Here is a 285,057-nt window from a genome sequence, read left to right on the forward strand (position 1 = left end):
TCAATGAATCATCTCTTGCATATATTAATTATTATCAATTATACTAGCTAGCTTCACAACTCACAACTAAAGCTTTAATTACTTCCTATAATATCATATCTTGTTTTAGAGTTGGTCTAAGGTGTTTATGGAAGCATATTTGTAGGGAGTCTGCTAATGGATCATCCATATAGCTTTAAACGACCTAACTGGAATTGTTCCACAAGGAGGTGTAAGTCGGCCTGGTTAGATCAGGTTGAGGTCATCCACCTTAGCCCAACCCCCTGAGGTGTTGATTTGACACCTGCCCCATCCTTAATCCTAACCCAATTTGATGACATGGGTTGGGATTCACGTTTCTTTTTTTTCTCAATAAAGCAGGAGACCTTACCAACTGGCCAGTTGGCATCTTATTTCTTCTGCTTTAAAAATAGGGTAAATTAATTAATGGGGAGTTCTACAACTTGAATTGTTTTTTCTTGTTGCTAATTTCAAAAACAAATCAAAACCATCTTGTTTGAAAGACTGATTATCTTCTCTTAAAACAAAAACATAAGAAATATGTTTTTGGTTGTGTATATGTTTTTTGTTTTCAAAACTGAAACCAATTCATTTGACTATTCAACATCATATAATTTCTACACTAGAAAAATTGTTTTTTGTTTCAAAAACCAATATTTTGTTGGTTTCAAAAACATGTATTAATTGATGTAGCCACCACACTTGTTTAGCTTCCTCCATCAATAATGATATCACGTCTTGCCCTAAGAAGTGAATGTGTACGAAAAATGTTTTCTTGAAGCCAAGCTTCTTCCACATAGGTTAAATTCAAATTTTAGCAAATGACAAGAGATTCTCCTCGACCAGCATAGATCACTACTTCTTCTTCTTCTTCTTCTTCTTCTTCTCAATAGAATGTAAATCTTTCTTGACCTCTTCTTCAATTTGTTCTTCAACAAGAGAAACCATCTTATGATTGGAGCAATTAGATGTAATATAGTTAAAACCTTTGCACTTGAAACACCTAACCTATCTGACATTGGATAAATTTGGTTGGTTGGGACTAGCTACACCCTCTTTCTTGAGGGATAATTTGCAAGTAGCTGTTTTATGTGTTATAGTGTGCTTGGAAGCAAAGGAACTCCCTTGCTTAGAGATAACATAATCGAGAGATGAAATGTTTCTCCCCGTGCCTCCTTTAGGCTCAGTTTGGAAGGTGTACAAATACAAATCCATACTAAATAACACAAAATATAAGATTTTGTGCTCTGCATTATTGTATTTGTACTCCTTCCAAATGGAACCTTAGTTTCCACCACCTTTATTGCAAGCTTAACCATATCATTGTAAATCTAGTTTCCTTTTTTTTTATTGTAAACCTAGTATGGGATGCAACTCAACTACTCCAAAATTTTGGATGCAATCTGCTACCAAGATAATGGGCAATTGTTTGCTCTTCCTCTTTGTTAACACCACACTGCATCATGAGATGTTCAAATTCAGCAATATAGTCTTCATTCCACTGATAGTTCCTTCTGCTTGTAATTATAAAATTGGAGATGATCATCTTGGTGGTAATTTTCAGGTAAAAATTTCTTAAGTTCATTCTTTCATCTTTTCTCATGTTACAATTTGACTCTTTCCTTCATGAGCTCATCAATTCTTGCGATGTTCCCACCAAATAGAAGTATGTTTCTTCAGTTTGATGGCCACAAGCTTCATCTTGAGATGATTGGATACATCTTGGTAGTCAAAGAATCGCTTAATAGTGTGAAACCAATCTATGAAGTCATTTGGCTGCATTAACTCCTTTAAATTCTAAAATCTCCATTTTGATGCTGAAATCTCATTAGAATGAAGCTATTGTTTCTTAGAGCATGACAAATAAGAAAAATCTCTTTGCTCATTTCTTAACAATAGAAAGGGTTAATTTCTTCTTCATCCTCATGAGAGTGTTCATTCTCTAAATCATAATGGGGCTCATCATAATACAAGGCTTCAAAGTACTCTATAGGCTATAAGAGTTGTTGCACTTGATTCCTCAACTCGTCCATTGTGACATCACGTAGGTCTCCTTCTTGTGGAGGAGGATACCATGTCCAGACATCATTCAAGTATTCAAAACCCTCAATGGAACAAGCAATGCTCTGATAGGGAAATTCACCATTCAAAGGAATCCACCTATGAGATAAGAGCAGTGCTCACTAAGGTTATGTTTGGTTTAAAGGAAAAAGTAGAGAAAGGAAGGGAAAGGTAGGGAAATCTTTACAAACCTTGTATGAGTTTCCTTACTTTTTCCTTCAAACCAAACACAGCCTAATTAAAACAAATTTAACCACCTAAAAATTAAAAGGAAGATAGTAGAAGAACCCCTAAGAAACCCATTAGCTTAATTGTATTGAAACTCAAAATTTTAACTCTACTCTATAAAACTGGGACTTAGTAAGTGGAGAAGGCATAAAAAAAACTCAAAAGACTTGAAATTGAAACATTTTCGGAATACCGCAACAGTACAACACCCTTTTAGAGAAAAAGATCATAACTCCACTTGCAAAACTCCAAATTCAATTCTATAGTTTGAGGCGTTGAAAAGTAGACTTATAGGTCTGTTCATCTGATATCCAAATTGTGAAACTTCAATGTGATACTCCTGCGAAATTGATTGCAAAATTGAATTGAAAATCTATGATTACACATTTTCTAGATGAGTTTTGAATTCAAATTCAAATTTGGATAAGTTTGGTTCCTTGAATGTGGATACTCTGTGTCATTCCTTTAAAATATCAACACTCTTAATCAACTAATTTTCCATGATTGAGAAGGTAGGGAAAGAGTATTTAGACCTACCTCGTGAACATCAACCAATTTGACCATTTTTTACCACTCCTTAGTATAAAGTTAGAAAGCCTTTGATTTCAACATTTCTGGAATCTATCCAACCTTAAGGATGTGGTTTCAACTCCATGTGCCAATAGGATGGGTGCTCAGAGTGCTTACCATATGTCAATGAAATTCCCTCAAACCATGAAATCCCATTATTTATTTAAAAAAAAAAAGGATGCATGAAATGGCTGCTTTATGGATGCATGAATGAAAAATGTTTTTTTTTTGAGTTTTTGTTTTTAGATTTTTTTTAATTTTAATTTTTTTTTTGGAAAAACAACAAAAACACGCTATTGCATAGAAATGGAAACCCCAAAACCTGAATGAGAAATTTTTAAGAAAACAAATATTATAACATTGAAAAACATGGATTGATTAGGGTATCTAACAAAGGGGACCATAAAAAAACCCACTATAACAAAATAAGAAATGAAAATATCCCATTTAGAAAATTGATGATCTCCCAGGTCAAAATCAAAATTGAAAACTTTATTGATGAATAATTAAAGAACATTATGCACTTGACATATTTGGATGGATCACAAAGGTCAAAGTTGAATATTCTTGGAAAAATCACATGTTCATCATCTATAATGGAAGACCTAGGGTGGTATAATTCTAAAGGGGATGGGGAGTAAGAAGAGGATAAAGGAGTAGAAAGAAGTGATCCAAAATTGGCGGGGCGACTAACCCAATTGATTAATGGGATGAAAGAGAAAAAAAAAAAAAGCAACCACTAGAGGAAAGAGGTTGAGTAGTACTTGCTTGAGGTTCTTGGTGGGTTGATGCTTGATGAAGTAATTTCAGTTGGGTTATACATACATACATTCTTACCATGATACTTCTTTTTCCAACAAAATGTGCAAATTTTCCAATTAATTCTAGACTTAATTTGTTAGTAGGCCCTATGACAATTTCCTAGATCGAGAGTATAGCAAACCTGAGCACCGAAAGAAATGAACCATCCTCAACTATACTTAGAAATTAAAGTACGACATTGGCCCACATGGTCGAACATTTCACTTGGTCCCTTTTCCAAGTCCAGTTTCTATAAGACTTGCAAATTCTTCAAAAACAGCGGACATGATCGAAGACTTGTCAACCCAGGTGGTTGAACCATTGACCTGTTCTACCTAATCACTAGGTCATGGGCTACATATATACTACATGTATATCAAAACCGTAGAGGCTATAATTCAATTGTCTAATTGAGAGGTGATATATTTTTTTTTTTGAGTAGCTTTTTGAGATATATATAGCACCTTAACCCATTATTTTTACCAAAACAAATCCTTTTGGTCCTCAAATCTCAGTTTTTATCTTTTTTTTTATTTATATAAAAATGTAAAATTAAAATAAAATATAAATCAGACATAATATAAACCAAAAATATATATAAACACATATTACATGTAAAACGTAATTATATATTATATATGGTATATATTTATACATGTATATAAAACTAGTCTTTAGTGGCTAATCATCCTTTAGTCATGAGGTTTAATATTTTTCCCCACCTAACTAGCTGCAATTTATGAGTGATACTGCTGAGGAGAGATCTTGGAATGCACCAAAGATCATGACAAATGTCAAAAGCCTTGAGGTAATGCCTCTAGGATTAGAGACTCCGATGATCAAGATAGCAAAGTTGGGAATGAGGGTGAACTGAGAGATCGACTGATAGGCCTGAGGTGTGAGGTGAAACAAGGTGACCATAGAGAGATGTACCTAAGGAAAAATTGGTTATTTATAGAGGAAGGGATCGAGTCATTAGACATGAGAGCGGTAGATCTCGTAATTAATGGCCCCCAAGGTCGGACTGCTTCCTCCGCTCACAACAGGTATATTGGGGAAGATGGGGTCACTATAACTTTGGAGGAGAAGCTCTGAGGCGTGTCTGAGGACACTGTCTTTAGACCCCCACTCAGTTGCACTGAGTTTGCTGTTGGGTTACAGGCAAATTCGTTCTCAGGATACAACAGAGCCTTGGGTGAGAATCTGCAACCAGCAAAGTTGAAGAGTCTCCAAAGAAACCTTCTATGAGACTGTAGCAGACCGGACTGAGAGAGAGAGAGAGTGAATTTCGAAATTGTGTGTTTTGGAGTCTGATTCATGCTCCTTACATAACTTGTGAAGAGGTATGATGAAAAGGTAGGTGCTGGTTTAGAGAAGGCACCTTGAACAGTCACAATTTCAAACATTGTGACTGTTTAAAAAGTAGTTTACAGTTGGTGACTGTTAACTTTGAATTGTGCCTCTTGATCACACCTGATCGAATCGTGACCGTTGATCTCATCAACAGTGATCAGCGGTCATCAACACACCAAAACCAGAGTCGTCCATTGCGAGCCACGCGGGTGTGAGCAAAGTGCGCCTCTAAAGCGCCTCATTGCGCCACACACACGCGCGCGCACGCATTGCGTGGTATCGAATCCCCATACTCTCTACTAATTTTAAGGAGTGTAAATCAGCTCCTATTGAAATACTGAAAACAAACCTTATAATTTTCCAATGTGGGACAAATTCAAAACTGGGTTTTTGTAAGAAAAAAACTGATTTTTTCAACCAAGTGTGAAGGTGCAATTTCTCATGTAATTGACCAATCAAACCCATTGAATTTAATCTCTTATGAGATTAAAATCCAACAAGGTATATTGTGCACACATGATTGGCCGTTAACCTGCATTAAGCGCTCGTAGCAACCAGGCATTATAATTTCACACATCACACACCATCGACGAGTATTAGGCTATGGTTTGGTACCCCATGGAAAAGCACAGATTGATTTATTGATAAAAAGCTTGAATGGTTTAAGATGGTATCACCCATTGAGGACACTGAAATAAAGCTCGTATGATGCCCACTTAGGGATAAATTGGCTGTGTTACACCTTTTCAAAGTTTGTTAGTAATTTTTGAAGATAAGAAAAATATATAGGAGGAAGCACAGACATAATCCATTCTATGAAGACCGATCGAGATCAGAGTCAAAATGGTTGGTATGGGGGTGGTGGCGCCATCTAGCTAATAATCTTTCTAAGAAGGGGAATCTTTTGGGAGAAGAAAATGGAAGATTTGTGATAATTAATAGTCTCCCCACCATCACATCTAAATCAGAACCTAACAATAATATGATATATTTTTTATTCTTGGATTTTTATGATCTTCTACATTCAATAATATATATATGACCTTCTACATTCAAAATTCTTGGATTTTTATGAGTTGAAAGTGATAGTAAATACATCTATCTTGTATGTTAAAGGTGAAAGTACAAGTTGTGATATGTGAACAGGATTTGTCATGATTGATTGATATCTGAATTTAAAATAAATGGTTGAACTCTTAAATTATATATGTATATAAAATTTATGTTGCCCAAAAGACATGTTACCAGAAAAAGGCTTTAACCAATCAAGTGGTTTTTAACTTTTTATCAAATTCATGGGGTGGGTTTTCTGATACATATGGCACCGAAAAATACGACAGTTTGAATCTTGACAATGGAAAACTATTTGCTCAACGAGAGGAACGAAACTGTGAAGACTCTGTATGTAGACGGATCTGCTACCAACTCCAACAACGCAATCGTTTATCTCTTAACAATCGATGTTGACAGCATCTTTCGACTCTATTCATTGGAGTAGAATGGCAATTGGACAACCACAATCAAGAACGGATGTAAAAGTTTACATCAGTTTGATTATATCAGCATTTGAAAAAGTGTAATCATGATTGATGTAAAATTCTATTCTGGTTCAGTTTTGCGTGTGTTTGGATGAAGTGGAGTTTAAGTTCATGAATCAGTGTAAAACCTCATCAAATGTAAAGTTTTACATCGATTATCAACGTAAATACTTTATCAATAAAATCGATGTAAAACTTTACACCAATCACATTACACTTTTCAAAAATGCAACGATCATTAAATCATGATTCAGTGTAAAACGTCATCAGTATACTTTTACTCCAATGACTTTTGACACCAATTCCAAACGCAGCCCTAAGGATAATTGCGACCCTAAGGATCTGTGTGGCCCAAATTAGTACTGTACCGTCATGGGTCAACAAACTAATTGCACTTGTCTTCCTGGTTTTGATTTCATTGATCAGGGTCAGCCAAGTTTGGGTTGCAACATCACTTTTACCCCAGAAATTTGCAAAAACAGGCAGATCAATATCAATTATGCCATGCTTACAGTGGAGAATACAGTATGGGAGAATGGTATACCGCCAACTTTTGTATCAAATAGAAGAAGACTGTAAGGCTACTTGTGTTGGGGATTGTAACTGCCTAGCTGCTTCATATGATAACGGAAACTGCACAATACAGAGTTGCCCATTAAAACATGGCAGAACAAAACCATTTGCCGCCACCTTCATCGAAGTAGAAAGAGGAACAAAGCAACCTCACCTCCAACTCCAATCAGAGAAGAGGGCAAGGGAAGCAAAAAGGGGTTACCAAGAGAAATTCTGTTCATTATTTTTGCAATTGGGACTTACCTATAATTTCAAGTGGGGCCTATTTATTATTTTTTTCTTGAAAGGGGAAATTTCAATTGGAGCACACTTATATATTATTTTCAACATTTATGATTATGCATTAAATAGGTTTTTATTTTATTTAGTGAGACCCACTTGCAAATTTTCAATTTTTTTTTTTTTGAGTTTAACAGTGCCACATCAACATTTTTTATTATTTTATTCATTATTTAATGAATTGTGAACGACATCACTAACACCGGACGCTATCTGTTTACGGTTGGCCTTTTTTAACTTTAAGGCAAGTTGCCTTTTTTCGAATAATACAAGGATTGTCAAAACCGTTAATCCATTTAACATATACAAATAACAATTAATGATTTATATATATGGTAATTTGTCTCTTGGACAAATGATTAATGCATTATTGGTGAAATTTAAATTTCACAATTTAAACTAATGTAGTATGTTTTCCTTGTATTTGTACCTTGTTCAACCTTATATTTGATATAATTAATGTATGTATGGGACTGTGAGTATTCTTGGGCGATATTTGGTTTGAGAATGAAACAGTGTTAAAGGTTGTTGAGTTGCTTGCTAAATTTGTGAAAGGCTCGGTTTGGAAAGAATGCAAATACAAAGATCATTAATGTGTGAAAATGCCAAGCTGGTTTAGTTTTGAAATGATAATTTTGTACTCTTGCCAAATAATTTTTAGTTGTGATATGTACAAACACAAATCCTGAGATTGAAATATTTCTTTTTAACATTGATTAACTTTGAGTACAAAGTCTATTTTGTTCTCATTAAACACGTCTTAAAATCTGTGTTTGCTGTGATTTTCAAAACTGCACTCTTACCAAACACTAGCAAAACTGATCAAGAGTGCAAATATACACCGAACTGACATTTGCAGTCTTCCCAAATGGAGCCTTCCAAACTTCCTATTTTTCTTATTTTCTATCAAACCAAAACAGAATGTTTCAATGCTTATGTACATATTTCCATTGTATCCATGCATATGCAAAGCATATCAAATATATGTCCATTTCTTACCTTACCTGACACCAATACTTTGAACATGACCCCAAATCCAAATGGAGCCTTGTTTTTCGAATAAAAGATTCAGCTTTCAATAGATCCAACCCACCCAAACCGGTCTGTTCAAAATGGAAAAACTTTGGCTGTTGGGGTCAACAGCCTCTGCTGTTGAGAACATTTTTGGGTATACCACGTTACCAGAGTGGGGTAAAATAGTAATTGCATTTTAACCATAAACATAGACATGAGCGTGAATTGGTGAACGTGTCCAGCCTAAAAACGCTCTCAACAGCATAGGATGTTGGCCCCCAACAGCCAAAGTTAACTCGTTCGGGGAAGATCAACAAGAACAATTCACTAGAAGCAAGAATTCCAAATAAATGGTTGAGTACATCTCTCACTCGATGAAATGACTACTTGTGCATCACAACATTTAGCCGCATATACTGTATATTTTTAATATAATAATGAAGCAACCAAACAAGCCAAAAATAAGAACAAAATTTTGAAGCATCAATACCTCTCTAAGAGTCGAGCAGAAACTGCTCTAAGTTTTGAATAGACCTTACCTGCTGGGGACCCTAAAATAAGGCTACAAAGAGATTCCCTAGCAACCTTGATATTTGAGAAAGATCCTAGTATGTGAATCTTAGTATCAGCTATCACAATACGTGTGGTTGTAGCGTTCTCAATTGTGAACTTTGTCTTACCCCCTTTACCAGACAGCCTACCAATTGCACGAGACAAGTGTTCACCATGCAATGTCTTAACATCCTTGATCTCAAAAGAATCCACATAGAGCTCATCCACACGCAGTAATGCAAGCGCATCATTGACTTCAAAACCAAGCATGAAGGCATGAACAAAATCGGCACATTTCTGTAAGTTGCTTATATCAGGTGTGTCCGATCTTGTCTTCAACTCAACCTTGCGAGTCTTGAGATTCATGCGTATGTCAATTTTCATCTGTTCATAGATTGGAGTGTAGATTTCCATCCATGCCATTCTTGAGGGGTGTGAACCGATGTGGGGGAACAGAAATCTTACGAAATTGAACTCGTCCTTCAGATATTTCATGAGCCTTCAATGGCTCAAATTTTGGTTTGACCGGAAAAATTCCAGATGCAACATTTGGTTCTGAAACCTTCTCAACCTCCATGGAAGAGGATCCACTGGATTGCATGGTAAAATTCTGTCACAAGTCCAAAGTTTCCAAGGAGATACCTAGCAATTGCATAAAATTTCAATCAGAAAGTCGAGGCAAAATAGAGAGGGTATGTGCAACTAGAGTTATAAAATTATACCCAGAAACAAGAGGTTGTGACAAAAATACATACTTCTAAGCAATATAGAATTTTTTATAAAAGGTGAAGTATCAAAAAGTTACAGGGGCTTCCAACCCCAAACACTTCTGTACAGTGAGAAACTGTGGAAAATTAACTTCTTCATTGATTACATTAGAACTTTCCAAATAAACTTTTTGCAAAAAGAAACTTCCCTCTGCGGGCAATCCCCAAAGCAGTGGACTTTGCAAAAGTGTCTAGAAAACATAATAGAAGAGTCAGGACTCTCATATATCTGCCTTGAATGGGAAACCTAATGGTTTATTTTGGGGATGCTGGTTAGCGGATGGTATAAATTCTAATGTTTCTTTTTCAAAATATATTAGCTTTGTTTTATGTTTCTAGGAAAGGAATAGAGCTGCTGCTCATATTGTAGTTCATAACTTTAAAAACATCTCGTTTTGCGAGGGTGTGGTATGAAATCTGTCCATCTTGATTCCTCAAAGTTTTGTATCAGGACAGGTTTATCTCATTTATCTAATGAATTAGTATCTTTATCCATCAAAAGAAATCAGTGAAAAAAGGACTAAAGCATGGAGCTTAAGAAGCAATGAACGAAGAGATAATCTGTGGACTACAATGATGAGTTGCTTAACATACAACCCACAGGCCACAGGAAAATACCAATACCTCTTTTCATGAGGTTTTCTTTTGTAGGACATTTATTAAGAGCTGCTGTCCATAGCAGAAAAGCAATCCACGAGACCCTTTGAGTGCCATACAATCCTTGCCAGAAAGGAATTGATACCACAATTTGTAGTCTGAGCACCCCATATTTAATAGTGAATTCTCCTAACTTCTCCCTTTTCCAACATCTACTGTCAACTTCCAAAACCCTTGGACTGCAACATTGAAATCTTTGAAAATATTGCCACCTTCTCACCCATCAAATAACAACAACAACAACAACAATAATGCCACCACCTCATCCAATTCCCCAATCAAACAAATTTCTAGAGAATTGCAGGGTCCAGATTGCCTTATCATTTACTATCTCATAGCATTGTCTAACCCTTGTCTCCTTGTCTTCAGTCATAATGTAGAGCTTTGGAAAAGGTCTCTCCAGGGCCTCTAATCAATCAGGCATCCTACCAAAACCTTAACCTGGAACCAATCCCAATCTTAAAGGAAAAACTTGAGTTAAAGAACTAAAAAGGCTATTCAGTCACCTTCCAAACTGAGCATCCAAAAGTCCAAAAGAAGGCAGCACCTTATTTGGATCCCAACCTCTATTTCTCAATTCAAGCTTTATTTCTATCAAATATCTCCAGATATTGTTTTACTCAACACAAAATCACTAAAACCATTTACAGAGGACATTAAAGTGTTTCAGACTTCCTATGCACAACCTCCCCTGCTTTTTGGCTTACATACTGCATCTTAATTTACTAGATGAAAGGAATGGGAAAATAGGATTCATGAACCCCATATTGATGGGACAAGGCTTAGATGATGATGATGATGATGATGATGGATTTTTCTGGTACCCTTCCATCCTTCCCACAAGAAATTCCTTTGGATTTGTTCCAGTTTTCTAGAAACTTTTGTATGGATGAAGAACAAAAGGAAATAATATGATGGAAGGTTTTCCAAAGTACTCTTTATCAGCATAACTCTCTTATTTTGAAAGAGACCTTGCCTTCCAATAAGCAAGTTTTCTTTCTGATCCTTGTCTACATTTTCCACTCTCCTCACCAGAATAATGGTACTCTTGTTTAGGTTAATATTTAACCTTGAGACCACTTCAAACCATCACAGTACCCAATGAGATAAAGTATCTGTTGTCTAGATGCTTCCAGGAAAAAATATAATATCATATGCAAACTGTAAGATTTTCAAATTTCTCCCACCTGATTCACTCTAAAATGTTGTTACAAGTGCACTAAAGCAATGACTAGTTGTTTTTTCCTTTCTAGTCAATGTGATGACTAATTAGTGCCTAGGCACTAACCAAGGATTAAAATTTCACAATGTATCAGCCAATACATATCGTATTGGTAGGTAACTGATACGCAAAATCCTTGGTGTTTGGGGGTAAACCCTATTTCAGGGGGTAAACAGGCCTTATACGACCTCCCTGAATAGGTTTGAAAAAAAAAACTAAAAAAATATAATGCATGCTGTTACAAAATCGGGCGTATCAGACTATATCAATACTTTGAACCTGGGCGCTGACTAGTTAATAAAGAAAGTTCTAAATTTAAGATATTGATGCAATCTCATAAATTTAAAAATATAGACTAAATTATGCAAAAAAAAAATGATATTGAACATTTAGTTTACAGTCTTTGTTTTGCAAAGAAACAGTCGGGCCATAGAGGATTGGATGGGAAATTACAGAGTGCAACTCCATACCAACATACACTGATTTATGTGCCATTTGTTTGTGCCCAGTTGATAAGGATCCCTTTCCCTTTTCTTTCAAACACTAGCCTCCCAGACTTACTTTGAGGTGGAGCACTATCCAACTCTCTTCTCTGATTTGCATGCTCTTATTTGGTCTGATGCAGCTCAGCTCAACCAACAGGTGATCTTCTTCGGTTGTACTGACGATTGATTCATAGCCACTTGGTTCTTTTGCTGCCTCATTACCTTCTATGTGTTGTCCTCCAAGAACCATTTTACTCCATCTGACAACCAATGGCTAGAATTTTCTAAAACCCCCTCACCCTCCTCCCTAATTTGCATCTCATTTACACCATACCAATCTTTTTATCTTGTCAGCATGATAAATAATTTACCTTCCAATATCACCTTTGAAATTTGACTTTCCTTGGTGTCCTATGACTTCAACCAATCATTGACTTGGCTAGTCAAATCATTCAACCCATCACCCGGTCATAATTCTGGCTCAAGTTAACCCCTAACCTACTAAAACATGACTAATCATTGACTCAACCAATAACCTAGTGATCAAGCAAGAGAATTATCAATTTGACCACTGCAAAATCAATATTCAATTTAGTGATTTTTATTTTCATTTTCAAAGGCTATAAATTATAGTATTTTTATTCTTTGAATAATTATATATTTTACTTGACTACCTTTTTGTATATATTTTCTATTTATATTCATCCTGTCTGGCATCTCTATTATCCCCTTTGAATGGGAGAGAAGGATGGGAAAGAGTGTCTGTGGTAATGATTCCAAGACTGACAACATAGAGAGAGAGAGAGAGAGACCAAAGAAGCTAATGGCAGCAACAGTAGTAGCGACAACAGCAACGGTAACTACAAGTCCCTTGTCTTTCTTCAATCTCTCTCTAAAGATTATAAATGAAAACTTAAGATAATATTCTAATCCAATGGTTGTTAGTTTTTTAACATCAATTTAGGGGCTATTGTTGTTTTGACTAATAGACCTTTTTTTTAATCAGTAAATCAGAAACCTTTTATTAATTAAAGTGACTTTGAAAATACAATACTATAAAACCAATGACCCATTCGACCCATGCTATATAAAACCAATTACCCATTCAACCCATACTATAAAACCAATGAACTGCCACCCAAAAAGAAAACCAGGTTGACCACTAGATCAGGTGTTAAACATTGGTCAAAAAAGCACTAACCACTTTTCCTTCTACAGGTAATGGAGGGCCATAATCTCCTACTGGCTTCTCACACTAATCTCCATTGTCCATCAGGAATCAGGTCAATTTCCTAATTTGAATCTCATTTAAAAATTCCAAAACCAAGCTTTCTATTCAATCACCATAATGAACCACTTCCCTTACAATATCAGACTTTGAAATTTGAACTTCATTAGTGCTGAAACAATTCTAACCACTTTGCTTTCTGTAGGTAACAGAGGGTCATCATCACGTACTTGCTCCCACACCAATCCCCATCATTTGTCAGGTTAGCCAATAACGCCACATCATTGACTTGTGTAAGAAACCCTCTCTCCATGCAGCAAACTTGCTTGAAATCTGTTATCTTCTTCAATAATGACAACAAAGGTTCTTTTTTTATTAGTAAGGATAAATTTTCTTAAACTTCAAATTGAAGGAATTACATCAAGGTGGAAAATTCTCCACCAGAAAAGACTTTAGATTTTTTCCTAAAGAAAATTTATCTTGTAGTCCCTTGTTTAGCCAATGTGTCCGCCATCCCATTTGTTGTTCTTCTCACCCATCTAAAAGTAGCATTCATCTCCCTTGCTAAGGATTCTATTTCACAGACTGTATACCTATAAATCCATGGGATTTAGGTATTATTCTTTGTCCATGAGATAACTACTTGTGAATCCCCTTCCACCTCCAAGTTAAGAAACCCAAACTGCTTAGTAAATTTTAGACCCTGAAGTAGACTAGAATGGTTGAGTGGTCAAAGCACTTCAATATGGTCCCCAAGCTATCCAATTCATGAACTAATAATAAGCAAAGAACTTGAACGTTCACAAAAGTGAATCACAATCAAATGGAAATTCAGACTTAAAATGAAAATACTACTTGCTACTATTCATAAATAGTAGAATTAAGCAACAACAATAGAAATGTAAGAGGAAGTAGAGGAGACTTATGGTTGTGATATTGAATTAGATTACCAGAAACCAAAGAATTAAAAAATGAAAAAGAAAAAAGAAATGAACAAAGTAACAGAACTCTTAAATTCCATCTATCCTCCTTAGATTTCTTAACCAGCAGTGATGGTGCCTTGCCTCCTTGCCACCTTGGCAGTGGATTGGAAAAATTCCCTTCTCTCAGCATAGTTTTCAAGGCACCAAGGCAAACGTAGGTGACAGGGGAGCACTTAGTTTCCTAAGCATCGATTAATGTCCCATTTTTTTTATCAATAACAGAACCAATTTTGTTAAAACAAGAAATTTAGTACAAAGAAGGGGGAGGGATAAACACTCTTAGCCCTCCCCAAAAGAAAGATTACAGTACAGCTCAACATAACTCATTTCTTCCCACCCCTTGTAATTAGCAGTGTATTGGCAACAGCATTTGCATCTCTTTTGACCCAATTACAAGACACCTCTACCCCTTGCAGCAATTTAACAGCTTTTTTCTTCTCATGGATGTAGCACCACCATCCCTCTTCCTCCTTTTTTTTGAAGCCAACTAATTACAAGCTTCAAATCACCTTCTATTACCAACTTCCTGATATTCAGCTCTTTAGCCTTTTGGATCCCTTCCATAACAACCACAGTTTCAGCTCTCAAGGAATCCCCTCCACCAATTTGGTCTAAGAAGAGTGCAATGATGTTTCCTTCTTCATTTTGAAAACTCCTCCAATGCAAGAAGGACCTGATTACCTTCACTGCTACCTTCTAAGTTTTTTTTTTTTTTTGATAGAAAACAAAAGCGCTACACAACACGGGGGTAGCACACCCCACAAAGTCACTACAACAAATAAAATCTAAGTCCCCAAGAAGACAAACAGGATCAGAAGCAACGACACCACCATAAACAAAGTGTGCCCTATTTGCAGTCCAGTCCGCTGCTTGATTCGCTTCATGGTACACATGCTTGTATCAAACTCTATCTTCCATATGCTCCTTCATCTGCAGACAGTCCAAGACAATGCTTCTAAGGTTCCAAGGAGGAGGAGTCAGGCCCTTGAGACATCTAATGACAAGATTCGAACCCCCTTCAATAATAATCTGGTATTCGTTGAAATTTGTGGCCAAGTTGTGAGTAGACCTGTTCATGGGCCGGGTTGTCTTGGGTTTGGGTTGGGCTTTGTATATGTATCAACAAAATGTACTCAGGCCGGGGCCCGAGCCTAGCCCGACTATCGGGCCTAAGTCTTGAGCCAGAGCCCAGCCCTCATATAAAGCTTGAATCCTGGGCCCAAGCACGGCCATAAATTTGAAAATAGAAATTTTTTTCTTTTTTTATTCAATAAAAAAGTGTTTTATTTATATTAAAAACCTTCAAAACTCAAAAATAATAAACATCTCACTATTACTTAGAAAAAAGGAGAACAACAAAGAAATAATATTGTATATATATTTTTATTAAATAAAATATATTTTTATTATTTAATATATAGTATCAAGTTGGGCTCGGGCTCAGGTCAGGCTTTTTCGAGAAAGCCCAACCCCAAGGACCTAAAATTATGACCAAGCCCAACTTAATAACGGGCTTGGCAGGGCTAGCCTGTCGGGCTACCCAGCCCATGAATAGGTCTACTTGTGAGCTTCCCAAGCCGCCCATGCCTCCACTACATTAAGCAAACTGAATTCATCGAAAGCCTTAAATGCTTTCTCAAGAATAATTTGAGGGGAGTCCTCTTATCATTGAAAGTCTTTTGGTTTTTGTTCTTCCATATATGCCAAAGGATACAAGCATATTTCTCCTTAAGACGGTTTCCTTCAATCACATCATTTTCGTGCACAGCTTTCCATCACTTCAAAACATCCATACTATTCCATTTAGGAAGTCAATGTTAATACCTGAAATCTCCCAAACTTGCTTAGAAGATGGACACTTAAAGAAGATGTGGATGTGGTCCTCTGGGGATCCACATCTGTTGCAATCTCCATTAATATCAACCCCCCTCCTTCTTAGGAGGTACTTCGATGGAAGTCTACACTTTAGTAGAAAATATAAGAAAATTTTTAATTTTGGAATACTATTTAATCTCCATACTATTGAATTCCAATTCAGTTGAGTCACTCAACTACAGACAGTCCCACACCTGAGATTATAAGTCACTTTAAGTTGAAAATCCCCTTTGGATTAAGGCTCCAAACTAGATTATCTTCCTTATTACCTTTAGGGTAAATGTTGATTTAATTTTATTCCAAATATCAATAGGAACCAATGTCCAAATCTCATTTTCTTTCCAAATTCCTCTCTCTCTCTCTCTCTCTCTCTCTCTATCAATGAAATCGCTTACTAGAGCATTTTCTTGAATTTCCTGCAAAGGGTCGAAAGAATCAATCAAGGGGCATTTACAAACCCAATTATCCGTCTAGAATATAATAGCAGCCCCATTTCCAAAAACCCACTTAAGGCCCATTCTCAGGAGCTCTCTGGCCTCCAAAATACCCCTCCAAACCAAAGAAACACCCTTCCTTTTCATGGCTTCCCAAAGATTTTCTTTCCTTAAGTATTTTCCTCTCACAATTTTAACCCACAGATTATCCTCCTCAATAATTATCTTCCATCATAGCTTTGCAAGACTTGCTTCATTAAACCATTTGAGGTTTCTTAACCCAAGACCTCCCCATCTTTTAGGGATACACACTCTTTTCCAATTCATTAGATGAAAGGATTTTTTACCACTATTATTATCCCACAAAAGATTTCTTTGAAATTTTTCAATTTCCTCAATGAAACCATTAGAGAGCGGGGACCACAGTGGCCTAACCACCTCCTTAGCTGGAGCAGAATCAGTCACTTCTCTCCACTTTCTCATCACCTCAATGCCAAGAACATCTCTGAAAATATCCAGCCACTCCCCTCCACTTCCTCATCACCTCAATGCCAGGAACATCTCTGAAAATATCCAAAGACTTTACCCAATGGACTACCTTGATGGTGATAGCTTGGATGGCATCTTCTATACTTGATTTTTCATGGAAAAACGTTTGATTCCTCTCCTCCCAAATTGTCCAACACACGGCTTCCCTTGTACATCTCCACAGTATTCTTCCCCTCTTTTTTGAAAGCATCACTTAGTGTCAAGAGAAAAAAAAAGAATAGAACAAAAAGGGGATGCGCCCCTATTTTTTCCATTGAAATGGAAGTAAAAGAAGGATAGAGCCCCTATTTTTGTCTTAGAAGAAAGAAAACGTGAAAGAAAAATCTCAGAAATAATGGAGAAGTGTTTCAGCTTTAAAAAAAGGATGAAGAAAATTTTTTCTTCCAAAAAAAGAAAAAGAATGGGTGGACACCTTTTTTTAAGAAGAAGAAGAAGAGCATACCTTCTGCAATTCTGCAATTGGTTCATTTCCCTTCTACAGAGACGTAGAACCCCTAGCAAAGATAGATGTCAAACTCGTTTCTTCTTCAAGGTCTTCGAATATCTACCAAAAACCCTAACAAAATAAGAAACTAATAAAAAATTTATTATCTTATGAAAGAAACAAAAATAATGATTTGGTATATCATGCTTATCTTTATATTATAGACTTAAAATATAAAAATATAAGAAATATATAAGCCTTGGCAACTTATGTCTCCTAGTGAAAGAGAAGAAGGCAGTGGCAGGTTTGTGAAAAAAGCCATCCAGGTTAGAAAAAAATTCACCTTGACAGTAGATTGTGGAAAAAAACCCTTAAGTGTAGCCAGCACCTACTCTACTTCTCCAACTAATCTAATCTTGGTAAACAGACTACAATTAGAAATACTTTAAGATACTTATAGCAGAGTGGAAATACACCCTCCCAAGCAAATATTGATGCAATAGTTGATCTCAAAAAGTGGTAAATGCAACATGGAATAATGACTTGATTCTTATGTATTAGCCTCTTCTTCTGAATAATATTTGGAATTTTTCCAACTGGATCACAATAAGAAACATGGAGCTCAAGCATTCTAACATAGGTGAAATTATCTTTTACAAAGAAGATACCAGACTTTTGGACATGGAACTTTTAACAGGGAAATATAAGATTTTTGGAATCATTAACTTCGATTGCCGCACATATAATGTTAAGGAATAATCTGAGAATGGATGTGTCTGCTATTTCAATTGGGAAAGATCGTTTTCAAACCTCGCCCTGTGACATCAATGATCGAGAACCAAGAATATAAATCTATTTTAAGAGTAGCATGAAGAATATTGAAACACGCCATAAGAAACCCGCACCATAATATTCTCTACCTATAACCGATAATATTCTCCTCCCAAAACACTCGCGGGAGAATCTCAACGTAGAAGAGAGATATCAGGCAAAACCTATAATATTCTCTGTCTCCACATAAAATAATGCACCACCTTCCTTGCAACTTAAAAGAATATGAATTTAAAAAAGATGAAACATTAATAAGGTAAGGAAAAGCAGTAAGGAGATTAAAGAAACAAAGCAAATGAAAGAGACTAACCATAGAAAATTTGCAAGCACTGAGAAATGAAACGATCAAAATGACAGTTGATCTTAAAAGGAAAAAAGAGGGAGACGGATGTAAGAACAGATTACCAGTCTCTCGATCCGAACTACACTTGAGCGGCGAAGCGGTCACCTCTAAAGCCGCAACTCGGATGAACGACCGAACCCCTGTTGGTGCGGAGAGAAATTTGTAAGTAGTAAAGCTCTTAGTGCAGATGTGCTACAGTTTTTCTCTCCGGCCTCCGCTCAACCCGACCGCTGGTCGGCTATGGCTAAAATGCCGACTCCGTTCCTACAAACTTTCAAATATTGTCACAAGGATCAAACTACCATTATCGGGTATTTTAGTGGCCAAAGGATTAAGGTATTATACGATACTCCGGGTGTAGGGCGTATCCATGGATACCCATGGTCATGGATACGTATCTTATGAGTCAGCACGATGGACCTTCATATCGGATCGTATCGCACTGTATAGATTGATACAATCTGATACACAGTGATATAGAGGCATATACGCGCTTAGTTTGACAAAACTGTATATTGACTATTTGATATTGTTTTTCATCTTTAATAAAAATTAAAAATTAGTATTATAAAAACTGAAATAAATAATTTAAAATTTAATTTTTCCAAAAAAATTAATAAAAACTAAAAATTATAAAATAATATATTTCATCTACCTTAGATGATTTATATATTTTATTTTACACATAATTATATATTAAAAATAAAAAAATAGTTGTTATTTGAAAAAATAGAGTTATTATAACAAAATTCATGGAAAACATAAAATTATAATTATAAAAACTGAAATGAATAATTTAAGATTTAATTTCCCCAAAAAGTTTAACAAAAACTTAAACTTAAAAATAATTTATTTTATCTAGCTTAAATGATTTATTTGATTTATTTGATTTATTTTATATTTATATGTAAAATAAAAGCATTATATGTTAAAAATGAAAACATATTTATTATTTAAAAGAGTTGTTATTTAAATAAAAATACTAAATTTATAAATATTCCCCAAATTAAGTAAAATTGAAAATCATAATTATAAAAATTGAAAGAGTGATAATTACTATATGATGTTTGAATGTTCTAGAGTCCAGGTATTGTTTACTATAATATTTCTCTTGATCTTTGTATTGGACAAGTTGCATATGATACGTTTTGGAAATGTATAGATACGAATGAAAGATATAAAAATGCTTGAGTACACTAGGAAAATACATATAAATCACATAAATACATTAATAATACTAATCCAAAAGCTGAATTATCTATGAATAAGATATAAACACATAACAAATGCATACTTGAATATAATAAATTATCAATTGAAACAAAGCCTTAGGGGTCAAAAACTTATGGTCCTCATAGTTAACCCACCCAAAACTATTAATTGCTCAACCATTCATTAGCCCATCAACATGATACGCCACCTTGCGAGATTCCAACCTCATAGGAGAAATCCCCAATTGGGGGGAATCAGAAATGCTCATAAGACATTGATATAGATTCCCCCAAAAGGAAGAAGCAAGAGGAAATGATTTCATCCTTAGGGAACTAGGAAAGAAAAACTTTGAAAGCAGGGCTAATACAAAAGCAAAAGCAAAAGCAAAAGCAAAAATGCATACACATCACTATGGAAATTACTAAGATTCCGAAAAAAATCCTAATCTAGCTAGTAAACAGCCTCTTCCCATGACAAGAAGTATCAGATGAGGCACCAAACTTTTAATCCTCCTCCATCAACTAAGGCCATGTTTGGTTTGAAGGAAAATGTAGGAAAAGGTAGAGAAACCTTTACAAACTTTGTATTGGTTTCCCTGTCTTTCCCTACCTTTTCCTTCAAACCAAACATAGCCTAATAGTATATGGACTGCAGTGATCAGAAAGGTAGATTATCACCAACACTAGACAAACCAGTAATCACAAACACATCTTCCAAGGTAATGAAAAACTTCCCCTAAGTAGACCTCAATCTACTAGAAAAAAAAGAGGATTGCGAGCACAAAATTACACTATCTCACAAGTTGCTCAAAAGAAGAATCATAAGATCTCCATACAAAATTTAGAAATGAATGACCATGAGATTATCATCGAGAAGCCACCAACTCCATGAACTCTACTTTCTTGTTACAACCAAATGTATCAAACATGGTTTACAAAACCGGATCGGAGCTGAACCGGTCTGTTAATCATTCGAATCGTTCAAACCATTTGAACGGTTTTGACCTTTTTTTTTTTGAATTTTTTTTGTCAAAACGGGCCGAGTATTCAGTTCAGATGGTTGGACCATTCGACCCAATAACCGGACCCCTGACCAGTTCGATCACCGGATTGGTTTTAAAAACCATGGTAGCAACTATATCAGCAACCTGCCACAGTCCAATAGATTTTAATCTACTGGCAAAAATAGGAATCGCAAGCATAAGATTACACCAACTCACAAGTTTTTGCAAGAAAGACTCGAAATCTCCATACAAAATTTAGAAAATGTTGTTTTGCCAACTTCAAAAGGCATGAAATCATACGGTAATGGTAGTTCACGACCAAGATCTACAGCTAGTTGAAGCTAGAGGAACATGCTTCTACAAATGGTTTAGTGCCTCTACGACACTACATTTACGCAAGACCTTGCCCCATCCAACACATTAATTACAATACTAATATCCAAAACCCCAAAATGTCATTGAAAAGAAAGAAATTTAGGATAATGAACCCTCTATACAATGGAAAAGAGAATAAGCGCAGGAAGTATACATAGTAAGGCACAGGAAGAACCGTTTAGTTTGTACTCGGAATCAAAATCGGAAATGAAATGGAAATCCTTTGGAATTGGAATTGGAACGGTCCATTCATATAGTTTGTTTGATTCAGAGAATGAGATTTCATTCCCAAGGAAAAGGCAGGGAATGGCCATTCCCTCAAATAGGGAAATACCATTACAGCAGGAATAGGAATGAGATTCCGATTCCGTGCGACCAAACAATTGAAAGAATCAGAATAGCTCATTCCAATTCTGATTCCAGATCCCTATTCCCACGAACTAAACCGGGCCTAAGACTTAGAAGATTAGTAAAGATGCACCTCAACAAATAATTCATCTTATATAGCTGATAGAAAGGCAAAATCATTACACCATACATCAATCTCCAAAATATATGTAAAGATGCGCCTCAACAAATAATCCATCTTATATAGCTGATACAAAGGCAAAATCATTACACCATACATGTAGTTGGCGCTTATCAAAAATGAGATTGGCTTCAGTCAGTGCATGGCCAACAGTCTTTACAACCTTACATCAGGAACATCTCCCTATTTAATTGCTTTATTTCATGGGAGATATTCCCAATGTAAGACTGTTGGAACGCAATCTGCACTGATTGAATCCGGTTTATCAAAAACATCTTGTCAATAGAGAAACTTCCCAAGGAAGTTACTTGCGTTATGTCTCCCCCTTAAGCGGAAGTTTTGAAATTAAATTAAACAGCATTGTTAGGATCAATATTGAAAAACAACCTCGCCCCTAACAAGTTTAACAAGCTTTGCCCCACCACCATAAAACCCCAAACAATAGCCTCGCCCTGCAAATAATACACACCATCATTAACAGATTCGTGGAAATAAACTTGAGGGGGTTGATCTTTTGATAAATTCTTCAAATATGTGGGGGCTAATCTTTCAAATAAATTTCCTCAAAAATTTGGGATCTGATCTTTCTAAAAATTCTTTACACATTTGGGAGATAATCTTTCAAATAAATTTCCTCAAATTTTGGGGGCTGATCTTTCTAAAAATTCTTAAAACATTTGGGGGCTAATATTTTAAATAAATTTCATCAGAATTTTGGGGACTGATCTTTCTAAAAACTCTGTAAACATTTGGTTTTTGATCTTTTAGATAAGTTTCTTCAGATATTTGGGGGCTAGTCTTTTAAATAAATCTCCCTAGTATTTTGGGGCTAATATTTCAAAATCTCTCTAAAGCAAAATTGTTTTTGAATTTTGGGGGCTAATCTTTCCGAAAATTTTCAACAAGTATATTAATTTTGGAAACTTTAATCCCCTAGATTTCACTCCCAAAATGGGGGCTAATGACTAGTAATAAGGGTCAAATCACCCAACCATTTTTCTACTTAACAAATGGATTTCTCTCTTGTCAAGCAAGGGGGATAATGTAAGATAGTGAATATGTATTTAAGGGTAAAGAAGTAAATCCCAATTGATATGCATAACGAGGTATGATCCATCACAAGACTTTAGGATTAGGGTTTTTGTTAGAGGCGCTCTCATATGGATTTCTTTTGGGGTGGCTCGAGTCCTGAAGGAAGCCGCCCATCTTGGCTCTCCTTCCCCTTCCTCCTTCTAGTTTCTCTCCCTCTCTCTCTCTGTTTTGAGAGAACCTTCCTCTCAAGTTTTCTTGAGGATTCATCTTGAGTTTTCTCAAGCTTTTGGGTGACCGTTACTGGTGGGTGTGGCTTTACGATTGACATCTTTGTTTGAATATGTTCACGATTCTCCAGAAGATGCTGTTCAAGGTGAGTTCCATTCCTAGTTTTTTCGATGATGGTAGTCGTTTGGATTTCTACTGGCAAATTCGCTCGCCATATGTGGTGGTTTGGAGATGTGTTTCTCTACTTCTGTTGGTGACATTTATTCACCTTTATTTGGTTGTAGAAGTTCTTTATATTCTCATTCATTCATTTCTATATTTTATTCTCTTGAGAAATTGTTTCTGGGTTTTTCTAATTGACCTGTTCGGTTTCTTTATATCAATCTCTTGATTGAATGAAATATGAATCCTATAGGCGGTTCAAAAAAAAAGATCGATATGCATAACAAGGCTTAAACTAAATAACAAAACAAAAACCTTGCAGCATATAAAAGAATATAGTATTACAAAATTAAATTGATTTGACCTTGCAAAGCCATGCTTAACCCCATGTTATTATCACGTAAGTCGTTGCCTCGTGAAGTCATGGTATCATAGCCTTGCAAAGCCACAATGTCTCAATCTCGTGACTCACCTCGTTGCATTATGTCATACCTCATGAGATGCCTCACAAAGTCATGGTATCCCAACCTAGTCACCTCGTCAAATTATGTCCTACCACACGAGTCATCTCGTGAAATCACGATATCTTAACCTCATGAGCCACGTTATAAAGTAGGAGTGTAAATGGATTGAATTTGTTGGAGAAGATGGGGTCACTGTAACTTTGGAGGAGAAGCTCTAAGGCCTGTCTGAACACACTGTCTTTATAACGTTATTTGTCCCCACTCAGTTGCACTAAGTTTGTTGTTGGGTTACAGGCAAATTCGTTCTCAGGATACAACAGAGCCTTGGGTGAGAATCTGCAACCAGCAAAGTTGAAGAGTCTCCAAAGAAACCCTCTGTGAGACTGTAGCAGACAGGACTGAGAGAGAGAGAGAGAGTGAATTTCAAAATTGTGTATTTTGGAGTCTGATTCATGCTCCTTAAATAACTTGTAAAGAGGTATGAAGAAAAGTTAAGTGCTGATTTAGAGAAGGCACCTTGAATAATCACAATTTCAAACATTGTGACTGTTTAAAAAGTAGTTAACAGTTGGTGACTGTTAACTTTGAATTGTGCCTCTTGATCACACCTGATCGAATCGTGACCGTTGATCTCATCAACGGTGATCAGCAGTCATCAACGCACCAAAACTAGAGTCGCCCATTGCGAGCCACGCGGGTGTGAGCAAAGTGCGCCTCTAAAGCGCCTCATTGCGCCGCACACACGCGCGCGCATGCATTGCGTGGTATCGAATCCCCATACTCATCTCTACTAATTCTAAGGAGTGTAAATCAGCTCCTATTGAAATACTGAAAACAAACCTTATAATTATCCAATGTGGGACAAGTTCAAAATCGGGTTTTTGTAAGAGAAAAACAGATTTTTCAATCAAGTGTGCAACTGCAATTTCTCTTCTAATTGATCAATCAAACCCATTGGATTTAATCTCTTATGATATTGAAATCCAACAATCCCCCACATTGATTGATCGATTACATAGTTCTCTCTCAATCCAAACTACTATGACATAGTTATGCATACAAAAGGTGTTTATCAACTTAAACCTCTTGTTAGTATAGTTATCTCATAGCCTTGTCAAAGTTATTGGTGGTAAGACCTTAAACCAATTACTCTCAAGATAGACCGAAGTCACCTATACACACAAAAATGTCCAATCTCTACAAGAGTTTCAAGTTTTGCTCAGCACTGTTATGGCCATGTGCTTCTTTTCTGGTTTCATGAACAATCCCAATAACAAACTCAAACCCTCATGAAAAGCAACACCACTTCTATGTTCACATAGGTGAAGTTCCACTATGTGCTCCGTTATTTAACACATTTCAGAACTTCATTAAGAATTTATCTCAACCTCTCATCATAACCGACAACATTGCTTATGTTGTGATGGAAAATTTTTCAATGTCAGTGCTAACAGTCACATTGTTGTAACTTGTTGTTACCCATTAAACCCAATACTGATGGTTTTCAGTTCAGGTTGGGTTACCACTACAGGTGACTAAGTAAAGGTTTTTAATTCCATCTCTTTGATTGTCATTCTTACCAATTCTCTGGCTAAACCCTTGGTAAGAGGATCAGCCAAGTTTTTACTTAACCTCACATAGGTTATAGTGATGACTCCATCTTGAATCAGTTGCCTAACAAATTCATGTCTCAGACTTATATGTCTGGACTTACCATTATAGGTACCACTATAGGCCATTGATAGAGTTGTCTCACTATCACAGTAAATGTAAATTGGAGGCATAGGACTAGGCCAAAGTTTTATATCCAATAATAAATTCCTAATCCATTAAGCCTCCTTCCCAACAGTCGCTAAGGCTATGAATTCGGATTCCATGGTAGAGTGAGATATACACCAAGGACAAAAATCCATCCAGAGGTGGACTTGTTATCTCCATTACCGGTAATCCAACTTGCGTCAGTGTACCCTTTTAGTACAGCTAGGTAATCACAGTAAAACAAGCCAAGTTCCAAGGTTCTCTTGAAATACCCAAGATCTCTCCCAATTGCCTTCCAGTGCTCTGCACTGGGATTACTTGTAAACCGATTGAGTTTACTTACTACAAATGCAATATCAGGTCTGGTACAAAGCATAGCATACATCAAGCTCCCTACTGCACTAGCATACTCAAGTTGTGCAATTGCTCTATCAGTATTTTCTACTAGCTTTATACTAAAATCATATGGCGTGCTATATTCTTTAAACCCTAAATGCTTAAATTTCTCAAGTACTTTCTCAATATAATGTGATTGGCTTAATGCATAGCCCCTACTATGCTTTTTAACTTTTATTCCCAAGATGATATCTACTTCTCCTAAATCTTTCATCTTGAAGGCAGAGGATAAGTAGTTTTTAGTTTCATTTATGCCAACCATATTTGTACCCACAATAAGCATATTATCAACATAAAGACATACAATTACTCCATAACTTTCAGTGAATTTTGAGTAGATGCATCTATCAGTACTGTTATGTTTAAAACCAAAAGCTAGGATGCAAGAATCAAATTTCTCATGCCACTATTTAAGTGTTTGTTTTAATCCATATAGTGATTTCACCAGTTTACAGACTTTCTTCTCGTTTCCAGGAAGAACAAATCCTTCTGGTTGTCTCATTGAAACCTCTTCATTTAAATCACCATTTAAGAAAACAATTTTAACATCCATTTGGTGAACAGATAAGTGATAAATGGATGCTAATGCTATGAGTGTTCTAAAGGAAGTTGTTCTAGCCACTAGTGCATAAGTGTCAAAATAATCAATCCCTTCCTTTTGACTAAATCCTTTGGCTACCAATCTAGCCTTAAAAGTTTGTACAGTTCTATCAATGTTGTAGTTTTTTCTAAACACCCATTTACATTTTATTGGTTTTGATCCTAGAGGTAGGTCTACTAGTACCCATGTGTTATTTGACATTATTGAATCCATTTAATCATTTATGGCTTCCTTCCAAAAGGCTGCATCTCTAGAGGTCATGGCCTCACTGTAGGTTTTTGGATCATTTTCAATGTTTAGGACAATAGGTATCTTATTTAAAATCTTCTCTCTATCAGCCTCAACCAAAAATACAATTGACTGAGTAGAGATAAAATCTGAACCTAAGTGTTTCTCTGTTCTTTGTCTTTGACTTCTTCTAAGTCCTATTGTAAGTGTTACAGTTGTGTCATTTCTTCTTTCAGTCTCATTATTATCAACAGGTATTGAGATCTGAGTTTCTCTATCATTTTCTGTGGATTCATTTTCCGTAGGTTCAGAACACAGTTTATTTTCAAAGAATTCAACATCTCTAGTTTCAATTGTTATGTTGGACTCTAAGTCTAGAAGCCTATAGGCCTTGCTATGTTCTGCATATCCAACAAACATACTTTTCTTAGCTCTGAGTCCTAATTTGGTTCTTTTAGGATCTGGAACTCTATAATATGCTAAGCACCCCCACACTTTTAGATATGCTAAATTAGGCTTTCTTCCTGTCCATAATCCATATGGGCATTTGTTATTAACTCTATAAACAATTTTGTTATGTAAATGGCAGACTGTTAGGAGTGCTTCCCCCCACAGGTTTAAGGGTGCATTAGCTTTTAACAACATGCAGTTTATCATTTATGTAAGTGTTCTATTTTTCCCTTCAGCCAGGCCATTCTGTTGAGGGGTATAACAAACATCACATTCTTAGATAGGATTAGTTTGTCGGATTCAAAGACAATTTTGAATCCCCTCTTACAAACAAGATTTACTAAGACCAAGTTCTTTCTAATGTCAGGAACATGGAGAACATTCAGAAGAGTTAGTGTCTTTCCGGAGGTGAAGTTCAACTCTACACTGCCTCTTCCAGCAACTTTAGCACATGTTTGGTTTTCCATCTGTACCTCCTGGCCATCAGTCACTTCGTCATATGTCTTGAACAAGGACTTGTCCTTGCAAACATGGACTGTGGCATCTGAATCAAACCACCATCCAGAATACGATTCTGCCATGTTGACTTCAGTAATCATGGCCACGATATTGTCTTCTACCATGTTTGCAGACTTGGTTCCGCCTTTCCGATGTCGGCAGACTCGGGCATAATGCCCCTTCTTTCCACAAACATAGCAGGATCCTTTCTTATTGTTGCTCTTTTTGAAGTTTCCATCCTTCTTCTTTACTTGTAATGCAGGGTTAGTCCTCTTCGATCCGTTTTCCACAAAATTGACCTTAGAGTTCAACATACCAGTCAGGGTCTTATCCCTATTGTCTCTAAATCGAGACTCTTCTTCAATACGAAGGTGTTGCTGAATTTGCTCCAAGGTAAGTTCTTCAACCTTGTGCAGAAGCTTCTTCTTGTAATCCTTCCAAGAGGGTGGAAGTTTGGCAATGATTGCTCCCACTTGGAAAGATTCAGGAAAGATGATGTTAAGGGATCGAATTTTGTTGACTATCACCTATAGTTCATGAACTTGCTTCAGTATGGGTTTATGGTCATTCATGGTGAAGTCAAAGTATTTTGCAATAAGATACTTATTCCTACCTGCTTCTTGCACCTTGTATTTGAATTCCAAGGCCTTCCAGATTTCTTTTGGAGATGTAAGTTCCTTGTAGAAGTTGTAGAGCCGGTCTAATAAAGCATTCAGTATGTGTCCTCAGCACAGAAGTGAGTCCTCTTCTCGTTTTGCTCTTTCCTTCTTTAGTTTCTCTAAGTCTTTGTCAGTGGGTTCAGGAAGTGACTGCAGATTCGGGTCCAGCAGATAGTATAGCTTCAGTGTGGTCAGAAAGAAGATCATCTTGTCTTGCCATCAGCTGAAATTTGCTCCATCGAATTGGTCTAGTCGAACAAGATCTTGGTTCATCATCTTGATCGAAGTCATGCTTGCTTCCGCCTCCATTGCAGAATAACGTTCTAAAAATGTTGGAGAAGATGGGGTCACTGTAACTTTGGAGGAGAAGCTTTGAGACGCGTCTGAAGACACTGTCTTTAGACCCCCACTCAGTTGCACTGGGTTTGTTGTTGGGTTACAGGCAAATTCGTTCCCAGGATACAACAGAGCCTTGGGCGAGAATCTGCAACCAACAAAGTTGAAGAGTCTCCAAAGAAACCCTCTGTGAGATTGTAGCTGACAGGACTGAGAGAGAGAGAGAGAGTGAATTTCGAAATTGTGTATTTTGGAGTCTGATTCATGCTCCTTAAATAACTTGTAAAGAGGTATGAAGAAAAGTTAAGTGCTGATTTAGAGAAGGCACCTTGAATAATCACAATTTCAAACATTGTGACTGTTTAAAAAGTAGTTAACAGTTGGTGACTGTTAACTTTGAATTGTGCCTCTTGATCACACCTGATCGAATCGTGACCGTTGATCTCATCAACAGTGATCAGCGGTCATCAACGCACCAAAACTAGAGTCGCCCATTGCGAGCCACACGGGTGTGAGCAAAGTGCGCCTCATTGCGCCGCACACACGCGTACGCGCGCATTACGCGGTATCGAATCCCGATACTCTCCTCTACTAATTCTAAGGAGTGTAAATCAGCTCCTATTGAAATACTGAAAACAAACCTTATAATTATCCAATGTGGGACAAGTTCAAAACCGGGTTTTTGTAAGAGAAAAACAGATTTTTCAATCAAGTGTGCAAGTGCAATTTCTCTTCTAATTGATCAATCAAACCCATTGGATTTAATCTCTTATGAGATTAAAATCCAACAGAATTCGAATTGGATCAGATAATATTTGAAGTCGAATATGATTAAATATTTGAATATTCGATTCTATTCGAATTCGATTAATTAATTATTTTAGATTATTAATAAATACATAAAATAAATATTTTATTGATATAAAGTATATAAATATATAAATTATATATATAACTTAATTATTATATATAAATTATATAAAATATTTTATATATTATATATAAGAATTAAATAATCGGTTGAATTCGGATATTTATCGAATCGAATCAGGTCATATTCAAATACAAATCCGATTAACTATTCGGTATAAATAGGATATCCGAATTTGACTGATTAAATATTTAAATTATCCGAATTTGATTTAATTATGTCGAATATCGAATTTGAAATTGGATTTTCGAACGTAAGGCCATAATAACCTTGCCTCGCAAGAGTAAACTACTTTGCCTCACGAAGCCACACCTTGTTGGCCCCTCAAGACATTCAAAGCCAAACATATATACCTTACAAGATAAGCCAAAGGCCAAAGAAAAGATACAAAGTCAAAATAAGAGTGCAGCGAAAGCCATGTTGAGGGTATCAAATGTGTGATCGGCATTCTAGGGAAACCACAATTGGCTATACTTGATCATTGTTCACCCTTTAGGCTTGTTTGGAAGGAGTACAAATGCAAATATGTAAAGTGCAAAACCTTATATTTCGCATTATTTGGTATGTATTTGCATTGTACATATTTGCATTTGCACTCTTTCCAAACTGAGCCTTAATGACATCTTCCTTCCCGCTCTGAAGGCTCTAAGTCCACCCTTATCCCTATTGGCCTATCCATGATTACACAAACACTTTGTCATCATCAAAACACAAATAATATTGACTTAAAGTCAATAGAAGAAGCTCTCGAGTTCTTGACCTGACAAAACCCAATAAGATATCAAAAAATGGAAAATTGTCATTTCTAGTAATGGGCAAGAGGACAATATGATTTGATCAAAGGGGAAAATTAAAAGACAAACATGTCTCATTTTAACAATTGAAGAACAAGTGGAGCAACCACTTGCAAGAAAATGTAAAAGTTTATGCCAACCAACTAGCATAAACCAAGATTGCCTTCTCCACAACCCTTTTTTGTGTCATACTAGTGGGGACCTGTGCAATGAATGGGCTTTGTTAAAAGAATTTGAGGCAAAGGGAGCTAGGATACAACTTGGGTAGGCCTAAATCGAGCCCGATCGACTCAACTAAAGCTTGTGTAGAGGTTGGGCTTGAGTTTCAAACTCAGGTTGGGCTTGGGTTGCCCGAGCCTAAAGCGACCCAATATGAGCATGCCCAACATTTTATTATATACATATCTACATATTATGGATCTATTCTACCTGAAAATTGGGCTACAAATCTTAACATGCCCAGGCCCAAGCCTAGCCCGAGATGTTGGGTTAAGCTTGGGTTGGGACTAGGTTGGTAAACTCGGGCTTAACCTTCATTTGGGCCAAAACTAAACTTGAGGTTTGAGACTTCGGGTTAGGCTTGAGTTGACTCTCAACCTGACCCAACCCACTCAAGTTACACCCCAAAAAGGAGCATTGTGACATTCCTAATTGTATTAGGTTTTACTTTTTTATTAAATTGCTTTAACTTTTTCCTAATTTTTATTTAGTATTAATTTTTGTTACTTTTAAATGGATTAGGGGATTTTAAATTAGTATTAGTTAAGTTTAAAACTAATAATTTTGTTAATGTTTTAATTTTATCAACAAATTTGTAGTATCATTTTATTTTTAAAATGAAATTCAAATGGATATCAAATTGTAAGATTTAATTTTAAAACTAAAATTTTCTTACTTTTTTGTTTTTTTATTGATAAACATGTATTAACTTTATTTTTAAATAAAAACTTATATTAATAAGAAGTTATTAAAATCATTTTTATTAATTCATAATTTTTATGTATGTTTTTTATTTCATTTTTAACTTAATTAGTGAAGTAATTTATTATGTTATTAATTAATTAGTTAACTAATTAAATAAGACTTAGTAATTAATTTATAATTAGTTAACTAATTATATAATTATCTTATTATTTAATTAATCTTTTTATTATATAATCATTTTCTAAATTAAACTAAACTTGTTAAGTTATCTTATGTATTTAAGAAACTTAATTAATAATTTCCTACTTTAATTAATAAAACTAAGTTAACTAAATAAAAGTAATTGATTAAATAACCCTATATAGGTTAGGCATACACAAAGTTAACTAACAACTAATTAATTCATCTTTGTTAATTAAATTAATTTAATTAAGGTAATTTATGTAATTAATCACTTACTAGCAGAGGGGGCCTTGCATTGCAGGGGCTCGCTCATAAACTATCAGGCTCGAGCTTGGTTTGAATTAGAGACTTGAGCTCGAGCTCGAGTCAAAAGCTCAAAAGTTTGAGCTCAACTACCTTTGATTGTAGGTCTCTCAAGCAGACGAGGTGCCGAGCCAAGGTCTCCCTCAATTGCTGAGGTGCCAAATCGATGTCTCCTTCAACTGTTGAAGTGTTGAGCTAAGGTTTCCCCAACAGGCGAGGTGTTGAGCTAAGGTCTCCCTTATTTAACAAGGTGTCGAGCTGAGGTCTCCCTTAGTTGTCGAGGTGTTGAGTCGCGATCTCTCTTAGTGACCGAGGCGTCAAGCCAAGGTCTCCCTCAATGGGTGAGGTGTCGTATAGCTCGAACTCGATTTGAATTAGAGACTTGAGCTTGAGCTCAAAAGTTCAAGCTCGGCTCAACTCAAACTCGAATACCTTTGATTGTAGGCCCCCTAGTAGCGAAATGCTGAGCTAATGTCTCCCTCAATTGAAGAGAGAGTGGCATTCTTGTAACTTATAAGGAGAGAGAGAGAGAGATATGACATTCTTGTAATTTGTAAGAAAAAGAGATATAGAGAGAGTTGATAGGAAAGAGTGGCATTCTTATAATTTGGAAGAAAAAAAAAACAAAAGAGAGAGAGAGTTGGTAGAGAGTGGCATTCTTGTAATTTCTATGAAAAAGTCAAAAAATACTATTAGATTCCATTTCCCTCATCCACATGCCTTTTTATGTACACATTTCAGCTTAATATATTTATATAGATGTTATCATTAATTAAGTAGTTTACTACTTTAAAATAGTAAAAATAAGCCACTTGTAGGGGCGATTGAGTTGACCTTTGTTTTTAAAGAGTAAATATTAACCTGAAATGTAAATAGTGTATAGAACTATAGATAACTGTATTAATTAGTTGGGTATACCCAAGTGTTTGTTGCTAAACCAAATCTTACTAAATAGGGCCCTATTTTTATGGAAAAGTGGAGAGAATAAAGAGGAGTTAGAAATAGAAGTTCGTATAAATCAGGAGTGCAAATGTGTGGGGCTCTGGTGAAGGGAAATGATAAATAAGAACTAGAGATAACATGGACACAAAACCTAGTCAAGTCCAACTTGAAAATTATATGTATTATATTATATATACATATTATGTATAATAAAAAGGTAAAAATATTTTTTAAATATTTTAAATTTGTAGGCCTAAGGTGCATATTTGGCTAGGTCTGCCTAGATTAAGGTGTTGTTTGGAAATTCTTTTTTGAAAGATCTTTCAACAGACTTGAAAGCCAAAAGATGATGTGAGCTTTTGCATTTCTTAGCACCCTGAAGACCATTTAGTTAAGGTGTAACTTCCCGCGTGTCTTTTCATGCAAAGACATGATGAAAAAGGTAAAAAGCTCCATTTGGAGTTTCCCGAAAACAGCCCAAAATAGAATTCGTGCATTTTTTTGAGGCATCATCTTTTGGCGGCTAGATCTTTTCCTAGCCAAACAGAAAAACTTTACCAATTTTGGGTTTGATATGTTTTACTGAAATTAACACACACTCACTAAATTAACAAGAGAATAATCAAATGCTAAAATTCTAACTATTTAATTCAGTAACAAACAAGAGAACATTAAGGAGATTAATAAAATTAAACAAGAATTTCTAACGAATTAATTGAGTTATGCCTAGACATGAAAATAGGAATCGGAGAATCCGAAATTTTTAACTATGTAAATGAGAGTCCTAGAATTCAAAAAAAACTATACAAAAGACCTTTTTATTTTAATTTATTTTATTTCAAAAGTTGATTGATACTTGTGACATAAAGGGCGAAACTTCTTTGACTTGATTATCCAAAACATGGGACTAATGTGAAACCAATGAAGTTGAAAATATATACAAATTTTATTGCTGTCAAAATGACTTAGGTGTTCTAGGAAGTGATAGACCAGCCATTGGGGCCTACACCTATCAAACAATGCTACCTTGGGTGCTGGAGTTTTAATGGCACACATCTATTAAATGCACCTTACTTGTATGAAATCTGACCACGTTAATGAAAAAGGTAAACCTAAAATTTGCAACTTAATGACCCATGCAATAACTGATAACCAAAACTATGAAAGGGGATAATTAGAATGGTAGGGATGAGGACTTTTGAAACTTCAGAATGGGACTCACTTAATGATGCATCTAGGGGTGACCACTAGTAGATCTTCTCTTAAGCTATTCGAGCTCGACTCAAGTTAGTTTAAATCGAGTTTGAACTGAGCTTAAGTCTAATATATGGTTCGTTTGCTAATCAAGCCAAGCTTGAGCCCAGTGAAGCTTAGTTCATGAGGCTCGCGAACCTATTATAATAAATAAATATTTTTATTATATACATACATAAATGTATACATACATACATATGTACGTATGTACGTATATACATACATATACATAAATATACATATCAATATATATAATAAATAATTTTTATTATATATAATAATATTTTTATTTTTATGCATATAGTAAATAATTTTTGTAATTCTTATTTTTTGTATATAAAGTAAAAACATTTTATATGTATATTTTTACTTTTTATATGTATAATAATAAATAATTTTTGTATGTAAAATAAAAAATACTTTTATATATATAATTTTTATTTTTTAGAAAAAACTTGGCTTATAGTCGAACTCGAGCCAAGCCAAGTTGAGCTTGAACTTGTGAGTTTTGAACCGAGCCAAGTTCAAGCTCAAGTCTCTAGATCGAGCCCAACACAATTTCAACGAGTCGAGCTCGAATAGCCAAGTATTTGGCTTGGCTCAACTAAACTCGAATCCATCCCTAGTTGCATGAAACACAAAAATTAAAAAAAAAAAAAAAGAAATCAAAGAGATTTTTTGAGGAACCAATTGACTACCAGAAAAAGGAACAAGTAAAATAGTCTATCGATTGTGCATTAATGGTAGAAATTAAATTAAGAAAAAAGAAAGACTATCTATCGATGATACTCATTCAAAAGAAAGCAAAGCTCTATAAAACCATTTCATCTTCGAATGGAAAGATTAATTCCTATCTGACTACTTTAAAAAGAAAACACAAAATAAAATGAGAAATTAAAAAAAAATGAACAATAATCATGCTGCTCGTATGCTAACGGATGTAAGAGTTTAACTAGATGAAATTGTTTTGCTCCCATGTTTTTAACAATTTTCACTCTGTTCTTGGATTCTTTAATCATTCATGGGCTGTTATTGGGTTTGATATGTAGCCCAAGTGGTGTAGGAGGGATATTGAATGCTTGTAAATTTCTGCTGCATTGTTGTTGCTTTCAGAACATTTCATACTTCTTCTCTTGAATGTATATATGACTTGGGGGTTTCTTGGATTGTAATACCGGTACGGGGGACTCTAGGGATGTTGGAGCGAATAGGGAAGGCCTTGGACATGACGGATGAAGGTTGGAGTTGTTTGGGATGTGAAGCGGGTATTGTTTAGGCTAATTAGGGTAGAGTTCTCTCCCTCCAGGTTGGTATGTCTAGGATAGAATGTGTCACTAGGTTAGGTTGTGTGTAGGCTTGACCTAGGGGGTTCTTTGGATGTGATGAAGGTTTCTTCATGAGTTTGGATGTGGGTTAGAAAAGCTTGGGGCTGCTTGGGACGTGAAGGGTGGGTATTCTCTAGGTTAATGGGATGGATTTCTCTTCCTAAGCTAGATTGTGTGTCTTTGAATGTGAGAAATGAGGGTATTTATAAATTTTTGAGAAGGGAATGGAAAGCTGAGATAGGGAGCCAAGGGAGATAAAAGGCTAAGGTTTAAAGAGCTTTTTTGGAAAAAAAAAATGAATAAGGGAAGGGGCTGTAAAGAAATCTTTGTGGAAGATCCTCTTAATCAATCAAGGCAATGAAAGGAAAATTTCATCAATTTACCTAAACCAAACATTTCAATTTTAGGTGGCTGCCTTGACTAATTGGAATCTCCCGGTTAAATCTTGGATTTTAAGATAGTTCTAGAGTTTGAGAGGAAGATCTAGTTGTGGGATGCCTTAGGTTTGAAGTTGTAGTGAAGAGGATTTCAAACAGAATGCTCAAATTGAGTTTAGTTTCAGGTCTCAAGATTGAAAGGTTAATGGTATCGGAATTGGACGATCTTGATACTGTTGGACTCGAAATTTTGAGCTCTATCGATCTACAAGGTTGGATTTTATATTTCACATGGCATAGGGTTCAGAATAAAAAATGATCCCAATCGGACAGCCGGAATCAGTTCCAAATTTGGGTCTTGAGATAGAGGGGTAAATGGTGTCGAATTTGGGTGATCTTGATGTCGTTGGATTTAGATTTTTAAGATCTATGTGCCTATGATTTTGGATTTCTAATTTGACATGAAATGAGGTTCATGATCAAAATGAATCTAATCGAATAATTGGAATCAGACCCGACTTCGGATCTTAAGATAAAGAGGTAAATAGTGTCAGACTGGGGTGATCTTGGTGTCGTCGGATTTGGATTTTTGGGCTCTACATACCTATGGTTTTGGACTTTTCATTTGACAAAAAATGAGGTTTATGATCAAAATGACTCTGATCGAATGATTGGAATCGGATCCAATTTTGGGTCTTAAGATGAAGAGATAAATGGTACTGGATTGGGGTGCTCTTGGTGTTGTTGGTTTTAGATTTTTTGGCTCTATGTACCTATAGTTTTCGATTTATGATTTGACATTAAATGAAGTTCACAATCAAAATGACTCCGATCAGATGATCATAATCGGTTCTGGCTTTGGGTCTTACGATGAAAGGGTAAACGATGTCGGATTTGGGTGATCGTGATATCGTTAAATATGGATTTTTGGGATCTACGTACTAATGGTTCTGGATTTCTGATGCCCTAACTTTTGTAAAATTTCAAATATGCCCCCAAGTCAATTGAGAGATTAGCTGAAACATGCTTAAAGCTCAAAGTGATACAAAAAAAAAACTGAAGAGCGCAAAAAGTGGTGTCTAAACCATTTAAATAAATTAATAAAGCACTTCCTAGACCAATTATCCTAAGCACCTTTCACAGAGATCACATTTCCCATCGCCACGGTCGTAAGACACATTGGGGACGCTAGTATTTTCGTCAAACACCATCTTGATGTGATATTTTGTTTTTTTTTTTTCACCCTACATTGGAGTGTTAAAAAATCAATAGGGTTTTGGATTTGTCTGGCAACAGTGGTCATAGGTGACATTTCACATCTCTCTCCTATTTTCTTTGTTTGGATTATTGAACAATTGATAAAGAGAGAAAAGAAGAGGAGGAAATTTAAGGGGAATTCCTTTTTTGGATTTTGAGAAAGGAGGGGCCTGGGAAGAAAGTTATCAACACTTGAATGGAACAAAAATACTCCTTTTAATAATAAATTTTTTATGGCTAAAATGATTATTGCCTTATTCGCATGAGAAATAAAAAACATGCACTTTCTAAAATGGCGGTAATGTCACATAAGAATAGAATTTACTATTGCTCATCCATCACCAAAAAGACCTAATTAGTTAGATGTAGTTTTGCATTAGGCTCAGTTTAGAAGGAGTACAAATACAAATATGTAAAGTGCAAAACATTGTATTTTGTATGCATTTGCATTGTACATATTTATATTTGTACACCTTCCAAAATGAATCTTAAGCTCAATTTGATAGGAATACAAATATAAATATATAATATGCAAATATATACAAAATACAAGACTTTGCACTCGTATTTATAATCCTTCCAAACTGAACCGTAAGAGAAAAAAATAAATATGTACAGGTCATTATTTCATAGAAATTACTTTCAACAAACTTTGAAATAAATAAAATCACTGTCCGGATATTATTATTATAGATGCATACCTCGTACCTAATCAACCTAACTCATTTATATGAGATATTGAAAGGAATTATTATCAGTACTTGTACGGGTCGTTGGATGGAGTTAAGACACATTCCCTCTCTCCATCGAAGGGCATGCGAAGACAATGAGAGCATGGAATCCCGATGTAAACTGAAAACAGCAGAAATGTTACCGATTTGTATCTATATGTCATGCTCTGTGCTCTTTTGTTTTGGTTTTAGCAGATTTGGGCTTTTACTCACTAAAATATTTCTATGTACTAATAGGTCGAATTTTATAGGACTGTAAATGGATCCAATTAAATTGTACATATTTCATATTTCTATCGAAATATGATCATGATTTGTTAACATCCAAAAGAACCTTATCTGATTTAGATTGGGTTTGCATTCAAACGGGAATACTGAATGACATTAATAAATTAAAATAAATATGGGGACAATCTTGCTAACAGAAGGACATGGTACCGGTAGGTAGACTGGTTACAAGGTTTTCCAGGTATCATGCTTGGTTCAACGAGGAAGTCTCAAAAGGAAAGGACATCGAGAACGACATTAAACCAATTCGATTCAAATCTTAGTAAATCGAATTTGGACGGTTCATTATAATTATTGTATTAGGCCAATCCAAAATAAACTGGTCTATATTTTTATTGGTCTGAATTGGATCTAAATCAAAATTCTAATAATTCGATCATGAGTCCAAATTCTTATCCAATTTGAAACTGATCAAAACTGAAATCGACATAAAATCACTTTTATGAAAGCATTTTTATAGAAGCACTTTTATAAAAGTAGTTTTATGAAAAAATACTTCTATAAAAGCACTTTTTCACAAAAAAAATATATATATATATATATAGAAGTACTTTTATAAAAGCACTTTAACGGAAATACTTTTGTGAAAACATTTTTATAGAAATACTTTTATAGAAGCGCTTTTATATGTTCTATTTTTTTATATTTCATTCGATTTGGATTAGATCCAATCCAGTCCATTTACATTTTAATGGATTGGATTGAATTGGATTTATATTAGAGTTGGATCAGTCCATTTATAAATAGACTCACATTGGACTGGATCGAATTGGACTAAATCCATCAATCCAATTGACACCTCTAGGTTTGAGGCTTTATGGCTCTAAAATGAATCCTATATCAGAGTGAGAGGTAAGGATCGGATCCGAAGAACAAAAGAGGAACAGAGAACAAAACCCCATAGGGAGCTTGGTATTCCAAATATTCAAAATTGTCCAATACAACGCTCGACTTTGCTTATATAATGCCAAGAGAGTCAAGCCATACCAAACAAATGGTCGTCGTCGGCACAATCAGATGGGTCTGTGATAAAATTAATGGAAATTGTTGGCTGGCGCGCGGCATCAAGAGTGCAATCTAGCATCAGAGGGCTCGGCAAAATATTCGCTGGGTGGTCGGTTCAGGAGGCACTACATATTAGGAGTTGATTGTAGATTGCTAACATTCGGCAAGAGGGCATGTGAATTCGAACAGTGATTTGAGAATTATGCACTTCACATCCCAGGTAGGGCTCGTGGCATCACATGCTGGCGCGATTTCAGTGCTTCATGTGATGAGTCCTTTTTCCTTTTTGCTCAGCACTCAAGGAAAAAGGTCACTTCCTCTTCGCAACTATTCTCTGCACCGCATCATTGGAAACTTTTTCTTTGTCGAAGCGCTGGGAACCCTAGGCTGCATCATCTAGTAGCATATGGTTGATCCCTTAAACATAATCAAATGGTTATATTATCAATAAAATGAACTAAAAATCTTATTATATGCTATGAACAAGATGAACAAAGTATGGTTTCTACCCAACTTGAATCTAAACTCTTTAGTAAGACTACAATGTTATATATATATATATAATTGTATGTCTATGTCAACAGCCTTCTTCTTCTTGCAGGAAACCCTTCATTCTAATTTTTTAATTAGTTTTTTTAAATTCATGTAATTATCCTACAACGAATCAAACTTTTGTGAAATATAGTGGAGGTTGAGATGTTTGGACTTCAAAAGCGTCTCCTGCCCATGTATATATGCCATTAAATCTGATAGAAAGCCTAAGAACGTTTGGACTTCCAAGCTTTTCTACAAGAGTTTGAAACCTTGGACTCCCATGCATGTTTTCTCTTTTCTTCCTTTTGTTCGTGCTGAAATGTTTGCATTCTACAATCTCCTCTTAAGGACATCTTGGATTAGATTTGTTTCATTTTTTTCCTGAAACTTCCAAAACTTTAATTTCTTTGAAAATTTCATTTTCTCATTTGTTCAATGTTTCTCTTCAATCTGACTTTACTCAGGTTCAACTAAGACGTGATTTAGCTTGGAAAAAGCATCTCAGCATTATTTTGCATTTTCCAATTTGCTTGGTTAGACCAGATACGCATTAGGTGTTTTTTTTTTTTTTTGAAACACAGATATGATTAGGTGTTGTTTTTTTCTTTTTTTTTTTTGCATTATTGGGTGCATTATTAAGTGTTTTTTTTATGCTGAAATATTGAAGAATAACAATTTTCATTTCTCCTTCGTTTCTCTAATTTTTTTTACAAAATGTTGAAAAATAACCAAAAAATGTAAAATTGACTCATTAATAACAAAAAAGTAGAGAAAACAAAAATAAAAGCAATAAATAATGAAAAAGAAATAATCGGGTCATCGCAAAACCTGTTCCAATGATAGGGCGAATAAGATGACAAAAACTGGTTTTGCAAGACCCGTTTTCGATAGTATACCGGGTTCGTCTGAACCCAAACCATGTTGCGGACGGTTCGCACCAGCAATGCATCATACTGTATAATTAATTCATTAATAGTAATCAGTTAATCAACAATAATATAATTAACAATAATTAATTACAGTTATTATCAGAAAATTACAAAAGTCAACTATAATTAACAGTATTTATTTTTTAATATTTACTTTTTAAAAATTACATTTAAATAATTATAGTTAACCATATTTTAATAAATATAGTATTTACTAATTACAAGTATTAATAATTACAATATTTATTAAAAATAATGTATTTATTAATTAACAATAATTTAATAATTACAATATTTTTCATCTTTTTTAATAATTTACATTATTTTAAAAAATATGGTATTTATTAATTAACAGTATTAACTATATTATTTAATTACATTAGCAGTATTTTCAATAAATATAGTATTTTATTAATTACAATACTTATTTAAAAATAATGTATTTGTTAAATAACATTATTTTCAAAATTACAAAAATAACTGTAATTAATAGTAATTATTTTTTTTAAATTACATTTAATGAAAATTTTAATAATATTTTTAATAATTAACAGTATTTTAATAAATATAGTATTTATTAATTAAAAGTATTAGTAAATACAGTACTAGCAACGACGGGGTAGGTTTTTTTGCTTGAAGAATGGGTTTTAGGGCGGAGATGGGTTTTAAGATTCTACAACCTGTACGGGTACGGGTAGGGTATGTATTAGGCTAAACCCAACCTTCCCTGACCTGGATATTGTTAGAAAGCATATAAAGTAACTTTATGTACTAGATCTTGAATTTAATAATATTTTAAATTTTACATGAAGGACAATTGATAGTTTATGTGTTTTTTAAAGGCCTTAGTCAAATAATTGGAAAATTTGTTGTTGTTTGTGTTATTTTTCTTATTTATTACTTATGTATGACAAGAAATAAAAGGAAATTAGATGCAGGATCTAAATCCAACCCGCCTTACCCTTGATTGTGGGGAGGGTAGGGTCTGGGAGGGTTTTGCATTTTCTTGTGTGGGTAGGATTTGGATTCTTAAAATCCAACCCGCTACAGGTTTTGGAGTGGGTATGGATTGAGAAGTTCAGGGAGGTGGATAGGCTCTAGAATTTACAAAGCCCTTCTCGAACCCACCCCGTTGCCATCCCTAATTAAAACATGCCAATTTCTAAAAACTGCAATTTCCTGTGCATCGCATGGGTCCCCGTTAGTTAACATATATATATGTTTGAACATCATGGGTTTTGATAGAAATGGTTCCATATTCAATTATAAATGGAACATGTTCAAATGGACAAGATTTGCATCCTAGAATTTCATGTGACTATTGCTTTACCAATATCGTGTTTGGATTCTAAACAAACCCAATGACCCGACCTCATAATCGAAAAGATGGCATTGGCTAATGTTTTGAAGGAATACACAATGGGATAGCCCATCCCCCAACCTAGGTGCAGAAAGGAATCGACCCTAAGCTTCCACTATGATCAGCAGGAATTACCAACCAGCTGGTTGAAACCTTGCTTGTGAGGGATTTATTGAGAACCCGGATTTCCTCCACTCACACTCACTTCACAGCATGTTTGCAACCGTACTTATATGTTTTCAAAGAGATGTGTCGAATACACTACTGCAAATGTTGTGAGGTGAGTGTACGGAGCATTTTGTCAGGGATTCATTTCTTGAATCATCTAACTGATAATTACAAGAGAAAAAGAAAAACGGAATTCAGATTTCCTCCTCACAAAATTGGTTATTGATCACCCCCACCTCACAACGATTGTAGATGTGCATAAAAACATTTCCGTACTTGCATATCATTATTCATCCGGCCATATTAAGTGCTGTGAAGTGAATGTAAGGCTGTGTTTGGTTGCAATGCTGATAAATTTGTACTGATGCAAAACTATAGCAGTACAAAATATTTGAGTGTAAATTTTGGCCTTCCCAATTAGTACCTGTATTTTGGGCCTAGTGCCACTTTGGTTCCCAAACTTTAAAATACGACACTTCAGTACCCAAACTTTTAAAACATGACAATCCATTACCTGCTAATTAGTTGTTAACCAATCATTAAGTGGCATTTGAAAATGACACAAATGCCCTTCAAGTGTCATCTAATTTTCTTTATCAACTATCAAAATATTGATAAAAAATGAATAGTCTCAAATCCTTGCCTCTTCTATTCAAGAAAGATGGGGTCATCAAAATGTCCATTCAAACGTGACCCCAACTTTCTTAAATGGAAAATGTAAGGATTTGGGACTGTTAATTTTTTTTGTCAACGTTTAGATGGTTGATAAAGAAAACTAATTAAATAACACTTGAAGGGAATTTGCATATTTTTCAAATTCCACTTAACAGCTAGTTAACGACAAGTATTGGATTGTCACATTTTAAAAGTTCGGGGACCAAAGTGGCACTAGGCCTAAAGTACATGATACTAATCAGGAATTTTCTCTATTTCATTATTTCAATTTTTAGCTTATTTTATTTGATTATGGTACAAATAAAACCCAAAACAAAGTTAAATCAGAATTTACGATTTTTTTTTTCATTTACGCTCCCATACATTTATATTAATTGCAAATAAAATTACACTGCAACCAAAAGCAGCCTAAGGACCAATTATGTGAAAAGTAAATTCAGTCTCACCAAAATATTATGGTACGTAAATTTGATATTTGAAAAAGTTTACAACTTGTAATCACAAGTATGGAATTGGAACCCTTGTGATGCGTTTTTCTGTGCGCACTCTGAAGTCTCAACTGAACGAGTGAGCTGTAGAAAAAGACCATTAACCAACCCTTAAATAATAGCTAATGCTAGTCCTGCTCATTTAATTTTGAGAGAACTCACAACTTTGTCTCCACCTTTAAATATTGACAGCAACAGGTTTTTTTTTGCGTGCGTGACAATGTGTCAATAGGAAAATTTTTAGCTGTTGGGCTAGGTAAACTGCCCAGAAAGTGCCCAATCTAGAAACTGTCTCAACAGCGCAGCTTATGCTGTTGGGCCCCAACAGCCAAAGAGTTGACAGTGAATCACGGCCTACGGCCTTCCATGTATCATTGCGGTCCCTAGGCCAGATGTCACTTCATCTTATTCTAAGTGGAGGCCACTCTCATCAAGGCCGGCCATGATGAGATTTCATGGTTTTAGCAAAACTTGATTGATGTCTATATATGGAGCTGTTGGGTTCCTTCTCTGCTTCTCTCTCCTGTTCATTTTACTTACGTGTTCACCAAGGTGAAGGTGAAGGTGTGCCATGGCACTGGTTCAAAAGTTGTTAAATTTGGTTCTTCCCCCCGTCTCCCTATTCATTCTAAGTCTCGCCCTCCCTATACTGTTCATCTTCAGAATCCTCAATTGCATCCTGACATCCTTCTCTAGCGAGAACATCACCAGAAAAGTTGTCCTAATCACCGGCGCCTCATCGGGCATCGGCGAGGTGCAAAATCTTTCCAGCAGAGCTAGCTAGCTTAGTCACCATCAGCATCTTCATCTGCTGGGTTTCTGTTTATTGGCTTCTGGCTAATTGATCTATTTTAATTGGCTATTACAGCACTTAGCTTATGAGTATGGGAGGAGAGGAGCTTTTCTGGTCCTCGTCGCTAGAAGGGAGAAAAGCCTCAAGGAAGTTGCAAAGAGAGCAGCAGAGCTCGGCTCGCCTGATGTTCTTGTCGTCTGCGCAGATGTCTCCAAGCCCGAGGACTGCCAACGCTTCATAGACGAAGCAGTCAGCCACTTTGGGCGACGTAAGTGAATGCTCGATCGCAATAATTAATCTATGTAACGTAACTCCAGCTTCGAGTTTAATCAAGCTAATAAGGATCTGATAATGGTTGCGTTGATGCAGTGGATCATCTGATCTGTAACGCTGGGATCACTTCCGGCTGCAAATTTGAGGAAACAAACGATATCACAAACTTCAGACCTGTAATGGTACGTAGTTTAATTTTGATCATCTCTTCTTTTTCAATTATACAAATTAAATTAAACTGCATATGAACAAAGGATTATTATGTTCAGTAGTGTTTCTGGATGGTTTAATTACAGGATGTTAACTTCTGGGGATCGATTTATCCAACTTATTTCGCAATCCCTCACCTGAGAAGGAGTAAGGGAAAGATCGTCGTGAATTCTTCATTGGCCGGATCATTCCCCACACCGATGTTGAGCTTGTATGGTGTAAGGAATCTCACGTACATGGAGTTGTCTTTCTGTTCTGCTCCTTAGCAGCTTAATTAGATCCTCCTCTTTTGGGCCGGGATTTTAGTTCAGTCTCTCTTCTGTTTCTGGTGTCTTTCAGGCGAGCAAAGCTGCAATGGAGAACTTCTACGAGACACTGAGAGTAGAACTGGCTGGGGAGGTTAAAGTAACGACAGTAACTCCTGGGTTTATAGATACAGAGATGACTCAAGGCAAACACCTGTCCAAAGAAGGTTCTGTCAAAGTAGAACAAGAATGGAAAAATGTAAGATCATATCCAACTTCACTATTACTCTGTTATATTTTTTGTTTCTGTAGTGTTATAATATTAATTGAGGGGATGTTTGGAATCGTAGCCCTTTTTAAGAAAAATGGTGTCACGTCGGATACATAGGCGTTTTAATAAATGCCTGTGTATCCCGTGTTTTCCATAAGCGTTGACTGATGTGTACGTCAGCACATATATGAAAAATGGTGGTGAAAATTACTTTACCAAACAACATAACGTTGTTCACTGCCATGTGACAGAAGCGTTTTTTAATTTTTATTCAATTTTAAGAAATTTTAAAAACAAAATGGTTATAATTTACCATTTTATCAAAACAGATCTAAATTTATTTAAATAGATTGAAATATATTCAAACATATTTCTAAAAATATTATATACATGTGTTCTCTCAGTCCCGGCCTTGTTTCCACCAAGAGGGATGGAAAGTCCCCCATCCCCATCCCTAATGGGGCAGGTCCAACCGATAATCCATGAAATGGAGTAAATTGCCATGCCTAGATACCTTTTAATGAGTCAAGTATGTTAGAAATTTCATTTATATAAAACCCCATGAGATGGAAAATTGAAACCCAAACTTATTAAACAAGTTAATTCATAAGAATATCAAATTTTTGTATGGGATCAAGAAAACCGAATGATCTTGTATTACGGTACAAGGTATTTATAGATACAAGGTGAGAAGCCGGCCAAATGCCAGTTAGCTTAAACCAATTTGCAGTAACAGATTGTCCACTTGGAGTTAGGGGTGCAAATTGGGCTGGGTTTATGGTCAACGCAGTCCCGACCTTATAATTTGTGCTTAAAGCTTGAACCCGAGGTCAAGTCCGATTTTCCCAACCCAAGCCCAGCCCACCCTATAATTTGATGCATTTGGGTTGGTCAATGAACCCACACTAAAATTATACATATATAAATGTATTTTTCAAATATATATATATATATATATATATATATATATATATATATATATATATATTTGTATTTATGTATGTATGTAACATTTACATATATACACATATATATGTATAAATGTCTATAATTGTGCTGGGTTCGAACTACCCAAGGGCTAGGCCTAAGCCTGGTCCAAAAAATAAAAAATCCCGACTTCTTGGGCTCGAGCCCAGCCCGAGGATCAAAAATCCAAGCCCAACCCGTGTAAAATTCTGGGTTGAGCTGATTTCTGCTAGGCCTGCCCAAGTTACACCCCTACTTCGAGTAACAGATTGTACAAGTGGAGAAACCTCATAACTGTCTTCAGTTATCCCCAACACGTCCCCTCAAGTTGGAGCATGAGAGTGTCGAATGCCCAACTTGAGAAGTAGTGAAGTGAAATGATCTCGTCCAAAAGCTTTGGTGAAGACATCGGCTGGTTGATCCTAAGATGGTATATGGGCTGTGACAATTTTCTCGGACTAGAGATATTCACAGATGAGGTAGAAGTCAATTTCAATGTGTTTTATATGTTTATGAAACACGGGATTTGCAGTAATGTGAAGAACATCTTTGTTGTCACAAAATAGGCGCATGGGCTGAGGATGGAGTAGCCCAAGGTCAATGAAAAGTCACTTAAGCCATAGTAATTCGGCGGTAGCTGCTGCCATTTAACGGTATTCGGCCAATGAAGTAATCCGATGTGATAGCAATATCCCCTTGGGATTGAACTGGCGTCAAGGTGCCATTGGGTAACTGAACTGGTCGGGGTGCTACAAATTCTTTGGCTGTACATGTCAACTGTAGTGAGCTAAAAGGGACCATAAATGCTCCTGTATCTAGTAGCCAGTTGGAACGGGAGAGTGTACGTACGGAGTTGGCTGAAGCCTGGTTGTCATTGTGAAGCAGAGTCAAGAGTTGATATATGGTATTACTCTGCTGTTAATTCATACATTTTCTGATCTGAGGATTGCTTGAAAGTTGCCTTGTCTTTGTCATTTGAAGTAGGCTTTGCCGCAGATTTTCCCTTATCCTCCCATCCTGGTGGGTATCCTACCAGCTCATAGCACCGGTCCTTGGTATGACCGGATTTCTTGCAGTAGTCACATCGATATTTTGAACTCTCCCTTATTCTTGCTGCTGAATTTTGATAAAGAAGGGAAAATAATTAATTAAAAATAGTCGTTAATTAGGTAAAGTTGCAGCTGAAAATAGAGATCCAGATAAAGCTCTTCTTTTTATTTATAATTCACCAAGCTTGTCTCTGATCTGAAATGAAGTCAGCAATATGATTAGAAGTATAGCAATAGGTCTAAGAATTTAAATTGGTTAGTCTAGATAAGCAGAAATCATAGATTCTGAATCAAAGAGAGACTCCAACTTTAAAAATATATGGTTGTTTAGATTTTCTTTTTTGTTTCTTGTTTCAAGGTTTAGGCTAATTTTTTTTTGCAGTGCGGATTACATTTTCATTGATATAAATTCTGGTTTGCTTTTGTTTAAAACGTGACTTGTCTCAGAGAAGTATATCAGAAAGTAAAATGAAGTAGTCACTATTTTATAGAAATGAAAATGGAGGTAGGAGGAAAGATGATGTGGTTTCCGGTTAATATAAATCAGAATTTGTTCCTCACAGAGCACTTCTCACACTGACCTCATATTACATTTCAACATGTACTGGGAATATCTCCATGTATAACAATATTTAAAATACGGGAGATGTTCGGAATGTGTGGCCAGGACGTGCTATGAGGTGCTGCAAAATTCATATCAGCTATTGAGATACAAAATTTGCATTTCCAAAAAATGCAAATAAGATGAAAAGTACAAATTTTATATTAGGTATGAATGCAAGTCATAATTACAAACAAATGGATACAAGATTTGTATCTGATTAAGATTTGAACCGTAAACAAATAAAATCTTAATAAAGTAACAGCTCGTGAGCCCCACCGACCTTACCACGTGAGGTCCAACTTCCTATTTTTACCATTATTATTTTGTTGTTTAGTTGACTTGTTTTCAAAAGTTAGTTTCTATTTATATATATATATATATATTTATTCCTAACTTCTTATTCTATGAGTTAATTTGGATTTAAAAATAAATAAAATCTGTTTATAATTGTATTGGACCCTCATTAACCCCAATCTGGTGGTACCAAACCATATATCTATTTAAATCAACATATATTTATTGATAATGGTTGGTTTAATTAATATCATATTTTCATTAAAATCTCATAAATTCAAGTCTCAATAAAGTTATTTTTCATTTAATAATTTAGTAAAAATATAAAACATTCAAATATGATGGAGTCCAATCAAAATCTATGGATAAAGTTATCATCATCTATGAATCCTGTGTTGCCATTTCTGTTAATTTCTTATTACTTTTATCCAAATCCTTTTCGGTATGTCGTTTAATTTGTCACTTTCAATTTGTGATACATCGTGCTGTGAATAGTCTTCTGTTCATATGACCGATTCATCTCAGTCAATTTCTCTCAATTTAACATAATTTAATAAATTTTATAGATAAAATCCAATTCGAATGTTAAATATTAAAGCATCCCTCTCAACGAGAGGAGGAATCAGGAATGGGATGAGTCTCCCCGTGGTAGGGGGTCATGGACCTCACGTGCACCACCCTATTCTGTCCCATCATCCCATGCCATGAGCCCCCAGTAACGTGTGTTATGTAATATAATTTAGGTCTATTCGTTTTTTGGTTATTTATCCGGGTAAATATAATTATTTGTGTAAATTTTTCCTATAAAATATTTATCCGGGTAAGTGTGTTTATCCATGTTTTTTTTTTATTTTTTTAGGTAAACAATGTAATGACAATTTTAGTCATAAAAATTCATTATTAAAAGGGATATTTTTTTCCATTAAGTGTTAGCAACTTTTTTCTTACATGGAAAAATTATTTACCCACCTAGAAAAAGGGTATACCAGGAAAATAAACTTTTTTTGGTCTCTACATTAATCTGAATAAATAAACATAAAATTCTTGGTCACTGGAAATCAAAATTCTATTGACCCAACTTTCCTCCTCTCAAAATCCAAAAAAAAAAAAAACGCCTCCTTAAATTCATAAATATCTCATTCAAAAAAGGACCCTTTACTTACAACCCAAAGGAAGAAAGAAAGAGGTGGCAGTTCAATATAAATTCATAGAGACTTGACGGGGATGGCATGATAGAGACCTGAGAGGCCTAGAATTTTCAGTTTGACTTGAGCCAAACTCTTGGCTTGAAATTGAGCTTCGGCTAAGTTTGACGGGCTATGGATGGATGGATCAATGGGTTTCTTCTTCTTGTCTAGTAATCCCACCCAATAGTGGCATAGACACAGTTACTTTTAAGTTTCTATCGAAACTTTATCACTGCCCACAGGCGCAGGGGCTGTAATTCATTTTTTATTGGCATATTGCAGCATTAATTAGGGGTATTCATGGTTGGGTTGGGGGTTGGGTCGGTTTCCGTCATTTTCTTCAAGTAACCTGATCTAGTCAGTTTATTTATTCACTAAATCAAAACCGATCGACCCTGAAGTAAAATCTACTCAAATGTGAAGGGTTGGTTTGGGTCGGTTTATTGGTTTAGTCAGTTTTTATATATATTTTAAACTAAAATATCTATTTATATTTAAGTTTATTACTTTTTAGTTTTTATGTAAAACTAAAATATATATTTAAATCAATTATTTTTTATGCAAAACTGATTTTTTGTCAATATATATTTAAATTTATATAAAACTGAATTAAATATTATATCATTGTATTATATTTGTATTGGTTTTACAGTTTTAGTTTTTACCATAAATAACGATTATTTTTCAATGTTCAAACAAAACACAAATAAAATATATCAACATTTCACATATAGGGTAGAGACTAATTAATAATTACTTAAACATATAGGATTGGTTCAGTTCGGTTTAGTTTTGGTTTTCAAAAACCGAACCTAGTTGTCGGTTTATTTTCTCATACAAACCGAAACCTATTGGTGGTTTTGAAAAACTGACCAACTCAAGTTAGGTCAGACCGGTTTGGTCGGTTTGGTTGGTTTGACATTAATGTCAAACACCCTTAGCATTAATTTCCATCAACATTCTACTTACACTTCTCTAAGGTCCTAATTCATGTTTTTAACTGGTCATTAACTTTATGACTTCAATCCATTGATTAACTAGGTTTTTTGTCTAGCAAACTTGTTTATCTCACCATGGTTGAACCAATGTATGCACACTGACGTGGATGACACTTGGCCAAGCTGTTTAGCTTGGTTGATGTGGAAAACAGCGATGTGGTGTGCTACCATTCAGTGAGGAATATGACTATGGTGCTTAGCATCAAGGACAAAGAGGTGCATATGGCAAATGTCACATTCGATCAACTTAACCTCTTCCGTGTGGAGAACAGGGAACCAACCCTAGAACCTCGATTGGGGATGACTCCAGAGCATATCATGTGTCCCGTAAAATGAGGAGCACAATGACACTCCCTTGTGGGTATATAAGGGCACACCGCCCAAGGTATCTTCTCTCTTTTACTTCTAGCACTCTAGTTCCCTTGCTCTCTTACTCTCTTAAGCTCTTTAGTTCTACTCAGCTATGACCAATTCGTCTTCACTAGCTTATCCTATTTAACCTTCTCTTTCACTTACTAACTTGGGCATCAAAGTGTTAGAGTGGTCCTCCCTGGGGAACCATCTTGGGGCCTCTAACTCTTGTGTTAATAGGTCATTGTCTCCACCTCAGCTCATCTAGCTCATTAAGACATATCTGCTACTCGTCCACTTCAACTCAAATAGCATAAGAGTGGCACCATTTTGTGGGAACCTATATAAAAAGCCTTCGGTTTCTCTCTCACTCTCTCTCTCTCTCCTGACTTGACAACAATGCCTCTGATGGGCTCTCACTTACACTCCCTTCCATGGGCTCTCACTTCGAGCATGTCACATCGCATCATGAACCACAAAATCAGCTATTGATGCAAGAGCAACTCTTTGGTAGCAGGTCAATGACTTTGTTACCTTCCTTCAGACTCCAGGACAACACGTCTTAGTGTCCTAAGCTTCCCTTTTAAATAAAGGGCACAACAAGGGCCTGAGGTACCAAGGAAGAATCAAGATGAGTGATAACCCTCATCTTGCGCGATCCGAGGCCAATACCTCAAACCAAGGCTAGAACGCTCACTCTCATAGTCTAGTGCTCTAAGACATGCATCCTCGCCAAGGAGCATTTAGGATCTCAGAACCACCAACGACAACATTGTTCTTACGTTGAGCCCAACTTAATTAAAGTCAGGTGCACCCCCACCATAACCAGGCAAGCAAGTTGATGTCAATACAGTGAGATTTAAGATATGCATGAGCACTTGAATGAGCTCGAGAGGAGCCACTTGGACCATCACGCACCAACTGGGGAGTCTGAATTAGTAAAGAGTTGATCCTCACTTAGGGCATCATGGATGAGGTCCCCCATCTGAGTTCAATCCCCTACAATTTGAAAAGTATAACAATACCACTAACCCCATGGACCATCTAGATGGGTTCAAAGACACTATACACCTACATGGAGCCTTATATGCCTTAATGTGCAAAGCATTTGTACTTCTAAAGGGAGCAACTCAATAGTGGTACTTTGCGCTACTCCCTTGATCTATTACTACCTAGTGTAAGTTTGAGGACCTCTTTTCAACATAATTGATTAGTAGCCTAAGATACTAGAAAATGACTACTAACCTTATGCAGCTGAGGCACAAGATGATGAATCCCTTCGAGAATTCTTAGTGAGATTCAATGTTGAGTCCATCTAGGTTCAAAACTTGCACTAGTCTACAGTTGTGCATACTATGATACATGACCTCTGAGTTAGTTGATTTGTTTCTCTTTGGGGAAGAAGGCCCCATAGGATATGCCTAAACTCTTGGCCAAAGCACAAAACATCAATGTCAAAGATGTGTAGGCCAATTAGAGATAAGCCAATGAAGAAAGGGCGACCTTAAGTGTTAGGAGCATGATGACCACCACTTTAGGACTACAGGTCGAGGAGCTCCCTACCAATCTTTAGAAACTTCATGCTCCTCAATACCTCGGGTTGAGATTCTCATGCAAGTTAGAGACCGGTACTTTATCTGATGACCCAAGAAGTTGAAGTCTTAGGAAAATAAGATAACCCGAGACAGGTACTACAAGTTCCATAGGGACAATGCTACGACATAGAGGATTGTTGAGACCTCCACAACAATATTGAAAGCCTCGCTAGATGAGGCTACCTCGATGGATATGTCACTGACCGTTGAGCCCCTTGCAAGAGTAACCCAAGCTATGTCGATACACTCGATGATGGAGATCCCCCTCTTGTCAAAGTCATTGTCGTAATTTTCAGGTGAACGGTTGGAGAGAGTTCCTCAGCCTAAAAGGCTTATGCTTGGATGAACTAGGTAGAAAGCTGAGCTTTGAAGAAGTCCAAGGTGAATGTCCCCTATCATGTTCATTGAGGACGACCTAAAGGGGGTTCAAACACTCCATGATGATGCGTTGGTAATCTGATCAACATAGCCAAGTATATGGAGTATCGAGTCGTCATCGACATAGGCAACTTAGCTAACATTATTTTTGATAAGTCATTTTAGAAGATGAAGATTAAGCGGGAGCATCTATAACTAGCCAACACCCCTCTGGTCGAATTCACCGATGATGCCCTACAAGAAGTATCACCCTATCGCTGACAATAGAGGAAGGACCTCAAAAGGTCGCCTTGTTGGTAGAATTCCTAGTGATCAAAGTTGAGTCGTCATACAATGTCATTCTTGACTATCTGACGTTGAATACCCTCAAAGCCTTGGTGTCTACATATCATCTTGTGATGAAGTTTCCAACTGAGCACAACACCAACGTCGTTCGAAGAGATCAACATATTGCTCAATAGTGCTATGCAACATCTCCCAAAGGGAAGGTAACCTCCTAAGAAGCTCTTGCCATTGATCGGTTAGACCTTTGGGACAAGCTCTGAACAGTGCATCAAGCCTATTGAGAGTTTGATTCAAGTACCCCTATTTGACAATGACCTGGAGAAAAACTATCCAAGTAGGCTCTCAACTCGATGACGACCTCCAAAGAATACAATACACTGTTCAGTAGTTCTATGAAGTAGCTCCCAAGGGAAATTAGCTCCAATGCCTTTGCTTGGTCTATTGTAGAAATGCCTGGGATCAACTCCTAGATCATAACCTATCAACTCAATGTCGACCCACACTAGCAAGTTGTGCAGTAAAAGAAGTTGAGCTTCACCCCAGAGAAGTGATAAATAATAAACGAGGAACTAGACAAACTCTTCGCAACTAATTTCATTAGAGAAGTGACCTACTTGGACTAGTTGATAAACATGGTGATGGTGAAGATGACCAACAAGAAGTGAATGATCTACATTGACTTCATTGGCCTTAACAAGGCCTACCCCAAGGATCACTTCTCTCTATTAAGGATAGACTAACTCATTAATGTCACATTGGGACATGAGCTATTCATCTTCATGAACGCTTTCTTAGGTTACAACCAAATCTAGATACACTCTTCAGACCAAGAGAAGATTGCCTTCATCACAACCAAGCACTATACTACTACAATGCCATGCCCTTTAGCCTAAATAATGCCAATGCAATATACCAAGGCTAATGAACATGGTGTTCAAAGGCTAGACCGGATGAAATATTGAATCTTATGTGGATGATATGTTAGTAAAAAGCCTTAAAGTTGAGCACCATTTAACTAGCATATGATTTACGGTGACTCAAAGGGGGATTGAGGCCAACCTAGAAAAAATCTAAGCCATCAGAGATAAGCCATCTCCAAGGTACATTAAGGACATGCATCGCCTTATAGGTCAAATCACCACATTTAGCAGGGTTTATGTCCAAGTTCACTAACCACTACCTCCCTTTCTTCAAGGCACTCAAGAAGATAATGGATTTTGTAGTGGACCAAGGAGTGTAAATAGGCCTTTTAGTAGCTCAAACAGTACCTCTACTCATTGCCCTACTGATCATGTCGATCCTTGATGATTAGCTATTCTTATACCTCTTGGCTGACGATAATCAATTCGGTCTTCGTCAAGGAAGAACATGGTGTACAAAAGCCAATTTACTTCATCAACAAGGTGTTGTTGGATGTAGAGAATAGAGACCCGAACCTAGAAAAGGTTGCCTTAGCCCTTGTGACCTCAACATGCAAGATCAAACCTTACTTCCAAGCATACAACATTCACGCCCTCACCGATCAACCTCTCAGGTAGGTGTTATAGAAGCTTGAGATTTCAAGACGACTGATTAGGTGGAGTTTAGATCTCGATGAGTTTGACATCAAATACACACCTTGGTTGGCGATCACACCACTAGATCAATGGTAAGTTTAAAGCATGGAAGCCCACCATGGTGAGATATCTATGGAAAGTGAAAGAGCTCATCTCCAAGCTGTAGCAATCCACCATTCAACAAATACTATGATTCGAGAACCTCCAAGCTAACACCTTGTCTTGATTACCCAACTTGTCCAACTCCAACCTCAAGGGCTCTATTCGTGTTGATACTCTCTTCCAACCTAGCATTGATGAAGTAATACTACTTGCCTTGCTCGTCTATTCACAACCAACTTGTAAGATCCAATCTTCCACTATTTACATGATTGCATCCTCCCAGAAGAATGAGCCGAGGCTAGGAAGATCGTACACAAGGCAACTTGATACTACATCATCCAAGGGAACCTATACAGGAGGTTTCACACCTTGCCTTATTTGAAATGCCTCAATCCCAATGAAGCGGATTACATGCTTTATGAAATCCATGAGGGAATCTGCGGCAACCACCTTAGAGTCAAATCATGAAGCAAGATGTTGTATGAATATTTCAAAAGTGTGAACATTGTTGAGGCATTCAAATATACCTTATCACCCTGTGATCCCCTAACACTGATCAGTGGTCCATGACCCTTTACCTAATGAGGAATCAACATCCACAATGCATTTCCTTTTGTAGTTGGTTAAAAGAAGTTTCTCCTTGTTTCCATCAACTATTTCAAAAGTGGGTGGAAGTCGAATCCTTGGCATAGATGACAACCAAGAATTCCCAAGGATTCCGCAAGGAGCTTGGTATAAAATAACTATTTACAGTTGTTCACTGCCTACAAAGCGATGGTCAAACCAAAGTTACAAACTACACCTTCTTGCATGGGCTCAAAGTGTGGTTGGGCTGAGCCAAATGAAGATAGGTCCAAGAGCTCAAAAGTCTACTTTGGGAATACCGCACTACCATTAGGACAACTATGGGAGAGACCCCTTTCAATTTGAGTTTTGGCACATAGAAAATAATCCCAATGGATATTGGTGCTCTCACACTTTGGACCAAGCACTATGATGAGGTAGCAAATGGTGAAGGACTCTAAGCTAACCTAAACCTCTTGAAGGAAACTAGAAACTGACTTCAAATTAGAATGACTGTTTACCAACAAAGAGTGGCCAAGTACTATAATGCTTGGGTTTGTAGCGAGCAGTTTTGAGTGAGAAACCTCATGCTGAGAAAAGCCATAGTACTTGAGCCCAATGTCAAAAATGTAGGACCAAATTGGGAGGATCCGTATAGAATCACTAAGGTGCTAGCACCGAGCTCTTATCAATTGGAAGACTTCGACAAGATTGTTATAGCTCGCATTTGGAACTTAGAAAAGAAAACTTGAGGATGTATTACCAATGGAAGGCATTGAACTTGATAGCGTCCATAAGCCTTGTACTCAAATCATTTGCTTGCAATGGCATCCTCATATTTCTCTCAACTTGTTTGCAAATATATAATGTTGCTAAGCACTAACAACATTATACACACTGAGCACTAATCACACGCACACTGACCTTGTTGAACACTAATGGCATCAAATATTGACCTTAAATTGAGCCTAATTTGGGTAAGGCATGGAGGAATGGCATCCCAACCACCCATTGCTCGAGGATAACCAATTCAATCTTTGCCAAGCACCGGGTTAATATAGCCTCAAATGATCAAAGACCAATGGAATAGAGCCCTTGGTCCCAAACCAAGGTTGGCCAAGCCAACCAGAGATTGATGGCTAGCCCAAATAAATATGATAGGTCCGTGTATGTGCTCTTGGCACAACCTCACGTAACCAAGCTTCCACACTTGGTTTATAAACAATCATGATCTTCCTTATAATGCCATCTCGGAACTATGAGAGCCCAAACACCTAGGGCATACCTTATCCTGAGCTAGCACAACCCAACCCCTAAATGTAAAGACCCCGGTCCAGCTGGTGAACAAATCAGGTCATGACCGATATAAAGAGAGGCCTCAGCCCAATTTGAAGCAAAGTCAACACAGGATGGAAGAGAGTAAAAGTGGAAGAGAATGCTGAAATTAAACAAACTCTCTATTCATATCTTTGCATGTTCAGATTTGCAATGCAAACGAATGTGGCCTTAAACAAAAAACAAAAATATGTTGTTTAAATCAAGAATTCAAGAACACATTTTTTGTTTCAGTTTTGGAAACAAAAAGCACATGTATACCCAAGAATATGTTTCTGAATTTTTTGTTTTAAGAATCAATTTTCTTTTAGACTAGATGGTTTTGATTTGTCCTTAAAACTAGTGAAAAAGTATATAATAAAAGAAATATTATCTAAAGCTCACCATGACTTTTCAAAACTTACAAATAGATCCCTACAAGTGAGTTTTATTGTCCAAGACTCACATTCCGTTAAGATTTCAATTAGATCACAGTTAGTGATAATTAATAGAAATTGTCCACATAATCATTCCAGTATTTTATTTGACCAAACTACCCCTGGATGGCCAGTCAAGCTTATTAAATATTTTTCATAACAAAATTACCTCTGACTCAAGCTCGGGTCCACACCAGGCCCACAGCAGTCAGGGGTAATTTTGTTATAAAAATATTTAATAAGGCTGATTGATCATTTAAGGGTAGTTTGGATATGTAAAATAGTTAAATGCTCACATAAACAATTTCCATTAATGATCTCTAACGGAAATCTTAATGGAAGGTGAATTTTGAACAGTAATACTCAAGGACAAGGGGCTCTTAATTTGGGGGGTTTTGAAAAATCATTTTAAATTTAAAAGAGAAATCCCATAAAAGTCATGGTAAATTTAGACATATATGATGTCAAAAAATAAAATAATTTACATTGAATAACTGTCCCTAACATATAGTAAGTGATGAAATAATAAAGGGTTCTACTATGATATAGAAAAAATATGATATCTGAAATACTTTTGACCAGTCAACTGGAATAATAAATGTGATAGCCAATCAGGTGTTATTTATCAAAATTCATGGGTGGGTTTTGATTGGTCAAAACTCTTCCCATACCATATCTTTTCTGCATCATAAATTTTCCCAATAATAATATATCTGAATTAAGGAGGGCGTGGTTTTGTTGGGTGGCAGACTATTATTGGTGCAATGCCAGTGATGAGTGCCGGTGCATGTGCGAAGGCTATAGTGAATGGAGCATGCCGTGGAGATCGGTACCTGACTGTTCCATCTTGGTACAGGGTGGCCTTCCCATTCCAATTCTTTTGTGCAGAGCTGGTTGCATTCTGGTCTCGGATGGATTCAAGATCTACTTATAACAGCTGAAGTTTCTTAACTAAATGGCTTATTGCTCTGTCTTTTAATCGATTAAGTATTTAAATAGTAAAATATTAAGGGTATAATTCGGCCATTAAGATCCTTAAAAACTTATTGGCTGAAAGACAAAGCAATAAGCTATCAAGTTCAGCCATTTCAGCTGTTACCGAACGACCCCTTAGATTAAAGTATACTGATTTGTGTCCTTAAATTAATATAAATAACTAAAAAGAGGAATGGTTGTCTTCCTTTATTATTTTATATATCAACATCCTATGCTTCCTTTATCAAACATTCTCCTATACTTCAATATCATTGCATACTTTTAATCCCATGCTTCTTCCACGGTGCAATGAACTAGTTTCCTCTAATATGTACTCAGAAAAACATTTTATTCTTAGGGTGTGTTTTTCAAGATTAAAACAGCTATCACATCAACAAAAACAATATGATCTTGATGTACGTTGCAGTTGCTTTTGTTTTGAAAAGTAACATTATACATATTAGTGAACATTCCTTAATATCTAAATTCATAAATGTTCTCCAATGGCAGTGATATAAAACTGTTGGGGCTCACTCACACAAAATATTATAAATCGATCAAACCGACTTAATGGAACCGGCTTGACCCTATAAAACTTTTGGTCAGTTTTGGTTTAGATAATGGTAAAACCCAAAGATAACGGTTCTATTGCCCAATCAAACCGACTTGACCCAAGAAATGATTGCTAATAAGGATCCTCATACACTTGTATGAAATAGTTGTTTTTATCACTTTGAATTTTGTTATAGATAATAGAAGATTTCTTATAAGCAATAGGCTCTTCGTTAAATATTGGAAGACATTCCCAGTCATCTTCTTCCTCAATAGTTATTATTAATGAGAATAGCTACTTCAAGGCTTACTCCAATAATAAAGTTGGACTGGTATAGTTATTTATAGGAGCTTATTCAAGAAGTCTTCATAAGATCACCTTCATCATACATTGATTTTTTTCACAAAGATGAGCATTTCGAACTAGAGTCCGATGTGTTGATTTTCAACTTGGCCCTTTTAACATTTTACCTTGCTATTTGAAGAATTTGGATGCATTAAGTAGCTTCTCTAATTAATATTGCTTCGCATATAACCTTCCATAAAAAGCTCTAATTGATAAACTGTTTATTGTGTTAGAAAATAGATTTGAAGAGCTTTCTAATAATATATAGTATGCATTATTTATGAAGAATTCATTGCTGAAATTGGGCCATTATTTTTTAAAACTACAACATTGTTTTTAATTAAAAAAATAAAAATAACGGAGTAATGAACTTGCAAGCTCTTACTCAATCTTCTTTAATACCAATTGTTGTAGCTTAAATCATAAAGAAAGAAAACAAAAGAATTTCTCAAGGGAGTAAGAGAAAAAAGAGAAAATAAATAGAATTTCGTTACTCAAATGTGGATTATAATGAGACAACAAATTTGGCGACTCACACAAAAAGGGGAAGGAGACTCGCTCATCCAAAGAAAAGAGGACTTGCTTAAGAGAAGAATCTCTCTACTCTTGAAAGAAAGTTCTAAGCTTAACAAAACAAAGGTATGAACTTGGATGCCTCATACTTAAGATTAAATGGCTTTATTTAGAGAAACAAGCACTAGCTACTGTAACATTTAATGTAAGAACTGTTAGAAATCTTGACCAAAATAACTATTGGAAACCCATTAGTGAGCTTAAATGTATGTATGGCTCACTTGTCTTATTTTTTGATAATGATTTGGTGCTTCTTGGCAAAGTTCAAAGTATTAACCCATATTGACCGATATGTATTGTGCCAATGGTTTTACGATATGCCCCTCCAGGGGTTGTATCGGGTCAGACCATGATTCAGAGGGTAATTGGGCCTTAAACTGACCCCTCTGAACCGGTTTTGAAAAAAATAAATAAATAAAACTTAAAAAAAATATACCAATACAGGCCGATACACCCTACCGGCCTGTGTCGAAACTTTGAACCTTTCTTCTTGGAATATAATTTTAAACTACACTAATTTTCCCACTTTATCAATTACATTTCCAAGGAGTATTTCCATGTCTTATAAAATAGATTTTCTGATACTCTTCTACGATATAAATAGTTCGAACCTTGCTATAGAAATTTTGGTCTTGTGGCAATAAAGCCAATATGGTAAGTTTGCTTAAGTGCGGCCCGCTACTGTTACTTATAAAAGTTATTAGTGTGTTGTGTTAAAATACAAAAAAAGAAAAAGCAATAAAGTCAATAACTGAAACGTGTTCAACTTTACAACTTTGTATCTGCAAAATGCAGAGTACAAGAATAAAGTATAGATTTTGCAACATTTGAAGATAACAATCACAATAGGCACATAAATGGGAAATAGGCTTATTGTAAATATATTGGTTGCTGTAATGTATATAGAAAGTAAACATCCTAATTCTAGTACATAGACCATATCTCTACTCCCTAGGCCATTACAATGACAATAGACACATTTGAATGCATCCTTTTAGCTCCAAGCAAACCCGGGACAGCCAACTAATACCTCATTTGTCATGTACAGCAATAGGAATACAGCTTTCTTGATGTAGAACTTTTACATGGTCGTAAAAATGATTTTACAATCTCTCTCTCTCTCTCTCTCTCTCTCTCTCTCTCTACATCATCTGTCGTAAGGGTGTATTGGACGGCCGAACCTCTAAGGCTCTGGTGCCACTCCCATGGAAAGGATACCTAAGTCCCCTGTGCCACTCCCAAAACCAGTATAAGTCAACCAGAATTAATATGAAGCAATATGAAAGACAAGTAACAGAAGAAATGCCTTGATGAGATGTGTTTAAACCATATGTGAACCATCATGTTGATCATTAGCCTTTTCAGTATCCAATAATTTCTGCATGGCATAGTGGCATCTGGAATTGTAAAAACGAATCCAAAATAATTAAATCATCACTAAAAGCACTTCCACCCAAAATTCCTTCATTATTAGCATGTTAGAATCATATGCAATTATTGAAAAAAACAAAAACCATTTCAAATGTGCAAGATGATTTTCTTAATCCACAAAAAATTTTGTGCGTGTGCATGAGCATGAGTGCAAATTTTCTAAATCTGTCTTTCGTGTCTGCATATGTAGGTGGGTGGGTGTGTATGAGAGAGAGAGAGAGAGAGACCTCCAGGGAAGATGGTCTAGGAACATAAATGGTGACACATTTATATCCTTGAAGTTTTCCCTGTTTGCAATATGAGCTCTGTAACGATGACCACTGTCATGAAATCTCCAGCCTCTCCACAAGGACAAATAATTTCCAGTTTGTTCTGGTACTATATGAATAATAAGGCCAGGTAGGTAAGCCTCCTGAGGACCTCTTGTTTGTGTATTCGATGAAGATACATGGTCCATAAATGCAGACACGGGATTTACACATAAAATTCCATCAGCAGAAGTCTCAACGCATGGAGGTGAGCAGTTAGATTCGTCAGGATTATCATTTAGAATGGCAGCATCTGAATTGTTAATGAGGTCAGTTGCCTCCTGAAATGTCAAGTCTTTGTCCGGTTCAGAATTCCCTGCAGGTAACCCAGAAGGCTTGTCATCAGAAACACCATCTGCTTCTAAAATTACTCCCAGTAACAACGTTCATTACCATACCTAGGGATTGCAATGGGGCAGGTTCAGAGAGGGTTTTGTAAATTCTATACCCTACCCGCCTCCCTAAACCTCCCAACCTGTGCCCGCCCCAAAACCTGTAGTGGGTTGGATTTTGAGAATCTAAACCCTACCCACACATGAAAATGCAAAATCCTCCCCGACCCCAAGGGTAGGGGCAGATTGGCTTTAGAACCCACATCTAATTTTCTTTTTTTTTATTATTATATAAGCAATAAATAAGTAAAATAACACAAATAAACAACAAAATTTCCAATTATTTGATTAAGACATATAAAAAACACATAAACTACCGATTATCCTTCACATAAAATTCAAAATATTGTTGAATTCAACACCTAGTACATAAAGCTTATATGCTTTCCAACAATATGCAGGTTAGGGAGGATCAGGTTTATCCTAATATTGTACCCTACCTGCACCCATATGGGTTGTAGAATCCCAAAACCCGCCCTTCAAGCAAAACAAACCCACCCCATCGGGGCAGGTATCCAATGGTAGGGTGGAAATTTCCATCCCTAACCATACTTTGCATGACAGCTGTGGTAATAACTAGGCATTTTCAACATGCATAGAATTGCATGAGTACATAGACAAACCCCACCTTTAATAGCATTTGGTAATACTGTACCCTACCCGTACCCATATGGGTTCTAGAATCCCAAAACCCGTATTTCAAGAAAAAACACCCACCCCATCGAGGCGGGTATCTACTGGTAGGGTAGAAATTGCCATCCCTAACCATACTTTGCATGACAGCTGTGGTAATAACTAGGCATTTTCAACATGCATAGAATTGCACGAGTACATAAATAAACCCCACCTTTAATAGTATATTTATAGGATCTTCTCCTATACATTTGGTGATTGTTGTCCTCAGATGTCACAATTCCAGATGGTGAAGGAGTGGAAACCTTAACTTCCTGCCCACCACTTTGGTACTTGCTTACATGCAAAATTTTATTGGCAAGCCTACAAATCATTGCTGAATTAGCTGCAGGATCTTCGGATAATGCCTGAATAGCAGCTGAACGAAGTCTGAGGATTGATCTAACAGAAAGGCGTGAAGAAAATTCATCATTGTATACAATGCTGCAAACAATAAAAGCCTCATTCTATCAGCTTCTTTGCAAAATAATAAGCAATTAAGATTTCAACTATAAACAATATATCTTGTAAGTGGTAAAAGAAAAGTTCAACATGCTTACCAAAAGTATACTGATCTTAAATAAGTGAAAAGCAAGAAAATCCAATAAATGTAAGAATTGCTAGCCTTGAGATAATCACCTTGTAATAAAGTCTTGACATGCTTCTCCTATCACTGGATCAACAAATGGAAGTGGCCCATAAGAGTACACATGCAAGTTTGGATATCGGTGATACAACTGTTAAGAAGGGAGAACCATCATGAAACTTGAGTTCAGTAAATTTGAAATTATGCAGCATAATTAGCACAAAACAGACCCAATATTCTCTCTTAGTCAATCTAGTTCTATAAATTGATCAAGTTCAATAAATCTAATGTAACCTGTGAAATATGTTAATGCAGTAGCATGCATTTGGTTAGATCAGTTTGAGACTCTTTGGAAGGCCAACAAGAAGCTAAAAGATCTGAAGAAAAGAGAGAAATGGTCTGAAAAGACTTTTGGCCTCATTCTTATCTTTAAGGAAATTTACATTACTTGTGGAAATGGAGACTAAAAGTGGGATCTACTTAAGATACAATTTTCATTGAATTTGCTGGAGTCATAGGAACAAGTTTTCTGGAAATTTACTGTTGTTAATAATTTACTATTTATGGCATGTTTTGGACTTCCTATTTATAGTAAACCTCGTGATTACTAGTTTTAGTAAATTCGTGGTTTACTCTTTTTAGTAAGTGTTTAATCAAATTAAGCTAGAATTCTTCTTATTCTAATTAAGGATCTCTCTTTTTGTTTACCCTAACAGCAAGAGAGTTTACCTAACTCTTTCTAATTTCTTACTCATTCTTTGGACAGCAAGCATACTTACTTTTCCATCCACATTCTTCTTCCTCAATCACCCGCAGCCCCTCTCATTCATGCCACAAAGCCTACCATCAGATCGTAAATTAGTAGGACCCCTACCCTGTCCTACATCATATGTGGGGTATGGTGTATTACCGTAGATCTTAGAATGTGATGAATGACAACTTTCGGCAACCAAAAGCAGGTTCCATTTAGAAGTGATTCACCTGCAACACGTTCTCATTTTATAGAGCTTAACACTTAACAAATTTTCTAATTTTTGTAGGAATGAGGAAAGGTTTTCAGAACAAACTTTGCCTTTTCAAAAATGCTTGTACAACTCCATCATAAACTAGAAGGCACTGTTAGATAGTTTTAAATACCTAAATAGGGATTTTTGAAATAGATGGAAATTATAAAACTAGAAGTAGGATGTTTTTTTCCACTTTTATTTAGGGTCCCATGGTATCCTTTAGGTGTTATGTACTGTTAATTTTCTGTTATTTGATTAGAACTTCATGGATTAGTTCCTTTTCTTTTCAGTCTTTGGTCAAAGGTCAACTTAGTACTTTTAGTATATTAGGCTAGTATTCCCCCCCCCCCACCCAATGCCAGTATATAAATACTTGTAAACTGTTGGCAATATAGAGGTTAATGAAACTAGATTGTTCGTTGCGGCAATCTTGGGTTGTATGGTGCAACTTCTTCGAGTGATTCCTGAATACTATAAATTATTTCTTAGAACTCTAGTGTGATATAGGCATAACTCTCTTCTTAAAACTACATACTTAAATTTTAAACTAATTTTTTGAAAAGTGTATTAGCTCAAATTAAAACACATAAATATAACATATGAAACATATGCAAAGTGAAAATGTAAAACAAAAGTTAAACATAACATATAAAACATATTCAAGCACTCACCAATTTAATCAAGTGAAAATTTCATGTTTCAAGCTCTTTATTTCTTTTCCAACTCCATTAGGCTAATTCTATAAGCCTTGAAATGCACCTTGCCTGTGCACCCAGGCACCCCTGAGGTGTGCCCTTTCAATTAGTAGTCAACTGAATGGGAAAAGGCTGCAAAGGAAGATGCCCTACCCGTAGATTGAGTCTCCAACTAGGTAAGCAGTTTACCCAACCTGGACATCACTTCTTTGGCCTGTATGATCCATAGAACTACTAACGCCATTAGATTTTTGCCTCTCTGATTCAGATATAGTAGAAGCAACATATACATTTCCTTTTTGTTAAGGTTTTCCCTTTTGTAATCTATAAGGAAATCCTTGAAGATAAAAAACATGTCCCCCTGGTAATCCTAATTTTTTTTTCCAGTAATCACTGAATAAATTGTCTTTATCATCATCATCATCATCATCATCTACTGGAATGATCCTTTTACTTCCATTCTTATTAGGCACAGTAGTGGTACGTGCAATGTGATCTACTCCGGTGCACCTCTACTAAGATTTTCTCTAAACAAGGGAGTAAACTTCTTCTATTGTAACGATATCACCTCCACCCAAAATATGCATCCTAATGATGTCAAACACAGGATGGAGATTGACAAAAAACTCAAAAACCTTGTTTTGTTCATAATGCTTCTTGTGCACCTCTACATCTCATTGTTGAACCACGAAATAACCTCATGGTGATCCAACTCCTCCCACATCCCTTGGAGGGTAGAAAAATAGGCCTGAAAAATCAACACCCCCTTTTTGAAAGTTGTAATATCTTGTCTCAACTGGTAAATGCTTGCCACGTTTTGTTTCTCTGAATAGGTACAAGTCACACAACTCCATATCTGTGTTGTAGTATCCAAGAACAAGTGGGGTTTGCCAATTTGTGGTTATATAGAGTCAAGCAACCATGCTACCACAATAAGGTTCTCATGGTCCCACTTCTTAGCATCTGGACCTTCCGATCTAGTAGCCTTCCCTGTAAGGTACCTCAGTTTATTTCTACCTCCAATATAGATCTTCACGAGTTAAGACCATTCCAAAAAAAAATGCTTCTATTAAGCTTAATGATGGTTATAGAGAGGTTGGACCCATCAGCAATCCCTCCTATAATAGTAGAATGATTGGGTGAAGAACCTATGCTACTCGGAGTGGACATGCTAACACTCTAGAGTCTAGACTATTCAAATGTAGAAACAAGGGTGCTAAAAACAATGGAGACAAAAATGTAGCTGCAAAACCCCAAAGTTCACAAGATATGCCTTTTAGGAATCATTAAAAGGTCATTCAAGAGTGCATGTTTGGACATAGCCAAAGAGAAACCATAATTCAATATACACCAAGAACAATCAGCCGTTTGAAGAAAAACTCCAGATTCAGATTTCTAAGCAAAGAAGTCAAATCTGCAATTTCTACGATTTTCTCCGTTTTTGCACAAAAAGAATTTGAGAAAATTATCAACTAAGCTGCACATGTAGCTCAAAGATGTACCGTAATTCTTCTATTATCCTGATCTAATAGGATCTAGGGTTTTATTTGACTGGTCAACACCACCCATACGATTATTGACATCGCACCTGGCAACCTCGGCTTTCTGTTTTATCTTGATGAGTTCTGCTTTGATAACAAGTAGGAAACCAATAAATAGAAAAAAAATGTTTTGAATCTATAAAAAGGTAGAAGAAGAGAAAGAAGAGAGAGAGAGAGAGAGAGAGAGAGAGAGAGAGAGAGAGAAATAATGTTTTGCAAAAAATGAATGTCTGAGCCTAAGTAGGCCAGTCATCCCCTTATTATTTGATATTATCAATAGTACAATATTGCCCATAACATCCATTACATACTTACAGCCTATTGTGTAGTCTTAACAATGTTCCTTCACCTACATTACTTTATGCAGACAATACTAGTGTTATTCATATCTCATATCACCCCAGATTTGAATAGCAAACTGAGAACATTGAGGCAGACTGTAACTTTTTTTTTTTATCAGAAAAGTTATTTTATTAAATTGATTAAAGGTGGACTAGTAAAATTTGACTACAGGAGTGTAATCCCCAGATACACAAGCATGTTCTGAAGTTGATATTTTCACCAAGGACTCTTTGGTTTGCACCAAATGGACATCTGAGGTCTGAAAAGTCATATTTCCAGACATCCCAAACAATTTGTTACATCTGAATTTAGACTCTTAATTTTAAAGATTCCTCTTAGTGGCTCAGATGTCCATCTGCCTCTTAATTAGCAAAGTTGTGTTTTATAACTTTTTCTTCAAAAATGACCTCTCAATTTGATAGAAATGCCCACACTATTTACTCTTACCTAAAATTCTACCACTCTCTCACATAGTTTTCAAGGCACCAAGGCGAGGCTAGGCAACCATGGGGCACCCAGGCGCCTAGGCGATGGAATTTATAAATAAGGCTTGCCAATGGATTTCTACACCTTTTGAACTTTTTTTTTTTTTATGTATTCTGCACTTTTGTGCTTGTATTTCTTGCAATGTTGCTTCAAGTAGGAAAAACAATATATTAGAGTTGCAACTTACAAGTTAGAAGTTAGAACTTGAAAGAACTGAAGGGGGCGGAACCCCTATTTTAGATCAACAATACATAGGAAACAAATACTAAAATAAAAGAAAATGAAAAAGAAAAGTAGGGGGAGGAGCCCCTGTTCTAGACCTAAAAAATCTATGAAAAAATACTAAAATAAAAGAAGAAATGTGAAGAAGAAAAGAAGGGGTGGAGCCCCTGTTTCAGAAACCAATGGTGAGAACAAAAAAAAGCTGAAAAATGCAAGAAATTAAGAACAAAAGAAAGGGGTGGAGCCCCTGTTCTAGACCCAGAAAATCTGGTGAAAAAATACTAAAATAAAAGAAGAATATGAAGAATAAAAGAAGGGGAGGAGCCCCTGTTTCAGACATCAATAATGAGAAAAAAAAAAGTTGAAAACATGCAGGAAATTTAAGAACAAAAGAAGGGGGCAGAGCCCCTGTTTTAGTCCAATAAAATGATTCCAAAAACTTGGAGAAAAGATACAAAAAGGAAGAGGAGAAAAATGGGGCGCAACCACTGTTTTAAACCAGGAAACAGAGAACAAAACTAAGAAGAAGAAGAAGAAGAAGAAGAAGAAGAAGAACTGTGTGGGAACGATGGAGGGCTGTTGTTCTCTCCTCTTCCTCAGTTCGGTTCTATTGTCAAAGTGAAACCCTCGAAGATTAATTTTGTTTTTACTTTCCTCAAAACAAAAGCATCATAACATGCAATAGGTTCTATTATAAAAACTAAAACAACCAATAAAATATTATATACTTTATATTTTTTTATTTAATAAATATTTATATAGTATATATTTGCTTCAGCCCCCTAAGCATACGCCTAACATAGTTGGCGTTTGGGCGAGACGTTCTTTGAAAAGAACCTAGTTGCATTGACAACTATGCTCTCTCACCTCTTTTGCTTCTCTTTTACTTACTATTTACTCTTACCTATGTTGTTTCATGTAAGAATCAACTAGCTAACTAATTACTAACAGTTTAAATTCAGGGTAGTGTTAAAATTAGTGTTCAGAATATTAGTGTTAAGTGTCTCTAATGCACAAGGGTAGTTATAACATTTTACAAACATTATTAAGTGATCATCTTCTCTCTCCTTTGTATATTATTTTGTAAGTAAAAACAGCATGCAATAGATGAAGTAGCACCATTTGAAGTTAACAAACCATACCTGAATTCCCAATAATGCAGCAATTGAACCACCTAGGGAATGCCCAACAACGTAAATTTTGTACCCGAAACATTCACATCCAGCTCCCATCAATGATGAAAGAAGTCCAGTGGCTTCACGTAGATTATCTGTAAATCCATTTATTCCAAATAGTCACTATAAGAAACGAATATAAAGATCAAAGTTTTAATGTAGTAACACAATTTTCATAGATAAAATAGTCACAACATGAAATTCAATGTAAGAACTTGTTTTCCAGCATTCCTATTAGAATTACATAAGAAAATATACTTTTTTTGTTCAGCAACACAAATGATTTCATCAACTATAGAGAAAATAATTACAACAAGATGTGGAAAAAGAGGAAAAAAAACAGCTTCAGAAAAGCTGACCCAACCCAAGAATTACAATTGAGCCCAATACAAGGAAGTTCTTTGTACACCTTGCTTATCTAAACCATCTGCTTGACTGTTGGTAGTTCTCCTAGCCCATTTAACTTGGATTGTCATGTCTTTTAACAACCATTAAAATTGCTTGAGTTCATTTCTTAGATGCCATGGCACCTCCTCCCCCTTCTTCAGCCAGTTTACAACAGTTCTTGAATCACCTACAACAGTTCTCGAACCACATCACCTTGTTCAGCTGGTTTTGAGTATAAGGCTATGATGTTTCCTTCCTCATCCCTAATGACCTTCCTATGCCCAAGGGGCCCGAATTGCCCACATAACTACCATCAAAATTCACTTTCTTCCAACCACAATTTGGAGTACACCACTCAACTATTTTTTGTCTTCGGGATGATGAGGCAGACACACAACACTTGAAGAAGTCCTCAACTTTAAAATAAAGTTTCAAACTTTTAGTCCAGTCTACTACTCTTAGATTTGACTTCTACCAGAGCTTCCTTACTTCTTTCTTTATCTTCAAAAATTCTTAGATTCCTTTCCTCCCAAACTGTCCAAAGCCCATTGCTCTAGTCCATCTCCCCGAAATCCTGCCCCACCTTTTAGTATAGCTAAAGATAGTAGAGCTAAACAATCCTTCCAAACTATTAGGAGAAGACCATCTACATCCAAAAAGAGAAGAAAACCAATTCCGAATGAGGCTAACAAAAGGACTGGAGATTAAGAGATGAAAAGTAGTCTCACCATTTAAGTTACAAAGAAAGTACTAGTTGGGGGACAAACACCAGTTTGGTCCTTTTCTTTGAAGCAAGTCAAAGGTATTAATACAGCCATGAAACACTTCCCAACAGAAAGCACTGATTTTTTGGGGATTGGAAAACACCAAACTTCCTTGACTAGGAAAGAAGGAGAAGGGGAGGTGGCTACTAGGGAATTAAAGAAAGACTTGCAAGAGAACAAACCGTTAGGGTTAAGGCCCCAACGGCCAAACCCTAGAATCCAAGCTACCTTCTCCCAGGACCATTGAATTCAGCAAACATAATAGCTTAGACACACTAGGAATTTCAGATTCTCTTAAGGTTTTTGTCGACACCTAAGTTCCAGTTTAGCCCTGAAGGAGAGTGCTAGCCAAAAAAATCAAACCCAGGTTTACCCTTAATACTGGAAAGAGATAAAAGTGAAGGAAAGCTCTCCCTTAAAGGGATATCCCCTATCCACACATCCTCTGAAACCGGACTTTTTGACCCGAAGCGAAATCATACCTAACATGATTGAGGAAAGTAGGAAGTATATCATGAATGGCTTTGAAGCCAAAATTTTCAACCTAACATTACCAATTCCCAAGCCCCCTTTCTACCTTTAATTTAACCACCTTTTCCCATCTTACTAGATGATCTTTCTTTCTTTCCCTTGGATTCCAAAGAAAATCTCATGATTTTTAATTTTCCGCACTACCTTTTGGGGCATCTTAAACACTAAAATGTAGTACACTGGGAAGTTGGAGAGGATGGACTTAATAAGAGTTAGCCTCCCCCAATGAAATATAGATCCTCTTCCACCTCTTCTCCACCCTCTCCACTACTAAGGTCCAAAAACTAGCAGATCTATGGTTGTCACCTAAGACTAACCCTAAGTATTTCACAGGCCACTTTCCCTCTCACAACCTAAAGAATCTGCCATAGTTCTCAAGTCATCTCCTTCATATTTTCCACCCCATCACAAGAAAGAAAAAGACAACATTTGCAAACTGCAAATGGGTAATCAAGATGCTATCTCTCCCAATTGACCACCCTCTAGACAGATGCAAACGATTTACTCTTGAGATTAACTTACTTAACACTTCAGCCACCAAAGTAAAATGAAAGGAAGAGAGAGGGTTGCCTTGTCTGAGTCCACAGGATCCATCAAAGAAATCAAATACTAATCTATTAAGGATAGCTAAGTAATGACTAGTTTGTAAGCAATCTTTAATCCATTTACACCACAAGTCCCCAAAGTCATATATCAACTAAGAAATTCCAATCCACCAAATCAGTCTTTCTTCAAATCCAATTTGATTGCAATTCCCTTCCTCTTTAACCTCTTTTGGACCTCCACACATTCAATAATAATCAAAATTTTATGAACTATTTTCCTATCTTGAATAAAAGCCCCTTGAAATTGCAAAATAAGTGGGGGAATCACCTTCTTTAAGTCTCAAAGACCACCTTTGCAATTACCTTGTAGATATTGGTGACTAGGCGAAGAGGTCTAAAATCCCTTGGTTGGCTAGCATTACTCTTCTATGGGACCAACATAATGAAAGTAGAGTTCATACTCAGACTAATGACACCTCTTCTATGAAACTCACTAAAAACTCTGAGCAAGTAAGCTTTGATTATGTCCCAACAATCTTGGTAGAAGGCCATTGTAAAACCAGTAGCTTCAGAGCTTTTGATCCATCCAATAAAAAAACTTCCTTAAATTGATCTAAAATGATTCAAGAATGCCTTATCGATTCTACTTTGGTCAGTAATCTCAATTTTCCTTAACATTAGGCACCGTTTGGTTTGTGGGAAGATTTGGGTGGGATGGAAAAAGATGGGAGGGGATGGGATGGGATGGAAAGTATAAAAATTTAACTTTTCTGTGTTTGGTTTTACTGGGATGGGATGGGATGGGAAAGTACTGTTCACCTTCCTCAGGAACTTCACGAACAGAGGCACAACTTCAGGAACTTCACGAACAAAGGCACGACTTCAAGAACTTCACAAACAGAGGCAACTCTCGCCAGAAACTTCACGAATAGAGGCGACTCTCGCTAGAAACTTCACGAACAAAGGCGACTCTCGCCAGGAACTTCACGAATAGAGGCGACTCTCGCCAAGAGCTTCGCCACGAATAGAGGTGACTCTTACCAGGAGCTTCGCCAGGAACTTCACGAACAGAGGCAACTCCCATTGAGCTCGTCAGAGTCTAAAGAGGAAGAAGAGAGAAGGTAGAGGGAGAGAAGATGAGGGAGAAAAGAGAAGAGGAAGACGGAGTCGCACTGAGAAAGGGAGACAGGGACAGAGAGAAGAGGAAGACAAACCCAGGGACAGAGACAAGACTACCGTCTGTTCGTCGTCGCTGAGAAAGGGAGAAAGGGAGGAAGACGGAGTCGCACTGTTTCTCTCTTTCCTCTTCGTTGTCTTTGGTTCACTTTTCTTGGCCTTCCCTCCTCTTTTCATCATGATGGTAAGTGGTAACAGTGATTTCCCAGTTTTTCCACTAGGGTCACACTGTTTTGGTGTGACCCTGATTCCATGATTTTGGAATCTACCATCCCACGCCTTTCCCATCCCATCCCTCTTTTTCTCTCAAACCAAATAAGAGAAAAGGGAATATTTTTGGAATATTCCCTTTTTTTCATCCCTATCCCACAAACCAACCGGAGCCTTAAGGATGTAACAAGGCTTTTTCTCCTTGTACCATTTGCAATGACATGGAAAAATCTTGTATTACCATTTCCTTCCTTGACCCACCTCTCCCTAAACTTATGCTTTCAACTTATTTCCTCTCTTAATAATGTCTCCCCTAGCTCCTTCAAGGACCATATCAACTCCCTATCACCAACTACTAAGCAACCCTCCAATTCTTTCTTATCAATTTCCACAATTTATCATATCAAAGTAGTCTTTTTCTCCTCTAATCATCCAAACTTCTCCCTATTCCAATTTCTAATTTTCTTTTTCAACAATTGTAGTTTCTTTAGGAATTTTTGCCCTCCTAATTTGGTATCTGATTAAGGTTATTCCACCAAGATTTGACCTTCTCTTTGAATTCCAGGTGAGCAAGTCACATGTTCTCAAACCTAAAAGGTATTGGACAACCATCAATGAACCCCTGAAATAAACAAATGGGTCAACGATCTAAGGTAATTCTAGGAAGAGTTCTCCAAAATAAACATGTCCAATGCTCTTCCCAATCAAGTGACACTAGAAATCTATCAATCTTAGAACAAATGGGATTATCTTGAAGGTTTGACCAAGTATAGAAAGACGAACCCAATGGAATGTCTCTCAACTCAAAGTCTATGTTTTGTATTTCTTCAAAATCCCTTTTTCCCAATCTTGCTTAACCCTTCACTAGGTACTACATCTCCCTTAGTTTCCTTCAACCTTTCCCCCCAAACTTAGAAGCGATCGTCCCTCCTCTATTTCTAATTGTTTCTTCACCATCTACTCTTCCTTCTAAATCGATTAGAGTTTCTCCTTCTACAAGCACTAACAAGGGCACACTAGAGCCATGGATGGGACTTGAAATATCCATAGAACCAATAGGGTAGATATTAGTATCAAAAACTAAACCAACATTGTTACATTGGTTTCCTCTAGTGGTTCCCCAAACCCTTACAGTCAGTTTTGTCCATTTGGGAAGGTCTTAGACTTGTAGTAACCTGGATCAACTCTAGTATTGTTCCCCTAGTCAGATTTTCCAACAAAGTTTCCTAGTTCCCCTACCAATTCACTGCTTGAACACCTTGTTCTTGCCGCTCACATGGAATGGTATCCTTATCTCCTTGGATACACTTGTTACCTCCCTAGCACTGGAGAGGATCCTTTAGGCCATTATCTAAAGGTAGCCGCACTTCCACAATTCTTCCTTTGTCTTTAAGTGACTTTCCACTATTCTCTTCTTCCCTTTGAAATTCCTACTTATTACTTATGTCACCATATAGGTTTTCAAATTGAGTATAGTTGACCTTTTCTCCCTTAAAGAGAGATCCTATATAAAGGTCATTGTCATTGTTCAAACAGACTTGGACTGTGCCTTCAATGTTTTCAATACTCAAATCATCTTCAGATAAGACTTCTTTGTTAAAATCTTCATAGTTAATCCAATGCTCATCCTCTTCTTCCCTCCAGTCTTCCTTGGACCATGTATAGCAAGGGTTAGGCCTATCACGAATAACCGAGGAATGATTAACCCACTACAACTGTGAAGAATTTGCCCCTTGTCGACTGCTAGAAATTTATGGGGATGATGCTACACCATCCTTGCCATCTCCTATCGACCCTCTCTATCTCTTACACGTGCACCTTAAGTCATCACATGGTGGGGACTTACAAAACGAACCAACCGGGTGGTTCGCCCCTAGTTCAATAGCTATCCGCCTATCCCTCCCTTCTTCTCCCCCCTTTTCAATGCTTCAACGTAGGACGTTCCTCCCCCATCTTGTCCATTTGAATAAATTCAACATAATTTGAAAAACCAAATTTTAACAACAAATTAGAGCTAAGTGGGCCTCTATTTGACGGTCCACCTTCCTTAATAGGAAGGCGAACGTTGGGCTTGAGTTCTACATCTTCTTTAGACACATGCAACCCAGTTGGACATGTCACCACCTTCTTCTTGCTAGCCGCCTCCACCCAAAATCAAGAGGGTACATGGGAATCTTGTAATAAGGTTCTCAGTACATTCAAAATATGCCCATTCTTTCTTTCTACTACCCCATTTTGTTGTGGCGTACCCAGATAGGATTTTTGGGATTGAATTCCATGTTGTTTCAAGTAGAATTGAAAATCCTCATCAAAGTACTCTCCCCCTGAGTCAGATCGTAGCACACATATTTTGGCATCAAATTGGGTAGCAACATAAGCATGAAAGTGTTTGAATACAAAATAAATTTCAGATTTCTTTCGAATAAAGTAAACCCAAGTAAACCGAGTCCAGTCATCAATAAAAGTTACAAAGTACTTATAATCCAATCGAGAAATAACAGGAAACAACCAAAGATCACTATGTATTAAATAAAAAGGAACTATAGCATGCTCAGAATGAGAAGGAAAGGATAAAATGTGACTTTTACATAAACCACAAGTAATGCAATCTTTATTAACATTCTTAAAAGAATTAATAGAAACTGGTAAACTATTGGGAGCAAACAACTACTCAAGTTTCTTAGAAAAAGGATGGCCAAGGCATTTATGCCACAAATGCCAATCATTATTACAATTAAAAGACTCAAAACTAGAAATAGTAGAAAGCAAACATGAAGTAAAAATGGGATCAGCCTTATTCTTCTCAAACTCCAGAGCAAATAGTCATTCCAATCTAAGCCCCTACCCCTCACCTCCCTAGTTTGTTGATCCTGTATCAAACAACCATTAGAATAAAATGAAACAGTGTTACCTTCCTTTACAAGTGGGCCAACAGAAATCAAATTGGCGGTTAGCTTGGGCACAAATATAGTTTTGGGTAAATAAAAGAAGAGGACTTAGAGGTAGATAAATACAAATCATCACAACCAAGTATATCTAACTTTTCACCATTTTCCGTAACAATGTGTTTATTGGGAAGATGGGGTTTGGGATACTTATCGAATGTGGCCCCTGTCATATGGTTGAGGTTCCAGAGTCAATAAACCAAAGGTGATTTGGTGAAGGGCAATAGGTTGGGGACTTACCAGATAGGCTAATAGCAAAGAAAGCTAAAGAGATGACTGAGGACATGAGCTGTCAAATCCGTTCATCTGACATGCCACCAGAAGTATCATTTTGGCCAGCCACTAAAGTAATGGAAGAGGAGGCATTTGATCTCTCTATAGTAGTTTGACAGGCCTTGTAGTTTCCTTTCATTTGATTTGACCCACCACTTTTCTAGGGCCGAGTAGGGCATTCTTCTTGCAATGGGAGACAACATACCCAAACTCCTTGCATTCATAGCACTGAACTCCTGAAAAGCCATTCTCCTTTGGTTTGTTGCTAGGAAAACAACATCAATATTGGAACCTTTCCTTCCATCAAGAGTGGTCTGTGTAACAAATCTGGTTTTAGCCATCAATATTTTCCCAAAAAATAGTATCCAGATCAGGGAGAGCTCCTTGACTGAGGATACTAGATCTGGCAACTTCAAATTCAGGTCAGAGATGCATTAGGAAATACATAATCTTCCTTCTATCAAAGTGTTCATTCATATACTTCACACAATAGTCCGATGGATCATTTCCCTGCATAGTATTCTTGGACTTTCCTTTCTCCATGATAGTATAAAAATATATCAACTTCTACTTGGTTCTGTCTAGAGGTGTTCGATTGCTGATATACTTTCTCAAGATAATCGTACATCTCATAGGCAGTCTTGTATCCTCTCATAAGGATTGTGATGTCAGTTTTAACTGATCCTAGGATCCATGATGCAATTTGTGCATCATCAATCTTCCACTGATTAAAAGCCTTGATGTCTGAATCATCAAGTTTAACCACGGATCCATCTAGATATCCCCAAAGTCCCTTTGCCTCAACATGGAATTGAAAGTTAAACTTCCATAATGCATAGTTCGTACCATTTAACTTAAATAGGGAGAACATCTGTCCTTTCTGACACCATTGAAGAACAAGGAACAGCAGCGCACACTTCCAAACAAAGGATAGAATTCAAATCAAAAGGTAGAAAGAAGTACCTTTCAGTCAATGTCCAGAAAATGAAACTATAATGGTCTGCCAAACTCAGAAGTAGATCAAAACCCTTCTAAAACAAAGCCGATCCAAACCAAACCAATGGAATCAAAAAATTTAGATCTGGTGTCTCTACAAAGACATCCAATGAGGAAAAGTAATCTGATGGTGCAACAGTCCAGAAAACTAGTCTGTAAAGTTCTGATCGAAAGCAGCCCTAGAAAATGAGATTCAAGGGCACTCGAGAGATTCCCAAATACTGTTAGGGAGCCCTCAAGAAAACAGTAAAAGAAAGAGTTGAGAAGAGACTGAATGCAGATCAGATCGTGACCTGCTCTGATACCATGTCAGAGCCAGATCGAAAAGGACAAAGAGAGAGAAAAAAGAGAGAACAGCAGTTTGGTAGGTGTGTGATGTGTCAATGACCATCAACACCCTAAGAGAAATATTTATATTAAAGAAAGTAAAAGGACAAATCTTCCCTTAGTGTACAAAAGGTAGTGTACAGAAAAAATAGATGTACAAAAAAGAAGTAAAAGTACAAAAATAGCTCTACAACTAGTTCTTCTCACTGTCTCTACACACTATGAGAAAATATATAGGAAGGTAATGGAGCAGCATGCACTTGGTTAGATCAGTTTGAGCCTCTTTGGAAACCCAAGAAGAAGATAACAGATCTAAAGAGAAGAAAGAAATGGTCTGAGAAAGACTTTTGGCCCCGTTCTCATCTTGAAGGAAATTTATGGGAAAAGAATTGGCAAAAATTAAAAGTAGGGTCTACTTAGTTTTTTCTTGTTTTAAAATTACTATTTATGGTCACTATAGGACATACTATTTAAGTAATTCTCATAATTATTATTTTTAGTTAACTTGTTTCCTATTTTTAGTAATTTCTGGTGTCTTTAAATTAAGTTGGTTATAATGGGATTGGGGAAGTGTTATTGTAGTTGTTTAGGAATTGGAGTTCTTATTGAAGTGTCCTTATGTGTTACTTATGGATTTGTGTTTGTTTTAAAACAATTTGAAGTTGTTTTTGGTCAATTTCCTATCCAAATTGGATTCTACAAAGGGTCATTCAGGTTTATACGTTAAGTCTAAAAATAGAGTCATAGTAATTGGAGTTCAAGGAGAGTTGATTGGATGAAATAAAGTGTGGTTCAATGAATTCTGGTTGTTTCCAGAAATCTCTCTCTCTCTCTCTCTCTCTTCTTTGTTGCTTATACTAACAGCAAGAGTTCACCTCTTTCTTTCTAATTCCTTATTCTTTGGGGGACGGAAAAATCTACTTGCTTTTCTATCCATATTTTTCATCATTAGACACCTACAGCCCTCCATTCACCCCACAAAGACCACCACTAGATCCTAAGTAGGACCCTCACCCTGTCCTGCATCAAAAGGTTAGCTAGAGTAAACCTATTCAAAATGGTTCTTTCCCTCAAACAGATATAATTTCATTTCGAGGTGGTCTTATTTATTTATTTATTCAAATCTATCAATAACTAGATTCCAAAACCTATGAGAATTTGGGTTACCTCCTAGAAGAAGTCCCAAAAAACAAATAAGGTCAGTCAACCACTGCACATCCTATGATTTCAGATATTCCTTCCAATGAGCCGTTTGATAGCTGCTGAAGTGGATGAACTTAAAGAATTATTGCTTTGTTTTCTAGTGAATAAGTTATTAAGTACGTTGTGAACTCCTTAATGGCAGAAGCTAAATTTGGGTTTGTACCATAATCTCAAGTTATTTATTTTTTAATTATTTTATTTACTTAAGCATAAAGCAATAAGTCATTTATTCCTGCTGCATAAGCAATTACCAAACAGCTCCTAAAATGATAACAATCAAGAGTAAAAAAATTGTGTCTAGAGACATGACCAGTACATGTGTCTTGGACCCACGCTTCCCATGTTCCAGATAGCAAGACCCAACGTTGCATTATTACTACCTGACAGATCTGTTGGGCCAAAATTCAGCAAGGATAGGTTATTACCATGAGACTTTTCTGTATTTAAGTGAATGGTAAAAAGGAGTTTTTCTAAAGTGGAAATTGGCTCTGTAACTAAACATCCAATTTAGATTATCTGAAATCATTATGCAAAAAGTGAGTATGATAAATCAATCAATATATTGATGAGTAAGATAAAAAAAGAACAAAGTTTTCAAAATCAAGAAGTCTTTTGAAAAATTGGAGATATGATTCAAAATAGATGGAAAAAACATAACAGTTTTACCTCCATTTTCAGGTTGCCCATCAATTTGCATGAAGAGCTCTCTTGCAGCCTCAACTATCCCTGAGTGCCCATAATGGGGAAAAGATGAGATAACATTTTGCTTTACATCAGACCGAATGTAATTGCTACTGCACACAAGGAAAAATGAAACTAACGTTAACATATGCACATCAGCTGTTCAAAAATATGAATGAGTTCAAGTAATTGAATAGAAGAAGAAAAGCAAAGAGATGAAGGGAGGAGAGAGTTAGAGGAGAAAAATATGGCAATAGAAAACTATGTGGTATCTGTCACATGCATAGTAACATATATTACCACGAGGGACTTACAAAATTACTCATGATTATGTGATATTGTAAAACTAAAACACATATATCATTTCCAACGTTCCTAGAAAACTAGTCAGCTGTAGTTTAGAAATTCCCACCGATCACCTTCTCACCTGTAGGTCTGGGAATTGAAACAACCAATGCAATATAATCAGATCCAACAGTTTGTAGCATCACAAGGCTCCTAGTTTCCACACTCTGACAGGGGATTATGCTCGTGATAGTGAAACACTGTCATGAGTGAGAATCTGTATATGATTGAGTAATATTCAGGATTCAACACAGCTAGAAACTAGAATACTTTGTTTCCTTATTTTAATTTCTGATACTGAGCTACATCCCTGGGATTCTCCCACTATACAGTCTCAAGTATATCAATTTCTTGAATAGTGATTTCAAATTTTCAATATGGAGCAGAGTAGACAGATACAAATTTATCCCCTTGATTCAAGTTGTTTTTCTCACATCTAAGCAGATATGCCCTGACTACATCTAGCATAGACTGATGCACCAATGCATCATAGCCATCCTGCACCATTTGGTATCAAATAAATCCGTCATACATTTTGGAATAAAAGCTACATCAGAGGATGTAGAGAATATGGATGTTTCTATGTATCCTTTTCAGAATCGCATTGGAGGAAGTTTAGGTATATTTTAATTTCGAGATTAACCTAGTCTGTTACTGTAACTTAAGGTTATAATGAGAGTTTTTCTATAATTATGGCTGTATGTGGAATCTAATGCGTCCAATCATTCAATTAACCTAAGTCTGTCTAGTCATTCTTATAATGTCTCATTTTTTTTGGTAAGAAAGATTTCCATTAAAAACAGCAAACAGAAACTACAGAAGACAACACAGAACCGAAAACACTGACTAAACAAAACAAACCAAAAAAAATACAGACTAAAACAAACAGACAAAAAAAAACACTTAAAACGAGCTAGAATTAGAAAGATCTACAAGCACTGGACTTGCTATCCACCGTGGACATGCTTCCCAGTTACAGTAGTTCTGAGTCAAACCGTGATGAGCTGCCACATGAGCTGCTTGGTTTGCTGAACGCTTGACAAAAGAGAAGACTACATTCAGATTTTTTGCAACTTGAAGACAGTCCAAAATCTGATTAGAGACCTCTGCTGGACTTCCTTCTCCTAATCTATTCAGGCAATCAATCAAAACCTTACTGTCACTTTCAACCATCACATTTGGCAGCTTTAAGAACTCTGCAAACATCAAACCTTCCAAAAGAGCAGAAGCTGAACTTGTTGAGGAGAGCAGCCACTGACAGACAACTGGCTGCAAACACAAGCCCCATGGAATCCCTCACCACCAAACCTATAGCAGCCTTCCTGTTATTGCAAAAAGCCCCGTCAACATTTATTTTGAACCAGTTATCATGGGAGGGGGGGTGGAACACCAAGAGGCTGAAAACATGTGGACCCTGCTAGAAAGGGGCTGTGTTGGTGATGACATAGCTACTACCTTCTGATATTCCAGCATCTGCATCTTTACCCTGTCAAGTGCAGAAATAGGATTAGGCTCAATATAGTTAAATACCACATTATTCCTATGTAGCCATATATTCCACAGCAAGGTTTCCGAATAGGATTTCAAAATTAGTTTTCATCTTTCTGAGAGTTGCAGAAAACAAACCAATTATCCAACCATTCCTTGAAAGATCCAGCCCTAAGGTTGTTATGGAGGAGGTCACTGACAGGTCCCAAAAACCAGCAGTGCTTTGCAAACTCACAAGAACACAAGACATAAAGAACTGATTCATCCTCAAGCCCACACAAGGCATTTACACAACCTTTCCACAGAAAGATTTAATCCTTGGAAGGACAGAAAGGACCAGATGGCAGACCAGAGCTTCTTTTCTCTACAAGATTGATCATTGGAGGAGCCAGCTCGCCTTTTTGCTAAGAAATAAGCTGATTTTACAGTAAACCTTCCTGACTTGTTGGGAGACCACACTGGCTGATCATCTCTCTCAAAAAGAGGGATTTTAACTTCCAAGGATTTTCTCTACAAACGGGGAAGTAAAATTGGAGTTAATCAGATCAATATTCCAACTTCTGCTGGTGGGAGTCACCAGATTACTCACACGGGAAATAATTGAGGTCCAATAACTTTAAAGTTTGGTAGCCCTGGAATCCAGGAATCTTTACAGATGAATATGTCTCTCTCTACCTGAACCCACAGCCCAATATGCTCCTTCCTTTAAGACTTCTCTTCCCACTAATATACTCTTCCATCCCCATGATCCTGACTTGGGCAAGACACCACAGAGGAAAGACCTATTCTTGATATACCTTGCCCTAATAACTCTTGCCCATAGGCCGTCTTCTCCTAAAGCTAATCTCCACGCTAGCTTTTCTAGGAGAGCTTTATTAAAGCACTCTGGATCCCTGAACCCCAGCCCTTCATCAAGCTTATTCTTGCTAAGCTGATTCCAACTAACCTGACAAACATCCCTGCCTCCATCCTCCTTACTCCACCAAAAGGCTTGCTGAACCTTTTTTCAGCTTTTCACAAATACTCACAGGGAGCTGAAAACATGACATGCAGTAGGCCGGGATTGCATTCAGCACTGCTTTTAGCAAAACCTCTTTACCTGCATGGTTCAACAGCTTCCTCTTCCAACCTAAGGCCTTTTTCTCTACCCTAGTTATTAGAAAGTCAAACAGGCTCTTTTTTTACCTGCAAAAGTGTGTGGGGAGGCCCAAATAGATAGATGGTTTAAAAACTCTCTTGAAATGCATACTTTTGGCAATAATTTTTTGAATTTTATCATGCACATTTGAGCTAAAAAAAAAACTTCTGATTTATTCAGATTCACCTGTTGTCCTGAAGCTCCCCCATATAACCTGATTAGTTCCAGAATTTTTTACCCTTCTCCTAAATCTGCTCTGGTGAAAATGTCACCATCATCTGCAAAAAACAGGTGGGAAATAGTTGGACAGTCATGGTTAATTTTAACACCGGAGATCTTCTTATCAACAGTCATCTTAAGGAGCATTCTAGATAAAGCATCCGATATAAGAAGAAAAAGGTAAGGAGATAAGGAATCTCCCTGTCTGATTCCTCTAGAAGGGTGAATTTTTTTGTTAGGGGAACCATTGATTGGAATTTGATACGTGACTGATGTTACACATTCCATCACCCAATTAATCCATTTTTGACCAAATCCCATCTTTTCCATTAACCTTTGCAGAAAAACCCATTCAACCCAATCATAAGATTTGCTCATATCTAACTTTAGAGCCATATACCATTTTTTTTGCTTTTGATCTTTTCATATGGTAGAAGATTTCATGGGCCACTAAGATGCTGTCTCCTAAGTATCTCCCTTTCAAGAAGGCACTCTAATTTTGGGTAATGAGGGATTCCATCTTTGGTTTTAGTCTGTTGGTTTGGCTGTCTTAATATGTATGCTTATCTTTGTTGGGTCTTAAGTCATTAGTTGTTGGGCCTTAGTTATTGGGCCTAATCTTATTTAGTGTTTTATTTGTCTAGGTGTCCCCTCACTAATCAAGGGCATTCTAGTCTATTTATGTAACATTGTGTAATACACTTATTTATAATAGAGTTGGGCCGGCTGAGAGATTCATTTGCCGCCATTCTCAAATCTTCCTCTCCTTCTTCTTCTTCTCTTCTCCTTCGGCAACTGTATTCCAGCAAACATGGTATCAGAGATCTAATCTTTCACCTGATTATAGCCGCCGCCTCCTCTTCTAACTCTCTGTCTTTTTTTTTCTATCTTGGTTGCTGCCAAGAAACCCTAGGGTTGGTCGTAGAACACAGCAGGACCTACATCTAGGGTTTCCCTTGGTTGTAGGGCCCAAGGGGAGTTAGTCCCAAAAGTTGATGCCCTACTAGACTCAGTACAGAAGATTGTAGTCATTCAGCTAAGAGAGATCTGTGTTGAACAGATCTAGGTGGGAGGACTGATTGCAGCAGTCCTAGAACTGGTCGTAGGGGAGATTACAGCCTGCGACAGCAGTGATTAGAACACAGCAGAAGTCAGCACAACAGATTACAGTTTGCGACAGCAGTGATTAGAGCACAGTGCAGCCGTGTGGTGTTCGTGGTTTCAGCTCTGTTACAGGTTCTCAGGACTGAGTTTGCAGTGCAACAAGTTCCGTAAGTCTGAAACAGCTTTCTGTATATTGTGTTACAGCTTTGATCTTTGCAAGTAGGAGAAGATGTCTTCTATATCCGGGGAAGTGTCTTCTAGAGATGTTAGGACTGGTGGGAGGTCTCATAATCTGGAGAATCAAAATCTGCACAGCCTGCAGATCACTAATGTATTGTTGGATGAGTACAACTTCAGAGAATGGTCTGTTTCAGCCATGCTCTTCATCACATCCCGGGAACTCACTGGTTATTTGGACGGGCTGAAGAAGGAACCTGAAGTGGGTAGTGTGGAATATGCAGTTTGGCGTAAGGAGAGTGCTACTATTATGTCCCGGCTACTTGCTTCAATGACTCCAAGGATAGTTAGGACTGTTCAACATTTCTCCACTACTGGCAAGATATGGGAGAAAGTGTCTAAAACTTATGGGTAGAGAAAAAATAATGCCAGAATTTATAGACTGGATCAAGACATTGCTGCCTTGAGGCAAGGGGATATGACTGTTGCAACATATTTTGCTACCTTAGAAAGACTATGGGAAGAGCTAGATCATCACCTTATTCTTGATTGGGAGAATGCCAGAGATAAGGAAAGGCATGACAAACAAATTGAAGAGGGCAGAGCATTTAAATTTTTTGTTGGCTTAGATCCAATATATGAGAGCATAAGGTCCCAAATTCTGGGAAGGGATGAAATGCCAGACTTACATCATGTCCATTACTTCGTGAGGAATGAAGAGGTTAGAAGAAAAGAGATGCAAGTTGATACTCAAATTAAGCCAGCTGAGCAGCCTATTGAACATTCGGCCCTAATTTCTACAAATCAAAAAGGGAATAAGTACTCGGACAAGAGGCATCTGAAGTGCACCCACTGTGGAGGAGAAAGGCATGTGAAAGAGACTTGTTGGGTTCTCTATCCGCATCTGAAACCAGCTGCTTTCAGGAAAGATAAGAAGCATCAGAAGGGTCAAGCTACAAGTGGGAATCTGGTTGCTAGTCACAGTGATGATAGCTCAAAACACTCATCCACAGTTACTTCTTCCCCCATGGGACAAATTTCTAATTCCTCCGGACACGGGTCCTCGGGTTTCACTACTGATGAGGTAGAGGTACTTAGCTGGGCACTAGCCCGTCTAAGGACCAATTCTCTTGCTTCCACCTCTCTTGCCAGATCAGGTATTGTCTCTGCTCTTAGTGCAACTAGTTCTATTGGTCATGCCACTTGGATTATTGATTCTGGTGCAACTGACCACATGACACATATGTCTTCTTTATTTTCTTCCTATCAAAACAATGTAGAACTGTTTATCCAATTTCTAGTAATGAAATTCAAGCTCCTTTTGATTTAGTCCACTCTAATGTTTGGGGCCCTTCACCCCATATTTATGTTGATGGCTTTCGGTACTTTATCAGTTTTATTTATCACTACTCTCGATGCACATGGATCTACTTGTTAAAAGGACGTGATGAAGTGCCACGGGTAACCATGGAATTTTACAAAATGATTAAAACACAATTTGGCAAGAAAATTAAACAATTCAAGTCAGATAATGCTGCTGAATATTTTGAAAGATCCTTGAAGCTGTTTATGGAGGATGCTGGAATGATCCATCAATCATCTTGTGCTACTACCCCCTAATAGAATGGGGTTATTGAGCGCAAGAATAGACACCTATTGGAGACCGCCCGAGCCTTACTATTTCAGCACAAGGTTCCCAAACACTATTGGTCTCAAGCAGTCCTTACTGCATCATATCTGATAAATCGAATGCCATCCAAGGTATTGTGGATGAAAACTCCTTTCTCTGTCCTTTGCCCTCATCTTCCAAACTTTTCTCTTCCACCGAGAGTCTTCGGTTGTGTATGCTTTATACATGTAAAGGATCCAAAGAAGACCAAACTGGATCCTAGGGCTACGAAAGGAATCTTTTTGGGGTACTCTCCTACACAGAAGGGTTACAAGTGTTATGATCCAATCACCAAGAAAAAATGTCACAAAGGATGTGGTGTTTTTTGAGTCTCAATCCTATTTTCATTCTTCCCAGAATCCTCTTCAGAGGGAGACTAGCGGGATGGAAGAGGATTCTTTTGTTCCCTCCTTTGTTCCTCTTTCAGCCTCGGACCTTCCATCTTCTCCTCCCGATCCTCCTAGTTGTGGTATCCCGGGTGAATCTAGTGAGGCTCCCATTGTACCAACTACTACTCGTGATGTTGCAGATGTTACAGAAGACTCCAACAGGCAACAAAAAGATATAAGAATCACCTACAATAGAAGGAAAAGGGGTCCTCTAACTCATAACAGCAACCAATTGGACTCGGATCAACCTGTCTCAGAAACTCCAGGTAATCCTATCACACATCCCTCTGACTTGGATCTTCCTATTGCCCTTCGTAAGCCTACCCGTTCTTGTACTATCCGACACCCCATTGCTGATTTTGTGTCTTACTCACATTTGTCTCCTCATTATTGTTCTTTTGTGTCTGCTCTTTCTTCTGTGCATGTCCCTACTAGGTATTCAGAGGCAGTGTCCAACCCAAGATGGAAAGAGTCTATGAACGAAGAAATGAAAGCCTTAATGAAAGCAGGGACTTGGGAATTAGTGGATCTACCATAAGGGAAAAGCACTGTTGGATGCAAGTGGGTGTTCACTGTTAAGCATAGGGAGGACGGGTCCATTGAAAGGTACAAGGCCAGACTTGTAGCAAAAGGGTTTACTCAAAAAGAAGGGATTGACTATAAAGAAACCTTTGCTCTAGTAGCAAAACTCAATACAATCCGAGTTCTATTGTCATTAGTTGCAAAATTCTCATCGGAGCTACATCAGTTCGATGTGAAGAATGCTTTCCTAAATGGCAACCTACATGAAGAGGTATTCATGGATCCTCCACCAGGTTATGGGTTTGGCAAGAAGGTGTGTAGATTGACAAAAGCATTATATGGTCTTAAGCAGTCTCCTTGAGCTTGGTTTGAGAAGCTTTGTGGGGCCATGAAGAAAGGGGGTTACACTCAAAGTGGGGCAGATCATACCTTGTTCATAAGGAAGAAAAATGGCAAACTTACAGCACTTATTGTCTATGTGGATGATATGGTGATTACAAGGGATGATCAGGAAGAGATTAAAAGACTAAAGGAGTTCTTGGCTACTGAATTTGAGATCAAAGACCTGGGCCAGTTGAGATACTTCCTTGGGATTGAAGTTGCTAGGTCAAAAGAGGGCATCTATATATGTCAGTGGAAATATGTCCTTGATCTTCTACAAGAGACAGGTATGATGGCGTGTAGGCCAGCAGATACTCCAATAGAGCAGAACCATGGTCTACAGGAATCAGTAGGAGAGGACTACCTTGATATTGCTGGTGGGGAAGTTGATTTATCTGTCCCTCACTTGCCCTGATATTGCTTATGTTGTACATGTTGTCAGTCAGTTCATGCACTCTCCTAAAATCCCTCACATGAGAGTTGTGGAAAGGATTCTCAGATATTTGAAGACTTGCCCGGGAAAAGGATTTTGTTCAGAAAACACAATAAAATTGAAGTTTAAGCATATACTAATGCAGATTGGACTGGTTCTATTGGGGACAGGAAGTCCACTTCTGGGTACTGCACCTTTGTTGGAGGAAATCTAGTTACATGGAGGAGTAAAACACAAAATGTGTTGGCTAGATCAAGTGTAGAGGCTGAATATCAAGCTATGGCTCATGGTGTTGCTGAACTTCTGTGGCTTAAGATCCTTCTTGGTGAACTTGGAATAAGGATCGAGTACCCTCTCAGGTTGTACTGTGACAACAAGGCTGCCATCAACATTGCAAATAACCCAGTGCAACATGATAGAACGAAACATATTGAGATAGACCGCCACTTCGTCAGAGAAAGAATAGTCTCAAGAGAACTCTGCATTCCTTATACTCCCTCTGAGATGCAGATCGCAGATGTTTTAACTAAAGGGCTAGCTTCAATAAAATTCGTGGGCTTACTTGGCAAGCTAAACATGATTGATATCCATGCTTAGCTTGAGGGGGAGTGTTGGTTCGGCTGTCTTAATATGTATGCTTATCTTTGTTGGGTCTTAAGTCATTAGTTGTTGGGCCTTAGTTATTGGGCCTAATCTTATTTAGTGTTTTATTTGTCTAGGTGTCCCATCACTAATCAGGGGCATTCTAGTCTATTTATGTAACATTGTGTAATACACTTATTTATAATAGAGTTGGGTCGGCTGAGAGATTCATTTGCCGCCATTCTTAAATCTTCCTCTCCTACTTCTTCTCTTCTCCTTCGGCAAGTGTATTCTAGCAAACATAGTCTATTTGCTCTTGTAAATTGTGTTGCAAAGACTAATTGGTCTGAATTGGTTGAGTTCTTCAGGATGGTCACTTTTGGGGATTAAGGTTATGAAGGTGAGATTTAAGTCTTTACCAACCACATCCCATAGTTTTTGGTAAAAGAAGTTTGGCAGCCCATCTGGCCCAGAGGCCTTCCTTGGATTCATTTGAAAGAGAGCTTCCACAATTTCTTCCTCAGAGATTTCTCTCTCTAGATCTATAGCCTCCTCCCCAAGCTGGTAGTCAACATACTCTAAGACCTCTTCCACATTTAAAGGGTTTGAGATAGTGAACAAATGGGAAAAGTAATATTCAAAGGTGTCCACTATTTTGTTACTGTCATCTTCCCATCCTCCATCTGCTTATTTGATTCTTAGGCTATTCCTGGCCCTTTTACTGAGAGTTGACTGGTGAAAGAAACTAATATCCTTATCCCCGACTAGCAGCCACTTGCATCTAGCCTTTTGCTCCCAGAAGATCTTAAGAGACTTAACTTTTCTTGACCTCATCCAGAGAGAAATCTTTCCCAGTAGCTCGGAGGGTAGTGTCCAATTCACATTGGGCTTCTTCTATCCTCTTCTCTAGGTGACCAAAGGTGGTTTTGTTCCACTTTTTTAATTCAGACCTCAACCATCTACACTTTTTACTAAACATTTCCTAATAGGTTCCCCCACCTTGCTTACAGTCCTCATGGATGACCCACATCTCCTCAAATCGAAAAGGCCTATAGTGTTTTGCTGACAATGGATTAGTTTCTAAAACTATTGGAAGGTGATCAGACCCACTCAGAGGGAGGTTAAAAATAATTGCTTCTGGAAAGATTTCAAACCAGGATGAGTTTGCCAGACCCTGGTCCAAGACTTCCCTCACTAATCCATCCCCTTCTCTTCTAATGGACCCTGTAAACTTTGGTCAAATACTCTTAATACTTTTTAACCCCATTTCAGCAAAACATCTGAAGTTCCTCAGAATCTCCCCCTGTCTAGGCTCTCTGCCTCCACATTTCTCTTCTTTCTTTAGGATTAAATTCAGATTACCAATACACAGCCACAGACATGAGGTTCTTTTTGCAATTTGCTTCCAGTAGTCCAAGAAGATGAATCTTTTGGTCCTGTTTGGCTCCCCATAACAAAAGGAGCAGTACCAAACCCTACTGTTTTCATCAATCAACCTCAAGTGAATTACATTCTTGCTAACAATTATTATTTCAAGGTTGATATTTGAATTCCAAAATAGAGCTAACCCACCAGAAAGGCCAACTAAATCAACCCCCCAGCAGTCCCAGTCCCTGATATTTCTAAGCTTCTGACACTCTACTAGACTACATTTCATCTCCATCAAGAAAAGAACCGAAGGTTTCTCCTTCTTTAGAATCCTCTCTGTAGAGAATAAACTGTCATTTCATGTTATGTTATGTTTCTCTCTCTGTTGTGGGCCTGGGCCTTATTCTGGGCCCATACTCTGTAATATTCTGTTTTTTTTTTTTGTATTTTCCTGCTCACTCAAGGGCCTCTCTGTAATTTGTCAAAGATTAACTTATTAATAAGATGTTTAGAGTGTTAGAGAGGAGTAATGTTCGAACCTCTTACTCTCTAACACTCATTGCCGCCAGCTCTCTCTTCTCTTCCTCTCTTGTTTGTTCATTTTCTGGTTTGCATCTAATCTCAAACAGTTCCATACATCAAGTGGGCTGTTTTTCAACTTGGTATCAGAGCGGGCCATTGCTTGGCGTGTCCCTCATGTGGTTCTAGTTCAGCCAACTACATGAGGAGGTTCTAGGGCTGAAAGTTTACAGTCATCCGCCTGGTTCTTGGAGGTCATTGGAGGGTGCCCAAGTTTCTATACACTTGGAGAAGGGTTCGGTGACCAGGAAGAATCAGAGAGCAAGTTGTTTGGCCTAATTTGAAATCAGAGAAAAGGACTTTCGAAGTTATCTCAGAGAACAAGTGTTCGGCCTGGTTTATAGTTCAAACCAGAGACTCTCTTGCTATAAGTCTTTTCTCAGTCCTTTGCTGAGTTATTTTTTGTTGTTTGGGAGGACTATTAAAGCATTCAAAGCCCACATACATTCGACCCACTGTTGCTGGACTGTTTTTCTGGGTTGTTTTGGAAGTGCTATTCGGCTGATTATTGGACTGTCGAGCTGCTGAAATTGATCTAAAACTAAGTGGCACTAGTCTCATCTTCATCCCAGCCTCTTCTTGGACCTATACTGAACACCTTGAAGTGATTTCTTCTAGTTAACAGTAGGCTGTTAACTATTGCACACTGAGTGTTCGACAAAAGGTCTCTTAAGGACTGTGGCCCTGTTTTCTTCTCTTTGGGACAACGGCTGTTGAGAACCTGAAATACCTTGTGATTGGAGGTTTGTTGGGTGTCCTTTAAAGGGTGAAACAGTAAACTCATCAAGACCCCAGTACCTTGAGAAACCTATTAAAATCCTAATTGGAGCCTTTACATGATGGATTTCCCAAGCCTTGAAAACAAGAATGTTGCTGAATATGGACAGATTTTGGGAACCCCAACTGATTCTATGCTGGCTGTAACTACAGTTAAGCTTGATGGGACCAACTACTTGGCTTGGTCACAATCAGTGAAAATCCACATTTGTAGCAAAGGAAAATGGGGTTTTATTTCTGGGAGCAAGAAAGCTCCTCCAGAGGATGATCCATCTTATGAGAGATGGGTACAAGAAAACTACACAGTGATTGGGTGGCTTGTGAACTCAATGCAGCCACAGATTAGTCAGCATTATCTGTGGATGAACTCGGCTAAAGAAATCTAGGATAGTGTTGCAGAAACTTACTCCCAGAAGTTGAATGTTGCCAGAGCTTACAAACTGAGAAGTGATGTGAAGAATCTAAGATAGGAGGAGAAGTCACTTGTAGTATACTTCTCAACCCTAAAATCTATATGGCAAGAGATTGATTTGATAGAGGCCGTGACATGGGATACTCCTAAGGATGCTGAAACATATAGGAAATTGGTGGAAAGGAATAGGGTCTTTGAGTTCTTGACAGGGCTGAATTCTGAATATGACATTACAAAGCAAAACATCTTGTCCAAGGAAGATGTTTCATTGTCTCAAGCATATACTTTGGTCAGCAGTGAAGAAAGTAGGAGGCAAGTGCAGGTTCAAGGGGTCAGTATCAATGATCATTTTGCAAACATGGGAATCAAACCCAAAGGGGTTACAGGAGCTCCCAGTGGCACAGGAAAGAAGGAGGTGGTGTGTGAATATTGCAAGAAGCCGAAACAAACTAAGGACAAGTGCTGGAAATTGCATCCCAGTCTTGTCCCTATTCGATTCCAGAAGAAGAATGACAGTAGAAAGACAGGAAGTGCACATACAGCCACAAGTACAGATACAGAGTTTGAGTCTGCAAGTGCACAATTGGCAGTCATGAAAGCTGAATATGAGAAGTTTGGAAGGATGATCAGCCAGCTTGAAGGTGTAACTTCATCATCCAACCCTTCTGGAAGTCCAGCCACCACTGCATTTGCTCACTCAGGTATAAGGGCTTCTGCTAACCATGCATCTACCTCAGGTAATCCCAAGACCCCTTGGATCATTGACTCAGGTGCTTCTGATCACATGACCAACCTTTCCACTTTGTTTGTGTCATATGATTTGCTTCCTGGTCGTGACAAAATCACCTTAGCTGATGGTTCTCTTGCCCCTATTTCTAGCAAGGGAACTGTCAAGCCTACAGACTCTTTACTCTTATCTTCCACTCTTCATGTACCTAAGTTAAATACCAATTTGTTATCTGTAAGTAGCTTGACCAAGTCATTGAATTGTTGTGTAACATTTTTCCCTTCTCACTGTGTGTTTCAGGACCTGAAGTCTCGGAAGGTGATTGGGAGTGGCCATGAAGCGAATGGAATAACTTGCTCGACACCCCTGGCCAATGCTTTGATCATCCCAAGAATGTTGCTTTTGGTTCTACTTCTTCAGAGTCTGTCAGTCAAATTATGTTGAGTCATTGTCGGTTGGGTCATTTACCTTTTTCTGCTTTAAGTCATTTGCTTCCCAAACTGTTTAAGGGAGTCGGTGTGTCCAGTCTCAATTGTGAGTCATGTCAGTTGTCAAAGCATTGTAGAGAAAATTACCCTATGAGCAATAAAAGATCATCTTTTCTTTTTCATATTGTACACTCTGATGTGTGGGGGCCTTACCACTTATCCTCTATGGGGGGCTACAAATACTTTATCCTGTTTATTGATGACTTTTCTAGATTCACTTGGATATACTTAATGAAATCCCGAGACGAAGTCCCGAGACTTGTGAGGCAATTTCATGAGTTTGTTTTAACTCAATTTGGTACCAGAATTAAGGTTTTCAGATCTGACAATGCAAAAGAGTATTTTGAGAAGAGCTTATCCTTGTATCTCACTGACATGGGGGTTATTCACCAAAGCTCCTGTGTTAGAACCCCTGAACAAAATGGAGTTGCTGAGAGGAAAAATAGACATATTGTTGAAGTTGCAAGGAGCCTTTTATTTGCCTCACATGTTCCCACAAGATTTTGGGGTGATGCTGTACTTACTGCTACCTATCTCATAAACCATATGCCATCCAGGGTTTTAGGGTTTAAATCCCCCTTCAGTATTCTTCATCCAGATAAGGATCTCTTCCCAATTCCTCTTCGTGTGTTTGGTTGTACCTGTTATGTTCACATTCCAAGTGTGCAGAGACACAAGTTTGAACCAAAAGCCCACAAATGCATCTTCCTTGGTTACTCCCCCACACAAAAGGGTTATTGTTGTTTTGATCCAAAGGCTGGCACCAGACATGTCTCTATGGATGTTACCTTTGATGAACTTTCTCCTTTTTATGGTTCCTCTCAGGAAGGACATTGTCAACAGGGGGAGAGTCTGTCACAAGTTTTTGCTCTTCCCCTTCCTGTCCCAGTTCAGTCTCTTGACAAATCTGTATCCTCACAAAATGAATCAAAGGAGGATCAACCACTTCATTCCTCTTGTCCTAGTGCTCCTATTTCTTTACCTCCTCATCCTACCCATAATCCCAAAGTGTATCAAAGGCAGAGATCCAGGAATGAGCAAGTGGTTTCCCTTACAACAGATGAGGCTCATACCCTCCCAATCACAGATGAGATAACAGGTATTGCTTCAGCTCCCTTGAAATCCCCCTTCCCAGATCTTGATGTCCCCATTGCAGTTAGGAAAGGAAAGCGGAAGTGCACTGCACACTGCATTTCCAAACACCTTTCTTATGACCTACTTTCCCCTTCATATTGTGCCTACCTCTCTTCAGTTGCTTCTAACCCCATTCCTAGGTCTGTATCAGAAGCTCTTGGGATTCCAGAATGGAGAGATGCCATGCAGGCTGAAATGGATGCTCTACATGAAAATGGTACTTGGGAGGTGGTGGATTTGCCTGAAGGGAAGGATCCAGTTGGATGCAAGTGGGTTTTTACCATTAAATACAGGGCAGATGGGACTATTCAGAGGTACAAGGCCAGACTTGTTGCAAAGGGCTACACACAGACATATGGGATTGACTATCTGGAGACTTTTGCCCCTGTTGCTAAGATGACATCTGTGAGGGTTCTTTTATCTCTGGAAGCTCACTTTGATTGGCCTCTCTATCAGTTAGATGTAAAGAATGCATTTCTGAATGGTGACTTACATGAGGAGGTCTACATGTGTCTTCCTCCAGGAATGTATGGGAAAGATATGCAAGGAAAGGTATATAAACTGAAGAAATCTCTTTATGGCCTCAAGCAATCTCCTAGAGCCTAGTTTGAGAGATTTAGAGCTACACTTGTTAAATTCGACTATGTTCAGACACAGTCAGATCATACTCTTTTTGTGAAGAAAAGTGGGTCTCTAGCAGTGTATCTCATTGTGTATGTTGATGACATTATAGTGACTGGTGATGATGCCTCAGGCATTCTGGGCCTTAAGTCTTTCCTCCATACAGAATTTGAGATTAAGGATCTGGGGGAGTTGAGATATTTCCTTGGCATAGAAGTTGCCAGATCCAGGGATGGGATTCTTATTTCCCAGAGGAAATATGTCCTTGATTTGTTGTCTGAAACTGGAAAATTGGGTGCAAGACCAGCTGCAACTCCTATTGATGAGTCACAAACTTTCAGCTTCGGATGGAACTTTGTTGGAAGACAAAGGGGTCTTTCAGAGACTTCTTGGGAAGCTTTTGTACCTGTGCATGACCAGGCCAGATATTGCGTATGCTGTCAGTTGCATTAGCCAGTTCATGCATGCTCCTAGAGATACCCATATGGCAGCAGCAGAACGGATTTTGTGCTATCTGAAAGGCTCTCCAGGAAAAGGAATTCTATTTGCCAAACATGGTCATCTGAAACTTGAAGCCTATACTGATGTTGATTGGGCTGGAAATATTGATGATAGAAGATCTACTTCAGGGTATTGCAGTCTGGTGGCTGGTAATGTTGTCTCTTGGAGGAGTAAGAAACAAACAGTTGTGGCTCGATCCTCCGCAGAAGCAGAATATAGAGCCATGGCACATGGAGTCTCGGAATTGTTGTGGCTAAGGTCCTTAATGGAAGAACTTGGGGTAGATCATGACAAACCCATGATGTTGTACTGTGATAATCAGGCTGCCATCAACATTGCTCACAACCCGGTACAACATGATAGAACCAAACATATTGAGGTTGATAGACACTTTATTCGTGAAAGAGTCTCCTCCGGTGAAGTGTGTCTTCCATTCATTACTTTTGAAGGACAATTGGCAGATTTTCTCACCAAGGGCATTTCCAAGGCAAGGCTTCAACATGACACTGGCAAGTTGGGCATGATTAACATCTATGCTCAGCTTGAGGGGGAGTGTAGAGAAGATGGGCCGAATGGCCCATAAACTGTCATTTCATGTTATGTTATGTTTCTCTCTCTGTTGTGGGCCTGGGCCTTATTCTGGGCCCATACTCTGTAATATTCTGTTTTTTTTGTATTTTCCTGCTCACTCAAGGGCCTCTCTGTAATTTGTCAAAGATTAACTTATTAATAAGATGTTTAGAGTGTTAGAGAGGAGTAATGTTCGAACCTCTTACTCTCTAACACTCATTGCCGCCAGCTCTCTCTTCTCTTCCTCTCTTGTTTGTTCATTTTCTGGTTTGCATCTAATCTCAAACAGTTCCATACATCAAGTGGGCTGTTTTTCAACTCTCTCCATTGAGCGAGCTGTTAGGGGAGAACCCAAACCCTGGCAATCCTAGCAAGAGATCTTCACTTCCCAACCACCACAGCCCACTTATTTTTCAAATTTGAACAAAAACAACAGAGTTTCCAGTACAATCTTGGACAGGGCAAAATATAAGCTGGACCCTGTTGACTTTTCAACATTAAAACAATCCTATTTGAAAGGTGGAATTTCAGATTCCTTCCCCAAGCGAAGCAGCTTTTGAGAGCATGATATATTAAGTCCTTATGTTTCCTAAATACTGAATCAGCTTCCCAATTGCCCTTACATAGCACATTTGTCGGCCTATGCAACCTTTCTTGAGTTACAAATGTTACTCAAGGGTTTACCAGACAATGGTGGTCCCGTCGCTTAATTCCAGTCAGTGTTGGTTGGGGGGATAGAAAGAGGCGGTGACAAAGAACCAAACTCAAAAGTAGTATGCAAGCTAAAGAAAGTATCAAAATACTCCAGGAAAGCCGAGTATAACTAAATACCTCATCTCCTGCCAGAGCCCGGAGGTTCCCCTGCAAAACGGCATAGTGCTTCTCATCTCCATAGAACTCACCGCCTTTGGGAATAGGAACTATGGAAGCTTCAAATTTTTGCTTCTTAAAAAGTAAAAACCGGGATCATGTCCTGACCCGATTCCACAAAATTGGATCCAAAACCCACCCCATTTAAAAAAATAAAAAGTAAAAACTATTCAGTCCGCCTCTAAAAGCCTTGGCTCCACCATACAGGTCCTTCCCCACTCCAATTTTTGCAACACTCCCGCCACAAACCTAAGCCTTGAATGCCTCAATTGGCCCAATTGACCATTGCTCATCCTGTCGGACTGGCCTAATCCACACGCCACCTGGTCACTCTTTGTTCATCATAACATCTCTTGTTTGGAAAGATAAGGTCAGAATTGCTTAAATATCTCTCTCCTCGATCTCTAGAGGAGTCTATTCTTCATGTACCCCAATTATCTATTAATTTATGGAAAACTTATTTTCCCCATATTGGCTATGTATTCCAAGATTTTTTTTTTTTTTTTTTGGTTATCATGTGTTCCAAGATTTTGAAACGAGGAAGATGTGGATGAAGGTAATTGTCTCTAGCTAAATTATTCATTTCAACCATCAGCATGGCAATCATATAAGTCATGTAGTCAATGTCCTAATAAATCCATAATCTATTTGTGGCATTACAGATTGGATCATCTTAATTTTCAATGCTAGAGATTTTTATAGAGAAAAAATAAACAGATGATAGAAGTTATTCAATGAACTACAAATGCACCTCATTGTTTTTGCGCTCTTCTTTCTCCCTTCCCACTTTCATGCTTCCTCCTTAATTCTCTCTCCTTTCTCCATTCCTCCTCAGCCCTCCCATTATGCCCCTCCCAACATGTCACTCAACCAATCTCAAGAATTCTCCATTGTAAAAACAGAGGAAAGCTTATCAAAAACCAGCTATGTATAGGTGAAGGAACTTTTCCAAAATGGTTTCAATCGTTTTTTTAACAATTTTTGAGAGAAAGTGCAAAAAGGAAAAGGAGAAAGAGGGCAATGAATTTTTGGGATTTGGATAGTAGAGGAGCAGCAAACAAAATAAACAAGAGAGAAAAGAGAAGGTTGGGGAGTTCTTATTCATATAATAGAGCAGAGAGACAGAGAGAGAATCAAGAGGGAAGAAGATGGAGAGTCTCTTCTCTTCCGTCACCAACCAAGAGTGGCAAATAAGGGTGGCCATGAGCCGAGCCTTTCACAAGTTATTCAAGCTCGGCTCGGTTTAAACAGAGCTTCGAGCCCGATATAATAAATAATTTTATTATATATTAATATTTTTATGTATAACAATAAATAATTTTTATAATTCTTAATTTTTTGTCTAAAAAATAATTTTATACATATAATTTTTATTTTTCAAAAAAAACACTTGGCTTATAGTCGAGCTCAAGTCGGGCTGAGATTGAACTTGCGAGCTATGAACCGAGCCGAGCTTGAATTCAAGTCTTTATCTCAAATCGAACTCGAGCTCGAGCTTGATACTATTCCTACAAGCCGAACTCGAATAGCCAAGTATTCAGCTCGACTCGTCTTGGCTCGAATCCACCCCTAGTGACAAGAAGAGGCAAAGACTGTAGCAATGCCATCACCGTAGAATGTCACTAGCAATCCCCTACTTGAACCATTACTTCATTGGTAACCAACAGCCTCAATGACTAACCATTGCAGCTCTTTAACCCAATACCATCAACGGCATCAAACGTAGTTCAAAGGCCACAACAGGGAGTCCAATTCTCCTTAGTCCTTACAAATGTTGGTCAGCTCTGAATAAATCTTGCTTCCTTGTCATTCTAGGTATTAATGACAGGTGAGTTACATAGTTTCAAATGATTTCAGCCAAAGTATTTATTGTGATTCAAATAAACTCTTATGATAATTAGCTTGAATCTAACCAAGGTGATTTTTATATGAAATATTTGTTTTCATCTATTGCCGTGAGAATGAGCCCACCTGTGCTGTTGAGTTTTGAGGGGTTTTTGAGAATGAAGTTGCATGATTATCTCAAATCATGCTTCCATTTGGATAATACATATTACCTCTTATTTGCTTCACAAGATGCATTAGTTAAGTTGATGCAATCACCGGTTTCTTGCAAAAACAGGCTTTGAGGCACTTGAGGGGACTTCCAAGCATCCAAGAAAACACCAGATCCATTAATAGCCATGAGATGTATGGCATATAAGTAATTCTAATGTAGTTTACCCAATAATGTTTCTTTACTAATAAATGAAGTTTATATTAATTAGTTATATAGTTGTTAACCCTTATCTCAGTTATGTAGTTTAATGTCTATGAGCAAATAATTTAAACCCTCCCTGATTAACCTTCACTCTACTTTAACATATGCAAAAACTTCCTCTCAACTAGATTAATTACTTTAATTAGATTGGTTAAGTGAATAAAATACATTAATGTCCTTCAATTTATTATATGAACAAATAATTATCATGGATTAATGGATTAATGTTTGTGTTTTTAACTTTTGTTAAATTTTAGTAACTTAGATTAATGGCTAAATTACTTCAATTAACTTATATTTATGAGAAAACTACTTAAGCTTCTCCTGTAGTTTGACCAACTTACCCTTTACCAAGGGCGGAGCCAGGGGGTGGCAAAGGGAGGCCATGCCCCCCCCTATGCCTTGAAAATCCCTACAATACCCATTTTAATTTTACCTATATTTTGGTCCCCCTACCTATATTTACTAAATATTGACCCCCTATCCATGTTTATTACATTTTGGCCCCCCCTCAAAAGAAAATCCTAATTCCGCCATTGCCCTTTACTTTGACCTATGCTAAAACCTTCCATCAACTAACTTAATTTGTTTAATTAGGTTAATTTTTTTTATCAATAACACTTTCATTAAATCATCAAAAGAAGATTTTAATTAGGTTAATTAAGTTATTAAAATATATTAATCTCCTTGAATTTTCTATATCAATAAATAATTATCTTAGATTAATGATTGGATAACTTAACTTCGACCAATCTATACTTTCCTTTGACCTATGCAAAAACCTCGATGCCATTTTTTTTTAAATGCAAAATATCACAACTTAATTTTTGATAAAAATATTGGTGTGTTCACATTTCATTCGGATCACTCTAAATTTGTAGAAAAAGTGAACCCAAACTGATCAACCTAAATTTTATGTCATTTATAATAGAATTTGTATATACTTAGTTTAAAAGATAAAATATTTTGATTAATTAACTATTTATTTAATTTTCATTAGTTTTAACTTTTAATAAACTTATATTAATAGAAAAATTATTTTATCACCTTACACTAGATTAACTATTTATTATAGTTTTTACTCTTCCTTTAATATCTTTAGTTTTCAATTTCAACATGTTCTTCCATTTAAGTTTTCAATAATGCCCAATACCTCCTAGGTTGTGTGTGCTTTATTCATGTCTTGGGTCTACACCATTCCAACCTCGATCCTAGAACTGTCAAAGGAATCTTCTTGGGGTGTGCTTCAACTAGCAAATAGTATGTTACTTTAAATGTTATCTTCTTTGAGGATACTCTTTTCTTTACTCTGGTAATATAGTGATTCGCCTCAATCAATTATACTACATATGAGAGAGTATTTAAAATTTGTAAAGAGACTAAAATACCCTACTGCCCTATGAGTAAATATAAAACAAGTATAAAAGCCGGAAAAGGCCCATAACAGGCCCAAATAATCCCATAGCTAATCCACTACAGTTCTATAAGCAGCTTAATGGGCAAGTTTATTGATGATCAATGCTCCACTTTTTGCTATTGAACCTTACAGTATAGAAATCTAGTGACTCGGAGAAGTAGAAAACAAAATATGGTGGTGAGATAAAGTGTGAGAGCTCATTTAGATCAATGGGGAGCTTGGTATTGTTTCCTAAAAGCCAATGAACATCGTATCAGAGCATGTCAGGATCTGATTTACTTGTGAGAGATTTTTATACTCTTTATTTCTTCTGCTGTTAAGGTGTGGATTTATGGTTGTGGCTCCCTTTTTCTTTAGCTGATATTACTCTTTTGGGCTGTTTTAATCAGCCAGATCCTGTTTTTTGGGTTTTTACGCCACCTGAACTAATGTGTTCTTGGGAGAAGCAATGGATCTTATAAATCTCTAGATCTAGGATCACCCATAGGAGTTTTGTTAATCCTATTTCGCTGGTTTGGATTGGATAAATTTTGAGAAGGTTTTGATCTATTTCTTGGGTTGGCTAACGGCTGCAGTTTCCTTTTCTGGGCAGGTGTACAAACTGAAAGCTGAACCACTGTAGTTGAAGTAGCAGAAAAGAGAAGAAGAAGAAAAGATGCTGGAAATGTCGAACTGTACTTGCAGTCGACCATGCCTTTATTTATATATAAGTACAAAGTACAAGAATTTACTGGGATACCCCTGATTAGTGATGGGACACCCAGAAGACTTAAGACATAAACAAGATTAGGCCCATTAACAAAGGCCCAATTACAAGATAAGTTTAACATAAGAATGGGCTAATAGGAATTCTTATAAGCCGAACACATTCAAGCCTTCTAACATATCATTCTAACACTCCCCCTCAAGCTAAATGTGGATATCAATCATGTTTAGCTTGCCAAGTATGTCCTTGAACTTTGTAGTTACCAGCCCTTTTGTTAATACATCTGCAATCTGCATTTCTGATGGAGTATAAGGCACACAGAGTTCCCCTGAAACAATTCTCTCTCTTACAAAGTGTCGATCAATTTCAATATGTTTTGTGCTGTCATGTTGTACTGGATTATTGGCAATGTTGATAGCAGCTTTATTATCACAATACAACTTGAGAGGACCTTCAGTCTTGATACCAAGCTCATTAAGGAGAGTTTTGAGCCATAAGAGTTCAGCAACCCCGTGTGCCATAGCTCGGTATTTTGCTTCTGCACTTGATCTAGCCACAACATTCTGCTTCTTACTGTGCCATGTGACTAAGTTTCCTCCCAAGAATGTACAGTAACCTGAGGTTGACTTTCTGTCTCCAACAAATCTATTGGTGTGTTTGCTGGCCTACACCCCATCATGTCTGTTTCTTCTAGGAGATCTAGCACATATTTTCGTTGACATATGTAGATTCCTTCTCTTGATCTAGCAACTTCAATCCCGAGAAAATATCTCAGATTTCCCATGTCCTTGATCTCAAATTCTGAAGCTAAGAACTCCTTCAGCCTTTTCATCTCTTTCACATCATTTCCAGTAATCACCATATCATCAACATAAACAATGAGAGCTGTAAGTTTTTCATCCTGTCTCCTTGTAAACAATGTATGATCCGCATTGCTCTGAGTGTACCCCACTTTCTTCATGGCCGTACAAAGTCTCTCAAACCATGCCCGGGGAGATTGCTTCAGCCATACAAAGCTTTCCTTAGTTTACACACCTTTCCAACATTATATCTAGGTAGGGGTTCCATGAATACCTCTTCATGTAGATCACCATTAAGGAAGCATTCTTCACATCCAGCTGATGAAGTTCCCAAGAGAATTTTGCAGCTAATGATAGTAGAACCCTGATTGTGTTGAGCTTTGCTACCGGGGCAAAGGTTTCCTTGTAGTCAATTCCTTCCTTTTGTGTAAATCCCTTTGCCACAAGTCTGGCCTTGTATCTTTCAATTGACCCATCTTCCATGTGCTTTACTGTGAATACCCACTTGCACCCAACAGTGCCTTTCCCTTCTGGCAGGTCCACCAATTCCCACGTTCTTGCTTTCATTAGGGCTTTCATCTATTCATTCATGGCTTCTTTCCATCTTGGATCAGATACTGCCTCTGAATATCTGGAAGGGACACATACAGAGGAAAGAGCAGACACAAAGGAATGATAAGCATGTGATAAATGTGAATAAGAGACATAATCAGCTATGGAATTCGAGTGGTGCAAGAACAAACAGGCTTACGGAGAGCAATGGGAAGATCCAAATCTAAATTGAGAGAGTCAGAATTACCTTGGATTGCAGAGACAGATTGATCTGAGTCCAACTGGTTGCAATCATGAGGTTGAGGGCCCTTCTTCCTTCTACTGTATATAAGTATCTCTTTCTCTTGCCTGTTGGGATCATCAGGAGCATCAGCTGAAGCTGGAGATGTAACTAGCACAGCGGGAGTCTCACTAGGTCGACCTGGAATGGTACAGCTAGGAGTAGTGGAAGGTGATGAAAGGGGAACAAAAAAAGAGGGAGAATGAGAATCCTCTTCCATCCCACTAGTCTCCCCCTGAAGAGGATTCTGAGAAGATTGGAAATAGGGTTGAGACTCAAAAAAGACTACATCTCTGGTGACATATTTTTTCTTGGAGACAGGATCATAACACTTATACCCCTTTTGCATAGGAGAGTAACCCAAAAAAAATCCCTTTGTAGCCTTAGGATCCAGCTTGGTTTTCTTTGGATCCTTCACATGTATGAAGCATGTACATCCAAAAACTCGTGGGGGAAGAGGAAATTCTGGAAGAGTGGGACACAACACAGAGAAAGGGGTCTTCATACCCAGTACCTTAGATGGCATCCGATTTATCAGGTATGATGCAGTGAGAACAGCTTGAGACCAATATTGCTTGGGCACATTGTGCTGGATAAGTAGAGCTCGAGCTGTCTCCATTAGATGCTTGTTCTTGCGCTCAGCAACCCCATTTTGCTGAGGGGTGTAAGCACATGATGATTGATGTAACATGCCTTCTTCTTCCATGAATGAGTTCAGGGATCTTTCAAAATATTCAGTTGCATTGTCTGAACGGAATTGTTTAATCTTCTTATCAAATTGTGTTTCAACCATCTTGCAAAACATCATAGTTATCCGTGGAACTTCTTCACGTCCTTTTAACAGATAAATCCAAGTGCATCGAGAATAATGGTCAATAAAACTGATAAAACAACGGAAGCCATCAATGGAGACAATGGGTGAAGGACCCCAAACATTAGAATGGACCAAATCAAAAGGGGTTTGAATTTCATTACTAGAAATTGGATACATTGATCTGCATTGTTTTGACATTTGACACACATCACAAACTAAACTTTGACTCGGAATGCCCTTGCATAAATCAGGAAACGACATTGCTAAAGAAGAAAAAGACGAATGACCTAGCCTAGCATGTCACAAGTGCAGCCTAGCTCTTGACTCCACACTTTCTGGACTAGTAGTAGCAGAAGCTTGCAGTGCTGAACTGACATCAGCATCAAAATAGTAGAGGCCCTCATACTCATGACCACTCCCAATCGTTCTCCTCGTCAATCTGTCCTGAAAAACATAATGAGAGGGAAAAAAAGTTATACTGCAGTTCAAATTTCTTGTAAGCTTTGAAACAGACAACAAATTTGATGTAAGACTAGGAACATGTAAGACTGATTTAAGAGAGAGATCCTTGCTTAGGTCAACCACTCCCTTTCCCGAGATGGTGGAGAGGGACCCATCAGCTACTCTCATCTTATCCTGGCCAAACAATAAATGATATGAGGAGAATAATGAGGACATATGTGTCATATGGTCAGTGGCTCCTGAGTCAATCACACAAGAGCTAGAATTAATGGAACTAGTTGCACTAAATGCAGAGGTTGTACCTGATTTGGCAAGAGAAGTAGAAGCTAAAGGATTGTTCTTCAGACGGGCAAATGCCCGGCTGAGAACCTCTACCTCACTAGTTGTAAAGCCTAAGGTACTTGGTCCAGAGGAATCAGCAACCTGCTTTGTAGTGGAAGAGGACACTGGCTGAGTACTCTGTGAGATGTCACTACTGCTGTTGGTGGCAAGATTCCCACTTGCTGTGTGGCCCTTATGTTGCCTTTTTTCCTTTCTCAGGGCAGCTGGCTTCAGATGAAGGTACAAGACCCAACATTTCTCCTTTGTGTGTTTCTCACCACCACAATGGGTACACTTGAGAGACTTCTTGTCTGAAAATCTGCTTCCCTTAGTGGAAACTAAGGCTGAATGTTCTCCAGATAGTTTTGTTGCTTGTGTCTGGGAGTTAACCTGCATCTCCTTTCTCCTTACTTCTTCATTCCTCACCAGGTAGTAAACATGATGAAGCTCAGGTAATTCATCTCTCCCTAGAATCTGTGACCTTAAACCTTCATATATAGGGTCTAAGCCTGCTAGGAACTTGAAGGCTCTGCCCTCCTCAATCTACTTGTCATGCCTCTCCTTATCCCTGGAATTTTCCCAATCCAAAATCATGTGATGGTCAAGCTCTTCCCAGAGACCTTCCAATGTTGCAAAGTATGTTGCCACAGACATGTCTCCTTGCCTTAGGGCTGCAATGTCTTGGTTCAGCCTGTAGATTCTAGCATTATTCTTCTTTTGGCCATATGTCTTAGATACTTTCTTCCAGATTTTAGTGGCTGTAGGAAAATGATGAACAGTTCTGGCCACCTGAGGAGTCATGGAGGCCAGCAACCAAGACATAACTGTGGCATTTTCCTTGCGCCACACAGTGCATTCAGGGCTGCTGATTTCTAGTTCCTTTTTATCTCCATCCAAATAGCCTATGAGTTCACGAGAAGTAATGAACAGTCTCGCTGAGATAGACCACTCTCTAAAGTTATACTCATCCAATAGCACACTCGTAATCTGCAAGCTATGCAGATTAGGGTTCTCCAGGTTTGAGGACCTTATAACAGGTATGTTATCTTTAGAGGAAACTTCACTGGATAGTGATGACATCCTGACTTCGATCAAGGAGTTGTTCACAGCACTGTTGGGTGGTTCTGGTTAGGGCTGGCCAAAGTAGTCACTGAGTTCACAGTGCTGATAGCACATCAGATAGGCTTCACTTGGACTAAATCAGTTTGGGTACAGCAACAAAGGTGTTTTGGGCTGGTAACCGACCTATGCTATGGAGACTCCACTTGAACTTCGAGTACTGCAACTGTAAAGGGAGTTCCCCTCCTTACAGACAACACTTGGACTGCTGAAATCAGTCCTCAACTAGGTCTGTCCCATACAGACCTCTACTTAGCAGCCGAATAGTTGCTAACTACTAGAAACTAGTAGGACTCCAGCTTCAGGGTCTGACCTCCCTTGCGCCCTACAACCAAGGGAAACCCTAGGGTTTCACAGCAGCAACCCAGATAAAAAAAAATGAAATACAGCAAGAAGGAGGAGATGGCGTCGGCAATAACTAAGAAGGTGCTCAATGCTCTGATACCATGAAAGCTGAACCACTGTAGTCGAAGTGGCAGAAAAGAGAAGAAGAAGAAAAGATGTTGGAAATGTCGAACTGTACTTGCAGTCGACCATGCCTTTATTTATATATAAGTGAAGTACAAAGTACAAGAATTTACTGGGATACCCCTGATTAGTGATGGGACACCCAGAAGACTTAAGACATAAACAAGATTAGGCCCATTAACAAAGGCCCAGTTACAAGATAAGTTTAACATAAGAATGGGTTAATAGGAATTCTTATAAGCCGAACACACTCAAGCCTTCTAACATATCATTCTAACACAAACTGTTGGTTAATTATTGTTGTTTCTATTGGCTGTTCTGATTAGACTTTTGGATAAAGTTTGGCATCTTATTTTCTGATTTTATAAGCCCTTTCAAGGAGATACTAGCGGAGGGGGCCTGTGTTGCAAGGGCTCACTCATAAACTATTAGGCTCGAGCTAGATTCTAATTAGAGACTTGAGTTCGAGCTCAAGCTCGACTTGAGTCAAAAGCTCGGAAGTTCGATCTTGGCTACCTTTGGTTGCAGGTCTCAAGCAGTCGAGGTTCCGAGCCGAGGCCTCCTTCAATTGCCGAGGTGCCAAACTGAAGTCTCCCTCAACTACTGAAGTGTTGAGCTAAGGTTTCCTTAGCAGGCGAGGTGTCGAGCTAAGGCCTCCCTTAGTTGACAAGGTGCCAAGTTGAGGTCTCCCTCAGTTGTCCAGGTGCTAAGTCGAGTTCTCCCTCAGTGACCGAGGTGTCGAGCCGAGGTCTCCCTCAAGGGTCAAGGTGTCATCTAGCTCAAGCTCGATTTGAATTAGAGACTTGAGCTTTAGCTCAGAAGTTCGAGCTCGATTCAAATTAGAGACTTAAGCTTGAGCTCAGAAGTTCGAGCTCGATTCAAATTAGAGACTTAAGCTTGAGCTCAGAAGTTCGAGCTCTGCTAGGCTCGAACTCGACTACCTTTAAATGCAAGTCCCCTAGTAGCTGAGATGTCGTGCTGAAGTCTCCCTCAGTTGGAGAGAATGTGGCATTCTTGTAATTTATAAGGAGAGAGAGATGGCATTCTTGTAAATTATAAGAAAAACAGAGAGAATTGAGCTCATAAATTATCAGGCTCGAGCTCAATTCAAATTAGAGACTTGAGCTCAAGCTCGAGCTTGGCTCGAGTCAAAAGCTCGGAAGTTCGAGCTTGACTACCTTTGATTGCAGGTCTCTCAAGCAGCCGAGGTTCCAAGCTGAAGTCTCCCTCAATTGTTGAGGTGCCAAACCGAGGTCTCCCTCATCTACTAAAGTGTCGAGCTGAGGTTTCCCTAGTAGGGAAGGTGTCGAGCTAAGGTCTCCCTCAGTTGACAAGGTGCTGAGTTGAGGCCTCCCTCAGTTGTCGAGGTGTTGAGCCGAGATCTCCCTCAGTGATCGAGGTGTCGAGCTGAGGTCTCCCTCAATGGTCGAGGTGTCGTCTAGCTCGAGCTCGATTCGAATTAGAGACTTGAGCTTGAGCTCAAAAGTTCAAGCTTGGCTCGGCTCGGCTCGAGCTCAGAAGTTCGAGCTTGGCTTGAGCTCAGAAGTCCGAGCTGAGGTCTCCCTCAGTTGGAGAGAGAGTAGTATTCTTGTAATTTATAAGGAGAGAGAGAGATGGCATTCTTGTAATTTATAAGAGAGAGAGAGTGGCATTCTTGTAATTTGAAAAGAAAAATAGCAAGAGAGAGAGTTGGTAGGAGACAGTGGTATTTTTCTAATTTGAAAGAAAAAAAAAAGCAAAAGAGAGAATTGGTAGAGAGTAACATTCTTGTAATTTCCAAGAAAAAAAAGGCAAAAAATAATATTAGATTCCATTTCCTTCCTCCTCAGGTTACGTACACATTTCAGCTTAATATATTTATATGCATATGGATTACTTTGTTTGCAAGGTAGTCGTTAAAATTTCACTATAAACTGCTGTTTGGTTGCTTTGGGTGGTCTGTTACCACTTTATTGGAATAGTTCTCCATATGCTAATGCGAGGCACGAATAGCCAATTAGCCACATGGCAAACAGGAGAAGCAAGTCAATGTCAAAAAGGACATAGGACATGGTAGCTAACATCCTCTAGGACACATGTCAGTAAAGGAAACCCAAATACCAAAATCTTAAGAGGACACATGGCAGGACTCTGATCAATCCATGTGGTAGGAAATCAATAGAATCTCGAACTCTTGGGAATTATTTCCTGGCACAATACGAAAAGAAGCTTACTCACTTTCTTCCATCAGGCTCTCTCTGGTTACAAAAGAGTCATTTCCCCATCATTCAGACAGACCCCACCGAGTTTAGCCTAACCCTCTTACCCTCCTACATTTAGAATAATCTAATCATAGGAATGAATCCAGAAAAGGGAGAATTTCAGCAGAAATAACTTGCCTCCGATCCTCAAAGACCCAACAGATGATCAATAGCATGACACTAAATCACTGTTACAAATATGAAGATGATGGTGATCCTTGCCAATAAGGTCTACGGTCTCAGCGACCATGTTACCCGATTGGCAAACAAGTTGGAGATGATTTGCCAGCAGTAGAACAAGATTAATAAGAGATAATTTGACAGCTTTTCCAACAGCAATAGATGAAGATACCCTTACAGCCACCCATGTACTACTTGGATGTGCTTTCAACCACAACACCTGCCAAAGAGACAACATAGGCAGCAATGGCAACGCCAACAACCCCATTCATGAGTCATGACTTACCCTAATGGTGACAGGGGCCGATTTTGTAGGTTGGGTGGAATATGAGGGCTTTTCCCCTCCAATTCTCAGTAAAGAAGAGTTACATGAGTATGTGTAGACCCTAGTAGAAGCCAGCCAAAGTAAGCCATGGTCGACCCTACACCAAAAACTCTACTACGTGAGGATTGGTTTGAAACCCTACCCAGTTGGCTGTAACCCTCCACAACAGTGGCACTGTATGACAACTAGTTTGGAAGCCCATAGGAGCATATTAGCAAGTTTGAAAATCTTCTCAGGCCATTCACCCTTAACAGAGACTTGAATGTGAGAGAATTTTCCAAATCTTTAACTGATTTTGCTTATGTGCAATTTATCAATTTGGCACCAAGAAGCATTGCTTCATGTAAGAAGTTGGTCAAAAACACGTAGGGAAGTGGTTCACAATGGAGAGGAGGTTGACCATGACGGACTAGAGGAATGCAGAGCAAAGGTTCAAAGAGGAATTGGTGGAATACGTGATCAGATTCAGAAAGGCCACACAAGCAGTCTACAACAAGCACATGGTAGAGAAAAACTTTGTGGAACAGCGTGTGTGGCATGAAACCATGGTACCAAGTAGTACTTGAGAACTTGGGGCTTCAAATTTTCTCTAAGTTATGGGAGTGTGCTGGGCGTACGTACAACAAAGACTATTAGATACCAGATCCCAATAGGAGATGGGTAACATAAGGAAAATCACAGCCCCAAAGCTAGGAGTCTTACATAGTGGATAGAAGGCTGTGATCAAACAATGAAGTAATACCACCCTATAATAGGCCATTAGCAAAACCTGTTGGAAGTGAAGAAAAAAAGGATGTATTTTTTGACTAATACAAGAAGTCGAGACACACCAGAAACACTGTTGGAAGCCCCATCCTAATCTTGTGCCTACAAGGCTTAAAATCAAGAAGGTAAATGCAAATTCAGCTGTTACAACTAATGTTCCTTCTAGCTTTGGGCCTAGATCCACTTCATTAGAGGCATTGATTGCTAAAAAAGATACTTTGACTCAATTGAAGAATGATGCTGGTATTACTGGATCATCCCAGCCTGTTATTGGGGCAACTATTCCTACTTTAGCATTTGCACATTCAGATACAAGGCTATTGCTTATCATGCTTTGACTCTAGGTAATACATTATTTTTGGATAGTAGATTTGGGTGCCTTTGACCATATGACTAGCCTAACCTCTTTGTTCACCACCTATTCTCTATCCTCTGGAAGGGACAAAGTGTCTATTATTGATAGCTCTCTTCCCCCTATTTCTGCCAAGGTAAGTATCAAGACGTTTGATGCCATTACCCTTTCCTCAGTACTACATGCTCCCAAGCTTAATACTTCACTTTTAGTTAGTGTTACCCAAAATCAGAATTGTTTAGTGACTTTTCATGATCTGATGACAACGAAGGTGATTGGAACTGGCCCTCGAGGGGAATGAAATCTACTTGCTTAAGCATCTACTTGGAAGTAATTAAGGAGTTGGAAGGTCTTTTGTTTCTTAGTCTATGAGTCAAATTATACTTTGGCATAATCAATTAGGTCATTTATACTTTTGTGTCTTTGAGTTTTTTCTTGCTTTATTTGAATTAGTTTGGATGTTAAGTCTGAAGGTGAAAGTTGTGAACTTGCAAAACATTATAGATCAATTTAGTATTTGACTAATAAAAGAAACATTATTTCTTTTACCATGGAGGCCTTATCATACTTTTGATATGGGGGGATCTAAGTGTTTCTTATCATTTGTTAATGATTATTCTCATTTCTCATGGATTTATTTTATATGCACTTGAGATTAGGTTCCCACTTTGACCTGTGCTTTCCATCAAATGGTTCTCACTCAATTTGGAGCTAGAATCAAAATTTTTATATACGATAATGCTAAGGAGTACTTTGCTAAATCCCTAGCCTCATACTTCAATGAGTATGGGATTATTCACTAGAGCACTTGCCCCGTACCTCTCAGCAGATTGGAGTAGATGAGAGAAAAAAAAACAGACATATCCTTGAAGTTGTAAGAAGTATTATACTAAATTCAAATGTCCCTTTACGTTTCTAGGGTGATGTCATCCATACAACCGTGTACCTCATAAATAGAATTCCTTTCCAAGTTCTGGATATGAAGTCCCATTTTACCCTATTGTATCATGATAAAGATCTATTTACTATTCCTCTTAAGGTTTTTGGGTCCTCACCATTCTAAGTTTGATCCTAACGATTATGCTCAAAACCAAAAGGGGTAATGTTGCTATGCTCTTTTCTCGGCTTCTTGTTTTGTATTTATAGAAGTTATCTTCTTTGAATATGTCCCTTATTTTCTTAGGGTTTCTACTAAAGGGGAGAGTGGTGAAAGGGATGTTTTTACTTTAATTGTTCCTTTGCCTATTCCTATCACTGAATGTGAGTGTAGTGAGGGGAATCGTGAGAAATGTAAGGAGTTATAGGTGTTTCACAAGAGGTGGAGGCAGGTTGATTTTGGTCGTGATCAGCCCAGGACAGTTCCAGTTTCCTCTATGATGCCAGATTTAGATACCATTGCTTATCTTCCTACTGATACATTACTCTCATCCCTAGATTACATTGCTACCTTACCTCTTGGCTCCTCACTGACATCCATTGAGCCTTTACATTCACCAAATGATCTTGACCTTCCTATTGTTGTTTACAAAGGAAAGTATCACTGCACTCCATCCACTACCCACTACATTTCTTGGTTCTTGTCATATAACCACTTTTTAGCATCTTATAAATCCTATTTGGCATCCATTTCTACTATCTCTATTCCTAGAAACATGCAGGAAGCCTACTAGTGCTTGATTGCAAAGATGTAATGAAGACGAAAATGGATGCTCTCATTAAAAATAAGACTTGGGAGTTGGTGGATCAATTGGAAGGGAAGAAACTAGTTGGATGCAGATGGGTATTTACAATGAAGTATAATATATGTGTTCGGTTAAAAGGTGTAGTACACAACTAGTTGCAAAGGGACACATCGACTTATGGTATTTATTATTTGGAGACCTTTGCATCGGTTGCCAAGATAAATACCATCAGAGTGCTATTATCTCTTACTGCTAATTTTTCATGGCCATTATTTCAATTGGACATCAAGAATGCTTTTCTTAATGGTGACATGCAAGAGAAGGTTTATATGTAATTGCCCTTGGGTTTTATGATACAAATGCATGGAACAAAGTTGGTAGGTTGAAGAAAGCATTATATAGTCCAAAACAATCTCCCAAAGCATGGTTTGACAGGTTTAGACTTTATTTGGAAAATTTTGGTTATATGTAGGCTCAATCGAACCACACTCTATTTATTAAGAAGAAAGGGTCTTCCCATGGTTCAAAGTATCGATACAATACACCCCATATCGGGCATATCGTATCGTATCTTTTGAAAACAATACGGTCCGACACGCCTGTTTCCAAGTGTTTCAGACCCCCAATTTTTTTAATAATGAAAAACAGGTTATAAGCTTTCCAAAAAAACAAACTTTGAAAAAAAAAAACTAAAAAAAAAGACTTTCAGCCATTTCTAAGTACCGATACGATGCATCCAAAACTCGTATCATATCGATACTTTGAACCTTGGGTCTTCCTTAACCCTTTGTCATATATGTAGATGACATTGTAGTGATAGGCAATGACACGAGTGAGATTAATTCCCTTAAGAAACTTCTCAATAATGAATTTGAAGTTAAAGATTTAGGTGAATTGTAGTATTTCTTAGGAACTAAGGTGTTCTGGTATAAGCATGGCATTTTTATTTCCTAGAGGAAGTATGTCCCTAATCTCCTAGAGGAAATTGGGAGTTAAATCTATAGGCACACTGATTGAGTTGAATCACAAGATTAGTGCAAAGACAAAGCCATGTATTGGTATCTTATAGGAAAGCTTCTCTTTCTTTGTCTAACAGGTCTTAGCATTTCCTATGTTATCATTATTGTGAGTCAATACATGCATTCTCCCAAAACTACCCTCCTTGCAATAGAAAGGATCCTTGCCTAAGAGGTGTCCAAGCCAGTTTATACTTTTGAAGGACAATGACCATATGAAGATAGAAGCGTACGTCGATGCTAACTAGGCTGGATGTGTTGATGATAGGAAGTCCACTTTAAGGTATTATGCTTTTCTTGGAGGGAATCTTGTGTCTTGGAGTAGGAAACAGAATGTTGTTGCTCATTCCAGTGCTGAAGTGAGATATAGGTCTATAGCTCATGGTGTGGTTGAGGTGGTATGGCTGCGATCCCTTCTTGAAGAGTTAGGTATTGAGTATGAAATGCCTATGACGTTGTATTGTGACAACTAGGCTGCTATTAATATTGTCCATAATCCAATACAACATGAAGAATGTGCTTTTTCATAGTGACCTATAAGAAGTTCAAATGTTATTTCCTCTAGTATCAAATCAACAAACAAGTCAGAGAAGGTATGCCTATTGAACAAAGTAATACATTATATATGGAATAAAGTAATCACTTCAAACCTGGCTTAACTAATACAGCTCTGGTTGTGTATGTAGCTGATACTCTCCTCACTGGAAATTTTAAAGAAGAGATTCAGAAACTCAAACAGTTTCTAGCTGTTGAAATACTTCATAGACATTGAGGTGGCCTAGTCAAGAAAGGGGTTCTTCATCTCTTAAAAGAATTATATACTAGATCTTCTACAGAAGACAAGAAAACTGGGGCTGGATCAGTTAATTCCCCAATTATACAAATCATAAGAAAAACTCCTATAATGGAGATCCATTAAACGATATAGAGTTTTAGAGACTAGTGAACTAATAGATTATATTTGTCTTTGACAATACCTCATATTTTGTATGTACTAACAATTTAACGGCCAATGTAACATGCTCCCTATGATCCATACCTTGAAACAATAGAAAGAACTTAGAGATATCTTAAAGCTATTAGTAGAAAAGGATTATTGTTCCTTAAACATTAGCTATTTCCCTTCATAAAAATCACCTACACCTCTTCTAACACATCCAAATAAAAACCTTGTAATTCCTTCATACCCTAATTCATCTAAACATTACTTCAATACCAGTCCCACATTATTATCACTTTTGAACAACAACTTTCTGAAATAATATACAAATCACATATCTCGGCCCATAAAAAATATAGAATAGATGTTAGTTCTCTTGAACCTAAAGAAATATACATCTAAGCTTAGTTAATCATGATCAGAAAAAGTGATGCAAAGACATGCACAGTAGAGAGAGAGAGAGAGAGAGACTTAATCAGTCCATCCAAATCTTCCTCTGAAAGAGAGCATTCTCTGCATAACCCATCAGTTATAAGGTCTTCGGGAGTCTCAGTTCCACGTACAGCAATCACTACTGATTTCAAATGATGCAGAACCACGACAAAGTATGCAGCTTCACGCTTTGCCTGATAAAAGAAAATATAAAAGAAATATTCTAATATGGAGAAACTAACACGTCAAAATTCATCTCTTATAAGTTAGAAGATGAAAATTGATGACAGATCTCAGAAAACAAACAGAATAAACTCTCAACTGATTCAATAGTAAGGAATTTCAAAAGTCTATAAATTAAACAAAATCTATAATATCTTATAAACAATCAAAGGAATGAAACAATGATCTACCTGAAATTGATGAGAATGGAAAGAGAAAATGGACAATTACTAATAAATCAAAGTACGCAATAAAAATATAATAAGGCCATTGCTTTCAAATAAAAATTGACTTTTAACTAAATCATATGAATTTAATGGATAAAATCAGGAACGTAACTTCTAATAGGAAGAAATCAAGCACTAGAACCCAAGACAGCAATATACAAATAAAAAAAGTAAATTTCCAATTAGTCGGCCTTGAAAAGGAAAAGATTGAGTTAAAAAATAGGAAGTTTGTAAAAGCCATCATGATCTGATCAGTGAAGGTAGAATGATCATATTATTTGAAGGCAAAAGGGGTATTGTGTAGAAAAACTAAAGGAAGTTATGAAGGCTGGTATGCCATCAGTTACTTAAGTCTAGTATACATGAATCATTACTACGCAAAATAATTAAGCAATACTTATAGCATAAGATCAAAATAAAAAGTCATACATACTGGATGCTGCATGAAAATGATTTATTTCAGCAATTTTGCGTAGCATTCAAATGTACAACATTCTAAATTAAAATGGATTCATTTGAGGTTGTTGACAAAAAAATTGGAAATGAGTTGATATTCTTAAAGTCACGAAATAAGATCATTCAAATTATTTATTAATAAATTAGGAATTATAAAATTTTAGATAATGACCCTGTGCTCTAAAACATAATGGGGTAGTTTAGCCATTTGGGTCAACAAAAGCGGATAGGCACCCCACCTAGGCATTGCCTTGATTCACTCTTGAGATATTGCCAACTCCTGAACATGTTTTCAATGAGAGCAGCTCTTGATTGTGTCTTTTCATGAAGATTCTCATATTTCAAGTCTTTTTCATCCTCAATCCTTAACATGAGGAAGCGATGCGTGAAGTTTGAAGTAAAAGTCTTTTATTTGAAGAGTTCAGAGTTGGTGGAAAGGTATCTTTGAAGATTAGGAAGCTGAAGAAAGCATGGGTATTTTTGGTAGGAGATGAAACTGTTGTCTGGTTTAAGAACTTTGTTGTTGAAGCTATGCACAAGGATAAGAGAAAGGACTAGAAGAGTTTTAAAGAGGCTGAAGGAAGAATGGTAGAGATAACTTCATTGCTCTGTTTGAGTTTTTTTGATGAAGGAAGAAAACAAGTGGTATGTTTTCCTTGAAGAAGAGAATGTGCATGGAGGGGGTTTAATCTTTAATATAATAAAGGGTTTTACTACGTACTTGGATGAACCTAATACAAAAAGTCAAGGATGCTGAGGCATCAAGAGGAGGATTCAGGAAAGACCATATCTGTAGCAAGAAGGGTTGGGAAAGGTAAATTGATGTTCAGGAAGGAAAGAAGGATTGGAATAAGATGCTGGTACATGAAGTGAGGAGGTTCAGGACTGGAAGAAGATGGAAGATGTGGTAAGTCAAGGGTTAAAGCTTATGGGGACTATGACATTCACACCATTTAAAAGACGAAAAAGGAAAATCTCTTATTGACCTGGTTGAAGATTAGTTGGAGATGGGTGCTGTAAATCTACAGTCGAAATATGGCAATATCTTGGTCTCAAGCTGGTCTCCTTTGTCCAATGCAAAGATGCTATGTGCGGAAGATGGTGTCATTGTTCAAGTGGTTGGACTTCCTTTCTATTGCAATCAAAATCTGGCCAACAGAGAAAGATGAGACAGGTCTTCTAGGGGCCAAACCAGTTGAGACCCTTATGGATCCTAATGTGAAAATGACTGATAGTCAGGGGGAGTCATTCAATCTGGAAGGTACAGGAGATTAGTTGGCAAATTGATTTATCTGACCATCACATGTCTGGATATCTCCTTCAGTGTGGGGGTTTTGAGTCAGGTCATGCAGAATCCTAGTCATTTATTGGGAAGGTGTTATAAGAGAGTTGAGATATCTGAAAGTTGCTCAAGGCTGGGGATTACTATACAAGAAAGGAAGAGAGTTAACCTTATAAGGATATTCAGATGCAGATTGGGCATGTTCCTTGATGGACAATAAATCTACTACAAGGTACTGTACCTTTTTGTGTGGCAACCTCATCACTTGGAAAAGTAAGAAGTAAAGTGTAGTTGCTAGGGGTAGTGTTGAGGCCGAGTATAGAGCAATAGCCCACACAACCTGTGAGTTGATATGGCTGAAACATCTACTTCAAGAGATAAGTATTCCTATAGGGAAGCCTATCAAGTTGTTCTGTGATAATCAGGCTGCTACTTATATTGCTTACAATCCAGTCTTCCATGACATGACCAAGCATATAGAAGTTGATTGTCATTTTGTAAGAGAAAAAGTAACAAATGGTGATGTTGGTACTCCTTATGTCAAGTCAGAAGATCAGCTAGCAGATTTGTTTACCAAGAGCTTGTGTGGTACCAGGATGAATTTTATTTGTAACAAGCTGGAGCTCTATGATATATATGCTCCAGCTTGAGAGGGAGTGTTGAAATGCATGCCCATAAGGGGCATTTTTGTCCCTAGACATAGCTTTGTATTTTCCCCTGTTAAAAAACACTTAACAGGGGCATTTATGTACTTTTGCATGTTCTAAAGTTTTGAATTACAAAGCAGGTAAACAAGGAGAAGAATATGGTTTGTATATTCTTCCTTGAGAACTTTTTCTCTCTTTTTCACTTGCTTATTGTTCTCTACTGTACAAGACAGCTTTCTCCACATATTTCCCCTTCTTTTCCTCTCTTTTCTCATTTTATTCTCAGGTTATAACATCACCACACACTTACTCAAATTAATTTTCAAACCAGCCAACATCTCAAAACACTTCAAAATTGCCCTTAACTTTAGAACTTTTTGAATTGAATCATTAAAAAAAATAATGTCACATCTGCATACTACAAATATGATATGGTGACCCCTTCCCTTTCAAACTCTAAATCCATTCAATATCCCCACCACCACCACCCCTTTGTGAATCAATTTGCTGAGCACCTCTACCACTAAAACAAAGAGCATTTGAGACAAAGGGTCTCCTTGTCTCAAACCTCTAGATGAATCAAAAAGCTTTGTAGACACTCCATTCACCAACACTGAGAATGAAACCGATAGATGTATGCAAACATTCAACTCCTCAACTTTTCACTATAGCCCATTCTACTCAGCACTTCTTCCAAAACACTCCATTCTACATGACCATATGCCTTCTCCATATCAATTTTGCAAATAATTCCTACTTTCCCACTTTGAATTCTTGCATCCACACACTATCATCAAAGATTTGCATCCCTTCTACAAAATTCATTTGTGCTGGCCCCACCATCAAATGCAAGACCCTCTTAATAGATAGCATCTTAACAATTATCTTATAAGGAAACGAAATCAGGGTAATAGGTCTGAAATCCCTCACCCCTTCCACCTTTAGGATTAAATATATGAAAGTAGCATTTGCACGTCTTTCAATTTTCTTTTCTACCCAAACTCCCTAAATGCATCCATAATCTTCTTTTCATTTTAAATATGTTTTACACAATGTTCAGAGAACCGGACTGGGCATAGAACTGGAAAAGGCTGAGGTTAACTGGTCAGAAGTTCAACCAGGGTTGAACCATGATGACATGGCATATATGTATATATACTACGGGTCATATAAATACTAAATATAATATATTTTGCAACTTTTACTATGATTAAATATGGTGGATGGATGGCAAGTTTCTTAATTTTTGAAGCAAATGACCAGGTTCAAGTCTCTTAATTTACACTTTCTTTAAAATGTGTGTAATAAAGTAATATATACAATAAAGAGTAAGTAATTAACACAAATAAAGAGGTGTACTAGTGGTAATTATGTAATACATGAAAATAAGTGGTCATGGGTTCAAGTTTTGTCACACATGTTTTAAAATTTCAATTATTTAAAGACCCGAGCAGCTTCATAAAACCGGGATTGGTTCATCAGTTTTTCGGTTAAACCAGTCGGTTAGCCGATTTTCATCGGATTTTTAGCAATTACAGTTCTTGGGGTGTAACTAAATTGGCCAGGGCCTCAAGTCATGGTTCAATCGGTTTGACCAATTGGTTTGTTCTAGCTTCCTAAACACTGGTTTTACATGTTATATTTATGTATTTTAATTTGAGATTATAGGTTTTTTAAAACATTTATTTTAAAATTTTAAGTTTATATTTTAAATTAATGTTGTGTTTAATATTTTTAATATTTTGCGTTTTTTGAATCTTTTTTATATATTTTTTACCTTTTTAGCATTTTTTGTGTCTTGCTACAAAAAGGCATGTGTCTCACACCTTGGGTGCAAAATGGCCCTTGTGCTTTTTTTGTGCCTTGCGCTTTCAAAACACTAGGGGTGCAAGTTAAATGAGCTCAGATTGAGCCCGTAGACCTGAGCCCAAAGTGGTGTAAAATGTTAACTTGGGCAAATTCAAGTTGTGCCCCCACATGGAAAGTCTTTGGTCAACAACCTCCCTGTAATATGGAAAAAAACAACCTGCTTTTATAGCTTTTTTTTCTAATTAGTAAACTGAAACTTAAATTGCAAGTTTTACCAAGAGAAGGGTCCAATGTACATGAATTGCAGAGATAGAATTAACTGTACATCGCAATTTGTGGCCAATCCACAAGAAAATCTATCCTACATACAAGATTTGGGTAGCAACCGAGGCAACAATATGGCACAGATGGCTAATGTTGAAAGCATTTGTTTAAGCAAAATACAAAATTTCATGAGAACAAGCCTCACCTGACTAACACGCCCTTTCCTAAGTGATTCTGGTGGTATATTAGCATTTTTCAAAAAGGCTGCCGCATGTCCTCTCCACCAGTTATCACCTTCAAGTTTAGGCCGCCTACAAAAAAAGGGAATCTAGAACATGAAGTGTAAGAAAATAGACAAAGATAATTGTTGTTAGACAAGCTATAGAATACAGATTGCCAACATACTATTTGTAAAAAATGGATTAACTTACCAGATCCAAAATTGCCAAATCTGAAAACAAAAAAAGATACAAGAAAAAAACACAATGAAATAGGTTTTGCAGAGTTCCCCATTTTCTGAGAGGAATCTTAGATATCTAAAGATCTCTCCTGGGAGAAGATTGCTCTTTTTTTATCATAGTTGTTTACATTTAGAGGCATAAACTAATGTTGATTAGGCTGGCTTTGTATATGACCAATGCTCCACATTTAGATATTGTACATTGCTAAGAAAAAAATCACTACTTGGATAATGCAGGAGCATGTGGGGCCCACATGTACCTAGCTTAACAGTTGGTTATGGACCAAGTTCGACAAGGTGAAATGTTGAAAATGAGATGTATGATTGAAGATTTGTTGCAGCTGTGCAAGCAGAGTGAGTGGAATCCGTATGGAGATTCCAGAAGTTAACCGCAAGACACAACGAAATGTAGTCTTAAGGATGAAATTGAGGTTGAGGAGGAGAATCCTTTCCGCAACCCTAACAATGGAAGAGGGATTGAACAGGGTGGATTGGAAGAAAGGTTGGTACATCCTTTAAACCTCAATAGTGGTAGGATCAAGATAGAAGTTGTTGATTTCCATGGGAAGATGCATGTAGAAGACTATTTGGATTGAAAAGCCAGCAAGGACAACTATTTTGAGTGGAAGCCAATGCCCAAGGAACAAAAGGTGTTGTTTGTAAAGATAAAATCGAAAGGCTCTGAACTTTAAAGGTGGAAGTAAGTTGAGGAGAAACAATCTCATCTAGGGATACCAAAACTCAGCACATAGGAACAATATTAAGGAAAAGACGAGTAATCAATTTTTACCAACTAATTACACCATGAAGTTGTATGAGAAATTCCATTGCTTGAGGAAAAAGGGAATGACAGTATAAGAATACACATCAAAGTTTAATAATCTCTACATTGGGGTTGATCCTAATGAGAACAAAGAGTAACTAATAGCTTTGTTATCTCATGGGACTTAGCCAGTCCATTAGGGATGAGATGGCAGTAGTGAGCTATTTAGTCTTGAAGATGCTCAACAATATGCCTTGATGGCTGAGAAGTGAGTAGTATTGCATTATGATGCAAGGGTGCCCCATCCTAAACATGCAAGCTCACAGCAATAACACAATACAAGTGTTACTAGAGGTGTTTAGAGTGAACAAACAAGTGTAAAAAATGTTAAGAGTTAACAGTCTGGGTCGGACAACTATTAGAAATCCTATTGGACTTCGTGTAAGAAGAGAAAGAAACAACAAGGTTCAGCAATTTCCATTGTTTCGCATGTGGAAAACAAGGACATGCTTCTTATACCTACCCACATTGAAGAATTAACTTGGTGGAGGCTATTGATAAAGAATATGAGTTGGGGGAATCCAAAAAAATGTGGAAAACAAGGACATGCTTCTTTTTTATCTATTTCCAAAAAGATGGTACAAAGGGTTATCTTTTGGCATGAGGATGTTACATGGCAGTTAGCTGATTGGGGTTAACTTACATGATTTCTTGGGGTCTAAAAGGCATTTTTGCCTTTTTTTTTTTTGCCATTTTATTTATTGATTTCTGGTGATAATGGCAAGCGTCTTCCCAGGAGAGAAGAAATAACACAAGAAAACCCGACCACTATCAGGGCTGACAGCGAATCTCTATAGAAAACTTCTTTCGGTCGTTCCATGATATATTCCTGCTGTTTTCACTGTAAAATTCTGGATTCTATTAATGGCGTTTTAGGGCTCCTTTTCCCTCGTGCTTGTTTATAGACGATGAAGAGTGATGATTGGAGATCCGAAATTTGAGGAGTCCTCGTTAACTGGATACCTTGTGAAGAACCTGGAACCTCTAGAAGAACACTGACGGAGATAGGATACGCAGCTATGGAGTTCAAGCCGGCTGCAACATGGAGAAGAGAGCTGGAGTTCGAAGCCAAAAAGTATGTGTTTGAAGCTTGTAGAAACAAGGGACAGGTGTGCCTGAAGATCAGGGAAGAGAAAAAAACAACTATTTATATTTACAGAGACGCAGTGATTTGGGTGAAGGGTTTTGTGGATGGAGTTATTTACAGCAAGAAAGAAGTTGGACGGAAAGGTCAGCTGAATATGGAAAGGAAGAACTTTATAGCTGAACTAAGAAACAACAGAAAGGGGTGGTTTACAGTGATAACAGAATGTCTTGGGGAAGGCAATAGGAGGTTTGTGTGTATCCCAGAAGGAAATAGGAAGACAGGTTGGAAGTGTTTTGCAGAAAAGCTACAGGAATACCTGGTATTGACGGAGATAATTAAAAAGGCTCAGCAAAAGACTTTAACGGAGAAAGCAGAGTTGGGGGAGAGTGAGAGTGTTATGGTAGGCAAGGGAGAGCAAATTACTCAGAAGGCAGTGGAGGAACAGAGTCAGTTGCTTGCTCTGTTAAATTAAGTTGGAGTTGGAAGTAGATAAACAGAAATTGAAGAACAGATTTGTGTTGATAGATGGAAAAAAGATTAATGACTGGCAGCTCGTTGCAGAGGAATTGGTGAAGAATTTTAGCATTAAAAAACCTGTTATTGTGGTTCCGTTTAGCGAAAACAGAGCCATTCTCGATCAGGGGAGGCAAAGATAGAACTTTCTTCTATCGAAACCCAGGAAGGGTTGATAGTCATCGAAGAATGGTGTATGTATTGTAATGAGAAAGATATTACAGGAGGATGTTTCAACATTAAGCTTGTTGGGGTGCCGTTCAACTTCTGGAATAAGTCGACAGTAGAGAAAATAGTCCACACGTTGGGTGGCTTGATGGAGGACTGCAGCTTCAGTGACATGATGGCGATCAAAGTAAGAATCCGTGGGATCAAGCCGGAGGAGGTGCCCCGCTTGGTGACTATCTTCTCGGAGTAACTATGGAGGAAGATTTGGGTACTGACGGAAGTGGAAGCGTCCTTGTGAAGGAGTTGTTCGAAGAAGGAAGACGAAGGTGACATGGAGGACGGAAGCACACGTGGCAGAAATATTGTGGGAGGAGAAGGAAAGGAAAAGGAAGAACTTTTCTGGGAAGAGGAATAGTCGGGTCCCAACTCCCAAGGAAGTATTGGGGGGCCACCTTGGAAAAGAAAAGAATTCAAAAAATATTAAGTTTAAAAGTCAGGTGGTCGGACCATCATACGCTGACGTGGCCAGGAGGTCGGGGCTGATGCGGGTCAGCATAAAAACATTACGAGTTTAAACCGGGCCCAGGATATTCGAGCCTCTGGGTCGAACCAGGGGGAGGGTGCATGTGACTCAATTAATGGCCACCACGTGAGGGATAATTTAGGGGCGAAGATTGCAGATGGTTGTTGGGGTCTATCATCGTCCCCAAAGAGAACTGGTTCTGCTCAAGAATCGAAGAACTCCAAAAAAGAAATCTGCCAATGGATGCCTCGGCCCCCCCTACAATGAACAGGTATTGGGGAAGAATATTACGGGTCGCCCCAATCCAAGATACTCTAGGGAACAACTGGAAGACATGGATGTGGAAGATGATGGATGGATTGACTGCGAAACTTCTGATGAGGAGGGAGACTCGACAAATGATTTTGTTGTGGGCAGATTGAACGATAAAACTGTAGTGGTTGCAAGCGAGGAAGACTTGCTTGACACTACTCTCCTTTTTGACACTGAGTAAATCAAGGGAAGAGTAACCCCTTGTATGCATCCATCTAAGTTGGTGAAGGGAGTAAATAATGTGGAGTATGTTTTGGTTCACGGGGGGATAAGCTGGAGTCGAGTAAAGATAAACCTGACCATGTAATGAACATTGGGCAGATTTTTGGTGAGCAGGTAGGCGCTTCTCGTGAACCAAGCAGAGACGACCAAAACAGGGATGAGCTACAGAGCCTAAGGAGTTTATCGAAAGATAAGCCTTTGACAGGAAATGTATCCCAACAGTTAGCTTCAACTAAGGAAACTTGCAATCCTCAGTTTCCAAGTGTAGTAAATGCGATAGGTTCCCCTGCTCCTCTGCGGATCCCGTCTCGGAGTCAAACCAAGGTATGGCAGTGCATATTAAGTCTAGTACTAATCTTATTCTTCTGTCTGCTTCCTGTGTTCCAGATTCTCAGCCAGCCGTATTGTCACAAGCTCAAGAAAACCCTGGGGTGCAGAGTTTGGAGAAAAGAAAATGTGTAGAGGGAGAGAAGGAAGTGGGGGAAAGGATTTGGAAGTTAATAGAAAGATTCTTGGAGGAACTGAAAGAATCTGAGAAAAATTACAGAGGTAGGAGTTTTGCTACTTGACAATTTAAAACAGACTTTCCAAGTACTTGAATAATATTTAATAGATGAAAATGGGAGAATTTTTAATCCCGATCCATGCAGTAACATCATTTTTAATCCATTCAGGGAAGTAAGAGTGGGGATAAAGCAGGAGAACAGAAATCTGAGAATTTAATAGAGAAGATAGGTGCCAATGGAAGTGAGCAGAAAGTGTTGAATACAGACTTGGCAGAGCAATTAGGCTGTAAAGTAAAGAAGCCGGATGATTTGAAGGGCTTTTTTAGGAATTGAAAGGAGGATGGCAAGATTAAAAAGAGAAAATTGAGTGAGGCTGAGAGGCAAAGAAAGATGTTGAGGAAGATAAAGAATTTAGTGAGAGAAAGGGGAGGAGGGGGACTAACTAAAAGGGTAGAAGAAAGGGGTAAAAAAAGAAGTGGAAATGAAGATTTTAAGCTGGAATGTTGGGGGTTTGGTGGTAGAAGGAAAAAGCCATTGATGAAGGAAGTGATAAACAGAGAGGACCCAGATATAGTGCTGATTCAGGAGTCAAAATTAATGGAATTTGATGGGAGATGGGCAAGATCTGTATGGAAGGCAAGGGGAATAAATTGGGCAATGAGCCTTGCTTGGGGTAGTTAAGGGGGAATAGTGACAATTTGGAAAGAAGAAAGTTTAGAAGGGATGGAAGAGTTGATTGGGAGGTTTACTATGTCCCTCAAGTTTAGACAAAGGGCAGATGGGTTTGAGTGGATGTTGACCATACATAAGGCCCAACTAGATATCGAGAAAGAAAAGAGCTGTGGGAGGAATTGGAAGACATAAGAGGATTGTGGGAAGGACCATGGTGCTTAGGTGGGGACTTCAATGTCATAAGATTTGTGGAGGAGACAAACAGTGGTAAGGGTGGGGGAAACACAAGTATGAGGAGGTTTAATAGTTTTATTAATTGCTTTGAACTATAGGCAAATCCTATCTGTTCGAAGTTGGATAGATTCTTATTCACAACAGATTGGGAGGAGCACTTGGGGGCAGTTACTTCTAGAACCCTGCCTAGGGTAACCAGATCATTGGCCCATTGTTTTAATGAGGGGGAATATTGGCAATAGAGGGTCATCACCTTTCAGATTTGAGAATATGTGGTTGTTCCACCTAGGTTTTAAGGAACTAGTTAAGGATTGGTGGAACGGAACTGCCCCAAGGGCCAATTGGGAGGGTATGAAATTTCATTGGAAATTGAAGGAGCTGAAAGAAAAAATTAAGGAATGGAATACCATTCATTTTAGTAGGATTAAGGAAAGGAAACAGGTTCTGATGAATCAAATTGAGGAGTTGTGCAAAGGAAAATGAAGGCACGTTTGGTGTTAGGGATAAAGAAGAGAGATGGGAACTGAGGAAGCAATTAGAGGACATACTATTTAAAGAAGTTAGCTGGAGACAAAAATCAAGGCATAAGTGGGTGGAGGGAGATAGAAATACCAAATTCTTTCATGCAATGGCCAACAGGAGAAAAAGGAAAATTTTGATCTCAAAATTGGAGTTTGATGGGGTGACCCTTACTCAACAGGGTGAGATTGCTAGGGCTTTTGTGGAGCATTTTAAGTCTATATATAGAAGGCCCCTGAATCAAAGGATCTGGTTGGAAGGTCTAGATTGGCCAAAACTTTCTGAGGAGGCAAAGGAGTGACATGAAAGAAAAATTGAGGTGGAGGAAATAAGGGAGGCAATATTCTCAATGGATAGATCTAAGGCACCAGGTCCGGATGGTTTAATGGTTTCACTATGGCCTTTTACCAAGATTGTTGGGAGATATTGAAGCAGGTTGTCCTTAAAGTTTTCAATGAATTTTATCGAAGGGGGGGTGATAAATCCATGAGTAAATTCAACTTTTATTGCATTGGTCCGAAAGAAAATGGGAGCAAGTCACCTGAGAGAATATAGACCTATAAGTTTGTACAAAATCATTGCTAAGGTATTGTAGAAGAATCAAAGAAGTACTTCCAGATCTAATATCACAGAATCAAGGGGCATTTGTGGGAAATAGCCAAATTGTGGACCAAATTTTTGTTTCTAATGAGTGTGTGGAGGATCCAAGGAGAAGCAAGAAGAAGGGGATTGTGTTAAGTTTGATCTAGAGAAAGCTTATGACATGGTTGATTGGCCGTCATAGAAAGATATAACAATCTCCCTATAAGTCTCTGAAACTGTTTCCATGCTCGATAGGTTCACCTTGGTTGTCACCTAATTTATGGTTAGGATCAATAGGGGAATCAACTGGCTTCACTCCCATTTTTCCTGTATCCTGGAGTAAATCTAGGATATACTTCCTTTGGTAAATGATGATACCCCTTTTTGAGTAGGCAACTTCAATTCCTAGGAAGTATCTTAGAGGACCTAGATCCTTCACTTCAAACTGTGTGGCAAGAAAACTCTTCAACTTTTGGATTTCATCCTTCCAGTCGCCAGTGATAATTATATCATCAACATATACTATCAAAGCAGTAATTTTACCTTCTCCTCTTTTCACAAACAATGTGTGATCAGATTGACATTGCTTGTATTCTTTCTGCTGAACCGTTGCATGGAATCTGCTGAACCAGGCTCTCGGTGATTGTTTCAGCTCGTATAAAGACTTCTTCAACCTGCACACCTTTTGTTCATTGCCTTGAGCATGAAAACCAGGGGTTGTATCATGTAAACTTCCTCTTCAAGGTCACCATTCAAGAATGCATTCTTGATATCAAGCTAATGTAGATCCCAGTCAAGATTAGCAGCAAGAGAGAATAGAACTCTAATGGAGTTCATCTTGGCAACGGGTGCAAAAGTCTCTACATAATCAACTCCGTACACTTGTGTAAACCCCTTTGCCATTAAACGAGCTTTATACCTCTCCACCGTGCCATCAGCCATATGTTTGATTGTGAACACCCATTTACATCCAGCTAGATCCTTTCCCTTAGGAAGATCTACAAGTTCCCATGTGCCATTTTTATGAAGGGCATTAATTTCTTCCTTCATAGCGTCTGTCCATTCAGGTACCGAAAGAGCTTCTGCCACATTCTTAGGGATAGGGACACTGTCAATGGATGTGAGAAAGGCTCGAAAAGAGGGTGAAATGTTTTCATAAGAAACAAAGTGGGAAATGGGGTGTTTAGTGGTGCACGATCTAAACACCTTTCCTGTGAGCAATAGAAATGTCAAGGTCATTAGCAACAGAGGTACCAATTGCAATGGGGTCAGGGACATCAATGGGAACCAAGATACCTGAGTGAGTATGACCCGCCCCCGAAGAGTTTAATGGCATTGGAGGTACAGCTTCTGGATTCTCCACAGCTCTTGAATTTGGTTGGCCTTTGTGACGACGGAAGAAGACACGAAAAGGAGGAGGATCAGGAAGAGGAAGGAGCTGAACCAGTTTCTCCTCATTCCTACTCTCCCCTTGAGGAGAAACAGGGAAAAAAGGCTCACTCTCAAAAAAGGAGACATCCATGGAAACATAGAATTTTCAAGAAACAAGATCAAAACAACGGTATCCCTTCTGAGTGAAGGAGTACCCCAGGAATATGCAAGGAATAGCACGAGGATCCAATTTTCCACGAGTGGGTGGCAAATTTTGGACAAAGCAACGACAACCAAACACACGAGGAGGAATGGGAAGAAGGGAGGCCTTAGGAAAGAGAAGCTGATGTGGGGCTTTGCACTCTAACCAACGAGAGGGCATATGGTTGATGAGGTAGGTAGCACAAAGGACAGCCTCAAGCTAAAAGCGTTTTGGGACATTCATATGGAGTAGTAAACCCCGGGCCACTTCAAGGAGGTATCAGTTCTTTATTTTAGCAACACCATTTTGTTGTGGTGTTCGGGCACAAGAGCTACGGTGAAGTGAACCACATGAAGCAAAAAATTCCGTGAGATCACTATGAAAATACTCTTATCTGACTAAAAAATTTGGATTTCAGTTTGAAATTGGGTGAAGACCATCCGCTGAAAATCTTGGATAATTTTTAGTATTTCATCCCTAGTCCGCATGGGATATACCCATGTATATCTAGAATAATCATCGATAATGGTAATAAAATACTTGTAGCCACTCTCAGTTGGTAAAGTAACAGGGCCCCACACATCAGAATGAACAATGTGAAAAGGAAATCCAGATTTATTATTTTTTGAAAGAAAATGAGTTCTACACTACTTACTCAATTGACAAGTTTGACAAGAGAAATCTGAAACGGACACCAACTTAAACAATTCTGGAAACACCACTTTCAAAGACTCAAAAGATAAATGACCAAGACGACAATGCCATAAATAAACTTAACTCTTATAGGACTGACTCTTAGACTCTATGACTTAAAGACCAGCCTTATTCTCCAGCATGTAAAGTCCATCAACCATACATCCTCTACCAATCGTCCTCCCCGAGGCCAGATCCTGGATCACACAGTAAGAAGGGAAAAAGGTCACTGAGCAGTTTAAGGAATTAGTAATACTACTAACAAAGAACAAATTAATGGGAAATTTCAGAACATGTAAGACATCAGAGAGGGTAAGGCCGAGAGGGAGAGAAATGGTTCCTTGACCAGCTATGGTAGTGTATTATCCATCAGCTAGTCTCACCTTGTCTCTTCCAGAAAGAAGGTGATAGGTTTGAAAGTAAGAGGACGTACCAGTTTTGACGCTCCAGATTCAATGATCCAAGGAGTGTCAGGGTTATGAGAAGCAACATGGAAAGTTGTGGCAGAGTTACCTGATGTAGACGCAAATGAAGTTGAGGGAGGAGCATCCATCTGACAAATTGCTCTACCATAGAGCTCTAAATGGTCACGGAAGGAATTTATAATATCCTCCCTTGGGTCAGATCCAGATGAATGTGTCTGAGTCATAGTATGAACGGGGGGTTGGTTCTCTTGAGTAGCCATGTTTGCCATAGTGTGTTTTCTTGTACCTTGCTGCCCTGACTTTTTATTCATATCTGAACCTTGCTTCTTATTCAGATCTTGAGCCCATTGCGGCTTCCCATGAAGATCCCAACATGTGTCTTGGGTGTATCGGGGTTTTTGGCAATGAGTACACCACAATTTGTCCTTGTCATCCATCTTTTTCTGAAGATCCCCCTTCTTAGAAGTATTTCCCCCACCGGTAGTAACACTCCCTTTCGCTGCCAACACAACTACATCTCCTCCAAAACTATTCATCAAATCCTTTCTACTTTCTTCTGATTGTACAAGAGCATAAACTTCCTGAACTAATGGAAGATCCTTGCTACCTAGGATCTGGACTCTGATAGATTCATATGTAGGGTTCAAACCATGTAAGAAAGCAAACACTCTCTACTGGGAGACGAGTTTTTTGTACAATTTTTTATCTTCATCACACTTCCAGTCCACACTCTGATAATGATCTAACTCCTTCCAAACAAAGGTCTAGTCTGAGTAGTACACAGATAGACATCTCTCCCCCTGTTTACAAGTAGACGATTCTGGCTGTAGCTAGTAGATTTTTGCATAGTGTCGCAGTTCCAAATATGTTGATTTTGCTTGTTCCCATATCTCATTTGCCATTTCAGCCCACATAAAATTATTTCTTATTTGAGGTTGCATAGCAACTAAAAGCCAAGACATGGCCATGCTGTTTTCCTGGTTCCATCTGTCATTATTCAGCACTCCCAGAATGTGGTTCTTTGATTCTCCCATTAATATAACCTATCTTTCCCCTTGCAGTGATGTACAGCTTGATCCCTCTTTACCACTCTAAATAAGTTAAACCATCAAGAGGAATAACAGCCATGGGAAAGGATAGGTCCACACCTCCACTCATTCCATTCAGCATTGAGGAAACACCGGATGTAACAGAATCTTCACCACTCATGATTTCAAATTCAAAGACAACTCTTAAATGGGGTACACAGCCTTAAAGAAATTCAACACTGAGGGGGAACAAAAAAAAAAAAAATTCTTCAGAAACACACCTCCTTTTGAAAAAACACAGTTGTTGTAACAGCACTAACAGGTCATCCCTTGACTTACAAGCTCAACACAAGTGTTGCCACAGTGCATACAGGTCATCTCTTGACCTATGCATCAACAAGACTACTGTTACAGCAAGTACTGGTCACTTTCTGACCTTCAGTTCACCATAAAAGCTGCTGTTGCAGCACACGAGAGGTACTGGTCACTTTCTGACCCACAGTTCACCATAAAAGTTGTTGTTGCAGCACACAAAAAGGTCCTCACGGCCTACAGTTTCACAGGGATCAATCAACCCCACAAAAAAGGAAAGAAAGAGGTGCTGATCACCTCACATCCAATCGGAAAACCTAGTACAGGTTCTGCCCTGGCACACGACCAGAAAAAAAAAGGTAAGAGAGAGAGAGAAAAGTTACTTCAATGTGTGAGATCTTCAATCAGCCGAACAGCAGATGAGGGCAGCAGATCTGGAAATCTGGTGCGAAGAAGAAAAAAAAACTGTTCACTCGACTTCTCCTTTCAGATCTGATAGTCCCACTCCGATACCATGTTATGCAGGAGATAATAATGGAAAAAGAGAAAAGAAGAGAGAAGAGAGAACTGAGAGCAAAAAGATACTGCTGGCGGCACAGCTTTTTTAATACATATACTAGGGCGACAGCAACTAAAATAAAAAGGAGTAAAAGTACAATAATACCCCTGCGGTACTATACATAGGAAAAAATAACAGCTGTTAACAGTCTCCAAGTGTAGAGAGGAGGGTGGCTTGGAATTGGGTAATATTTAGAAGAAAAATGAAGCCTTGTTGGGTAAATGGTTGTGGAGGTCTGGAGGGGATAGGGATAAGATGTGGACCAAGGTAATATTGAGTCTTCATGGACAGGCAGTTGATGGCTAGGACTCTAGGCTTGTGGCAAGGACTAGCATGGCCTCTCCTTGGAAATCCATACATGCAATTCTTCCCTCGTTTCTGCAATACATCAGGTATGATCTTTGCTCTTGGAATCAAGTTAAATTTTGGGAACATTTGTGGGTGGGGGATGTACCCCTGAAAGACCAATTTCCCTCTTTATTCTCCCTCTCCCATTTCAAAGGCAAGTGTGTGTCTGATTTTTTGGTCCCTTCTAAGTCAAATTTTGGGTATGATTGGGATTTGAGTCTTAGGAGAGGCCTTAGGGAGTCAGAATTGGGAAATGTTGTGGATTTAATTCAGATTTTGAATGTGGTGGTTTTGGACCTTTCAAAAAGGGATAGAAGAATTTGGACTTTGTGCCCCTCTGGGGCCTTTTCTTGTGCTTCTTTCTTTAAGTCCTTGGCACAACAGACCAACAATTCTATCCAGTCTTTCCCAGTTAAGGAAATATGGGGTAGGCCAATCCCTCCAAGGATTGGAGCTTTTTGTTGGGAGGCATTCCTGGAAAGATGTAACACATGTGATTTACTCCAAAAGAAAAGGCCAAATTGGTGCTTGTCCCCAAATCGGTGCACCCTCTGCAAGGCTAATGGTGAAAGCTCCTATCACTTACTAATTTCCTGTCCTTTTGTTTCTGATATATGGGAATGGCTTATTTCTTTATTTGGTTGCAGGTGGACCCCTCCACCATATATACGAAGCTTGTTTGCCACCTCTTTCCTTAGTTGGCCTAAGAAAAGGGGTAAGGTTATGTGGAGGTGTGTGAGGGCTGCTATTTGTTGGACTATATGGGAAGAGAGGAGCTCTAGGACCTTTTCTAATAAGGAAAGGAACAAAGAAGTACCATTGAGGTAATATTGGTTAGGGTGGTGCACTATCTGAAGTCTTTGGATATGTTTGCTGATGTCTCTATAGTTATGCTACTGAATAGCTGGCTGGAAGTGGCAAATTCTGCTCCTCTCTCATCAGGTGCCTCTCCATTATGGTCTCCACCAGGCCCAGGGTGTGTAAAATTAAATTTTGATGGCAGTAGTGAAGGTAATCCTGGGCCCTCGGGTATTGGTGGGGTGTTCAAAGATGAGAATGGAAAGGTGATTTCTTTGTTTTCAGGCCCCATTGGGAATGGGGACTCTCTCAGAGCTGAGATATGTGCTTTAATGGAAGGTTTACAAAAAACAAAGGAGATGAGTATTAATAGGCTAATTGTTGAAGGAGACTCAAAGCTGGTTACAAAAGGACAATGGACTGTGGAAATATGCAAATGAAAGAAGGGAAGATAAACAGTTAACTAGGGGGATGGAGGTTCAATTTCAATGGGTGAAGAGGATTGCAAAAGCTTTTGCAGATACATTGGCGAAACAAGGGGTGGGAAGGGAACAGATGTTTTGGGCCGTATTGTAATCCTCTTTTCTTTTTTTCTTTTTACGGGAGAGTTAAGTCTCTTTACCTCTACCCGAATTATTGTAACTTTATTATCCATTAATACATCGATTTCTGTTATTGATAAAAAAAAATGGTACAAAGCCCAAAGCGAAAATGATAATCAAGTGGAGTTACACCTATGGAAGATCAATAATGCAATTGTATCCCAAATATGGGAACTATTGATGATTCCAATACAGGGATTTCAAACAGTTATGGAAATATGTGACTATCATGAAAGATTTACCAGCAATCCAATGATTCTATAAAGTTCCAAATTAAATTCATGTCTTCCCAGGTTGGAAAAAGAAATGATACAGGAGCATTATGCTTGCTTTATAGTTTTGTGGTCTAGGTATGAACAGGTTCATATTGGGGAGGCAAATTATGAAGAGCCTGAATAAAATTAGTGATGAAAGAAAGGTAATGCAGTGACTATGAGGTTGGAAGGGCCAAGGTTCCAAGTACCAATACAATGTGTCTAATATGGGGCATACCCTATCAGTTTCTGAATCCATCGATATTCAAAATACATATGCAATGGAAGTTTAATCATTTGTAATATATTGTAACAATCTTAAGCCTATTTCCAAACAGTCAAAAGAAAACAATTAAAGGGGTGAGTATTGAGGCTTGGAAATGCACAATATGCAATTTTTTTCATATTGTGCATCTCAATACTTTGAACCTTGGGAAGAGCCAACATTTTCTTAAAAAGGGGATAATTCTTAATATGGATACTGTCATTAGAGAGTTTCTCAAAGAAGAAAGACTGGTAACCTCACTGGATAATTTTGAAGGGAAAAGATAACTAGAATCATCTTTCTTGGCTGGTCTCTGAAGAATGTGAGGAGCTAGGACATATTGCACCACACTACAAAACATCATTTTATATACTGCAAGCAAATGAATGTATCACATGGTCACTAAATGCCTGGTTAACCTACCACAATGGATCAGAGAAAGAGCTCTAATAAGGAATACCAGGCTACTTTTGATAAATATGAAAGAGATTATTAAGTTGATCATACTCCTATACTAAACCCGCATTGCAACCATCCCAGTCCACTACCCTGACAAACGAGATACAACACCTTGTTCAGCATATGATATCGAATACCAGTCCACATTTACTGCTATTGTTTCATCAAATTTGTAACCCTATTATCATTCTCCAATCAACTAGCTTTTGATTCTTAATTTCAGTGCCTAAAGCTATATGACTGGAACCTACTCTCATTGGTCTTATTCTTAGAAACAAGTTAACAAAGGTTTTTAAGGACTGAAGTCATAGTTGTGGTGCAATAAGCAGCAATGACCTAAAGCTATTCAACCAAGCTTTATTAGGAAGTTGGTTGTGGAGATTCTCAACTGAACCAAATAATCTTTGGAGGAAAGTGACAGAGCCTAAGGAACAATGTGTGGGATACTGGACCACTCCCTCAAACGTATGGAAAAGTGTGGAAAGGAATATGTAAGGCAGCCAGATAGTTCTCTGATTGCATCAGATTTAAAGTGGGAGATGGAAGAAAAGTTAGATTCTGGTCAGACCACTGGATTGGTGACAGCCCCCTAAAAGAGTTGTTTCCTGACTTATCAATGTGGCCTCAGACAAGGAAGCCTTAGTAGCAGATTCTTTCAGACTTCAGGAGAACAGACTGTGTTGGACTCCTTCCTTTAGAAGAAGCTCCAATGACTGGGAAATTCAACAGGTTGCAGATCTTCTCCCTGTTACAAAGCCAGTAGCTAAACCTCCACTCCCAAGATGCAAAATTCTGGAACGGGACCAAAACTGGTGTCTTCACAGTTAAAATCTTTCTACTATAAGCTAGTGGGGAGGACTGAAGTTCCTTTTCCTAGTCGTGCCATTTGGGGGAATCTGGCTCCTTCAAAAACTAAGTTCCTTGGTTGGATTGCAGCTCTGGAGAGGTGTTTGTCTAAGGAGATGTTGATAAAAAAAGGCATGAATATTTCAGATCTTAGGTGCTGTTTATGCAATGAGGAGGTGGAGTCTGTTGGACATCTTTTCCTCCATTGTAAGTTTAGTTCTGCAGTATGGAGCCACTTTTTGAAAACTCTGAATATGAGCTGGTGCATGCCAGCATCAGTTAAAGCTCTATTGGAAGAGGGGCGGATTTCTGGACTTCCCAAAAAGGGAGACTTTGCTGGGCTTCTATCCCTCCAGCAGTGCTTTGGGCTGTGTGGTCAGAAAGAAACAGAAGGATGTTTGAAAACAAATCCACTTCTAAAGCCGAGGTCATCAATTCAGCCATAGATGCCATTAGGAGCTGGTTGTCAATACATGCTGAATTCAAAGATTTTACATCTGATTATACTTTTTTGAGAGTGACCTTTTTTTGAGGTCCTTTTTTGTACAGTTACTCATTGTACACAGGACCAGTTATTAGTACAATCATAATTTACCTTCTTTCAAAAAAAAAAAAAAAACAAACCTCAAAATTAAAAAGAAAAAAAAAATGAAAGAATGCATAGGCATACCTTAACATAAAGATAATTTCCAAAGACAAGTACACCAAACAAACTAAAAGAACATATAAACACAAATAAAGCATAGTATATTATAATTAAAAATCACAAACTATAAACTTTGATAAATACATATTGACAAATTATAAACAAATAATTCACAACCTGTTACGAGTCCATGGGGTTAATACCCCTTGCCTATAGAGCCATGAACAAGGAAATATGACAGGATTTCTTCCAAAATCAAGCAGTGGACCCTGCACCGAAACTGAACTAAATAAGATCCTATTGCCTTAGCTTGAGGTCATGATGTTGTACTAAGAAATGCTTCACCACAGGACCGTGTAGGCAGCCTCAGCAAAGTGATGAAATGCAGCAGCCTCTCGAATAAGCTCTCCTGGTACCTCCATAAGCTCTTCATATGACTGTGTGAGTTCACTATGTTGCTGCAATAAAGCAAGTCCTGAATGCAAAACCATAATTTCAAATGGAATAATCTATGATAACATAGATATATGATATGCAGATCGAGTGACTAAAAGAAAGTAATCTAAGCAGAACAATGCAGAAAATAGAAGGAAGAAGATAAGAAGAGAAAAAGGAAGAAAAGAGAGAAAAACAGTTAGAGGAAGAAGAATTCTCAGGGTGCATGCACAGCTCCCTGTTTTACATAGTGCTGGAAAACAACATAAGAAAGAACAGAATATCCCTGCCACATGATAGATGATAAACCCTATGCAAATGACATGACTACCCTCCTTTAAACATTACATTCCTCAACACTCCTACTCAAGCTAAGAATAGATGTTAGCCATGCTCGTTTCACTTACAAAATGCAGTAATTTTGAATTAAGAACCCTATTTGAGATATAAAAATACCTTCCTTAGATTGTATCAATATTGACATCTTCTCTCTCTCTTATATCACCATAACTTTCTCTAGAATTTGCCACAGGATCAGTAAAATCATTCCTTGCTTCCCTCTCTTCAGATCTATGCTCCACCAGCTCTCTTCTCTTAAATTCTTCTAAGTAATTTTCTATCAACTCCCAAATCCTCTCTCCTTTCCTCTTCTTTAAATGATCTTGTCACCTTTTCCTATTCAAAGGTTTAGAATTCACTTGTCCTCTCTGTTGGATTTTCTGTTGAAAGTTCCCCGTCGTTGTTTCAACATTGTGATCACTCCAATTATTCTGTTGTTTTTCCCTATGTAGTTCGCCAGATCTAGAAGAGAGAAGGGAGAAGAGAGAAGAGAGAAGAGAGGAGAGAAGAGAGAAAAAAGAGATCTATTCCAAGAACTGTAGCTGGCAGCGCCTAAGTTAATATTTATATTTAGGGTGACAGCTCATAACTAATACATTGAGGAAAAGACAAAAAAACCCCTTAGTAGGCCACAGGCCTCTACATACACATTACAACACTCCTCCTCAAGTCGGAGCATATATGTCAATCATGCCCAACTTGTCACACAGTTCATTATGTCACAAATAGTGAAGACCCTTTGTAAGGACATCAGCTAGTTGTTCCTTGGAACTGATGTAAGGAGTACAAACTTCCCCCTTTTCAAGTTTCTCCCTTATGAAATGCTTGTCGACTTCAATGTGCTTGGTCCTGTCATGAAGAACTGGATTGCTGCAATATTAATGGCTGCCTTGTTGTCACAGTAGAGAGACATTGGGCCATCAACCAAGAGGCCTAACTCTCCAATCAAATTCTTCACCCATAGTACTTCAGCAACTCCATGTGCTATGGCCCTATACACGGCCTCAGCACTAGATCTGGCCACTACACTTTGCTTTTTGCTTCTCCAAGTGACCAAGTTCCCACCAACAAAGGTACAATATCCACTAGTTGATTTCCTATCATCAACTGCTCTCTTCAGATTGGACTAGAGCATATACTTCCTGAATTGGAGGAAATTCCCTACTTCCCAAAATCTGCACCCGGAGAGGCTCATAAGTCAGGTTCAGCCCATGTAAGAAAGCAAAAACCCTCTGTTGGGAGACAAGTTTTTTATAGTCCTGTGCATCTTCATCATTCCTCCAGTCAATGGTTTGATAAGTCTAGTTCCTTCTAGATAGATGTAAGGGCTGAGTAGTATGTAGATAGGCTACGGTCCCCTTGTCTACACGTAGATGATTCTGCTTAAAGTTGATAAATCTTGGCAAAATGCCTCTGTTCAGAATAGGTTTTATTGGCTTGTTCCCAAATTTCACAGGCTGTGTCAGCCCATATGAAAACATATCAGATATGTTGTGTGGAAACATTGTAAAAATTATAGACATGGTGGAAACATTGTGAAGTACGAAAAATTATAGTATGATATTTATGAAATGATAAAAAAAGCATAGATACACCCTTCAATGTTATTATCTTGTTCTAAACCATCAAACAAAACTAAGAGACTAAGGTTAATAGACAAAATAATACCCTGAAAAGTTGTCCCATAAACTTTAAGAGTCAAAACTACATAAAAGAATGGAATGATGAAAAACATTGAACTCATATAAAGTAGAAGTAATTCTAATAGACTAACCAAATAAATTATTGCATGGACAAAAAGTAAGACTTGACTCTGTTTCTGAAAAGAATTTTAAGCTGGCTCAACATGGTAAAATTGTCCAGTAGGTGAGTAATACTACTGCTACTCCATGTATCTATAATATTGTCGCATAGCATTTTGTGTACATCACAGTGCACTGGTAGTTTTCACTAGGGAATATGTCAATTCCAGTAATATTTCATCTGATATGGCCAACATTAGTTGATTTGAGAGCCAATTAGTTCTGATAAACCTCTCAAAGTTCTTTAGGTAAATGAAGAAGAAGAATAAAGAGTAGATTGCAGCAGCAACAGAAGAGATGGTTACAAACTGTCCAGTATATTCCCTGCTTTGATACTATGTACAGATTCTGTATATGGTGTCCAGAAAGAGGTAGAACAAATAAAATAAAAGGACATAGAGGGGAGAAAACCCTGCAAGAACAGGACTTCCAATTGAGGACAAAAACATAACTCAGCCAGTTGGCCAGGTGTCCTTTTTATAGATTTCTTATATCTGAAATCAAATTACAATAACACCCCTGATTATGAAACTACTGTGTCCTAAGCTAACCCATTTATATACTCCAGATCCAAATAAGAGTAAAGATCATACATACATAAATAATAAATACTAAAATGCACAACATGCCCCAACAGCACCCAAAACAATAGCCAATCTCCATAGAAAATAAAAAAAGCATTTAACTGAACCTTGAACACCAGTTCCAAAAATATTTCTTGGCCTCTGATCGATCATAACTCCTATTTCTCTGGTTTTCTTGATTTTGGGCATAAGTTCATAGAATGCCCTTGTAGGTTGCAAATCTCACCAAGAAATTCTCCAATATCTTCCAAAAAACCAGGTAATTTGATCTAATACTGTTTAGCACTTCAAATCCCCATATGCATTGCTGATCCTAGTAGCAAATGGGCCTCATGCATGGATAAGAGAATGAGAAACCTACTCAAATACCAAGATGTCTAATATGCAGATCAAATGTCTAAAAAATTAAGTAATATAAGAAGAAAAGTTTAAGAAAATATAAGGAAGAAGAGAAGGGAGAGAAGAAAAGAGAGAAAAACAATTATAGGAAGAGGAATTATTGAGGTGTTGCAACCCCCTTTTCTACTGTGCTGGAAACAACATTAGAAGGACCGAAATGCCCCTGTCCACCTGGCTACATGGTGACCCCACTTAAATGACTTAACTGCCCTCCTTTAAATACTATGTTCCTCAACAAACATAATGTAAAGATGCATTATAAATTGTTTTAAATATCAAAATAAAAAGCACTAGACAATCCATCTCATTTATATGTATCAGGACTAATGTGTTAAACAGAAGAAAGCCCAACAAATCAAGGTACTGAATGTCAGCAGGGTTAAACACGGTCAACTGTAACAGTCTGCATACAGAATGTCAATATTAGTAAAGCCTCATTAGTGAATGTTGATCTTGTGACTTTCATACAGTAAGAATGTTGGTGAGGAAAAGAAAATATACTACGTATGAACCAAAGTCAAAAAAAGAGTGCTCTTAAAAGCTAAATATACACAAAATTTAATAACTAATGCAAATTTGCATCATAATAGTAAATACAAGAAAACATCCCAAGTATGAACAAGAGTGACCTGCCAAGAATTCCAAATGTCCAGTGCCTGATGCACGATAAGTAACAAGATCACCCAATAGCTGTGCCACCAAGTAAACCTCATCTTCCTCCAATACACTCCTGGGAAAATGAAGAGAAGACACAACAACATACAGGAAGAAGAGGATCATATGACTGATACTAAATTGATATCACTGATCAAATGCACCTACAGGTATTTGACACGCCCCAGACAGCACAAAGCCTCACGAATTCCATGATCAAATACCTCCCGGTAATGGGCTTTCCATACATTGTCATGAGTTTCATAAAAGGACCGCCATTTTAATATATCAAATCCCGTAAAGCATTGTATAACTACCATAAAGGACACTGATATCAGATATAAGAGCAGTAAATTTTGCTTCCAGCTTTCAGTATTGGGGTCTCTCCCTGTAAAGAGAAACATGACTTGAAGTGATGCTTGCATTTTATGATTTGGCAACACAAGAAAAGAAGATTGATCTTAAGCAGAAAATAATTTTTTTATGCATGAAAGTAGCAAAACCCCAGAAATCATCAAGGTTTTGACAGCTAGAAAAGAGAATTTGTGGTAAACGCAAGTCAAAAACCTCCTCACCCTCTCATATCCCAAAATCAAGAATTGGTTACCTTCACCATCACAGTCCATTACCATAAAGACATAAACCAGGAATGAAAACAAGGAAAAAGGTCAATTGGCTGATAATACTCCCCCACCCCACCCCACACACACACACACAAAATAGGTATTTAGAATATAGACACAGACAAGGATGCTAGCGGTTGGGGCTAGGGGTGTCAATTGGACTGGACTTGGTCCAACCCGATCCAGTCCAATGCAAGTCCATTACAGATGGACCTAGTTTCAATGAATATTTTGGACCATTTTGAACTGGTCCAGTTCAATGTCTGGACCATTTAATCTGTTCAAATTCATGTTAATTTAGATTGGTTCCAACTCAAACCTGATCCACTGGCACCTGTATTCTTATCTTCTACCAATGGACCAGATGTTGGCCCAATCCAATATAAATTCATTACGGATCAACCAGGTCCAGTCCAATGTCTTATTGGTCCGTCCAATCCGTCCAAATTGATTTTGATTTGGACAGAGTCCAACCCAAAACCTGTCCATTGACACCCCTAGTTGGGGGACAGCCTCGTATCCAGACATTTTTTTTATTATTCTTATTCTTTTTTTAACCTCATCTAGAAAGGGTAAATCATCTCACTGACATGCCAAATTAGAAAAATGAGGCCACTTAAAAGTAACCAAATATTGTTTTTAGTATACAAAATAATAATATTACTTGTAGAATGAAACAGAAATGAAGGAAAATACCAACATAACTTATAAGCAAAAGAAATAACAATTCCAAATTATGTTCTAAAGTTTTGGCATGCACTTGTTGACAACCAGAGCAGGAGAAGTCGATAACAAATGGGCACCATCAGATGCTCAAAAATCTGAATTTCAAATATAAGTTAGGAGTTCAAATAAGTCCTACACAATTACAGCAAAGTAGTATTATACAATTCACCAAAATAAACAGGGAGGCATAAATCTCAAAGAACATAAAAATGTCCATGTTTTCATTCAGAAAATGGGAAAGAGTTGTAGAGTTTGCCCTTGCCCAATATTGTTTTGATCAGCAAAAGCCTGCCCTTGCCCAACATTCTCCTATCAATGGTGTTATTCACCAGACTTTTTTTTCTTTCTTTGTTTATAGTTAAAAAAGTATATTGTATTCATTGGCAGTAAAAACATTGCTAGCCAAAAGATAGATAGCAATAACAATTACAAGCGGCTCACAGCTGGCATGACATAGAGATTTCTCTGTTTACAATTTTACAATTCATTCCCAGGCCCAAGCATTCCCCAAAGAAGACTCTTCTTCATCACCATGGTTTTTGCTAAATTGCCAGCAAGGCAACAGGCAATCCATGGGATCAACCTGAACAAGCAGTTTATGTTTCTACCAATTGCTTTGGCTTCTCTAACAATAAACCATAAAGTCCAAGAAATCTCTTCTCCTGTACACATCCAATGGATGACAACATGACAATTGTTCAAAGCTTCCAATTTTATTCCTTAAATTATGGCCATATGAGTTCATCCTTCAATGGATTGCCATATCATGATGGTCCTGATAAGCCAAGTAGGATACTTCCTCTATCATCTCTTACAGCCCCTCCTATTTGTCATTCACCTGGTTTGCCCAAGCTGAAACCATCAAAGTTTAAATTTTTAGTTTGCCCGTGTCAGGAAACCTCCGCTCCAATATTTTGGGTCGATTCCTAATGGAAAAAATCAGCTATAATTTGCTAGCCTCTAAATAGTCCATCTGTTGCGACACCCATGCATTCTTCACTTGCCAACACCCAATGTATTATTTTTTTTTATCAATAACAGAATTTCATTAGAAATGTTTAAAAATTACAAGATAGGGAGAGGTAATCTTTCTTAACTCTCTACAGACAAAAATTCTATTACAATTGAGCCCAAAACAATTGGTTCCTCTTAGACCTTGTTTTGATAAGACATCAGCAAGCCCATTTGATGCCCTCTTAACCCAACTGAATTGCACTTAGATATCTTGAGTCATCCACTTGAATCTCTTTTTTTCTCATTATTGAAAGTCCAGAAACCTTTTTCTTCCTTTTGCAACCACTCCAATACTAGCTTTGAATCACCTTCTACAATCATCTTTCTCACATTCAAATCCTTTGCCTTTTGCAATCCTTCCATGACAGCCATAATCTCAGCATTCTCACATTCACTTCCTTCCATTTGTTCATGATATCACCTGTTGAGAAATCAGATAAAATCTTCATAGGTTTTACACAATGAACCACTCTCACCATAATGCTTTCACCATAAAGACTCCATTTGTGCTTCAAAATGATTTGGTAGAGACGCAGAACCAGGGTTCTACAGAAGATGAAAGGTCAGGGGTTAGCGTTATAAATTTGAAAAGTTCCAAGCCGCTGGATCAAAAGGATAATAACTTTTCAAATTTTGACCCAAGTGGGACCGGACTAAATGTTAAGAATTGAACTGGACCAAGCCGGGCAGTCCAATGGCTGGCTCAACCCAATAGAGGACCAGCTCATCCTCATTTTTAAGGGAAAATTCCCGATCGGTACCCTATACTTTGGCTCAAGTGACAATTTGGTCCCCAACTTTAAAATGCGACAATCCAGTACCCAAACTTTCAAAATGTGACAATCTAGTACCTACCGTTAACCAGTCCGTTAATCAGCCGTTAAGTGACACTTGAAAAGTCAAAAATGCCCTTCGAATGCCATCTAATTCTCTTTATCAACCATCCAAACGTTGACAAAAAACTGAACAGTCCCAAATCCTAGCCTCTTCTATTCAAAAAAGTTGGTGACTGTTTAGAAGAATCTATAATTTGGGACTGTTTATTTTATTGTCAATGTTTGGATGGTTGATAAAGAGAATTAGATGGCATTCTTAGGACATTTTTGACTTTTCAAATGTCACTTAACGGATGATTAGCAGACTGGTTAACGGCAGGTACTGGATTGTCACATTTTGAAAGTCCGGATACTGGATTGTCACATTTTGAAAGTTTGGGTACTGAATTGTCGCATTTTAAAGTTCGGGGACCAAATTGTCAATCAAGCCAAAGTACAGGGTACTTATCAGGAATTTTCCCCATTTTTAAGTAGAGGTTACCCTGCTCCAAGCAAAGAAGTGGAAAACTCAGAGGATGTCGAATGAGAAACAACACGTCTACTGGGGAGATGACCGAGGTGTATGGCAGGGGTAAGTTTAAGTGTTTTGCGACAAAATATTCGTATGCAAGAGGGGAGTCTTTAGAGGACAGGCAAGGTACATTCCAAGAGAGCCTTTGCGCTCTTTCAACTTTGGTACAAATTTGTGAAGGGGCTAGGGATTGCGGAGTTTTGGAGGCTACAACATTGTTGTCTCGTCCTGTTAGGACTGAGGAAGATTCAAGTTGGCTATTAGGTGTGGAGAAAGAATTGCTTGATGTCATCGTCCTTGGCCATAATGTTTCGGATGCTCGATCGACAGTGAAGGAATACTTTGTTGACCCCCTTTTACGTTATGAGTTTGATGGAAAAGGACCACAAAAATTCAATTGTTGAAGAAGGGGGATACACCTGTATCAACTGAGGTTGAGAACCAGCTCTCATCAATATCTCCTTAGGACGGACAGAATTCAAAGGAAGGGAGATAGCTAAAGATTCTGACCAGGTCTCAGAAATCTTAGTGGGGAAACTAGGCAGAGATCTTGGTAGGAAGACACGGGCCAAGGAAATCTGGTTCAATGAAACAGCATTCTTCTTGTGCAAGACATGTTCTCCTTCCACCCCTTTCAATGAGATCTATTAGTTACTGTACATCTTGTCCTTTGTTCTCAAATAACCTAGCAGTTCTCTCATCCCAAAACTCAAAAATAGAAACTTACTAAATTTCCACCATCTTATTTCAATTGAAAGAAGATTAAATAACTCTTAAACTAATTTAACAACTCTCGAAAAAAACTTATTTAATAACTCTGAAACTTCAAACATAAGCAACTATAAGTACGCAAATCAAGAACAATCAAAAGAGGTTTATTAATATGGGATTAGTCTCTTTCTTCTTTTGATCATTTCTCATGTTATTGATACAAAAATCAGAAAAATATCAGCTTGGTGAAATTCAGAGGGGAAACCCACAAATCTAATCTCTCAATGTAATGGTAAACGGATCTCAATATTGGAAGCCAATCTCAAATCATCAATTGATATAAAATCATTTTGAAATAATCTGGGGAAAGCACCCAATAAACCACCTTAATCATGATCAAATCAATGATTATTGTCCTAAAAGGCACTGGGCATTCTTTCTTCCTAAAGACACCAAAGGATGGCGAATCCTAAAGTTTTTCAAGGACAAGTTGGTGAAATTCATCCGTGGGAATGTACATTCATAAACAAGAACCCTATTACGAGACCACCATGCAATATTCGAAATAAAATAGATTATCATGTCAGGTCTTTCAACTGACTAAGTTGTAATGCAGCTGCATGTATAATTATTTATGTAACAGAAGTTTTCTGTATCTAGTTCTATATGTTGAATTTATCTCTTCTACATCATCATGTCCAGCCAATAAACAGATGGTATTGTAATTCGTGCTAGGAATTACAGGACATTTTCGTTATACAGATTCTCAACAGAATTCACCATATATATAGTTCGGAAGCTTGATAAGCATCAAGACAAACTGCAATTTACCTAGAAAGCAGTCACTTGATTTTCCATAGTGAGAAATATAATTCACTGCAATGATCATTAAATAAACTGCTCCCATAAATTGCAAAACGGTAATCATCATTGCAAACCGTGTCCACCATAGCCATCTTTTATACCTCATCTGTCCATCACTCAAGGTGAAATGATATTGCATTTGGTTAGGAAGTCATTCAGAAAATACTTCAATTAACATATCAGAATATATAATAATATGGTGAGATATCACTAGATGACCAATGCAGGAACAGAATTAGCCACTTATGGCACAGTTGTTTGATGTGATTTAAGACAAGGAGGATTCAATATCTTCTGAAACGGTAAAGCTCCCTATTTTTTTCTTGTTTTATTTGTTTTTTTATTGGTCTCCGAAGGTACTGTATTACTAGTTGTAACTTGCTGTTGCAAATTTCATTTTTACCTTAATGGACCTACCCCTTTTAATTCACATAACTCCTAATGCAGTTCCATACCCCATTATTCTTCCAGCCAAGGTTCGAAATATGAGTATCATAAAGACTATCACAAAGGCAATTTTAAGAGACATATCAGGATATGTTTAAGAAACACATGGATACAGTGGAAAACTTGAAATGACTAGCAACATATCAGTTTAAGAAACAATATAGTAAGGAAAATCAAATAAATCCGAGAATACATTAATAGCACTAAATCTAAGTCGAAATGACTAGACATAAGGTATATACACATTAGAAACATACATTAATAGTTTTTTTTTTTTTTGAAGAATGAAAGTAGTTTTACTAAATCAAATATCAATAGTACAATCAGCCTAGGAGGAAGCACGAGATGTTACCCCCCCGGGACTGAACCATATACACCAAGACTGCCCAGGCCTGAGACACAATTACAAAGTAGCTTTATTAGAAACATACATTAATGGTTTATGTGAAGTGTCAAACACAAGAATATATATATATATATATATATATATATATATATATATATGTGTGTGTGTGTGTGTGTGTGTGTGTGTGTGTGTGTATTGGAAAATGGTATAATAATAAAAATATTGTTTAAATCTGAAAATTTAGCAATTTCCATGATCAGTTAATTAATTTATTTCTTTTCTAATTTTTAAGTTGATATAGCATTTCTGATTTTTTTTATAATTATATAGCATTTCTGATTAACTAAGAATGTTCTTAAATAAAATGTAAATAGAGGAGAAACAAATAGGAAATCAGTTCAGATTGATTAGAGAGAAGAAGGAAAGAATGACAGTTGAAACCGATAGGAAACCAATAATGTGCATATGGAATTACCAAAATTCCCCTGATTTCACAAAATAAATAATGATAGTTGAGTCCCACTAACATAAATAATAAAAAACTCCAACATTCTCATCAAACTGGAGCATAGATATCATATAGCTCCAGCTTGTTACAAACATTCAGTCATGTACAACTCAGTCCTTTAGTAAAGAGATTGGCTAGTTGATCCTCTGACCATACATAGAGTGCAGTAATCTGACCAGTAGTGACCTCCCTCATGAAATGGCAGTCTACTTCTGTGTGCTTAGTCCTTTCATGGAACAGAAGAAGAAAAGATATGGATTGCAGCTTGATTATCATATGGTAGTTTGATTGGTTTAGGAACAACCATTCCAATTTCTTGTAATAGATGCTTCAACCAAATTACCTCCAAGAAAAGTAAATAGATGCTTCTTGCTCTTCCAAGGAGATTACCTCCAAGAAAAGTAAAATAGACTGTAGAAGACTTTCTGTCAGTTGCAAATCTGGCCCAGTCTGCATCTAAATACCCTTCTAACACCAATTCTCCCCCTTTCTTGTATAATAATCCTCTACATGGACACCCATCAAGTAGCACAACACCCTGATGACACCTTCTTAGTGATTAGTTCTTGGGATTTACATGAATTGACTCAACACTCCCACACTAAATAATATATCAGGTCTAGTAATGGTAAGATAGATGAATGTACCCACCAATCACCTAGATCTTCCAACAATCCCCCCTCACTATTGGTATCTTGGTGTTTCGGTCTAGTAATGGTAAGGTAGATGAGTTTACCCACCAATCACCTAGCTCCTCATAATCCTGTTTCTTCCAACTAGTCAAGCACATACTTACATTGTGAGAGGGAAATACCCCACTTTGACTTAGCTACTTCAATACCCAAAAATACATTAGATGCCCCAAGTCCTTAGTCTGAAACTTCTCCTGTAAAAACAATTTCAATTGACCAATACTTCAGGTATTACTAGTTGTGATTGTGATGTCATCAGCATACATTGCCAAAATAATCTTTCCTAAAGGGGTATCTCTAAGGAAAACAGAGTAAAGACTGCATTGCTGTAGGCCAAACTCCTGTATCAATACCACCCCACTAAACTGACCAAACCAAACCGCGGAAAATGTTTTAGTCCATAAATTGCCTTTCGTAATTTGCACACTTTTCCTACCTCCCCTTGAGCAACATACCCAGGACATTCCTCCATTTACACTTCAAGAGAAGTTTGCCTTCCTTTCATTGCCTCAGAGCAACAGTTAACAAATGTTTTGACCAAGGGTGTTCCCGAGGCAAAGTTACAGCATTGTGTAAGAAAGCTGGGCATGATTGACATCTATGCTCAGCTTGAGAGGAGTGTAGAGATGATGGGCCAAATGGAGCTTAGTTTTCTTTATTTTCTTTAAGTTATGTTTACAACTTAAGGTTGTTAGTAGTAGGCCTTAGTTATGGGCCTGTTTTCTCTTTTTTATTGTTATCTTTAGTGTTGGCCACCCTATTAAGGGAAATCATGTAATTGGGGGGCTGAAGAAAGGATCGAACTACTCTCTCTTCTTCCTTTTCTTCCATCTTCTTCCTCCATCACTTCTCTCTCTTCAATCTCCTTCATTTCTCCTTTTTTTTCTTTTAATTCAGATTATTGCAGGTGTGATTTACAACTCATTCTTTAGTTTGTGCTCTGGCAACATTTGACTTCTGGGAATAGGTCTCTGTGGAACTACCCCACACCTCCTTCACACTACCCATCCATAGGTAGTGCTGGCTAATATGAGTTTGCATGGAATTTACTAGCCATCCTACTACTACGTAATTTTCCTGCATCCAGTAGGGTCATCCTCTGTAGGTTTCTTCTTGATCCCAGTGATGTACCTCCATTTCCCTAATTCCCTCTACTACAAACATGAATCTTTATAGACTAAGACCATGCCAAAAAATTTGTTCCATCCAACTTTATTGTGGTTACTGCTCCTAATAGAGTCCCCTTGGCAACCTTTCTCATTGTTTATGTGGATGATATTGTAGTTATTCGTGATGATACACAAGAAGTCCTTAGCCTCAAGAAATTTATTAACACTGAGTTTGAAATCAAAGATTTGAGGGAACTCTGGTATTTTCTATGAGAATTTGCTCGGCCACTGATGGTGATTGGTTGATAGAGGAGTATTCCAGAGACTGCTCAGGAAGTTGTATCTCTGTATGACTCAGCCCGATATTTCCTATGTAGTGAGTATCATTAGTCAGTTCATACATTCTCCTACAGACACATATGGCAGCTGCTAAGAGGATCTTGTGTTACCTAAAGGGTACTCCAAGGAATGGCATTCTTTTTGGTAAACGTGGACTATGAAACTGGAGGCGTATACTAATGTAGACTGGGTTGGATGTATTGATGATAAGAGATCTACCTCGAGTTACTATGCTATGGTGGCAGGGAACATCATTTCATGGAGTAAGAAGCAGTTTGTGGTAGCTAGATCTTCTACTGAGGTAAAGTACAGGGCAATGGCCCATGAATTTTCATACTTACTATGGCTTAGATCACTGGAGGAATTGGGCATTGATTATGAGAATCCAATGATACTATATTGTGACAACCAATCAGCCATCAACATTGTTTCAGGGGAAGTTTGCTTGCCATTTGTTGAAGAACAATTAGCTGATGTCTTGATGAAGGGAGTTCCAAAAGAAAAGAAGCTACATTATATGAGCTAGGCATGATTGACATTTATGTTCAGCTTGAGAGGGAGTGTAGAGAGACTTTTATGTTATGCTTATGAGCCAGCTTCCCCATTAAGGGCATCATTGTAATTATGTCATAAAGATTAAGTTAATAAAAGTAATTAGGAGTAATTGGAGAGATTAGGTCTAACTCTTTTCTCCTTCTCCCTTCTTCTCTCATCTTCTTCATCTTCCTCTTCTGATTTCTTTTATTTCTTCTCTATCTTCTCTCTAATTTCAGTTCCTACTGTTATTTCTTATTGGACTGAATCACATCTCCCATTAACCAACACCAAGAAATTCTGTTGGAATCCCATGAAAAATCCAACTCCACTTCTCCCCAAAACCCATTCTTGTAAGAACTTCCTACAAGAAAACCCACTCTACATGGCCATGGCTTCTCCATGTCAAATTTACAAACCACCCCTTCCTCACAACTTCTTATTCTAGTATCAACACATTCACTTTTTTTTATTGGAAACAGTAACTTCATTAAACAGAACCTAAAACACAACGTCACCCCTAGAGTAGGGGTTTGAGTTACAACACTGCCCAAAACATGTTCCCCGTAACAGCCCCCTGTTTAGCTAATGTATCTGCTAATCCATTAGCTGATCTTCTTATCCACTTGAAGTAGACATCAATTTCTCTTGTTAGGCTGATTATTTCCCTCAACGACTGTCTATGTATCCATGCACCCAAACTACCTGATTGCAGCCAATCTATTACCCGCTTTGAATCCCCTTCTACTTCTACTTGTTGTAGTCCTATCTGCTTTGTGATCTTACACCTTGTAGTAACGCCATTAATTCCGCCCTCAAAGAGTCACCCACTCCTATTGGGCCCAAAAACAATGCTAAAATTCTGCCTTCTCCATCTCTGAACACACCCCCTATACCCAGGGGTCCTGGGTTGCCTAAAGAACTGCCATCGAAGTTCAGCTTTATCCTGTTTTGAGTTGGTGGGGACCAAAATTCCTCTAACGCAGGTTTAAGGACGCTTGAACTTTCCACAACGCCCCAATTCCTATAAATATCTTCAGCTGAGAAGTCTTTAAATACATCAATTGTTTTTGTAGAAGAACTACTGAAGGGTAGTTTTGTAATTCTACTGTACTTTATTTTTCTTTCTTGTACTATAATAGGCGTGTACTTTAGTGTACAGTTCTTTTATTCTCTTTGTAAGGACAATCTTGTCCATTTACATAAGATTAATATAAATATATCTTTTCTGGGTTGGTTCGATCAGATTGATCAACCCTAACAAATCTGAACCTGTCTCTTTCATTGCTCTTTCACTTTCTCACAAGTTGACAGATTTTAGCCAGTGGATGGCTTTTATAGTCACTCCTACAATTTCCTCCTTGGGTCTAGTCTTGCTTTTGAAAATTCTGTTGTTTCTTTCTTCCCAAATTGACCAAGCACTGCTGCTCTTGTAGCTCTCCACACAATTCTTCCCTGCTTCTTCGGTTGCATGAAAAAGTTTGGGTCAAAGAGGCCTACCACATCCAGGGGAGGAGTCCCCCTGCAACTAAAGAGAGAAAAGAACCAAGACCAAATAAATGATGCAAACGGACAGGAAATCAACACCCCATCCAGAATTTGTTTTCCTTCTATAAAAGCCATCTGATTAGGACCCATCACTAGGTGCAAAAATTTTCTCAACCTTACGGTCACACCTCTCCTATTATTTTGTAAGGACTTGAAATTAAACTTATAGGTCTGAATTCTATTACTCTGCATGCCCTTTCCACCTTAGGAATTAATAAAATAAAAGCTGCATACTTTCATTTGCCAATTGTTCAATCTTCTTCTCAATCCACAACTCCTTAAACATCTTCGTCAAGTCTCCTTTAACCATACTCCAAAAATGCTTATAAAAAGTCAAGTTAAATCCACCCAGGCCCAGCACCTTATCACCATTCATAGTTTTCCAACACCCCACACCTCCTCCTCATTGAACTCCCTCTCCAACCATCTGCTTAAGTCTTCATCAATTTTCCTAACTTCCAAACCCCCTAGAAAACTGCCCCTTCTTTGTGGTGATTTATACAAGTTCATATAAAAAATCCTTATCTCTTCTACAATCTCTTTTTTCTCATCCACCACTCTATCACCAACATCCAACCACAATCTTATTCCCTCTTCTTCTTCCCCTTACTAAATCTTGAAAATATGAAGTGTTTTTATCACCCTCCCTCAACCATAGCTCCCTTGATTTTTGTCTCCAAGCCAACTCCTCAGAGTGAACTGTCCTCTCTGGTTTTTCCCTTAATGCCTCCTTTGCCTCTCTTCCTTCCCTTGACAGGTTACTTTCCTATTCCAGCCTATCCATCTTGTCCATCTCCCCCGGTTGTTCATTTTTTTTTCTTTCTACCACTTTTTCAAAAACCCCTTATTCCATTCTTTTCTATGAACTCCCTGAATTGAGGATTCCCTAGCCACATATTCTCAAACCCTCAACCTTAATTAGACATCACAATGTTATGAAATAAGAAAGGGAGCAGTTGTATGGGCTCTAAAATTCATAAGACTGCTATTTGAAAGGGAATATGAGGAGTGTATTTGGTTGCTGTCTAAGTTACAAGAAGTAGAAATCAATAAAAAAAAGACCAAATGCCAGATGGTGGAAAGAATGCAAGAATGGTAGGTTTACATTGAAACCATTTTATAAAGCTTTGGCAAGAAGTTAGGTTGATAGATTGATGGTAAAGGGTGTTTGGGGCAAACCTATTCCTCCAAGAGTGGAAACTTTCATACGGATGGTAGCAATGGATTCTCACGCAAAATCACCTAAGGAATAAAGGGATCAGCTGGCTAGCAGGTCCGTTCTGTGTGAATCAAAGGAAGGGGATGTTCTTCATCTATGTTTCAGCTGCATCTACTTGCAATTTGTTTGGAACTTTTTATTCTGTTTGCTCGGCTTAGAATTGTAGGCCCCAATATCACCTAATGAGAGTTTCGCATGTTGGACAACCATGCAAGGAAGTAAAAAGGCAAAATTTTTTTGGAGCTGTGTTCCTTTTGCAGTACGTTGGGAGCTTTGGAAGGAGAGAAATAGGAGAATCTTTGAAGGAAAGGCAAGAAATAAGTTGAAGGTTTGCTCAAGGGCCGGAACAAAGCTATTGGAGTGGATTCTGATTCTTCAAGATTTCAAAGATGTGTACTGATAAAAACAAAAGGTTTCAAAGATGTGTCAAAAGAATTGTTTGGAACAGATGTTTGGTCTACTTTAGACATGGAATTGTTGATGGTTTTTGTTAACTATATAATCTTGAGCATTTTTTTTGTAGAAAGTTGGTTTGTCGATCTCCCATCACCATTTGTTATGTAATTTTTCTTTATTTTAATGACTATCTTTTTTATTTACTGCCAAGAAAGTAACCTCTTAAATAAGGTGGAAGTTGAATATGAGTAGCCTAAGATGTTACATTGTGATCATCACGCAGTTATAAGCATAGATCATAATCCTATGCAGCACAATCACATTAACACACAGGTGGATAGACATTTTATCAGAGAACATGTTGCTAATGGCAAGGTGTGCTTACCTTTTGTTAAGTCCAGAGATCAACTAGCTGAATGATGCATTAAAAAAATAGATAAATAAAAGTGGCCAATTGTCTTACTAAAGGAGTTCCTATACTAAAGTTAGGAAATAATCTCACGACATCTATGATAAGCTTGAGGAGTGTTGAAAAGTATTGTGTACTTGGCTGAATCATTAAGCACTTAATAAGGGGTATCTTCATAATTTAATTTCTTTGTATAAAAGTTATTGAAGAGGAGCGTGAGAACCAAGAAAATTTCTCACCCCATTCGCTCATTTCTCTTTTCTCCTTCTTATATTCTCCCTATTCTTGATCTAGTTTTTCTTTGAATCTACTACAATCTGTCATAAAGTCTTTCTATAACTCTGTAGTCTGTGGAGTACATGCCAAGTTAGCAAACAAGAGGCAGACTCTCCCACTCTCCAGAATCCCATCCTCAAAAGTCACGTACACTAGACAGATGTGCTGTTTACTACTTCAAGAACCTCAAATATTGTCTTACTTGTTGAGAAGCCCAGACAAATGCTGTTGGGAACTTGGGGTTGTGATCAGAAAGATGGAAAGCAACTACTCGGATTTTATAGGATAACCACAAATTGCCAGCAACGCTTCGTATTACAAATTAAAATCACATATAAAAATGCAATTATTATATCTTTACTAGCTCCACATTGTTAGTAGATAAAGAAAAAACAAAGACTACATAAAGCTGAGATACAGAAAAGAAGTGGAGCTGGTAGAAAAATAATTAATAGAAAAAAAATAAGAACTACCCGTGTTTGGCGGCGGACAACCGCGTCAATAACAGAACTCTCAGCTGGAGAACTGAGAATCGTCGTTGCTATAGCTTCCTGCGCAAACCCGGCACCGATCATTGACATTATCCTTACACCAGCGGTGACGGAAACAACTGCAAATGGAAGAACGTCTCCCCGTCGACAACCTTGATATGCCGCAACCATCAGAACTCCACCCAGAACCATTACCAACAAGTTGAATATTCCCAAAATCAGAGTTGCGCATCTTAGGCTACTCAGCGTCGAAAACCGCATTGCCTTGTACGAGGTCAATCTCTCTCTCTCTCTCTCTCTCTCTCTCTCTCTCTCAACGAATTTGTGCCATGGAAATTCAATATTGTTTGAAAGAAAAAAAAATTATTGAAAATCGCACAGACGAATTTCCATGGCGGGTGGGAATCTTCAACGAACTATAGCGTTCTAGCTGTAATCACTTTTGTTTTTGTTGTCGGGCATCTCAACGTTCTCTTCTGTTCCGAAGTTGTCAGAACGCCATGATTCGGTTTCATCGTTGTAGCTGTAGTCACTTTTGTACATTTGATCTTTACGTGGATCTAGACCGTCCAATTTGATGACAACATTCTTGATCTTGATAATTGCATTCTATGGAACAATGATACTGACCAATCCATGTCGAGGACCATATTATCCCCTTTCATTTCTTTCTTCCTTTTGTTTTCTGTTTTCTTAAATTTTTGTGGTGAGGGAGCACACTAATTTGCCAAGAAAGGAAAGAACAAAGATAGGGCGTGATAAACGTTATAGAAGTTGGGCCACATAAGTAGATCTTGCCCCTGTCCAAGAGACCAATCCATTGTATAACCACCGCACAAAAGTGAGGGCCCACAAAAGATTGAGTCTCTCCGTATGTGTCCAAGAGACCAATCCATTGACTTCTAAATGAACAAAGTCATTTTCATAGTGAGCCCCAGGCTGAAGGAGCTGTGGAACCAATGATAATGTAATAAAATACATTGGACACGTATAAATTCTATCTATTGACATGAATAGCCATCCCGCTCAATTGATCCCAGCCCCTAGACAGGCTTGAATACGCAAATGAGCCCCTGGGTAAAAAGCCCAGCCCGCAATAAATTCGAATTGGGCTTGGGATCTGCCAAACCCACCTCGGCCCGACCTATAGACTAAACTTAAAAAACCTAACTCCCTAAGCCGAACCTCTCTTCTCTTTCACCCCTTTCCCCTTAGTCAAGCCTCTCTTCTCTTCAGTCATCACACTCTCAGGAAACCACACAACCGACGAGGCGGCAAACTCAGGCGGTGAGTCCTCTCTCTCTCTCTCTCTCTCTCTCTCTCTCTCTCTCTCTCTCTCTCTCTCTCTCTCATACGTGAACTAACACACTTTTCACTCTTAAAATCGTAGCTCACAGTCACCGCGAACTCAGCTCCGGTGAACACAGTCACCATCGGGCTTTTAATCAAGGCCGGGCTCGGGCCCAAGTTGTAGGCCCAATGGTCGGGCCAGGCTCGGGCTCGGGCCTAACAAATTTCTATTCATAAAGAGTAAAAACCCGGCCCGGCCCATGAACAGGTCTATTCCCATAGTTTCAATAAATAAAGTCAAGAAAATAGCTTTTTTCTGTATTAATCACTGCCTAACACCCCTCAGCATCGCCACTCTTTTAACAGGATTTAAAACCACACTACCGATGGGACAATTCATCCAACGCACCAACTGGGCTACCCCTCATTTGGTCAAGAAACTAGCTTAGTAAACCATGCTGAGCACGCTCAGTGATAGATAAAATGAATTAAAACCTTAAATGAAAGTCGTCTTATTTTTTTTAAGTGATGAATAACTTCCTGAGGTTAGACTTGTGCTTAGACTAAATCCAATAGAGGGGGCAAATTTGCTTACTCAGCGCTTGTGCACAAACCTTAAACAAGGTACACAAGAAATTTCAACCTAAGTCAAATGGAAAGAACTCCACTAAATAGACAAAGTAGATGCCTTAAGCAAATTGGAAATAATAACTAAATAACATACAAGATCATCTTCTTAAGAAATAATAGGAAATATAAGACTACAAAAGGCATCAATCCATCCAGAGCAAATGAGTTAAAAACTGAGGTATAAATAATAGCCAAGTTAAAGCAAAATGAAGAAATTCTCTTATATAATGAAATAAAATAAAATTAATAAATTATAAGGCATAATCTATTTATCTTAAGTTGGAAATTATGTTAGATTTTAAAGCAATATGCCTAGGGAGTTCTTTCCATTTAACTTTGTTGAAATTTCTTGTGTACCTCATCTTAAGTTGGAAAAAAAGAATGTTTTGGCATTCAAAATAAATAATTAATTAATCATTAACTTAAATAAATGATAATATATTAATGTCTTTATACATGTAAATTGTAAAAGGCTATACAGCAAGTGTATCATACTCTTGATTGATGCAGCATTAATGAAACTATTGTATGATATCTACATGTCTTCATGGCCCATATGTTGATTGTAATGCATTTTTTCATATCAACTATTAAAGTATGTGTTTCCCTCTTTCTACCTTATCCATAGTTATTCCAATCTTGGATTTAATATTAAAGTGTATCTAGATCTTTGCATGGTATATATATATCATGAATTCATGATTCATTTCGACCTTACCAATATACTTTGACAAATTATATTTTGAACCTTGGTTCTGCACAGCTTTCGACATCACATGGTCACCTACATTGGATTCAATCCGATCATTAAGAAAAGTTGGAAATGATTTCTTTTACTAATATCCTGAAGCGACTTCATTTCGATTTCTTATTAATAATCCGTAAGGTGACACTGGATCTGTTTTAAATAGTAAACTTGCTGTCCAAAAGAATGCCAATGACCATGAAAGTGGGCAAGTTCCCACCAAACAGACCAAGGAATAAATTTGTTGGTCTAGAACCAGAATTTTTATCAGTTGATATGAATCATAATCAGTCATAACCATTTGGAAACCAAACATAGATAAACTTATCAGTCAAGTACAGTAATATCAGCATGGCATATAACAAATTAGACCCACAACTGTGACAAACTCCATGCTCTCAAGCACATTAACTTAATTGAAAGTTTGAAAGTAGGAAAACAAGGTTGCAAAAATAAAAACATCACGGCATAAGCTTACTTTCCATGAATGGCACTATAGATAGTAAGAGTGTTGATGTTCAGACGGATAACTCAGTTCGAGAGATCAGAATCCCATCAGTGTCTGCATACAGCCATTCACCATCAGTTATTCGTGTGCCTGCAATGGTTATAGGCACATGTCTCTCTCCAATCCCTTTCTTATTTGCTTTCATTGGATGTGAAGCCAGAGCCCTTACTCCAATATCGCACCCATTTATCTCATCAACATCCCTTATACATCCATTGACCACTATACCAGCCCATCCGTTGTTCTGAGCTTGTTGTACAGGGTTGCCTCCTAGTATTGCACACCGCAAGCTTCCACCTCCATCAACAACTAAAACTCTACCATTGCCTCTCTCCTCAAGGAACTCACGAATCAGGACATTGTCTTCAAACACCTTGAGAGTTACAACTGGCCCAGAGAAAACTTGACGCCTGCCATATATCTGGAAAATTGGCTGAAGAGCCCGAAGCTCGCCACTTATAATTAGCTGTGGGTTTGCATCACAAACTTCTGCAGTTGCAGCCATGGCTGTTTCCCAAGAACATAAGAAGATGTCTTTAATTCAGCCAATTAATTCTAGACTCAACAAATCTCCATGTATGAGAACCAAATAGATGGGAAATATGCCATGACGATCAGAATTTTATAACCTTTTTGTTGACCTTGTTTTAAAAGTAAAGCTAATATGAGGCTAAATATCTAACCAAACACTAACAGAGAGAGAGAGAGAGAGGTGTAAAAGTTCAAAGAGAAGTATAAAGCAAATTGGACATCATTAATGAAGCTTTATTAGAAAGTCTTGCATCAAACAGAAAATTGTAACAAAATAAAAGGTCAGCATAAACAGCTTTATGCCTAGCCTAGTAGTCAAAAAAGGTTGGTATAAGATCACCATTGTCCCACTGATGCAGGAGCAAATAAGTCAAATTTGGAATTTTCTGAATTTTTATGTATGCTTGTATTTCTGTTAGCACTTTTTCTGGGTCTGGCCCAGTAGTCTGATTAGTCCCATTATATTTGGTTTACATTTGAAGTTTCATAGTCATCACACAAGTAAATAGGAGCTATTGAGCTTTCTTTGAGTTAATGTATGCTGGTGGAAGTCTTTTTATTTCCATTTCTCTTAGTTCTACAGGATTGACAACCCCTAGATAGTATACCCAATGTTGTTCCTTGCTCTCCAGGGTCTTGAGAAAGGCTGACTGGAAACAGACCTAACCTTTGGCATTTTTGGCACCAAGTACAACCCTTAGACTGAACCCGCATTCCCATACTTGTTATCCCAAGATTTTGCTAGTTCACCATGCAATTGCCTCACAAATAAATACATATGTGTTTGTCTATTATGAATGCAAAACATGGATAATTAATGGAACCAAGTTTTTCTCGACCTTGTGTGCGGATAGTAAGTGATTCCAATGACCCAAGTGATTTTAGGATCCATTAAGTGATTCCAAGTTTCTTCCCTTTTTTATCTTTTTTTTATAACTGTAGAATTTAATTAAATAAATATTAATAACCTCGTTTTTTACCTAATACAAGTTCCCTGTTCTAGCACCAACCAACCATTAAAGACTGGTCAAAAGCTTTCAACAGTATTCATTCAACATTCATCAAGGTCTAAAATTGATCCCAAATATATTCCTTGATTAATTACCTCAATGTGCAAAATCTCCTATTTCAGCAACTCTTCTTTTGTATCAAATCACATCCCCAATGCTCTCATATGAGGACTCTCTCTAGGTTTATATCATCTTTCATCCTACCAAATTTTATCCCAAAACTCAACTTAGAACCTTTGATTCCAAAACCTTTGGATATTCTTACAAATACATTTTGCATTTCTTTTTTTGCAAGGCATGTTCAAAACCCTAGACTGGCTTCTAATTCTTTAGGTGACATCCTCCTCAATCTCTCCCTTGTTATGGATATTCTTACAAATACATTTTGCATTTCTTTTTTTGCAAGGCATGTTCAAAACCCTAGACTGGCTTCTAATTCTTTAGGTGACATCCTCCTCAATCTCTCCCTTGTTATGAATTATTGAAACAAGGTGCTGGGTATGGTCACATTAAGTTATCTCTTGGTCTCCAATCCCAACTGTATCTTGATTTACACTCCTATTGTTACTAAATTTGCATGACATATACTCTGTTTTAGTCCTACTTATTTTAAAACCTCTTGTTTCTATGGCATTTGTCCATAATGCTATATTTGGTTGCAGTGCAATCTTATTTGCACCAGTACAAATGTATGGGAGTGCAAATGAAAAGAATGCAAATTTTGGTTTAATTTTATTTTAGGTTTTACTTTATTCTCTGCCGGGTCTTATTTTACTTCATTTATACTGCAACCGAACAAAGTAAGGTAAAATATGAAACAAAAAAAAATCAAAATTTACACCCAAATCATTTGCACTATTATAATTTTGCATCAATACAAATTTATTTGCACTGCAACCAAGCACAGCCTAAGCTTAATTTTGCATTTGATAGTGCAAGCACATTTTGCTTCCATGCACTCAAATGTGTCTTGTTCCTTCAACCTTTCTCTTTGATTGAATGGGATTCTCAATGGATCTTTTGGATTCAAGCAAGGATGTTTACTTTATTATATGTGGTGCTTTTCCAGTTTTGTACAATATTTCTCTATAAATGGGAAAATAACAAATATTCTTTTTCTGACAAGGCTTCGATGATGATGATGTGAGACAATGCCAACCTTGTAGTTATTGATAATGGTTTGTGAAATATGAGCAAAGTATTCACCAATATTAGTGGCTTCATCAAATGTGTGTATTGTATGTTATTTGATAACAGAAACAAGAGGATGGAGAAAAGGAAAAAAGCAAGAGAGTTTCACAATTTTGACCTTCTTGAAAAAAGTGGTCTGTTGTGATATGTGTGCTTTTTTTTATCTAAAGAGGAGATATATTAAATATTAACTAATATAAGTACACATTCTTGGGGTGTACATCCCATACATGTCTGCTACCACTATTGGATTAACTGTCATAGGAGGTTCCTCATGATACATACATCTTGTAGATAGATTAAGCCCTAAACTAGCAAGAACCAAGGTTTAAAATGTCGATGTCGATGGAAATGTAGGTCATCCAAATATGAGAAACATGTTGGAAATGATGGAAATATCGTATGGAAATATTGTAAAAATTATCGACATGGTGGAAACATTGTAAAATATGCAAAATATAGAATGATATCTTATGAAATGATAAAAGAAGCATTGGCACACCTTTTTAAATTATTGTCTTGTTCCAAATCATTAAACAAAGCTAAGAAACTAATGTTAAAGACAAAAGAATACATTCTGAAGTTGCCCTGTAAACCTTAAGATTCAGAGATTCATGATAGAATGAGTTAAAACAAAATTTTAACTCATAGAAAATGTAAATGGTTGTACTAGATCAACCAAATAATCTATTACACAAACAAAAACTAATATTAAACTTTGTGTTTGAAATGAATATTGAGATAGCTCCAATCATTCCCATGGACACGTGGCGAAACCCTGAGTTGTTTGCCTATTTTAAATCTAACAAACTCTAACCACATTCCCAAAAGTGGGAAAGTTTCCCTCCATCTTCCTCTTTATCTCCATTAGAGTTGGCCCTTCTTCCTCTATAAATAGACGAGGCTCAAAGCCTTCCACACAAGATCACCCATTAGATCACTGTGAGAGCTCCAGTACTCCAACCTTTCGCCTCTTTCAGTGTCTCTCTCTTCCCTTTCTAGCCTTCGCCTTTTCATCCTCACCCAACCTTCCGATCATCTACCGTCCTTCAGATAGAACCCACCGGTTGCCTTACCCTTCAGCCTACACAATACTTTGGACTACTTGTAGAGAAAAGGCCATTAATGTGCTTGTCCTCTAATTGATGTATTCTTTGCAAAGCTAATGATGAGGATTGCTTCAACTTACTAATTTCCTATTCTTTTGTTGTACCTATTTGGAATTGGATTTTTTGCTTTGTTTAGGTGCAGTGGAACCTACCTATAGATGAAAGTTTGCTATTTAATCTGTCAGTCTTTGTGTAAGTATGGCCCATAAAAAGAGGGAGAACCATGTGCAAAAGTATTAGAGCAGCTGCACTTTGGACAACTTGGGAAGAAAGGAATGGAAGAATTTTCCAAGAAAGGAAAGAAGCCTCCTAAATCTCAAGGAATGGATTCTGACAAGGGCAATTCACTAATTGAGAACTATGGAATCATTCCATTTGTTTTCTTTTGATGATCTTTGAAGGAACTAGTTAGTTGTGGCAAGTAGCTCATCTAGGAAGAGTAGAGTTACTATAGAATGGATTCCTCCTTCTGAAGGATGTGTAAAGATGAATTTTGATGTCAGCATAACATAGGCCCTTTTGGTATATGAGGAGTGTTGAGAGATAAGGATAGCAAAATTTTAGCCTTATTCTCTAGCCCTGTGGGGATAGGAGACTCTAATTGGGCTGAGTTACTAGCGGCTTTACAAGTTTCCACATTGGTAACCAACTTGGTGCCGAGAATCTACTAATTGAAGGAGACTTCAAGGTCATTGTGGGCTGGTTGAAAGATCCAGATTCAGTTATTTGGTGCTACAAGGACACCCTAAAGAAAGCTGTCTGGTTAAGAAGGAATATGAATATTAACTTACATTGGGTGGGCAAGTCAGCAAACGCTTTGACTAATCATCTTGCTAAACAAGGGCAAATATCTATACTAGGATGCTTTGTAATGTTGTTTCTTCTAGTGCTTTGATGTAATTTTCACCCTTCAAGAGAGGTTGCACCTCATGCCCCTTTTTGTGTTGCTTGTAACAGTCTTCATCTTTTGATAATAAAATCATCTCTCGATTATCAAAATGATAATAATAATTACCTATACAGTGTTCAGTTATGGGAATCATTTACAGACAGCATAGAGATGTCAACATTGCAATTGTACTAAGAATGAACACCATAAGGTGAAATAAAAATTATGAATATTTGTTAATTTGAATATAGAGCTATTCTACGCAATTGAATAAACAAGATTTTAAAGAGAATAAAAGAATAACCTAACAAATTGACATATCTTGTCAGGAGAATAAGTGGCCAAGATTAGACAAGCTCAGCAAAGTCATATAATGACCCCAAGGGGCTATGCATGGGCCTGGAAAATCAGAACTTCTCCAAGTTCAGGGGAGACTTGACTGGCCATAGATAATATGCCATCTGTCATAGTTGATTGGTAGGAGAGAAGAGGAGAATAGAAATGAGATAGAAAAGTCGAGTGACAAATCTTGGTGTCGCAGCACCCATACTCTTCTTATATTAAGAGTATTTTAAAACAAAGAAGAAAAGATCACAATACTCTTGCACCTAAGTAACTCAAGATGATAACACTTCGCAACAAGTTAGGTCACATATATTATACATGCCCAAATTGTCACATAACATATGATGGCACAAGTAGGGGTGTCAATGGACCAGTTATAATCCAATCCAACCCAACTCAATACGTATCCTAAATTAACTGTCCAAGTCTGATCCAGTCTGAATTTAATGGACAGAGGTCCAATCCAGTTCATTTAAATTCAAATGGATTGGATTGGACCCCATACAATCCATAAAAATTATAATATGCAATATAAAAAATAAAAATAAAAACATAAAAACTACTGAAAAAATAATATAAATTACAAAAAAAGTAAGGAAGAGAGAGAGAGAGAGAGAGAGCCTGTCATTGAATGAAATGGCTTTGAAATAGTGACTGTGAGGGAAAGGCAAAGAAGAAGAAAAGAGGAAGAGAGAGAGAGAGAGAGAGAGATCTGAAAAGGCAAAGGCAGATGAAAAGGAAAGAGCATTGCAGTGATTCAGAATGAATATCGAGCTATCAACTGCAGGATCGAAACCCAAGTTGCTGCAGGTTGAGATGCGGGGCAATCCTGGGGCCAAGTAGATGGGTTCAAGATTCCTGTCTGATGGTTGACTGTACTCTCCTCCTCATGTTTTATATTTAATTAAACGAAGTAAAGAGTGAATTAGACTTGGTATTGAGAGAGAGAGAGAGAGAGAGAGAGAGATGGAGGGAAAACCAAAGGGTGGGAATCAAGGATAAGTAAAGTTTAATTCAAAATTTAAAAACAAGAATGGAAATATGGTTGCTCAAAGTTTTGCATATTCAAGTCATTGAGATTTGGACAGACCATTGGACATCTGAATTGTCCACTCCATTCCAACATACACGTTGGACATTTGATTCTAGATCGGTCTACTCCCATATGTTTTATTGGACTGTCCAATCCATCCAAATGGGATTTTATTTGGATGGGGTCCAGCCTAAACCTGGTCCATTGACACCCCTAGGCACAAGGTGGTTACACTCTATGTGAATACATCAGCAAGTTGCTTCTTGGAGTTTACAAAGGAAGATAAATTTCACCATTGTCCACTTTCTCATAAATGAAATACTTATCAACTTCTATTTGCTCGGTTCTATCATGTTAAATTGGGTTATGGGCTATATTAATGCCTTGTCACAACACAAGGACATAAAGCCTAAAGTAGGAAAACCCAACTTACAAGATTCTTTATCCATAGGATCTCAGCAACTCCATATGCCATAGCTTAATATTCATCCTTTGTGCTTGATCTAACAATAACCATTTGTTTCTTACTCCTCCAAGTGACTATATTCCCATCTACAAATGTACAGTAACCTGTGGTAAATCCCCTATCATCAATGAGTCCTGTCCAATATGCATCTATGCACCCTTCCACTCTGATTTAACCCCATTTAAAATATTGGATTCGTATACCAGGGTGCCTCTTTAAGTACCTAATAACATGTTCTACTTCAATAAGATATAAGGTCCTACAAGTGAGAATATACAGGCTTAGAACGCTAATAACATATGCAATATCTAAGTCCAACTGTGTCATAAGTAAGTATTACAACCTCCCAATGAACCATTGGAACAACTTAACATCTGGTAATAACTCTGCAATTTCTCCTCAAGTTCATGATTAAAGTCCACAAGGGTATCTGCTGGTGTGGACCCTAATTTTTCTATTTCCTTGAGGAAATCTAAGATGTACTTTCTTTATGAGATAAAAATATCCTTTTGAAATCTTGCCACTTCAATGCCAAGAAAGTACTTTTAAGGGATAAAGATCCTTAACTTTAAACTGGGATGACAAGTAACTCTTCAACTTTTGAATTTCCAGCTCCCAATTACCTATAATAATTATGTCATCGACATACACAATCAAGAAAACAATATGGTCATTCTCCCTTTTAGTAAACCAAGTATAATTTGTCTAGTACTGCTTGAATCTCACTTGCTAAATAACTTTGTTAAATCTGTCAAACCATGGCCCAGGAGATTGGTTCTAATCTCCAAGTCTGTTCAGTTGGTTCTAATCTGTCAACCCAACCAAGAGAACATAACTTTATATTAAAGGGAGTGAAAGTACAATACTGCCCTTACATAAGAAAATCAAATACAATAAGGTACAGGGGTGTCTAGTATACATACTACACTAATATGATACAATAGATAAGTACAAAGACAAAATTGCCCCTTCTCTCTACATCATCTATCATAACATGTAGAGATCTTCAACCACACGTCCTCTACTAATCTCTTCCCTAAGGTCAAATCCTAGAAAACACAGGAGTCAGTAATAAAGGTCAAAAATAAATTAAAGATTTTGTGATGGTACTAATATAAAGAGGGTTATTATGTAGTTTTAGGACATAAAAAACAGAAGATGAGTAAAGACCAATAGGAAGGGAAGCATTTCCCTCCAACTGTCAATGTACACATCCATATTTCTCTAATTGATCATGCATGGTACTTAGAATCTCCTCCTAGGTCCAAAACTCATAGGATACACTTCGAAAGGACTATTTTGGTTTACTGTTATTGATTTTCTTGACTTGAAGAGGTAGAGGCTACATTGACAACATTAAACTTCTTTCCTGGTTTGTTCTTAAACTTGTTTGGTTTACTAACCTAGTCCCAACATGTCTCCTTAGTATGCCTAGGTTTCTCACAATGAGTACACCACAGTTTATCCTTGTCATCTTCAACTGATTTCTTATAAGTCTCCACCTTCTTGTTACAATTTATAAGAGCAACCAGCTCCCCCTCAAGAGGATTCATAGTAGTCTTCTGTAATCAGACATAGAGCTCCTAAAGGGTGGGAAGATCCTTGTCTCCCAATACCTGAACTCTAATAGGTTTAGACTTAATTGAGAATGCAAATACATGTTGTAATACAAGCTTCTTGTAAGCTAAGGTATCTCTTTTACTCTCCCAGTCTAAGGTTTGGTGGTGAACAAATTCTTTCCACATGGATGTGAGTGTAGGATAGTAGGCTAAGAAGTTTTTCTCACCTTGTTGACAAGCAAAAGACTCCACTTGAAGTTGGTAGAGATGAGCAAAATGACTCTATTCAGCATACGTTAACTTCGCTTGGTCCCATATTTCCTTGGTTGTTTCAACTTTCAACCCACATAAAGTTCTTACAGATGCAGGCTGCATTGAGGACAGCAACCATGGCATGAGCATATAATTCTTTTGCTCTCATTCCTCATGAGTTGCCCCTTCTTCTTGAGGTTCCTTAATCTTCCCAGTTAAGTACCCCAACTTTCCCCTTCCTCCAATAGGCAACTTCACACCTTTGGACTACTCCAAATAATCAAGGCCATCAATTGGAGCAATTGAAATTAAAAAATTTACATTGTCCAGGCACCTACAGCTACAAGTTGCACCCCTGAAATTCTAAAAGTAGCTGAATCATCCAGCGCCATGGTAGGCACCTTACATAACATGGGACTTAATGCTAGAAAACACTAATAGATACCTAGAATCAACCACCAACTGTAACCAGCAAAGTTCTGTCACCCCTTCAACTGATCCACACCAGTTGATGTAGAATACATTTAGGCTTCACCAACAGTAACCAGCAATACTACTATCACCCCTTCAAGGCTTCAACTGATCCACACCAGTCAATGTAGAAAAGATTTAGGATATACCAACCACTACAGATTATATTTGGTCTCCACAAACCAAAAAATATAGATCACAGGTTTACGTAAACCAGGAAGAAGATTGTTCCCATATCTGTCATTACCCTATTACAAATTTCTCAGATCTGTCATTACCCAACACTGGTAGGATCTGCGCAAAACATGTACTATACTCCATAATCTGATAATAACCCTAACAGTTGCATGCAGAAGCTATTATATCATCATCTATAGGTATAAAACACTCAAAAGAATAAACCTTGGTCTCACAACCAAGAAAGACTGAGAGGAGAAAGAGATCTGAGTGGGCGATCTGACCAGAAAATTCAGAAGATTCACAACCACTATGTACAGAGATCTAGATGAGGAAAATAAAGTATGAAAATCCAATCAGATCTACCACAGATTTTTTTATCAGTAAAACTTCATTTCATTAAATTAATTAATTAAAACATTACATACTATTATTTTTCTAAGGGAGCTCTGTCCTTTTACAAATGAAAGAACCCAATTAAAATTCTGCCCAGAAAAGTTGTTACCTGTATACCCCTTGTTTAGCTAAGCAATCAGTCATCCCATTTGCTGTTCTCTCCTTCCATCTAAAAGTTGCCTCCAGCTCCTTTGCTATGTTGTTGATCTCTCTTATAGTGTCTGTGAATCCACATTCCCAGATTACTATCATTCATCCAAGATATTACCAATTTTGAATCCCCTTCCACCTCTACATGTTGGAACCTCGTTGCTTTCCTATCCTCATTCCTTGAAGCAATGCCATCACTTCAGCTAAGGAATCCCCCACTCCAAGAGGACCAGAGCAAAGTGCCCCTTGACATTCCTGGGTTTCCCAAAGAGAGGTTGCTTGATCTTGTTCTTGTTTTGATTTTGGGGTTGTTTACTTTGTTTCAGTGGGTGATCTTGTTCTTTTTTTATTTAATAAATTATCTTCCTTATTTATCTTAAAAAAAAAAGGAACAATAAGCCAATTGAAAATTTCAGGGTATGGTGTCACAAGAGTTGAATGAAACTCTTAGAAGGACAGAAACAGGGAGCCTTCTTTTCTTCTCTTTTTTTCCTTTTTCCAACCTTTTGGTCAATTATGAAAAAGAGATCAACTAGATAGAAAGAGAAAAGAAAGAAGATAGAAAGGCTATCACACCTAACAACAAAAGAGGGGGAGCATGCAATACAGCCTTCTAACAAAGGGCCAACAAATGAAATGCACAAAAATACAAAGCATAGTTCAACCTGTTAGACAATGCTCATAAAACAGCTCACTCCTCAAAACCCCAACTCTAGAAAAACTATGAGCTAAGGAGCTAGCTAAGTTTTTTCCTTTTTTATTGGTAAATGGTAAAATTGAAAATTTATTAGGTTATGCTAAAAAATTGAAATAGTGTACAAAAACAAATTTGGTGAGTATCCCTCAAACTATAGTCTAGTCCATACACCTCAAGGAGCTAGCTAACCTTGGGGTGTATCTGAACAAGATGTTCAAATAGATGCCAAATATCTAGCCTTCTCAAGTAGGGACTCAATCTCAAAGACCTAGTACAGTAGTTTTTTATCAAATCAAGGTGAAGAAGAATGTATGCCCCTATTTCAAACCAACTTATTCCTTTTTCTATTACTATTTCTTTCTTATACCCATTCACAAGGTTCAAAGCATCGATACAGTACACCCTACCAGACATATCATATCGTATTGACGGTCCACCAAAATGCCTAAAATTAGGAGTTATAAGATTTTGATGTTTTCAAACATTAAATACATGTTTTACAATCCCCCTGTAAAAATCTGACACAAAAAGAAATTAAAAAAAAAAAAAAGTGTATTGGTCACCAAAACGCACAATACACCTATTGATGTGTATCAGGTGTATCAATACTTTGAACTTTGTCCATTCATAAAACATGATCTGATATTTAAATCATCAATAAATGTTAAAAAGAACCCAAGATACTGTCTAAAGTTCCAAGGTCATATTGGCATTTCAAAAAATTATTCATCCTACCAAACATCCTGACAAGACACAGACACAGAAACATGTGCACATGTAGGGAGAGATGCATGTTTCAGTCTGGTCCCAACTGATCTAAACAATAAGATGTTAAGAGTTCCATGTTTATGATAGAAGGAACTGTTCCAATGAATACTCATCAAAGAAGTTTAGAACAAAAAGTTATTTTTATTAGATATTACTGATTAAGACCTTTCTGCCAAAAAACTGCTAAAGGTTAGGTCTGTTTCCAGTCCACCCTCCCAAGACACCAGATAACTGGGGCCAACATGGGATAATGGCCATTTTTGGTACTGATCAAGACCAAGTTCATGGATTAATTGACAATGTAGAAGATCCCTAACATGACAAGGGGTTATGCAACTAGAGGTGGCCCATAATTGAGGACATCTATCCTGCCAAAGGTGATTTATTCAATGACTGAAAGCTGAAAAGTAAGAGAGGGAGTTTCAAAATGTGAAAAAATCTTAGACTCATAGTGCAAAAGGTGTTATGGTGCTAAAAATTAATACAGGTATTTTCCATGACTGCATCAACTTAACTGTCTATATGTGTATGTTTCCATGCATTCCCCGAAAGTACAGACTACAGATTGGTCTGTCCATGGTTTGATGGACAACTTTCTATGGAACTAGCAAAGTTTACTATATCAGTTCCATGTACACTGTGGATCAAAATTTTAGCCAAATTATGTAACCTAAGTTAGGAAAGCGAACAACTAACTTTCAGAAAATAAGCAACAAATGCAAAAAATCACATGATTTTACCAAGGAGCCCATGAATCTCAATGTTCAAAAGATATCTGATAAAAATATTGTTTTGTGTTGAGATTTTTAAAGGTTTAAAGTTCGCAGTTTCATAATAAAGAATTTACTTTCCATTTCCTGATCCTCTTAATTAGATGTCTCAATAGGAATGAATTACTATGGAAATGCTCACAGAAGTCTCCATGTCTAGTCATTAACATTTCTAGAATTTTCCTATGATTCTTTCTAGTGCTCTTTCTATAGGTCCTAGAGATGATATCTCTCTGTATGAGTCAATCACCATTTATTTCTTGTTGATTAAGTCAATCTTTTCTGTATCTTCCAGTAATTTTGGGTGCTTCTCAGAAACTACCAAACTTGCACCAGTTTACAATCAGGAAGATTATTTACAAATTTTCAAATTCAGTATATAGCTTATATGTTGCCAAGAGCTATAGGGAAAGAAAAATTGCTCAACTGGAAAATAATCGGTTTACAGAAAGTATGTGGTCAACTGTCTGTAAGATTATCAACATGAATCATAAGGGAACTTAAGCAATTACGGAGATGATTGCTTGAATTTGTTTTTTATTTCTTTTTTGTTTTCCTTATTCTACTGAGAGAGGACTGCTCAACGTAACAAGCAGAACAATCAAGATATATCATTAGTTTCTAAATACCTAAGGATTTTTGTTTAATTTAAAAGGTATAACCATTTTATCTAGTTTATGTATTTGGTGCCCGCCTTTCTCATGTTTCACTTATTTCAAGTATAGTGCTCTATGCCCAAATTTTTTAAGAAGAACAATTAACTTCCAACAATTCAGGGCATGGATCAAAGTAGTAAGAAACGATAAGTGCTCATAATTTAAACAATGGACATGTAGCCAACCCCATATAGTTGGGATAAGGCTTAGATGATGATGATGATGAATTAACTTCCAAAAATCTGTATTTAAGTTGTCTCATTCTCTGGGGTTTTTTTTGTGAGAACTCGGTAGAACAGATCCCCCCTCCCCTCATTTCCTGCACCAGATTGTTAATGATGCTGCAAATCTAGTATGCTTCGACAGATCTGGCAAACAATTCCACTACAGGATCGATCGGATTATCAGACTAGGACTAATTTAAGTCAAAAATCACCGTAACCAAGATTAACCCGAATAGCCATTAATGTTCAAAACAAGCAATTAAGTTGAGACACATGGAATTGTAGGCTGACATATTCCCAACATCCAATTCGCCCACAACCTTTCATCCGCCAGTAGATCAATTCATATCAACTATAGCAAAAATAAATGTACAAGCGTGACAGATAGCTTACAGAATCTTTCTTGGGTTTGTTTTACCTTCAAGCACGGGGATCCGGATCGAGCACCAGATAGAGATGGGACTCGAAAAAGAACTGTCGCTTTTGATTGCAGAGGGGACCGTGGAAGATCGAATCTGGTAGGAGTGGAGAGTTGTGCCTGAGAAGAAAGAAGGTATTTATGGATTGAGCCGACATGGCGACGCCGGGGTCATTCACACGTCAACCGCTTTCGTCACAACTGAGAGTAAACGTGATCCAAGTGGATATAAAAGATATATGTGAGGGTATATTTGTCAATTAAAATAAATAAATCTATATATCTACAATATATTTATCTATAAAAATTGTGAATAGCTCCCATCGTTTTTATTATTTTTTTACTAAAACACTCATTTTTTTAATTTGGTCACTCCCTTCTATAAAAAATAAAAAATTATAACTTGGGTATTAATTTTTAGTGCATTTCATTCCCTCGTCTCATATTTAATTCTTTCTCTCATTGAATCCTATATTCAAGGTATTTTTACCTATCATCATTATATTTCTATTTCACTAGTTAAATCCATGAATACCAATATTAATAGTATAAATCCTATATTCTTTAAATCAAATAAAAATTAAATTAGTTTTTTTAAGTAGAAAGTAAGTAGTTTTACTATTTGAGTTGAGTTGAGTCGAGCCGAGCCAAATACTTTGGCTATTCGAGCTCGTCTCACTAAAATTATGTTAGGCTTGATTCGAGCTAGAGACTTGAGCTCGAGCTCGGCTTGGTTCAAAGCTCACACGTTCGAGCTCGGCTTGGTTCAAAGCTTGCAAGTTCGAGCTCGGCTTGGCTCGAACTCGATTACAAGCCAAGTTTTTTCGTAAAAAATAAAAATTATAAATATAAAAATACTTTTTTATTTTACATACAAAAAATTAAGAATTGTAAAAAATACTTATTATTCTATATATAAAAATGTTTTTTATTTTACATAAAAATAAGAATTATAAAAATTTACTATTATACATAAAAATAAAAATTATATATTTATATATGTATATGTATATGTATATGTATATGTATGTATGTATGTATGTATGTATGTATGTATGTATGTATGTAATAAAAAATATTTATTTATTATACTATGCTCGATTAGGCTCGCAAGCTTCACAAGTCGAGCTTCATTGGGCTCGAGCTCAACTCGATTAACAAACGAGCCTATACATCAAGATCGAGCTCAATTCAAAGTTCGGTTTAAACCAAGCTGAGCTCAAATAGCTCGTGGCTACCCCTAACTAAAAATATAAATGTAGATAAATTGAAAAATTAGAAAATTTTATGCACAATTCTAATATTATGTATTTGTTGTATTAGGCAAATATAGATATGATAAATAAAAAGTATTTTTATTAATGATGAAAATGGGATAAAAAAATTTTAAACCAATCCATATGTGAAACCATTTTCCTCTTTGAATGGTGGGTTAATAGTTCAACTATTTAGATCATTTGATCAATCCATGATGTCATAGTTAAATAATATATTTTAAAAAATTAAAAAATACAAAAAAAAACTACATTATAAAATTTTAGACATGTATCTAATATTATATATTAATTCATATTAAAAAAAGATAAGTGTGATAAACAATAATTGTTTTTATTAATGATGTAATGGAATACAAAATTTAAGACCAAATGATGTTGTTATAATTGAATAATTAAATTTTAAAAAGAAAATTTTAGTAGAAAACTTGGCACATCTTTAGTATTATACAACCATCATATTAAAGAAAACAAGTGTGATAAATAAAAGTTAATTTTATTGATGGTGAAAATGGAATACGAATTTTAAAATTGTCTTAAAAAGGAAAATGTTTTCCATTCAAGGGAATGGTTCAAGAATTCAATAGTCTAGGTTAACCCATAATGTCACAATTAAATAATAAAAAATGAAAAATAGATAGAAATACTAAAAGCTATAAAAAGAAGCAGAAAAAAAAAAGTTTATAGAAAAATTAGGAGATATGCCTAACACTATACATTCATCATATTATCCAAAATTAAGTGTCATAGTTAAAAAAACTAGGCACATATCTATTATTATTGTTGTTATTACATCTAAAAGGGAAAATTGCATATAGGCACCCTGTACTTTGGGGGTAGTTACACTTAGGGCCTGAACTTTCAAGAAAAACAACCAAATGCCCTAAACTTTGGAAATGTACAATCAAGTTCCACCAATAGCAATCCGCCAATTATCTTGAGAAGGTGATTCATGTGCACTTTCAAAGCTATTAAAATCCCAAAAGCACCTTTCTCACCAACCTCCCATCAAACTTCCATTTTCTCTTCCCTATTGCCAAATAGTCCAACACCATTAGTTGACCTTGAAAACATTGGATTTGAAGTGGTAAGAAGAAGGCAGTAGTGCATAGAAGAGCATGCCACTCATATCCCTCTATCATTTCCTCTTTCAAACCTCATCATCTCCTCTTCAAAATTCGAAATCCTCATCACCTGCAAACAAGAAGGTTAATTATCAAATCAAAAGCTGAAATTTTGGATCAAAGCTAGGTCATGCCAAGAAAATTTAATGTTTTAATCCCATGAAGACAAGAGATCTAATGTTGTGAAATCATATGAAAAAAGTTCTCAATAGTTGAAGTTGATTCTATTGAAAAGAAAGTGGTGACAACTGCAACATAACTACCTTCAATCATCTTTATTCTCACACTAAATGCCTAAAAAAGTAGAAGCCTATTGATTGAAATTTAGTGCCTTGTCATGTGCAATTTGCAAAAAATTGAAATTGTCTCATACAAATAATAAGAAATGCAAATAGTCCAGTATTTTTTACCATCATATGTTTAATACTTGCATAGTCTCATGTACAGAGCATAGGCTTTCAGAGTTTGGCTGCCATCATAACGAGGAAAGTGCACTTATATGGTTGCAACAACCTTGTAAATGAGACACATGGCACATGTACTAAGGTTCTCAATGTATCAAGTTTAAGAGTTGAAAAAGAAGTGAATCCAAATAACCATTTGTAGTATATTTGTGTATTTGTCAATAACCAATTGAACCTGGGATCCACCATCGATGTACCCAATGTGATCATTTTTGTTTTCTTTTACGACTTTGAAATCCCTTTGAGTTGACCTATATACATCAAACCATTGTAGGTTTGGGCTAATTTTAGGCTTAGATCATATAGCTTGTTCTTTGTTTTGGATTCCCTCCCTTTAATTAGTATAGAAAAGTCTTTGTAATTTGTTTTAGTGTTGTTCCAAATCTGTTGCAATCTTAAATAAATTAGGAAACAATGGGCAATTTAATAATTTTACCACCTATCATGATGTTAGTTAATAGTGTTGGACTTGTGTGTATACTTCCAAAAGCTTAGGGTACTTGGTTGTCAAATTAGAAAGTTAGGCCCTTAAGTGTCCTACCCTCAAAGCCATGGATGCTTATTTATAATTTACCCTTATCTAAAATTGCCATGTACAACACAAGTGAACAATTACTAGTCTACACTATAAAGCAACCACTTAACTGTATTTTGGTGCAAGTAACAAAAGTTCAATTTAATCATATTACATCAAATTTATATTTTTAGCTCAAGTTTTACACATGCATAGTACATGCCCTGGTTGTCCAAGCAAATCCCTTAAATTACTTGTTTTTTTTTTTTTCAAAAGGTCTTATTAAACCTCCCCTCAATTTTGACTTGCCTTTAAGCCTCTTTTGACCTTTGGAGTTGAAAGGGACTTATACGCCCTTTCTATTACATTAAATCAACTTTTCTATCATGGATTATTATAATGCCAACCTTAACTTTATGCAAAATCATCAAATGTTTGATGATTGAAATGCCCTAAAACCTTTAACTAAAAAAAAACCCTTAGACCTATGATGATCTATTCCCATAGTCTATTTTGTTTAATAGGAATCAAAATGGGAATTAGAATCAATTGGAATTGGATTTCATTTCCAAGGGAGGGGGAGGGAATGGCCATTCCCTTTAATGGGGGAGTGCCACTCCATTAGGAATGAGAATCCCAATTCCGCCCAACCAAATAATTGGAATCGGAATGACCCATTGTGATTCTAACTCCAGATCCTTATTTCCATGAACCAAATGGGCCTTTAATTCTTTAACCAAAATAAAATAAAATACTATTAAGACTTTCTTTACGCAAAAACAAGCATGTTTATACCATTAAATATGAACTACTAAAATATATTTACCTATACTAATAATTTAAGGGTAAAGTTGAAATTGGGAAAATTCTAGTAACTTAATAAGAAGAATTAGTATAAGCATTAAGCATAATAGAGGAAAATTGTGGTAACTTAACAAGAGGAAAAATCAAAATATAAAAGTTGATTGGATCCATATATTGTAGCAATCAAAGATGTAAATACAACTAATGGGCTTGTATGGAAGATTTTCTAGTAGCTATCCACTCTCTTCCTTTGTATGTTCTCCCCATAGTGTTAGTATCATGACCTTGAATTATATCAATTGAGAGAAAACTTATAATTAATATTTTTTTTTCAATAACTAGTAAACTTGTTCACAGGTCAGGTTTTGCCTCTATATTAATAGAATAAAGCCAAGCCTAAGACCAAGCCCGACCATCATATAAAGCCTAAAGCCTGACTAGAAAACTAAAAAAACTTTTTTATTTATATTAAATGACCTCAAAACCTAAAAATAATAAAATATCTTACTATGGCTTGAAAAACTAGAAGAAGAGCAAAGAAAAAGCATATTATATGTATATTTTTATTATATAAAATATATTTTTTGCTATATAATATATTATCAAGTCGGGCTCAGGCTCAGGCTCGTGCCGAGCTTTTTTGAAAAAACCTGTGCCTAACCCGAAAAAAGTCAGGCTCAGAATATTAGGCCCGAGCCTGAGCCCGCAAGCCTAAATTCATGTCCAAACCCGACTTAGAATAGGTCGGGCTAGGCCGACCCCATGAACATGTCTAATAACTAGTAAGTGTGTATATGTTTTGCACGTGACAATTTTTTATGATGATGATGATATTAAATAATATGTTTCCAAAATTTTCTACATTTTTTATATTTATATATTTATAAAAAGTATTCTTATTTATCACACTTATTTTTGTTTAATATGATGAATATGCAATATTGCAGATGTGCCCAAATGTTTTTTATTTTTTTGTATTTTTTATAGATTTGTATGCTTTCATATATATTTTTTAATTTTTACTATTATTTAATTATGACATCAAGTGTTTACACATTTGACCCAAAAGGTTGAATTGTTGACTCTCCACTAAATAGGAAAAGAATTGCACTTTGGGTTGATTTATTACAATTATTTCTTCAATATAGTCAATCAATATAAGATTCAATGAATGAATGAAAGTTAATACCCTAAATATAAGACTTAATGAGTTGAAATTGAATAAAAAATGTAACAGTTCAAATTATATTTTGTTACCTCACAATTAGAAAGAAATCAAGTTTAAAAATAAGGGCATTCCAGTTAATAATATGATTCAATAAATGTTAATGGGAGTTAATACCTGAACTATAAGACTAAACGAGAGAGATCTGGGTGGAGAAAAAAGTGGTTGTTCAAATTACATCCATCATTGCAAGAAGAGAGGGAATTCCAAATTCAAAATTTGGAAATTTTAGGCAAACAAAAGTTCTACACTTTCATTCACACATTTAATAATAGTATAGATTATAGTAAATCTAAATAGTTAGTTTATAAAAAGCACTTAGCACTGAATATAGAGATTTCATGTTTCATTGAGGTTCCATGTATTTAAAGTAGTGTTTGTAGACAATGTAATGATTTCTCTAAATTAATTAAATTGTTAGTCGTCGTTAGATCACTCTCCTTTTTTATGATAAGCGTAAGTTTAGTAGATTAATCTTACATTGTATTAATCTCCTTAAACAATTTTGTATAGTAGATTAATATTATTTAATTGACTTTTGGTGATGTAATAGGTCTTGTGAAAAAGTAATGTACCTACAAATTTCTTTTCTATTACATTGTATTATACCACCTGTATTTGTGTTTCATGCATTAAAAAATTATGTATAAATATAATTTTATTAGTATAATTGACTATAGGTCGTAGGTATATACCTCATTTGTTTAGTAGTATGACCTTGAACTTTTTTTCCATTCCCTATATGATTGATATAGATACCTAACATATTTATATAGGACAAATACTTAAATGGTCTAATTTGTTTCCTTTAGTGCTGATGAATTGATTTATGCAAATTAAAGTTCTTCCTCCATAATAAGTAGTAAAAGAAATTATAAAAAGATTATGGATAATGTTATTTATTCTTTTAAGTAGAAATTGGATATAGATGTTTGAATTTGTAAAATGTTGTTATCATTAATTGTAATATATTATTGTTGTTGGTGTATATTTCTTTTTGTTATTATTTTTTGGATGTTCATGTATAGGCCATATGTGTTTTTTTTATATTTAATAATATAAAACAATATAGATAATGAGGTTAGGTTATAGTAACAAAAATTAGCAATTATTAGTTATAATTTTTTCAATTTAAATTTTATTAAAAGAAAAGAGAAAACATAGGAGTACAAATGGGAAATTGCTTTCATTTGAGTTGAAATAAACATCATTCATCTTAATTTTGATGATAATAATGGTATTCTATAAGTATTATTTGCTTTTCAATGTATTGTCCTATAATAATTTGTGAATGGATGAAATTATTTAAAAACTCTTTTCGGTTTGTTTTATAGTCCATTTGATACATCCAAGTTCTGAAGTAAGATTATAGGACAATTTACTTTTAGAGTAAGTTTATACTATAAGAGGCTATTGGATTCTTATAATTATAAAATGCTCATGACTTTCATGTAAATCTTGCAATCAACCTCCATTTAATTTATCCATAATATCATTTTTTTTGTAATTAAGATTGCACATTTCCTAATATAATCTATTCAGGCTGCATTATTGTCCTATGAATTTATAACTTAGTTAATGAATATATTTAAAGGCTTTTCATTAATTCTACTTGTAAGAGCTTTATTTTTGTACTTTGTTTGGATATGTTACACATGATTGATGCATTTTTATTAATTGGGATTTTAACCCTTAAATGTGTAGTACATATGCTTGGCATCATTGTTGTTGCAAGAACAATTAAATTTCTTGATTTGGTAGTTTCATGTAGTGTATGATATAGATATGTTGTTTTGTTCCTCTAGGCCCAACTATACGCTCAATAACTTCTTTTTTTCTTGGTATCCGCATTTTTTTCATATTTATTTCATAGGTAGTGCTCCAGGAGTTTTCCATATAAATATTTTCTTGCATTTTCATTAGTTGAGTGCGTTGTTGAAGTACTCTATCAACATTGTTTCAGAGACTTTATTTGAATTGATGACATAGTTCAAGTTTTCATTCTTCCATTAACATATAAAATGTTTATTTGAAAGATGTAGGTGCATATTTGACTTGATTCAAGGTTTGGTTCTCTTGATAATGTATGGGAATGTTTATTTTTGAAGATGTAATTGCATATTTAATACATAACTCTTTGGAATGCTCTATAAATTTCTAAGTCACTAATTATATAATCTTCCTCATAATGATTATCTTCCACCATAATCACATCTTCCATGTCAAATTTAGCAAACTTATTTTTTAGGTTTAAAATATTAGCTTTTGATATTTTAATATGGTTTCCAAATTGTCTACACTTTCGATGGTAGTTCAGTATCTGCTTATAAGTGATAAATAACCAGAACTTTAAAGTCTTTACCAATATTTTTAACAATGATTCATGGATGTGAAATTCACAGTCTAGTAGTTAATCTACTCAACATGTTCTTCAAATGAATATTGACTTTGCATAATCTAGTCAAAATTTCTATAAATAATTTACATCAACCCAAAAATACCATACATATATTAAAATTGTTTCTTACATAGCTTAAACTATTTCCTAATGTTGTACATTAAGAAAGAAAAAAAAAACTAAAGTCAATTTTATTTATAAAATTGTCACATATAAATTATATATTAGATTTTTTGGATTTGGACATGACATAAAAGAAGAATATAAAATTTTGAAATAGGGAAGAACATAATGCATGGAATCAATTAAACATTATTTTTAGAAACGAACCCAATACTTGCTGACTTTTCAAATATATGACCAAGGAATTATGTTCAAAAAAAGAATAGACAGATTTCTCACCTTCTTACTTTAGTGCTTTTGATGTTGGGTAAGAAGCTCTCTCAAGAACTGTAAATTATAAAATGCATACATAAAATTATTAACAATGCATATTTTCATTAGGTAAACCATGTTCTAGGAGACAACCTCAAAGAGAAGGCAACAAAGGGGTTTACTTAGGGCCCGTTTGTCAAGTCTTTTTGAGAATATCTTCTCGTAGCTCTAACAGTCAATAGACACACTAAGCTTTTGACATAAGATCTGGGCAGCCCTAAGACCGTTTGGCATACACGCGTCTTTCCGTGCATCATTTTGGGTTTTTCCGCCCAAGATTAAAACATGAAAGATGTGGGAATCTTCATTTGAAGCTTCCCAAAATCAGCCCAAAATGGGTTTTGCACGTCTTTTCAGCACTGCATATTTTGGTGGCTAGATCTTCTGCGTGCCAAACGGGACTAGACCGATTTTCGGTCTTCTCGACTTATCAACAGCCGAAAGACCGCTTAAAAAGATGTGCCAAATGGTGCCTTAATTGAAGGAAGAAGGTTAGTCAAATGTTTTCCACAATAATGTAATTTGGTTAAAAATACTAACAAGCAAAATCTAATCCTACTCCTTACATTCAAACCAATTTATAATTTTATACTAATCAACATGTAGATCATAGTAAGGAAGATACAACTTTGAGTGATGAATTTGCTCTTAAAGGTGTATGCATTTTCAATTACATCTAATATTCACAAAATTCAATTTTTGGCACACCTATATGTGTAATGTGGGTTGTGTTGGACCAACACGAGATGGTTTATCATCCCTTTGCACTGTTGTAACAGGTCATTCTGTCACAACCTAATAAATTAGGGAGGGGGCCTAACACTAGCGTAGGCTCATGAGCCACCACGACTTTTTTTTCATGAAGAAAAAAAACTAATAAATGCATATTTATATATTATTACTATATATACATAACGTGTATCAATAATATATATAAGCCCATATGGGTTGTGGGCCTCAAACTCCTAGCCTAGCTCAACCTAGGGTTACGTAGGGTCCGTGCCAAGCAAGATATACATCATGTCGAGCCATGCTAACCCATGGGAAATTTGATTTATTTTATGCCTATAAGCCTTCAAATAGAATCTAGCAGGAAGTTAAACAAAGATCTATATTTGTCTTAACCATAATTGTTTTTAACTCACTTAAGACCAATAACACATTACTCATTTTGCCTCGATTTTAAATCAATAAGTTATAACATTGAGCAAATTTCATCCATACAAAAAATTGCAAAAAGAGTCTAGGCCTATGATGTTGGAAAGACTTTGACCAATCAAATCCCCCCGTGAATTTTGCTGAAAATTCACCTAATTGATAACCACTTTTATGATGCTAATTGATTGGTCATAAGTTTTTTTTTTCTGACATAATGTCTTTTTGGCATCAAAGTTGAACCCTATTTATTAATATATAGAGAAAATCCATGTTCTTTTGGCATCATAATTGGTTCCAAGTTTTTCCAGCATCATGTCTTTTGAGTATTATAGTTAAACCCATATAATGTGTGTAATTTATAATATATATATATATGTGTTATGTGTGTGTGTGTGTGTGTGTGTGTTGTAGATTATACAATATATATATTCAAATTCAGATTTAACCAAAATACAAAAATTTAGACTTTTCCTTAATTTGGTTTTAATTCAAATATTCCCTATTAAAATTTCAATTAATTTATTTTTTTTTTCACTTTGGTTTTTAACTGAATAAATCAAATGCTCACCCCTAGGTAGAAGGTGAGGCGCTGCTGGATATGTTCCAAATTAGTAGGACTAATGGGAGAGTGGTTAAATAACTTGTTAAGGTGATGTTTGGTACTAGGCATTTTTTACTTGAAAACACTACTATATGAGTGCAACTTGGGTGTTTTGAGTTTAAATGTGACATCTATTTGGTTGAGAGTTAGAGACTATTTTGAGTTAAAATAGACATAAAACATTTATGCTTGGGTGTTTCACCTAGGTTTGGGCAGCCAAGGGTTGGGTCTAAGTTTGCCCTAAACTTAGAATTAGAGAAATCGGATTTACTCCTCACAAGTGCACCTCACACGAACCTTACCACACATCTTTCAATAAATGACAAAATCAAGTATGAGAGATGTTCTCAATGCACATGTGAAAGCACTATGAGATTGGTGTGAGGCGTGCTAGCATATTCGAACCTTACTTAATGGGCAAGTGCTATGAGACTTGGACTTGATAGCACTGGAAAGTTGACCATGTAAAGGTTTTATCAATTGTATGGATGGTAAGATCATTCAAACCATAAAATAACCAGGAGCACCAATCATCGGTTCAACTGTCTAATCTGGTTGAACTTGAAAACTTTGTTTGAGAGTTCAGATTAGGTAGGCATAACATTGTAAGCATGTCCAATGAGCACTTAAAATTTTTTTTGACACTTATCCCTTGAAATACTCCAAATTTATCATTGAAAAAGATTAAGGGGGCATTCTTTTTCTAGATTTTGAGAGAGGGGAAAGTTGGTCAGTGGGATTTTGATTCTCATTGACTAAAAATCCCATGTTCCTTTTTCAAATTTATGTGGAGAACAGAGAAAGTTTATTTTCGTGGTGGTTAAGTGATATCTATCTCCTAGGAGGGTAAATAACTTTCCCACCTTTGGGGAAAATTATTAACACTTGAAAGGGACAAAAATGCCCATTGTAATAATGGATTTTATAGATAAAATGGTCATTGCCTTGTTTACATGGGAAATAAAAAACATGGGTAAATGTACTTACCCGGGTAAATCTTTCTTGGGAAACAATTACCTGGGTAAGTGCATTTACCTAGATAAATAACCTACCGAAATGTGAATAAGGCCTAAATACAACATTTAATAGTTGTCAGAATATTTATAAAGTGCTCATTAAATGTTCTTCCTATGTTGTGTATACCGGATCTGGTCCCTTTGTTTGATGCTACCCAATAATGTTTTAAAAACCAAAGGGGAATCGAGATTGCCTTGGCCACTTGTTTCCGAGGTAGTGGTTTGATCATTTGGTCTGAATGGATCAAGATGTTTTAAAAAATAAAAAAAAATTTGCCCAAAAACCGTTGTCTGAATCAAACATTCAACGGTTCAACCGCATGGCTAACTTGGTTTTGGACCAATTCAATGGTTTTTGGGAAAATAACATTTCGGGGTGAAATGGAGTCCGTACCCTAACCGGTTAGTTGGTCGAATGGTCCGACCGTCCGGATCAACGACGGTTTAAAACCTTATTGTCCGACCAAGACCGAGGCATTTCGTGGGGCGAGCGGGCGGTCCACTGCTTTAGGCCTTTAGCTTAATTTCAAGGACAGTGGCGTCTTGTTTTGCACTTTAACGAAGGATATGATGCACCGGCTATTGCAGTTGCAGAGACGTTTCCTGAGCAGCAGCAAGAATGCCCAAAAGGAGCAGCAATGGAGTGTCAAGCAGGTTACGAAGTCAAATTTTCTGGAGTCGTTGGAGGAGATACAGAAGCACATTCATGACTGCCATTTCATTGCTGTTTCGTCGCAAAAGACCGGCGGCTTTTCCGCTCCATGGCGTCGTGTGTTGCCATTCGATACCCCCGACATGGTCTATCTTAAGGCCAAGGATGCCGCCGAGAGGTTTCAGCTTTTTCAGTTTGCTGTCTGCCCCTTCACCATCGAGTCTTCCAAAGTCGTCGCTTACCCGTGAGTCTTCTTCTCTTTCCATTCTCCTTTCTTTTTCACGCACAGACAGACAAACTCATACATATAGCTATTACATCCTTCTTCTTCTTTTTTCGTTTTTTATGGTAAAATGAAATTTTCATTTGAATACAAACGCAACATACAATTTAGCAGGTGGCAAGGCATCACCCGCATACATAATCAGAGAAAAACTACTAAGTAAAATCAAAATAAGTTTTCCAAGTTACAAAGTTGAAACCCCAGGACATCCCCCAACTTATCCCCAGGTCCTCCCTGCCAATTTGTCAGAATTCTGGTATCACCAGAACCCAATCGGCCACAGATTTTCTGACAGCAGCCACTATCTTGTCCAAACTGCAGAGTGCAGATTTTATCTTAAAAAATTCTTCTATTTCTCTCCTTCCATATGTTTCAACGTATTGCAAATTAAATGCAGCTTCAAATCACCTTCGGTTTCTTCCTTCCTCTTATCTTTGGTCATGAAGAGAAGATATGTGCAGTTGATCTTGGATGAAAATCTGATACCCCGAACATATAAGTGAACAATCTCCACATGAAACCGGCAACCTTGCATGCAAGAGTAAAACAGATGACTAACATTTTCTTCCTGTTCATTGCATAAACAACACATGTTGGCCATACTGAAGTCCCTTGGTTTCAGGTGATCCACAGTCAAGATGCTGTCCATGGTCACCAGCCAAGCAAAAGCTTCAACTCGGGGGGGAACCGGGTTTCCCAACACACCCTCAACTTGACATGAATCTGAACTATCCCTGCTGAGAGCTAGATAACATGATTTAACAGAAAATTTTCCATTTGAACACTCATTCCACCATAGTTCATCCCTCGATTGAGTTGAGATTTTCACCCCCTCTAGTTTTCCCAACAAAGGCCCCGTTTGGTGCACCTTTCTGTGTGGTCTGTCGGCTGTTTAGAAGCCCGGCAGCCCGCGTTTAGGTATTTTCCGTTTGGTTTGGGAAAAGATCTAGCCGCCAAAAGATGAAATCCCAAAAAGACGCGTGAAGCCCGTTTTGGGCTATTTCGGAAAGCTCCAAATGGAGCTTTTCGACTTTTTTCATCATGTCTTCACACAGAAAGATGTGCGGGAAGATGCACCTTAACCAAACGATCTTCAGGTTGCTAAGATCTTAATGCAAAAGCTCACATCGTCTTTTGGCTGTAAGGTCTGCTAGAAGATCTTTCAAAAAAGACTTGCCAAATGGCATCTAACACACTTGTCCACCTCTCTATCCAACAAATTTCTCCTGAACTTCAGGCTCTAGATCGGCTGTTCTCTTCTCCCCTTCTTTCATAACATTGGCTAATTGAACTTCAGCCTCAACCATCATATACAACCTTGGGCACAGTTCACTCAACTTGTTATGGGCCCACGGAATAGGATCTCGTCACGGGTCGGTCCACGGGGAAAACCTCATATTTTCCCTTGTTCCTCCCTGCTCTTGATGAACCTATTTTGGCGCCTTAATGGTGATTTGTCCAAGAGATCACCTAACTCTCCTTGCTCTCTTTCTTGACTGAAATTTTTGATGCCTTTATTGAATAATATTAGCTCCTTAAATAGGAGATTACAAGAGATAAGAGTCCTACTTTTAGGAAGACTCCTTACTAATTAGGAAGATTCCCTACTAATCTATCCTATTGAACTGATAAGATAAGATAAGACTGAACTGATAAGATAAGATAAGATAAGACTGAACTGATAAGATAAGATAAGACTCCCTTAATCTATTCTACTGAATTGATAAGGTAAGATAAGACTCCTACTAATCCTTGCTACTGAAAGCAGATAAGGTAAGAATACTGAATAAATAAGATAGGCTGAGAACACTAAATTGCTGCTGCTGAGAACACTAAATTACTGCTGCTGCTGCCGGCGCCCACATCACAGCTTGCTTAGCCCACACCAATCATCTTCCCAGAACCTAATTCTTGATCCATCCTCTCCTGAAAAACTTGTTAAGCTCCCGAGCTCCTGATTGAATCTCATTATCCCTTTCCACACACTCAATCCGTATGAAGATCTCACCTCTCTAGATTCCCAACCAAACTTTACCACACCATACTTCCCCACCACCACCCTCCTCCATAATGAGTTTTCCTCCCTCCCTAAACCAAATCTCCGTAACTACTTCCCAATCAAGGCCTTGTTGAAAGCTCTCACTCTTCTAAAACCCAATCCACCCTTCTCCTTTCCCCCTCCATCTCCACCAACATCATCCCATAAGAAACCCCTCTGAACCTTCTCAATTCTTTCAGCCACTTATGTCAGAATTTTCAACAAGGACATATAATAAGTAGGTAATTTTTTTTTGATGAATGAAAATAATTTATTAATCCAGAAATTAAGGCAATACAGGAAACCCATGAAGAGGCATGAGCTGTTACCTCTTCTAACAAAGTATTACATCAATTAAAAACAAGAATAAACAGAAATAAGTTGGTAATCTTGAAAGGACACTTTTGATTAAAGTTATCCCCCCCCAAGGAGAGATATTTTGCTTTCTGTTAAGTCTCACAACAGTAAGGACAATATTGTCCATTTATTCTTTTATATAAATACCTTTTTCCTGGGTTGGGTGTGTACATCAACCATCTGAGCAATCTATTTTTCTGTTGTTTCTTTCTTCTCTCTCTCTCTCTCTCTTGCCTAAGCTATCATGGTATTAGAGCAGGTTGTTCTTTGATTCTTCCTTGCTCAATTGACTATCAAGATCTACTATTTTTCTTCTTCTGTGATTGGTTTTGGGGTTGTTTTGATCAACCCTAGAGTTAGTCTACTTTGTTCAGTGCAACCAACAAGAGAAATTCTATTAGATCTCTCTTGGAAGACATTAGATCAAGGTGAAACTTCATAGGGAGTGTCTCCTGATCCAGATCTACATATTTTGAAAGGCATATCAGATCTGATCCAAATCTACTTTCTTTCTTTCTCTTTTTTGGATTGTGTACTTCGTTACATTTTTTTAGTAGTTTGAACGTTTTTTCTTTGCTACAAGAGGTCCTCTCTCATCTCTTTCAACATCATTGCTTGCTCTTGGTGATTGTACTACTTGTTCTATTTATTTTATCTATCTTTTATTGATCATGGGATTCAAAAAAGGTGAAATCATCTCTATTAATTTTGATGGAATGAACTATGCACTATGGAAGTTTCATTTATAGTACTTTGTTGAAGGGAAGGGTATGTGGGGCTATCTTGATGGTTCTACAACCATGTCTATGCTAGTGATGCAAAGGGGTTGAAGCAGTGGAAGATTGAAAATGCATAGGTTGTTTCCTAGATTCTAGGCTCTGCCACTATTGATGTTGTCATTCCAATGAGGGGACTGAAGAGTACAAATTACATGTTTGAATACCTTGAGAAGGTCTATTTGCAGTCAAATATGTGCAAAATATATTAGATATAGCTGGACATATTTTCTTATGCTCAGAGGAAGAAAAGAGTACTATATTGGTTTTGTGAACCTTTGGAATGAATATGAATTGGTTCACGTGGGATTTCTCTACTAATTATTGTGTGAAAGCAATGAAGAAACATTTTGATAAGAGAAAAGTTATGAACTTTTTGATGCATCTCTGACTTGATTATGAGACTATACAGTCAAACATTCTTAGTAGGGAGAAGGCAATGCCGGACTTGGATGTGATTCTTGGTGAGTTATTAAGAGAGGAAACTCGGTTTGTTACTCACCTTTCTTGATAATAAGAAAGAGCATGGCATAGGTGCAGAATTTTTTGCCACCAAACAAAAGGTGAAGAAAGATTTTTTGAAGATTTAGTGTTATGAGTGCAAAGATTTTGGGCATGTGGTATCTCATTGTAAGAAGAAGAATTTTTGCACCTATTGCAAACAACATAAAGCATTTTAGGATTTGGCTGAACCATCTAATGCTTTTTCCTTCATTTCAGCTCTCAAGGCAGACTCTCAAGGTTCATTGACTGAAGATAAGATTAACCAACTCATGTTCTCGTTTATTTTTTCATTTTTTTTTGCTATTGGTTTGACTGGTAAGTTTTCTTACTTATGTTCTTCTCATCTCATATGTGGATAATTGACTATGGGGCCTCAAATCACATGACTAGGGCATCCTTTGGTCAATCTCTTGAATCTTGCACCTTTAATAATCACATTGTTATTACTAACGGCGAAACCCTTCCAATTTATGGTTGTGATGATTTGTTTTGTCCACTTCTCCATCTACTCCCTCTCATCTTCCCAAAATTCTTTTTGTGCTTAAATTGACTACTAATTTAATTTTTGTTGGACAACTTGTTGATGATGTTAACAATGTTTTTTTTTTTTTTTGCCCTCTCATGATGGTTGTTTTATCTAAGATCAGTACATTAGGGAGCTAAAGAGAAAGGGGCATAGGTTTGGGCATTTGTTTACTATGGAATTCGAGGACAAGAGTTCTTTAACTTCTTGTTTGCTATCTACTGTTCAGTTTTCCCTTTTATTTATTGTATGGCATTTATGGCATAGATGTTTGGGTCACTCTCATGCTAAAAACTTGGATTATATGTTTTCTTTTGGTCATTACCTATTACTACTTCATTTAAGAATGCTGATAAATCTTATTTTTGTTGATATAGTAAAAGTCATGTTTTGCCTTTACCATCTTCTTTTGAGCATGCTTCTGTTCCTTTTCATCTTATACACAATGATGTTTGGTCATTCTTGTTATTTCATGCTTGGGTTACAAATACTTCGTGTTATTTATTGATGATTGCACATAATATCCATGGGTTTACTTTCATGCCATGGTTATGAATTGGTTTAAAAGTACCACAAGTGCCTTGTAGTGTAATTCAAGGGAGAGTATTTTAATGATGAGGATGGTGAGTTTCGAACCTACCTTAAAAAACATGGCATTCAATTTCAGAGGTCTTGTCCTAGTACCCCTCAACAAAATGGGATAGCTAAGCGCAAGAATCGTTACATTGCTAGTATGGTGAGATCCTTTTTACATGATTCACATGTTCCCATTACCTTTTGGGTGGAGGCAACTAGCACAATTGTGTATCTTATCAATATCCTTCATTCTTTTGTTCTTGGAAATTCATCTCCTTTTCAATTCTTATTTCACCTACTTTTCCATGCTCCATGTGTTTGGCTGTGTTTGTTTTGTTCACCTTCCTCATGAACATACGAAGCTAATTGCATAATTAGCTATGTGTGCATTCATGGGTTATATTTGGAAAACAAGGGATTTCCCTATTATGATTCCAAGGTCCCTCATCTTCACATATCCTGTCATGTCATTTTTCTTGAGAGCATCTCCTTCTTTGAGCATATTGTTAAATTGCTTGCATCATCCTTTTTTGTTTTGCATCACTTTGGTTTTGTAGGTGATCCTCCTCTTAGTCCTTAGTAGCTGAAGTTTATTATAGGAAGCATCCAATTCTTTCAATGCCTATGCCTCCTTCTTTAGCACTAGAGCCTAGTCATCCTCCACCCACCACCATTACAAGTTCTTCTCCTCTTGGTGCTTTACTTGCATTTATTCCCTTGTCACTCCTCTTGTATTTCTCACCCTCTTGATCGTATTGGTTTCCTTCCAACCATAGTTTATCTATTGTGTCTTTGTGGGAAAATGATACTTGAGATCTTGTCTTTCCTCCTTTAGGTGCTTCTATCATAGGTAACCCTTTGGACTACTTAGTGAAATTAAAATCAGATGGTACTATTGATAGATATAAAACACACTTAGTAACACTGGGTTACAAACAAGAATATGGCATTGACTATTATGAGACGTTTGCTCTTGTTGCCAATATGACTTTTGTTCGCTTACATTTGGCCATTATCACTATTAGGCAATGGACAATTCATCAAATAGACATAAAAAATGACTTAATGGGTATTTGCAGGAACTGAGTATATGAAACTTCCTCCCGGGTACTGTGATGAGTCCCACTTAGTATGTAAATTAAAGAAATCTCTTTATGGTCTTAAATAAGCTCTACGGGCTTGGTTTGAACATTTCCATATAGTTGTGTTGGATGCCGAATTTCTGTAAAGTGCTTCAAATTATTTTCTCTTTATCCTCAAGTGGGCACATGGGTTGCTCTTCTTCTGGTATATGTTGATGATATCCTAATCACAGGGGATGATGTGGATGGTATTGATTACTTGAAGCTTCTCCTTAGTAGCTCCTTTAAAATAAAAATCTTAGGCCAATTGTTTATTTTTTAGGTCTTCAAATTCAGAGATGGCCTCAAGGATATTTTTTCAAGCAACAAAGGGATGCCTTTGATTTAATAAAGATGGCTTGCCTCACTGATTCCAAAATGTTGAGATTTTGTTGGAACTCAATGTCAAATTGAGCAAGGATGGTCGAGAGTTGCTTCCAGATTGTTAGAGAATATCAACCTATTCAATGACCTCACCTAACAGCTTAAGCTTTTAGGTTGAGTGATTCTTTGAGATGGTATCAGAGCCATTTTGACCAAGTGGTCTAGTGTTCAATCCTTGTTACCCCCATTATAATTAAATAAGTTTTAGCACAAGGTATGGGTGGGCCTTTGCTTGTTCATGCTTCAAGCCCAATGGGCTTTCGTGTGAGGGGGCGTGTTAGAGAATATCAACCTATTCAAGGACCTCACCTAACAACTTAAGCTTTTAGGTTGAATGGTTCTTTGAGACAAATGTTACTTTGTATTGGCAACTTGTAGGTAGTCTTATCTATTTATGACTTTGCTGGATATCTCTTATGCAGCTCGGCTTGTTAGCTAGTTTGTTTTTGTTCCTTGCCAACCCCATATTTCTACTGTACTTAGGAGAAATTGTTATGTTTGGGGAATAATTTCTCATGGGCTATTTTTTGTCATTTTCATCTTCTACTTTGCTTAGAGCTTATGCTAATGCTGATTGGGTTGGTTGTCCTGACATACATTGCTTTACTACTGGTTGGTATATTTTTCTTAGAGATTCTATCATTTCTTGGAAATGTAAGATGTAGCAAATTGTTTCCAAGTCATCTACTCAAGCGGAGTATCGAGCAATGTCCTTTGTATGTAGTGAAATTGTTTGGCTTAAGATTCATAATAAAATTGTTCAGCATAAGGTTCTACTTTGTGATATGGATATTGACAATTTCTTATCCATTCCCCTCTTTGCTACCAACATGAGTACTGCCAAATTTGCATCCAATCCTGTCTTCTATGAGTGTACAAAACATATGGAGGTGGACTGACATTTCATTAGAGATATTCTCCTTGCTGGCTACATTTCTCTTCCACATGTTTCATCTAGCTTGCAGCTTGTTGTTTTCTTCACCAAAGCTATGACTTGGGCCATACATGTTTTTCTTATGGACAAACTAATGCTTGTTCCCTGGCATCAGTTTGAGGGGGAGTGTAGAAAATAGGGGTAGTTTTGTCTTTATTTCTTTATTGTATCTTATTGTTGGGGCATGTATACTAGTGCCCAACTTTATATTTTATCTTTTCTTGTAAGGACAGCATTGTCCATTCATTCTTTGATATAAATACATTTTTCTTGGGTTGGGTCTATACACCGACCAATTGAATAGTCTGTCTCTCTTCTCTCTCTTTCTTGCCTGAACTATCAATTCTCAGACTTGAACCCGCATTCTCACTTTTGGCCTGAGGTTTTACCATTATGGCCCCTCTCCTTCCTGCATTTTCATTAATTTAATAGTGTTTTACCTCTACAATTGAACATAAACTTAATCTATTTCTGGTTGGCTACATGAATCTTGTTATCTTTATCAAGAACCATGAACAGAGCCTTCTGTCAAACTTAAGTCCTTCATTTATTACCACTTCAAACCACATTTCTTTGGTCTTTTGCATGCCCTTTGAGCCTTCCACTTGTACCAAGTCACTCCTCACTGGTGCATTTATTGGTTGACTATGCACATGCCTAAACTATCTTAATCGACTTTACTCATCTTTTCACTAAGTGGAGCTACTCCCAAGTGCTCTCTGATGTGCTTATTTCTGCTTCTATCATTTCTAGTCTTGTCACTCATCCATCTCAACATCCTCATCTCAGCCAAGCATTTTACTTATCAAAAAGAAAGAAGGAAAAAGATATGATAGTAATGAAAAGAAAAAGAAATAGAAGAAACAAAATATGAATAGCTGTGAAGTAATAGAAAAGATATGAATAGCCTTTAGTTTGCCAAACTCATCCCCATAAACATTAATGGAAGTTAGATTAGAATCGAAGGTCAAACATCATGAACCTTTGATCCTTACTCAGATATCCTCCTAATATCTGAGTATACCGGGAAACATTTATGAAGGTCCTTGTTAATGAATGGGAGAGCTGAACAGGATCCCCTTGCCCAAGTGTATACCCCTTGCGGCAATGTGTGAAGCAAAATAAAATAAAAGGGTCAATCAGTGTTAATGAGGCAACAATGTTCCCCATGGGCTTAGTTGTGTAAAGCATAATCTCTAATAGCCCAGGATGCGTGACTTGGCTTTTGTCCAGTCACCTACTTGCTGAGGTGTTGCCTTAGTATGAATTCAAACTCAAAGTCAGCAAAGTTTAGGAGGTGCCTGAACCTCCCAGCCCTAAAGGCTTTATAGGGTTTGCCTTATATTGTGAATAGGTGGTTCTAGCTCCCTTCTCTCACTGTGTGTTGTGTGTATTCAGAACAAGGACTTAGTCATTATTTTCTCATAAGAAAACCCTCAATTTTGTAGGGAAAGCCAATGCTCAGAGATAAATAACATGATTAAAAGAGGAACTTAGCATCCTAAACCCTTTATATTTGGTCAATTGCCAATCCAAGTTTGTTGATTGGCATGCCAAGAGCTCTACAAAGGTTGTCTTCCCAATCATAAACATGGTGATAAAAACAGCATGTCTAAAAGAATTCTTTTGTCATCATTTCATTTGTAATGCTCCCTGAATGATACTCTCTTATCATCATCTTTGTTATGGTGGGGAAATTCATATTTAAGGGCATTCAACCAAACTAAAGCTTCTTCTTAGAAGCACATCTTGCCCTCTATCCCACAAAGAAAGCTATGTGGTAGTTCAATTTCAAGGAGGATGCCTTGCTTAACGTTAGGGTCTTATTGGGTCTGAAGGTGGTCTTGTCAACTATATGCTCCATACAATAGCTCTAGAACATAGCATAGCTTGTTCAGAACAGAGGCAGGTTCAGTTATAGCTTTTTTTTTTCTGGATCAATTGGAGTTGGAGACTCTTTGAGAGCAGAGATTCAGGCCCTCCTGGAGGGGGTAAAAAGGGCTAAGGAGTTGAATATAAATAAGTTGATTATTGAAGGCGATTCGAAAGTGGTAATTGGCTGGATAGAGAAGGCAAACGATGGGTTATGGGCATACATTAATGAAAAAAGGCATTTTAAGTGGCTTACCCAAGAAATGGATGTGCATGTCCGGTGGGTTAAAAGATGTGCTAATTCATTTGCAGATGCTTTGGCCAAACAGGGGGTGGGAAGAAGCCATTTGTTTTAGGCTACCATGTAATCTTATTGTTGGGGGGGTGGTAAGAGGGTTTACCTCCCCCCACCTTTGTATTTTAATCTTCTTATAATTTAATGAAAGTTTCCTGTTACTGATAAAAAAAAAACATTGCATAGCTTGTTCATAGCCATATATCCATAGCCGTTCACGGAACACAAATTTTCTTTTTTTTTTTTATGTTAAAAAGGGAAAAGGAATCAACCTCACCCAAATCAATCTAAGTATATAAAATTAAAGTCTCAGTTTCCTATGAATTTCTCAAGATGTTGATTGTTCGATGTGTTGATTGTGTTTTGCTTGTGTAGTACCTATATTTTATTATATCCTAGTAAGTTTATATCAGAAAGGTCTCACTTGTTCTGTGAATGTTACTCTTTCGACATTGCTTAATATCTTGATTGTAATACTTGTATTGTATTAATCATTTTATGCTGGTATACCGTCACTAATTTCCTTTCTCAAATTCACTAGAGGATACTTATTTTGAAATCTTATCTACTAATTTAGTTTCTATATTTTTTCTTTTTGTTCACTACATTTCTACAAAGTCAAAATAGTCCTGATGAGTTCCATGAGATTCAGGACACAAATTTGAGTATCTAATAATTGTCCTGTTGTTGATTAACTTATGATTTCTGTCACAGATACAACTTTCATTTGTTCCCTAGGGACGAGATGAATATAGGGATGCCATCTTACAGCTTTTCATGTCAAACATCATATTTGATGTCCATGGCTCGGGAAGGTTTTGATTTTAATGCCTGTATATATGATGGTGAGTATTCATGTTCAGTTAAATGCATCCCTACCTTTGTTGATCTAGAATCAAATTAACTTAGTTCATTCTGCGGACATTCTCAACAAATGGATATCTTCAAATTTTTTATCAATAGATATGTCTCTAGTTTTAATTTGCCTTTATTGTTTTCTGGAATATTGTTAGAATTGAGAAAGAAAACATGAAAGTCTCTTGCTAATTAGGAGGGACATTATTCTCTGTTTTACCATTTTCTTTGACCAGCAAGAATGGGAATATGCTAGAATAAATGAATGGGATAAGAAGAAAATATAAAGAAAGCCGTATTGTGAGTTATGACTGCCTAATCAGGTCAATATACAAAACATCAACAGAGACCTTGATTTCAATAGATGCTGAAGTATATGAACCATCATATGAAACATCATTTCTTGGGGTGTTCTGCCTACGTTTCTATATTTCTTATAAAAAAGTGAACTAATTTTCTACATATTGAGAAGTTATGTATCAGATTATCAACTTTATTTTATGTGGTTCTTTCTTTATTATTGGCAGCAGGGTTATAATTGTAATTTCTGTTTCATATTGAACATTTTTTTTATTGGAAACGGTAACTTCATTAAAATAACTTTCCAGATTTAAGTACAGCTGTCAACCCCTAAGTAGGTGTTGAGCCCCCAGTAATCTTTCTTACAAAACTGCCCAGAACATACTCTCCCTCACAGTCCCTTGTTTAGCCAATGTGTCAGCTAAACCATTAGCTGACCTCCTTGTCCATTTGAAGCATGCACCAATCTCCCTTGTTATGTTGAGGATTTCCCTTATGGGCTGTCTATAAATCCAGTCTCCCAACTTACTAGATTGCAGCCACTCAATCAACAATTTAGAGTCTCCCTCTATCTCAATTTGCTGTAACCCCAACTGTTTTGCATATCTTACACCTTGAAGCAAGGCCATCACCTCCGCTCTCAATGAGTCCCCCACTCCTATTGGTCCTGAAAACAAAGCCACAATTCTGCCATTTTCATCTCTGAATACTCCTATACCTGAAGGGCCCGGGTTACCTCTTGAACTCCCATCAGAGTTCAATTTCACTCTTTGTTGTGTTGGTGGGGACCACAATTCCTGCACAATAGGTTTCATGGAAGTTGTAGAAACCACCACTTCCCAATTCCTATAAATGTCTTAGCTGAGAAGTCTTTAAACAAATCCAAAGTTTTCAACCATTGGATAGTCATAATAATAACGTTTCATATTCAACTTTATATATAAATAGAAAGGGGCTGTGTCATGCACTCAAGATTTCATCTTCTCTCCAATCTTTCTCTTCTTTTATTTCTTCTTTTCTTCCCTGTTCTACACACTGTACAGTTTTATTATCATATTTTACAAGTCTATGTATCAACTTTACTGAGTGTAGGTTGGAGTATAATGTAGAGGACACCGATGTGGACCCCCACTGCTGTGGTCCTCACTGTGTTCGTATGGCTGCATAGCATATGTTTTTTTTTTTTGTTAGTTATGTCAGTGTTAGTTGGTAGTTATTTCAGTTTGTTGTTACAACTTGTTATTTCAGCTTTATTATTAGTTTATTTGCCATGTAAGCAATAAGGGAAATTCAGCCCTTTTACAATTAGTCAACATATATAAATTGTTGGAATAATGTTAAAATAACTTAGTTGCAGTTGTTAGGGCCTGTTTGTCTAATTAAAGTGTTTTTTATTTCGTTTTTTATTTATGTTATGTCTGTTATTGTACTCAGGGGCACAAGGGTCTTTTCCCTTGTTATTTCTGTCGCACTATATATAGTAAAATAAACACTGGCGCCGCCAGTACTGTTACATTGCAAACCTTCTCTCTTCTCTCCTCTCTTCTCTTCTCTTCTCTTCTCTCTTCTTCCACCTATCTCTGGCCGGCTACACTGTCAAAATGGTATCAAAGCGGAAATGCTGATTAAAAGAGAGCAGATCAATCAACCCTACTGTCAAGAGAAGATCGAACAGACTAGCAGAAAGGAAATCTGATTCTGGACTACAGAATATCTACGACTGGTACAGTTCTCCCTATTTTTTTCTCTTCTTCACTCTCCTTGGTCATGGGCCGAGTGAAAACCCTATGAATCTGGGGCGGCTGAATGCTGTCGAACCTGTGTAACCCTAGTTTTCTTGGATCGTGTGATCCTGTTCATGTGTTAAGACAACTGTAGGTCAATGCTGATCTGTCTTCTCAATGGTTTGAGTTGACTATAAGCAAGAAGGATCTCTCTTGCTGATTAGTGGCTGTTAGCCATTCTGGAATTCTGGTAGGTGGGGACTGATAAAACTATACAGGTCTGAAACTGCCGAATATTACCTCAGTTTTGTCCGGAATTTGGTACTGTTTGTGCTCAATCTGGTTGGTAAACCCGAGTGTATGGGTGTGAACTGAGTGGAGCATTACTTGGGTTTACCCTATGCGATCTCGAGATGAAGTGCCACAAATTGTGAAAGATTTTCAACGCATGGTGTTCACTCAGTTCCAAACGGAAATTCATATTTTCCAGTCGGACAATGCAAAGGAATATTTCCATAGTGATCTCACGAAGTTCTTTGCTTCGAGTGGGTCACTTCAGCGAAGCTCTTATGCCAGGATACCCCAACAAAATGGTGTGGCTGAACGAAAAATCGTCACCTTCTCGAAGTTGCTTGTGGCTTGCTGATTCATATGAATGTGCCAAAACAGTTCTGGATGGATGTAGTATTGTGTGCGACATATATCATCAATCGCATGCCCTCTCGGCTACTAGAGTATAAGGCCCCACATCAGCTCCTGTTCCCTACAGCCCTGCTGTCCACCATTCTGATGCGTGTTTTTGGGTGTCGTTTTGTCCACAACCTATCACCTACTCGTGGTAAACTTGACCCTCGGGCTATTCCTTGTGTTTTTCTTGGTTACCCCTCATCTCAAAAGGGTTATCGTTGCTATGATCCCATTGCCCGCAAGTACTATGTTTCCATTGATGTCTCATTCTTTGAGAGTCAACCGTTCTTCTCGGTTTCTCCTCAGGGGGAGAGTAGGGTTGAGGAGAAACAGGCGATGACTCAGATTCAACTACCTCCTTTACCCGATCCTCCTCTATTTCGGGTTTTCCATCGTTGCCATAAGAGCCAGCAGAGTTCAAGAGCCGTGGAGCCGGACACTATGCAACCAACATCATCGGATTCACCCGAGGCAGATCCGTCTCATCAGCCAGGTACACTTGCTCCCATTGCTCCTTTAAATGTTGATTCACATGCCCCCAATGATCTTAATATTCCTATCGCTAAGAGAAAGGGTGTTAGATCTTGTACCACTAATCATCCTATCTCTATTTTGTGTCCTATGAGCATGTTTCACCTTCGTACCGTGCCTTCCTCTCCTCTGTGGATAGTATTCCCATCCCTAAGACCGTGGCAGAAGCTTTGTCAAAACCTGAATGGACAGATGCAATGCAGGAAGAAATTGATGCCTTACACAAAAATGGTACGTGGGAGTTGGTAGATCCTCCTGAGGGGAAGGAACCAGTGGGGTGCAAGTGGGTGTTCACAGTGAAACACAAAGCTGATGGAACTATTGAAAGGTACAAGGCTAGACTGGTAGCAAGAGGCTTTACACAGGTATATGGAGTGGACTATGCAGAGACTTTTGCTCCTGTAGCGAAGATGAATTCCATCCGGATTCTCCTTTCCTTGGCAGCAAATCTTGACTGGGATCTTCACCAATTGGACATCAAGAATGCCTCTTGAATGGTGACTTGGAAGAGGAGGTGTACATGACCCAACCCCCAGGGTTCTGTGCCAAAGGCAGTGAACAAAAGGTGTGCAGGTTGAAAAAGTCCCTATATGGATTGAAACAATCACCTCGGGCTTGGTTTAGTAAGTTCCATGTAGCAGTCCAACAAATGGGATTCAAACAATGCCAGTCAGATCATACCTTGTTTGTAAAAAGAGGTGAAGGTAAAATTGCAGCTCTTATTGTGTATGTGGATGACATAGTGATCACAGGAGATTGGGAGGCTGAAATCCAGAGACTAAAAAAATTCTTAGCCACTAAATTTGAGGTGAAGGATCTAGGCCCCTTACGATACTTTCTTGGAATTGAAGTTGCCCGTTCTCACAAGGGCATCTTTATTTCCCAACGGAAGTATGTACTCGATCTACTAGAAGATACAGGCAAGTTGGGGGTAAAACCATCTGATTCACCTATTGAACCTAATCACCATCTGGGAGACAGTCAGGGAGAGTTTTTGAAAGATGTAAAGATGTTCCAGAGACTCATGGGGAGATTTCTGTATTTGTCTATGACCAGGCCTGATATTGCCTATGCAGTGGGTGTCCTTAGTCAATTCATGCACAACCCGATGACAACTCACTCTGAGGCTGCAGAGAGGATCTTGAGATATCTCAAGAAGTTTCCTAGAGCTGGTTTGTTGTTCCAGAAACACAGTCACTTAAAAGTGGAAGTATATACTGATGCAGATTGGGCAGGAGCAGTCAATGACCGAAAGTCTACCAGTGGTTATTGTGCCTTTGTAGGAGGAAACCTTGTCACATGGTGAAGCAAAAAACAATGTGTGGTGGCTAGATCCAGTGCTGAAGCAGAGTGTAGAGCGATGGCTCATGGGGTTGCGGAAATCATGTGGATAAGAAATCTGTTAGGTGAACTGGGTTTCGCAGTAAGCAATCCTACGTCACTCTACTGTGACAATAAAGCGGCCATCAATATTGCTGCTAATCCAGTTTTGCATGATAGGACGAAACACATTGAAGTGGACAAGCATTTTATCAGAGAGAAACTTGAAAGTGGAGAAGTGTGCACACCATATGTCAACTCGGAAGAGCAACTTGCAGATATCTTCACCAAAGGTCTTCATCATGTGCGGCACAAAGATTTGTGTGACAAGTTGGGCATGATTGACATCTATGCTCCAACTTGAGGGGGAGTGTTGGAATAATGTTAAAATAACTTAGTTGCAGTTGTTAGGGCCTGTTTGTCTAATTAAATTGTTTTTTATTTCGTTTTTTATTTCTGTTATGTCTGTTATTGTACTCAGGGGCACAAGGGTCTTTTCCCTTGTTATTTCTGTCGCACTATATATAGTAAAATAAACACTGGCGCCGCCAGTACTGTTACATTGCAAACTTTCTCTCTTCTCTCCTCTCTTCTCATCTCTTCTCTTCTCTCCTCTTCCACTTATCTCTGGCCGGCTACACTGTCAAGATAAATATTAAGAGTGGGTCGGCAGATCATTAAGATCAACCCTCTCTCTCTTTTCTAAAACCCTTTGTGTGCTTCTTCTTTTCTCCCTCTCTTCTTCTTTTCTTCTGAAATCTTTCTTTTTTGCTTTTGAATTCAAGACTGATTGTAGTCTTGATCGACTACTTGGTATCAGAGCAAGGATTAGGGTTTCTCATGTGAGTCTGATCTAGCCAACCACATGAGAGTTACCTAGGGCTGGAAGATTAAGAGGATCCCTTTTTCGGCTGATTCTTGGAGGTTATCAGAGACTGTAGCAGCTGCCCAAAGAGTGGATTGTGTTCTTGATAATCAGGAAGAATCAGAGGAAGATAAAGAGTCCAAGATCAGTTTCTTTATCAAGACTGAAGGTGGCGATCAGAATTTCTATTCAAAACCTAAAACTGGTTGTAGAGAAGGAGGTCTTATGTTAGTCTAGTTAGATTGACTACATGAGAATTTCCTAGGTTTAGAAGTTTTTCAACAAAGAAGGAGGGTCGATTGATTCTTGAGGGCTACTTTTAGTGTGCGGCTACTACTAAGAAGATTGTAGAAGGCTAGGAGAGTTCCAGTAGTCAGGAAGAATTAGAAAAGGCTTCGGATCGCCAAGGTTAGGGTTATGCATCAGACAGAAGGTGGCGGCCAGAGATTTTCTTCCATAAAGTAAGTTTTTTTTTTTGCTTGAGGATAACCTTGAAAGAACAATCTTGCTCTATTCTGAGAGGTGCAGTTGGAAAACCTTTTTTCTTTCTAGGGTTTTGAGAGAAAACCCTAAAATTCAGAACTGTTGTTGGTTTCCTTATCTTCAGTTTTGCATGTTCCTAAGCTTGATACTAACTTGCTTTCAGTCAGTAGTATTACAAAACATCAGAATTATTCAATAACTTTTTTCCCTGATCGATGTATTTTTCAGGACTTGGAGACAAGGAAGGTGATTGGGACTGGCCGTGAGACGAATGAGATCTATCTGCTTGGAGAGAATTCTCATTGGAAAGATCATGAAGATAGGAAGTCTTTTGTTTCTCGGTCTGTTAGTCCGGTTATGCTTTGGCATAATCGGTTAGGTCATTTATCCTTTGGGTCTTTGAAGAGTTTGTTTCCAAACATGTTTGAGTTTGTTCAGATGTCAAATTTGAGATGTGAGAGTTGTGAGCTTGCAAAGCATTGTAGAACATCTTATTCCTTGAGTAATAAAAGAAGTAGTAATTCTTTTGATGTTGTGCACACCGATGTTTGGGGCCCGTATCACATTCCTTCTATGGGGGGATACAGATATTTCTTGTTGTTTGTTGATGACTATACCCGTTTTTCTTGGGTTTACTTTATGCATTTTCGAGATGAGGTTCTTGCTCTGACCCAGATCTTTCAACATATGATTTTAACCCAGTTTGGGGTCAAAATCAAAATTTTCAGATCCAGTAATGCGAAAGAATATTTTACCAAGCCATTGGCCTCTTATCTACTTGATCATGGGATTATTCACCAGAGTATTTGTCCTTATACACCACAACAGAATGGGGTTGCTGAGAGGAAAAATAGACACATATTGGAGGTGGCTAGAAGCATTATGTTTAACTCTAATATGCCTATCCGTTTCTGGGACGATGCTATTCTTACAACAGTGTATCTCATTAATCGAGTTCCTTCACGGATTCTTGACATGAAGCCTCCCTTTACCCTTCTATACCCCGATAAAGAATTATTTACTTTTCCCCTTAAAACCTTTGGTTGCACTTGCTTTGTTCAGATTCTTGGACCTCATCGTTCCAAATTTGATCCTAAGGCCTCCAAATGCATTTTTCTCGGTTATACACAAACTCAAAAGGGTTATTGCTGCTATGAACCTACTTTTGGGAGGAGATTTGTCTCGATGGATGTTACTTTCTTTGAGGAGGTACCCTATTACCCTAGGGTTTCTCCTCAGGGGGAGAGTAGTGAGAGTGGGGTTAACTCATAAGAAGTTCCTTTACTTGTTCCATTGAGTGATGAGGGATGTAATGGGGAGGGTTGTCAGAGGTTTCAGGATTTGAGAGTCTATCACAGGCGGTGGAGGTAGGTTGATTTCAGTCATCAGCGGTCTAAGCCAGCCCCAATTCCTTCTGCGGATACAGATCCAAGTACCACAGTCCCTTTATCAGATCCACTTACAGGTCATTTCTCACATTCATTGCTGATACTCCTATTCCCAGAACAGTGCAGGAAGCCTTGTCAGTTCCTGAGTGGAAAGATGCAATGAAGGTTGAAATGGATGCCCTTCTGAGGAATAATACTTGGGAGCTAGTTGACCAACCTAAAGGAAAGAAACCGGTTGGATGTAGATAGGTATTTACTGTGAAACATAATGCTGATGGTTCCATTGAAAGGTATGAGGCCCAATTAGTTGCAAAGGGATTTACTCAGACTTTTAGTATAGACTACTTGGAGACTTTTGCTCCAGTAGCAAAGATGACCACTATTCGAGTTCTGCTATCCCTTGCAGCCAGTTATTCTTGGCTCTTGTTCCAAATGGATGTTAAAAATGCCTTCCTCAATGGAGACTTACAGGAAGAAGTCTACATGCAGTTACCTCCTGGATTTTATGATGCAGAGATAGGTAAGAAGGTTTGCCGGTTGAATAAAGACTTGATGGACTAAAGCAGTCCCCCAGAGCTTGGTTTGATAGATTCAGACAAGCCCTTGAAAAATTCGGCTATGTACAGGCCCAGTCAGACCATACATTGTTCATTAAAAGAGTGGACTCTTCATTGACTTTGCTTGTTGTATATGTGGATGATATTGTAGTGACAGGGAATGATAACAGTGAGATTGAGTCTCTTAAACAACTCCTTCATCAAGAGTTTGAGGTGACAGATCTGGGAGAGCTACGATACTTATTAGGTATTGAGGTTGCTAGATCTAAACATGGGTTTTTTATTTCTCAAAGGAAGTATGTTCTAAATCTATTAGCAGAAACTGGAAAGTTGGGTGTTAAGCCTGCAGATACACCTTTTAAACAGAATCACAAGATCAATGCAGAGGGTGGAGAGCCTCTTGAAGACAAAGCTATGTTCCAACGGTTGGTTGGAAAACTCCTCTATCTTTGTCTTACACGACCGGGCATCAGTTATGTAGTCAATGTTGTCAGTCAATATATGCACTCTCCTAAAACTACTCACCTCCTTGCAGTTGAGAGAATATTAGCATACTTGAAGAGATGTCCAGGTAGAGGTATATTATTCAAGAATAATGATCACATGAAGATAGAGTTCTATATAGATGCTGATTGGGCTGGAAGTTTTGATGACAGAAGGTCTACCTCTTGATATGTAGGAGGTAACCTTGTCTCCTGGAGGAGTAAGAAACAAAGTGTTGTTTCTCGTTCTAGTGCTGAAGCTGAATATAGATCTATGGCTAATGGTGTGGCTGAAATCCTATGGCTGAAGTCATTATTTGAGGAGTTGGGTATTGCTTATGAGAAGCCATTAATGTTGTATTGTGGTAATCAGGTTGTTATTAACATAACTCATAATCGGTACAACATGACAAAACTAAGCATATCGAAATCGATCGACATTTCGTCAGAGAAAGGGTTTCGTCTCAAGAAGTGTGTCTCCTGTATATCACCTCCAGCATGCAGCTCGCAGTTCTTCTCACCAAGGCTGTTCCAAGGAAGAAATTAGAGGTAGATCTATGCAAGTTGGGAATGACAAATATCTATTCCCAACTTGAGGGGGAGTGTAGAGAACACCGATGTGGACCCCACTACTGTGGTCCCTACTGTGTTCGTATGGCAGCATAGCATATGTTTTTTTTTTGTTAGTTATGTCAGTGTTAGTTGGTAGTTATTTCAGTTTGTTGTTACAGCTTGTTATTTCAAATTTATTATTAGTTTATTTGCCATGTAAGCAATAAGGGCAATTCAGCCCTTTTACAATTAGTCAACGTATATAAATATTAAGAATGGGTCGGAAGATCATTAAGATCAATCCTTCTTATATTCCTATACTATATTCATGGTTTGCAATTTTGATATTGATGGGTATTTTACCATGCAAAGAGGGAGAAATTTCAGGTATATTTCGCTAATTCACTAAGATAATTGGAAAATCTAAAAAAATCAGGGAAATGTTCTAAAATATGGGATTAGTTAATAAAAATTCAAGAATTATTAGAAGTATGACTGCATATTTTAAGGTTCAAAAAACCATAGCAAACAATTATATAAATCAAATAAGAGAATATTAAGAAACTTAAATGGGTATCTTTCTCTCTCCCTTTGTCTTTTATCCATCTTCTCTTCTTTATCTATGTCATTTACTTGCCACTTTGACTTCTTTTTTATTACTATATGTTATGATGAAATTGAGCATCTGCTTTTAGTTGTGTGCCTTTTTTCTTTCTCTTTGAATTATAGTGACTTAGTATGTGAATCATATCAGAAATAGTAAGCCAATTATCCAATCACCGAATTCACATTTGTTCTTTTAGGATTTTTTTTTTTTACAAAATTATGATAAATTTAATGAAAATTTAAACCTTAATGTGTAGTCTATTGGTGAAACTTGCCATCAAGGTGGAGAGCATTCTTGGAAAATTTTGTAGCACCCCTAGCAAAATGGGTAGATTTTGGGGGAACTTTCTCCAAATTCCGTTCATATTATGAACCATGATGGGGCCTATATCTCCTTTTTTGATCATAGGATTTGGTCCCTAGACCTGGCTGGCACTTTTTTTTTTCTAAGATTTGATCTACATGCTCTAACTCTTTTGCATAGGTGTTATTCACTTCAAGGATCTAGCTCCCCTTGGTTAGGGATGCAGGTGGATCAGATCGGATTCAGATCAGGGTATATTCGAATTTGATTCGACATTGTTCATGTAGGATCCGACCTGAAGATCCGATTGGATCTGATAGGACTTGATTTGAATTCGAATCCTATCGGTAAGTCGGATCTTTGGATCTGATCTGATTTGACTTGTTTTCTTTAAAAATTAATAAATTATTAAAAGATAAAACATACTAATTAAAATAAAGTAAAAACTATTTTCATTATATATACATGTTTTTTATAAAAAATAAATAATATAACAAATTTATAAAAATATAATATAAAAAATATATTTATAAATAAATAAATAACATATAATACATATATATTTATGTTTATAAATATATAATATGTATTGGACCGGATCTCCTTGGATCAGATGGGGGGATCCGAATCCAATTTGAAGGTTCGAACAGGGGTGATCCGATTTCGACCAAATAGATCAGATCTCAAATCGGATCGGATCATGATCCGATCCATTTACACCCCTACCCTTGGTTTGACCTGGGTATGCTTATTCATCTAGGAAGCAGTAGATAACAAAATCAGTACTTGTGATAGTTTGCTAAAGAAGATGGAAAACCAACCTATGACTCTGCTCATATCCACCTAGGCATGTATCATGTGCTTGAAAAACATGGACTTGCTGTTGCACTGTCAAGAGACCAAAAGAATTTTACATTTTTTCTTGTGTATGAGCAATTTAGAGTGGGTAGCTGTTAAGGTTGCTGGAACAGAACAACAGAAAATAATTAGTAAGTTTTACAAGAGAAGGTCACGTCAGCACAACAACTCAACTAATTGATCGTCCACTTGCATCGGTTTTAATAGAAAGAAATTAAAGAATGTAAGAAGAGGAGCTCTGCAAAACAGTATAAATAATAAAAAATAGGGGAAATAAGAGGATCGATCTTTTAGCATCATTCATTCTCTCTCTCTCTCTCTCTTTCTCTCTTTTCTCCCTCTCCCCTATCTCTCAAATTCAGGAGGTTAGCTCCCTCGAAGAGCCCTATGTTAGGCAGGTTTCTAACAAGTTGGTATCAGAGCCAGCATGACCAACACAAGGACAACATCAGTAGACACCCGAGTGGATCAAATGGAGGTAGAGATCCATCGGATGTCATTAGACCTCAGAGAAATGAAGGCTGGCTTCACCACTCTCCTCAACCGGCTGGGGCAAATGTCAACAAACAATGGTAGAGAAAGCCAAGAGGAGAGCAACAATGAAAACAACTGTAGAACAGGGTTCGTGGCAACACGAGCAGCAAGAATCGATTTCCCCACCTTCTCAGGCGGCGACCCGACTCCTTGGATTTGCAAAGCTAAATGTTATTTCGATTACCATGAGACACTTGGGCATGATAGGGTGGCTCTAGCTTCGAAACATCTTGAGGGAGAAGCTATCCTATGGTAACCAGTGGTACCGATGGGGGCACCCACGCCAATCTTGGGTAGACTTCACCGATGCCTTGACCATCCGTTTTGGGTCGTCTGGGTTAGAAGATTACGATGAGAATCTTGCAAAACTGCGACAAATGGGATTGGTTAAAGTTTACCAGATGGAGTTCGAAAAATTGGCCGTGCGACTCCAAGGGTGGATGGAAAAAGCGCTAGCAGGAAGCTTTGTCGACAGTTTGAAGGAAGAACTACGACTGGAAGTAAAGGCGATGCAACCTACTTCGGTCATAAACACAACAGCGCTAGCAAGGCTGTATGAAGACAAGTTTGCTCGAGCAAGAAGGATACATCGGTCATGGGGTTCTGTAACCAGACCGGCAACAGTGGACAAGGAGGAAGGAATACTAGGTTCAGGTCCACTCGTCCCATTCAAACGACTGACCTGGGCTGAAATACAATCCTGCAGAGACAAAGGCCTCTACTACAACTGCGAAGGAAAATTCAGGCTGGGCCATCGGTGCAAGAAACAACAAGCATTTCTCCTTCAGGTGGAGACCGAGGAGGAAGATGGCTTCACCAGTTACGGGGAATCTGACCTCGAGTGGGAAATACAACCCAATGGAACACCTGAAATATCTCTACAAGCCCTTACGGGACTTGTGTCCCCGCAAACAATGAGAATAGCCGGGTTAATCCAAGGGCACCACATGTCAATCCTCATAGACAGTGGCAGTTCCCTTAATTTCATAACTCAAATTTTGGTGGATAAACTAGGACTCCCAGTTCAACCAACAACGACTTTTACGGTACATGTGGCCAACAGTAATAGCCTATCTTGCAACAATATATGTGTGGGCTTACCACTGAAGGTTCAGGGTCACTAGTTTTCGGTGGACCTATACCCCCTTCGTCTTACCGTGGACTTCACGTCGGGGGACTCTACAGTCCATCTATAGGAGCAAGCATGCAAAGGTCCAAGGCCCATCAATCTTGCAACATTAATAAAGCAAATGGGTGATTCGGATCATTCATGCACATGGACTCGAATTGGGCCAGCCCATCCTTAGCTAATGGCAGCTCAAATGGTCCTGGAGACTACCACAACCGCCTACAACAACTCCTCCAATAACATGACAACATGTTCAAAGAACCCCAAGAGCTTCGACCACCCCGAGAGCATGACCATCGAATTCCTCTCATGCTAGGAGCCGCCCCAACCAATGTAAGACCTTACTGATACCCTTATTTCCAAAAATTTGAATTCGAGAAGCAAAGTTCAAGATATGCTTGAGAATGAAATCTGCTGAAATCAAAATTATGAACAGAAAAAGTAGTTTCTTGAAGAGAGAAGGAAGAGAGAAGGAGAAGAAGAGATCTTGAAAAGAAAAGAGAGCAATAATTTGGCCGCCCCCTTCATTTATTATTTATATAAAAATAATAGAGTAGTACAAAGACAACTATGCCCTTATAGGGTGGCATAACATAAAACAACATATATAAGACTCAAAAACATAATAAAATTTGGACTCACATAACTACTGTGGTCCCCACCTCTTATCTAACAACTAACATTAAACATCTACTCAAAAAAAAAAAAAACATAAAACTGATTAATCTTCAACACTCCCCCTCAAGTTGGGAGTAAATGTCACACATTCCCAACTTGTGTAGATCATGTTCAAGCTTGTTCTTTGCCACCCCTTTAGTGAGAACATCAGCCAACTGCAACTTTGAAGAGACATAAGGAAAACAAACTTCTCTGGCTGTTACCCTTTCTCTTATGAAGTGTCTATCAACTTTAATGTGTTTTGTCCTATCATGCTGAATTAGATTGTGGGCAATATTGATTGCAGCCTGATTGTCACAGTACAGTATCATAGGTTCCTCTTCTTTCACTCCAATCTCACTCAAAAGAGATCTAACCCAAAGAAATTCTGAGACACCATGAGCCATGGATCTATACTTGGCCTCTGCACTTGACCTTGCCACAACAGCTTGCTTCTTACTCTTTCAGGAGATCAAGTTTCCACCTACAAAAGTACACACTCCTGATGTAAACCTTCTGTCATCTAAGCACCTTGCCCAGTCTGCATCTGTATAGGATTCTAGCTTCAGATTTTCATGATTTGAGAAAAGAATGCCTCTGCCAGGGTGCTTTTTCAGATATGCAAGTATTTTTTCAATAGCTTCCCAGTGCTGAACCCGAGGTGCATGCATGTACTGAATCACAACACTGATGGCATATGAAATATCTAGTCGTGTCATACACAAATATAGTAGTCAGCCCACCATTCTTTGATATCTCTCCACATGTTTTACCAACTCACCATCCACAACATTAATTATATGATTTGGATCAATAGGAGTGTTTGCTGGTTTGGTCCCTAGCTTCCCAGTCTCCCGCAGTAGGTTAAGTACATACTTTCTCTGAGAGATGAAGATCCCATGCTTGGATCTTGCAACTTCAATCCCCAGGAAGTATTTGATTTCACCAAGATCTTTGACCTCAAATTTTTGCTGCAATGATTTTTTGAGATCATCAATCTCCTCTAGATCATTTCTTGTAACCACTATATTATCCACATACACAATCAGAATTGACATCAGAGCATCTTTCCTCTTTACAAAGAGGGTGTGATTAGACTGGGTTTGAGTGTATCCAAAACGGATAAGTGCCCCTCTGAACCTATCAAACCAAGCCCTAGGTGACTGTTTCAGGCCATACAGAGATTTTCTTAGTTTGCACACCTTTCCTTTACCAACATTTTCATAAAATTCTGTTGGAATGTCCATATATATCTCTTCCTGTAAAATTTGGACTCACATAACTACTGTGGTCCCCACCTCCTATCTAACAACTAACATAAAACATCTAAAAAAAACGACATAAAACTGATTAATCTTCAATAATACAGCCCAGGCATAGCCCATTCTCATTGCCGGTGTTATTAGTCATAAAGAAGGATGGGACTTGGCGATGTTCTCTTGATTATAGGGCCCTTAACAATATCACCATTAAGGAATAAGGACCGATTCCCAATACTGGTCATTGATGAATTACTTGACGAACTTAGTCAGGCCACCATATTCTCAAAATTAGATTTACGGGCTGGGTATCATTAGATAAGGGTACATGTGGAGGATGTTCACAAAATGGTTTTTAGGACACATGATGGCCACTACGAGTTCTTGGTCATGCCATTTCGGTTGACCAACGCTCCAACAACATTTCAAGCCTTAATGAATGACATATTCTGGCCATATTTACGTTAGTTCATTCTTGTTTTCTTTGACGACATATTGGTCTATAGCCCCAACTGGGAGGAACATCTGAACCATCTACAGATCACCCTCGCAACACTTATGGCCCATCAGTTGTTCGCTAAAAAGTCCAAGTGCTCCTTTGGACAAACCCAAGTATATTACCTAGGAATTTGGGACATGTTGTAGAAAGTGGAACTGTAGCAGCAGACCCGGATAAAATCTCTAGTATATTGGGCTGGTTGCAACCCAAAAGTGTGAAAGAATTGAGGACCTTCTTCGGCCTGACAGGTTATTATAGCAGCTTCATCAAAAGCTACGGCCTAATAGCTGCCCCTTTGACCCAATTACTGAAACGAGATGCCTTTCACTGATCAGCCCAGGCCCAACAAGCTTTTGATTAGTTGAAACATACTGTTCCGACACCTCCAACATTAGCACTACCTGATTTCACAAAAGACTTCATCATTGAATGTGATGCCTCTGGTCAAGGTGTTGGGGCTGTCCTCATGCAAGAAGGCCAACCATTAGCCTTTTCAGCAAGGCCTTGACATCACAGAAGTCGGCCAAATCAGTTTATGAACGAGAATTAATAGCAGTGGTCTTAGCAGTGCAGCGTTGGCTATCCTACTTGCTTGGTAGACGATTCATAATTCAGACCGACAATCAAAGTTTGAAGTTCTTGTTAGAACAAGCCGTCCTATCACTGGACCAACAACGGTGGATGTCCAAATTATTGGAGTACGACTACACAATTGGGTACAAAGCAGGGGCTACTAACCGCGTTGCTGATGCCCTCTCATGGCACCCACAATCATTTCAGCTACTCGTGTCATCCCCAACCTCTCCACTCATGGATCAGCTTCGAAAGGAAGCCCACTCCCATACAGAGTTACAGCAATTAAAGGCCCAAGTATTGGCAAATCCATCACAATACCCCAGGTATACCGTCAAGGAATCTACTCTTCTTCAAGGGACGCCTGGAAACCCCAGCAGATTCTGCACATCTTAGGAAGCTCCTTGAATCATTTCATGCCTCACCCATGGGTGGTCACTCTGGCATTCTACGGACGCAAAAACGCATTGCCACACAACTCCATTGGAAAGGCATGTGTACATCGATTCAAAATTTCATAGCCAAGTGTGCAGTATGTCTACAAAATAAGACAACTACTACAACACCAGCAGGCCTCTTGCAACCACTTCCAATCCCAACTCAAGTTTGGGATGATATTTCAATGGACTTCATCACAGAGTTACCCATTTCCGCCAGTAAAACTGTTATTCTTGCGGTGGTTGATAGATTGACGAAATACAGTCATTTTCTATCTCTATCACACCCATTCACAGCAGTCAATTGTGTCCGACAGGGATCCTATTTTTATGAGCCGTTTCTGGGCTGAACTTTTTCGTCTAAATGGGGTTAAACTCTTCAAATCAACTACCTACCACCCCCAATCTAATGAACAGACAGAGGTGGTTAACAAGAGTCTTGAAACATATCTGAGATGCTTCGCGGGAGATCGACCAAGACAATGGGTGAAGTGGACCCACTGGGCTAAGTGGTGGTACAACACCACTTTCCATAGCGCTGCCAGAATGACGCCTTTTAGAGCTCTATATGGTTGGGACCCTCCCCCTCTACTTCCTTATGAAAAAGGGATCACTACAGTAGCAGCTTTAGAAGAACAATCAATGCAGCGGGATGAGGTGTTAAAAGAGCTGAGAAATCATCTCTTGCAAGCACAACAATGGATGAAGCGCACTTATGATAAACATCACAAGAATGTCCAATATGAAGTCGATGATTGGGTGTTTCTTAAATTACATCCCTTCAGACAGATTTCAGTAGCAAGTTGAAAGTGGAACAAACTCAGCCCGCGCTGTTTTGGACCATTTAAAACCCTTGAGAGGATAGGGTCTGTGGCATACAAACTGGACCTCCCTGCAACATGAAAGTTGCATCCTGTATTTCATATCTCTTTACTGAAGAAAGGGCCGAAGCCAAGGGTTATTACAGGTGCTACTCTTCCCACATTTTCAGATGAAGGACAAGTGCAGACTGAGCCAGCCCGCATCATTGATTTCAGATGAATACGATGTGGCGGAAGAGTCACTCCAGAAGCACTGGTTGTTCACTTGTTTGGTGTAAACTTCCAGAAGAGGACTCCACTTGGGAATCTTACTTGGATCTGCAAACAAATTTTCCCACATTAGACCTTGAGGGCAAGGTCTCTCTAAAGGAGGGAGGGATTGTTAAGGCTGCTGAAGCAGAACACCGGAAAACAGTTAGTCAATTTTACAAGAGAAGGCCACGTCAGCAAACAGCTCAGCTACTGACCATCCACTTGCAGTGGTTTTAATGGAAAGAAATTAAAGAATGTAAGAAGAGGAGCTCTGTAAAACAATATAAATAATCAAAAACAAGGGAAATAAGAGGATCGATCTTTCAACATCATTCCTTCTCTCTCTCTCTCTCTTCCCTCTCCCCTATCTCTCAAATTCAAGAGGTTGGCAAAGGGGTTTGAGTGGGTGATGACCAATACATATTGCCCAACTAGATATAGAAAAAGAAAGAAATTGTAGGAGGAATTGGAAGACATCAGTGGATTTGGGAAGGACCATGGTGCTTAGGTGGGGACTTCAATGTCATAAGATTTTTAGAGGAGACAAACAGTACTATGGGTGGGGGAAATACAACTTTGAGGAGGTTTAATAGTTTCATCAACTGTTTTGAACTAAAGGAGGTTCCACTGATGCATGGGATATTCACTTGGTCCAACCTACGGGCAAAGCCTATTTGTTTGAAATTGGATAGATTCTTATTCACAACAGATTGGGGAGAACATTGGGGGGTGGTTAACTCTAGAACCCTGCCTAGGGTAACCTCAGATCATTGGCCTATTATTTTAATGAGGGAGAATCTTGGCAATAGAGGGCCATCACAATTCAGGTTTGAGAATGTGGTTGTCCCATCCGGGTTTTATGGAACTAGTTAAGAATTGGTGGAATGGTAGTGCCCCAAGGGCCAATTGGAGGGTATGAAATTTCATTGGAAATTAAAGAATCTGAAAGCAAAAATTAAGGAATGGAATATCCTCCACTTTGGTAGAATTGAGGAAAGGAAACAGGATGTGATAAATCAAATTGAGGAGTTGGATGCAAAGGAAAATGAAGGCACATTTGGTGATAGGGATAAAGAAGAGAGATGGGTGCCGAGGACGCAATTAAAGGACATACTATATAAAGAAGAAGATAGTTAGAGACAAAAATCTAGGCATAAGTGGGTGAAGGAGGGAGATGGAAATACCAAATTTGTTCATGCAATGGCCAACAGGAGGAAAAGGAAAAATTTTATTACAAAGTTGGAGATTGATGGGGTGCCACTTACTCAGCAAGGTGAGATTGCTAGGGCTTTTGTAGAGCATTTTAAATCTATATATAGAAGGCCCCTAAACCAGAGAATTTGGTTGGAAGGTCTAGATTGGCCAAAACTTTTTGAGGAGGCAAAGGAGTGGCTTGAAAGAAAATTTGAGGTGGAGGAAATTAGGGAGGCAATTTTCTCAATGGATAGATCTAAAGCACCAGGTCTGGATGGTTTCACTATGGCCTTTTACCAGGATTGTTGGGAGATATTGAAGCAGGACATCCTTAAAGTTTTCAATGGATTTCATCAAAGGGGGGTGATTAATTCGAGGGTAAATTCAATTTTTATTGCATTGTTTCCAAAGAGAGTTGGAACAAATCACCTGAGAGACTATAAACTTATCAGTTTGTATAAAATCATTGCTAAGGTCTTGTCTAGAAGAATCAGATAAGTGCTTCTAGATCTAATTTCATAGAATCAAGGGGGTTTTGTGGGAAACAGACAGATTATTGATCAAAGATAATGAGTGTGTGGAGGTTCTAAGGAGAAGAAAGAAGAAAGCGATTGTGTATAAGTTAGATCTAGAGAAAGCTTATGACATGGTGGATTGGTCATTCTTAATGCAAGTGATGGACTGCTTTGGCTTTGGGGTAAAATGGTGCAAATGGATCCTGGGATGTATTGAGACCTATCATTACTCAATCCTGGTGATTGGGTCTATAGTGGATCATTTTCCAGCTACCAGGGGAATTAGACAAGGGGACCCTTTTTCCCCATTTCTCTTTACTTTGATAGCAGAAGTGTTGGGGAAACTAATAGAGAGGGCAAATTCGAGGAACTTAGTGTGGGGGTGGAGGGTTGGAAGAGATAGGTTGCCTATCACACATCTATAGTTTTCTAATGACACAATTCTATTCTATAAAGGGGAGGATGTGAGGTGGGTTAGAAATTTGAAGAGAGTAGTGCAATTATTTGAAAAAAATGTCAAATTTGAAGGTTAATTTTGATAAGAGCTGTGTGGTAGGGGTGAACATGGAAGAAGGAGAAATGAGGGATAAGGCTGAAATTTTGAGATGTAAGATGTCACAATGGCCTATGATTTACTTGGGGATGCCTTTAGGGGATAATCCAAAGAACAATAGTTTTTGGAGTCACGTAATTGATAGGTTCACGAAAAGGTTAGCCTCTTGGAAGAAGAATTATCTATCTTTGGGTGGCAGAATCACTCTAATTAAGTCCACATTGGCTAGCTTGCTGGTGTATTACTTATCTGTGTTTAGAATCCCAAAAAAATAAGTAGAGTGAATTGGGAGTTAGTTTCCAAGTGCAGAGATGAGGGTGGCTTAGGATTAGGCAATATCTGGAAGAAAAATGAAGCCTTGTTGGGTAAATTGTTGTGGAGGTTTGGATGGGATAGGGATAAGTTGTGGACCAAGGTAATTTTGAGTATTCATGGATAGGCAGATGATGGCTGGGACTAACCGGGCCTCTCCTTGGAAATCAATACATGCCACTTTTCCATCCTTTTTGCAACACATCAGGTATGATCTTTGCTGTGGGAATCAGGTTAAATTTTGGGAACACTTGTGGGCGGGGGATGTACCCTTGAAAGACCAATTTCCCTCTTTATTCACCCTCTCCCATTTCAAAGGGAAGTGTTTGTCAGATTTTTTGGTCCCTTATGAGTCAAATTTTGGGTATGATTGGGATTTGGGTCTTAGAAGAGGCCTTAGGGAGTCATAATTGGGAATGGTTGTGGACTTAATTCAGATCTTGAATGGGGTGGTTTTGGACCCGTAAAAAAGGGATAGTAGAATTTGGACTTTATCCCCCTTTGGGGTTTTCTCTTGTGTTTCCTTCTTTAAATCCTTGGCACACCAGTCCAACATTTCTATTCAGTCTTTCCCAGTCAAGGAAATATGGGGTGAGCCAATCCCTCCAAGGATTGGAGCTTTTTGTTGGGAGGCATTCCTAGAAAGATGTAACACGTGATTTACTCCAAAAGAAAAGGCCAAATTGGTGCTTGTCCCCAAAACTGGTGCACCCTCTGTAAGGCTAATGGTGAAAGCCCCTCCTACCACTTACTAATTCCTTGTCCCTTCGTTTCTGATATATGGGAATGATTTATCTCTTTATTTGATTGCAGGTGGACCCCTCCACCAGATATATAAAGCTTGTTTGCCACTTATTTCCTTGGCCTAAGAAAAGGGGTTGGGTTATGTGCAGGTGTGTGAGGGCTGCCATTTGCTGGACTATGTGGGAAGAAAGGAACTCTAGGACTTTTTCTGATAAGGAGAGGAACAAAGAAGGTATCATTGAGGTAATAATGGTTAGGGTGGTGCATTGGCTGAAGTCTTTGGATATGTTTGCTGATGTCTCTACAGATATGCTGCTGAATAGATGGCTGGAAGTGGCAAATTCTGCTCCGTTTTCATCAGTTGCCTCTCCTTTGTGGTTCCCACTAGGCCTAGGGTGCGTAAACTGAACTTCGATGGCAGTACGCAGTAGTGAAGGTAATCCTGGGCCTTCGGGTGTTGATGGGTGTTCAGAGATGAGAATGGAAAGGTGATTGCATTGTTTTCAGGCTCCATTGGGAATGGTGACTCTATTAGAGCTGAGATATGTGCCTTAATGGAAGGTTTAGGAAAGATAAAGGAGCTGAATATTCATAGACTAATTGTTGAAGGAGACTCAATGTTGGTTACAGAAGGACAATGGACTGGAAATATGCAAATGAGAGAAGGGAGGCTAAATGGCTAACTAGGGGGTTGGAGGTTTAGAGTGAATGGGTGAAGAGGACTGCAAATGCTTTTGCAGATACATAGGGGAAACAAGGGGTGGGAAGGGAACAAATGTTTTGGGCCGTATTATAATCATATTTTCTTTTTTTCTTTCTCGGGAGAGTTAAGCCTATTTACCTCTTCCCAGCATGTTGTAATATTATTGTCCATTAATAAAATGATTTCTGTTATTGATCAGAAAAAAAATGGTTATTTGCTGGTTTGTTAGCTTATAAAGCTTGGGACACACCTCATGCAGTTTTCCAACCCCAAGCCACTCATCTTCCTAAAACCTTATCCTAAGCCCTTCCCCCACTTTAAGTTTAACTAAACTTCTGAAGTCCTGTTTAAATTTCATAATTCCCTTCCATACACTAATCCCATATGAACTCCTCACCTACCTTGACTCCCACCCAAACCTCACCTCCATAACGCCTCCCTCTCTCCCTTTTGCCCAAATCTCCACAGCCATTTCCCTAATGCACGTGCCCAAACCATCTTAGTTTGCTCTCTCTCATTTTATCACCTATTGGAGCTACTCCTAGGTTTCTACGAATAATTTCATTCCTAGTTCTATCATTTCTAGTTTTTCCACTCATCCGTCTTAGCATTTGCATTTTTGCCACATTCATTTTTTGGACATGGTTGTTTCTTGACTGCCCAACACCTTGCTCCATACAACATAGCAGGCCTTACAACTGTTTTATAGAACTTTCCTTTTAATCTAAGTGGTATTCACCTATCACACAAAAGTTTAGATGCACCCTTCATTTTGCCCATTTTGCTCTAATTCTTTGGGTGACATCCTCTTCAATCTCTCCGTTGTTATAAATTATTGAACTAAGGTACCAGAAATGGTTACTTTGAGTTATCTCTTGGTCCCTAATCCTAAGAGTATCTTGATTTACACTCGTATTACTAAATTTACATGTCATATACTCTATTTTAGTCCCACTTATTTTAAAACCTCTTGTTTCTAAGGCATTTGTCCATAAGCTTAATTTTGCATTTAATCCTTCATTAGTTTCATCAATTAAAACAATGTCATTCGCAAACAACATATGCCATAGGAACTTCCCCTTGAATATGATTAGTCAATTCATCTACGATCAGTGCAAATAAATAAGGGCTAGTGCTGAACCTAGGTGAAGACCCATAGTAACTATAAAATCTGAAGTCTTAGGATCCATATAATGAGAGTTTGATAAAAGTTTTAGTGCCGGCTGCCAACCTGACTCCCCCTCCTTTATCTGGGCTTGGGACCAGCAGTGTAAGATAAGCTCACACTGGCGGAGTTATCCCTCATATCTACAATATTGTTACGAAATCTTGCTATAATATATTGTGTATTTGACTTAGAACCAAATATATATATATATATATATATATTTTTATGAATAACCGAATCAGATTCATTAAATTAAAACAAAGAGATACAAAGCACAATAGAGGGAGAGATAAACTCTCTTAGTTCTCCCTCAACAACTAGATCATGTTTACACCAAAGCCCAGTATAGTTGATTTCTTCCCACTCAGTGTTTAGCCAATGCATCAATGAAGGAGTTAGCATTTCTTTTCACCCATTGTAATCCAACTTCCATGCCTCATGACAGCCACTTGAATCTCCTTTTTTCATTAATATAGTTCTACCAACCAACTTCTTCCTTTTGCAGCCATCCTATTACTAATTTTGAATCCCCTTCAATAATCATATTTGAATGTTCAGTTCCTTAGCCTTTTATACGCCTTCCGTCACAGCCATGATTTTAGCCCTTGGAGAATCACTCATGCCAATTGGGCCTGAATAAAGAGCAATAATTCTTCCTTTATCATTCCTGAATTGTCCTCCAATGCTTGATGGATTGGGTTTTCCTTCACTACTTCCATTGAAGTTCAGCTTTATGAAACCACCATTTGGCAGGGACCAATAAGGCCTAATTACAGCCACAAGAGGGGCTGAATCAGCCACTTTCTTACATTTTCTATTCAAGTCAACAGTAAAAATGTCCTTGAAAAGGTTCAAGGATCTCACCCAATGGACCACTTTGATGATAATAGCTTTGATTAATGCATCCCTACTCTCCTTTTCTAAAAAGAAAAACTCTTAGATTCTTCTCTTCCCTTATTGTTTTACAAACAACAGCTCTTGTACACCTCTATAAAATTCTTCCCTGCTTCTTTGGCCAACTGACAAAAGTAGAGACAAACAAGTTTTGTACATTTGGTGTGAGGTTCCACCTACAACCAAACAAAGAGAGAAATCATTACCAAAATGAGGATACAAGGGGGGGGGGGAGATTAATAAGTGATAGAAAGCATCACCGTTAGCCTAAAAAAGCACCAATGAGGGGATAAGCACCAATTAGGTCTTTTTTCTTCGGAGTAAATCATAAATGTTAGTTTTTTCCTAAAAATCTTCTTAGCAAAACCCTCCTATCCTAGGCGGAATAAGCTTACTCTAAACCTCCTTAACAGGAAAAGGCGAACCAAGACTATCACCAGGCTGAATTAATGTCAAAAAGGAAGCACAAGTAAAAGAACCATAATAAGAAATAGTCCAAATACTGCTGTCCCTTTTGAAATATCCCAGAAGACCAATAGTTTTCACGGGGAATATGTCGATTCCTGTAATATTGTGTCGATACCCATGGAAATCAAAACATGCCATTGAAATATTAGGAAATTCATCAGCATTTTAGTCTGTGATTATAATGGAAAATAACAGATGATATTTTCTTTTTCACTTTCCTTTTCTTTTAATGTCAGGCATATCATACTTGTCCAGAGTACAAGAATCCACTGCAAAAGATCGAATTGGAAATCCAATCTCTTCGCATCTAGTGAAATCCTCTTCTACTTTATCAGTTGCTGATGCAGTTTTTGTAGAAAGGATTAAAGCACGAGTTAGGCATTGGAGGAATGCTTGCAAAGAACCAAACAAGGGGACTGATGGTAAGTAATATGCTGCACTTTTTATGCTGTCCTGACTCATCCCCTTTTTGGTCATTCTTATTTATTGATCTATTGTATTTCATTCAGAACTTCTTGTCAAATCTTTGAGGAAACTTATTTTAGGAGGTGAACTGTATGGGTCAAGGCCATGCATGTCTATAGATGTTTGCAATGCTCGTCAAGTGCAGCTTGTACTAGAGGTATACATCCTATAATTTTAACTCTTCTGTTGTATGGACACAGTGCATTGGGAGCAGGTCTGCTAGTTAGGTCATATAGTGGAGTTTCCCAAATGCTGAAAGAGTCTAACTTACTTGTCTTGCCAGCCTCTTCATGGTTACAAATTTCAGTTCCAAAGTACTTTGGCAGTTGCCGTATATAGGTTGTCTCATTGGAACCCTGTATTTAAAGTTTAGTACTCTTTGGTTGCAGATGTTGAGTGAGATCTCTGATGACCTCGTACCTTTAATTATCCCAGACAAGAGTGGTGGACCAAAGGCAGTACGAGTTGTATTTACAAGTTCTCCAGAGGACAAAAATCTTCTTGAGGTAGAGGGAGTTGCAACATTTCGTAGTCATGGAACAATACCTTCACTTAGAAACTCTTTTGTCCATCTTATAATTGTGATTTGTATTTACAGAAGGAGCTTGAAAATATTGAAGAGGAATGGAACAAGCAAGTTCGTGGCTTTCGAGAAGTTATTGACGTGCTATCAGCTTCCCAGAAACCAATTATTGCCTTTGATTGCCTTAATGGTGCATCTCTATATTTATTACCAGTAGTCACTTTATGCCTACCTATTTTATTAATGTTTTATGCCATCTCGTGATGCAGAATTTACATTTATTCATTCAAAATTCATTGCTCCTCTGCCTTCAAACCTGAATGAGTTCATGTGCTCCTTACGTTTGGTTTTTCCCTGTATCCTGGATGTCAACAATTTGCTGAAAGAAATTGGACCTGTAAGTAGGGCAAAAAATTTGCCTGCAGCTATGTCCTACTTGAAGAGACAGTTCTTTGTGCCTCTTGATATGGAGATTCCACATCAAGGTCAGCCACTTTACTCCATGTGTACGTGTACGCACATAATGTTGCACCTAGTTTATAGTTGGTCTAAATGTTCTAATTCCATGTATGGGTTTTGTTTAGGCATTTCAGCTGAAGAAAATGAAAGAAAGAAGCATGGACATAATGTGTTAAGAATCACACATTTGTTTGCTAAACTTGGCTCAATACTGAAAATAACTAATGGTTCTTGCAAAACCATGAATGGTGATATATATAAAGTCATGGAAGACCATGGTAACATATTTTATCCTTGCTGTTCCAGTCTCAAAGAACCAATTGACAGAGACATCTTGGTCTTTACAAATAAAACAAGAAAAGTGAGCACAGAGGATTTGGTTTTCTTGTGGGGATTCAGGGCTGGGATGACTGCTGGAGTGTTGAAGAAGATCCTCCATGCATCTCATGATGTTTTCTCTGAAGATTTTGAGGTCAAGTTAGTTGATAAGAGCTGTGCTGTTGTAGTTTTCTGGACACCTGGTTTGGCTGAGGTGTTACTCAAGGTAATCAGTTCAGGGGGAGTTGGTTCTAGTGCTTTGATGGATATGATTTCAGAAGGACTAAGAGCAGCTGGTTATGAGGCTTACAAGAGAGTCTGCAGGATGCGTTTATGGGAGTTGCATTTAGCTGACTCATTAGACAAGGCATTGTCAGATGAGTACCCTCATGACTGGGTTGCTAATGCCAGATCAGAACCCCTGGGGATATGCTGGAATAACGAGTTTATCATTAAATTGGATGACCTGTGAGAAGCTATTGATTTTCAATATTTTTTAAAGTTTATCAGATGATGCAAGGGTTCATTGGCCGACATGCCCGAAATTCATTCATTGCTTATGTTCATTTGAGAGTAATCAGGTGCTCTCTGTTCTGTCCAAGGTTGAATCGTTGCAATGACAACCCATACTGTTGTAAGTTTTGGGCAAAAAATGTTAGCAATCAAAAAATTAGTAATTCTTGAGGCCAATGAAGAGGTTGAGTTTGTTGCGGAACTTCATATACACACCCAAGTATCAAAAAAAAAAAAAAGGGAAAAGAAAAGAAGAAAAGCTTCATATACATACCCGGGCTGTCACTTAGCAAGTCAGTATTAGTAGTTTTTTTTTTCTCATCTACTTTTTTTTTTTATATATATTTTTGTTTCATGTATTTCATGCATATGCTTCCAAGGGCTGGGTATAAATTTCATTGTAAATTAAACCACCTAACTCCTTTTCTAAAGTAATCACAAAAACATTGTTACAATGATTATGGATGAAATTCATCAGCTAGGAGTAGCAATGTACAAGCTACATATAGGAAGGCAAGCCTTTATCTTAGGTATTGGAGGAACATGGGAGGCTTAATTCCATCTCCCAAATTAATTAAGTAAACCAAAAATCTTGATCTGAAAGATTCATTTCCTATTCAAGCTTGACCTTCCATCAGATCCTGAGACTGGAGGGAAATTAAAGTGCACTTATTGGCCAACATCATGCTTGTTTAGGAGTGGAGGTTTATATTTGTTTGAGCTAAATCTTGTCCAAACTTAAAATAACTAGTTTGTAGTAACGGATGTGTACAAGGGCCAGGATGGTCCCAAAAGCACATCAACGAGGCATGTTTTAAAAGACTGAAACGCTGAAGCTTTAATTGAGCTGCTTCGGAGAAGCTATTGAAAGAACATAAGGCTTGGTTGGTTTGTGCACTGGTGTAAAAGCTTAAGAATGCAAATAGGCTGAATGTATGTACTCTCCACTTTAAGTGAGGGAGAATTGAGGTAGAAAGAACTGATGCAAAATTTGCACTACCAGTGTGCAATACTGCAATTGTGCAAATGAGAGTAAATTTTGTATCAGATAGGAGTGCAAATTATTATTATAGACAAATGGATGAAAACTGAACCGGGTGTAAAATTTATGTCTGTTTCAAATTTGCACTACAAATAAATGGAGCCTAAATGGAAAACTGTTTTTATTTTTACTTTAATGTTTTTATCTTTTTCCTTTATAGCTGAAGGACAGTAAATTTGGGCTTTTTGGATTTTTCACCAAGGCTGTCCAGGTGGGGTCTACCTTGCAAGGCCGAAAGCCACCACAAGAAAGCTGAGAAAACTTCTGTTTACATTCAACAGCCTCTCCTATTCATATGGCTCTAAAGTGGAGCCCAATCCTAGAAGGGGATTTCACTCTAAAATCTGTTTATAGTATTATCAGTTAAGGAAGTGTGGACTTCAATATTGAAGAAAGCCAAGTCACAAAAACTCTCTCAAAGATAAAAACTTTGGAATCGGAATTGCTTCTTCCCTATCTATTTGGTTCAGAAAGGAATTGGGAACAAGATTCCATAAGATATATATGACTCCCAATGAGGATTGACATTAGGTAAAGAGAATTAGGGCTTTCGAGTTTTTAGTTCACTTGTATTTTTTTTGCCGGTTGGAATGAGATTCTCATTCCCAAGGGGGAAGGTTGAAATGGCCATTCCTCAAATGGGAATCAGAATCCCATTCCACCCAACCAAATGACTGTTTCTGGTTGTGATTTAAGACTCCTATTGCCACGAATCGAATGGATCCATAGTGTTATCCTCAAATTAAATCCTTTTTGTGGTTTTTATTAAATAAAAAACCTCCAATAGAAAAGAAGTTATTTAATAAGATGAATAATTCTGCTTAGGGTAAGAATCTAGGTTTCCCCTTTTGCTCATCAAAGAAATAGTGAAAGGAGTGGAAAATTAATTTAGATTAGGTGAGCATTATTCCCTGAAGTTGTACACATAGAACACAAGAAAGATTATTTTTCTCTTACTATTTTCTTGTAAATACACAATTTATCTGAATTTTGGTCAAAATCAAATTGTTTTTATTTTTGATGAATGGTTAAAATCAAATTGTTTAACCATTGAGCTAAGCCAGATGGTTTCAACTCTTTGAAGTTTGTTTTAGTCCATATATTGATTACTTTAGCTTGCACACCACGTGTTTCTGATCCTTAGCAACAAACCCTTTGGGTTATTGCATGTAAATATCTTTAACAAGATCTTTATTTATGAACACAGTTTTGACATCTAGTTGTTAGGTTTTATAATTAAAGCGTGTAGTTATAGCTAACAATATCCTAATTGACTAAGCATGTCCATGGGTGAAAAGTTTTCCTCATAATCATCTCCTTTATGAGTGTACCCTTTTACTATTAATCGGGATTTATATGTCTCAGCTTTACCATTTGGGCTCTTATTCATCTTAAAGATCCATTTACAACCTACTTTGACTCCAAGGAGCGGATCTACAAGAGTCTAGATTCTTTTAGTTTCCATTGTATTGATCCTTTATTCTACCCAAAGGATTCCATTGAGTCTATTTCAGCATTAATGACATCTACCAGCTTTATAGAGTCTATGTTTAACATTGCTTCTGTGTAAGCCAAAGGATTTAGCTCACTATCCTTAGCTTCCATCAACTATGTTTCTTGATTATAACTATATTGGGCGAGTGGTCTACATACTCGAGTAGATCTTCTAGGCAGTGTGGGATCTATAGTAACATGGTGTTGTTGGGACTCTCATTGTATTGATCGTTTATTCTAGAATTATTTCTTGTTGAGGATATAATTTTGTTCCATAAAGTGGGTATTTCGGTTGACGAACATTCTTTGTTCATTACGTCATATAACATGTAACCCATGGAATCCGTTGTGTATCCTACAAATATACACTTGCTGGTTGTAGATTATAGTTTATTAGCATTAATCTTTTTGACATGTGTTGGACAACCCAAAATTTTTTAGTGTCTTACACTTGGCTCTTTGCTAATATAAAACTTATATAGAGATCGCAATGATGGCCTATAAACTGTAACGGTTCTTAGGGAAGAAAATGAAGAGGATGAGACAATGGCAGAGAATTCATGGTATTCTTATTTAGAGTGCTTGCATTTGTATGAACTTAGTCACGACGAGACAAACCAGATGGTGATCGGTTTAGACTGTTTGTGGAATTGGAATATTAGGGCATGGAAAATTGAGTCAGGTTGAGTTGGAGACAAAATTGTACACACCGGGCTGCGCCACCTATCACAGCTGAACATCAGATGGGCTCAGATGGGATCCACAGTGAGCACTGGCATGTGATAAGTAGCCTAGCCCGATGTGTATGATTTTGTCTCCAGCTAATCCACTTTCAAGCGAATTGCAAATCAAATTTTTTATCGTAAAATCACATTTTGAATGAAGTAGAAGAACGTTGAAACTTGAAAAAAGCCAAAGCAAACTAAACAAGCTCACCGACACCAACTTGCTTAAAACGGGAGTTCTAACTCCTAATGTGATGCCAATATCCTTGTTTTGGCTTCATTCCAAAATTCAAACTTCGGCTAATGACTTGTGTTTCGGATTTCAGGCTACCTGATACTTATCTTACAAACATAAGGAGGGAAAATTTTAGATTAGTACCCTATTACTGTAGGGGTAGTCTCAGTTTAGTATCCCAACTTCAAAATGTGCCACTATAGTATCTAAACTCTAAAAAACTATCAATTTAGTTGCTATTATTAGCAGTTCTTCAGTTATCTGTATCATGTGATGACATGTGCGATTTAAAACTTTTAAAAATGTCAAAACTATTCTTCAAAAACTACACATTTTATTACTCCATCCAAGTTGGTAAGAAATTCAACCATTAGGGTTAAATAGGAATATTTTCTATTAATCATATTAAATAAAATGAGTGATAAACAATAATTGTTTATATTGATGATGGATGTGAAGTACAACTTTTAAAGTCAACCCAAAAATGAAATTGTTTTATTGATGATGGAAATAAATTTGTTTTAATAATAATAATAATAATAATAATAATAATAATAATATCATCATCATCATTAACATCAATTTTAATGTTACATGCAAAGCACGCACATTTGTTAGCATAAAAAAATATACAAAAAAAACAACAGATCTCTATATATTATTACTTAATTATTAACCCAACTTAATTATTGGTCTAGATCAATACCTAGCTTAATTATTAACCCAGACGCAACACAACATAATTATAACCAACACAATCAGTTTTGAAATATTGGGTAGCCTGACGCATGACAAATACATGCGCCAAGGTGACCACTTTTTTTCCTTATAGATGCCTATTCTTTTTTTGGGTCGAGACTATGCATACATGTGACCATCATCATATGCGACCCATGGATGGTCTTAAATGCTTCAAAATCTCCAACTTGCCCATGGATGGTGTTGCATTAAAAATTTATAAATGAAAATAAAACAAATAATGGCCAAAAATAAAAATAGAATGGAAAGCAATTCAAAATAACTAGAAAAGTGAAACATAAAATAGAAGAAAGTAGAGGGCCATGGAGGTTAGGGCTGTTCACGGGTTGGGTTGGGTCGGTTTACTGGCGTTTTTCTAGCCGACCCGACCTGGTCGGTTTACCTATAAATGAAACCGAAATTGACCCAATACTAAGTAAAATCGACCTGGTCGGTTTGAATCGGTTTGGGTCGATTTTGTGAATAATTCTCTCGGTGTGAACGGTAAAGGATTCAAGTCTAACAAAGCAAAGGTTGGATGCCTAAAAATTAAAAATAATTTGATGGATTAAAACTAATATTTTATATATAAAAAATTTTATATAAAACATGTATATTTATGAAATAAAGCCGAAATATATATATTTCCACAAATATATATGATGGAGGACGATTTGACCCGACTTATGGAACGGTGACACGCGGACACTGACTCGGCACGAACAACAGCTCAACACTGTAGCCTAATGCAACCGGGTGACGGACCCATAAAGCAGCTCGTTACATTGTAGCCCACAAAAAGAGAAGCTCGCCACAACGCGAGCTCTGGGTTTCCCGAGCTACCTTTGAAGGGATACTCCAAGGCAACTTTAGCTCGCGAGCTAAGGGAATTAGCTCGCCCAAGCTTCCAAGCAGACAAGTCACCCCAAGGACCAATTCTGTTAAAGGTAATCCTGAAGTATTCCGAGCTCGCTACAAAGTAGCTCGGGAATGGGCCGCATGGGCACTCCTCAGGAAGCTTTTCCCAGATAGGAACACACCGATTCGCCTATAGATACCCCGAGGTAAAGACACCTCGAGCCAAACAGCTCGGCTTAACCTACCATAGGTAGCTTGCCGCTTACGAGATAGCCCGACACAGGGTAACTCGCGGAAGGATAGCAGCCATATCCCTCGTTAGACAGCGTCGTGCCTGCCACCTTTAGAGGGTGCCTTACACCTGACAGGCATGTACCCTGCGGTGACGGCCCCGCGCGTGCCACCTGAGCCCAGCCAGTAATGGCTGCGACAGATTGACAATGGCGGTTATACCTGCCCTGTCAGAGGTCGATAGACCTGATACAACGAATTTCTGTTATAAGGAGCTAATATCAAGGGACGATGGTATCATCTTCTACTCTCGCGCTATTTGCACTCTTAGTTTTCATCTTCTCCTTGCTTCTCCTACAGAATACTAACTTAAGCATCGAAGTGTTCCCGCCGGGCAAGCCCCCGAGGATTCTTCTTCTTCTCCATCTCAGGTACCTTCCAGGAGCCACGTAAGTGCCAGCTAGGAGTGACCAGATTGCACACCATCATTTGGCATCGTCTGTGGGAAACGCTACAAAAAGCTAACTTCTCATCTTCCGAAAGGCTAAGTCCTCTTTTTTCAGAAAGTTAAGTTTTCACATTTTAGAAACTAAAAGCTCTCACTTTCTAGTTTCCATTTTTTATGAACTCAAAGACTATGCAGGAAGTTGATGACCAACAGACTAAGCAGCTCTACCAAATTTATTTCAACTCGGATAAAGCCTCATTAGTCCTCTTCCCGAGGTACCCTTCGTGGCTTCCGCGGGAATAGGCGACTAACAGACTGCAAGGACACCCCTACTGATCGAGCCTTCCAAGGCTCCCGTGCGAGCTGGTGACCTAAAGTCAGTAGTGCTGCCCCCGAAGGTTGATCTCTTAGTAGCTTCTCGTAGGAGTGGGTAACCGACGTCATTAACGAGGCTAATGCAACGCAATCGTAGCTCTAAGGTGTTGAGCTGATAAAAGACCTCGACACCACATAAGACCTAGTTGCCTCTTTGGCATGGGCAAAATCAAAGATCAATGAGAGTGGACTACGAGTCGCTCCCAGAGCCTAAGGGCTAAAGTGTCGAACTGGCAAAGACTTTGGCACCACATAAGACCCGGTCGCCTCTTCAGCATGGGCAAAATCAAGGATAAGGAGAATGGACTTCGAGCCACTCTCAGAGCCTAAGGAATTGAATCGACGTTTATGAGCTCATCGAATTAGTCATTTTAGGACAAAAGGAGCAATCTACTCCCTTCACTGAGTTACTTTCAGCTCGGGAGTGGGGAGCAAATGATGAGGGTGGATTTGGCCCTCCAATGATATTGCGACACTCTGGTCATCTCGGTACCAAACAGGCAGCTCGACACTCTGGTCAGCTCGTCACCTAACCTGCCTAGCTCGGCCCAGTCAACTCGTCACTTAACCTGCCTAGCTCGGTCCAGTCAATTCGGCACCTAACTTGCCCAACTCGGCCCAGTTAACTCAGCACTTAATCTACCCCCAGCTTGACCTGGTCAGCTCGGCATCCAGGTCCTCATCCAATAGAAGTTAACTTCGGCCTCTGAGTCATCGGCTACTCGAAAGAAGACCAAATGACGAGGTACTTAGCCAAAAAATTGATTCATCAATATATCGAAATATATATACTGAAATATATATATATATATATATATATATAATATCTAAAATATATTATATATATAATATATATCTAGGTCGGTTCAGTTTCGATTTTGATATGAAAACCGAAACCGAACTGAACTATCGGTTTATATTTTTTTTGTAACCCGAAATCGACCAATACTGAAGAAAAACTGACCAACTCAGGTTGGATCGGACCGAATTGGTCAGTTTGGGTCTTGTTATGAACAACCCTAATGGAGGTAATGGTTTAACTCTGGAAATCCAAGGAATTGGCTAGTTGAAACAACATAGAGGAAGGGGAAAGAAGAATTAGCCGGAATTAAGAATTAGGCTAATGTAATTTGCTGGAGATGGAAGTCCAATAGGGAAGAAGGGGGCTTGTTGATTGTAGGGAGAAGAAGAGAAGAGATGGGAGAGAGAAAATGAATCTCCATGGGAGTAATGGGTTAAATGCCCTTGAAATGGCTATTGAACCCCTTATTTATAGAGTTTGGATGGGCTGCATTCTAAAAAGTTTTTTAAATTAGATCTTTCTTGTTTTTTTTTTTTTTTCAATTTTACCCATTGTAGTCTCAAGGAAGCTTGTGGCTGGATCAAACAAGTGAATCGCCACCCATTTTTTTAGAGGAAATAGGTTCTTTGTAAATTCCATAAAATCAATTTGATTTTGAAATATAGCAACTCTATTCTCCATTTGAAAGGCACGTACCCAGGAAATTCTAAAGTTGGTAGGATTTGGAGAGGGAAGGTGTTATACACCTGTATTTCCAAGCTATAAATGACGGCCTAATATGGGAGTTGTGTTAGGCTTACAACTTCACAAAATTCAAATTAATAAAGATAGAATTCTAAAATTTGTAAATATGATACTATTTAACATCTCTTAATCTCAGTTTTAAGGGGATGCTATTGGGAATTAGGTATTAATTTTCTTTAAGCCTCTCACCTCCCTCTCTAATTTCAAGATTAGGAGAAGTTTGAAAAAAAGGGCTTTTACAGATATGGAGCTCCAATCTCTATCAATCCGAAATCACACTAAATGATATTTGAAAGGAAACTAACATAAGAATTAACTAGAAAGAATGAAGATTTAACATCAAGAAATAGCCATGACTGAGCTTTATAGTAGTGATTCCGAAGCCCGGGAATCACTAATCTTACCTGGCATCAGCATGGCAGCTGAGGTGGCTGGCAATAGGTCTGATCCAATGCATCGCGGGCCATCTGAAATACAAAAAACCACTCCAAAAACAATAAATGCTTATGAGAGGATGAAAGTCGCCGCCCTCATTTGCTCCAGAGGAATCCTATTCGCACACTACAGAGGAACCTTATTCGCAACACACCGAGAGGAGAAAGTCGTTGGTGTTGGTCGTCTTGCCTTTTGACACCCATAAGTCCATCCGTGGTTGGTTCAACTTCACCAACTCATCTACCCAAATTTTCTCCTCTCCTTTCACCATGATCGAACCCTACTCTAATTTCTTCAATGGTTGGTTCAACTTCAATCCTTTTCTTCACCATTTTTTCTTCCTCCACCTTTTCCAAACCATCTCATTATACTCCTTACGCTCACAAGTTACAACTATTACCCCAATAATCTAATCAGAAGCAGAAGCAACAACAACTCCTTTATTCACTTTCAGTCGCTGCCTCCCTCTCCTCCCCTTGGGGAAGTTCTTCCCCTCCTTAGCTTAAGCCCATCTAAGGCATGAAGAAGAAGAGTCCTCCTGCAGCGCCATGGATGAGGACAAGAACAAGGCAAAAGATGAGAGTTTTTCTAGTACCACTGATGACGAAACTGTGACTGTTGCCCTACATATTTGTCTCCCCATCCCTAGTGCTGCTGATTTGATCTCTAGGATCTCTTCCTCTACAGAAATGACAGACAGAAGAAGTTACTGTTGCTTCAGGATTCACAACGCCCAGACTCAACAAAGGTCAATATTGGATCCCTAAACATGCTATTTATGCTTTTGGTACTTCATATGTGGCCAGTCTATATGACTGAAAATTTGTTTTTCCAGGGTTCAGATGATCTTCGTCAAAGAACAGAACTTCCCAATCTGCACACTCCAGTTTGTAATAAACCAACCCACACACATGAAAAACCCCTACATAGGCAAGTATGAGTAATTTGTTGAGCACCTTGTCTATCTCGTTCTTTTCAAAACTAAACGCAATCTTTCAAGCAAGTCCAATTATCAAAATATTTCAAGCAAGTCAATATCACCCTTTGAAGACCTATATGAGTGATTTTGACCATTAGATGTAATTTGCATACAACATCCACTGTTGGATCTTCAAATCAGCCACTATAGGCAAGTATGAGTAATTTGGACCGTTGGATTATCAAGAAAAAATGTCACACTGAATCATTCATACAGTTGCTTCTTGAAATGCCCCACCAAACAGTCAAACAACAAGAAACGTTTATTTTTGCTGGGGTGGAAAGGAACTTTATGAGTGTGTTACGTGAAACACTCATAAAACATCCAATCAAAAAACAAAAGCAAAAAACGTTTAGAAAAACACTTATCCAATAAACACCGCCTCAATAAATGCCCATGGAGCCAAATACATACTATATTAACTTAACCTTATTACTTTTATTAGTTTGAATGGGCATGGCAGCACCCAAAAGGGTCTTTGGCAGTACGAAGCAAAGCTGCAAGTTTAAAGTGCCTCTCTACGGTTGCTATACTTCTATTATTAGACAATAGTAGGCATTCCCAATTTAATACTGAATATCTATTAGAAGCTAAATCCCCTAATGCACCAAATATTGATCTCTCAACCAAACAGAGTTGGTAACCATAAATGCCCTTCACATAGGTATTCTGTCCCAGCTCTCAAACATTAACTTTGCCATTATTCCCCGCTCAGTTCAAAACAATTGCAATATACAACACCACCACCATCTCATTTACTACTTAATCATTAGCCGTATACAACAATTGCAATTAAAAATAAAAAGAAAATTGCTTAACAAACTAAGCCATGTTTCTGAGAAGACAATAATACCATTTGTTCGTCCATGATGCACTTGTTTTTGTAATTCCATGTTCATTACCTTGAAATAGAATAATCATGGAATAAACAGGCAAGCTAACATTATAGAAAAGATTATAAAATAGTAGGTAACGAGAACTCATGAATGTAATATTAGTAAGAAATTATTTTTAATAGTGCAAAAGCATAACAAAGAACAATAGCTTACTTGGGTATTTAGAAAGAAAATATTCTTCATTTGAGGGAGGAGCATACAGAGAGAGAAGAATGAGTTTATATTTGAGAAAAACAAATTGGATTTCCTACCCACCTTGAATTGCAGCCACACATCGCCATCTTGTATTGTGAGATGTGCGGCTGCAATGTACCATGGGTAGGGTGTGGGTAGAGAAAGTAAGAAGTCTGTCCACTAAGTAAAACTGGTTTGGAGTGGGTAAATGATTGTTGAGAGGGAGTGGTGCGTCCAATGTTTTCCCAATCTTCATTAAACAGATATGGTGCATCCATATCTGGAAGGTTTGCTAGGGTGGACTTGATGAGAGTAATCCTACCCCCCAAAGAAATATAAATCATCTTCCATGCAGCCAACTTCTTTTCAGACCTTTCCACTACCGGGTTCCAAAAATCTAAATTTCTAGAATATTCCCCGAGGGGGAGACCTAAATATTTCAGTGGTCAAACACTTCTTAAACAGCCTAGCTCCCCAGCCCATAGGTTAACCTCTTCTTGAGCTAAATCGATCCCTACCACCAAACTTTTATTGAGGTTCACCTTTAGATTTGTCACTTTTTCAAAAAGGTTCACAACAACCTTAGGTTTCTTGCCCCTAACTTACCTCCATTCTCACAAAAGATAATGATGTCATCCGCAAATTGTAGGTGAGTTACCACCACTCTCTCCCTATTCTCCATCCCTTTAATAGACCAACCTCATCTGCCTTCGAGATCAACTGCTAAAGACCTCTGCTAAGATGGTAAAAAGGAAGGGGGATAATGGATCCCCTTGTCTCACTCCCCTTAGGGCACCAAAAAAGTCCTTGGCTGCTCCATTTACCAATACTGAGAAGTGAGAGGATTTCAAGCATCCTTTAATCCATTTGCACCATCTTACTCCAAAACCACACTTCCTTATCGCCTCAATTAAGAATTCCCAGCCCATAAAGTCATAAGCTTTCTCTAGATCCAACTTACACACAATGCCCTTCCTTCCAGATTTCTTGAATTCCTCTACACATTCATTGGCAATGAGTATTTGATCCAATATTTGTCTATCTTGGATGAAATCCCCTTGGAATTGAGAGATGATTGATGGGAGGGCATTTTTTAACCAAATGGAGAGGACCTTTGCAAGGATTTTGTACCAACTTGTCACCAAACTGATGGGCCTGAAGTCCTTGGGATGGCAAGCACCGGACTTTTTTGGAATCAACACAATAAAAGTAGCATTTACCCCCTGCTGACAATCCCCTTGTAATAGAACTCCTCAAAGATTTACATTAAATCGTCCTTTAACCACTACCAATAGTCCTGGTAGAAAGCCATAGTAAAGCCATCGGGCATGGGTGCCTTGGAGCGATCCATAGAAAATATTGCTTCCTTCACCTTATCCACCTCAAATTTTCTCTCCAAGTTCCTACTGATGACATCTTCAAGGACTGGCCAATCTAAACCTTCTAACTTCCATCCACCAAGGCCTTTTGATGCAGGAGCTGAAAAGGCAAAATTGGAATTTTATGAAATTTTATGTATTTCTGTATTTTTGGATAGTAGGGGTATTTTTGCCATTTTTGCAATTTTTGTGGGGTCCAATAATAGGGTATGGCAGCTTAGTTTGAGTCCTACTAGGATTATTGAGTCTAACAGTTTGACTCCTAAGACTATTATGAGTCTAACAATTTGACTCCTAGGATTATTATGAGTTTAGAGTCTATAAATATGTATGGACGTTTTACACAAAGGCAATGAATTATATTGAGTTTTCTTCAGCTAATGCTAGCTAGCTATGGTGAGTGACTCCCTTGCCCTAGAGTGATTCTAGGCACCCTGTGAGTGATTCCAAGTATTTTCTCTCCCTATTTTCTCTTTTATTCCTTCAAGAAGCCATTACAGCCATCAATAGCCATAAAACTTTGATCAAGAAGACCATTCAACATTCTCTAAGGACTAGAACTGAGATGGTCCTACATCAGTTGGTATCAGGGCTAATGGTTTATTCACTATGTTCTCACAAAGTGACCGATTCTATAGGCCCAGGGTATCTTCTAGACAATTTACAGGTCTAGAATCAATTATGATTGGGTTTCTGAACCATATGAACGGTCTTTGGTTGACTTATTTGAGAAGATGGTGGAAGAAAACAGATCTAATAATGTTGGCTACGAGAGCAAGGTTTTCAAACATGTTAGAAGAGAAAGGGAAATACCAAATTTCAAAGGAGACGATGATCCACAAGCATTCTTGATTGGGTTACTGAACTAGAAGAATGTTTTGATAGGCATGATATGTTTGACAAACAAAGGATTAGATTTGCGCGCATGAAGCTGACGGGTCATGCAAAAGTATGGTGGAGAACTCTTGAGCAACGACTAGAAAATAGAGGCGATAATCCAATTAGTACATGGGCTGAGATGAAGAGGTGTTTGCAAGAAAAGTACATCCCACTAGACTTCCATGATGATCTATATATGGAGTTGACTAATTTCAAGCAAAAGAAGAAACAACGGGTTACAACAAAGAACTTGAAGTCAATGGGAAGAAGGTATAAAGTTGAAAGGAAAGTAGATGATTCCTTACATGTTGATGTCCATCCTAGAGCTGAAGTTGAGGATGAACCTAAAGAAGAAGAATTTCAACCTATAGAAGTTGTAGATATTAAAAATAAAGAGGGTGCAGGCGAAGAAAAAATAGAAATTGCTGGAGTTTCCAACACCCATGATTAGCTTGAGGTTAATGATTAAAAAGAAATAGAAGAAGAGCAAGTTAAAGAAATTCAGGTGCAAGATACAAATGTGTTGATTGTAGTAGATCCTAGTATGGAAGTAAGTGATTTTACCTTTCAAGTTCAACTAGAACCAATTTAAGAATTACAACCTGACATAGCACAAGATCCACCAACATCAACGATGGAAGGAGTCCTAGAGTTTGTTGAAGAACCAAGGATAGAAGAACACATAGATATGGTGATTCCTAAGCTAGAGGTTGAAGGAAAAGTTTCAAATGTTGCAGTTGAGAATTTGGATAAGCGAGGGGAAGATTCATCACAGTCGCTGGTTGATGAATTAAGTGTTCAAGAAAGTAATGTTATTGATGATTTAACAAAGATGGTTATGGAAGACAGTCTTTCAGAAATACGTTTCTTTCAAGATCCTTTTCTAGTTCTGTGTGTGGCCTCTACTCTACAACCCAAGCATGTAGCTGTGGGAAGTCCTACTCCATTTGTAATTGGGGCATATCAACTTTTCATCCTCATGTTCTTCAAAACTCGAGGACGAGTTTTTTTGAAACGGGGGAGAATGATGCAGGAGTTGAAGAGGCAAAATTGGAATTTTATGAAATTTTATGTATTTCTGTATTTTTTGACAGAAAGGGCATTTTTGTCATTTTTGCAATTTTTTGTGGGGTCCAATAATAGGGCTTTATTGTCTTGTTATAGTTTGTTTATGTTTAAAATTTCAGAGTCATTGCATAAGTAGGATTAGAGTTATTGAGTGTTCTTTGAATTGAAATAAGATATGACAGCTTAGTTTGAGTCCTACTAGGCATGGTTCAAAGTATTGATACGATACACCGGTATCGGGCGTATCGTATCGTATCTTTTGAAATCGATACAGTTTCCAGGTGTTTCGGACCCCCAATTTTTTTTAATAATAAAAAACAGGTTATAAGCTTTCCAAAAAACCAAACTTTGAAAAAAAAAACTAAAAAAGATAGAGTTTCGACCGTTTCTAAGTGCTGATACGATACGGCCGAAACTCATATCGTATCGATACTTTGAACCTTGCTACAAGGATTATTGAGTCTAACAGTTTGACTCCTAAGACTATTATGAGTCTAACAGTTTGACTCCTAAGATTATTATGAGTTTAGAGTCTATAAATATGTATGGGCGTTTTACACAAAGGCAATGAATTATATCGAGTTTTCTTCAGCTTATGCTAGCTATGGTGAGTGATTCCCATGCCCTAGAGTGATTCTAGGCACCCTGTGAGTGATTCCAGGTATTTTCTCTCTTCTTTCTCTCCCTATTTTCTATTTTATTCCTTCAAGAAGCCATTACAGCCATCAACAGCCATAAAACTTTGATCAAGAAGACCATTCAACATTCTCTAAGGACTAGAACTGAGCTGGTCCTACATCACCTTTGCAATCTCATCATGGTTAGTTATTGTGCAATCCTCCAATTCTGACATAGAGATCAGGCCCTTTCTTTTCCTCCCGTTTGCAATCATGTGAAAGTATTTTGTATTCCCATCCCTTTTTTTGATCCAACGCACTCTTGATTTCTGCCTCCAAGTCATTTTTTCTCTTAGGAGTGTAGATTCCATCTCTCTTCTCAAGTTAAATCTCTCCTCTCTTTCCCCTACTTCCAATGATCCCGATTCCTCCTTTTTATTTATCTCTTCAATTCTGCTTGTCAGATTTGCCTTCCTCTCTTCTATTCTCCCAAATTTATTGAGATTCTGTTCCTTGTTTTTTTTTCTTTTAGGTTCCGAAGCTTCTGATGGAATCTAATCCCTTCCCAGTCGACCTGGGGGTCATCTTCCTCCCACCACTCCTTGATCTTTTCCATAAACTCCAGGACCGTTAACCACATGTTCTCAAATCCAAAGGACCTCGGCCCCTCTCCATCTACCCCTTGTCCAATACATATCAGCCAATGATCTAAGGTGATCCTGGGTAAGATATTGCCTACCATATTAATCCAATGTTCGTCCTAGTCCTAAGAAACAAGAAACCTATCCAACTTTGAGCAGATCAGTTTCTCCTGACAATTAGTCCAAGTGTAACTGCTTTGTCCAATCCCAATTTCCTTCAGTTCAAATGTGTCTATAAAACTATTAAATCTCCTCATGCTGGTGGTCACCCTTTGCCTTGGATTATTCGATTCAGCAATATGTCTGATCACATTAAAATCACCCCCCAAGCACCACGGACCTTGCCATAAGCCTCTCACATCTATCAATTCTTCCCACATCTCATTTCTTTCCCTATACGAGTTAGGCCCATAGACATTTGTTAAAATCCAATTAAAATTATCATTCAAGTTCCGCAACTTTTCCGACACTAAGAATCTTCCTATTAAATCCTCTACGCTTTCCACCATCTCCTCATTCCAAAGAGTGACTATCCCTCCTAAGGCACCACACGATGGGGCCATGGCCCATCCAATGCCTCTACCTCCCCAAACACTCCTTACCCACCTTCTATCAATCTCTTGTGCCTTTGATTCCTATAGCATCACCACATCTGGATTTTCTCTCCTTAACACTTCCTTTATGAACCTTCTTTTTGCTGCTCTCCCCAGCCCTCTAACATTCCAGCTTACAATCTTCATTTCAACACCACACCACTTAACCCTGCCTTATCTGTCACTTTCAGCCTTAACAGGGAAGGACCATCTTGCTTTTGCTTTTAGTAACAATGGATCGAATTAACCAATCAAGCTTTGCCCGTTGAATGGTCAGCGAGCAGTTGGTTATAAAACAAAACATAAAGGATGGAAACACCCAATGTTAAATGTATTCTCACGATGTTCATGATGTCTAAACCATGTTTGGCACAATTAAACCATTAAAAGGAAAGGAGAACAAACAGTTATACCATTTGATATGACGACTCTGATGCTAAACAACTCTTGGCATAAATTATACTGATTATACCTTAATGCAATCTCACCATGCATAACAGAATAGGGAAGAACTCAAAGGAAGACTTGTGTGGTACAAGAGAAAGAAAAGCTGCCTACAATATTTTTTTTTTATCAATAAAGCTGCCTACAATATCATATTTATAAGACTCGTAAATTCCGTCTTCAGACACAGATATGATTCATTTTTAAAAATAAATAGTACCTCTAGAATCTCCACACAATCAACAGACAACTATTTGAACCTGAAACATCAAAGACACAAAGGGTTTCACTCATGCAAGATAACATGCAGAATATAATATAACACCTAAAAGCAACAGTGTAACTCGGAAATACAATGCTTTTTGTACTAACTTCTTTTAAGGACGCCTTCAGATGCCCAATCTGATAGTTTACATTATCAGAATTCCCACCCTCTCAGGCACAAATATCTTTTTTTTTTTACAACCAAGATGTTAATTTACCAAACAACTAGTCTCATCCAAGAATCTTATGACTGTTCTTTTCTGCTTTTCCTTAGTATCTTCTTATCTCTAATTCCATCATAGAGAAGTTCATATGCATAATAAGTTATATGACCTTTCTTTAGCAAGTCCTCTACAAGGATCTTTGGTACTGCTACCATCTTTTTATCAGACTCAAATATTGTGTTCACAATCTCAGGGACTATACCCTTGCCCACCATAAGGTTAATGATATAAACTGCCTTATCAACTCTATGGTTCATACATACACAGTTAATTACTCGTCCAAAAGTTGTCAAAGATGGAACAAACCCCTTATCAAGCATGTCCACAAGGAACATATACCCTGAATCAGTATTTCCTGTTTTACAGAAACCATCAATCAGGACACTGTAAGTGAAACAATCAGGCAAGCAACCTTTTGCACCCATCTCATTAAAGAGCTTCTCTGCCATATGGATGTTGAGCTTCTCTGCATATGCACTGATCATTATATTGCATGTTGGAACCATAGTCGAGATGTGAATTTGTTGCTCCATTCTTCTAAACATTTGATACGCTCCATCAAGATCACCGCTTTTACAAAAACCATGAACAAGTGTGCCAAAAGTAACAACATCTGGAGTTAACCCCATGTTCTCAATCTTTTCAAATAAATCAAGGGCTTCTTTTATTTTCTGAACCTTGCAGAGGCTCTCTATAAGTATGTTATATGTGATAATATTTGGAATGCAACCCTTCCCAACCATTTCGTTGAATATTTCCAGAACATATTCAACCTTTCCAGCCTTACAGAGGCCATTCAATACAGAATTGTAAGTGATAACATCAGGAGTAACACCGTGTTCCCACATCCTATCAACTATCTCCATGGCATTCTCTAACTTCAACTGCTTACAGTAGCCATCAATCAATATATTAAAAGTGAAAACATCTGGAAGGTGCCCTTTAAGTAAAGCATTATCCATGAGCCTCTTAGCATCAGAAACATATCCCATTTTAGACAACCCATTTATGACTATATTGTATGTCCATATATCTGGACTGCTACCATTTGCTAACATCTCATTCATCAGCTGCAAGGCCTGCAACATAAGTCCTTGTTGGCACAAACCCTTGACTAGAGAGTTATAGATGATAACACTATGCTTCAATCCTTTTCCCGTTGCCTCATTAAAAACATTCATTGCTCTATCAATATCACCCTCCTGACATAACCCATTAATAAGGGAACAATATGTAACCTCATCAGGCACAAACCCCTTGAAAACTGCATCTTTGAGTATCTTATATGCTTTTTCTACCATGCTCAATTTGCAGTATCCATTAATGATGGTGTTATATGTGAAATCGTCAGGCCAGTACCCTTCATTTACCATTTTGTGTAGATAATTCTCGGCCTCTGCAACCTTAAAGCTCTTACACAAGCCACATATAAGCGTATTATATGTGACAACATCAGGGGTAATTCCTTGTGTACCCATAGAATCCAATAAACAAGCAGCCTCATTGACCTTGCTTTCTTTGCAAAGGCCTCGAATAAATATGTTGATTGTAAATAAGTTGGGAGATACTCCCCTCTTTAGAAGCTTGCTGAGAAGTTTCCAGCTTTCTTGGACATCCCCTCTACTACAAAGTATGTGTATAAGCTTATTAAATGTTGTGATGTCTGGACAAAATCTTCTGCTAAGCATTTCATTAAATAACTCATATGCCTCAATTCGATAGTCCTCTTTGTAAAATCCTGCAATCACTGTACAGTATGCAACCGCATTGAGTTCACACCCTTGAGCAGGCATGTTTTTGAGAAGCCTCAAAGCAGCATGAGGCCGACTTGTTCTACAAAACGATTTTATCCTTATAGTAAAAGTGTGCACATCGGGAGCAATCCCTTTGTCTAACATTCTCAAATAGACTTTGTGGGCTTGATCAAAATAGCTGTTTTCAACCAAGATATTCATGATTACATTATAAGAACGAACAGATGGGTCACAATTGAAGAAATCCATTCTCTCAAAAGTGTCCACAGCTTCTTGGATCTTCCCACTCCTCCCATAATTTCTCATAGCCCCTATATACACTTCTTCTAATAAACTATTGTCAATGTCCATCCTCACATCAGACAGAACATCCTCCATAGCCTCAAACTCCCCATGAGAACCAAGCTTTTCTATCATACACCTGTAGGTGAACAAGGTATGCTTGAACCCATCTTCATTAGTAGCTGCTTTAAACATTTCTAGTGCCTTCATTGGATCTTTCTGATATTTAATGACGGCTGCTACATGTTTAGGAAGCAATATAGGACCCATTGGATCACAACCCAACAATTAAACTCCACAAAAACTCCTTAAACTAATGGACAAAAGAGCATTTGATCTCCTTCTATTTCCCTCCACCATTCCTCACTTCCAGTAAAACTGAGATCCTACACACAAAATAAAAATACAAAAAAACATTCAAATACCAAGAAAAAGATAAACCTAAACGGAAGATATCAAGTAACTGACAGTTTGTTTGACTTGCGGCTTAACATAATATGCTCGTTCGTTTTCAATCAAATCATCACGACATACTACTTTGTTCCATTTGTCATAAGTGGAGGGAGTTTCATCCAACTGGGAAAGAAGATGCGATCAAATACAGAAGCTAAAAAAGGAGCCGCCCAAGATCTAAATCCAAATTTGAGCATATAGCAATCCATTCTAGAGTATCAAGGCAAAAAAAATAACAGAAGTATTTCTTTTTCATGCTTAATTCATTGCTACGACATCCAGGAAGGTTTTTGTACAAAATATTTTGTTTTTGTATTTTCAAAATACTAAATTAAAAAGATTAACCAATAGTTTATTGGATCTTTTTGTCAAACATATTTACACTTACGACAACAAAAGAAAAAAAGCTTCACATGATGCAACTTCAGCACCAATTTGCAAGTCAACAAGTGAGAAGCGCATTCACCTCACTAATTAGTGAATATGTGCAAGTAGAAACTCTGCACCTGTAAATGGATGCACATATTCAGTTAAGTAGTGCTCTTCCTGTCGTTCCCCAATCAGAGAATGTCAGTCATATCTCTTTTTACCTACACAGAGTCCAGTAACAGTTTGCAGTGTTATACAACTATAAATAATAGAGCTAATTGTATCTACCAGATTATGAGGCAACTTGGAAGAAATCACACCATTTTAAGCACAGGAAAGGAAAACCACTAATTTCAATGATATTAAGAAATAAAAGCATATGATTTACAGAGTAGGGAGGTGGAAAACCAAAACCTTCTTTAAAACTGAGAATTCCAAAGAAGAATCCTTCGAATGGTGACGGGTGGTTGCTCCTTCACGCTTTTTCCTTTTCTCAGACTGGTAGTTGGATAACCCTTGTTATTTCAGGCATTATCTGAGAGAAGTTTGCCGACGGGAAGGAGAGAGAGAGAGAGAGATGGGGGAGGGGGGCGCAGGCCGTTGAGTTGGCGTGGTGCGACTTGCGAGAGAGCCCGAGAGATGTGCAGGGAGAAGTCCGGACGCGCTGCACTAGGATGGTTGTGTTAGAGAACAGAAATCGGAGAAGTACGGACAGGCCCATTGCATTCTGAATCCCACTGCAGACCTATAATCACTCGAAATATCAAAACCCCACGTCAGCTCAACGCATAAATATTTGGTTCCGTGGGCTTTTACAGGAAAAACGCCGCACATCAGTGACACTTAGCCACCGGCGATTATTGTGCATGGAACCATTGATCAAGGCGTTGGGGAAATATCAAATTCTGTTTTCTTCCAATGCGGCAATGCCTAAAGTTTATTGAAATGAAATGCTTGGCAGAGAAGTTAAGTTGAGGTGGAAGAGAAGTTATAAAATAAAATTGGATGTTATTTTAATTAAATCAATAAAGTTATACACTATTATATAGAGATGGATTTTCTAAAGTTTTTTATTTTAGTGAATGTTATTATTAAATTTAAGAAAAAGAGTTAATTTTTCGTTTTTCAAAATCTCTTATTTTAATGTTATTATTCCACTAAACTTTCACTTAAAATAAATATTAACAAAATTTGGTAAATATTAAAAATGTGTTTCAATTCCACTTAAAAATCAAACTTCATAAACACTAAGTTTGATTATGCATAATGAACTCATTAAAAATGATAAAAATTAATAAAAATTTAAAATGTAGAACCCGTTTTATTAACAGTATTTTATTGCAAAAATTACTGAACAATAATGGAAAAATACCAAGAATTAAATAAAAATAAGAAATTTAAATATAAAAACATTAATTGATAGTTTTAATAATATTATTAGATAACTTTGTATTAATGCATTTTTAATTAATTAATAATTTTTATAAGTTGAGACCTTTATTGTGCATAATGAACTCATTAAAAATGATAAAAAATAATGAAAATTTAAAATGCAGAACTCGTTTTATTAATAATATTTTATTGCAAAAATTACTCGTATGCAAAAATTACTGAATAATAATGAAAAAAATTGCCAACAATTAATTATGAAACTGGAAAATTTAAAAAAACCTAAACATAATTAAAAAAATTGAAAATAAGTGTATTTACTAGAAATAATTAAGAATTACAATTAATAGTATTTTATTATTAAAAAGTACCCAAGCCATAAATTATTGAAAATTAGCTGTATTTTTTATTTACTATGGCATTTATTTAGTTATTCAATTTATTTTTACTCAAAGAAAATGAAAATTAATTTGGTAGTGACAACTATGCAAAAATAAATGCTGAAAATACTGAAAAATACTCATATGCAAAAAAATTACTGAATGATATTGAAAAAATACCAAAAATTAATTAAAATTCTGAAAATTCTGAAATAAACTAAAACTTAATTAAAATACTAAAAATAATTAAAAAAATAAATTAATTGTATTTTATTGCAAAAAATACTGAATAATAATGAAAAAATAATGTATTTTAATTATTAACAGTAATATAATCAACAATAATTATTTTTAAACTGTAATTAATAGTAATTATAATTTAAGCTATAAATAGTAGAAATTTACATTTAATTACCAAAAAATTATATTTAATTACCAGAAATTTACATTTAATTAGTTTTATCCAAGAAATTAGCAATATTTCAAAAAATATGATAATTTCCAAAAATTATTGTATTTTAAATAAATATAGTATTTTGATAATTACAATATTTTAATAATTATAGTATTTTTAATAATTAATAGTATTTTGATATATACAATATTTTTTAATAATTAATAGTATTTTTAATAAATTTAATTTTATTAAAAACAATATTAATAATTGCATTAATAGGATAATTAAAATTAATAATAAAAAGTAAGAAGTCATTAATAACTTAACCTAACCTGATTAGATCTATAAATTTCCAAGCTCAACAGTTATTTTCTTTGTGAGTTAGGTTTTAGTTGAGATATGCACCAAGCCCACATATTATCAGAGATAATCAGATCCAAAGTCTAATTGGGTATCAAACTTTTGGAGTCCAATGATGGATTCAACGGATATGGCCCAAGCTAAATAACCCCTAATAAGTTCAACTTGAAAGTTATATGCATATATGGTAAATATTATTATATAATATTTAGATAACAAATTTTATATTAATATGTATAGAAATGTTATATATTTTTTATACTAGACTAGAATCAAATAAAAATTTAAATTTATAAAAAAACCATAGTTTTATAATTAACAAGGGCAATTTTGTAAGTCTACACAAATATTATTACACTTAAGGTGTGACCTAGGCTAGGCTAAGCAATCTTAAAAACTGCTAATACACTATCAAAATGTAGCCCATCCCTCATAGTTCCTTTGGCTTAAATATTATCTAAAAATAGTAAAAACAAACTAAAAATAATGCATGAATGGGTTGCACTTGGTTTGGTGACCTTGGTCCAGTCAAATTACAAATGTTACGATGCATGCAACTTGGGTCGGTTGGGTTAGGATGATGATCAATTAAAGCCTAATCCCAAGTCTTAAACCTTGAGTTTGGGCTTAGATTAATTTAGTTTATGACTAAAAAAGTTAACTATAGATTAATTTAATTATGACTATAGCCTCATTTTATATATTTACTAATATTTAATTATTTTAAATATTTAAGTGATATTTACAAAAAATTGAAACTATTTTATTAAGTAATTAGCAATAATTATTTTTTTTGGCTAAAAATTGTTAATATAATTAATCCAAATTACTAAAACATTTTTGTAATAAATTATTAAAATAAAGATTTAATTATTTTAAACAACATAGCATTCTTTCCTTAGTTATAAGTATTGGTTATTTCACTTTCGTCGATAAATCTCGTGCATCGCACGAGTAACGCTTTTCAATTAAATGTTTATATGAGAAACACCTCATCCATAAACACTCACAAAACCAAACACATACAAAGTGATTGAGAAGTGTGCGATCTCTACTCTGAACTGAAGTAAAAAAAAAAAAGGAAACCCTTGTCAATACTAAACAATCCAGATTTTATTCTATTTTGTTAAAAAAATTATAAAAACCTCCCTAGGTTTTATGATAATTCTATGTACCCCTATGTTTTAACCCTAACAAAAAACCTCCCCAATCGTTTTGAAAAAAAAGGTACAAATTCCTCCTTTTCAAGTTTTCGTTGATTTTTTATTCCAAAAATATTGATTTAATGAACTAAATTTTTTAAAGTATCAGATTTACCCTTTGACTAATTTCATTCAAATGTACATTTACTAAAATACCCCAAAAAGAATATGAACATTTCTCTTTATTTCACTTCACCCTTTTTACCATAAGAAAGTAGAGAGTAGGGCTGCAACTTGGGCCAGGTTAATTAGCCCGCTCCCAACTCGAGGAAAAAATGATGAGTTGGGTTGAAGTTTGGGTTAGGGCTTAGATCAACTTTCAGGTTGGGTTAGGGTTGAGACCTTGATTAACCCGACCCAACTTGAACTCAACTTAGCTTCATATTTGTATGTATAAATGTTGCATAAATACTTCTATATATATTTAGGGTCTGCTTGGTTTATGGGAATAGGGGTTCGGAATTGGAACCCCATTTCTAGAGGAATGGCATTCTCCCATATAAGGGAATGGTCATTCCCTCCCTCTCCCCTAGGAATGAGAATCCTTTTCATCCAATTCTGATTCTAATTCCGATTCAAGGCTGAACCAAATAGGTGAAGCCATGAAGGGAATAGACCCTTTTGATTCCGATTTCAATTCTAACTGTAAATCAAACGGACCCTTATTTATATATATATGTATGTATGTATGTATGTATGTATAGATTTTCTGTTGCAAGTTTTTATATTTTAATGTATATTTGTATCCATCTATATGTGTCAAAAGTTCTAAGTTTAAAGGTAAAGTCCTCAAAGGTAAACACCATGCTGCAAGAAGTTTTCAAAACCGAGGTACAATATAAACAAAACATACATTTGTCTACTTCTAAATACAAAAACAAGTTTTCCCTAGATAGCCTAGCCCAAGAGGGGATGAATTGGGTAATAGAAACTTCCCCCCTTCTAAACCATTGTAGAATGATAAATGCAAAAATAAAATAAAATAAAGATTGTGTGTGCTATGCAAATGCAAAAGAAAATAATGCAATCAAATAAGAAGAATAAACAAATAAAGTAAAGATTATAGGAATATAAAGCACACTATTCCTTAAGAAAATTAAGTTTTTAACAAATAAAATTATCTAGGACACCTAATAACACTCTCCAATTTTGGCACAATAATAATAACTAGCTCCTCTATCAAGCTCTACATTCTCCTTTAAAGGCCTCAAATTCTTGCTTTTCCTTCTCTACCTCCTTCCTAACCTTGATTTGCTCTTTTCAACCACTTAATCTACCAAGATTGAATATGAGAGGTATAATCCTTTGCTACATGGCATGGAACTCTAAGATCTTGGATTGAAGCAAACCGATGGAGTGAGTATCTTGAAGTTCATTGTCATAAATGGCTTCTATTTGAGTTTTCATGATTTTCAACCTAGAGTTCACCATTTCTTAATGAGCTGCAGTATTGTTGTCCAGTTCTATAACCCTCTGTTGTGCCTCAAATCCTCAATGATGCTACCGGATATGGTGTCCAGATATTGGGTAAGAGTGTCCATCAATAGGGAGGTTGAAGGGTTGGAGGAGGATGAAATATCTATGGGAAATAATCTTTCATGTTTATATCTGAGGGATAGAATCATAGAACAACATATGATCCCTACAAAAGTCAATGAAGTCCTCAAATTGGTTGCCTTGACGTGTGTGGGATCACTATATTCCTCGTTTGCTCCAAGACACTTTACTTTCACTGTCGACCCAAATTCCCATGGTTTTCAAAACCAGGCCAGAAACCGGGAACCGGTCTGGTGATTGGTTTCGGTTTTCTTCAAAACCAAAAATTTGCCCAAAACCGTTGATTTTGGTCAGCAAATCACTAACCCAAGCAATTAACCATTCGAACAGTTTTGACCTTTTTTTTATTTTTTTATTTTTTTATTTTTTTATCAGAACATGTTAACCATTCGACCTGGTAACCGGACCCTGACCGATTCGATCTCCGGGTCGTTTTTAAAAACTATGCAAATTCCCCTTGTGTCCTTATGAATGTTTTTGAAGGCTCTAGATGATTTTGCAATCCTCAATACCAACATTTGGCCCATTTTCAAGTTTCCCCCAAAGAAAAGTGAATAAATCAACCAAAATCATTCCATAGGGTAAAGGAGTTGTACTACTTGGCATCGATGCCATTGCCCCAGAAAATGGCATCACGTCAGAAAAAAAAAAAAAAAAAAAACGTTGCCCCATAAAAAGGCCTCATGTTTGGTTTGTTTTTCCAGAAAAATGTTGCCCTAAACCATGCCTTGGTAATCGAGAAGGCATGGTTAAGGAAACATTAAATTCAATTTTTTCTGAGGTTCCAACCCGTTGCTGCTAACGGTACAATGACGTGGCACCAATGTGGCATCATTTAAAGCATTAGATAATGTAGGACTGTCAATTAGATTGGATTTGGTCAAAACCAATATTGGTCCATTTACAAGTGGATTGGACCAAATCCAGTCCAAATCCATACAAACCAAGTCCAATCCAGTCCAAATAAAATGCAAATGGACCAGATTGGATTCAATCCAATCCAAATTAAATCAAACACCAAAATAATATGAGAAATCCAAAAAATATATAAAAAAACTACAACACCTGCTGCAATCCAATCTAGTCCAATTAAAATGCAAATAGATCGGATTGGGTCCAATCCAATCCAAAGTGAATGAATAGAAGTACTTTGTAAAAGTGCTTTCATAAAAGTACTTCAATTTATAAAAGTGCTTTTGTAAAAGTACTTTCATAAAAGCGATTTTATAAAAGTACATTTACAAAAATGTTTTTGCAAAAGTACTTTTGTAAAAGTGCTTCATAAAAGTACTTTTGTAAAAGTGCTTTCATAAAAGTACTTCAATTTATAAAAGTGCTTTTGTAAAAGTACTTTCATAAAAGCGATTTTATAAAAGTACATTTACAAAAATGTTTTTGCAAAAGTACTTTTATAAAAGTACTTTTGTAAAAGTGCTTCATAAAAGTACTTTTGTAAAAGTGCTTCATAAAAGTATTTTTGTAAAAGTGCTTTCGTAAAAGTACTTTTCATAAAATTATTTTTGTAAAAGTGCTTTCGTAAAAGTGCTTTTTGGTAGCTTCAATTTTGATCGATTTCAAATTGGATAAGGTTTGGCCTCATGATCGGATTATTGGGAATTTGGTTTATGCTTGATTTAGACCGATAAGAATATGGACCAATTTATTTTAGATTGGCCCAATCCAATAATTATAACAGGCTATACGAATCTGATTTGAAAAGGTTTGGATTGGATTGGATCTAATCCAAAACCAGTCCATTGACACCCCTAGGATAATGTAGACCAATGCTGAAAACAATTATGCCACACGGTATCAAACAAAACCAGTGTTGTTTCCCTAAAAAACATACTATGTGGCAGCATCGATGCCAAACAAAAAAATGAGGCATTTTTTGAGAATGGTGCAATAGACCCTCATTCATATAGCACCATTTTCTCTGAAAATGGCTATTAAGCAACAACATCGATGCCAAACACATACTTAAAGTTGCTTGTGACATGTGCCTCATGATGACATGCATAAGGCAAATTGAAGGGCATGCGAGTCTTGATGCAATACAATAAAAGTAGTTCCATGCTAGAAATACAATTAGGCCCCGTGCACTTTTCAATAAGTTATTTACCCAGGTAAATGTAGTTATCTGAATAAGCTTTTCCTAGGAAACACTTACCCGGATAAGTGCGTTTACCCACGTTCTTTTATTTCTCATGTAAATAAGGCAATGACCATTTTAGCCATAAAAATCTATTATTAAAATGGTCACTTTTGTTTCATTCAAGTGTTGGCAACTTTCCCCCTAGGTGGGTATGCATGAAAATAAACTTTCCCTGATCCCTACATAAATCTAAAAAAAGGAATCCCCCTCTTAAAATCAAAAAATAAAAAAATAAAAGAACGCCCATTTTCATTTGGATTGAAAGAGAGATTAGCAAAGAAGTACCAAACCAGTGTATTATATTTTAGACAGGTTTCTTGAAACTAAGCAAACTAGCCCATCCAATGTTGCTCAAGGATGATGACTCAACATCCTGATGGCCGGGAGAGATAGTGGGTAAACCCGCTCCCTGAAAATCCTAGCTTCGTTGCAGTTCTTACGTCAAATGCGAATCCTTTTTCGGCTTGCTTAGATCCACGTATTGTTGATGTTCCGCTTAAGGTTCCGTCCATAAAGTGGGAAGAACCAACAGTTTAGTTTATTTAATTTATAGATGAAGAGAGTGAGAAATCTCTTCAACATCTTTAGTTTGCTTTGGTAGGGAAAAGCGTGCATGACCGACCATTCTTGGCTGAGATCAAGGGAATTCCTGGTTAGAACGTTTCATCTAAAAGAATGCAGTGGTGGTGACATCGCTCGATCTAAGGCATGGGTCGATCAGATTTGTTGATGAAGTAGAATTTCTTTGGGTGTGCCTTTGAGAGGTAGTCAGAATAAAAGATTTTCTTTTTCATTTTCTGAACCAGAATGGAATTGGGGTGGGAGCCTTTCGATTATACCGTAACTCCTAGTGAACTTCTACAATGATAATTTTGTACGATCCATAGCAAAGGTGTCTGGTAGGGTTTTAAAAGTGGATCAGGTCACTGCTCATTTAACCAAGACCACGGCAGCTCTGTGTCTGTGTAGAGGTAGATCTCATGTTGGAGAATCCTCGTAGGGTTTGGGTTGAGAAACTGACTGTAAACAGAAAAGGAAAAAGATGATAAGTTGAAAGCAAAAGGATCCCATGATATTTAAGTAGAAATATAGATAAACATGGGTCAAGCTGATTCCAAGCCACCCAACTGGTGGGTGGCTCACTTTGTGTTGTCACTAGCTCGTTCTATTAGTTATTTGTTGATGATGTGCGATCTGTCAATTCCTTACTGGAGGACAGCTCAAACGTCGGGCTAGCGAGGTCATCTAGTCGAATTGCAGGAAAAGAGAGATCGGAGTGTTCGAGTTGTTTTACCTGACGTGGGCACTCCAATGCTTAAGTTAGCGAATTGGAAGTTTTTAAGAGACCTGAAAGCAATATTGCTAAAGTATTGAAAGAGTTGAATCATGCATACTTCTTGAAGTGGAAATAAGACCTTTATATAGGTATTGTTTGGCGTAAACTCCACGCACCGCATCCGAGATCTCTGAGAAAGCGTGGCTGACCAATCCAAAATCCTCGGGGGTAGTTTCCCATGCAGAATAGGTTTTTTTGCCTTCCTCCAAAATATTCGGTACGAGAGTTAACTTCCGAGAGACCTGAGAATGATGGGATGCACACAGAGGAAGTTGGCGAGCACATCTCGCAAGTTGCCACTAGATCTCAATCAAGTCAACAAGTTCTTGAGAGAGGTCGCTCCCCACACCGATATCACTTCAACCAATAACGACGAGGTACCACAGGTCGGCCCTGGACAAGGTGCTGCTAGCCACCCTACCAAGGTGCCCGAGCTGCAAATGAGGTGCCCTGGACTGATTCCGAGATGCATCATCTTGACTCAACGAGATGCGCATCTATCCGCGTGATGCTAAGGTATCAAGCAACAAAGACGAATGCCACGTGTCGCTAAGTCAACGGAAGGCCAAATCACCCCCTCATCATTTGTAAATGGAAATCATATGTATTTTATTTTTATTAGTTTCTTAGTTTTTAATAATTGTTAGATAAAAAACTTGCTAAAGCTTATCATTTTATTAACTTTAATATTTTTTATTAATTTTAATTATGAGATTTTAAATTTGCTATTCTCTCTCCCCCCCTAACAAACATCTAGGAGGATCCTAACTCTCGACATTCAAACTATTAAAATGCCAACAATTGATAAAACTCACTCATGATTAGTTTAAAAGGGAGAAAAAGTACACACTCATTTGAAACAGAAAGAAACCTCCATGTTCAACCCAATCATTATTTTTGTGTGATTTTGATATTTTTATTAACTATTTTTTGAACTTTTATTTGTTTTCAGGTTGAGCTAGAAAATATGGGCCCAAGCCGGCCCTAAAATTTGTGGGCCCGATGCGGGTCCGGGCTGGGCTGAAGATCACCCCTGTTTTGTTAAGCACTTCTGTTTTGTTCGTAGTTCGCCTTTTCAGTTGCTCAACTACTGAAAAAATGAAAAAAAAAAAAAAAGTTTTCTTCATTCAATTTTGTGAACTCGCTATTATTTACAACAGTTGACTAACAAGTAATTCTTTGTTTGTGGCATGGATAGCAAATTTTTATTGTTCTGAACCGTCAACAATGAGGACCTTATCTGGATCGAAAGGCCCCTTCTCACTATGAGCAATCTTGCTGTTCCATCTCATCCGATCAATGAAGCTCTTGGCTTTCACAATGACATCAACATGGTCTCTTATAATAATAGCCCCTTCAGGGCGAAGAATACGATGCATCTCAAAAAGAATGTCAAGGATGTCACACCTGCAAACCGAACCAGAGAGAATTTGTCAAAGTAGATCTTCCATGATAATATGTGGTGTGCAATTTTTCATGGTCTTTGGTGATAATGAAATCAAGGAAGCATTTGCTGCATTTGTATTGTATATTTAAGCTCGATAATATTGGAAGGAGACTTGTTATATAAGTAACCTCAATACTATTGGTGGGAAGCAACTAATCCACCATGGCCTGTAAGATCAATCATATCCAATTGCAGGAAATTAATAGTTAATTATTACATGTTTCAGTACAATACATTGCTTGTAGTGGCAAATAAAAGCATCTCATCTCGTAGCCAAGCAAGATATTCAATGTGATCTCTCTTGGCTCTCTGAACTGAGCTTTATTTGTTCTCAGCTTCTAGTTCTAAAGGACAACTTCTATGTATCTGCGGCAGTCAAGGTGTCTCTCAGAGGGTGAAAGTTTCGATACAGAGTTGCTCTTCTTAGAAGATGGTGCTTTGGGCCCATTAGAAGATGTCCAGGAGGATTGTTCGAAGACTCTAAGATCACCAAAAGTGGTGGTGAAACTAGCAGAATTTACAAAGGAGAAACAAGGTACACCTACCCCCGAGTCTATTCCCATTCCAACAGAACAGCACACTCTCTTTTTCGAATCGAAGGGACAGGACTCTCTCTTCTCACAGAACGGAGATTCAGTGGTTGGGGGACAAACTTCTAAGGTGGATTTGGATGCGACAGTTAACACAGTACTAATAGAATCTAATACACTCCCACATTTACCTCAGACACAAGGGTTGGCTGCAGACCCTGTTTCCTTTTCTGGGACTTCAGACCCTGTGTTTCCTCTCCCTACTGGTCCAGGTATGTCTGTCCTTTAGGTTAATGGTACTGATGTGGATTATGTGCTTGGAACAGGTATCTTAGCTTCTCAACAGGAAAGAACAGCTAATGGAGGGGAAGGTGTGAGAGTTGATAATGATTGTGGTGAAAAGGAGAGAACTTTATTTGAGAAAAAAACAGAAGTCAGAGAGAATCTGGAACCTAATATGTGCCCTTTTAGAGGAGTACAAGCGGAGAGAGGAGATGGGTGGGGAGAGTGTGGACAAAGGCTGTGAAAATGAGGGGGGAGAGCTGCTCTTGAAGAAGCTGCAGGAAGAGGAATTAGAGAGGATTTGGGGGCAAATCTGCACCCTACTTGAGGAGTATAAGCACACGAAGGAATATGTGGAGAAAAACCCATAAGAGAATAAGAACCTAAAAAACTGTCCAAGCAGTTTGGGAGGGGGAAATAACCAGGAAAAAAAAAGTAAAAGAACTGAGGTCGAGAGGCTGCTTTCAGATATAGAAGGAGACATTGAGTTTAGTGGCAGAGGGGAAAGCAGAAAGGCTCCTAGGTAGGAACCTGGAACCTTAGATGGGTTATCAAATTCTGTTTCCATGAAAATCATCAGTTGGAAGGTGAGGGGCTTAGGGGGTGCAAGGAAAAGGAGATTAGTTAAGGATCTTCTCGGAAGGAATAGGCCTGATATTGTGATGCTACAGGAGACCAAATTAGCTGATTTCTATAGAAGATGGGCCAAAAGTGTTTGGAAGTCAAGAGGAGTAAGATGGGTCTCTGCACCCTCTTGGGGGGCCTCAAGGGGTATTGTCACATTGTGGAGAAAGGATGTTGTAGAGGCAGATGTGGAGTTAATAGGAATCTTTTCAGTGTCTATAAAGTTCAGATCGGTGGATGATAGCTTTGTATGGGTGTCGACCAATGTGTATGGCCCAAACAACTACAGGGAGAGGAATGAATTTTGGGAAAAATTATATGGAATCCAAGGGTTGTGGGAGGGTCCTTGGTGTTTGGGTTGTAACTTCAATGTAGTCCGCTTTACTAATGAGACAAATAACCCCCAACAACTCATTACAACTAGTATGAGAAAATTCAATGACTTCATTAATTGTAGTGAGCTCAAGGAGCTTCCTCTTGCACAAACCCATTTTACCTAGTCCAACTTCCAAGAAAGCCCAAATTGCTCGAAGCTGGATAGACTCCTATTTAGTGAGAGTTGGGAAAATCATCAGAGAGAATTGCTATCCAAAGCTCTACCTAGAGTTACCTCTGACCATTGCCCCATTGAGCTAGGACAAGAACCTTTTAGGAGAGGACCTAGACCCTTCAGATTTGAAAACATGTGGCTGACACCTAGATTTTGTAAAAAAGGTTGAAGAGTGGTGGAGTCAAGAGATGAGGGGGGTGAAGTGGAAAGGGGTGGGATTTCACAAGAAGTTGAAAAGATTGAGGGTGAATTTACGAGATTAGAATAGAGACCATTTTGGGAGACTAGAGGAACTGAAATCCAATTTGATGACTCAGATAGAGGATTTGGACGAGAAGGAATCTCAAAGAACCATGACTACTCACGAAAGAGAATTAAGATGGTGGTTGAAAAAGGAGTTAGAGGAGGTCCTACTGTGAGAAGAGATCTCTTGGATGAAGAAATCAAGGCACAAATGGAAAAGGAAGGTGACGGGTATACCAAATTTTTTCATGAGTTATCCAATGGAAGAAGGAAAAACTTGGTGACTAAACTTGAAGTGGATGGAGTGGAATTGGACCCTCAAGAGGAAATAACCAATTGTTTCGTAGCCCACTTCAAATCTATTTTAAGGAAACCTCTAGCTAGCTGAGTGGAGTTGGTTGGACTGGAATGGCCTACACTTTCTGAAGAAATAAAATCTTGGTTGGAGAGTTATTTTTTGAGGAGGAAATCCGGCAAGCAGTTTTTTCAATGGATAGATCGAAGGCACCGGGGCCAGATGGCTTCACTATAGCATTCTTTCAAGATAGCTGGAATATAATTAAAGGAGATTTGTTGGAGGTTTTCAAAGAATTTAAGGAACAATTAGTCATTAGTCGTGGACTTAATGCTACTTTCTTAAACCTGGTCCCATTGAATCAAGAAGCCAAACATCCTAAAGATTTTAAACCAATCAGTTTGGCAACAAGCATCTATAAAATCATGGCTAAGGTCTTATCTTTGAGGATTAAAAAGGCACTTACCCCCCTCACTAGTCAAGCTCAGGGTGCCTTTGTTCATGGTAGACAAATAGTTGATCAGATTCTAATAGCAAATGAAAGTGTGGAAGAGATGAGAAGATGAGGTAGGCAAGGATTTGTTTGCAAATTAGATCTCGAAAAGGCCTATGATTTAGTGGATTGGAAGTTTTTGCTAGAGGTTCTTAGGAAGTGTAGATTTGGGGATAGATGGTGTAAGTGGATAGGTGGTTGTCTTAAATTTGCCACTACTCAGTTCTAGTAAATGAGGTTATAAAGGACTTCTTCCCAGCTTGTAGGGGTTTGAGACAAGGTGACCCGTTGTCCCCTTTCCTTTTCACATTGATTGCTGATGCGTTTAGCAGACTTTTGTTAGAAGCAGACAAGGCTGGACTAATAAGAGGTTGGAGATTAGGGAGAAATCAAGTCCCGGTAACCCACCTTCAGTTTGTAGATGATATCATAATTTTTTGTGAGGGATGTGATTTGTGGAGGGTAAAAAATCTGAGAAATCTAATAATTCTCTTTGAGAATGCCTCAAACTTGAAAATTAATTTCAAGAAGAGTTGTGTGGTGGAGCTAAATGTGGAGGGAAAGGAGTTAGAGTCTATTGCTGCCTGTTTAGAGCGTCTTGTTTCTGCTTGGCCTTTGACCTATTTAGGACTCCCCCTAGGTGCAAATCCAAAGGAAACTAGGTTTTGGAGTCCAGTGGTGGAAAAGTTTGAAAAAAGGCTGGCGGCATGGAAAAAGAACTATATCTATCTAGGGGGTAGAGTAATTTGATTAGGGCCACACTTGCCAACCTACCCATCTACTTTCTGTCTATTTTTAGGATACCTGCTAGGGAAGCCAAGAAGATAGAAAAGATAATGAGGGACTTCTTGTTGGAGCTAGGCGAAGTAAAAAATGATCATTGATTAGGTGGGAGGTGGTGAGTCAAAGTAAGGAACGTAGGGGCTTAGGGTTAGGGAACCTAATTAATAGGAATGAAGCTCTTTCGAGTAAGTGGTTATGGAGGTGACCTTTGGAAAGAGAGACTATGGCACGAGGTGGTGGCTAGTATCCATGGCTGTTCTGAATCTAGTTGGGATGATGGGATATCTCGACGGACCTCACTCAACAACACCTTGGAAGGCAATTTTCAACATCCTCCCAAAATTCCTCAAGTTTGTATGTTATGATGTTTGCAATGATAATTACATGCTTTTTGGGAAGATGTCTGGGTGGGTAGCCAAACCCCTAAAAGACCTCTACCCCTCCCTCTTTTCTATTTCCCTCTATAAAAAGGAGATTGTCTCTAGGTTTCTTTCTTCCCCCATTCTCCTGTTGTCCCTTAATTGGGATTTTGGGTTCCATAGAGGTTTGAACCCTCTTAAACCAAAATTCCTCTTTTCTGTTTGTTTGGACCCTATTAAACCAGATATAAGAATTTGGTCTTTGTATTCAAGTGGCTCATTCTCTTGTTCTTCCTTCTTTAAGTCTCTTTGTTCTACTCCTTCCCCTTTGGTGTTACCAGTTAAAGAAGTCTGGTCAAGGCCTATTCCACCTAAAATTGTTGGGTTTTGTTGGGAAGTTTATTATGGTAAAATTAAAACTGTGGATAACCTACAGAAGAAGAGACCTTATTTTTGCTTGTCCCCCAACTGGTGCATCTTATGTAAAGTGCAGAATGAGGACTGTTTTCACCTATTGATCCCTTGCTCCTTTACTGAAGAGATATGGATTTGGGTTTTTATGCTATTTGGGTGCAGGTGGAACTTGCCATCTGAAGTAAATCTGCTCATCGACCCGTCTACTTTTGGATGGCCAACCAAGAGAGGGAAGTTAATGTGGAAATGTATTAGGGCAGCTCTCTTATGGACAATTTGGGAGGAAAGAAATGCTAGAATTTTCCAGGAGGAGAGAAGCATTGCTGAAATAAAGGAGTATATACTGACAAAGGCAATCCTTTGGTTAAAAACTACTGATCTCTTTGTGGATTACTCTAGTGATGACCTTCAAAGGAGTTGGGCACCAGTGGCCTCCACTTCACCCAAGGAAAATAAACCTCGAGTAAGGTGGGTTCCACCTTCGGAAGGGGTTGTAAAGTTGAACTTTGATGGGAGCAGTCAAGGCAATCCAGGACCTTCAGGTATAGGAGGGATCTTGAGGAACAAGGATAGTAACATTCTCTCCTTATTCTCAGGACTAGTGGGCTTTAGAGATTTAACAAGGGCTGAACTACTACTAGCTGTGGGACAAGGACTACAGATTGTCAACCAACTTGGCCTTGGCGTGACTAACTTGATAGTTGAGGGAGACTCCAAGGTGATAGTGGGATGGCTGTCGGGCCCGGAAACTATTGTTTGGGGCTATAGGGATGTCATCAAAAAAGTCAAATGGCTTACGAGAAGATCAGCCAATACTATGGCAAACTCTCTAGCTAAACAAGGGGCTTCAAGGGATTCTTTGTTTTGGGCTACTTTGTAATTGTAATCTGGAAAAAGAGTTGGGATTGATCCATCCTTGAGGCGAGGCAACACCTCGTGCCTCTTCTTAGGGTGTTTGTACCTTTTCTGTTTCTATTTAATAAAATTTACAGTCATTCATCAAAAAAAAAAAAACCTTCTATGTATCTGAGTTTGACAATTAACATAATCAGCTATGAGCTATCAAGAAAAATGCAATCATGGTTCAAAGTATCAATATGATATGGCTGACAAAGGGCGTATTATATCAATTTTTAAGGGAACTGAACATGGCATGGGTGTAAAGGCTAATACATTTCCCACCCCCTGCATTTAAAACACATTAACTCTTATTAATTATGTATTTAAAACCCATTCAACTTATTAACTCTTATTGGTTGGTTATCGGCCTTGTAGGTATAATGCCTTTCCAGTATCATAGTCAGACTCAAGAATTATTATCATTGCCAAGAATTGAACCCTGGTCACCTAGGTGACAGACAAGAGTCTTTTGCCACTATACCATGCTAAAAATCACATTAAGATAACATTGGTTTTAAAGCTTTAGAAGTTTAAGCCACCTTTTATGAACTTTCTCTGGTTATTACCATTACCAGAAAATTAAAATAGAAAGAAAACAAATAATCGATTAGTAAAATTAGTATTTTAAGAATTAATGAGAATTATTTTTGGTTTCCTTAAGGTATACAAAAAAGGCCATTACCTAGTGTTGGCCCCAGATATATGGGGTCATGGGATAGATTGGATACAGTCCTAACCTTTGGATCTTTGGCATTTTTTTGCACAAAGTAGCCGTTCTCAGACTTGAACCAGCATTCCAGCGCTTGCCATCCCGAGATTTTACCATTTTCAAATTTAATATAAACATTAAAAGCATGTGTTTGTCATGTGTTTATACTTTATTTCTGATCATTTGAGACTTAGACTTGGTGTTATTGATGCATTTCTTGGATTTATATCCTAACTGTTCCACCATATCCATGTCGTTTCCTAGGCATATCCTGATACATATCTTAAAATTGTCTTTCCTGTACACTTTGTGATATTGATCATGTTAACCGTGAATGCAATGTAGCCCATTTTTCAGTTTTCCAAATTAACACAATTATATTAGATATTTATATCCATAATGTGCATTCCTCTGATCAATTGCAACAATTGTTCTACCTTTAATCCAACTAGTAAGTGTGTGCGTGCTTTGCACGTGGCAATTTTTGATGATGATGATAGTAAATAAATTGTTTCCAAAAATTTCAACAATTATTTTATATTTCTATGTTTATAAAAATTATTCTTATTTGTCAAACATATTTTTGTTTAATATGATAAATATACAATATTCAAGATGTGCCCAAATTTTTCTACCATTTTTTGTATTTTTAATACTTTTTGTGTTTTCATCTTTTTTAATTTTTATTATTTAGTTATGACATCAAGAGTTGACACATTTGACCTGAAAAGTTGAATAGTTGACTCACCACCAAACACAAAAACAACTCCATTTTTGGGTTGGTTCTAAATTTGTAGTTTAGGCTCAGTTTGGAAAGAGTACAGATACAAATATGTACAGTACAAATACAGGTTTAGAAATACAAAATAAAAAGCTTTGTACAGTAAATATTTGTATTTGTACTCTTTCTAAATTGAGCCATATTTCCATCATCAATAAAAACAATTATATTTTTTTTTTGAGAAAGAAATGAAAAGTTTATTAAAAGACAAAACAATTATTCTTTGTCACTCATATTTTTCTTTAATATTTTTAATTAATATAAAATATTAGAGATATGAACAATGGTTTTCTACATAATTTATATATTTGTGCTTTTGTGTTTTTATATTTTTTATATTTAATTATGACATCACAGGTTGGCACATTTAACCTGAAAGGTTGAATTGTTGATCTACCACTAAATGGGAAAATAATATCATTGTTGGGTTAGTTTTAAATTTTGTATTTTATTTCCATCATCAATAAAAAGTTAAAAACAATTTTGTTTATCGTGTTTAATTTTTCATATGATCAATATAAAATATTAGAGATGTGTCCAAATGTTTTCAATAGAATTTTTATATTTTTCATATTTTTGTATTTCTATGATTTTTTAAATATTTGTTATTTAATTATGAGATCAAGGGTTGACACATATAACCCAAAAGGTTGAACTATTGATCCGCCACGAGGGAAATAATTTCATTTTGGGTCAGCTTTAAATTTTATATTTTATTTCCAACATCAATAAAAACAACTTATTATTTTTTGATAATTAATAAAAACGACTATGGGCAGCTCGCCATAGGCAACTCACCATAAGCAGCTTGCCACAGGCAGCTCGCCATAGGTAGCTCGCCATAAGCAGCTTGCCACAGGCAGCTCGCCATAGGCAGCTCGCCACGGGCAGCTCCCCATAGGCAGTTCGCCATAAGCAGCTTGCCACAGGCAGCTCGCCATAGGCAGCTCGCCACAACAGCTCACCACAGGCAGCTCACCCTCATAGCCTGGCAACTTAGACAACTCGGCATTGCATAGGCAGCTTGCCACTAAGCAGCTTGCCACTGGTAGGGTAGCTCGGTACAGGAGTAGTTTGACGTATCGTAGGAAGATCTCCTGCCTGACGACCTAGCCTAGACACCAACCCGCCGACTAACACGGGCGCTGACCTGACGACCTGGCCTAGACACTGACCCGCCAACTGACACAGGCGCCGACCTGACAACCTGGCCCAGACACTGACCCGCCGACTGACGCAGGCGCCGCCTTGACAACCTGGCCCAGGCGCCGACTTGGCCGCCTGATACAAATGCCAGCCTGACGACCTCGAGGAGTTCACCACTGTACCCCGGTTCTGACGGGATGTGACGAGTCTTACCATTTGGAGGCTTTTCACCCACCTAACCCGTGAGGACTCCGGTATATAAAGACCTCACCCCCCAAAGGGGTACAGCCCAAAAACAGTTTTCCCTAAAGGTCCCCTGTTTTGCCAAGCTACCTGCCACAAAATTTGCTGATCTCCTTGCCCATTTGAAAGTCACTCCAACTTCCCTCAAGGGTTGACACGTTTGACTCAAAATGTTGAATTGTTGACCCACCACCATAGATTAACTTTAAATTTAGGGTCCATTCGGTTCGCAATCAGGACTGGAATTGGAATCAAAATCGGAATCCCCTAGAATCGAAATTGGAATCGCCTATTCCCAATGCCTATTTAGTTCATATAGGAATCAGAATCAGATTTCGATCATTGTTGTTTGGTTCAATTGGAGTTGAAATCAAAATCGACTAAATTTTTTTCAATTTTATATCAGCCTATTTATTATTTTATTAATATTTTATGAATATATAAATATTATTTTATTAGTACTTTGTTATTATTATTTTATTAATAACTTATTATTTTATTATGTTCTATTATTAGTTTCTTACTAGTTTATTAATGTTCTATTGTTTTTGTTTTGTTGTTTTAAACTTAATTTATTAATATTTAATAATTAATATGCTAGTATTTTATTGTAACTTTAATTATATTATATTAATATTTTATTTGTACATAATTATTATTAATGGACCCTTAGATTTCATTCCAACATCATTAAGAACTAAACAGACCCTTATGTTTCCAGGGAACCAATTAGAATGTGCCCAGTTTTTCTATATTTTTATTTTTTGTATTTATTTCCATTTTCTCTTATATGTTATGTTAGTGTTAATGGGCCTTGTCCACATGGGCCTGTTAGCATTCTTTTGTTCTTTTTAATTAATATTTAAAAGCTGGCCGCCCCATTAAGGGCAAGATTGTAATTGATCCATAATTATTAGTTTTAATAAAACAGATTAGGAGAATAGAGATATCTAATTGAACTCTCTTCTTCTTCTCCCTTCTTCATTCTTTTCTTCTTTTCTTCTTCCTCTTCCACTGTTTCTCCTCTCTTCTCTATTTCTGTTTAGTTTTTCCAGGTTTCTATTTTGATTTTACAGGACTGAATCACATCTATGACATCACGGATGACCCATTTTACCTTAATGGTTAAATTGCTTACTTGCCACAAGGATGGAAGAACGACTCCATTTTCTAGTCAATTTTAAAAATGATGTATTTTATATCGTTAAAAGTATTGGATATAGATCTAATTGATAGAATTTATTGGTGGAAAAACAGTTTAAGTATAGGATTCAATGAGAGAACGGGAGTTAATACCCTACATGTAAGACTTAATGAGAGGAAATTGAACGAGGAGAAATGTAATAGTTCAAAATACATTTTGTGCCCTCACAATTAGAGAGGGACCAAATTCAAAAATAGGAGTATTCTGATCAAGAGTAGGAGTCAAATGAATAATAATCAGAATTAATACCTTAAATTATAAGGTTTAATGAGAGGGATTTGAATGAGGAGAAAGTGGTTATTCAAATTACATTTCTGTCCTTACAATTAAAGAGGGACCAAATTCAAAAGGTTGTGGTATTTTAGGCAAGCAAAAGTTTCACTCTCATTCTCACTTTTAATAATAGTATAAATTTCACTTCAATTGCATTAATGGGTAGCAACTTATTAATGCATAGGGAAGTGTTCGTCTTTTAATGTCTTTTAACACAATGTATTAAATATAGATTTTGAAAAAACATTTTTACCCTTTTTAATGTGTAGTTAACAGGAAGATAGGAGGGCATTTTATGTCAAATTAAAATTCCAGATACAATGTCAGGCCATTTTTACTTTTTATAGTAGTACAGATATAGATGAAAATAGACAGGAATTCCAATCAATTTCATTAAACAATGGGCAAAGTCATCTAATGGAAGTGTTTTATTTTTCAAGCTGAATTTTGACGGTAGTAGTGAGGGTAATCCAGGACCTTCAGGTATTGGAGGTGTTTTCAAAGATGATGATGGTTTCATTAGGGCTCTTTCCTCAGGCCCTATTGGAGTGGGTGATTCATTGAGAGCTGAAATCTATGCTGTAATGGAAGGAGTTCAGAAGGCCAAAGAATTAAATATTCCCAAGCTAATAATTGAAGGGGACACAAAACTCGTTATTGGATGGCTTCAAAAGGAGGAGGAAACAGGCTGGTGGGACTACATGAATGAAAAAAGGAAATTCAGGTTCCTAACTCAAGGCATGGAAATTCAGCTGCATTGGACTAAGAGAGATGCTAATTGTTTGGATGGTGTTTTGGCCAAGAAAGGGGTGGGCAGAAGGGCTAAGAAAGTTTATCTCCCCTCCTCTCTTTGTAATTTCTTGATTTTTATTTAATGAACCTCATTCAATTATTGATCAAAAAAAAAAAAAAACAAGCAGGAGTATAATTCAAAGATTGAATGAAGACTTAGTTGTTTGTATGGATGAGTTGGGTTTGATAACCTGTATATGTGCTATCGGTTTCTTGAGAAAATGAAATGATCCAGACAACTTACTTGTCCATGTACATACTGAGAACCCCAGATGCATGTATCAAGTCATATGTGCGGGGGTATGTTGAGAATGCCTCACACCTGCAAGGAAAAAGCACCATGCTATCAATCTCATGCATTTCCCAACGTCATATTAAAGTTCCCATGTTTCTCTTTAAAACTTTTAGTTTGAAATATTTATCAGGAAAAATCTCATAAAAAATACCATTACACAATGTTGGTCCCAGTTATTTGGAGTCTTGGGAGGGGTGGACTGGATAAAGACCTAACTGTTCGGCATTTTCTTGATTTCAAATAAAAAATTGATCTCAATCATGTACTGCCACGACCAGTTTTGAATAATTTTGTAATGCAGAAATAGGTTTAAGGTAAGGGGATGGGTCTGCTAATTGTGTCATTTAGCAAGGGAATCTAAATGACACAGAAACTTCCATGTGTCAATGTGTTTGGGGGACACAAAAGGGCCCTCCATGTTACTCTTACTGCCCTTTATTCATGGGGCACATTTCAAGACAAACCCTGCCACTTCCCAAAACAAGCACTTCTTTGAAGCTATTATTTAAACTAAAATTTTATAACTATGACACCAAGGAAAACTAGAATACAATGTCAAGTATATGGATGAAGTGGACTGGGAGTTTGACGCAGCTGATTCAGAGGATCACCTATCTGGTGCACAGTTCAGATTCATCACAGAGATCTTCACTGTGGCAAAAACAGGTATAGTGTTTTAGCACAGTTCATTACTTAGCCTGATTATAAAATCTTTGCCCTTATTATAGACATAGCAATGTTTCTATTTTAGTTTGCTAACAATCAAATATCCAATTTTTCAATCAGATACTGCTGTAGTTACAGCTTTGAAGGCATACCAGTTCATGTAAGTCCCAATGAGGCCATGGTCATAGATGACACCAAGAGTATTGTTCTTTGCATCGAATGGAACCACGTTCATAACCCAAACTGGATATTGGGACAGTGCACAGGCAAAACCCCCAAAGCCAGCATTCATGTCCATTATGTTTCTATACTTACCCATGGGGAGAGATTTAAGAATAATCCCATAGTAGGACACTCGATGATTCCATAACCGATTATCTTGATCAAAGTTCCTAACAGTAGTTCCTCCAATGGTCCCATCTCTGATCCTTGGTGGAGCTGCAGTCAACCGTTTAGGCCATTTCTCCAGAGCACCTCCAGATATATCTGTGATATCTCTCACCTTAGGGAGAGGAGTAATGCATGTCTCCATCTTCTTGTACCTGTTTCAGCCTCTATGAGGAAAAGATTTACATGATAAAAAGGCATTGTAGACTTAAAACCCAGACCATCAAAAGTGGATCCATTCCAGTGAAGTGAATGGTTAGATCTAAAAGACAGTGTTTTCTTCTTTGTGAGGTGTTTTCTTAAAACCTGTTAAGTGGTTGTAATCAGTCTTCTTTAATAGTTTTTTTTTCTTTTACAATAAAAAAAGCAGTCAAAGCAAATCATCCAATGGAGAAAATCTTAAAGAATATCTCCTAAAAAAAAAAAACCCTATCATTAAAACATTCAATTCATTTACTAAGTCAAAAGGGAAGGAGAAATGATAAAAAGAAAAAAAGAAAAAAAAAAACATGACTAAACGAGATTTATCGTAGAAGATGCAATTTGGCTAGTTAGTGAAGTTTTGAAGGGTTTGCACCCAAAGGTCTGGGGATCAAACAGCAGGTAATAATAACCACTGCCCAGTGAAAAAAGGAAACTAAAGCGGCTTAAAGAGTTATCCAAGAGGGCCATAGATTTTGATTAAGTGCCAAATTGGATAACCTGAACCTCTTGCATATATTCAGCATGTTCAATGGAGACACCATAAAGTCAAAAGTATAATAGGCACCAAAAAGTCACAAAGCACACTTCATTGCCTGACAGGAGGAAAATTTACTGAATTTCAAAATGAGTAGACTAAAAAAAAGTTAAAGAGGCAAACAAGTGAAGACTCACCAACCAGCGTCAGGATCACTACCACAAAAACGTAGAGACTTCCATGCCTTTAACTTTTGTGTGCAGTGAACGTGATTAGAAGGTTTTCTCCATACTGCAATTGGACCCCGTTCTGCAATCTTCTTCCAACATAATCGCCTTGCAAGATCCTCCAAGCTAGTCTGCTCTTCTTCCAAGTCCTGAGGCTGCCTCCGCCAACCCTTGTAGTTGACCTTCCAATTGATAGGTGGTCCAGACAATACCCAATAACCACCAGGACGTAAGATCCGATCAATTTCCATCAGATACTGCCCATCTAATTATTTAATAAAAGAATTAATTGTCAGCATATGAGTTTCTAGCATATATTCCTTTCTCAATCAAAGAGTTTCATATTTACCATAGCCAGTCCATTGTACTAGGCATCTTGAACAATGAACCATATCAAAGGACCTCGCTGGGAATGGCAGCCTATAGGTGCTTAATACACCTATCATGGCTGGTAACCCTCTTTCCAGTGCAAACTGTACCTGAGCTTCATGGATATCTCTCGGTGCTATTGACATTGTCAAGATGTTAAAGTCCATCAGTGCAGCACCAAAGCTTGCAACCTGACAGAGAAAGAGTAACATTCTGACACCAACAATCAACTTCAAGGAAACAAAAATTTAGGGAAATCAAAGTTGGGATATCATGAATCAGGGATTGAGACTGTATCCACAAGTAAAAAAGCTTATGCATACAGCATATTGAAAAGATTTGAAAAGTAAAATATGCAAACCCTATATTCTAGTGTAATCCAATGGTGGAATGGGAGGGGATGAGGTTTCATAAAAAACTACAATTTTTTAAAGCAATGGTCAAGGAGTGGAATCAATTGGAGTTTGGGAGGTTAGAAGAAAGAAAGAGAGCTCTGATGGACCAATTTGATAGCCTTGATTCTAAAGAAGAAAGGGGAGAATTTGGAGAGGCAGACAAGGAACAAAGAAGAGGTTTGAGAAGACAGCTAGAGGACTGCCTACATAAGAAGGAAATAAGCTGGAGGCAAAAATCTCGATGTAAATGGTTGCAAGAGGGAGATAGAAATACCAGGTTTTTTCATTCTTTGGCAAATGGAAGGAGAAGGAGAAATTTTATTTCCAAATTGGAAGCGGATGGAGTTGAGTTAACACAACAAGAGGAGATAGATGGGGCATTTGTAGAACACTTTAAATCCATTCTAAGAAGGTCTGTAAGTATAGGGGTGTGGGTAGAAGGAATGGACTGGCCAGATGTAGGGGTGGATAGCAAGAGAATGTTGGAAAGAATGTTTGATTTGGAAGAGATTAAGGAAGTTGTGTTTTCTATGGATAGAACAAAAGCTCCAGGGCCAAATGGGTTCACAATGGCTTTTCATCAAGACTGTTGGGATATTTTGAAAGATGACCTTTTGTTGGTGTTTAAGGAGTTTCATAGGAGAGGAGTTGTTAATCCAAGTGCTAATTCCACTTTTTTAGCTTTGGTTCCAAAATAGAAAGCTGCATCCCATCCAAAGAATTTCAGGCCAATCAGTTTGGTAAATAGCCTGTACAAGATTATTGCAAAGGTATTGTCTTTGAGATTGAAGGAAGTACTACCATATATCATTGCACCAAATCAAGGAGCTTTTGTGAGTGGAAGACAGATTACTAATCAAATCCTAATTGCCAACGAGTGTGGAGAATTTCAGGAAGGACAGAAAGAATGGAGTGGTTTGTAAGTTGGATTTGGAAAAGGCTTATGACTTGGTGGACTGGGAATTTTTTAAGAAAGTTATGACCAAATTTGGGTTTGGGGCTAGATGGTGCAAATGGATTATGGGGTGTGTTTGGAATTGTCATTATTCCGTGCTAGTGAATGGGACTGTTGTAGATTTCTTTCCAGCCATTAGGGGTATAAGACAAGGAGGCCCCCTATCTCCCTTCTTGTTAACACTAATTGCTGATGTTTTAGGGAAATTGATTCACAGAGCAGACTCTACGGGCCTCATTAGAGGTTGGAGAGTTGGAAGGGAGGAAACCCCCCTCACCCACTTACAGTTTGTTGATGACACAATTCTGTTCTGTGAAGGAGGTAATGTGAGATTCATCAAGAACTTGAAATTGGTGATACAACTCTTTGAACAAATTTCAAACTTGAAGGTGAACTTTGGGGAAAAAGTTGTGTAGTTGGTGTGAAATTGGAGGAGGGAGAGATTAGGGAGAGTGTAGAAGTGCTAGAAGTCTCAAGCTAGCCACTGAATTATCTAGGGTTTCCATTAGGTGATAACCCCAAGTGAGAGCTTCTGGAACCCAGTGGTGGAAAGATTTGAAAAGAGACTTGTCTCTTGGAAAAAGAATTACCTTTCCTGTCTGTTTTCAAAATCCCAATAAAGGTTTCTAGTAGATTGGAAAAGATGATGAGAGATTTCCTTTGGGAGTCGGGAGAGGAGAAGACAGACCATAGAGTAAGTTGGGAGATGGTGACTAGGAGTAAAAACTGTAGTGGTTTGGGGCTTGGGAACATTAGAAAAAGGAATATGGCCCTTCTAGGGAAGTGGTTGTGGAGGTTCCCATTGGAGCAGGAGAAACTATGGGCTAGAATAGTGGCAAGCATACATGGGTTGGAACAAAATGGATGAAATGCTGGAATCCGAGCCAGGACTACAAGTGCTTCACCTTGGAAAGCCATTCATGATTTGTTGTCACTCTTCTCCCCTCTTATCAGGTACGATTTGAATTTAGGTAACTCCATAAAATTTTAGGAACAAACTTGGGTGGGGAATGCCCCCCTAAAGGACCAGTTTCCCTCTTTGTATGCCCTATATGATTTTAAAAATGAGCATGTTTCTTCTTTCATTACCCCTTCCTCTTCCAGTTCTGGGCTTGGGTGGAATTTGGGTTTAAGAAGGGCTGTGAGGGACTCAGACCTTGACAATATTTCGAGTCTCCTTGAACTTCTTGATAATATTTTCTCACACCCTACTAAGGTGGACTCTAGAATTTGGACCCCCACCTCCACTGGCTCATTCTCGTGTGCTTCTTTCTTCAAAGTTTTAAGCCAGTCCACCAGTCTTGTAGCCCTCCCTTTCCTTGTTAATGAGGTTTGGTGCAGACCAATTCCTCCTAGGTTTGGTAGTTTTTGCTAGGAAGCCTATCTGGAAAGATTCAACACTGGTGATCTACTCCAAAAGAAGAGACCCAATATTTGTTTGTCACCTCACTGGTGTGTTCTATGCAAAGCTGATGAGGAGACTAGTTTTCACCTACTGGTGTCTTGCCAATTTGCAAAGTCAATTTGGGAGTGGGCTTTCTCCCTCGTTGGGTGTAGTGGAACCCTCCATCAGATTTGCAAAGTCTATTCTCCCCTTCTTTTTTCAGGTGGCGTATGAAAAGGGAAAGGACTATGTGGAGAGGACTGAGGGCTGCAGTATGTTGATCATTATGGGAAAAAAGAAATTCCAGGATTTTCTCAAAAGTAGAGAGAGGTGCTGAAGAACTGAGGGCTCTAATCCATATAAGCCCAGCAGGTTGGGACCCCCCCCCAACCTGCTGGATTCTTAAAACTAAACTTTGATGGGAGTAGTAGGGGAATCCTGGACACTAAGGGAGTGGGGTGTTTTTAGGGATGAGAATGGGGTTGTTTCTACCTTGTTCTTAGGCCCAATTGGAGTGGGCGACTCCCTTAGAGCTGAGATCTATGCAGTTATGGAAGGAGTCCAAAAAGCTAGGGAGATGAATATCAAAAAACTCATAATTGAAGGGAACTCGGAGGTGGTGGTAGGGTGGCTGAATAAAGACAACAGTGGCTTATGGAATTACAGCAATGTGAGGAGCAAATTTAAGTGGCTGGTGCGAGAGATGGAAGTTAAGATTAGTTGGGTTAAAAGATCAGCTAATTCTTTTGCTAATGGATTAGCTAAACAAGGGGTGGAGAGGGAATCAATGTTTTGGGCTCAGATGTAATTTTATTGTTTCTTTTTTTTTCTTTTCTTTTCTTGGGGGCTCAAGTAATTGGAAGATAAGAAAGTTTGTCTTCCTCTTTGTAATTATTCTTATGTTGAATTAATGAAATTGTTATTGATAAAAAAAAAAAATCCTTCTTAAGGAAATTTCTCAAGTAGCTAATGGAAATATTTCAAAAGGCGTGCCTCATAGGAGAAACTCATTTTATGGATGCACCTCACTTGAATCTAGGTAGATTTCACTTGGATGTTTGTTATGTTTTGATGAATTAACCTTGATTTTGATGTTCGAATGGGTATATAGGACTTGAACCTGCAATGTTACAACCAGTAGAGCTTATAGGCTTTAAGAAATACTCTAGAGATCCAATGCATGTAAGGCACATACAAGGTTCAAAAGTCATAAAAGGCATTAATATGTATGGTTCAAATAAAGGGAAGACCAAAAAATCTTAAGGCTCAATGGACATGAAAAAGGATATAAAAGGAATTAATGGATTTGATTAGACAAAAGGGCATTTGATCAAAATATATTTGGCAACTCCTTTTAATATGGGTGTTATAAGATTTTTCTTTTACCTTTTTTATGTAAACCATGGAGAAGAAAAGTGGAAGAAAAAGAATTGATAAAAAAATGTTAGAAAAAAGAGAAAATGGATCAAATTTTTTGACTCACAAAACTGTAGAGCTAATTGGTTTTTTTCAAATCTGTCTCTCAAGCCACCTCTTGGGCCCAAAAATTTAGGTGATCTCTGGAGGATGACTAGACACAAAGTGATTCTTTATTGGAAACAGTGATCTTTATTAATTATGTCAAAAGAATATTAGTACAATGATTAAATACTGTTTAGTCAGGCTAGCTACTGCTACCTAGCCCCTCTTTCTTGTTTAGTGAACTCACCCATTTCTTTGCAAGTGAATCACTGCACTATTTTCTGCTTTGTGTGTCCATGACTACACCTTTTTTTTATAAGTATGTGCCCATGACTATATCGCTCAGCCATAACAACTTTGAAACCCATGGGAGATAACCCTATACTCTACCTCAATTGAAGATCTAGCTACCACAAACTGTTTCTTCTATCGGTTATACTACCAACCCATGGGAGATGCCTTTTCCTGGAGTTCCCTTTAAGTAACGCAAAACCCTCTCTATTGTAGTATATGTACGTCTCTAGTGGCATGCATAAACTAACTAATCACACTGATAGCATATGAAATGTCCAATTATGTCATACAAAGATAATAGCAACTTCCCCAAAAGTCTCTGGAACACTCCCTTGTCTGCCAAGAGCTCACCATCATTGGTTGAAAGCTTATGGTTTGCATCAATAGGAGTAGAGGCAGGTTTGGCACCAAGTTTCCCAATCTTAGCGAAAAGATCCAACATATATTTCCTTTGGGAGATGAAGATGCCATCTTTGGACCTGACAACTTCAATCTCCAAGAAATATCTTAACTCCCCTAAATCCTTAATCTCAAACTCTGAATCTTGAGTGCCTAAACTTCCTTTGTATCACAACCAATAACAACGATATCATCAACATAAACAATAAGGAAGGTGACTCGAGAATCTCCCCTCTTAACAAATAAGGTATGGTCAAGTTGTTTTTGGGTGTAGCCAAATTGAACAAGTGCAGTTGGAATCTATCAAACCATGCTTGAAGAAATTGCTTAAGATCATATAGGGACTTCTTCAATTTGCATACCTTGCCCCACATCTCCTTACCATACATACCTAGGGAAAGTGACATATAACTTCTATAGTTAAGTCACCATTCAAGAAAGCATTCCTAACATCTAACTAATATAGAGGCCAACCAGGCCTTATACCTCTCAATTATATCATCAACACGATACTTGATGGTACACACCCACTTACATCCCACTGGTTCCTTCCCAATAGGCAAGTCTACAATGTCCCAGGTATTATTTTTGCAAAGTGCTTCTATTTCTATTCTCATCGCCTCCCTCCGTTCTAGTTTGGACAAGGCTTTTATAGCGAACTTGGGGATGGTTTGAGAGGAAATAGGGGCTAGAAATAAATAGTATGATGATAACGACAAGTTGAAAGGCGTTTTGAAATGTAGTTAGTTTACATCTCCACTTCTTACCCTTTCTCAGAGCAATGGGTAAGTCAAGGTTTGGGAAGGAAGGTATTGGAGTAGGTAGTAAAGGACTTGTCCTCTCTTCAAAAATTGCAAGTGCCTGAAGCTCAACTGAAGGCAGGGGAACAACCTGTTCTGTTGCCTTTGCCTCTAGTACCTATAGGACACTGCGATTAGCCATCGCACATCACTAGCAATGCATTGAACGGCAACATAGCAATGTGAACAGTTTCACAACTTACCAACACACAATGAAAAACACTAATTGCATCATATTGCAACCTCACTTCTTTTTGTATCGCAGCTTCACCTCGCATCACAGCTTCTCGTTAGCAAAAAAGACGTCTAAGAGTACATGTAAAGCATGGCCAAAGCAAGACAAAGCAAACCTCACATGAATTCCACATTCTAGAAACTGCACAGTATCAAGATCACCCAAAAACAATATCCGAGTGGTTACCATCCACCCCAACAGTGGTATCTCTATGATGGCCAATCAGGAAGCCCGCAAGAATATATCAGCAAGTTCAAGGATATGTTAGGTCCCTTTGCTCTAGATAGGAACCTCAAAGTACATTACTTATCCCACTTAAACGTGGTTCATTAATCTAGCCCTATGCAGTATTGACTCATGGAGTTAGTCAAGAAATTAATTGGACAGTGGTTCACGATGGAACGTAGGATGACGATGGTGACCCTGTAGAATGTAGAATGGAGGTATTAACAAGAGTTGACAGATTATGTTCTTTGATTTAGAAAGGTGACTCAGGTAGTATACCATGAGCACATGTTGGAGAAGGATTTTACTGAGTAGTGTGTGCGGGGAACGCAGCCACGGTACAAGGCCGTTCTACAGAATCCGGAGTTGCAAAGCTTCTCCAATTGTGGGAATGCACTAAACGCACAACAAGGACAATGAGGTGGCTCGAATCCAATAGATGGGAATCACAAAACCGATTTCAATAGCAGCAACAAGAACAAGAACCTTATGCAGTGAACAGGAGACCGCGGCAAATGTCCTATCCTACAACGCCAACATGCGGAAGAAGAGGAGATAAGCCAGCCCACCACCACTATTTGAACGTAGCAAGACTGAAGTACTGTTAATCATGAAAACATAAGTCAAAGACAAAGTGATCGAAATATCACCTCAACCACCGCATGTGAACCCAGGAAGAGATCACGGTGGTGTGAATTTCATCAGAGTACTCCACTCCATACTTTTGTATATACCCCTTTGCCACCAAGCAGCCTTAAACCACTAAATAGAACAATCAGCATTGTACTTTACAGTATAGACCCACTTACATCGAATTAATTTCTTCCCCTCAAGCAACTCAACAATATCCTAGGTATGATTCTTATGTAATGCTTCTACTTCAGTTTTTTATAGCATCCCTCCATTCTAGTTTGGCTAATGCTTCTGAAACGAATTTAGGAATAAGTTGAGAAGAAACAAAGGCTAGAATGCAGTAATAAGACAATGAAGGAAGCCATAAGAAAGGTGCTTAGAGATACAATGAGCCATACACATTCTTTTGCCTTTTCTTGTAGCAATAGGTAGGTCCAAGAGGTCTAGAAAGATGGGTGGGGAAGTTGAAGGAGGGGGTACAAAATATGTTGTCTCTTCAAGAACTGAAAGCGTATGGCAGTTGTAGCAATGGGAACAACTTGCTAATCCCTATGCCTTTGCCTTTGGTACCGTTTGTGATTGATAATAGGAGTAATAAAATAGGAGGATTAGCAAGAGGAGGAGGGTTAGGAACAAATAAACTAGGAACAAAGGATGACTCAATAGGAGGATCAGAAGAAATGGGAGAAGATTCATTTGATTCACCAAGATAGGAGCAAGGAGAGGAAGGTCAAACAATTCGAAGGAGTGCTCCCCCTTACATGGAAGACTATAGAAGGGAATAGACTCTCCAAAGGTGAGAATCAAAGAAACAAAGCAGGTGCCACTAACATGGTAATAGCAACAATAGCCCTTCTATGTGAAGGCATAACCAAGAAAAACACATTTCCAAGCCTTAAGTTCAAATTTGTGTCTCTAAGAACTAAGAATATGAACATAGAAAATACATCCAAAAACACGAAGAGGAAGGGAAAACATATCGATGTTAGGAAAGAGGAGACTGAAAGGAGACTTGAATCCAAAGACTCTAGATGGCATAGATTAAAGAGATATGTTGCTATAACAATAGCATCCCCCCCAAAAAAACATAAATAAATAAATCATATGAACATTTGAAGCAAAAAAAAAAGGAGACTAAATTCAATAATGTGATGATTTTTTCTTTCTGTCATTCCATTTTGTTGTGCAGTGTGCACACAAGAATCTCGTGAACAACCCCAAAGTAAGTGGAGAGACTCTTTCCAAAATATTCCCTAGCATTATCAAATCGGAATATTTCGATACAAGTATCAAATTGAATAAGAATAATTCATGAAATTGTCTCACAATTTTCAGAACTTCATCACGAGAATGCATCAAAAGGGTTGAAGACTTATCACAAGAAATAAAAGAGAGAAGAAAGAAGAAAGATCACAGCAAGGAGAAGAGTGAAAGTGGAGGAAGAAGGAGAAGAGAGTATCGTATCACTCTCCAATCCACTTAATCCCTTTGATTAATTATGTAATTAACTAATGGCATAATTACATGGATGCCCTTAATAGGGAGGCTGACTTATTAAACATAAAATGAATAAAAAGGAGATCCATTGCAAGAAAAGACAACTACAGAGGATAACAAATAGAAAGGAGCAAGTTAAGGCCCATCTAGCCCAACATCTCTACACAATAATTGTAAGATCTTTGCAAAAAGGATTCAAACATAATATTTGAATTGAAACCTTTGAGAATCACCATCACAAACCATAACATTTTGACAACTATTGCTTTTACCTTTACAGAGACTGCCAAGATTTGAAGGCACATCTCTCCACTGTCTCCATGTCCATCACCTCTCCTTCAAAATGGCCAAATAAGCAGTTATGTAAAAAACTATTTTGGGTTTCTACCCCTTTGAATTTATTTCAATAATGAATAAATCAGTGTTCCAACAGAAAATACACTCCCCCATTGAAGGCTAGGCCTTCACTTTTTTTTTTTTTTTGAGGCCACAAGGCAATTTCATTCAACTCAACTGCTCAAAATACAATCATGATACTAAGCATATACAAAAAAAGGAACAATTGACCAATAGAAGATAAAGGAAATAGACAAGAAGAGTAGAGATCAGATGTGCCACTGTTAGCATACACAAGGAAAAAGACACTCAAGCTGCCCAAGATAACGCCCAAGACAGGATTTCAAGATGATGCCAAACATAGCACCCAAGATAGGAACCAAAAGGCACTCAAACAGCCCGAGATAATGCCACATAATGCCCATGATTGCAAACTTTATGCCGCCAACTACATGTGTAGGCCCAACAATCGTGGAACTGCCATGACCAACTGAACAGTCAAGCATGGAAGAATCGGAACAAACAGAGCAAAGCCATGAAGGTACATAGGCAAACCCAAAAACACCACCTGGAGGCCATGTATGCAAACCTGAAAAACAAAGGTATCTAACCAATCAAAGTCTTCTGCCACCCATTTGATGACCAAACTTCTGTCAAATCTGTAATAGAGAATAACCAAGTAATGACGCCAAGTGTTATAAAGGAAAACCGTTGATGGTCTGGGTTATAAAGGAAAACCTTCTGTCAAATCTGTAATAGAGAATAACCAAGTAATGACGCCAAGTGTTATAAAGGAAAAGCTTTGATGGTCTGGGTTATAAAGGAAAACCTTCTGTCAAATCTGCAATAGAGAACAACCAAGTTTGGTCCATTTGATGACCAAACTTCTATCAAATGACGCCGTCCATTTGATGACCAAGCTTGAGAGGAAAACCTCTTAGAGAAAGAGTTTTGAAGTGAGAGTGTTATAAAGGAAAACCTCTCAAAGAAAACCAAGACTTCAAATTCAAATTTGAACAGGCCAATATGCCCAGCCTTAACCTTTGTTACATCTCTAAACAGTACACCCCCATGGACCAATGCGGTAATGCCCCACCATATCCTTTGGTTGGGAATCAGGTGAGCAATGATGCACCTCTGCCTTTCCGTGTCATTTCATAAGACCATCAGTCAAGGTCTCCTAATGTTCTGGAAAGATTTATTATTAGCATCTGCAGGGCCATTACATGATTTGCAGCCACCGCCAAGGCATACCCACTAAACCCAACAATAATTGATAAACCCTTGTCAAAACAGTTAAATTATCAGTTACCCAAGCCATCCAAACCAGTGGTCTCCAGCTAATGGTCGACAACATTATAGCATGAAATTTCTTTACTCCATTTCTTAGTTAAATTATTTTCTCCTTTTAATAACCCCATTTAAGTTCAAAGCTGCAGATCAAAATACCAACAAAAAAAAAAAAAACACAGACAAAATCCAACTCACTTGACCATGAAGTTAATGATCATGAATTCATCATTGACACTAAGAACCAAATAAGGCAAACGTATACACATGAATCAAATGCAGAGTACACACAAGAAACAGATGCAACAAGACAACTGAGAAACTCAGCATTGCATCAAAACCAGATTTCCAGATCAATTAGAAAAATCATATTAACAAAAAGATCACTGTAGCAAACACTTGTATTTTGACCACAGACAGAACAGAAGAATAATGGCATCAAGAAGTTCCAAGAAAAAATTTGCCTTTAAACTTAACTCACCCCACAACCAACATCAAGAACTGTCCTGACATTCCCTAATGGGACGACCTTCTTAATCAGATCCACATAATTCTTCACGCCCATGGGGAAAGATGTCCCACCTCCTGGAAATACTAACTTATCACCTTCCAAGCGTACCCAGTTCTGCATTTTTTTGTACTGAGTCAACATCTTGAACGGTACATTATTAAACCAAGCAACTTCTCTGCTCTTCGGCCATGGAAATGGTTTCCTATATCCAACTGGTTTAGGAATCAAACACCGGATTACCTCATCCTTCCCCGGACAATGCCGCTCTCTGTGAAACATCTTTTCCATATTAAACTGCCTTTCCCTTGTTGCGTCTTGACATGGGCAGTAATGTGTGAAGTTCTCACTGCAGAATTCAAAGAATTCGGGTTCTTCTGAGGCGTCCGAAGGGAGAGACATTGTGTGATGGGGTTCAAAATCTAGGGATAATGAAGGGCTTTTGAGAACTGAGAGGTTGAGTTGCAGACAGTGAGAACCTTCAAAATGGGTTGGAATAATTGAGGCTGAGTTTTTGTAAGAACCTATGATGTAAGAAACAGAACAGAGTATTGTGATCATTAAAACCCTAACTAAGGTTTTCCTCGGAGGATTCGAAGAGGAAGATGTGAATGGCAATTTTGCCATTTTCTTTTGAATTTTTTGATGGGTATCAATCTTTGGATTGCTGGTTTCTATCGTGGGTTTCTGGCTTCTCCGATCTCCCTCCCGCTCTAGAGTGAAAGAGCTTTCTTATTACTCCTCTCTCTCTCTCTCTCTCTCTCTCTCTCTCTCTCAAGCATAGAAGTGAAAAATATTCTGATCTCCCCTCTCCTCCTCAACTAGTCCTTCTGCACCATGCCACTCAACCAACAAAACCATGGAAATGGAAATGAAAAACCCTCTCTCTCTCTCCACTGTCTTGTTTTGCCAAAACAAAGTCAGCTGAAGACAGGGATTTGGCAGGGAAGTTGGCGAGATTTTTCTGAACGACTGCAAGTCTCTCCGCTCTTCAACGGTCGCAATTCTCTGTCTTGTTGTTTTCGTCGCTGCTAACAATACTTACACGTGGCATCTGAATCGCTCCTGAAGTGGGTTCCATATCATCTACTCTAAGCATCTAATCCTGAGGCCCCCCTTCTGTCCGATAAAAAGACGAAAACACCCTTATAGTATGCGACGTCGTATCTGAAAAACTGGACCAACCGATGGTTAATAGATTCTCAGTAAGAGACCTGACCGCTGCCACCATGGTTAATAGATTATCAAACCCAAGCAATAAAAAAAAATCTTATTTCCTCAAAATTAGGGAAAATTCTCGATTAGTGATACTTTTATTTCTGAACTTTTAAAATGCAACAATTTAGTACATTAACTTTCATAATGTACCAATTCAATACCCGTCGTTAATTAATTCGTTAACCGGCCGTTAAGTGGTGTTTTAAAATGCAGCAATTTTTATCAACCATTCAAAGGTTGATAAAAATGAGTGATCCTAAATCCTTGCCTCTTCTATTCAAGAAAATTGGGATTATGCCTCAGTAGGCATTTTGGTGATCCTAACTTTTTTGAATATGAGAGTCAAGGATTTGGGATTGTTCATTTTTTATTAATGATTGGATGGTCGATAAAGAGAATTAGATGATACTCAAAAGGCATTTGTGTCTTTTCAATTGTCACTTAACGGCTGATTAAACAAATTGATTAACAATAAGTATTGGATTGGTAGGTTATAAAAGTTTGAATATTGAATTGTCACATTTTAAAGTTTGGGGGAACAAAGTGTCACTAGGTCCAAAGTATAGGATACTAATCGATAATTTTTCCTTAAAATTATGGCTTGTAAAATTGATATGAAGAAAACATACAATAAAACGGAATGAGATTTTATGGAAAAAGTCCTTGTAAAATCTAACTTACATCGTCGCTAAATTGTTTGGGTTACGAATGAAATTTTGCAAATGAAGAGAATTAGACAAAGGGATCATATTGAAACTTGTAGTTTTTAACTAAATGAAATGAAACTTTTTGCATTTTGATTATTGTTTTGCTTTTGTCTTTATTTTAAGCATGACGAGTTCAATACATATTTAAATTGTAAATGCACTAATAAGTGTTGACATCAAAGTTCTCTAAGTATGAAAGCAAAAGTCAAGAACATTCTAGCGATATTTATAGTTTCGTTTGCATATTATTTCACGAATGTATGTGCTTTCTATAATAATATATAATGCAATGTGATTTGTAATATGATAGGAATGGCAAATATAAGATACAATGCAAATGTGCGATGTGATTAGGCATTGAGTACTGTTGACTCTTTTAGCAAATAATGCATGTGGATAATCATAAGTCATTGTGCTTAGACATTGAATCGTATGTGCTACGATTGTAGTTATTCGATGTGATTCGCAATCAACAATTAAACATTACATTTTCAATAGTATGATAGTGAGATGTAGTTTGTGATATATAGTATTTGGCACACATAACAATCATAGGTATATGGTACTTGGGTATTGGGCACCATGGAGATGTAATTAAATTGTATTATGATTTAAAGTCTTTCAGCGCATAGTATATATTTGCCATGGAATTGTATTGCAATGCTTGTTGTTTATAACATGTGGGCGTTGTGTGAGGCATGTAGGCATTATTTACACGGGTCTATTACCTATTGTATGAGATTTCTTTGCATGTTGTGTGAGGTCTATGGGTAGTGTTATGGATCTCTGTGCTTAGAGAGATCTATTTGCATATTGTGTGAGATCTATGGGTTTTTCCATAGGGTTCTAAGTTGTAGATGTATTTGTCACATGATGTATGAAGTCTATGGGCATTGCCATATGGTTTTGCATTAAAGATATTGTTGATGCACGTTGTATAAAGTCTATGAGCTTTTTCATAGGGATTTATGCTGAACATGTTGTTATTGCACATTGTGTGAGGCTTATGGACTTTGCCATAGTGTCACGGGGCTAGTCGTTGGGGCCCCGTGCAGCACTCGAATGCGACGAGTAAGCCTAAGCAATAAGCAACAACACAAAAAAAGGCAACAAATATGGCACACAAATTAGACAAAAGGCAACTTGTATTGCATTAATGGATGGCAAGCATAAGCACACAGTTCAGTGTTGAGGGGATCTCATGCTTAACATTTACATGCTCTTGATTCACTCGACTACCTACCTCCCCTCAAAGAGTACATTAAGCTTTTGGGGGAGTGACATAAAGATACATAAAAATGATGAAAAAATCGTACTAGGTAATTACAAGAATGTCATTGGCAACCCCCCATACAAAGATACATGCATAACCCACCCATGACACACACTTGGACATTGGAGTGGCAGCTGGAGGCACGACGGATGGCACTTGTTGGCGCGGCGAAGAAAACACTTGTGACAGTCTCCCCCATTCAATTCAGTCTTCGTCCTTGAAGACTAGTTTCTGCTCGAGGCTCGGATCTCCTATTGATGAAGGAGGGTTCTTCAGCTGCTCCACGAAGTTTATCTCTTCCAAGGCCCGAGCATGATGATGGGTGGAAGTCTTTAGGGTGTTCTGGATGGTGGGAAAACCTATGGCTAGTCTCTATGTTAAGTCCTTGTCTGGTTGTTTCAAGGTAGGATTTTGGTTGTTCTGCTTTGGTGTTAGGAAGGTTTTTGGCCAGGGCTAGGTCAAAATGAAAGTTTGGATTTTCTGGGCATTGTTCCCCCTGATGATTTTTTCCCAAGGGTTCCTCCTCACAAGGCTCCTATGAGGGTTGGTTTGATCATTGTAGTGGCGAACAGGATACCTAAGTGGGTTTGGTGGTACCTTGGGTCTTCTAAGAGTCTTATGTGTTGTCAGCTTGTGGCGCTGATGTTGGTGCCATTGTTGATGTTGATGTTGGCGCTGGTGCTGATGTTGGAATGGCTTTGGGGGAGACGTATTCCCGGTGATGACTTTCCAAACCGTCCCAGTGCTGATGTGAGATGATTGAGACGGGGTCTTCCTTGTAGGCACGGTGCTAGCTTCGTGGGTATACGCTTCCTGATAGTATTGCAGGGCCGAAATTTGTTTCCCATGTACCTTCAAGGTTGTTGTCACTGGAATCATGCAAGGAGAACACTCGTCCAAGATGAGCAAACTGTCTATGTGTGGCATGAGCGCTATTCCGAATGTGCAAGAAACTCCACTCCCAAGACAACCTGAAAATCATCCAAAGGTAATAAGATAGATTGATGGGTCCTTTCCATGACCCAACTTGGAGATCTACCCCACGAGCCATGCCTTCTACTGCCTTGGCCCTTAAGTTGACAGCCTTGATCCACCCTGTCTATTTGGTGGTGATCAAGTCGAGTCGCTTTGCCTCCGCAAGCGAGATGAAGTTATGGGTGGCCCCAGTGTCCACCAAAGCTTGGGTCGGCCTCCCGCCGAGGGTGATGTTTACATATTTCAGCCCCTTGTGGGATTTGGTGGGCCGCTTGGATGTGGCCTCTTTCTTAACCATGGTGTTGAGGAGTTGGAAGGTGCCTACTCTTGGCGCGCTGTGGGTTTCTCCTCATCGCTCTCTTCACTGTCGTTGAGTTTGGCGATGAGGGCAGCGAGTTTCTTCCGTATTGGACAGTCACTCATCCAATGATTCCCATTGCAAAGGTAACAAGGTGTAGGAGGAGTAGTTGGTCTCCTAGTGAACCGGTGGCCCTGATAGCTTAGGCCTCCTTGTGGCTTCTTCCCTTGTTGGTAATTGTTGGGCTTGTTGGTGGGCACTGGTTTCACCTGTGTAGAGGTCGATTTCTAATCTTCCCCACTCAAGCTATTGGTACACGGGCTATGTGGTTGGTGGTCTTCCTCTTATGACTTCCTTAGATTAATTAGTTGCTCAACCACCGCCATAGCTGTTGCTAAGTCCTTCACCCCCCGCCGTTGTAGTTCGAGTTCCACCCATGGTTTGAGACTATCCATGAAGTTGATCAAAAGGTCTTTATCAGACATGTCGGAGATTTCAAGGGTCAGGGTTGAGAACTCTTGGACATAGTCATGCAATGAGTTTTGGTGCTTCAAGTTCTTCAACTTTCTTCGTGCCAAGTACTCAACATTTTTGGGGAAGAACTGTCGCTTGATCTCTCTCTTGAAATTGACCCAGGTGTTGAGGGTCTGAGTGCCACGTTCAATGTCCTTGCAACATCTACGCCACCATAACATTGCAATATCATTTAAATACATGGTGGTTGTACGTACCTGAGTCTGATCATCATGGATGCCAGTTGCGGAGAAGTATTGATCAAGTTGCCACAAGAAATTTTCAAGCTCCTGAGCATCATGAGCACCGGAATATGGAGTTGGTTGGCACACCTTGATGTGGGTGGATGGAGCAGATGAAGGGCTGGTGGAATTGGCCATAGCTCTTTTCATGATTGTCAGCTCGGCCCTCATCTCATCCAACTGCGCTTGGAAGCTGTCCATCATGCCTTGAAGGCTGCTTTGGGAAGGGCTGGCTTGTGACTACTGCACGGTGTTTTGGACGTCTCGGAGGGCTCCGTTAAAGCGGCTCTCCAACTCCACCACAGCATTCTCTACCGTCTCCATGTTGAGATGGAGTTTGTCAACCCGGTCTCGAGTCTCACCTACTGTTGCCTCACAGCATAGGATGCGCATGTCCATGCTAGCTAGTTGGTCGACAGATTTGTCACGCTTGCTAGCTTTAGTTGTGTAGCCCTTTGGGGCTTGTGTCATGGCAAGATCGTCGAGTGGAGCCTCATTGGTGTCGTGGGCTTGGTGCAGCCCGTGTAGTATGCCACCGGTAATGTTACGGTTGCTCTTCATTGTGCTGAAGTAGGGGCGAAGATAGGGTCCAATGTGTGTGTAAGAACTCCTGCTCTAATACCAACTGTCACGGGGCTAGTCGTTGGGGCCTCGTACGGCACTCGAGTGCGACGGGTAAGCTTAAGCAACAAGCAACAACACAAAAGAAGACAACAAATATAGCACACAAATTAGACAAAAGGCAACTTGTATTGCATTAATGGATGACAAGCATAAGCACACAGTTCAGTGTCGAGGGGATTTCATGCTTAACATTACATGCTCTTGAGTCACTTGACACCTACCTCCCCTCAAAGAGTATGTTAACTTTTGGGGGAGTGACATAAAGATACATCAAAATGATGAAAAATCATACTAGGTAATTACAAGAATACCATTGGAAACCCCCCATACAAAAATACATGCATAGCCCACCCATGACACACACTTGGACACTGGAGTGGCGGCTGGAGGCACAATGGATGGCATTTGATGGCGCGGCGAAGAGAACACTTGTGACAATAGGTCTCTGCATTTATATTGATGAATGGGGGTGGTTTTCTATGGCTTAAGCTAATGTGAATTCTATGATTTATAAAAAGCTAATAATGAATAATGAAAAATCAACATGTTATGTTGTACACTTGTAACTTTGCCAAAAAAAACAAACTGAAATAGTTAAAAAAATCATGCAATGAGTTTAAATTTTGTAGAGATGACAATAACATAATAGTATTAAAGAGTACAAAAGTTGTTGCACATATTCAAAATGAGATTGACATAAATATTTCATTGATGATAGGATACAAATTGCACTGCTCAATCATAGTTCATCTTTAGCCACTTGTCGTTAATAGTCTCATCCTCTTTATTGGTTTCAAAGTTCCAAAGTACATAATAATCATATGGGTGTACTTTCTTAATTGTGTAGGGGTCATTCCAGTTTAGAGTGAATTTATTTGTAAACTTACTTTGTCTAACTTGTAGCATCATTTTTACTACTTTCATTGAAAATGTGGTTTCACCATTTTATTGAAATTTGAGGCCACGATTTATTTGTATTTCACTTGAAGTGTAAGATTTTTTTCTCAAATTTCATCTAGGACTTCAAGTATGCCACATAGCAATTGATTCATTTCCTTTGTGTTAAAGGTTTTTCCCATTACATGGGCCACTCTCGCTGAAACTATTTATATTTCAGTGAGCAACACTATCTCTTATCCGTAGACCATGCAGTATGGGTTAGATTTGGTTCTTTTCCTGATGAAGGTTTTGTAAGCCTACAATGTACTGAAAAGTTTATTTACCTAATCTCTTTGATATTTAATTAATGTTCTATTTAGCATCTTCAATAGGGTTTTGTTTGTGGCTTTAGCTTGCCCATTCCCTTATGGGTATTAAGTGGTAGATATTCTTAACCGCATTCCATGTTGTCCCAGTAGATCTTTAACTTTTTTTATTTTTGATTGATAATTCATTACTTGTTAAGATTCTCATTGATACTCCAAACATATGAATGATGTATTGGTGTAAGAATTTTGCAACGTTAGAGACAACTATTCTTTTCAAGATGAAGGCTTCAACTCATTTGGTAAAGTAATAAGTGGCTACTATACTAAAGTAGAACCCTCTAAATGGTATGTAAATTTTTTCAATAAGATCTACCCCCAAGTGTGAAATGGCCATGGTGTGATTATTAAGTGAATCTCATTGGCTAATTTGTGTATTTTTCGCCAATAGATTTGACAGACATGGCATTTCTTCACATGTTTAATAATGTCATCAAGAATTGTTGGCCAATAAAACCCTAGATGTAAGATTTGATTGCACAAGGCATTCTGTCCCTGGTGTGTTGCTGGTTCTTGGCTATGGGAAGCCTCTACGATTTGTTCTATTTTTTCACTAGCTATGCATCTTAAAGGCTTGTCATTAAAAGATCTACAATATAGCAAATTTATTCATACATCATAAATAACATTTTCTTCTTTATAATCTTTTATACTAATAGGGCGCCTATTATTAGATATGTGATGTAAGAATCCCTACAATCAATTACACCCACTATCAAACACTGAAATTTGTCTGCCTTAAGTATACATTTCTCTCAACCATTTTGTATCCTCATTGCATCTACTTTAATGCATGCCCAATAGTAACCCATGCACTGTAATATCCTATACAATGTGACAATGATGCTTTCACAACATGTTTCATGGATTTCCTTTAGTACCACCTTACTCTTTTCAACCCCTAGGCACTGAATGTGCACTCCGTCAGCCATTTTATAATAAAGGACCCCATTCACTAATTTGATATCACAATAAGACTTTATTGTCCTAAGATTAAGGAAGTGAGATTTTTTTATGTTTTTGAAAGATGGGATATCTCCAATATCTTTCACAAACCCTATCTTGTATTTCTACCCAATGGGACAATCTATCAATGGATGGTTCTCCTTACATTTGGACATAGACTATTGTGTATTTATCATAGGGTTGATTTTGGAACCTAGGGTGGCTAAGGCATCTACATAGCTTTCTTTTGGCTCGATTGTAATGTCAGTATGTGATGGTGAGGTCCTTGGTTAACTTCTGGATGAGGGTCTTATAGGGTAACAAGAAGGTCTCTTTCACCATCATAGTTCCATCCATCTGTCTGATTACCAACTACGAATAACTCACCACTAGAATCTTCTCCACACCTAGATCTCTTACAATGGTTAATCCCAAGACAAAGATTTTATATTCTATGACATTGTATAAGCAAGGGAACTATAGTTTAAAGAAATATATTGTAGTTGTACCAAAGGGTGAGGGTTAAGGTGGCTTTTGCTCTCATGGAAGAATTTGCACAACTCCTATAAAAAACTAATTCCCATTCTCCATCTTTTAATACTACAATTAAGGGTGGGTTTCCTAATATTTCTTCAGATATCTCTAATGGCTCATCTATTGGGAAGGCTACTAGGAGGTGCTTATGGCCTGGCACTTTATGGCTCTAGGTTCGGTATATTCAATTGTATACTTATTAAGCTATATCAACCATTTCACCAATTTTCCAAATAGATGAGGTATATCTATAAAATACTTGATGGGGTCACTTTTTGTGATAAAGATTACTTTTTGGCCTATAATATAGTGCCTAAATTTTTGTGCTATGAACGCTAAGGCTAAGCACGATTGTTTCATATGCGAATAATTTTTTTTACTTACTTAAGGGTTCTTCTAACATAGTAGATTGGACACTTTTTTCCTTCTACATTGTCTTGTTCTATGAGGCACCCACCATTTTCTAGATTTGATGTGATGTACAACTTGAACTCTTTACAATTTTGGAGAGGAGACATAGTTGGTGCATTGGCTAAGGCTTGCTTTATCTGCTAAAGGGCTCTATTATGTTCATTAGACCACTGTAAACTATTGGCATTTTTAGTCAATTTAAGGAGTGGGGACATTGCTAGTACTAGTCTTGGGATGAATCTTCACAAGCAACAGACTTTGTCTAAGAAGGTTTATAGTTGTGACTTGTTTCTAGGAGGAAGTTCTAATACAACATTTACCTTGGCATCGTTTGGGTTATGCTACTTGATCAACATTATACTCTAGGAACTTCCTCGATTTTACTTCGAAGGCACACTTATGAGGACTTAGTCACAAATTGTACTACATGCACCTTGTGGATATTTTCCTAAGAACTTTTATATGATCATTCATTTTTTCGCTTTGACTATGATGTCATTCGTATAACTATCAATCTCTATGTACATTATATTGCAGAGTACACATCTCATCACCCTTTGCTAGGTTACCCTAACATTATTCAATCCAAAGGCATCACTTGATAATAGAAATTTCCTATAGGTGTATCGAAGGCAATATGGAAAGTATTTAAGGGATCAATGAAGATCTAATTATATCTATTATATGCATCTAAGAATGAGAATAATTCATTATCTACCATTGTGTCTATGAGTACCTCCATGTTGGGCAGGGGAAATTCATCTATGAGTACCTCCGCTTTTTGGCCCAGGAAGTGGAAAAGACATTGATTTGAATACTCATTGGGGCCACTTTTTGTCTATGAATAAAAAATTTCCACTTCTTCCTTCACTTGTAGTGCAAATTTTGATTTGAGTACTCATGGGGCTATTTAATTGGTATGCGATTAGGGTCAATGTAGAGTAAATGTTTAAATAAATTGCAGTAAGCCAGACATCTAGTCATACAACCAAGAAAAGACATATTGGAACTTTGTTATTAGAGCAGACTAAGTTTAGTACAAGATAAATAAGGAAGTTTTAATGTGGAACTTACCCTTGAATAATGCTAAGAGGCTTATCTTGTAGTTGCCCTATAATCTTGTTGAGATAAATAAGGGATTCTTTTCATTGTCTGAGTTTACGGTGTTGATCTCTTCTAGGGGTTCTTCTACTATACTATGTGCATCTTATAACTGTTGTGCGGCAAGACTGATCTCATCGCAGTATTCTACTAGCTCATTAAACTAAACCTATTTGCAAAATTTTCTCTAGTTGGGGATTTATATATATTTTTTGAGGTTTGAATCAAAATTGGGTTGGGGTTTGTTATCGTTTACCTAGTTTACATTACGAATGATGTTTTGTTATAATGAACGTTTTTTAGTACAATATGTTTTTTGAAATGGATGTTTATTTGTTGTAAGAAATATAACCTGGTTTACCATGCATTGAAAGAGAAGTTTCCATGATTGGTTGTGCTAGTAATTGTGTTGAATTTAAATGAACAATCTTGATTAACAATGGAGAATCATATGAGAGAAATATATGAAGCATACTTTACATTTCAAACATAGTAGTATTTAATGACTGTTTCGATCACATATGGTCATTCTTCGCAATATAGTATTTAATTCAATTGTCCACATACCTCTTATGTTTTTGCTTTCTTAGGTTCATTCTGGGTGGGCTTGGCATCCTCTTTGATAAGGGTGTAGTAACTCTGCCCGTTAGATTTTGTTATTTTCGCAACAATGCTGCCTCTTCTTAGACTCCTTCTATAATAACTTGTAATTTGGCTTCTTCCATTGATCCCAAGCTTTGTAGGTTTCTACTCACTATACCTAAATAAGAAAGTGACTTTAATAAGAAAATGCCACTAAAGGAACAAGAATGTAAGGATATTAAGCCTTCATCAGTGAAAAGAATTATATCTATTTCATAACGGATGCTCAAATTATCCTTTAACGTGGTCTTACTCCCTAAATCCTCTTCAGTGACGGGGTGGGTTAGAAAGTTGAAAACATAATTAATGTAAGAATACGATCCAATGAATAAAAATTTGACTAATGAGGCTAAGGGTCCCCACTTATAAGCTCAGAAAAGACATCAAAGGCCTTGGGATGTGGTCCTAGGGGCGAGGGCCTGGATGGTCAAGTCAACCAATGACTCAAGGAAGCCAAGCCAAGGTGGTAGGAATGCAATGGAAGATTGGCAGTTAAGTGACTTGGAAAGTGCCTATTAACCAAGTACCTTGAATGCAAAAGTCTAATATGTTTGCTATGATTCCTTAATCGATTTTCCCCCTATCGTTTTGAATAGACCAATTTCCTCTTTTATTATAAATTTTCATTGGAATGGGAACCTGGTACAAGATCTTTTCCACCCTTCTTATTTAGCAACCATTAACCAAACCCTTATTTATCTAGAGGGCAACTTGGTTAATTTGGTTTGGCTGAAACATTCCACAGGAAAATTCTTTACAAAACATGCTTATCTTTGGCTTCAACAACATACTTTCCGACACCTTTCTCGTATCCAAAATAAATGTTTTAAGTGGATTTGGAAATTACCTATACCTCCCTAATATCAATTATTTTTATGGTGATTGATCAATGTCTTTATACCTATCAAAGAGAAAATTTTACTTCCACTTTGGAGACTCAATGTGTTTTTTGCCAATACACACTTGAATTGATAAACCATCTATTTTTCGAGGCTCCTAGTTGAAATGCATTTGTCCTATTATTAATTTATTATCTAATTAAAATCTTGTTTCCTTAGCATTAAGCTGGTATGCTTTAGCTATTTATTATATTTGGTTTGCTTGAAATGAAAAAAAAAACTTTTAAGGATCACCAGTGATGTAGCCACATTCACCCTTGTCATCATACAAGGACACACAACATGCATGTAGGGGCAATCTTATCATCTTGTAGGCCTCGAGGGGCATCCTCATCCTTTCACCCTTAGATTAATGTGGAGCCTTAATAATAAGTATTATGACTTTGGCCGAGCCACCTCTAGCACATTTATGAGAGTGTAATGCTTGACTACATGGTCATCACCTTAATGCTCTCTCTCTCTCTCTCTGGTGCTTGACATGCAAAGTCATTACCAAGAGCTCACCACGCTTACATAGGGGAGGATTTAACTATAAGTAAGGACTTAAAGGTCTCAAGTAACCTTACATTTGGTTGAGGTATTACAAGAAAACCTACCTCATGAAACAACTAGTGGATCATAAGTGCAATGGACTTCCAAACTAAAGAACTATTAAATTTAATGCAATAGGGAAAAAAAGACCTATATTTTTTAAATACTTAGATTTCCACATTTGAACCCAAAGTTTATGCTATTCATCAAGGAAATGCCATACTAGTTTCTTCAGCAAAACTAGATTCACAATTTTGGTGACTCTAAGTATTGGACCACCATAAGCTTTTAGTTGAGTGATTTTCTAAGCATGCCAACGATGTGGGTAAGGATTAGAAGAAGTTTTTTCCCACCAAAAATTCCATTTTTTTGTCAATTTGGTTAATTGATTTATGAGGTTATTTGGTCATATCCATGCAATTAAAAGGGATCGATTGAAGAACTAATTGAATTAGAGTTTTTTCCCAACTTGACTAATTACTGAAGCTTTCCACATACTCAACTTGGCATTAATGTTTTCTAGTAAGTTGTTGATGGAATTATGTTTATTATGCTGCCAACAAAGAGAGATTGCTATATATATATAAATCATTCTCTGATGGCAGGGATGTATATTTTTACTTAAGAAAATACCCAACTTCTCCAAATTAATCTCTTGTCCTAAAAATGAGCAGGACTATTGAAGAATCCTCTTCAAATTATCTAGCTCATCGTGATGGGATCGAAGGAATAACATGATATCATTAGCAAAGAAGAAATAAGAAATGGATGGGCATCTAGGGGAGATTTAAACACCTTGAATTTGTCCTTCAAAATTTGCATGTAACAAAATTCGAGACAGTTCTTCCATAACTAAGATGAAAGGATAAGGAGATAGAGGATCTCCTTGGCATAACCCACGGGAAGGAGAGAAATGACGTTGAGGAGAGACATTTATGAAAATTGAAAACGAGACAATAGGACATTCCTTAATAATTTGATAGAAATTTGAGGAAAATCCTAAAGCATTTAATACTACCAAAAGATGGGGCCATTATAGCCTATCATAACCCTTAGGCATGTCTAGTTTTAAAGCTAGCCAATACCCCTTTTGTGTTGTTTGGGAAAGTGAAACATCTCATGCATAATGACAACATTGTCTATCATCTAATGACTAGGTACAAAAGTTGCTTATGTAGGGGCAACACACTTATCCAACAACATATTGAGAGTCTTGTGGCTATTATTTTGGCTAGGACTTTGTACAACACAATACCAATTCTACTTCTAGTGTTGGTACTGTGATATAGAATGATACTACTGCCTTCTTATTTGCTTGTTTCATTCCTCTAGAGCCTAAGCAGGCTCTTGTTATTGAGGCTACAACTCTTATTGAAAGCATCAAGTTTGCCTCTTCTCTTAGCTTAAATTCTGCCATCACTGAGGGTGATGCACAGTCTTTGATCAATCTTTTATTGGAGGATTCAACCACACCTCCTTGGAGTGTTCACATACTCATTATGAATTGTAAGAGAAATCATCATCACCTTCCTTCATGCTTCGGTGATGTTTGGCATTGGTGTCAATTTCCCAAAAATCGGTGCCACATCGAATCCACATTAGCTATAGAAGAATCAATGGTGAAAATTTTGTTTGGTTGGCTGATTTTGTTGATTCCTGGGAAATCGACAGATACTCATTCCTTGAAATTGGCCCTAGGTGATTCCTCGATTTCCCACCATTTCGATTTTTTTCCTATGATGTGGCATTTGACGTTGCCAAGGGAAAAAAGTGATTCAATGCTTCACCATCTCACAGTGAATCCCATTTGCAAATTTCTAACAAAGATGATTCAAAGTACAAGAGAACACCGCTACTTGAGGTGTGTTACCTCTGGTCTTTTCTCATGGAGTAGCAACCACCCGCCACTTCAAATGACCACTGGAAGGTGGCTACATTATGATTTATTGTTTTCATTTTCAAAAGGGATTAATTGTCATTGCAATGGATGGTTGAGAGCTCCTCTGTTCATAAATGGAGGGCATCTAATGTTTTTTTTAGCAGGTTCTTGTTCGTTCTATTCAATTCAAGTTCAGAAGCTCAACCACCAAGCCACCACCTAAGGTATGCTTTTCTCCTTTGATCTCAAAATCATTCACCGAAAGCTCACTTGTTTAGCGATGGTGGAGTGTTTTTTCTTTAATCAATTGTTTAAAAACTCTTGTTTTTTGCTATGTTATTCAACACAATCAAGTGTTCAAATTCTTTTGCAAATAACACACATAATGAGGCACTTTTGTGAAAGAATAACTAGAATCCATGTGAACATATTCTTATGACACACCATTTTTAATACTATCATAGCAAAGAACCACTAGCCTTACACTTTTTTTTTTGAAGTTCAGTTGGAATCAATGTGAAAATAAACTAAGCAATCATTCATCCCAGTACTCCATATTACATAACATACTAAGAATGATAGTTTTTTTTTTTTTGGAACTAAGAATGATAGTTTACATGTGGAAATTTAGAATATGGATCTAATATTAATCCATGACAACAGAAGAATCAAGCTCTCAATAGTCATGGTAGTGCAGTATGGAATAGTAATTCCAATGACTAATGAAAACCAATACAAAATAATATCAAAGCTTGGAGGAAACGATACCAAACAACCAAAAAAAAAGGTGGTTTTTGGGAAATCACTGATTCTAGTAATCACCAATTTTTGAAAAATTAGGGGTGAGGAATCAACATCAATGCCAAATATCACCTTAATTACTTTCACCCCAATTAGTTGTAATCGGGTTGCACACTATATTGCCAAACATGCTCTCTTTTGTTCATCTATTGTTACTTGGTCCATACCAACTGATTTCTTTTTGGAATTTGATGTAATTGAGTAATTTGTTGAATGGATACGTTCCATGTGTTTTTCCCAAAAAAAAAAAAAACTTTAAATCTAAGAAATATAATCTAATAAATAAGAACATTTTAGCAAAATGAAATAAAAGATAAAAAAGTTGGGTTAGGTTAGGATTTACTTTAACCAAATCTCACATTGCCTAATCTGCACCCTTATTTTCTTCCCTATGGCTCAGATTGGAAAGAGTACAGATGCAAATATGTACAGTGCAAATACATACAAAATACAAAGTTTTTCACTCTACATATTTGTATTTGTACTCCTTTTTTTTTTTGAAAGCAAAACATCATATTTCATTCAACTATGGAACTTGTATGAATACAGAGTAGTGGTAACAGTACTAAGCAAAAAAGTACATAAACATTGTATGAAAACAGAGAAGTGGTAACAATGCCAAGCAAGAATACAAGTCTATAGAAAGAACAAAATATTCACAGTGGATAAAGGAGAAAATGAAGAAACTTCTGCAATAGACGAAAGGTAAGGCAAAATTACCAATAGAAGAGATAAATGAGCGCATCTCCAACCACCGAAAGAGAGGGATAAATACAGTAGCAATTTGTCAGAACTTTAACCATTTGGAACCATAAACACCGAAACTTTAATGAATTAGAGCTAACTAGAACTTTAAAAGTCTAGAACCATAATCGTCGGAATTGTTATCGCCGAGATTGGAACCAACTAGAAGTTTAACCACTTGGAAAAAGTAATCTTTGGAATTATTATCACCAGAAGTGGAATTAACTGGAACTTTAATGACCCGGAATTGAGACTGTTATTGCCGGAAGTGGAATCAACTAGAACTTTAACCACCCGGAACTAAAACTGTCGAAATTGTTGTCGCCAGAACTGGAACCAACTGGAATGTTAATCACTTGGAAGTGCAATCGTCGAATTTGTTATCATCGGAACTGGATCCACTTGGAACTATAATTGTTTGTAAAGGAAAATAAGGAAATAGTCACCAAGGATGAATCAAAGTAGCGATTAAGGCCACCGCCCAACACTCTGTCTCCTATACTAAAATTCATGCAAAAAAGAACAAAAGAAAAAACAAGAAAAAAGAAAAAAAAGGAGAATATATGAAAGAGAGTGGGTTGAAAACTGAGTTGATCAAGAAGAACAGAGAGGAGTGAGGAAAGGGAAAAGGGAAGAAGAAAACTCAGAAGAAAGTGAGAGAGTGGGAAGAAAAGGAATGATTGAAATAGGAAGAAGGGAAAAAGAGAAGAACCCGACAATAATCCCGAGATGGAGATTTTCTTAGAGAGAGTTCTTTTTCTTAAAATTAATTGCATTCCCATATTAAATATCATTAATTTGTTAAACGAAAATTAATCAAAAGTTGACATACTATTATTAATAAAATGAATTGAAAATGACTTTGATATCATGAATAAAATAATTGAAAATATTTTTTTTTGAGAATTAAACCACGTCACTTAACATTGAAGTTGGATTACGTAAATATTTCATTGTATATCACATGTTGTGTACTCACAAAGGCTTATTACAAAAATGGTTTGAAGTTTTACTTAGAAAAGAAAAAACCTATGGTGCTGAAAAAGACATTGAAAGGGTTTTGGTCAATCAAACGCCCCCCTCCCCGGTTGAATTTTGATAGATCCCATATCATGGGTTACTGCTTTTGGTTGGTTACAAAGTTTTTCCGATATTTCATTTTTAGAATTATTACTATATCTAATTTATTGCTTTTGCTTTTGCTTTTCCTCACAAATTAATATTGGTTGACAAAAAAAAACATTTTTTTTTTATTCCAAGAAAGAAAAAAAAAGACTTTATAAGATTCCAACTTTCCAAGCAATAGAGAAACAATTTTAGATGCTATAAATCCAAAAGACTCCATAAATAGTACAAAAATGGAGAAAAGGAAAAATGATTTTTGAGGAAAAGTCCCTTTCTTTGTTATCATCTTTCAAGTAAGTCGCTGTTTTAACTTTCAAAATTTCTTGTTTTAGAAGTTGTATACCAATAAAGGCCAACGCGGTCGGGTTTAGTATGGTTATCACTCAAATAAAATCCATCTGGAAACCCTTCCCAATTAAATAACATGCGATGCCAAACCCGATCTGACCCGCTCCAACAAATAATATATATATATATATATATTCAACCAAACTAAGGTTATATATTCAAAATCAGTGCGTTGGTTTGACAATGTTTAGTTTCAAACCAAACCTGACCCAAATCGCAACCAAGGCTAACCTATTCCTAACCCAGTAGGGTCAAATCAATACAGGTTAACTACCTAGTCTGACCCACTAACATCCCTAACAATAAAGGAAGTATCGGCCAATCGTCGGGTTAACTATTTAACCCAACACTCTGGGTTAGGGTTGAACAGCCCTGTTCGGGTTTTGATTCAGTTACGGTTTGAGCTAAGCTCATGCTGAACTCGATTCATTGACATCGCTACATTGAAATATTTGTAATATAAGCTTATTTAGCATAGACATACCATAAATGGCACATGGAAGGTCGGGTTTGGATTGAGGAAAACCCGTATCAAACCCAAATTGTTAACATTTCTAGACACAATGTTTTAAAAATTGATATGAAATCAGAACCATTTGGACTATCGGTTTTTGGGTTAATAGTTCAATGGTCTGATTTGAATGAAGGATCACTCTAATTTGCAAAACAAAAAACTTTAAAAATCAATTAAAATAAAAATGGTCAAAACTATTATGTGGATTGAATGGCTCAATAATTCAACCATCCAAAATCAGCGAATCGTTGATCAAATCAGTAGACCAATAAACAAGTTCAAGATGAAACAGAACCAATTAATGACGGTTCTAAAACCATTCATAAACCAAAATATCCTTCTAAGTTGCAAGTTGCAAGTTGCAGTTGGTCTACCTGGTGAGTGGTGATACAGGTCCACCTATAGACCATAAAAATGGAATCCTATCTAGATTTCCGCTGAACACCAGTTCTAATTGGTAGAGACACGTGTCACATCTACATCGCTTCATCTGAACATCATCCGATGAACCCTAGAAACCATAATAAACGGTTCTCCGAAGTCCGAATACAACCATGCAATCCCATTTAATAAACGTGT

The 285,057-nt window shown here is 37.5% G+C and overlaps 7 protein-coding genes, 1 long non-coding RNA gene and 1 pseudogene across 17 annotated transcripts; 3 read left to right on the forward strand and 6 right to left on the reverse strand.

The window, feature by feature from the left end:
* Positions 1-8,819: 8,819 nt before the first annotated feature.
* Positions 8,820-18,967, reverse strand: LOC148873173 (uncharacterized; annotated as a pseudogene). The gene is made up of 3 exons (XR_016094858.1): positions 18,830-18,967; positions 17,612-17,725; positions 8,820-9,611 (listed from the first exon to the last, which is right to left on the reverse strand). The product of XR_016094858.1 is annotated as an uncharacterized LOC148873173 (transcript).
* A 24,407-nt stretch (positions 18,968-43,374) lies between these two features.
* Positions 43,375-57,923, forward strand: LOC148873174 (11-beta-hydroxysteroid dehydrogenase A-like). The gene is made up of 6 exons (XM_088966004.1): positions 43,375-43,920; positions 44,035-44,227; positions 44,329-44,414; positions 44,529-44,660; positions 44,782-44,946; positions 57,388-57,923. The coding sequence occupies exons 1-6, from the start codon at positions 43,738-43,740 to the stop codon at positions 57,577-57,579; spliced, it is 951 nt and encodes a 316-aa protein (XP_088822130.1). The 5' UTR covers positions 43,375-43,737; the 3' UTR covers positions 57,580-57,923.
* A 2,009-nt stretch (positions 57,924-59,932) lies between these two features.
* Positions 59,933-150,413, reverse strand: LOC148873175 (lipase class 3 family protein). 2 transcript variants are annotated; one of them, XM_088960241.1, is made up of 15 exons: positions 149,735-150,259; positions 142,238-142,277; positions 141,406-141,544; positions 136,322-136,541; positions 136,129-136,229; positions 132,294-132,415; positions 132,118-132,209; positions 116,717-116,822; positions 111,644-111,798; positions 77,965-78,092; positions 67,909-68,036; positions 62,527-62,624; positions 62,063-62,331; positions 60,743-61,139; positions 59,933-60,481 (listed from the first exon to the last, which is right to left on the reverse strand). In XM_088960241.1, the coding sequence occupies exons 3-15, from the start codon at positions 141,542-141,544 to the stop codon at positions 60,406-60,408; spliced, it is 2,031 nt and encodes a 676-aa protein (XP_088816367.1). In that variant the 5' UTR covers positions 142,238-142,277; positions 149,735-150,259; the 3' UTR covers positions 59,933-60,405. The 2 variants fall into 2 exon arrangements, with proteins under 2 accessions (XP_088816367.1, XP_088816366.1); XM_088960240.1 differs by lacking the exon at positions 142,238-142,277 and having other exon boundaries at positions 149,735-150,413.
* Positions 150,414-152,717: 2,304 nt separating this feature from the next.
* LOC148873176 (putative 4-hydroxy-4-methyl-2-oxoglutarate aldolase 2) lies at positions 152,718-166,196 on the reverse strand. Of its 2 annotated transcripts, none has more exons than XM_088960242.1 (2): positions 166,038-166,196; positions 152,718-153,432 (listed from the first exon to the last, which is right to left on the reverse strand). In XM_088960242.1, exon 2 carries the CDS (start codon positions 153,428-153,430, stop codon positions 152,936-152,938), a length of 495 nt encoding a protein of 164 aa, XP_088816368.1. In that variant the 5' UTR covers positions 153,431-153,432; positions 166,038-166,196; the 3' UTR covers positions 152,718-152,935. The 2 variants fall into 2 exon arrangements, with proteins under 2 accessions (XP_088816368.1, XP_088816369.1); XM_088960243.1 differs by having other exon boundaries at positions 166,013-166,164.
* An 11,337-nt stretch (positions 166,197-177,533) lies between these two features.
* LOC148873177 (Polynucleotidyl transferase, ribonuclease H-like superfamily protein) lies at positions 177,534-214,322 on the forward strand. The gene is made up of 8 exons (XM_088967385.1): positions 177,534-177,946; positions 188,080-188,210; positions 211,826-212,011; positions 212,099-212,211; positions 212,444-212,560; positions 212,653-212,767; positions 212,847-213,062; positions 213,162-214,322. Exons 1-8 carry the CDS (start codon positions 177,618-177,620, stop codon positions 213,824-213,826), a joined length of 1,872 nt encoding a protein of 623 aa, XP_088823511.1. The 5' UTR covers positions 177,534-177,617; the 3' UTR covers positions 213,827-214,322.
* Positions 214,323-222,090: 7,768 nt separating this feature from the next.
* LOC148873178 (uncharacterized) lies at positions 222,091-223,184 on the forward strand. Its single transcript, XR_016105471.1, has 2 exons — positions 222,091-222,742; positions 222,830-223,184. It is a non-coding gene; the product is annotated as an uncharacterized LOC148873178 (long non-coding RNA).
* A 403-nt stretch (positions 223,185-223,587) lies between these two features.
* LOC148873179 (Pentatricopeptide repeat (PPR) superfamily protein) lies at positions 223,588-233,969 on the reverse strand. Of its 4 annotated transcripts, none has more exons than XR_016111404.1 (5): positions 233,425-233,952; positions 233,148-233,231; positions 230,037-232,574; positions 229,885-229,924; positions 223,588-223,875 (listed from the first exon to the last, which is right to left on the reverse strand). XR_016111404.1 is itself a non-coding variant. In XM_088981779.1 (3 exons), the coding sequence occupies exon 3, from the start codon at positions 232,456-232,458 to the stop codon at positions 230,173-230,175; it is 2,286 nt and encodes a 761-aa protein (XP_088837905.1). In that variant the 5' UTR covers positions 232,459-232,574; positions 233,148-233,231; positions 233,425-233,969; the 3' UTR covers positions 229,865-230,172. The 4 variants fall into 4 exon arrangements, 2 of the variants coding, with proteins under 2 accessions (XP_088837905.1, XP_088837904.1); XR_016111388.1 differs by having other exon boundaries at positions 223,707-223,875; positions 233,108-233,231; positions 233,425-233,969; XM_088981779.1 differs by lacking the exon at positions 223,588-223,875 and having other exon boundaries at positions 229,865-232,574; positions 233,425-233,969.
* An 8,924-nt stretch (positions 233,970-242,893) lies between these two features.
* LOC148873180 (putative methyltransferase PMT19) lies at positions 242,894-267,885 on the reverse strand. Of its 4 annotated transcripts, none has more exons than XM_088964854.1 (7): positions 266,863-267,875; positions 265,028-265,091; positions 256,458-256,668; positions 256,079-256,373; positions 254,968-255,357; positions 254,099-254,176; positions 242,894-243,193 (listed from the first exon to the last, which is right to left on the reverse strand). In XM_088964854.1, the coding sequence occupies exons 1-7, from the start codon at positions 266,892-266,894 to the stop codon at positions 242,992-242,994; spliced, it is 1,272 nt and encodes a 423-aa protein (XP_088820980.1). In that variant the 5' UTR covers positions 266,895-267,875; the 3' UTR covers positions 242,894-242,991. The 4 variants fall into 4 exon arrangements, with proteins under 4 accessions (XP_088820980.1, XP_088820981.1, XP_088820979.1 ...); XM_088964855.1 differs by having other exon boundaries at positions 265,028-265,680; XM_088964853.1 differs by lacking the exon at positions 265,028-265,091 and having other exon boundaries at positions 266,863-267,885.
* Positions 267,886-271,704: 3,819 nt separating this feature from the next.
* On the reverse strand, positions 271,705-272,316 carry LOC148873181 (uncharacterized). The gene has a single exon (XM_088964473.1). The coding sequence runs from the start codon at positions 272,314-272,316 to the stop codon at positions 271,705-271,707; it is 612 nt and encodes a 203-aa protein (XP_088820599.1).
* Positions 272,317-285,057: the final 12,741 nt, after the last annotated feature.

Source organism: Nelumbo lutea, chromosome 1, assembly GCF_056320005.1.
Source record: "Nelumbo lutea isolate HS-2025 chromosome 1, American lotus-T2T, whole genome shotgun sequence".
NCBI classification, from domain to species: domain Eukaryota; kingdom Viridiplantae; phylum Streptophyta; class Magnoliopsida; order Proteales; family Nelumbonaceae; genus Nelumbo; species Nelumbo lutea.

What these genes read in the sequence shown, in the direction of transcription:
- LOC148873180 (XM_088964853.1), bottom strand. Translation starts at nt 267,516, where the DNA reads ATGGCAAAATTGCCATTCACATCTTCCTCTTCGAATCCTCCGAGGAAA. An exon ending in TTCTTGATGTTGGTTGTGGG is followed by an intron (nt 256,669 to 266,862) that starts GTGAGTTAAGTT and finishes TTTCTCTGTCAG; the next exon opens with GTTGCAAGCTTTGGTGCTGC. An exon ending in AGTACAATGGACTGGCTATG is followed by an intron (nt 256,374 to 256,457) that starts GTAAATATGAAA and finishes TTAAATAATTAG; the next exon opens with ATGGGCAGTATCTGATGGAA.
- LOC148873174 (XM_088966004.1), top strand. Translation starts at nt 43,738, where the DNA reads ATGGCACTGGTTCAAAAGTTGTTAAATTTGGTTCTTCCCCCCGTCTCC. An exon ending in CAAACTTCAGACCTGTAATG is followed by an intron (nt 44,415 to 44,528) that starts GTACGTAGTTTA and finishes GTTTAATTACAG; the next exon opens with GATGTTAACTTCTGGGGATC. An exon ending in CGATGTTGAGCTTGTATGGT is followed by an intron (nt 44,661 to 44,781) that starts GTAAGGAATCTC and finishes GGTGTCTTTCAG; the next exon opens with GCGAGCAAAGCTGCAATGGA.
- LOC148873176 (XM_088960242.1), bottom strand. Translation starts at nt 153,430, where the DNA reads ATGGCTGCAACTGCAGAAGTTTGTGATGCAAACCCACAGCTAATTATA.
- LOC148873177 (XM_088967385.1), top strand. Translation starts at nt 177,618, where the DNA reads ATGATGCACCGGCTATTGCAGTTGCAGAGACGTTTCCTGAGCAGCAGC. An exon ending in ACCAAACAAGGGGACTGATG is followed by an intron (nt 212,012 to 212,098) that starts GTAAGTAATATG and finishes TATTTCATTCAG; the next exon opens with AACTTCTTGTCAAATCTTTG. An exon ending in AAGTGCAGCTTGTACTAGAG is followed by an intron (nt 212,212 to 212,443) that starts GTATACATCCTA and finishes CTTTGGTTGCAG; the next exon opens with ATGTTGAGTGAGATCTCTGA.
- LOC148873181 (XM_088964473.1), bottom strand. Translation starts at nt 272,316, where the DNA reads ATGGACAGCTTCCAAGCGCAGTTGGATGAGATGAGGGCCGAGCTGACA.
- LOC148873179 (XM_088981779.1), bottom strand. Translation starts at nt 232,458, where the DNA reads ATGGGTCCTATATTGCTTCCTAAACATGTAGCAGCCGTCATTAAATAT.
- LOC148873175 (XM_088960240.1), bottom strand. Translation starts at nt 150,013, where the DNA reads ATGCGGTTTTCGACGCTGAGTAGCCTAAGATGCGCAACTCTGATTTTG. An exon ending in CTGGGGCGTGTCAAATACCT is followed by an intron (nt 136,230 to 136,321) that starts GTAGGTGCATTT and finishes TCATTTTCCCAG; the next exon opens with GAGTGTATTGGAGGAAGATG. An exon ending in ACATTTGGAATTCTTGGCAG is followed by an intron (nt 132,416 to 136,128) that starts GTCACTCTTGTT and finishes TTTTGCATTCAG; the next exon opens with GACTTGCTTTATTGCAGCAA.